This window comes from Salmo trutta, chromosome 17, assembly GCF_901001165.1.
Source record: "Salmo trutta chromosome 17, fSalTru1.1, whole genome shotgun sequence".
Lineage (NCBI taxonomy): Eukaryota > Metazoa > Chordata > Actinopteri > Salmoniformes > Salmonidae > Salmo > Salmo trutta.
Window position 1 is genome coordinate 27533125 of NC_042973.1, and position 288358 is coordinate 27821482.

Genomic DNA, 288358 nt, shown 5'->3' on the forward strand with positions numbered 1-288358 from the left:
AATTAGCAAAACGTATGATTTATTAGAAATTCTAACTAGGTGGCTAACATTAGCTAGCTGGCTAATGTTAGCTAGGCTAGGGTTTGGATTAGGGGTTAGGGTGAAGGTTAGGGTTAAGTTTAGGAGTTATGTTAAAGGATTAAGGTTAGGGGAAGGGTAAAGGTAAAGTTTAAGTTCAGGGGAAGGGTTAACTAACATGCTAAGTAGTTGCAAAGTAGCAAAAAATTGTAAGCAATTAAAAAGTTGCTAATTAGCTAAAATGCTAAAGTTGTTATGATGAGATTTGAACTCACAGCCTTCGGGTTGCTTGACATTCGCATTATACCCCAACCAACCACCCTACATTCGTTTTCGCCTTAAGTAACCATCTGTCTCATGTAACCATACCAAACGTAACATATCATACCACTTAGCATACTAATGTGTGAGAATGCTTTTCATTGACTACAAGTCAAATCAAATCAAATGTATTTATATAGCCCTTCTTACATCAGCTGATTTATCAAAGTGCTGTGCAGAAACCCAGCCTAAAACCCCAAACAGCAAGCAATGCAGGTGTAGAAGCACGGTGGCTAGGAAAAACTCCCTAGAAAGGCCAAAACCTAGGAAGAAACCTAGAGAGAAACCAGGCTATGAGGGGTGGCCAGTCCTCTTCTGGCTGTGCCGGGTGGAGATTATAACAGAACATGGCCAAGATGTTCAAATGTTCATAAATGACCAGCATGGTCAAAGAATAGTAATCACAGTGAACAGGTCAGGGTTCCATAGCCGCAGGCAGAACAATTGAAACTGGAGCAGCAGCACGGCCAGGTGGACTGGGGACAACAAGGAGTCATCATGCCAGGTAGTCCTGAGGCATGGTCCTAGGGCTCAGGTCCTCCGAGAGAGAGAAAGAAAGAGAGAAAGAGATAAATAGAGAGAGCATACTTAAATTCACACAGGACACCGGATAAGACAGGAGAAATACTCCAGAAATAACAGACTGACCCTAGTCCCCTGACACATAAACTACTGCAGCATAAATACTGGAGGCTGAGACAGCAGGGGTCAGGAGACACTGTGGCCCCATCCGATGATACACCCAGACAGGGCCAAACAGGCAGGATATAACCCCACCCACTTTGCCAAAGCACAGCCCCCACACCACTAGAGGGATATCTTCATCCACCAACTTACCATCCTGAGACAAGGACTCAGGGTTGCGTGCTCGGTCCCCTCCTGTACTCCCTGTTCACTCACTGCACGGCCAGGCACGACTCCAACACCCTCATTAAGTTTGCTGATGACACAACAGTGGTAGGCCTGATCACCGACAATGATGAGGCAGTCTATAAGGAGGAGGTTAGAGACCTGGCCGTGTGGTGCTAGGACAGCAACCTCTCCCTCAACGTGATCAAGACAAAGGAGATGATTGTGGACTACAGGAAAAGAAGGACCGAGTGCGCACCCATTCTCATTGACGGGGCTGTAGTGGAGCAGGTTGAGAGCTTCAAGTTCCTTGGTGTCCACATCACCAGCAAACTAACATGGTCCAAGCACACCAAGACAGTCGTGAAGAGGGAACAACAAAACCTAAGCCTATTCCCCCTCAGGAGACAGAAAATATTTGTCATGGGTCCTCAGATCCTCAAAAGGTTCTACAGCTGCACCAACGAGAGCGTCCTGACTGGTTGCATCACTGCCTGGTATGGCAACTGCTAGGCCTCAAACCGCAAGGCACTACAGACGGTTGTGTGTATGGCCCAGTACATCACTGGGGCCAAGCTTCCTGCCATCCAGGACCACTATGCCAGGCGGTGTCGGAGGATGGCCCTAAAAAGGGTCAAAGACTCCAGCCACCCTAGTGATAGACTGTTCTCTCTGCTACCGCATGGCATGCAGTACCGGAGAATCAAGTCTACGTCCAAGAGGCTTCTGAACAGCTTCTACCCCAAAGCCATAGGACTCCTGAACATCTCATCAAATGGCTACCCAGACTATTTGCATTGCCCACCCCCTCTTTTACGCCGCTGGTACTCTCTGTTATTATCTATGCATAGTCGCTTTACTAACTCTGCCTGCATGTACATATTGCCTCGATTGCCTTGACTGGCCAGTGCCCCCACACATTGACTCTGTACCAGTACCCCCTGTATATAGTCTCGCTACTGTTGTTTTACTGCTGCTCTTTAATTACTTGCTCCTTTTATTACATATTCTTATTCATATTTTTTAAACTGCATTGTTGGTTAGGGGCTTGTAAGTAAGCATTTCACCGTAAGGTCTACACCTGTTGTATTCGGCACATGTGACTAAAACAATTTGATTTGATTTAATTTGAGTTTCCCGGATTTAAATTTACTATATTACGTCCAGTCTATGAGATCAGGCTGTCACGCCAAAGGGCTCTGACCTAAAATGATCTTATCATACAGTATGCTCTGCGCTATTGTTTAAATAAACAGCACCTGATATTTCAGTATATGATAAGTGCACATTCATCGGTACACACTAACCCACTCGCATGCACTTGCAGGTCATGTTGAGAATCCGACTTCATAAAGTTTAGACTACTGACTGTTCATGATCAGAAAACACAAAAATAGCTTTCTTTACTATGTATGTATGTCTTTATCCCTTGTCTCTCCGCTGTATGCTCTCCTGGGATTGTTTTCCATCTGCTTTATGGGGGTGTAGTATTACAAAGTGTATTGAAATGTATTCCAGGACCCCATACATTTACATCAAAAGATTTTTCCTTCTGAAAGTTCTCTCCCACCTTTACTTTTATCCCTGTAAAATAATTATGCATAAAGGTCCTGGAAAAGTATTTACTCTGGAATAGTAATTATATGAGAAAAATCTGAAAGTCGTAATGGTTTGGGGATTTTATAGTAGTCTCATAGATCTCTCACATTTTTTTTATTTAAAAATTGAACCTTAATTTAACTAGGCAAGTCAAATTTGATCTGATCTCACAAATCTCTCCTGATTAGTGTATGGCTTTTTTTCCAGAGTGGGCTGCAGTGTGCCTGTTCAGCCTCAGACGAGCACATAAACACTCCTTCCCTGTTGGAATCGCCATGGCTTTTCTTAATTTAGTTAAGTGGGTTTTGCTGATCCCAAAATTATTGTCAAACCTCTATCAGCAGGGCTATAGAGATATTAAAAACAAAGGAGGAGACCCTCTTTTACATTACACATTAATCACAGAAATGCACGGAGGAAAATATAGAATTTCCAAATACTAACGCATTTATATTATTTATTTTTCTCGGAGGGGAGGAGGTTGTTGGCTGGACAGTTGGCAGATAACAGAACGTTTTTAAAGGAGGAGACACATTAATGGGTTGCTTCCACATTGCACTCTGTCTCCACACTATCTTCCTTTGAACCTGCTTCAAACAATAGCCAGTGCGAACTGCCGACTACAGTGTGCGTTTTGATCCATGCCAGCCATGTGGATGGCATATGCTAACATTATGATGTAAAGGAGCTGAGTGGAGCGTTTGTATGAGGGGACCAGTAGCTCCTGGTCATTTCCCCACGCTAGGGCTTTGATCTGAGGGTGGTAGTGGGGGGGGGGGGGGGGGGCAGTCTGAGGCAAAGTGGGGAATGGAAACAATTCAGACACAAGCAGTGTTCTCGACAGTAGCCACATGAAAAGAGCCTTTGTGGGATTGTGCTAGTTCGCAGATGGACAGCTTCCCTCAGCCATTAAAGAATACCAGTAAATCCTCCTCCAGTCCAGATGTGAGGAATCATGGTAGCTGTTTGGGAGAAGCAGGACCACTGGACGTTACACTAGCTACTGTAGCTGGTCACAAGTATTATTATTTTTTTCTCCATTGAATGGACACAATTCTCTCCAGTCTGCCATCCTGCAATGGCCTGTCACACTTGTTTAAAGACTCTCAAATCCAAGTCAGCCATTCCTGAGCAATCATACCCATACTCACCACAACCAAAATCAAACACTTTCCAAGCAATTAAGTAAAGATAAATAATTATGCCTTGCTATTATTGACTGATGTTTCCTTTGAAAGAATAACACATTGAATAGTCTCCTCCTTGTTTGTCTATGAAATAGGTCGTTGAACAAAATGTTGAACAAGACATTACAGACCCGTCAGAGCTCCATACGTGGATGACCATGGGTCACTTGCAAGGATCGCACTAACAGTATTTGTACTGTATGACCCTGCATACAGAGGTAACACCTGTAAGAGCAGCAGCAGCAGCAGGGAGGTCGGCCTGAAATCTTTATCATAACAGTCCTAAATACCCCCATTAGAGCATCGACCCACTATCTTAAATAACACTAGTCATCTCTGGTCGCACCGCTGCATCTAATTGGCTGCCCTTTTATTTTGAAAGATTGCCTGGCTTGAACACGGCTCCCCCGGCTGGCCCTCTCCATTCCCTGCCCGGCAAAGCATATCATCATCACAGCCTGCAAAGAGCCCCTGCCTCCATGCTCCTGGATAATTAACTGTGGTCGCTTAATAGCTTAATGGAAACAGGAACTTTTGAGGTGCGGTAGTTACTCAGGCAGACCTTTGTAGAGTAGCGCTGTGAGATGGACTGGGGTCGTCCCACTCTCTGCTCTGGCCTGCCTGAGTGGGGAGAGTGATACCAGGATGAGGAGTAGAATATCAGGCAGAGAGCCATATGGGGGACTGGTTCCATATGATAATGAGCCCCATATGCTAATAGTGGAGGAGCTTTGATTAATATCCGGCTCTCCATTCTCTAGCCCATTGCTGCCTGGCGTTCCCATCAGCTGTCCCCAATGTCCTCATCTTCAAAGGGCTGCTCCATCCTTACATCTGCATAGGATTCACACTCTCGGCTATACACAGCCATGTCAGTGCCTGAGCGGGACGGGACGCCTGAACAAACACTACAACAACAAACTACGTCTGCCTGTGTCATGGATATGCTGTGTTTGACATTTACAAGTCTTTTAGTTTTTTGCATGATGCATATCCTCTTTTGTGTAATTAGAGCAGTGCAGGATGGGATGTAGCTACCTGTATTGTATTTGTGTCTTTGTGTTGTGTATCATGGAGGGAGGCATCAAGGACAAGTGCATTAATGAACACCTGGAGGAGAGAGAACAGCTTGTGTGTCTCCTGGTTAGGGTGACCTCCAGCAGGGCACAGACTCCTTCACTGAGTCAGATGACTTGACTGATGGATGGGGAGAGTTTTGTCAGATCTGGGGCACTCCCAGGAGCTGCAGTTTGTCTCCGCTGACAACAGCTAGTGCTCACCAAAGGGGCCCCCATCCCATCCAACACAGCAGCTCTAGTGGGGATAGAGGATGTGCACTCCTGTCTTGCCCTATCCTGCCCTGTCCTATCCTGTCCTGTCCTACCCTGTCCTATTCACCTGCTCTCTCGGTTTCTTCTTAGCTTTCTTTTCCCTTTTTCTTCCCTCTCTCAAAAATTGCAAAGCAATCAGTCCACCTCTGAGGGACCTAAGGTATACATCTATGACAATACATGAGTTGTGTGAATAACAACATTGATGGGCCTGTGATGAGGTTTGTTGACAGTACGTGAGGATATTTTGGTGCCAGGACATTTCCTGGATTTAAAGATACTTACAACCATAACCTGACCAAATGAGGCATCTGTACAGCATATATGGAAAAAATAAAGTACAATACATAGATGAATACGTCTCACATAATATATTCTACCCATGAAGGTTTATTATATGACGTCCTTTCATTAAGGTCCAGGAATGAACGGGTAACCATATCATCATGCAAGTGATTAAACATTTTGTCAATTTAACTTGAATGCTCCATGGCTGTTTTGTGAATGGCAGAGGAACAAAGAGAGAAATATAAAGAGAGATGTCCTCTGTGACATATGGATTCAACAGGATGCACATGGACACTGATTCTAGTTGGATTTTGGCATGCTTTGAATGTGATCTGGGACTCTATGTCTCTGATCCACAACTACAATGGAATGATGCAATGGACAATAGAGTTGTGCCAATGGAGGACAGACTCGTAATAACGGGTTATTCTGTGCCCTTTGCCCTTTTGGTTTCCCTGTCCCCAAATATGATCAAGTTGTCTCCCTTTGCCTGTGGCCCACATATCTGCATAGAATATTACCTTTAAATGCAAAAGATTCAAGAATTCATGGAACAGAGAATACTTTTAAATCAACAGAATAATGTCTCAAACGTTTAGAACCTGAGTTCTGGACCAAATATTGCTCCATACGAAATGTGTTCTCTAGGTGCCAGCCTGCTGCTTTGAGAGCTGTTACAATGGTCCTCTGTAGAGGTTCCAACCACACAGAGCTCATTACACTGGAACATCTCTGCTTCTGCTTTCTGCTGGAGAAAAACTAACCTGCTTAGAAAACTAATTGGAGCAGCATACCAAAGCATCCCTGTGATTTTTAATATAGTCTGGGTTTAGTCCGCCAATTTGGCCACAGCGAGATCTAACACAGTCTGGAATGGAGCAGGAAGAATGGACTGTAGGTGTTCTGCATTGAATTACGCTGAGCTTCCAAGTAAACCCCAGGCTCTCTTAACAGTCTGGGAGAAGTGTGGAAGCTTGGCTTTTCTCCTCACATTCCCCCACAACCACAGCAGTGGAGGCACAGCCAGACATTCGCCTCAAACTCTCTGCAGGTGGTTTTAACCATCAAGGTGTGTGAATTAGACATGCCATGGGTTTTGAGGCTTTGCATATTGTGAAAATGATTTCCAAGGAGAAAGATGATAACTATGTGGGCAGCATTTGTCTTTCATTCTGCAATACATTTATTTGTTCTCCTTCGAATACTGTGATTGAATGTCAATGTAATATAAACATCAATGTAAACATACAGGGGGAAATTGTTGCTGAACTTCCCCCTATCCATGTCCCTGCTCAAGGTCCCCAGCAGTGCCTGGTGGGACAGTTTTGCCACTGTTGCAGCTGCCCATGTTTACCACCCTTCCCCTCAGGCTCGGAGGCTCTCAGGCTGCTGAGAATGAGAGAGAAAGAGAGAGAGATGGCTGGGGTGCAACAGTGGTAATCCCACTTGGATGTGGCATTTGTAATAAATAACCTACAGGCATAGCTGTATGGCTGCCACTCTCCCCATCTCTTTCCCTGTGTTCCCACTAAGGTATAAAGAGCTGGAGATGTCCGACCTGTTCTTTTCAAGGTAGTCTATTTTCGTTTGCATACTCCGATTCATGGATAGGACCAACAACACATGCACACTAGCACTCAGTGCGCACAAGGAGAAGCGCGAGCAGCGAGTCATCACGTCATCCAAAAACATGCCAGACTGGATGAATATTAAATGTTAATATCTTCGTGATGTAAAAAAAATAGGCCTCAGTGACAATTATTTGAACAATTCAATGGACGTTTTGTGAACAAAGGAGATTACTAAAGTGTCTTATTAGAATTGTTCAAATCTGACTTCTCTATGTGGCAGTCTATGGAAATTGTCTTTCTGGGCATCAGTTAAACTGCAGTACCGAAGCAAGACTATAGGAGCAGTCAAAATCATTTTTCTAGACCAGATCCTTGGTCCCTTGTGTGTTCCCCCTGAAGCCCCTTCCCCGTATACATCCCTTTACAAGCTTACTGAACAGCCCCCTCATTTGTCCCCTGATTAGTGCCATATATGTTGTGGTTTCTTGTCTCACTCCATTGGTAACATGTGAGATGGGTGCTTTCATTGGAACGCCTCACAGTGCTGCAGCTCTGCTTCATGGTCTCGGTCTGTCCTCCCTCTCAGTCACTTGGAGCGCATGAGGAGATACAGTCATTCAGGGAATTAAACGGCTCATTGGTGCCATATCTCATCACATGTTTTAGGGCCAAATGGCTGAGTTTCCATGGCGCTGGGCTGTGTTTACTGTGACGGCAAGGCCTCTCTGGTACAGAGGGACTTAGCACGCAGCAGTGGAGGGTATTTCAGTCCCCATCTGGAGTTTTGGGGCTTATTTCTCTGTCTCTCTTCCTCTCTCCTCCCACCTGCTCTCCTTGCTGTTCCTTGGCTGGGCTAGGTGCCTGCCTGTGCTCCGTGCTCCTGGCCCTCCTCTCAGACAGATGAGGGCTAATTGAAAGGGAAGGCTGCTCTCCGATGATCTGCTCTGACAGCAGTGTCTTGCCAGAGGTGGGTGTGCCACCCCATGCTAGGAGTTTTCACAGTGAAATAACAGCTCTGTCGTGAAAAATACAGTCCGTGCTACGATTACCTGGGCAGTCAGCCAAAGGAGCCAGATGAGTTTTGTGGGGAGAGGAAAGGGAAAAACCCACTCTGTCTGCCTTATTACTCCAGGAAGGAGTTCTCTTTCGGTGTTATGTGACACTCAAAGAGGCCCATATGCGTAGGGGAGAGTGGGGTATGTTGAGACATTTTTTACATTCAGCATCACTCTGTCAAGGGAAATCTAGTATTGTATCTAACAAAGATATCTACATATCAAATCAAATCACATTTTATTTGTCACGTGTGCCGAATACAGCAGATGTAGATCTTACCATGATATTCTTACTTACAAGCCATTAACCAACAATGCTGTTCAAGAAAGAGTTAAGAAAATATTTACTAAATAAATTAAAGTTTAAAAAAAGTAACAAAAGCAAGGTTACAGTGAGGGAAAAAAGTATTTGATCCCCTGCTGATTTTGTACGTTTGCCCACTGACAAAGAAATTATCAGTCTATAATTTTAATGGTAGGTTTATTTGAACAGTGAGAGGCAGAATAACAACAAAATCCAGAAAAACGCATATCAAAAATGTTATAAATTGATTTGCATTTTAATGAGGGAAATAAGTATTTGACCCCCTCTCAATCAGAAAGATTTCTGGCTCCCAGGTGTCTTTTATACAGGTAACGAGCTGAGATTAGGAGCACACTCTTAAAGGGAGTGCTCCTAATCTCAGTTTGTAACCTGTAGAAAAGACACCTGTCCACAGAAGCAAGCAATCAATCAATCAGATTCCAAACTCTCCACCATGGCCAAGACGAAAGAGCTCTCCAAGGATGTCAGGGACAAGATTGTAGACCTACACAAGGCTGGAATGGACTACAAGACCATCGCCAAGCAGCTTGGTGAGAAGGTGAAAAAAGCTGGTGCGATTATTCGCAAATGGAAGAAACAAAAAAGAACTGTCAATCTCCCTCGGCCTGGGGCTCCATGCAAGATCTCACCTCGTGGAGTTGCAATGATCATGAGAACGGTGAGGAATCAGCCCAGAACTACACTGGAGGATCTTGTCAATGATCTCAAGGCAGCTGGGACCATAGTCACCAAGAAAACAATTGGTAACACACTACGCCATGAAGGACTGAAATCCTGCAGCACCCGCAAGGTCCCCCTGCTCAAGAAAGCACATATACATGCCCGTCTGAAGTTTGCCAATGAACATCTGAATGATTCAGAGGACAACTGGGTGAAAGTGTATACAGCTGACTGAGTGCGGTCTTAGTGCCAGCATTTGTCTGTGGTGGTAAATAAACAGCCATGAAAAGTATAGCTGCTAGGCAAGTAGTGTGGCCTGGAATTTATCACAATATACTGTACTTCAGGTGAGCAAAATCTAGAGAATTCCTTAGATTTCGTGCACCAGCTGTTGTTTACAAATATGCACAGACCGCCCCCCCCTCATCTTACCGGAGTGTACTGTTCTATCTTGCTGGAGCAGTGTATATCCCGCTAGCTGAATATCCATGTCGTCATTCAGCCACGATTCCATGAAACATAGGATATTACAGTTTTTGATGTCCCGTTGGTAGGATATTCGTGATCGTACCTCGTCTAGTTTATTCTCCAATGATTGCACGTTGGCGAGTAGAATTGACGGTATCGCCAGCTTTCCCACTCACCTTTTCCGGGTCCTGACCAGGCATCCGGCTCGTTGTCCTCTGTACCTGCGTCACTTCCTCTTGCAAATAATTGGGATGTCGGCCCTGCCGGGTGTTTGGAGAATGTCTTGTGCATCTTGTTTGTTGAAGAAAAAATCTTCATCTAATCCGAGGTGAGTGATCGCTGTCCTGATATCCAGAAGCTCTTTTTTGTCGTAAGATACGGTTGCAGAAACATTATGTACAAAATAATTTACAAATAACGTGAAAAAAAACACATAACAGCACAATTGGTTGGGCGCCCGTAAAACTGCTGCCATTTCTTTTTGGACAGCAGAAGCTGTAAAGGAGCCTTTTGGTCTTAGACTTGGTGCTCCGGTACCGCTTACCGTGTGGTAGCAGAAATAACAGTCTATAGCTTGGGTGACTGGAGTCTTTGACAATTTTTTGGGCCTTCCTCTGACACCGCCTCGTATATAGGTCCTAAATGGCAGGAAGCTTGGCCCCAGTGATGTACTGCACTGTATGCACTACCCATTGTAGCGCCTTAAGGTCAGATGCCGAGCAGTTGCCATACCAGGCGGTGATGCAAACGGTCAGGAGGCTCTCAATGGTGCAGCTGCAGAACATTTTGAGGATCTGGGGACACATGTCAAATCTTTTCAGTCTCTTGAGGGGGAAAAGGTGTTGTCGTGCCCTCTTCACGACTGTCTTGATGTGTTTGGACCATGATAGTTTGTTGGGGATGTGGACACCAAGAAACTTGAAACTCTCACTCTGCTCCACTACAGCCCCGTCGATGTTAACGGGGCCGCCTTTTCACTAGCCCACTAGCTTTTTGTCTTGCTCACATTGAGGGAGAGGTTGTTGTCCTGGCACCACACTGCCAGGTCTCTGACCCCCTCCCTATAGGCTGTCTCATCGTTGTCAGTGATCAGGCCTACCACTGTTGTGTCGTCAACAAACTTAATGATGTCGTGTTTGGCTACGCAGTCATGGATGAACAAAGAGTACAGGAGGGGACTAAGCACGTACCCCTGAGGGGCCCCAGTGTTGGGGATCAGCGTGGCGTTGTTCCCTACCCTTACCACCTGGGGGTGGCCTGTCAGGAAGTCCAGGATCCAGTTGCAGAGGGAGGGGGTTAGTCCCATAAAAGGCATTTAGCTTGTCTGGTAGGCTCGAGTCACTGGTCAGCTCGCGTTAGAGCCAGTGTAGTAGGTTTCAATCTTAATCCTGTATTGATGCTTTGCCTGTTTGATGATTCATTTGAGGGTGTAGCGGGATTTATTATAAGTGTCCAGATTAGTGTCCCGCTCCTTGAATGCAGCAGCTCTAGCCTTTAGCTCGATGTGGATGTTGCCTGTAATCCATGGCTTTTGGTTGGGATATGTACGTATAGTCACTGTGGGGACAACGTTGTCGATGCATTTATTGATGAAAACGATGATTGAGGTGGTATACTCCTCAATGACATAGGATGAATCCCAGAACATATTCCAGTCTGTGCTAGCAAAACAGTCCTGTAGCGGAGCATCCGCGTCGTCTGACCACTTCCGTATTTCCGTATTGAGCGAGTCATTGTTACTTCCTGCTTTAGGTTTTGCTTGTAAGCAGGAATTAGGAGGATAGAATTATGTTCAGATTTGCCAAATGGAGGGCGAGGAAGAGCTTTGTATGTGTCCCTGTGTGTGGAGTAAAGGTGGTCTAGAATTTTTTTCCACTCTGGTTGCACATAGAAATGAGGTAAAACAAATTGAAGTTTGCCTGCATTAAAGTCCCCGGCCACCAGGTGCGCCGCTTCTGGATGAGCATTTTCTTGTTTGCTTATAGCTTTATACAGCTCGTTGAGTGCAGTCTTAGTGCCAGCATCAGTTTGTGGTGGTAAATAGATGGCTATGAATAATATACATGAGAACTCTCTTGGTAGATAGCGTGGTCTACAGCTTATCATGAGGTACTCTACCTTAGGCGAGCAATACCTCCAGACTTCTTTAATATTAGACATTGCGCACCAGCTGTTATTGACAAATAGACACACACCCCCGCCTCTCGTCTTACTAGACATAGCTTCGCTGTCCTGCTGATGCACAGTAAACCCAGCCAGCTCTATATTATCCGTGTCCTCGTTCAGCCACAACTCGGTGAAACATAATATGTTACAGTTTTTAATGTCCCGTTGGTAGGATAGTCTTAATCGTAGATCATACATTTTGTTTTCCAATGATTGCACGTTGGCCAATAGAACGGATGGTAGTGGAGGTTTACTCACTCGCCTACGAATACTCCGAAGGCAGCCAGACCTCCGGCCCCTTTTTCTCCATCTTTTCTTCACGCAAATGACGGGGATTTGGGCTTATTCTCGAGAAAGCAGTATACAGTATCCTTCACGTCGGACTCACTAAAGAAAAAATCTTTGTCCAGTTCGAGGTGAGTACATTATGTACAAAATAAGTAAAACAATAAGTTACAAACAACACGAAAAAATGAACAAAATAGCAGAGTTGGTTAGGAGCCTTAAAACGGCAGTCACCCCTACTGCGCTATTATTCTAGTGCGTATATTTTAGGATGTTGTGTATCCCCAGAAATAATGAGAATTCATGTAAACATAACAGTTTTGAAAACATCCCACTGGGCACAGACATCAATTCAACGTCTTTTCCACGTTGGTTCAACGTAATTTTATTGAAATGACGTGGAAACAACCTTAACCCATACCCCAGTTATGGGGTAAGTTGAGCTGAGGGACAGGGTAAGTTGAGCCACCTTGGGGTAAGTGGGTGATGGTGTCTTGTGACAGTGGTTGATGGTGCTGGTACTGTAGGTCAAAGTTCAAATCATGGAATGGGGGTGTGGTATATTGTGTGGTATATTATGTATCTTAAATGTATGCCTACATACAGAATACTGTTAATTTCTCTGTTCAGTATGGAAGGTATGGAAGGTACCCTTCCAGGTACCCTTCCATTTCCAGACCAGTTTTCTGGGACAGGGATGTTGTTTGGATGTGCCAATTCATAGACAAGTTCTCTGCATTTGAGGCTACTAAGCCCAGGAAACTGGTCCCCAAGATTCTTGACATGTTAAGCAAGCTCAGACTCCAGGACAGCAGATAAGACCTCTATCGCAGACTCTCTTTCAAACAGGTACATCTTCGTTTTCATTTTTGTCAATGTACCTCTTCAGTGTAATTCAGTCAATTTTGTAATTCCTTGCTGCTGCTCAAATGGACTTCTCACCTTCTCCCACTTCATTGGCTGCTCTCTTAAAAACCTCAAGAGGGGCTGGGCCCCTGCTTGCTTTAATTTTGTACACATGGGGCTTGATGATATCTGCTCTGTAATAATAGTTCACATGCATAACACATTGCAAAATTACTATGCATACTATGGATAAAACTGACAGAATGTAATCATAATTTGTATTGGGTATATGGTGACCATTGGCGCAACTTACCCCATGGCCATTGGCTCAACTTACCCCATGACCATTGACTCAACTTACCCCAAGGCAAACATTTTGACTATATTACAGTAGCACACACAGATACAAGGATGCACTTTCATCCTAGATTTATGACCTCATATTGAAACTTATAGAGACCCCAACTGTTGTACAAAACGATCTACTTGGGTTTAGATAAAAGCACAAAACATTAATTTGACTTTGTGAAAATCTATTTTTTTTAACCTAACTTGCTTACCACGTTTTTCATGTGGTTTCTTCTTTGACAGACTCCATGAAATGATGGCCTCTTCCTAAGGATTTGGTCACATTATTCATTTTGTGTATGGTTTCCTATTAACAAGGGGTGGCTCAACTAACCCTTTGGCTCAAATTCAACAAAACAGCATATTAACTTTTTGGGCGCAAGGAGTTTTAATAACATGGAATTCAGTCAGTCCAACATATTTCAGATGTTGACCCGTTCCCAGTGCTGATGTAATAAGCTCTGGTTTTGTCATCCCATGCTGAGCAGATAGGTAAATCAGTTTCCTTAGCTCTGTCCTGGGAGAGGAGAGGCAGCATCTCTTTGGAGCTAAGTTGGAGCTGTTGGCTTGGCCCACATGCAAGCCTGGCCTGGCCAGGTCCGCTGCCACTGTCAGTGGTGCCAGGAAAGTGTGAATGGATGCACCTGGACAGGCTGGGACCCCTCGGCAGTGCCCCAGTGGACAGCTGTGATTAATGCTGACAATAATTTATGGTCCCCCCTGATTGAAAACATGAGCGAGAGCAGAAGATAGGATGGCGGGTGGAATAGGCACCACCTTAAGATATAAAGCTGGGGCCGCAGCTGCTGTTGGAAGCAGAACTCCTGCCAAGCGCTGCATTGCCTTCTGCCCCTCCAGTCAGAGAGGGGCTTTCACTCTATCCTCTCCTTTTCTGTTTCTCCCTCTATTTCTCGCTTTCCTTTCCCGTTACTTATTTTCCATTGACCCTGTTATCTCTGATTTTCTTCAGTGTGCTTCTGCATAGTCTCACCACCTACCAGTCTCTTCTGATAGTCTCCCCATCTACCAGTCTCTTCTGCATAGTCTCACCACCTACCAGTCTCTTCTGATAGTCTCCCCATCTACCAGTCTCCCTGTGGTGCTGTGTAGTTTGTGTTTGGTCCAGTAAAATGTGTGGTTTGAACAACATGTTTGGTTGCACCACATAGCAGCCCAGCTACCTGGTGTGAGGGTACATTTATAATACTTGGATCAATGCCTAAGTTGCTAGAAATGTGCAGCTCAGGTTTTTGCTGACTGCAACAGAGGCAGAATTAGAGGAACAATTACTTATCCTCCTAGGCTAATCATGCGTCTTTATGGTGATCACTTTCAGCGTTTCTTTGTTCTGAGCTGCTCATCCTAATCCCAACTGGTGAACATCATGCTGCTGATTCTAACAAGTATCTGCCCCATTGTTTACATTGTCATACTCTCGGTCTCGTGCAGAAAATCATTATAGTGGATTTGTAGTTACAATACCATGCAATGGCATAACCAGGAATGAAAACATCTCTTTGAAACAAGTATTCTTGTGTAGCCCACAATGTAGTCCTCAGCCTGAAATTTGTGCTGCACTTGACTATTGTCTTACCAGAAAAGGGGCAGCAAAGCGCTAAAGATCTATTAAACTTTTATTAGATAAATACTTTATACAGTATATAAATATATTAGATAATATTAAGAAAGATTCTATATGAGAACAACCATTTCAATGAATACCATTTGTTATTCATACCACCATCTCAACGTTTCACTGTGGTAATATCACCTGGAAGCCTCAGTCCTCCCCTCTCATGGGTAATATTTAGTCCTTATAGACCTGGCAACAGAGACACAGTTACCGTCTTCTGCCTGGAGGATTTCTTCTTCTTAATCTACTGTGATTACCGTTTGCCACTGGGTTGTGGTCATTAATCCCATCCCCTACAGTGACTGACAATAATCCCTGCACTTTGTGCAAGGGACACCACAGCCATGTGTTATTCTGTCACCTGTCTCTCACATGGGACTGTGCACTGTCCATTTATCTGTGTGAAGAGGAAATGCAGACTGTAACCACAGCCTCCATGACTACAAGAAATTCTACAGTATATAAATCACATTCTAAAGTTGTTATATTTGGAAAGCTGACATTATTAAAACATAATAATAGAAATACTCCTCCTCTGTCTCCTGATTGTTCAAGCAGTGTGTTTTTGCCCTGTTTTCTCCTGAGATGATCAGTATCAGCTCTCTTCTCTCTCTCTCTCTCTCCTCTCTCTCTCTCTCTCTCTCTCTCTCTCTCTCTCTCTCTGCCATCTGCAGGCACAACCAGGAACGCAGCTTTTTGATTAGTACACATTTGTGTAAGTGTATTCTTATTTCAGCGAGTTTTCTCCAGGGGCCCTCTCTACTCATAGTCCTCTCTCTTAAGTTCCCCTCCAACCCAGTGGAGTCATTAGTCCCCTAGCCATGTTGAACTCTTTAATCATCTGTGTGTGTTAGATAAAAAGAGGACTATTCCTATGTGAAACACACATGGAGCCACCCTCAGTTAGGGATTTGATTTGATGTACTATACACAGGCTATCTTACTACTGCTCTTCTTGGATAGTCACGGTAAGATAACTATTCCTGCCCCCATGGTAGAGCAGCTGTCACAGAGAGGGCAGTGTCAGTGTTCCCAGATGTGGGCTTGTGTAAACTTGCACCTTATCACAGAGCGCTGCAGGGTTGGACCCACACGACCCTGGTCCCCTGGTGACAGTGGGTTGTCTACACATACTCATTCCCCCCTAAATTATGCTGATACAGTAATGAGTGTATATCCGAGTATATCTGCAAATAGTGAGCAGCTCATTTCACAATAAATACACATCTATCAGATTGTATTTCTATACATTGTATCTAACACCCCCACACCTCTCTGATTCAGAGGGGTTGGGTTAAATGCGGAAGACACATTTCAGTTGAATGCATTCAGTTGTGTAACTAACCAGGTATCCCCTTTCGCTTTCCCTCTTCCCATATATGCATTCTTGATATCAAGCCCTACCCCCACCCGATGCACATACACCCTTGTTCAATCACACAGCTCCTCTGCTCTATGGCACACAGACAGACAGACAGACAGACAGACAGACAGACAGACAGACAGACAGACAGACAGACAGACAGACAGACAGACAGACAGACAGACAGACAGACAGACAGACAGACAGACAGACAGACAGACAGACAGACAGACAGACAGACAGACAGACATTCTGCATCACTAGTCAGCTGGGATGGAAGCAGGCGCCTGCTGCCATGGTATCAGGTTGCAGATCTGTCAGACACAATGGTGAGGTGTTCCCTGTAGCATTGCCTGAGCGGGCAGAACAATGGGTCCGCAGTGAAGGCGGAGCAGCAGAGGGCATGGAAGGCCTATCCGTCAGGCTGCCAGGGGCACTGGGCTGGCTCCTCTGTCTCCTCTGGCCTCAAACCCCCTTCTCTCTCAAACAATGGGAGGTGGGCGGTCAAGTGCATGGGAAATCGTGGGGAATTCCCAGCATTATGTCATAAAACTGGGCCTCTATTTTAGTAATTGAAGTAATGGCATTAGGCTACACCCAGTAAATATATCACTGAAGAAAATGTGCAGAATGCAACCATTTTCAATGGGTTAGTCTGTAGTCATTGATAATTCATCTAATTGTCAAATGAAATATTTTAGTCTTGACCTGTAAGCATTTCGCTACATCTGAAATAACATCTGCTAAACACATGTATGTGACAAATAACATTTGATTTGATTTGATTTCATCTTTGACTGCTAAATAGTTTTTATGAAATAATGATTAATAATTCTCAGTAGAAGAAGTCACTGCCATGTGATCGGAATGAATGAAATATCCTCTCTGTTCCCTTCATGGTGGTCAAAATAGAGCTTGTCATTGATTGCATGTGCTACTACATTAAGGACTATTTGAGGTTTCAGGGAGAAAAAATGATGTCTATTGGTTTGCACTGTCTGAAATCTAAAAAGCATCTGTAGTAAATATGAATATCTTCTAGAAATGCTTTTGTGGTGTAAAATGTTATCACGTCAAACCATACCATTCCCTAAAGCCAGTGGCGTAGAGGTCCACCTGGCTTGCCTGTTGAGGTCCGTGCAAGGCCCCCCCACCCCAACCCCATTTTTTAAATCCAGAATATGCAACTGGATTCATGTCAACTCTGTCAGACACCATAAAAGGCATTTCATTTTACAATTATTGTCCAACAAATGTTGAAATACCTTGATTGTTTAATTCTAACATTAGATTATTTAAATATGTATTACAAATCTCCAAACTTCTTTTTGTTTAGTTTTATAGGATATTAAATGCTCCAGGGCTGATTTCGTTAGCATTTTGGCATGTTTTTATAGATTTAGAAGACAAAAACAACATTTATAAAGCAAACATCCCTTATGTCTAGCACAGCAAATAATTCAACTGTTTAAGCATATGTTGCAAAACAATGATTAAAATATTTTTTCTGAATATTGAGAAAAAATATTGACTCCATCAGTGACAGAGTTGACAACAAATACTCAAAACAGACCTGTTTTTCCCTCTAAAAACAATAGCTTAATACAAACGTTTGTAAAATAGAGAAAATTATTCATTAGAAAATTCTCTATAAAAATATAACCATTCTATCAGACCTTTCAGCACTCTGATGGAGTTGACGTAAAAAAAAATCTGACGGAGTTCATGTTTTACAGAGTTGACATAATTGCATTTTTCATTCAAGTGGTATACACAGTAGCAATTTAGTTTTTTTCTCAGTTGCTTTATGACTCTAAAACCTAATTAAATGTAACATATTTGATCCAAAATTCCTATTCTATTTTAATCTATCAGGCAGGTGGAGTTGACGGTTTATCGTTGTGACCATGGTGATTCCAATATTGTTTAAATATATCAAAAGTAGAGAACTTTACAGACCATGAGTGATCTTGTTGCACTACATGTAATGAGGATATGATTGAGGTCATTATGGTATAGCTGACACTGCTCATTCGTGATTGATTTTAGACAAATCCGCTTAATATACATTTTAAGTTCAAATAATGCAACCAAACTATTAAACAAATGTTTCCCGTTCAGACAAGGATTTTCCCGACTTTCAAGAATCTCTGAGCAAATTTTCTGCTATTCTACACATTTTGCCATATGGATTACAGAAATGTTTGCCGTTTTTTTAGTTAATTTCGTGCAATTTAAAAAATGTATTTCATGTCTTATGATATGTTCATATGCTATTTGGGGGGCCTGACCTCTGTGGGGACCCCCCCACCTTGCGTGGGCTGCAGGGAGTGTGCTACGCCAGTGCTTAAAGCTAAAGGTTATTGTGTTTGAGGATGCAGAGACCTCAGCCCTGCTGTCTCTCTCTCGCTCTCTCGAAGTGGTATGTACCAATCGTGTTTCTCCCCTACAGTATGTGTCTGATGCTTATATCCTAATTAGACAGATTCAGGGAGAGCGTATAGAAAGCATGGGGCCAGACAAACACACAGAGAGAGGGGGTTATCAGTTTGGAACACCTCTGAACCATGACATCTCTATTCTTCCCCTCAAATGTAAGTCATTCCTTTTATCTATAACATAAAATGTACTCTTCCAATCTGTTTAGGGATACTAGTGGGAATTAAGGCAGAGTAGTGTAAAAATGGACACCCTGCTTGCCTGCCTGCAGTGCAGACCCTATCAGTGAATAAGGGGGGTGTTAGTGAAATCCAGACTTTGTTAAAGCTCTTAATAAGGAAGGCACAGTGTGATCTATGAGCATGGAAGCGGCACATCTCTCTGTGGGTAAACACTTGAGCTGTTCCTGTGATAGGCCCATCTCTGTGTAGAGCAGTACAAGGGTCTAACAATGTTGTTATTTCTCACACGACCCCATTTGGCCTCCCTGATAACCCTTTTTTTATTTTATTTAATTTTATATAGTGCTGCAACTATTTGCTTAGGCACACATTAAAATGGTTTGCTCTGGAGGTTTCGATAAACAAACCGCAATGTTGTACTGAATGAAGTAAATGTTAAACAGTGCATGGAATTAAAGACTTAACATATCTGGCCCTGCACATTGAAAGCATGTCTTTCTGTGCTTAAGTTCTATTTTGAAATATCATTATTCCTCTTCCTGAGCTACTACTATTACATCCAAAGATGAAGTATTTATTAGCTGCGAATAAACACTCATGGTGCATGATAAAAAAAAAATCTAAATCTTTGCCAGGAAACATATTAAAATGTTGACGATATCATGGAATTTTATGGTGACTGATCAAGTAGTATTTCAACTTGATGGCTGAATTCTGAATACACACTGAAAGCCTAGATCTGTTTCATATAGAATTTAAAGCTATTGCTATTACAGTATCTAGGCTATCTGTTACCTGCTAGCTCTATGAGCTTCCTGTCATTGTCTGAGCCTTCCTTCCTGCACACTCATTTCTTTCTTCCTCTTCATCGATCCTGCTTTCCACAGTCCTCTTTTTTTGGAGCCTTTCTATGCTGCCTCAAGTCTATGTCTGCCATCACTGTTTTGGAGCTGGGAACAGGAACAATAGCCCTTTCCGAATGTCCTTACCCTGACTGGACCATCAGGATGTGATGATGTGTATTATTACCATTCTTTCCTTTTAAAACTATACAATGACATTGTTACATATAACTATAATCTCTAAATAAACACTACATGACCAAAAGTATATGGACACCTGCTCAACGAATATCGCATTCCAAAATCATGGGCATTAATATGGAGTTGGTCCACCCTTTGCTGCTATAACAGTCTCCACTCTTCTGGGAAGGCTTTCCACTAGATGTTGGAACATTGCTGCGGGGACTTGCTTCCATTCAGCCACAAGAGCATTAGTGAGGTCGGGCACTGATGTTGGGAGATTAGGCCTGGCAGGCAGTCGGCGTTCCAATTCATCCCAAAGGTGTTTGATGGGGTTGAGGTCAGGGCTCTGTGCAGGCCAGTCAAGTTCTTCCACACCGATCTCGACAAACCATTTCTGTATGGACCTCGCTTTGTGCATGGGGGTATTGTCATGCTGAAACAGGAAAGGGCCTTCCCCAAACTGTTGCCACAAAGTTGGAATCACGGAATAGTCTAGAATGTCATTGTATGCTGTAGCGTTAATATTTCATCTTCACTGGAACTAAGGGGCCTAGCCCGAACCATGAAAAACAGCCCCAGATCAATATACCTCCTCCACCAAACTTTACAGTTGGTACTATGCATTCGGGCAGGTATCATTCACCTGGCATCCGCCAAACCAAGATTAGTCTGTCGGACTGCCAGATGGTGAAGTGTGATTCCTCACTCCAGAGAATGCGTTTACACTGCTCCAGAGTCCAATGGCGGAAAGCTGTACACCACTCTAGCCGATGCTTGTCATTGCACCTGGTGATCTTAGGCTTGTGTGCGGCTGCTTGGCCATGGAAACCCATTTCATGAAGCTCCCGACGAACAGTTATTGTGCTGACGTTGCTTCCAGAGGCAGTTTGGAACTTTGATTGTTGCAACCGAGGACAGACGATTTTTAAGAGCTACGCGCTTCAGCACTCCCGTTCTGTGAGCTTGTGTGGCCTACCACTTTGCAGCTGAGCCGTTGTTGCTCCTAGACCTTTCCACTTCACAATAACAACACTTAAAGTTAACCGGAGCAGCTCTAGCAGGGCAGAAATTTGACGGTGCCACATTGAAAGTCACTGAGCTCTTCAGTAAGGCCATTCTACTGCCAATGTTTGTCTATGGAGATTGCATGGCTGTGTCCTCAATTTTATACACCTGTCAGCAACTGAAATATCCAAATCCACTAATTTGAAGGGGTGTCCACATACTTTTGTATAGTGTATCTCAGATTGTAGGGAGGAAGCTATAACAAGTTGTATGGCTATGTAAACTTTGACCGGCCCACCCCCACTCAACATGCCTGGACATTTTATCTGATATACATATTAACTTGCTTTTAAACAAACACTGCTTGAGTGCCACTACTTGAAAAAGAGTCACCTGATTGCACAAATGCAATGCATGCCTATCACTACTGCAGGTATCTGGATTACAATGGTCCCCTGAACTTGGCTGGGAAGTGGTTATTAAACAGAACTGCCTATCATGTAAAAACAACCCTAAGCCTATCAAAGTCAAACACTGGCTGCCTCCTTTATGTACAATGTCAGCTTCAAGGACACCCTTCCAACCACAGAAAAAACCGAAGAGATCTGGGGGCAGTTTAACCCTGTGAGTTCTCCCAGGATACAGCACTGTAAAGTCAGTTCTGGATACCGGGACCAGAGTGCCTGCAAATTTATAATAGAGTATCGGCAGCCAACCGTATTTGGTTTATAATTCGAGACGCTTTTACAGTAGCTGTATATCCTGCTGACTCAGCTCTTTCTTTGCAAGGATAGTGAATTATCTTAATCTTGTGTATCTAGGAGACCTTTTCTGAAGGAGGATGGATATGAGGCAGAGAGATTCAATGCTTTATCACAGCAAAACAGTGAGGATGCCCCTCTGTACCAGACATTAAAACAAAATATGGTTATAAGGTCCAGCATTGATTGGATTGAATTACGGATGAGTGTCACGCCCTGACCATAGAGAGCCTTCGGGGTTCTCTGTGGTGTTTTAGGTCAGGGCGTGACTAGGGGGATTTCTAGTTAGTTTATTTCTATGTTGGTGTATGTGTATGGTTCCCAATTAGAGGCAGCTCATAATCGTTACCTCTAATTGGGGATCATACTTAGTGTGTTCTATTTCACACCTGCGATGTGGGATAATGTTTTGTGTGAGTGCTTATGTGCGCTACGTTTTGCATGATCGTTAGATCTTTGTTTTTTTAAAGTTTCATGAGTAATAAAAGATGTGGAACTCTACTCACGCTGCGCCTTGGTCTAGTTATTAAACGACAATCGTGACAGAATATCCCACCACTGCAGGACCAAGCAGCGTGCCCTGGAGGAAAAGGAGAGTTGGACATGGGAGGAAATAATGGGTGGATGCGAGACCCTTCCTTGGCGGGAGTCGCCAAGGAGTATAGGAGGACATTGACAACGCCGGGGTCCGTGGCCACAGAAACCCCAAGATTTTTTGCGGCACAGGACGTACCGCACAAAGGGCGGTCGGTCGAGCTGAGGAGAGAGCCAGAGACCGTCGGGGAGTCGATGGAGCAGTGTGAGGAGGGAGATCGAAGAGAGATGTTGGTTAGGTGTATTCTGCAGCGCATTCGCCCTGAAGAGCGCCTTCTCAGCCCGGTACGTCCTGTGCCGGCTCCCCGCACCAGGCCTCCAGTGTGCCTTCCCAGCCCGGTATGTCCTGTGCCGGCTCCCCGCATTCGCCCTGAAGGGCGTGTCATCAGTCCGGTAAAACCTGTGCCGGCTCCACGCACCAGGCCTCCAGTGCGCCTCCCCAGCTCGATACATCTTGTGCCGGCTCCCCGCACTCGCCCTGAGGAGCGTGTCATCAGTCCGGTGAAATCTGTGCCGGCTCCACGCACCAGGCCTCCAGTGCGCCTCCCCAGCCCGGTACATCCTGTGCCGGCTCCCCGCACTCGCCCTGAGGAGCGTGTCATCAGTCCGGTGAAACCTGTGCTGGCTCCACGCACCAGGCCTCCAGTGCGCCTCCCCAGCTCGATACGTCTTGTGCCGGCTCCCCGCACTCGCCCTGAGGAGCGTGTCATCAGTCCGGTGAAACCTGTGCCGGCTCCACGCACCAGGCCTCCAGTGCGCCTCCCCAGCCCAGTACATCCTGTGCCGGCTCCCCGTACTCGCCCTGAAGAGTGTATCACCAGCCCTGAGTCTCCAGCGACGGTCCACGGCCCGGAGCTTCCAGTGACATCCACGGCCCGGAGCTTCCTGCGCTGGTGCCATGGCCGGAGCCTTCCTCTGCACCGGTGCCCAGTCCAGGCACGGCGTCCAGTCCCACTCCATGGCTGGAGCCTTCCTCTGCGCCGGTGCCCAGTCCAGGCATGGCGTCCAGTCCCGCTCCATGGCCGGAGCCTTCCTCTGCGCCGGTGCTCAGTCCAGGCACGGCATCCAGTCCAGCTCCATGGCTGGAGCCTTCCTCTGCGCCGGTGCCCAGTCCAGGCACGGCGTCCAGTCCCGCCCCATGGCCGGAGCCTTCCTCTGCGCCGGTGCCCAGTCCAGGCACGGCGTCCAGTCCCGCTCCATGGGCGGAGCCTTCCTCTGTGCCGGTGCTCAGTCCAGGCACGGTGTTCAGTCCCGCTCCATGGCCGGAGCCTTCCTCTACGCCGGTGCCCAGTCCAGGCATGGCATCCAGTCCCGCTCCATGGCCGGAGCCTTCCTCTGCGCCGGAACCCCGAGGGCTCTCTATGGTGCTTTAGGTCAGGGCGTGACTAGGGGGATTTCTAGTTAGTTTATTTCTATGTTGGTGTATGTGTACGGTTCCCAATTAGAGGCAGCTGATAATCGTTACCTCTAATTGGGGATCATACTTAGTGTGTTCTATTTCCCACCTGCGATGTGGGATATTGTTTTGTGTGAGTGCTTCTGTGCGCTACGTTTTGCACGATCGTTAGATCGTTGTTGTTTTTTTGAAGTTTCATGAGTAATAAAAGATTTGGAACTCTACTCACGCTGCGCCTTGTTCTAGTTACTTAAATGACGATCGTGACAATGAGTAACTTCTCAGGGATAATTTACTCTCATTCTTTTATCCATAGCATGAGAAATATTGGCAGATTTCCATGCCGTAGTTATACAGAAGGCCTGAGAGCTGGAATGGAGGGGGTACAAAGAGTTAGGGGCTCTCCATTTTTGGGTTAAATAAACCCCAGCCCCTTAAAATCGGCCTGCTTTTACACCGGTAGCACAGTACTATGCACTGTGTAAGACCCAGAGACCTTTGTGCCTAAGTATTTTGATACCCTGGAGCTGCTGTGAAGGGCTTGGTGAGACCCCAGTCTCCTGGCAGCATGCAGCACAGAGGAGAGGAGGAGAAGACAAAGCACACAGCACTCTGAGGCTTCGTGTGATTAATGGCCGAGGTGTGTGTTGTAGTGGGCATCCTCAGAGCAGGTACAGATCAGTCTTCCTGTAAGACAAATCTGACACTGGCTCCCCCCCACTCTAACACCCCCTCCAAACTCACCGCCATCAAACCCTCAGCTCCTCACAGCCAAGTGCACCCAGGCATCAGAGCTATAAATCATTCCTAAACAAAGCATGTTTAATCTGTGATGCACAGGCCTGACACGCACATTCATTACCTGTTGTAGGAAAACTGCATGAGTCCCTTGTGTCTGTCTCCTGTTTACCTTTGAGAAAATAGTCAAAAAAAGGGAAAAACTAAAAACCATGAAACAAAACACAGGAAAGCTTATATGATGGCAGTGTTTTTCTGTAGAATTCCAGAGACACAGCCTAGCATTGCTGGATCATTTCACTGGCATTTTATGGCGGAGGACGTGCTTGCGATTTGTTCGATTGCTCTTGCCAAGGAGATTTAGCTAAGGATTTTACTCATGCATTTGTAAGACGTGAATACCAAATTATCTTTCATGGATTAGAGTTGGATCGTCTATGCTTGCTATGAGTCATAATGCTTTGTTGAAATTGGGTACCTTCAATTTTATGGCAACTTTTAGAGTTGGCTAATGGAACAAATGTTATCTAGTGCAGGTATTCCCAAACTGGGGTAGGTGCGCGCAATGCCATCGGGGGTACGCCAAATAATAATAATATATATCTTTTGTATTTTTTAACATTTATTTTCAAACAGTCCATTTATATATTTTTTCTTGCCTGAGTAGCCTCGTTTAACTGCCAAAATAAAATTAAACCAAATTAAACCATCTAGTGTTCAGCGAAATAACAACTTAATGTCAAATACAGGTAGCCTAGTCAGATAATTAACATCCAATCACATTAACCGTTACTCTCTCGCGGGAATTCCACTAACGGTCTGTATGTAGCCAAACGTAGCAGCTGCACATTCCGTTTGCTCGAAAATTGATAAATGGTTTAAAAAAGTAAGGCCCGCATCCATAGAGACACATACTACCTCTACAGGTATTACTGCTACTACCAGCAGTACTACACCTGCACCTGTCGACGACACAACTTGTTCTGCTTCCACGAGCACATCCAATGCTAGCATCAGTAATTCTACATTTGTTGTTAGCCCAGCTAGCAGGGACACTGACAGTTGTGAATCTGAAGAGCTACTGCCCCCTTACCCCTTATCTTCATCTACAAGTCTCTGCTAGGTAAAGCCCCGCCTTATCTCAGCTCACTGGTCACCATAGCAGCACCCACCCATAGCATGCGCTCCAGCAGGTATATCTCACTGGTCACATCCCAAAGCCAATTCTTCCTTTGGCCGCCTCTCCATCCAGTTCTTTGCTGCCAATGACTGGAACGAACTGCAAAAATCTCTGAAGCTGGAGACTCTTACCTACCTCACTAGCTTTAAGCACCAGCTGTCAGAGCAGCTCACAGATCATTGCACCTGTACATAGCTCATCTGTAAATAGCCCTTCCAATCTACCTCATCCCCATACTGTATTTATTTATTTATCTTGCTCCTTTGCACCCCAGTATCTCTACTTGCACATTCATCTTCTGCACACCCTACCATTCCTATGTTTAATTGCTATATTATAATTAATTCGCCACCATGGCCTATTTATTGCCTTACCTCTCTTATCCTACCTCATTTGCACATGCTGTATATAGATTTTCTACTGTATTATTGATTGTATGTTTGTTTATTCCATGTGTATCTCTGTGTTGTTGCATGTGTCGAACTGCTTTGCTTTATCTTGGCCAGGTCGCAGTTGCAAATGAGAACTTGTTCTCAACTAGCCTACTTGGTTAAATAAAGGTGAAATAAAAAAATAAATAATAATAAAACCCGGGAAAGCACAGACAGGGACTTTGGACCATCGAACAGGAGCAAATATGATGAGAACTACATTAATTTGGGGTTCATTAGGAGTAGTGCCTTTCCTCAGCCACAGTGTGTTATATTTGCAAAAGTATTATCTCACAACTCGATGAAACCTTCACTCTTGCGCAGACATTTAGAATTTAGAAACAAAACATGCCAATTTGAAAAATAAGCCACAGGAGTTTTCTGAGCAAGAATTAAGACGACTTTCGAGTAGTAAGACATCTATAAAAGCAACAGATACCATTAATAAGAAGGGTCTAGAAGCGTCTTATATGGTGAGCTACCGAGTGGCTAGGACAGACAAACCACGTACTATTGTGGAGGACTTAATTCTTCCTGCTGCCGTGGATATGGCTGGGACAATCCTGGGGGAAAAGGCCCAAAAAACTATACAGACAATGACTTCATCAAACCACACTGTTTCACGATGCATCAGTGACATGGCAGGAGATGTTTTGAAACAATTACTGCTTTGCATGCAAGCCAGTGAATTCTATGCGTTACAGCTGGATGAGTCAACAGACGTGGCAGGTCTGGCACAGCTCCTGGTATATGTCCGTTACATTTATGGGGGTTCAATTAAGGAAGATATCTTCTTCTACAAACCACTGGAAACCAGGACAACAGGAGAGGATATTTTTAAAGTACTGGACAGCTTTGTGACATCAAATGGACTTTGGTGGTCAAGATGTGTTGGTATCTGTACTGATGGCGCAAAAGCCATGACAGGGAGACATAGTGGAGTGGAAACGCGCATGCAAGCAGTTTCTCCTAATGCCACTTGGGTACACTGCAGCATCCACCGAGAGGCTCTTGCTGCCAAGCGAATGCCTGACAGCTTAAAAGACGTTTTGGACACTACAGTGAAAATGGTTAACTTTGTTAAAGCAAAGCCCCTGAACTCTCGTGTATTTTCTGCACTATGCAATGATATGGGCAGTGACCATGTAACGCTTTTACAACATACAGAAGTGCACTGGTTATCAAGGGGCAAAGTATTGACAGAAGCTTCAAGTTTTCTTTACTGACCATAATTTTCCCTTGTTTGACCGCTTGAGTTTCTCACATGACTGGCCTATCTGGGTGATGTTTTTTCTCGCCTGAATGATCTGAATCTAGGATTACAGGGACTATCCACAACTATATTCAATGTGTGGGACAAAGCTTAGGCTATGATTAAGAAGTTGGAACTCTTTTCTGTCTGCATTAACAAGGACAACACATAGGTCTTTCCATCATTGTATGATTTTTTGTGCGCAAATGAACTCAAGCTTAGGGACAATGTCAAATGTGATATAGCGAAGCACCTGAGTGAGTTGGGTGCGCAATTACGCAGGTACTTTCCCGTCTCCAGTCCACTTACCGATATCTGAACAAGACAGCCTCATCGAAATTGCAACGAGCGGTTCTGTGTAAATTGAATTTAATCAGAAGCCACTGCCAGATTTCTGGATTGGGCTGCGCTCAGAGTATCCTGCCTTGGCAAATCACGCTGTTAAGACACTGATGCCCTTTGCAACCACGTACCTATGTGAGAGTGGATTCTCGGCCCTAACTAGCATGAAAACGAAATACAGGCACAGACTGTGTGGAAAATGATTGAAGACTGAGACTCTCTCCAATACAACCCAACATTGCAGAGTTATGTGCCCCCTTTCAAGCACACTCTTTTCCTTAATCTGTGGTGAGGTATTCACAATTTTCAATTAACAAATAAGGTATGTACGATGTAAGATGGTTAAATACAGAGCAGAATTATTGATTATTATTATATTATTATTTGTGTGCTGGTCCTATAAGAGCTATTTGTCACTTCCCAAGAGCCGGGTTGTGACAAAAACTCACACTCATTCTTATGTTTAATAAATGTATCGTATAGTGTGTGTGTGGCAGGCTTACAATGACGGCAAAAAACAACATTTGAGAGTGTGCTGACCCTGGTGCTAGAGGGGGTACACAGCTGGAGGTTGAATGTTTGAAGGGGTACAGGACTATAAAAAGTTTGGGAACCACTGATCTAGTGTATACTATGAACACATGTAAATGTGATATTCTAGTCATTATTCAAATTGAACAAACGCAATGTATTAAATAGAAACGCAGTAAGTAATGTACTGCAGTTGTTAGAATATTACAGTTATTTTACTTCACAATCACAATACCTTACCTGTTTTGTGGAAAATTTTCTATTCCCATTATTAATCTATCCCAGAAAATATGTGAGGAAACAGGTTGTTTAATCTGGGTGCCACCCAATCAGTGGGAGGTGAACAGATTGTGTTAGAGAATTCAAGTGTAAATTGATCTTAGACGCTAGATGTGAAAGGATGAGAACAGATGCATTTTTTAAAATGACTCACAACAAAAGCAACACTATTAGATGGGTAGACAGCAATGCCTGTATTTTATGAACACAGCCGAATAAATAAGATTCATTAGATGTTTTTCTTTTAAGCAGATATATCTTGTATGTGCATAATTATAAGTTTAGACGTTAAACTTACTCTTTATCAAATCAATACTATCAGTTCTATAGTATCTCAGATGCATTTCCCTGGTCAGTGTGGCAGTCTTAGTACAGGGGTATGCTTTAGAGGCCCCGACATCTGGAGAAGGTGAGGTCTGAAAGGAAGAAATAAATAAAAAAGTCTTGCTCACATACTATTAGGCAGACAATTGATCCTGCTCCAAGTCAACATGTCCTTACATTAAAAGTGGTGGGAAAGTGAAGTGATGGCAACTGCTAATTCGTTAAAGCAATGGCAGACACAGAGACACTGGAAATGACAAGTAACAACTGTTTCCAAAATGGGTTTTTTAGGCCCAGTCAGCTCAATGCAAAGAGTCCAAAATGTTTTCTGGTATGATTAAAACTGAGATGCATCCCACTCTCAAACATGTCATGACACTCTCATTATTAATGACTAAATGCATGCAGAAAATATATTACCTTTCAGCTCTTAAGTTATCACCTTTCCTCCCTTAATAAGCAATTTTTTGACTTTGATTAAATATAACTTAAATGTAACTCATAACTTATTCCTTGTATTTGAAATACGAAGATGAGTCTGCAAATGAACGCTCTTTCACTAACCAGATTTTCATCCAACCTTTTTATGTGCGCAAAGTACGTCGGATAAAAAAAATGTCACGACAGGCCTGATGAACACAGCTAATTTGTTGGTAAAATGTTCAAATGTTGACAAAACAAAATACTCTATACAAGGTGGGATCTTTTTGTGTCTGTAAAATGAATTACGCAAGAAATATTGCCGTAATAACCATCAGCAGGTAGCCTAGCGGTTAGAGCGTTGGGCCAGTAACTGAACGGATGCTGGTTTGAATCCCCAAGCTGACTATCAGATCTCAGGATAAGACCCAGATGCAGACAGTTCGAAATAACAGAAGTTTATTTACAAAACAGGGAGCAGGCAAACGACAGGTCAAGGGCAAGCAGAGATCAGTAATCCAGGGCATAGTCCGTAAGGTACAGAACAGCAGGCAGGTCCAGGGTCAGGGCAGGTAGGGCTGGGTAATCCAGGGCAGCGTCAAGAGGTACAGAATGGCAGGCAGGCTCAGGGTCAGGGTAGGCAGAATGGTCAAAAACCAGGAGAACTAGAAAACAGGAACTAACGAGAAACAGAAGTAGGGGAGACACGCTGGTAGGCTTGACGAGACAAGGCGAACTGGCAACAGATAATGGGGAAAATGGGCGACACCTGGATGGGGGTGGAGACAAGCACAAGACACTGACTCTGTGAAAGATTGATGTGTCTTTGAGCAAGGCACTTAACTATGGATAAGGGTGTCTGCTAAATTACTAAAATGTCTATATTGGAGTCACACAATGACATGTTGTTTGGTTCTCCCACTACAACTTGGTAAAGCATGCAGTTTTTTAGGCTACAAATGAAATACATTATAATGAACTTCACAGGGTGGTGAAAGTGAAAGGTGACAAGCTTGATGCTCCTTTCCAATAAATATTGAGGGTCTTATTCTGGTCACATGATTATTGATGCTTGGCTGGGGTACATGCCAATACCAGAGTGGACATATTTGCTATATAACACAACATGTTTTGTAACAAAACCATCAGTAGAGTTGAAAATGCGATGGAAACCCATTTAACTTGTATTTTTAATTCGGTACATGGGAATTTAACCACACAAGTCATTTTTATGTGCACTACGTCATCACGCACCGACTTTTACTCGCAACAGTCAATTTGATGAAATAACATTTTGGGTGGGAAAATGCGCATATTTTATTTATGCAGATTTTAGAATATTCACATTAAAATCTGTCAACAATTGGATGGAAACCTAGCTAGTGACATCTTTAATAAGTTAACTCTAAATATAAAGTTACTTTTTATTTAATCATCTATCCTGCCTTTCTTTTCTCTTAAAATGCATAATGGGAATAGATTGGGTGTATGATTCAGAAATGGCTCCTGTCCTCAAGTACTCTATGGAGTTCCTCAAGAGCTTCAAACAATCTGCTCGTATAGCCACTCCTTAGATGAGAAAGATCCTAAGTAAAGAAGGGGTGCAACGGAAATTCATCAGAAAAAGGGGATGTAGATGGGGTAAGAACATCTTGCGCAAGAATAGGACTGTTGTTGGCAGAAGATTTGACCTCACTAGACCCCAACCTTCATCTAGAAGGTCTGATAACAAATCACAATCAAACTAGTGAACAACAGGCCATCCAACCATGCTATGTTATCAACTTTCCTGATGTCGAATCCCAGATCTCTTGTAAGTAAGATTGATGAGTTTCAGGGCATGTGATAAAAAAACATGTAGATGTTGCTGCAATCTCAGAGACTTGGTTTTCCCTCCACATACCTGAAGAGTTACTGGGCACTGATGGCTACACCCTTTTTTCCAAATGGCGAACCACTTGCCGTGGTGGAGGTGTTGCACGGTCAATTAGAGACTGTGTTCCATCATACCCCTTAACCTGCATTAGTGTTCCCGACAATCTGGAATGCTTGTGGGTGAAAGTGAGACCCCTGTGAATCCTACAGCACATATCTGCTATTGTGGTATACCCCCACAATCACCACATCAGGATGAACTAATTGAACATCTAATATCCTCATCTGTCCTGCTCCGTACTAAGTACCCAGACATCGGACTTGCAATTCTTGGAGACTTCAACCGCCTCAGTGTCCATGAAATCTGCCTTGACAAACTCTGCCATGTGGTTCAGAAAAACACCAGAGTCGAAGCCATCCTTGACATGATTGTCACCAACATGAAAACGTACTTGAAGACTGAGATCCTCCTTCCCGTCAGCTCAAGTTACCACATCCATGGCTGGGGGTGAATGAAGCAACCAACTCTAATGCTAAAGCCGACTCCTTCTACAACACCCTCCTGCCAGAAATTGATAGAAAATTCCCTATGAAGACTGTGAAAACCTAGCCTTCAGACAAACCATGGCCGTCAGAACCGTTCCACAGAACATTGCCTGTTCAGTCTGATGTTCCTGGCTCAGTGTGCACACTAGTTGCAACTGATTTTGCCAAGGCATTTGATGTTGTAGACCACACAACAGTAGTACAGTGCCTCCTTGATCTTGGTGTGAGACCTGCCTTGATCCCATGGATCGGCAGTTTAATGACAGACCACCATCAGAAAGTGACCTGCCAGGGGCATTTCTCTGACTGGGAATACGCCACTTGTGGAGTGGCACAGGGGACCATGCTTGGGCCTATAGTCTTTCTAGTCTTGATTGACAGTGCCCTCTTCGGGACACAACAAACCCCTGGAAATACATGGATGACATGTATCTGGCTCAGACGTGGACACCTCAACTACCCTGTACCCTCCAACAGACCCTGAATGATCTCGACATCTGGGTAGAGGAGCACAGAACCTAACCTAATGAAAATGTAAAGTTCTCCATGTCACCCACATGAGGCATCCACCCACCCTGCCGACTCTCTCCATTGACCAGAACACCCTTGAAGTCTGTGACAGCATCCAGAATAACTTACGATGGGACAGTCAAGCGGACCACATGCTGATATCTGCCAACAGGAAGCTGTTTGCGCTGCGGAATCAGAAGAAATGTGGCATCCTATACCCAGAACTGGTTTCCATCTACACAGGTTATGTGTGCCCTGTACTGGAATGCGCAGCCCCGGTCTGGCTCTGACGACAGACCAGGCTGAAAGGCTAGAACGCACACATAAAAGGGCCTGTAAGATCATCCTTGGTCAGAGGTACTTAGGGTACCCAGAGGCAGTCTGTGCCCTCAGCTTGTGCACCCTATCTGACAGATGCACTAAACTGTGCCTTGACTTTGCCAGAAAGCTGCTAAAGACCGACTTCAGAGCCTGGTTACCCCACCCCCCCTCCCCCCCAACCCTCTGGGAGGAGCTCACAGGTAGTCATACAAGAAAGTCAAACAAACTCGTCATCCCAAACTGTCAAACGGAGAGATACAGGAGATCACCAATACCTTATCTGAGCAGGCTCCTAAATTAAAAAGGATTTTTTTTATTTTAGCATAGACATTTTTAGCACTTTAAATTAGTTGTATTTATTCAACATTTATGTTTTTTATTGTAACAGCAAAGTAATTCAGTGTTTTTAAGAACCTGTAATAATGCTGAAGGACCAAACTAAATAAACTAAAACTAAATAATAATGTTAGCGTACAGTACCAAACCCATGAATAATAGCACTGCTACCACAATATCAGTCAAAACCCCATGAATGTACTCAGGAAACCATCTCATAACAATGTATTTTGACTGATCTTAAGTGTTTTTTCAAACGATTACAGGTGGTGTCTTTCAATTGTCATTCATAAATTAAAGTCAACAATGCATTAGTGAATCATACTTCAGAAAGATATTATAATTATTATTTTTTTAATCCCAATAATGGGTAGAACCTCTTGTTTGCTCAGTGTACAACATCACACTATTCAGACTTTTCAATCTGTGTTTATTGCATAGATACTGCTAATGTTACCTGACAACAAAATGTCAGAGTGAATTATTTGGTAGTCATTTTAAGTGATAAATGAAATGATACTTGAAATTAAGGCCAAAATGAATAATGGGAAGAAGAGTTTCATTTCTGACCTTGTTCAATTTTTAATGAGCTCAGTACTATGGCTGGCACATTTTGTAAATGAAGACATAGTCTGAATATTTGAGATAATTAAGGAGCTCATATTGTTGCCGGGAACTATTTACTTCTATCAGAGGAAGGGCCTGGCCAAAACAAACAGACAATAAGTTGTTTTGGGCTCCTCAACCCTTCGGAGTTCGTAAAACATTGAGCAGTGTGAAGAACAGAGCAGCATGGGCTCAAAAAACCACATCCCAAGGGGTTTACAAATCCCCAGGGGAGATCATCTACTCATTAAAACAACATGCTTTACATGCCACCTCAGTCACACCTGAGATAAGCACAGATGCAGGTACTAATTACAATAACCTCTATGTACGCAGTTAAAGTTATTTCACTAGAAAAAACATACATGATACACTCCTGTACATACATCAGCAGAGGCACACAAATACCTGTGCTTTGTCTTCGAAGGTGGATCGTACAAATGTATTGTGCTCCCTTTTGGTTCTCCCCTGCCCCCAGGATATTCACCAATTGTGCAGAGGTAGTGAGGGCTTATGACTCCTCAACTATAGTACATGACCCTAACTCTCCCCCTAAACAGTTTCATGGATCTGAAAGGATTGGATGGGTGCAAGCAATATGGTGGAATCTGTCTAGCCTGCAGGTATGCTAGTGGTTAGAGCGTTAGGTCAGGTTGCTGGATCAAATCCCTGAGCTAACAAGGTAAAAATCTGTTGTTCTGCCAGTGAGCAAGGCAGTTAATGTTCCCTGGACACCGAAGACATGGATGTCGATTTAAGGCACCCCCCCCCCCCCCCCCCCCCTGCACCTCTCTGATTCAGAGGAGTTGGGTTAAATGCGGAAGACAAATTTCAGTTGAATGCATTCAGTTGTACAACTGACTAGTATCCCCCTTACCAGAGGATAGGAGTTTATTTTGGACTGGTTATTTGGAAGGCAGGACTTTTGCTTTCATGAGTGACATGTCTCTTGGCCTACCCACATGATTATAGATCTTGATCAGCCTGACCCGTGAGTCATGGTTGTCTATTCCCCTGTCTATGTGCTACTTCTCGTTCCTCTCCCTCAGGGAACTAAGATGACATATTGTAATCAGTCATTCTCATTACACATGTCATACCTCCACATAACAGTTGTGTGCTGCTCTACACTACTCTGAGTTGGCTGGGCTTGGTTACTGTTAATTACAGTTGGTAATGAGAGAACTGATCCAGACTGAGACATTGGGTATTTTTAGATCTTTGACAGAGTTATCTAACACATAGCTGGAGTCTGCACAGAGACAACGTAATATTTCTTTATTCAACTTACTTACTGCTTTATTCCATTAGAAATAGACTATGCTTTCACCTGAAGACTTGCTACCTGTGTTTTGTTGAATAATATTTTGCGGCAAATATGCTGTAGAAATGTAATAGTGTTAGTGATGATTTCAATGTCTTTTATAGGCTTTAATAAAAAATATTTGTGTATTGTTACATTCAGACATTACTGTATATACAAGTTCTTAAAGTTGCTTTATGTTAAAATATATATAATAGTTTGTTGAAAAATTCAAATCAAGACATTTGGAAAATATTCAGACCCCTTGACTTTTTCCACATTTGTTACATTACAGCCTTATTCTAAAATGTATTAAATTATTATTTTTTCCCATCAATTTACACACAATACCCCATAATGACAAAGCAAAAACAGTTTTTTAGAAATGTTTGCTAATTTATAAAAAATTAAAAAAACAGAAAAACCTTCTTTACTAAAGTATTCAGACACTTCGCTTCGAGACTCGAAAGTGAGCTCAGGTGCATCCTGTTTCCATTGATCGTCCTTGAGATGTTTCTACAACTTCATTGGAGTCCACCTGTGGTAAATTCAATTGATTGGACATGATTTGGAAAGGCACACACCTGTCTATATAAGGTCCTACAGTTGACAGTACATGTCAGAACAAAAACCAAGCTTTGAGGTCGAAGGAATTGTCCGTAGAGCTCTGAGACAGGATTGTGTTGAGGCACAGATCTGGGGAAGGGTACAAAAAGTTTCTGCAGCATTGAAGGTCACCAAGAACACAGTGGCCTCCATCATTCCTAAATGGAAGACGTTTGGAACCACCAAGACTCTTCCTAGAGCTTATCCACCCGGTCAAACTGAACAATCAGGGGAGAAGGGCCTTGGTCAGGGAGGTGACCAAGAACCTGATGGTCAGTCTGACAGAGCTCCAGAGTTCCTCTGTGGAGATGGGAGAGCCTTCCAGAAGGACAACCATCTCTGCAGCACTCCACCAATTATTTTTTTATTTGTTTTATTTAACCTTTATTTAACTAGGCAAGTCAGTTAAGAACAAATTCTTATTTACAATGATGGCCTGCCCCAGTCAAACCCAGACGACACTGGGCCAATTGTGCGCTGCCCTATGTGACTCCCAATCACAGCCAGATGTGATGCAGCCTGGATTTGAACCAGGGACTGTAGTGACACCTCTTGCATTGAGATGCAGTGCCTTAGACCCCTGCGCCACTCGGGAACCCTAAAAAAGTCAGGCCTTTATAATAGAGTGGCCAGACGGAAGCCACTCCTCAGTAAAAGGCACATGACAACCCACTTGGAGTTATGTAAATGTGATGTTTCAGTATTTATTTATTTTTAAATTTGCAAACATTTCTAAAAGCCTGTTTTTGCTTTGTAATTTGGGGTTATTGTGTGTAGATTGATGAGGGGGAAAACGATTTAATCCATTTTAGAATAAGGCTGTAACATAACAAAATGTGGAAAAAGTCAAGGGGTCTGAATACTTTTCGAATGCATTGTATGTGGTTTGTTGACTGTCTGCCCCATGACTGGATTTGGAGAGTGCCCTCATCGAGAAGCAGAGATTGGAGAGTCAGAGATTGGAGAGTCAGAGATTGGAGAGTCAGAGAATGGAAAGGGGCACTGAAGGCTTTTTAGAGGGGCTGTTCTAATGAGCCATATATAAATGTAAATGTTATTTCAGAGCTTCATGGCCAGACTACGTATTGGAAAACTGTGAGACACAGGGAATTGTTTGAGGAGCCCTAATTTACCAAGTAAACATCTATTTCTTTCTTCAATATCATATACCAGTATTTTCTTCAATCCATTTTTTTATTGGAGGGAAAGTGTCTCTGGAGCTTTTTGTGGTCTGGTGCAAAGTTGGTACTCTGATGGAACCGGTTGTTATCGTTTGTATTTGTCCAACTTTATATTCATGCAAAATATTATTTGTTATTGATACATAATTCACAAATGTGGTGACCTTTGTGACCTAAATAATTATCAGCCAATTTCTAAACTTTCTTGCCAAGCTAAAATATTAGAATCCTTGATTAATTCTCAGCTAGGATCTTTCAATTTCAAGTCTCATAGTAAAGGGTCTGAATACTTATGTAAATACGGTATTTCTCTTTTTTTATACATTTGCAAAAATTTCTAAAAACAGGTTTTGCTTTGTCATTATGGGGTATTGTGTGTAGATTGATGAGGAAAAAAGTATATTTAATATATTTTAGAATAAAGCTGTAATGTAACAAAATGTGGGAAAAAAATCAGGGGTTCTGAATACTTTCTGAATGCACTGTACTTTGGATTGTGATCATATCGATCGTGTCCCTGTTTACAAATATCTGGGCATTTGGATAGATGGAAAGCTGTCTTTTAAAAAGCATATTGATAGGACCGACGTTCCTATCGGTCCTAGACTATGGCAACATCACCTATATGAACGCAGCTGCCACTTCATTAAAGCCACTAGATGCAGTTTATCATAGCGCACAGCTCTTTATTACGGGCGACATTTTAAGTACTCATCACTGCATTCTCTACCAGAAAGTTGGTTGGCCCTCTTTGCTGTCACGTAGCTTGATACATTACTATGTTTTCATTTACAAAGCCCTTTTACAAAAAGTCCCACTGTACCTAACATCTTTACTAAATTTTAAACATGAGTTACCACACCCAGTCTCAGGGATGGCTAACTCTGGGAATTCCTTTGGTCTCTATTGAGTTAAGTAAACCAGCTTTTAGTTTTTTGTGGAACAATCTTCAAAATGTTTTTACATCTGTACTCTGGTGCCTCTTGGGCAATTCAGAAAGCTGATTGAGGACCTTATTATTGAAGAATGTTTTTGTTTTTCTTTCTTCTTGCATTTTGTATTTATATTTGAAGTGTGTATTTTCGGGAAATGTATGTAATTCAGGGCTCATCTGTAAAAGAGACCTTGGTCTCAGTATGTCTCCCTGATAGAATAAACATCAAAAATACATATGTAGTAACTTTGTTTACAAACTTTTTTCATACTTGGAAGGCGTTGCACCACGCTTCGAATGCCATGTTGTAAAGATGAAGGATCTGACTTTCTGAACCTAACATTAAAATTAAATCTTGTTTATGGGTCAGTTTAAGCATAAGCTCATAAATACACTAGAACATAATTTATCTGGAATGTAATTTTTGACTTGATAATTCATGATGTTTGCACTCCATCTTCACATTTATATTAATCACAATAACACAAGGAGAAAAAACCTAACACCTTCTGTGCCCATGACTGCCAGCTGTGGCTCGTCCAGAGAGCCCCAGCGCCCTGTCACACAACGCATGCCCAGCATGTCTACGTCCATCTGGGGTACTACCCTTCCAACTGCTGTCGCCCCACTCCCTCCCGGCAGAAAGACCAAGGGACAAGAGGAGGCAGAGGGTGTGAAGTCAGGCCTGTCAGGGGCAAGAAGTAAAGCATCCAAAGCCAGCTGGTCTGGCTTTGAAGAACAAGAGAGAAGCCGTGATACAAAGAAGAGAGAGAGTCAGATAAAGAGAGGAAACAAGAGATACAGAAAGTGAATCCTTGCAGGAAAAAACCTGAAGACCCTTTACAGCAGGTTCTGTTAAGGTATTTGTGCAACAACTCAAACAGGTGAGACACACAGCGACATAGGCTTGGTGTTACACAAAGTGTGGGGGTGTCATGAGTAGCGTCTCCGTCTTCACTCATGGAAGAGGAGGGTTGTATATGAAGGAGTGTTACCCAGGCAAGGAGCATTCATGTGGTGAGCAATGGCTCATTCTACTGAGATGTCAAAGTATTATGCATTTTTATCAAGGTGGTGATGTATAGGAATATAACTATTTCCCAATCGTATCACAGGTGACTGGGTATATGCTGAGGTCTTCAGTGGTATATGGTGAGGTTTTTCAGTGGTATATAGAGAGAGTTTCAGGGGTATATTAGGCTGAGGTTACAGGGTTCCAGAGCTTACAAGTGTTTGTGGAATGGATCTACAGAATCTGCCTCACCCTGGCAGGACTATTTTTGTAGGCGGCCTGGGTTTTGGTAGGACTGAAGTCTAGCTACGAGAGGGATAAATAAACCCACTAAAATCAATGATAGTCGAACCGTAGGAACTATCTAATGAGGGATTTTAACAGTGGAGAGCTTCATTTGAGGAATTCATTATTCAGACACCTGATGTGGTTCAGAGATCTGGGATGTAACTCTGTCTGTATACACCATGTTTCCATCCACATGTGCTGGTCCTTTCTACTCTAACATACACAAGCTCTGACACAAATGCCATGTACATTAGAATGAAAAGGGCAATTTATACCTTATTTCCTGATCTTTAATGGGGGTATAGAATAAACTTATACAATAGCTAGAATGTGATACCCCAAGGGTAAAACTTTAACTTTCATGAGTAATCATTAATAAATTATGTATAAACTGTTAATGAATAAGTATTTAATTATTTGTAAGGATGTATAACAAATAATACACATATATGAACATTTCATCCTTGATAATGCGTTATGAAAGTTATGATAAAGTGTTACCCAGGTTATAACAGAGCGTGTAGACAGTGCACCAAAGTTATTATAGTAAACTAAAACTGAAACTAAAATGAAAACTAATCATCAAAAAACTATTTAGTAAATTAAAATACAATAATTAACAAACCCGTTTGAAAAACTAAAACTATTCTGGAACTATTATCTTTGACTCCAAAACGAACTAAATAAAATAAAAAACATAATGTTTTGATTAGGACAAGGCAGAGCCAGCATGAGATGTGGCTCAGAAACATACTTTAATACAGGAATAGCACTGTACTCCAAAGTTTCCCATTATCCAAAAAGCTACATTGTGGATATTGAAATACTGCTATTTTGTTTAATTAAACTGTCTTTGTCATCCTCATGCTAGGTAGCAGCAGTCACAGCAGCCATTTTGGAATGCATGATGCATTGAACAACAAGGGGCCTGATTGGCTGACTATTCTTTGTTGTTCAATGCAACATACATTCCAAAATGTAGCTTTTTGGATAATGGGTACATTTATAGTATTCCTGGATTGAGGTACATTTTATGACTGGCACTGGCTCTGCTGTGTCCTAATCAAAACAGAAGCCATGTCCTACCTTACAGGGTAAGGTGTACTTAGAACAATTGGGGCGGCAGGTAGCCTAGTGGTTAGAGCTTTGGGCCAGTAACCGAAAGGTTGCTAGATAAAAATCTGTTGTTCTGCCCCTGAAAAAGGCAGTTAACCCACTATTCCTAGGCCATCATTGTAAATAAGAATTTGTTCTTAACTTATTTGCCTAGTTAAATAAAGCTTAAATAAAATAAAAAAATAAAAAAATGACCGTAAGATTGGAATCTAGTCTGGCTAACAGTTACCCACAGTTGAAAAATGTGGCTATAGCTAATAGTGATGGGGGGGAAAAATGTATACAGTTAAATATTGCAAGATTATTTTGGACTATATTATATTGATACTTTGAATCCCAAGTATCGATTTGTAGGTAGCATTAGCTAGTGCTAGTCGGCTGTACCTGCGCCAAAACGCAGGTATTTTTCATTCTATAGCTTGTTCTCCATCTTCTTTTGAAATAGTGATCCAACATGTTTTCAGTACTTATATTTCCATGACTGATCAAAACTAATTTTCTCATGCTCTCTCTTGTCTCTGCAGCAGATATATAGTGAGTAATATGTCTGGAACATCAAATTGGAATAAAATTGCAGTATCAAATCGCAATACATATAGAATTGTGAAAATCGCAATACATATCACCTCGAGACCTAAGTATTGTGATAATATCGTCTCGTGAGGTCCCTGGCAACTCCCAGCCCTGATATCTAACTTAATTCTTACATGTACTACAGTTAAAAAGCATTGGATTGGTGTAAACATGGGTGAGGGAGTTTCCTTTTAACATATTTTTTTTGCACCAGTCTCGCATGATTCCTTTTAAATCCAAGTCATATTGAGATTGAATGTAAATCTAACCTTTGACCTGACCCATCACCTTATGTATTATAATTTTAAAAACTATACAACACAAATGGCCCCTAGCCTCCCATGCAACACTAAAACTGAAACTAAATATTTTTATACAACTAGGTCTAAAACTAAATAAACACTAACAAATCAGGTATGAAAACTAACTGAAACTAAACTGAATTTCAAATAAAACGAATATAAATAAAAATTAATATGAAAACACAACTATATGAACCTTCCCATGCTTACTGTGCACATTGATGGAAATATGGTGCCAGATCATTTACTTGTTTTCTAGATGTTTCCAAAACTCATTCTAGTCAGGTGCCTATGCAAAATCTTATTTTTTTTTTAAATAAAGAAATTGAAACTAGAATTGACCTACGTTTCCTTTCACATGCACATGTTCCTTTAAATCCCGGTAAAAACAATCTGAGATCAGGATCTGCACCACACCTCTTCCTCAGATCCTGCATTTACACGTGACTTTGTCACATGCGAGTTATACAGGTCCCACCCCCCTTCTGTAATTGGTTCTGACCAGCCGCTGAGGATTTCTATTGGATCAGAAACATGTCCTTTCAAAATCAATGGTCCTATGCTGCTGTTGTCTTTTAGAGATATGACGTCAATCGTATCTAAGGGGTGTGAGGTGACTGGGGCCAACAATCATAATTAATTAACACCAGAAAAAAAAACTTGTTGCTGAGATTTTATACTGTAGTTTCAATTAATTTGACTGTAGTTTCTGCCACAAGTAAACTCTGTCAATCACTTACAATAAGATAATTTGTTGCGTTACACTACCCACGTGTCAACCACTTGACTGTAGCTACCGCTTGACTGTAGCTGCCTACCTAAGAGAGGATCAGTAACAAACGTAGCCGAGTTTTAACATTTAAAGGAGTGTTATTTTGACTCTAAGATTTCAAAGAATGAAGTAGTAAGACTGAAATTATAATGCTAATATCATTGAACATGTATTACAAACCATAAGATATCCCGCTCGCGAAGTGTCCTTTCCACATACTTTTTCACTTTTTAGAGTCACCTTTTGGAAATCCAGATGATATAGGTAGCCTACAATGTAGACTAAGCTACAAACCTAAGTTTTTTGTAGTGATGATGAGACGAGTGGGAGGAGGTTGATTTCTACCTCGTCTGGTATTAGTCAGATAAGAGGAGGAGTCTCTCACTGACAAGAGACTGGCTCTTCTGAGTTTGTCTGCTCCCTAAAATAGCAGTTCGTGTGTAAATGTGACTGAAATTACGTGTATGTCTATTGGAGCCTCTGATATAGAGTGTCTATATACAACGAGGAACTTGGGAGACAAGGTGAGTAGCAAAAATAGCACAAATATTGCACAGAGGGGCACTAGTGAGAGAGAGAGAAAGCGCAAGAGGAAGACGTAGAGTGAATTTGGGATCGAAAAACCATCCCATACTGTAGCCTACATGTAGCGCTATGTGATTATGCCATGGCAGTTTCTGTGTCAAAATTCTGGATGAATATAGTATGAACTATTGTTTATTAGTATGCCTAATAATAGGCGACACTTATTTTAGATATACATTGATTTTACCCTAGATGCCCGTGCGTCTTTGCTCTTATAGCTCTAATTAGTAAACAGTTATGCTTTCTCTTATTTGGTAGCCTACAGTAATTCCATCAACTTTATCGTAGTCTGTCAATTTCAGGATATTTCTTAGAATAATAGATTATATCAATCGTCTTGAATTACTAATGCCTAGCTATGACTTTACTGTGACTTGTTTACTGATTATGTTTGTGAGCGCGCACTATCGTAGAGTTAACAGTGTCGTGGACTTCTCAGACAAGGGGAGGAATGCGTTTGCTTGCAATTTTACTTGGTTTTGTATTACCTACGTTGAAATATATATTTTTTTACGTTCACATCAATGTCATCACATCACAATAGATTACGTGCCATCAGAATACTTTTCGGCCTTTTACTTTGGTTGCTCTGAAATCTTTTATAATTGTCTGTGTAGACACTAGGCTAATTACTATAACCGTCTATGTGTACTATAGCTGTATGAACAACTAAAACTTCACTTTATCCATTCCATTACATACCACTGTAAAATCGAATGCATTTTCTTAGTTGTGGACAAGAATATTTCCTTATTTTAATAAATTCACAATAATAAGTTAGTAGCCTAAACATGTGATTACTTTGTTATTAACAAATAATAGTAGTCTATACAGTGTCAGTTTATTGGTAAAGATACTTTGCATCGTTAGTCCTGAAATCTACATGTTGCTGGTCAGCTGGTGGTGGTCATTTGTTCATTTAGAACTAGGCTACTCCAACTTCTATTGTTGCTTTGCTTTTATCACTCCTATTTGCTTGAGTTAGAGCAACATCTCCTCTGCTATGGAGCAATGTAGTATGTTTGCCACCAATAAGATATTTTTGAAGCAATTTTCTTTTCTTATAGTAGGCCTATGTCTTGTTCTCAGTTATAAGGGAATATTTTGATGATATATTATATTTATAGTTTGAATCTGATGGGGTTTTGTTAGCCTGGGGCATATCTCCAGTAAGGATTCATCCCACAGTCAGGAGATGCATCAAACTTATTCTCAGTAAAGGATTAATACAGCAATGCTTCAATCTTTTGAATGGAAGAGTCATTGCACCTGTTTTGTATGGTTTTATTTCTAATTACACGCCTGATGAGAGGCAGTCTGGTCATAGTGAATAGTTAGGAGAATGACCTCAACACCAGTGTTTTTATGCACTAATGACTGGATGGATTGAACAGATTTACAGCTACAATATTATGAAGGAGCCATGGTGGTATTGACTGTATTGATTTGTTGTGATCTTTTATCTGCTATTTAAAATTATCGTACATCATTAAATGAAGGTTCAACATTATAACAAATTTCACTTTTCTGAGCATATTTGTTTTGGAAGTCCACAAGCCATATTGTATGTGTCAGTGTAAAGAGTTATGTACAATCACTCAAGAGCTCGTAAACTCACACAAGATGGTAAAATAATAAACCTCAGGACCTTAGTTTGTTGTAGATGATTTACTGGCACAGTGAACTTCAGTATGAGGACAAAAGTTTATGGCATCTCCACTTGACTTGACCCCATTGTATATAATTCCAGACAGATAACAGTAGAGAGTGTTTGGTTGATACTGACTGATAAATGTCTAACGTTCCCCTGGTTTCCCCAACCATGAGGTATTCCTAGCTTGTTGATAATGAAAATAGCAACGTTTTTTAAGGGACGGCAGTCTTGGCAGCAATATAAAGGTATATCTGTGTGTATTTTTATTGAGTGTCTATTTTGGTCCCGTCTGGATTCATTTTTCCCCCAGCCGATTACTGCCCCAGCTTATAGAAAGGTGTTTTGCTGCAGTACTGTTAACTTCTTTAAGAACATATGGTAAAATTGGTCATATAGCACTCATAGTATCATAGTATCCTGATCTGTAATATACATCCTTGTCTGTAATATATATATGTGTGGCCTTATTAACGAAAGAGCAATGCAATGTTTTGTTTGTTTCTCTAGTGTTATGTCAGGGTGCAGTAAATACAGTTATTCATTTAATATTGTCTTTCTCAGTACCATATTACATAATGTGTGTGTGTTTGTGTGTTCAGGCCTAAATGTCTCTCTGTAAATTGATAGATGTGTAAATACAGTATTTGTTGTGAGTGGAGAAAGTTGACCCAGGTAAAAGGGAGAAGTTCTGAGGTGGTGATTGGTGTGAGGAGTGGGGGTCTGGAGTGTCTCCCACCTCGCTTCTCTTCATAGCACCAGAATATCACAGCTTGGATTCAGCTCCTTCCAGGAGACACACAGGAGAAACGTTGAGTGTGTGGGCGAGTCGGATATGCAATTAACGCTGGTTGTCAGAAAGAGAATGCTGGCGTTTACACCATGCTTCTGAATTAATGAGCGAAACACTTTCTCAACTCTCCTCTCCCCCTCCCAGGACATTTTTCCCAAGGAGGAAAACGCAGCAGGAAGCTTAACGCAAGCGAGGGAAGCATTGAAGGGAAAGGAAGAGACAGACAGGAGCTGGATATTCCCATAAAGAGGATATCACTGCTTTGATAGTTGGGTAAGCCACTTGTTCTTAAAAATCTTGTTATTGTTGTTGTTTACCTGTTTATTTACTCTCCTGCTTTTTTAAGAGAGTCACTTAACTTACTTAATTGTATATGCCATGGATCTCCATTGGGTTGGATGATGTCAACCTTTGTCCTATGGTGATTATGTACTCATAAAACATTGTGATATAAGATGGCATCGCCCCCTATTGGCCAACCCCCAAAATTGTTTTTGTGAAAAAAACTCAGTTAAAACAACTGTTGGGCTATAGCCAGAAATCACATGCTACAACTTGACGAAAGATACGTTTGTTGAAAGCCTGGACAAAGCCTAAGTGGAGGAAAATCTTTGATAATATTTTGGGTGGAGCTTCAGTATGGCCAGGTCAGTGTGTGTGTGTGTGTGTGTGTGTGTGTGTGTGTGTGTGTGTGTGTGTGTGTGTGTGTGTGTGTGTGTGTGTGTGTGTGTGTGTGTGTGTGTGTGTGTGTGTGTGTGTGTGTGTGGCATGCACATGATGGAGTGATAGTCAACTGATGAGGAACGGGCTGTTTTACCGTAGTGAGTTAGGTTATAAATCATGGGCTTGATAGAAGCAAAGCGTACCGTCTTCAGAACTATAATTTGTTTGTTATATTTCTCATAAAGCTGTGATTGAGAATAGCATATGCCTAGGCCTATAGATTCCACCTTTCATTCTTGTAATTTTTGATAGCGGCACATTATAGACAACTCCTTCTTAAGCTATGTGAATATTTAGGAAATAGGTTACTATTCATAACTTCATAGCTATTTGAATATTTAGGAAATAACTTGTCTTGAAGCTTTTATGATAGACCTAGTAGGAGGATAGGTTATAGGCTATTTGGTTTTCAACCTGGCATGGGGAGACGTTTCCCAGCAAGCACAGAAAATGTGTTTCTTAATCAGCATAAACTTGATTGAACTTGTCATTTTGTTTTTCTGTAGGCTATTTATATTGTTTGTTCTCCCTCATTATTAGTCCCCTGGCTAAGTTATGTTTTTAGGGAATTTAAAGAATATCTTGCTCTCTCCGACTCCATTCTTTACTGCACGGTGCAAGTCAAGTTCAAATAGGCTAAACCATCGTCTGTCACATCACGATGTTGTCAACATCGACGATGGCTGTCAGTCATCGTTGATAGATGATGCTGTTGTAATAACGCCCAACCCTAGATCTCCAGTAATGTTTTATGCTTTCTTTGGTCCTTCTGGTTTTTCTCTTGATCTGAAGTGGGAAACATCATTAAGACCATCTGGTTTCATGAGAGTGTCAGCTGTACATGGATTTTGTAGTGTTCACCATGTTACACCATTGTACTGTGGCACAGCACTTCCCCTACAGTACACTTGAGAGCTGAACTGGTGTCAACTGCAGCTGGCTCATCAGGCACAGTTTTATAGCAAATTACAAAGCCTTTTTTGAGAGTTCTACAAGACTACTTGTTTTGAGAGAACCAGTAGCTAACACAATTAACCTTTAAACTTCTTTAGATAGATACAATAACAAAGAAGAGAAGCAAAGAAGACAGGTTGTGTATCACACAACCTCCCCACAATCAACAAGTATCAGCAAACGTCATGATATTACATTTTTTTCATCAAAGTACTGAATGTGTTTATACATTGAGGTGTAAATTAGTAGTTGTTTCACTGTTTCTCTCTCTTTATTCACTAGTGTGACTGCGACCCTATGTAGGAAGTCCTCTCTTATTCTCAGAGTTAGGTGTGAGGGAACTTTGGCAATTATGTTCAAGATATTTGTCAGAGCAACAACAGGAAAAACACTATGCTTCTTCTCTATGTCCACTTTGCTTAGTTTTTTTTTACAAAGCCCTCTGCACATGCTCTCAGCAACATGATTCATTGTTTAATGGAGCTCCATCATCAAACTGGAGATTCCAGCATTCTCCCGTGAGACCTGGAGGCAGGATGCAGAATCTTGAGCCCAGCAGATAATGACAATTGTGTACACTCTAGACTATTTATTCTATAGGAATGCTTCCTGAGTACGTTAATAAATAAAATGGGTATAAATGTAGTTATTCTATTCCAGAAAGGGCGAACTATGAATATGGATGTTCTTTCTTGTGTTTATACGCTGCATTAAGTCAACTCTGACTTCCCCTTCTGTGTGGCTACTGCAATGGCTGTGTAACACAGAGGAATGCATAGTGTCCTAGCGGTGTCACCCAACCCCACAATCCAACCCAACAGAGAGCTGAGTTCCAAACCCAGAAACCCCTGGCTGCCTCCTGTCTGACCACCAGGTCACAGAGCATCACCTTTGATGCTAAATGGGTTAGTTACCCTAGGATACCAGCCAGTTTGACAAACACACAAAATCATCATTTAAAATGTGTATCAAAATATTAGCTCCTTGTTCGTTTTTTCTCTCTCCTCCAGTCTCACAAAACTGAGTCTGTGTTATTGTGCAAATACGTTGTGGAGTGTGCCAAATCAAACCGTCTATCATGTTGTGAGGCTGCACAGTTGTAACTTTATTAGGCAGGCCCTTAATGTGCTGTGATGATGACTTCCAAACCATTAGCCTGGGGATCAGGGACCAGCCCTGGCACAGGCTAATATACCACATATACACTTTATAAATACGGCTTAATATCCTACATGGCGGTGCGGTTTCAAAGTTAATATAATTAAAATATTTTGAAATCATATTCAAACACTTATTATGCAGTTCTTTTTTTTTCTTTTTTTAATGAAAAGCCACACTCAAATATATAATTAGACATGATTTTAAATCTGAAATTAAGAAAGATTTATACTAAGAACGTACAGTGGTGCAGCCGATGGTCAATGTATACTTAGAAAAGCAAATGTAAAAAGCACCAATTTTTCTTATAGACCTATTTATAATTCTCATCACATCTGCCTGCTATGTCACTGTAGTATGTCAACAAAGCAACTCTGTTGACAATTAGCCCCCTATCATTCTGACCTAAATATCAATATCCTAAACTACAGTGGCTTATAAACATCTGATAGCCTGAAAAACTGTTTCTAACAGAAGCCTAAGTGAACCACTCACTAATGCACTGTTGTCTAAGGGAGCACCTAACAGTGACCTTTCAACTGTCCTGCCCTTGGCTGTGACCTCTGGTAGTAAGCCACCCCATAAGGCCCACTCAGCACATGTGCTGCTGAGCAGGGCAGAGCGGCTTAAAGATAGACAGCTTCTTCCTGTCTTCTTTGCCTTTCCCCTTCGAGCCCTCAGTCAGACAGAGTTGTCCTTAGTCCCTCCGCTCTCTCTGGTCATACTGAAGAATCAGCTGAACCAAAGCGGCAGCCTCAATCTGCAGTTAATCCTCTTTCACTACTATCATCCCTGTCTCTCTCTCTCCCCCTCCACTGTTTAAGTGGCCCACACAGGGTTAAGACTGCAAGTCAACTTTGTATGTAAAAAGGTTTTACTTGTTGAAGTAAACAGTCTTGAGGAAGTTCATAGTTTAAGTTGAGTTATCAATGGTTTATGATAACCTGTCCCTTTTAAAGCTATAAATCATCACAAGGATATTTTTTTAAGTTTCATAAGGACATTATGAACCATTTGTTACCAGGTATTATATGATCACAGCTGTCTTTCTATATGGCATTGATTTGGGCTGTTGCCATTTGAATGTCTCCTGTAGGTTGGTTCAAAGCATTGACAGTAAAGCCTACCTCTGATAAGAGTTCTCATATTTGCTTAATTTAGTCCTTTTCCATCAGATTTCCCTTTAAAAGGCTCAGCAGTAACAGAAAATAACGTATTCTACGAATCCAAATTGACACAGGTAGGGTTGCGGAAAGAGGGAATATTACTGGAAACTTTCTAGGTTTACCAGTAAACTACCAGAATTTTAGTAGCTTTCAAGTTTTGGGGGGAATTTTATAAAATGACATCTAGTGGCCTTTTTGGATGCTTCAGATTATCACAGATGTGTGGCCTGATCACATAATACAAAATAACATTGTATTTAAAAATGTTATGACAAAGCTGTAAAACATTATCCTAAATATAAACCATCAATTTAAACCATTTGGGTTTAATATGAGGGTTTCAACCTGACATTTTATTCAGCGCATGTGACAAATAAAATTCGATTTGATTTGATTTGAAATATCCTTTTACAAAGTGTTGTGTTGAAATGGTCTATGGGCGATTCCATGCCAGCATGTCCCGGAAATATTTTTGGTATTTCAGATTGTTCTGGCAATTCTCAAACAGAAACTTAATTAGGAGGAAGGATGTTTGATATGCTTTCTAAATATGTATCACAAACCATTTTTTAGAAAATCTATGTTTAAAGTGGCCATTTTAGGCCCTTTTTAGACCTACCGTGCCTTCAGAAAGTATTCACACCCAGGGACTTTTTTCACATTTTGTTGTGTTACAGCTGGAATTTAAAATTGTCACTGGCCTACACACAATACCCCATGTTTTTCAGAAATGTTACAAATGAATCAAATTGAAAAGCTGAAATGTTTTGAGTCATTAACTATTCAACCTCTTTCTTATGGCAAGCCTAAATAAATTCAGGAGTAAGAATTTGATTAACAAGTCACAGAATAAGTTTCATGGGCTCACTGTGTGTGCAATAATTGTATTTGTCATCATTTTTAATGACTACCTCATCTCTGTTCCCCACAATTATCTGTAAGGTCCCTCAGTCGAGCAGTACATTTCAAACACATGTTCAACCACAAAGACCAGGGAGGTTTTCCAACGTCTCGCAAAGAAGGGCACCAATTGGTAGATGGGTAAAAATAAAATAAAAAGCAGACATTGAATATACCTTTGAGCATGGTGAAGTTATTAATTACACTTTGGATGGTGTATCAATACACCCAGTCACTACAAAGATACAGGCGACCTTCCTAACTCAGTTGCGGCATCGGAAGGAAATCACTCAGAGATTTCACCATGAGGCCAATGGTGACATTAAAACAGTTACATAGTTTAATGGCTGTGATAGGAGAAAACTGAGGATGGATCAGCAACATTGTAGTTACTCCACAATACTAACCTAATTGACAGAACAAAAAGAAGTAAGCCTGTACAGAATAAAAATTATTCCAAAACATTCATCCTGTTTGCAACAAGGCACTAAAGTAATACTCCAAAACATGTGGCAAAGGAATTCACTTTTTGTCCTGAATACAAAGTGTTATGTTTGGGGAAAATCCAATGCAACACATTACTGAGTATATTACTGAGTCCTACTCTCCATATTTTCAAGCATAGTCGTGGCTGCATCATGTTATGGATATGCTTGTAATCGTTAAGGACTGGGGAGTTTTTTAGGATAAAAAATAAACAGAATGGAGCTAAGCACCAGACTTTCCACCAGACACTGGGAGATGAATTCACCTTTCAGCAGGACAATAACCTAAAACACAAGGCCAAATCTACACTAGAGTTGCTTACCAAGAAGACAGGGAATGTTCTTAAGTGACCGAGTTACGTCAATACTTTCTGAAGGCATGGTACATGTAAGATTCTATGGCTGCGTTTAGAGGTAAGTCTAGGTTCTGAAAAAAATTCACATTGATTTATTCAACATTGAAAATAGTAAAATCATTATCTCAAAAATACACTTTTAGATGTCAGTATCCTGCACGGTTCACATATCATATGCTGCGTTTAGACAGGCAGCCCAATTCTGATCTTTTTTTCACTAATTGCTTGAAAAAGATCTGATGTGAATAGATCTGATGTGATTAGTCAAAAGACCAATTAGTGAACAAAAATATCAGAATTTGTCTGCCTGTCTAAACGCAGTGTATGATACGTGAACCGTGCAGGATACGGACATCTAAAAGGGTACTTTTGAAATATTGATCTTACTATTTTCAATGTTGATTAAATCAATGTGAATTTTTCTCAGAACCTAGACTTACCTCATATTTTAGAGGACACTATAACAAGTATAATGACACCAAGATGTTGTCTGTATCCTGTACGGTTCACAGATTAAAGGTTCTGACAGGAGGCATGTATAGTTCTCAAAATACAAATGTAAAAAGAATGTCAAACATCCTTCCTTCCAATGAAGTTTCTATGGGAGAATTGACAGAAAAAAAAAATATTTGGGCCATGTTGTTGTGGAATCGCCCCTAAGTGAAATTGACTAGAGCAGTTTTCATGTTGAGTCATGTTGGATCAACAGTGCACTCCAATCTTTAGATGTCTTTCTTTCTGAGTGTATTTCTGACAGGCTCTCTACAGATAAAAAGAAAGCAGTGCCACTATGGCATTTGAAGAAATGGTACACATCATTAAAACAAACAGAGGGCTAAACTGACACGCTGTCATAACAAATGTGACACACTTGTATTGCATGTGAACTGTAAGGTGTACTGCTATGTTACTTAATTGGAGTAGGACAAGAACCATACTTTTAGTTTGATATATTCACCTCTACCAAGTCAAGTTAAGTGACTTGAGTTATACTGAGGACTGACAAAAGATATAAACTGAGAAAAAATAAGTAGTAGATGCATGCTAGCTGCAGTGTGGCTTCTGAGGTTAGCGTGTTAAAGCTTCTGCTATGTGGTGGAGCAGAGGTCATGGCAACAAACAAATTCACCATGCACCTGATGGACCTCTGGTCTCTCATTCTACAATATTAGTGTCACTATTGATACGTTAGCAAAACCACAAACATGTTGTGCATCATAAAAACAAGAGCCTTATGTACATAGTCAAGGAAGTCCATCCTGTGGTTGATTTGTTTGTTCTTTGTTTGCATGATACTATAGGTGTTAGAAATGGATCTCATTTTGTTGTTTAAGATTTGTTGCATTGTAATAGCAGATTTTTTTTTTTAAAGCGGTAGCCTAACAGTTAACACTGAAATACTTACAGTATCATAGATCAGAATTGTTTTAGGAATTTTCCCATTAATTTAAGGAAAACATCACTTTGCTGAGTTGCAGTTTGACTGAATTTCAATGAGACTTTGAAAAAACATTAAGGAATACATTATAATCTAATTTGCTAGATCAAAAGATTTCTTGTGACCGCTAATATGTTCCCCTGTATCACATTAAAGACACATCCACTTAATCTTAACATAAAAAGTTTGGAGGACCTGAGTTGTCTTGCAAGGTCTATAGGGTTGCACATTTTGGGGAATATTCAGTGGAAACTTTCCATGGGAATTAACCGGAATATGTGGGAATTAATGGGAATATATGCAAATTAATATTAATACCTTTTAAATGTAGATGTTTTTTGCATTGGATATATTTACCATAGCATATGGAGACAGACACATAAACCTTTTACCATATCATAAGTAGACATAATTGGGGCAGCAGGTAGCCTAGTGGTTAGAGCATTGCACATGTAACCAAAAGGTTGCAAGATTGAATCCCCGAGCTGCCAAGGTAAAAATCTGTCGTTCTGCCCCTGAACAAGGCAGTTAACCCACTGTTCCTAGGCCGTCATTGAAAATAAGAATTTGTTCTTAACTGACTTGCCTAGTTAAATAAAGGTTAACATTTTTTTGCAAATGATTAAATCCTTCCAATAGAAATAAAAAAGTATTTAGTTACAAATTTAACTTTAATTAAATGAGTTGACTCTTTACATGGGATGATTTCACTGAACAACAAAACAAAGGGACTATTGAATGATCCCCAATGATCCATTGCAGCTCCCAAAATGTGTAAAATGATTTAGTCTAGAAACTAAGGCTTTGGTTGTCTTCCTCTCAGGCTTCCATGTCTTCTCCCTGGACCTCCTCAATGTCCACCTCTTGAACATCAGACTCTGAGGCCTCATCTTCACTGTCACTTTCCAACCTTGTTGAGGATGGCTCATTGTCAAGCTCAAAAAGCCTCAAATATCCCTGGATGGCCACCAATTTTTCAAACCTTGTTGGTCAGCCTGTTGCGTGCTTTGGTGTGTGTGTTTCCAAACAACGACCAGTTGCGCTCTGAGGCGCCTGATTTTGGTGGGATTTGGAGGATAATGGAGGCAACAGGGGAAAGAGCCTCAGATCCACAAAGTCCCTTCCACCAGGTGGCTGAGATATGTTGGCACGACTTCCATATTGCATCTCCATCCCAAAGCCCTTGCTTGGAAGTGTACTTCGCCAGACTGCCAAGCACCTTGCCCTCATCCAGGCCAAGGTGGCGAGACACTGTAGTGATGACACCATACGCCTTGTTGATCTCTGCACTAGACAGGATACTCTTGCCAGCAAACTTGGGGTCCAACATGTACGCTGCGGCGTGTATGGTCTTCATGCTTTTTGATGTATTTCAAAACTGCAGTTTCCTCTGCATGGAGCAACAGTGAAGTGGGCAGGGCAGTACGTATGTCTTCTCTTACATCTGCAAGCAGAGTCTGAAAATCAGACAGGATGCCATCGTTTCCCTCAATCCGTGCAATGGCTACTGCTATAGGTTTCAGGAGTTTCAGGCTGCTTACCACTCTCTCCCGAAATACATCATCCAAGAGGATCCTCTTGATGGGGCTGTCCATATCGGCAGACTGTGATATGGCCATTTCTTGGAGAGACTCCTTCCCCTCCAGGAGACTGTCAAACATGATGACAACACCACCCCAACAGGTGTTGCTGGGCAGCTTCATTGTTGTGCTCTTATTCTTCTCACTTTGCTTGGTGAGGTAGATTGCTGCTATAACTTGATGACCCAACAATTTCCTTGGCTCTCTTGTAGAGTGTATCCATTGTTTTCAGTGCCATGATGGCCTTGAGGAGCAGATTGAATGCATGAGCAGCACAGCCAATGGGTGTGATGTGAGGGAAGGACTCCTCCACTTTAGACCAAGCAGCCTTCATGTTCGCAGCATTGTCTGTCACCAGTGCAAATACCTTCTGTGGTCCAAGGTCATTGATGACTGCCTTCAGCTCATCTACAATGTAGAGACCAGTGTGTATGTTGTCCCTTGTGTCTGTGCTCTTGTAGAATACTGGTTGAGGGGTGGAGATGATGTAGTTAATTATTCCTTGCCCACGAACATTCGACCACCCATCAGAGATGATTGCAATACAGTCTGCTTCCTCTATGATTTGCTTGACCTTCACTTGCGCTCTGTTAATCTCTGCATCCAGCAAATGAGTAGATAAAGCATGTCTGGTTGGAGGGGTGTATGCTGGGTGAAGAACATTCAGAAATCTCTTCCAATGCACATTGCCTGTGAGCATCAGAGTTGAACCAGTTGCATACACAGCTCGAGCAAGACATTCATCAGCATTTCTCTGACTACGTTCCTCCATTGAGTAAAAAAAACTTCTGATTCCAGGAGGACCATGAGCTGTTGCTATCGATAAGGTGTCTGATTCATAATTTTCACCTTGAATAGAAGTAGAGGGACTTTTGTCAGAGGTTGCTTGTGGTGAATGCTGAGGGAACTTTATGCACTTGGCCAGATGATTCTGTATCTTTGTTGCATTCTTCACATATGATTTGGCACAGTATTTGCAAATGTACACTGCATTTCCTTCTACATTAGTTGCAGTGAAATGTCTCCACACATCAGAGAGTGCCCGTGGCATTTTCCTGTAAAGATGAGAAAAAATTGTACAAAAAAACCCAAATACAATTCCATGTACAGATAAATAGTTAAGCAGTTGGATTAAACAACTCCTTTGTAAGATAAAGGTTTTAAAATGAAACATGTATGGAAATAGGTGAATTAACACTCCTCAGTTAGCAGGCTCAAGCAAGCTAAAACCCATATGGTAGCAAAAACTAACTAGCAGAAATTGTTAACAAGTTATAAATTATTTCAACACACTTTGCTGTAAGCTACTATTTACTAGTTAACAAAAAAATCATGTATGTCGTGTAAAATATATTCACCCCACCCAGTATTGTAATCAAAACTTTAAAAAGCTTGTAGTCCTTGGCTCAGACAGTGTAGTAGTGCGGGCTCAATAGCATCTCATTAGTGTGCAAGATCTTGAGAATCAGCTGTACATGTGATAGAAGAGTGCACTGCACATGTGATGGAAGAATGCACTGTGCATGCAGAGGGTTGCAATTCCATTGAATTGGGGATAGTTTAACCAAAATATGCCAGGAGACCTAGAATTGCCTTATGTGTATCCCACAAAAAAGGTTCACTGTTATAAGCTAACTTTTTTGATGAATTTAAACAAAATTCCCCAAATACCCAGGCTTAACATCCCATGGAAAATTTCTGGAAAAATTCCAGAGCTGCCATCAAGGCTAAGGGTGGCTACTTTCAAGATTCTGAAATATAGAATATATTTGATTTGTTTAACACTTTTTTGGTTACTACATGATTTCATAAATGTTATTTCATAGTTTTGATGTCTTCGCTATTATTCTACAGTGTAGAAAATAGTTAAAATAAAGAACAACTATGGAATGATTAGGTGTGTCCAAACTTTTGACTGGTACTATACATACAAAAGTATAGAATTGAATCCGATTAGGTGCGTCCTGAATAATAAACAGATTTGCAGGTGTATGGCTTGTATTTGGGGATCTGGAGGTCATAGTCCCTAGTGTGACCCCATGCAGTCAGTAAGTACAGTTGCTGGTGGTGGGAAGAGTCAGGGCTCCTGCAGCTGGAGGGAGAGCGGCATTGTTAGCTGGAGGAAGAGCCAGGAGCCTGACTGTATCCTTGTTTTTCTGCCTGTCTCTGAAGCCCTCTGAACCTGGACAGCTGGAAGAATGTCATAATTCCCATTATCCTCCAGCACACGCCATGTTTATTGTCAGTGAAGGAAGTGACCTAACACCCTCTTCTGGTTTGAAAGCTGGTTTGAGCAGGATGACCTGTAGTTTTGTTTTCAAACTGAGCATTTTAAGTAATTAGGGACACTACGGGTAGGGGGTTTAAGTCCACTAGGTTGTTTTGTATTCAGCAAAACATGTAGAGTTGTGTAGGAGTGTGTGTGATGCTTATGAACTTGATCTTGATTTCAGAATGTCTTTACTCACCTTTGCTTTGACACTGTAAAATTATATCAGAAGTAGGTGCAGCCCAAAAACATTCTCCCCATCAATTTCCCCTACTATGCTCCTAGACCAGTGTAAGAAAGGAGACTTGACCCTTGCCATATGAGGAGAAGTGAAAGGCGGGGCAGGGACGTGTCACTAATACTGGGCTGGGCATGACATCATTTCTTGGCCTTTACAGCCCTGGCAGCATCCAACCAGGGAAAACATTACACCACTCCTGTAGTAAAACATGTAGTCTCACAATAACAACTTAGTGCTGGGAGTGGTAATACATTACAGGTTATCACCTGGAATGGAAAAACATTTGTAGATGTCTGAAATGTTTGAGTTTGAAAGTGAGCTGGTTTGATATGGTGATTTATATTAGGGCACTCTTTGTCTTTCTCCATCCCCCCAAAATATATTTCATCCCTGTCCATGCTGCAGTAGTTGTACCCTACTCTCCATCTCCAGAGCCCAGCTCTCTGATGCCTCTGTGTGAGAGTGTGTTGAGGCTGCCAGCTGTCTGTGCCCTCCCTCCCTCCTCTTCTCCTTCTCTCTACCAGTCCAGTCTCTCTCTGCCTGGGAGCATACTGTGTGGCTTGCGTGAGCTGCTGATCCAGGTGAAATGGTAGACAAAACCCACTGGTCTATCAGCTGTTCTCTGGCTGTACTCGGCCAGTGTCACACTCAATGCTCCCCAGCTTGTTCCTAGTCCCCTTCCTCCCTCCCCTCGGCACCCCTGTCACTGACCCAGCTGCCAACAGTGTTCAGACCATGTATGGGGGAGAGGCATCCGTCACCAGCAACTGGGCCACAGGCTATCACAGAACAGTTGGGCTGAAAAGATTTCTGGAGAGGCAGGCAGCAGGGCCAGTGGGTTTAACTCACTGTGTGTTGTGTGTGTGCGTGTGCGTGTGCGTGTGTGTGTGTGTGTGTGTGTGTCAGGTTGTGCGCTACTGGAATAGAAGTCAGGTGCAGGAGAGCAGAGAGTTGTGATCAGGCGCACACTTTATTTGGCAGAAGCAACAACAGACGGATGCAACTGCGTCAAAAAACCTCCAGCCAATGGCAAAGTGAAAGCGCGACAACAGTCACAATGATGCAAATGTTTAACAATTAAACATACTTCAGGTTAAATACGGTACCCGGGGAAAAACCAGCCTGGCGCGTCACACAAAACACGTAACAAAAGAATTCCACACAAAGACCTGAGGGGAACAGAGGGAATATATATGTAGTGTGATTAGGGAATGTAAACCAGGTGTGCGGGGAAACAAGACAAAACACATGGAACAATGAAAAGTGGAGCGGCGATGGCTAGAAGACCGGTGACGTCGACCGTCAAACGCCGCCCGAACAAGGAGAGGAGCCGACTTCGGCGGAAGTCGTGACAGTGTGTGGTTATGTATGGATGTGAGGCTATGTTTGTTTGATGACCTATCAAAGTGGTGATCACAATGTGTCTGCCCTATTGACTTTAAAAGGTATGGGTTTGATTTGGTATAATATCGAGTCAGAGGACATTTAGGGAATTCCAAAAGGCTGAGTTGTGCGTCTACAAAACATGTAAATTGTGTTAAAGATGGATTGCATCAGCTCTACTTTCTCTATCCATACACAATTCCTGTAGTTCCCCAGCACCGGTATGTTATGGAGGTACTGAATCATTATGCAAACTAAGTCAATTCTTCCTGGAATGCCTGGAAATATTCATAATATTGTTTATTTGATGTCGAGCCCTTTGCTTAAACAATACATTCTTGCATAATTTACAATACTTTTATTCTTGATCTTGAGACAGATTAGTTGGAGGAACGTTTTCATGTTTTGTTCAGATTCAGTGTTCTGAGTAACAAACAACAAGTATAGAGAAAATACTTCTGTCCTTTGTGTCCTGTAAGTACGTAGAGTTTCCAAGGATATGCCCCCATTCAAACCTGATTGCATAAACACCAGTCATGCACCAGGCAGACAATGTTTATATAAGAGCACATTTTTATTTCAAAGTGAAAATTGTTACTCAGCTTTGACTTGGTATTGAAGTAAAATGACCTTGCATCCCATGAACGTTCTCCCTGGTGCCTACATGATGTGGTTGTGTTTAATGTTATCTCTACTATACATCTTTCCTCTTCTCCCTGTCGGTTTTAACAAGGACCCATTTACGATATACGGAAGAGGTTTTATCATGCCAAAAACACTAAACAAATTGAAACCAGCAGACATAAAAATGAATTGTCGAAAATTAGGGCTTACGTTGTAATGGAAACAAATGGTTTCACCTTGCCAAAGTGACATGGATTTATTGGCTGTATGTTGAAATCAGTCTATTAAACCAATTACAATGATGTTGTTTAGCATTAGAACATCTTCCAACTGTTGTACTTTTACAGCAAGGGATTAATGTTGCATTTAGTCATTTCCACAATCATCCATGTAGGCCTAGGTTTGTGTGGAGTCATATATATATTTTTTTATCTAATCAATGTTGAACCTTTCACAGTTATTATGAGTCATAACCGTCCATGCTGCTTGGGTTGCATAAACATTTTATGTAATGGAACACTGAGCAACAGAGGGATGGAGAGCACAAGAAAAATGGGAAGAGAAAATCTAATATTTTTTCCAAGCCATTTTTAAACTTCCATTAAAAGAAGCACCAGTGCTCTGTTGGTCAGAACAGGAACAAACACACTAACAGCCAACAGAAACTAGACAGGATGTGTACAACACAATATGGTAAACTCAAAGCAGTTTAATTTGTTTGTGTAGTTAAATCTGCCCGCTGTTGATCAAACAACATATTTGAAGGAGAATGAAATATCTAAACTGAATCGCAATGTCTCATCTGGATATTCAGTGAATTCAGAGAGGGGATGAGAGTGAGGAACTGTAGTGCTGCCGATACACATTAATGCATGACGTCCCTAACATCCTTACACAGCGTATTCCCCCAGGAGGAAGATCTTGATTCATCTGTGCTGTTTACCATTTCAGTGTTGTGTTCTATGGAACATCAAAAGGCTGCCATGCCACTTAGCACAGCTTGCAGGGGGCCTGGGGGGTAGGGGGCTGTCGCACCCCTCTGCGTTGGCGGGATTATCTCTCCCTGGTGAGAAGTCCCTGTGATGATGGACAACCATGCAAATGGACACATACCACCACATCACACAGACAACAGGTTAGGATTTAGAATGCATGAATTTGGGTGTGGGTGCATGCATGTTTACAGAAGACTCTGAAAATGGGCTTTTCCCAATATCCCTGAAAAGTTGAGGTTATGATTGATGAAGAAAATCTACAGAACTGTACAGAAAAACGGAGGAATGTGTAGTCTTTCTTTTAGACCTGTGTCATCTGTGACTCCATCCGAATGATTTAGAAAAGGAGAACTCGGTGCGTTGTGACACTTGAAGTGCTCATACAGAGAGAATGTCAGATTCTGACGCTAACTCCTGCCAGGAAATTCACTGGTAAAATTGGCATACTGTCATAAGAGATGTTGGTGATAAAATGTTTTTGGAGAGAGGTTTTGACTCCGAGACATTAAGTGGCTGTTACTGTTTATTTTTTTTTTAAATTTAACTAGGCAAGTCTGTTAAGAACAAATTATTATTTTACAATGACGGCCTACCCCGGCCAAACCTTCCCCTAACCCAGACGACCCTGGGCCAATTATGCGCCACCCTTTGGGACTCCCAATCACAACCAGTTGTGATACAGCCCAGGATTGAACCAGCATCTGTCGTGATGCCTCTAGCACTGAAACTCTACGAGATGCAGTTCCTTAGACCTCTGCGCCACTCGGGAGCACTAACATTTTATGTGAGTAGTTAATTTGATGTAAGTAGTTAGACACTTGAGTCAGTAACATTTTTGCAATAGAATATTACATTTTGGTTGATTAGAAGTGATTACTGACTATCATATAACAAGGTATTAAGGATGATGGAACAATATTACATTTGGGGGTTCATCCAAGAACAGCAACATCTTCAAGTGAATATACTTGCATATTGTTTGGGTTTAGCCTGTGGTTTGTTGACTATTGATGGAAAATTGCCAATGCCAGTATAATTTAGGATAGCATTAATGTACATCATGCATTCCTCAATTGCCAGAACCAGATATTTTTAATCAAGAATAATCCAAGCTTGCATCCATTTCTTCATGCTTAAACTTGTACAACAATTAGCATAACGAGATGAACCTTGAGAAGGAGAGTGGCCTCTGCACATGAAATGGATATACCAGTTAGGAGAGGGTCATCTCTTTATCCTTGAGAAACTGAGAATCCATTCATCGGTTAGGCTCGAAAACCTGATTGACACAAATGGATCATTGGGAATAGAATTGTCCCAGCAGTAATTATGTTACAACGCTGCGACTACTGCACACAACCAGAGTGCCGGGGCTGGGGGTGGGGAGAACTCTTCCTCAAATCCATCTCAAGGTTTTATCCCTGTTTCCTCTCTATTTCATTTAAGTTCACACAGAAACACATGTGCGCTCACATACTCACACACACAAACTCCAGCACAACAGCATCTGTTTAGACTGTGAAGTTACAAAGTCTGAACTTCACTGCACTGTCAGTAGAAGTTACCTGAACAGTTCAGTGTAACTGGCTCTGTCTGCTAGAGTGTACATGTTGGCAGTGATTACAGTACACGGTATCTCCAGCTTGTTGCAGTTGTCTTACTGGCCTCAGATTCTTCTCACTATGCCTTCAAGCCAGAGGAAAATGTGTATTGGTTTTGTTCTTCCTGCTGGTTTCATCATACAGGTTTGTAGGACTCAATATGGTGATAAATGAGAAACAAATGCCATATTAAAGTCACTTCAATGGAATTCTCTCATGGACCCCAAGGCTTTTAGTCAAAGTCACCTTGCATAGTCCTCTCATCCCCTGACATTTCTGCGTGACTGAGAGTGAGGGTGTCTGTCTGCTAGCGCTCCGTTTCACTGTCAGCATCTGATGTCCTTTATGTTTCTGAATATGTAGCCTATTATCCAAACCTTACCTTACCTTTGAAACCTGCTCAATTCAGATGATTTCAGCATGCAACAGAGGAATACATTAAAAAGTAACAATAGGATACCTGTCTTGATTGGCAAGGGTGTATGTTCTGTTATTGTGCTCCCTCCTAAAGAGCTGAGTTTTTTGCATCTGTCTCCCAGGTTATTGATGGATGATGTATGATGTGGGGGTCTAAAGCTATTTTCCCCAAGAGAATATTCAGTTGATCCAGTGGGGTTTTCCTGATGATGTCATTGTGGAGGTGATAAGTATCTTTGTCTCTGCGTGCCACTGTCTGTAGCTCCATCTTCCCAGCCAGAGTTAGGTGCTAGCAGGATGGATCATGGTTTGAACTTGCGTTGATCCAATGAGGGATTACAGCTGGGTCAGTGGAGAGTTGGATTGAGGTAGCAGTCATCATTTGGAGAGATTAACCACTCACAGCCTGGCCTGCTTTGGTTTGACTCCTCAACACAAAAACTCAGAGCAAGATTCATGACGAAAAACGCTAACCTTTGCATCATTGTCCCCTACAAGTCACACGCTCATACATGTCAATGGATTTCTTTTTTTATCAACTTGATCAATGGATGCTAAAATAGTTTTAAAAGTGGAGAAGCTTTGCCATGTCCCAGTAGCCATAAGCTAAATAAACCATTATTGTTTACTATGCAAGCTATGCAGAACATGCTCTGGAATGTTTGTGAGTCAGTGTCCAACCCTTGTTGAACTCTGACTTGAATTACCAATGTACAGTATGTCAGGGCTGGATCTACTAACATCATAACAAGCCCTACTTGAGTATAACTATTCATTGAAATAAACAAAGGAAAATACTTTCTACTGTCTGTTGGTATCTCAAGGTCATCTAAAAAAAACACATTCACCATTCATTCCATCAGTGACATAAAGCCATTACTCAATGTAACATTTTCATTATGAGTTTTCTCACATAGCTTTTAGTGTTTCAACGTATCACAGCTATTTCTAAGGGTGTGGGTTTACCTCATTGTTCACACAATGGTTCCTAGAAGTTATCATTTGGTGAGGTTTGCAAGTCAAATGTTTTTTTTCTTCACAACTGAAATAACAGTATAAGCCAAGCAATTAATTTTAAACTTACTGACCATATAGAAAATATCTACATATTTCATATTTGTTTTATGGAAATTGCATTTCTTTATAACAGTGTCATGGTCCTCATATAGTTATTGTTTTAGCTTCTCAGTACTGTTTTTCAAGTCATTGTCTAGGAAGATAATGTCACCCCAATAATGTTTTACAAATAAAGTTAACAGGCTGTAGAAAGTATTTAAAGCATTTTATTTAACGCACAAGGCAAGCAGCTCTCCCTCTTTTTCTCAAAGCCTATTTCCCACTAATTTTTGTTCACACAGCCATTTGGTAGATCTTATTAATATCTCATTAGTTGCCTTGGAAACAGAGGTGAGGGAATGTACAGAGTGAGAGAGCGAAAGAGAGAGATACGAGGGAGATAGAGAGGGTGAGAGATGGGGGAGTGAGAGAAAGGGAGATAGGTGAGAGGGAGAGGGAAAAAGAAGGAGAAGGAGAGAGAGGAATGGAGAAACTGGTTTGTGAAGGATCAGCCTTGTGTCAGATTAGCATCAGGAGACATTAACACTAGTGATGCTGCTTCTGGGTCCACAATCCTCCGTCTCCCTGCTGGAGTGGGAGATAAGCGTGCAATCACAAAGGGAAGTGTAGGAGCGGGAGAGAGAGGCTGGCTCGCCTCCACTCACCCCCAGGCCAACAGCCCCATTTACAGGTACAGCACAGCCTGATGATAGGATGAACAAAGAGTTGGGGTGTTCATTTCTTAATGCACTTATGTCAGGGTCTCATTGGAATTAAGCAGCAGAACCGTGAGGGTTTTCTTTGCTCTATGTCCCACTCCGCTTAAAGCCTTACAAACTGGAACTGAGCCATTTCCGTACACTTTCAAGTTTTGGAGTTGAATTTAATATTTATACTGTTTTACATGGCTGTTTTCTTGTTATGTATGAACTTGCATAACTCATCATTATGTAACTCAGGTTATGTTTCAAGTCATTATCAGTATTGGCCAAAACAAGGAAAGGCCTGACGTCTAACTGAATAGAAAGTGGTTGTGTGCTTGATGTGGCAGCATGTGCCTGTCCAGTCTGTCTAATGGCCCTGTACTGTAAACATAATAAACACACAGAGAGAATCAACAGGAGATGGAGTAGTGTTGTTGTTTAGTCTCAGACGTACAGTCAGGAAGGTAACAAGCGGAGGGATCAGAGAGGAAGGTTGTCCCCAAGGCACACTCCTTCCCTTTTTTCTCTCCCTACATTTTTTCCCTCCCTCCCCTGCAGTGGGCATTTAGAGGGGTCCTGAAAAACAGGAAGTAGAGAGGCACGAGGTTGAGTCTTGTCTGCTCACGCAGTGGCCTGGCCCTGTGGTAGGATAGTCAAATGAGGTCGTCATACACAGGAAGCACAACTGTCATGGCTCTGCTCAGGACTTTGACTGCTGTCCATCACAGTCAGAGGAATAATGGAAATAGGGAAGGCTTTCCTCATATTAAACACTCAGTTAGACAGATAGCACAGTACACGTTTGAAAGTACAGAGTCTGAAGCAAGGAAGAGCTGAACATTCAAAGTATTAGATGTTTTTCTTGGCTTTAAGTTTTTATAGATCATTGTAACCACATCATGCTCTGGATGTAGTTTTAGACTCTTGTGTTGTAGTTGATAACAGCAATATAACATGGTCAATAACAGGGTCAATAATAGCTCCTGTTCTCATCCTTTTTATGAAATAAACCATGTAGGATGTCATATTTTGTGTTTGTCAGCATTGCGAGATGTATTGTAAGGTTAAGTAATGCTAGGCATACGTGCAGAGCTTATTCAGACTTATTCAGAGCGAAAGGGTGAGCGAGGCGGATGTGCTGTGTTCGGTAATTACAGTGGTAGTGGACTATGTTTTATTGAGTGTGAAAGGGCCGACCCCGTCACCAACCCTCCCCGTGTTCCAGAGGCCTGTCTCACGGGAGGGAGGAGGGGACAGAGAGATGGAGAGTGGCTGCTACTGGGCTTGCCTCTCTGGGCCTGTCTCTCACACAAACAGTAACACACAACAAAAGTGGTCAAACATCACTCCAACTTAGATGAACACCAAGGATCTACAGGGGCTTTTTAAGCTAAACGATGCACAACATCGTTCCACTATTTTAACAGCTTCACTACACTCAGATGGTAGTCGTGAGTGAGGCTTGGTTTCATCTGGACATTCTGTGGGACATGTAGCTGGTATTGATTTTGATGTCAGCCTGATGTGGTCTCCGTAGAGACATATTCACTGTACATTGATCTCTGTGGTGCAAATGTTTGGTAAGCAACCTTTCAGAATTGCTGGACCGGTTTAAAGACAAAGTGGTCCAGGTGTATATTATCGAGGTCTTCTATAGAGTGCGTGGTGAGATGTATATGTTTACATTCTTAAGCAAGGTTAAATGGACAGAATCATCCTATCAAGCATCATTAGCATTGAATAATGCTTTAAAGGGAGAGTTCAGTGTACCTCACCTTATGGATCAAATTGTTGTATTGGCCTGGAGGGCAAGGTTATTGTAGTTTTGTGTTTTTATATTCGTTCTTTAAAAAACAACTTTTAAAAAAAAATTATTTGAAATTCTGTTTAGTTTCAGTTAGTTTTCAGACCTGATTTGCTAGTTTTATTTAATTGTAGTTAGGATTGCAAAGCTACCAGTAATTTACCAAAGTTACTTGAATCTTCGGTAATTTTGGTAATTAACAGAAAATCTAAGGCAATCTATTATAACTTTGGTAATTTATACTTGAATAAAAAAAGTATTCATATACAAAATTCATTTTTTGTATCTGTGTCCATATTGTCCATGAGTTTCTAGTAGATAGACCATGTGGTTCAAGAGAAAATAGCCAAATAATTTTTTTTTAAAGCATCTAATCAACAATGGCATTATTTTCAATTATAAACTGGGTGGTTCGAGGACTGAATGCTGATTGGCTGAAAGCCGTGGTATATCGTATACCATGTATATGACAAAAAAATGATTTTTACTGTTTGTAATTACTTTAGTAACCAGTTTGTAATAGCAATAAGGCCCAAGGGGGTGTGGTATGGACAATATACTATGGCTAAGGGCTGTACAACTGTGTTGCGTGATTGTGTTAGCTGTGTAGTTGGCTAGCTAGCCAGGGGGAAAGACAGCCTCCATTGCAACCATTTTTGTTTACCATAGCAACCTGCAAAGTTCTTGAACTATCAACCAGTGCTTTGGTAGTTTTGCTTTACATGGCAGTCAATACGAATAGAACTAACGACCAGAGAACACCCAAAATTACATTAAGCAACCAGTGTTAGTGAATGTAGCATGACGTTTTGTTGAAAAAATGTATGGTTTGGGAAAGAATCTTGCTTTTTAATGCTGGTAACCCGTTGTATAAAAGCAAAAATACACGCGAGTCCATGTGTTATGACATTTTTGTCATGGCTGTGGTGGTCTACGCCATGCCCACGTTACAGCCATGACAAAAATGTAATAAAACATTATTGCTTAAATTAACTTTACAACTCTTCCAACTATTCACTTTTTTCACACACTGCCACCAGTTTGATGACAAAACATTGACAAATACATATTGACAAAATAAATAAAAGTATTTGAAAATTGATAGAAAGGATATTTCATGCTGAAACCCTCATATCAAATCAAAATGTATTTGTCACATACGCCGAATACAACAACTGCAGACCTTACCGTGAACTGCTTACTTGCAAGCCCTTAACCAACAGTGCAGTTCAAGAAGAGTAAAGAAAATGTTTACCAAATAAACTAAAGTAAAAAATAATAAAAACACATAACAATAACGAGGCTATATACAGCGGGTACCGGTACCGAGTCAGTGTGCGGGTGTATAGGTTAGTTGAGGTAATTTGTACATCCTCATCTGCACATCACTCCAGTGTTAATTGCTATATTGTAATTACTTCACCACCATGGCCTATTTATTGCCTTACCTTCTTAATTTGCACACTGTATACAGATTTTCTATTGTGTTATTGACTGTACGTTTGTTTATCCATGTGTAACTTGTTTTTGTCACACTGCTTTGCTTTATCTTGGCCAGGTCACAGTTGTAAATGAGAACTTGTTTTCAACTGGCCTACCTGGTTAAATAAAGGTGAAAATAAAATAAAAAGTGTACATGTAGGTAGGGGGTGAAGTAACTATGCATAGATAATCACAATGTTATTCATTAAATTGAAGGTTTATATTTAAGTTAATGTGTAATATGTCATTCAATTTGTTGGGGTATGAACTTTTATTATTTCATATATTTTACATGTAATAAAGCCACACAGCAGTCCAGAGATTACAGACACATGTGATAATCTGAAGTACCCAAAAGGGACACTAGATGTCTTGTGATAGATTACATAAAATTCTTGAACGATACCAAAGTTCTGGTAGTTTACTGGTAAACTTAAGTATACAAATATTTATATTACATTTTTTTCTATTTAGTTTTAGTGTTCGGGACAGAAAGGATGCGTGGGAGGCTAGGAGCCATTTGTGTTGTATAGTTTTTTAAATTATAATACATAAGGTGATGGGTCAGGTCAAAGGTTAGGTTTAAATTATAAAGTCACTGTCACGAACCGGCTCGAAGTCCATAACATAAAGGGAGACAACGTGGAGATTAGGAATAACACAAATATATTTATTAACTGAAGTAACATAAATACAATTAACAATGGTGTGTGTAGTCAGTAAACAGTAGTTTAAGTGAGTGGTTGCGTGCATAAATTAGATAATGAAGGGTGTTGAAAGGTGCCAAAGCAAAATAACAAAACGGCCACAAAAATGCCACAAACAATATTTAACAGTGTGTCTGCATGGAGAGAGTCTCCTCAATGAATGGGGAAGAGGTGTATTTATCCCCGGACACACCCTGGCCCAGGTCTCCCGTGTCGCTGACGACCCTCCCGGCTCCGCCCACCTGTATCCTAATAAGGAAAACAAGAGCAAAGAGAAAGAATATGGCAGAAAGAGTGGGAGGTTTGTCACCCTCCCAATAAACCCGAGGACCAATAAGGACCCCGGAACACCATCCCAGTCACACAAAAACAAAACACTGCCCTGGATACAAGTATAAGACCCAGCCTGGGTCCCAAATTGACCCAGCCTGCGTCCCAAATCCATGAGGGTGTACGTGTTCACACTTCCACTTGCCCCAGCCAACCTCGTCCTCCCTAGACCTCAGAAACCTTCGCGCACAGGAAGCAACCTTTAAGAGGAAAGAAGAAAATGAGACCAGAAGAGAAGACAGGAGCGACAGAACAGGACAATACCAAACAAAATAAATGGTCAGTCACGTAGACATTCAGGAACAGAGCGCACGAAACAGCGCGTCAGCAACAAGCTCTAAGGAAAAGAACGTCTCAGGGTCTTTCTCATTAAATTTTGGCAACAACCGTAAGTTTCCAATAATATCAAATGAGTCTGGGGCACGAACGAGAGAACGACCACTAGATAAATCTGGGTCACCTTCCCAGAGCAAACTCTCCCCTGAGAGCTTTCCTTCCCTAACCAACTGTAGCCGCTCTGGTTGCAACTTGATTTTTGCACGCTCCAAATCCTGTTTAAATGCCAATTCCTTTTCATACTTTACATGATCATGCTCTAGTTGTAACAGAAGCAGTTCTTTCTGTTCAAAAGACAGACCACTAGGTCTAACAGATGGTGCGGCCATTGTAACGAAACGGGGAGATGGCAAGTCCTCGGCAGAGGCTGCCCCAGTGGTAACTTCAAGAATACCACTCTCCATCAGATTGGCTTTCAATATCAACCTCACAGAATTTTAGACGTTTAGCACGAATTTCAATCTTGTAGTGTTCAGCAATCTTCAACAGCTGTTCTTCAGTACAGAATTCTAACAGTTCATCTGATGGAAAGCGAATTAACTCATCTACATTAGACACCATAGTCACAAGTAAATACAATAAAAAAAAATTCTCTTTTCCCCTCTGCTGGGCACACCAGACCATAACAAGAGAAATGACAATCACACTGGGCACCACAGAAGATAGAGATATATATGAAGCTTCCCCAAAACCAACAATAACTATAACTCAACCATAGTCTTCGTACGGATTTGGGTAATTACGCACTGTAGCCCGCTGGCAAGGAACCCCCCCCCCGAAAAACCCATCATGCTGGCAGATTCCCCCAAGCCACAGATGTGCCCCCGAGACAACTGCTCAGTCCAGACACCACACAAAAATGACAAAATAACCATGCCCAACGTATTCCAAAGTGAAACACGTCACTTTCCCCTAACAGGGGAAAAGAAAGGCTTTAGCGCCGGGTAGCAAGTGTCACTACCCTACCCAAATCTCCCACTGAGGTACACAGCCGATTGTACTCACCTCCTCGGACCAATGTCCCTACAGCGAGTAGAGGAAACTAACCAATGTACTCACTCCAACGCAGCACACAACCAACTATCCACCGCAGTGGCAAGTTTACCAAACAAAGACAACCAATACTGGACCTACCAAACATTACAACTCCAAACAAATCTGTAACAAAGGATGCAAACAAAGCACCTACAGAGTTTTCAAACATGAACTCCATATTTTCTCCCAAACACAATATGTTCAAGATCCCGGATGAGCCCCCACTTGTCACGAACCGGCTCAAAGTCCGTAACAAAAAAGGGAGACAATAATGGAATAACAAAAATATAATTCACTGATGTAACGTACATACAATTAACAATGGTGTGTGTAGTCAGTAATCAGTAGTGTAAGGGAGTGGTTGCGTTTTTAATATGATAACAAGGGGTGTTGAAAGGTGCCAAAGCAAGCAAACACGCAAAACGTCCACAAAAATGCCACGACCAAAATCTAACATTGCATCTGCATGTACAAAGTCTCCTCAATGAATGGGGAAGAGGTGTATTTATCCCCGGACACACCCGGGCCCAGGTGTCCCATGTCGCTGACGACCCTCCCAGCTCCGCCCACCGGCACCCTAATAAGGAAAACAAGAGCAAAGTGAAAGAATACGGCAGACATAGTGGGAGGGTCGTCACTTTTCCAAGATGGCGTAGCAGTCAGACGTCTTTGTCTCTGTCTTGTCTCGTCCCATGTATATATCTTTTTATATATTTTTCTTCGCATTCTTTTTAATATTTTTCCTAAACCTTAACTTCAAAATACTCTCCTGCAACCCGCCTCACCCAATGTGGTGTGAATCTGGGGTTTTTTCTAAAGTATTTCTATTTACCTCCGAACTGGAATACCTCAACTGAAGCTAGCTAGCTAACTAGCTACCAGCTGTCAGTCAGCTAACCTTTCGCTCGGAAAGCTCTTGCCAGTTCGTACAACGCGTGTCAAACCAGAGCATACCGGACCTATTTTTCTCTCCATATCCCCGGATTCCTATAGCAAACTCTGAACCTTTTCATCTGGATCATGGCAGCTAGCTAACCGCAACCCGGGTTGACTACTCCTGGCTAACGTTTCCATCCCGGAGCAAGCACCAACTAGCCTGGAGCTAGCCCATGCTAGACCCATCTCCCGGCTAGGGCTCCTGGACTACTCCTGAAGCCCACTTCTCGGCTACAATATCCGGACCCCTTCTACTGCCTGTACGGGGCACGGAACCTCGCCGATCCTTCACTACTGGAATACCGACATAATCTGCCCGAGGATCCCAATAGGCCCCTCAGGTGCGACGTCCCCTGAAGGCCCATTCTGCTAACTGCGGCCTGCTAGCTATGTATAGCATATTGGACTGTTAGCTGTTCCATAGTCCAATTTCTTAGACCACTATACCCATTTTGCCAATTGGACTTGGACCCCTCTGCTACTTGGAACCCTACTAATTCCACGACTGGCCTATCAATGTCACCGCAAGAGGAGGCAAAAGCAGACTTTCCCCCATCGCGACATCCCTCTAAGGCCCTTATGCTATCTTGCTAGCTCCGGCCTGCTAACTGCTAGCTTGCTAGCTCCAGCCTGCTAACTGTCTGAATCGCCGTGTCCCCAGCCAGCCCAACCACTCACTGGACCCATACGATCACTTGGCTACGCATGACTCTCCCAAATATCAGTATGCCTTGTCCATTACTGTCCTGGTTAGTAATTACTGTCTTATTTCACTGTAGAGCCTCTAGCCCTGCTCAATATGCCTTAACCAACCATGTTGTTCCACCTCCCACATATGCGATGACATCACCTGGTTTAAACGTCTCTAGTGACTATATCTCTCTCATCTTTACTCAATGCATAGGTATACCTCCAATGTACTCTCTTCCTACCATACCTTTGTCTGTACATTATGCCTTGAATCTATGCTATCGTGCCCAGAAACCTGTTCCCTTTACTCTCTGTTCCGAACCTGCTAGACGGCCAGTTCTTATAGCCTTTAGCCGTACCCTTATCCTACTTCTCCTCTGTTCCTCTGGTGATGTAGAGGTTAATCCAGGACCTGCAGTGCCTAGCTCCACTCCTACTCACCAGGTGCTCTCATTTGTTGACTTCTGTAACCGTAAAAGCCTTGGTTTCATGCATGTTAACATTAGACGCCTACTCCCTAAGTTTGCTTTATTCACTGCTTTAGCACATTCTGCCAACCCGGATGTCTTAGCCATGTCTAAATCCTGGCTTAGGAAAACCACCAAAAACCCTGAAATTTCCATCCCTAACTATAACATTTTCCGCCAAGATAGAACTGCCAAAGGGGGCGGTGTTGCAATCTACTGCAGAGATAGCCTGCAGAGGCCTGTCTTACTATCCAGGTCTGTACCAAAACAATTCGAGCTTCTACTTCTAAAAATGCACCTTTCCAGAAACAAGTCTCTCACTGTTGCCGCTTGCTATAGACCACCCTCTGCCCCCAGCTGTGCCCTGGACACCATATGTGAATTGATTGCCCCCCATCTATCTTCTGAGCTCGTGCTGCTAGGTGACCTAAACTGGGACATGCTTAACACCCCGGCCATCCTACAATCTAAGCTTGTGCCCTCAATCTCACACAAATCATCAATGAACCTACCAGGTACAACCCTAAATCCATAAACACGGGCACCCTCATAGATATCATCCTAACTAACTCGCCCTCCAAATACACCTCTGCTGTTTTCAACTGAGATCTCAGCGATCACTGCCTCATTGCCTGCATCCATAATGGATCTGCGGTCAAACGACCACCCCTCATCACTGTCAAACACTCCCTAAAACACTTCAGCGAACAGGCCTTTCTAATCGACCAGGCCGGGGTATCCTGGAATGACATTGACCTCATCCCGTCAGTAGAGGATGCCTGGTTATTCTTTAAAAGTGCCTTCCTCACCATCTTAAATAAGCATGCTCCATTCAAAAAATTTAGAACTAGGAATAGATATAGCCCTTGGTTCACTCCAGACCTGTCTGCCCTTGACCAGCACTAAAACATCCTGTGGCGTTCTGCATTAGCATTGAATAGGCCCCGTGATATGCAACTTTTCAGGGATGTTAGGAACCAATATACACAGGCAGTTAGGAAAGCTAAGGCTAGCTTTTTCAAACAGAAATTTGCATCCTGTAGTACAAACTCAAAAAGGTTCTGGGACACTGTAAAGTCCATGGAGAATAAGCACCTCCTCCCAGCTGCCCACTGCACTGAGGCTAGGAAACACTGTTACTATCGATAAATCCACAATAATTGAGAATTTCAATAAGCATTTTTCTACGGCTGGCCATGCTTTCCACCTGGCTACCCCTACCCCGGTCAACAGCCCTGAGCTCCCCACAGCAACTCGCCCAAACCTCCCCCACTTCTCCTTCACTCAAATCCAGATAGCTGATGTTCTGAAAGAGCTGCAAAATGTGGACCCCTACAAATCAGCCGGGCTAGACAATCTGGACCCTCTCTTTCTAAAATTATCTGCCGAAATTATTGAAACCCCTAATACTAGCCTGTTCAACCTCTCTTTCGTATCGTCTGAGATTCCCATAGATTGGAAAGCTTCCGCGGTCATCCCCCTCTTCAAAGGGGGAGACACTCTAGACCCAAACTGCTACAGACGTATATCTATTCTACCCTGCCTTTCTAAGGTCTTTGAAAGCCAAGTTAACAAACAGATTACCGACCATTTCGAAGCTCACTTTCTCCGCTATGCAATCTGATTTCAGAGCTGGTCATGGGTGCACCTCAGCCACGCTCAAGGTCCTAAACGATATCATAACCGCCATCGATAAGAGACATTACTGTGCAGCCGTATTCATTGACCTGGCTAAGGCTTTTGACTCTGTCAATCACAACATTCTTATTGGCAGACTCAACAGCATTGGTTTCTCAAATGATTGCCTCGCTTGGTTCAGCAACTACTTCTCCGATAGAGTTCAGTATGTCAAATCGGAGGGCCTGTTGTCCGGATCTCTGGCAGTCTATGGGGGTGCCACAGGGTTCAATTCTCGGGCCGACTCTCTTCTCTGTATACATCAATGATGTCGCTCTTGCTGCTGGTGATTCATTGATCCACCTCTATGCAGACGACACCATTCTGTATACCTCTGGCCCTTCGTTGGACACTGTGTTAACTAACCTCCAGATGAGCTTCAATGCCATACAACTCTCCTTCCGTGGCCTCCAACTGCTCTTAAATGCAAGTAAAACTAAATGCATGCTCTTCAACCGATTGCTGCCCGCACCTGCCCGCCCGTCCAGCATCACTACGGTTCTGACTTAGAATATGTGGACAACTACAAATACCTAGGTGTCTGGTTAGACTGTAAACTCTCCTTCCAGGCTCACGTTAAACATCTTCAATCCAAAATTAAGTCTAGAATCGGCTTCCTATTTCACACAAAGCATCCTTCACTCTTGCTGCCAAACATACCCTCGTAAAACTGACCATCCTACTGATCCTCGACTTCGGCGATGTCATTTACAAAATAGCCTCCAACACTCTACTCAACAAATTGGATGCAGTCTATCACAGTGCCATCCGTTTTGTCAACAAAGCCCCAAATACTACCCACCACTACGACCTGTATGCTCTCGTTGGCTGGCCCTCGCTTCATATTCGTCGCCAAACCCACTGGCTCCAGGTCATCTACAAGTCTCTGCTAGGTAAAGCCCTGCCTTATCTCAGCTCAGTGGCCACCATAGCAGCACCCACCCGTAGCACGCGCTCCAGCAGGTATATCTCCCTGGTCACCCCCAAAGCCAATTCTTCCTTCGGCCGCCTATCCTTCCAGTTCTCTGCTGCCAATGACTGGCACGAACTGCAAAAATCTCTGAAGCTAGAGACTCTTACCTCCATCACTAGCTTTAACTTCTTGCGGATTAGTGGGACGCTACCGTCCCATGTTGACAATTTCCGGTGAAATTGCAGAGCGCCAAATTAAAATTAAATTACTATAAATATTAAACTGTCAATCCAGCCGCTGTGTCAGATTTCAAAAAGGTTTTATGGCAAACCAAACAATGCGATTATCTGAGGACAGCGCCCAGCACACAAATGCATTACAAATCATTTTCAACCAGGGAGTTGCGACACGATAGTCAGAAATAGTGATATAATATATGCCTTACTTTGAAGATCGTCTTCTGTTGGCACTCCAAAAGGTCACAGTTACATTACAAATGGTCCTTTTGTTTGATATTGTCCTTCTTTATATCCATAAAAACTCAGTTTAGCTGGCGCTCTTCAGTCAATAATCCACTCGGTTTCCCTCCTTCAAAATGCATACAAACTGAATCCCAAATGTTACCAATAAACTTATCCAAACAAGTCAATCAACGTTTATAATCAAACAATAGGTACCCTAATACGCAAATAAACGATAAAATTTAAGACGGAGAATCGTTATTGTCTTTACCGGAGAAAAATACCAAAGAACGCACTCTCATTCAAGCGCTTGGAAACACAACAGCCAAAATGGGAACCACCTAGAAAAACTACAATTTCTGGCTCATTTTTCCAAAAACCAGCCTGAAACTCTTTCTAAAGGCTGTTGACATCTAGTGAAAGCCCTAGGAACTGCAATCGGGCACGATTTCACCCTATTATAAAAGTGCCAGCCAATGAAATCAGTGGTAGGATGAAATTGTTTTTTTTGTTGGATGGTTTGTCCTCGGGGTTTCGCCTGCCATTTCAGTTCTGTTATACTCACAGACATTATTTGAACAGTTTTAGAAACGTTAGAGTGTTTCTATCCACATCTACCAATTATATGCATATCCTAGCTTCTGGGCCTGAGTAGCAGGCAGTTTACTTTGGGCACGCTTTTCATCCGGACATCAAAATAACGCCCCCTATCCCAAAGAAGTTAAGCACCAGCTGTCAGAGCAGCTCACAGATCACTGCACCTGTATATAGCTCATCTGTTAATACCCCATCCAATCTACCTCATCCCCATACTGTATGTATGTATTTATTTATTTATCTTGCTCTTTTGCACCCCAGTGTCTCAACTTGCACATTCATCTTCTGCATATCCTACCATTCCTATGTTTAATTGCTATATTGTAATTCATTTGCCACCATAGCCTATTTATTGCCTTACCTCTCTTATCCTACCTCATTTGCACATGCTGTGCATACATTCTTCTACTGTATTATTGATTGTATGTTTGTTTATTCCATGTGTAACTCTGTGTTGTTGTATGTGTCGAACTGCTTTGCTTTATCTTGGCCAGGTCGCAGTTGCAAATGAGAACTTGTTCTCAACTAGCCTACCTGGTTAAATAAAGGTGAAATAAAAAATAAAATAAATGAAACATCACCCAATGTGATTTTGATTTGAAAGGAATAATGCTGACACTGGTGGGGAAAAAAAGATGTTGTAAAGAAACTGTCTCGCCCATGTTTACACCAATCCAATGCTTTTTAACTGTAGTTCATTAAGTTACAGTGGAAGTCGGAAGTTTACATACACCTTAGCCAAATACATTTAAACACAGTTTTTCACAATTCCTGACATTTAATCCTAGTAAAATTTCCCTGTCTTAGGTCAGTTAGGATCACCACTTTATTTTAAGAATGTGAAATGTCAGAATAATAGTATAGAGAATGATTTATTTCAGCTTTTATTTCTTTGATCACATTCCCAGTGGGTCAGAAGTTTACATACACTCAATTAGTATTTGGTAGCATTGCCTTTAAATTGTTTAACTTGGGTCAAACATTTTGGATAGCCTTCCACAAGCTTCCCACTATAAGTTGGGTGAATTTTGGCCCATTCCTCCTGACAGAGCTGGTGTAACTGAGTCAGGTTTCTAGGCCTCCTTGCTCGCACACACTTTTTCAGTTCTGCCCACAAGTTTTCTATAGGATTGAGGTCAGGGCTTTGTGATGGTCACTCCAATACCTTGACTTTGTTGTCCTTAAGCCATTTTGCCACAACTTTGGAAGTATGCTTGGGGTCATTGTCCATTTGGAAGACCCATTTGCGACCCAGCTTTAACTTCCTGACTGATGTCTTGAGATGTTGCTTCAAAATATTTTCCTGCCTCATGATGCCATCTATTTTGTGAAGTGCACCAGTCCCTCCTACAGCAAAGCACCCCCACAACATGATGCTGCCACCCTCGTGCTTCACGGTTGGGATGGTGTTCTTCCGCTTGCAAGCCTTCCCCTTTCTCCTCCAAACATAACGATGGTCTTTATTGCCAAACAGTTCTATTTTTGTTTCATCAGACCAGAGGACATTTCTCCAGTGTCTTCTTCCTTGCTGAGCGGCCTTTCAGATTATGTCGATATAGGACTCGTTTTACTGTGGATATAGATACTTTTGTACCTGTTTCCTCCAGTATCTTCACAAGGTCGTTTGCTGTTATTCTGGGATTGATTTGCACTTTTTGCACCAAAGTACGTTCATCTCTAGGAGACAGAACGCGTCTCCTTCCTGAGCGGTATGACGGCTGTGTGTTCCCATGGTGTTTATAATTGCGCACTATTGTTTGTACAGATGAACGTGGTGCCTTCAGGCATTTGGAAATTGCTCCCAAGGATGAACCAGACTTGTGGAGGTATACAATTTTTTTGATGGGGTCTTGGCTGATTTCTTTTGATTTTCTCATGATGTCAAGCAAAGAAGACCTGAGTTTGAAGATAGGCCTTGAAATACATCCACAGGTACGCCTCCAATTGACTCAAATGATGTCAATTAACCTATCAGAAGCTTCTAAAGCCATGTCATAATTTTTGGGAATTTTAGAGGCACAGTCAACTTAGTGTATGTAAACTTCTGACCCACTGGAATTGTGATACAGTGAATTATAAGTGAAATAATCTGTCTGTAAACAATTGTTGGAAAAATGACTTGTGTCATGCACAAAGTAGATGTCCTAACCGACTTGCCAAAACTATAGTTTGTTAACAAGAAATTTGTGGAGTGGTTGAAAAACGAGTTTTAATGACTCCAACCTAAGTGTATTTTAACTTCCGACTTCAACTGTAGATAGTTGGGCTGGGAATTGCCAGGGACCTCATGATATGATATTATCACGATACTTTGGTGCCAAGATGATATGTATTGCGATTCTCACAATTCCATGTATATTGCGATTCGAGACAGCGATTTTATTTCCGATTTGATGTTCCAAACATATTTCTCACTATACAGTATGTCTCCTGCAGAGAGACAAAATAGAACGTGAGTTTTGATCAGTGATGAAAATTAAAGTGCTGAAAACATGTTGGCTGAATATTTAAATAGAGGATGGAGAACAAGATTTAGGTTGAAAATACCGAAGTTTTGGTGCAGGTACAGCCGACGATTTGATTTGATTTGATTTGATTTGTAGTGGTTCCTGGAGAAGTGGGTATACTCTAATTTTGCCAAGACTTTTCCAAATGGCCCGCCTGGCAAGGGAAATGCACCCTGTGTGAAAAATTATATGAGAAACAGTGACATACACTCTGAATTACCTAAAATGATGAACCCCTATTGGTCTTTCACAGTCAGGCCAACCCAAGCTGTTCTGTGCAGTAGACTCATTCTGTTGTAGGCCTACTATTGAAACAGATAAACTGAGTCAGAAATTCACAGGTTTCATATTTCCCCACATTTTTCAGGTTTTCATTCTTAGTCACACTTTCTTTTTTTTTTACAGAAAAACAAGAAAATTATGTATGTATGTTCTATGTCCATAACAATGCTTAAACCACATTTGAGAGTAGTTACCATTTAATTCCAGTGTGCAGGCACATAGTACTATTGTTTGATTAGCGGTGTTTCTTTAGCTCAAAATATCATTATTATTTAACATTTAACTGAGAAGGTTTTTGGGAAAGTCTTTCCATCTACCAGAAGATGGTTAGGCCTATCATTAGCATGGCTATATTTTTCCTGTTCCTTAATTGTCTGAAACCTGAATGTTTTACCTCATATTATGAGGCATGTCTTACCTTGCTTCAAAGTAGCATATAGACAAAATCCCACCGTAGAAACGTGGAGGCAATAATTTTTTATAAAGACTTACACATATGTGTTGTCCTGTTATATTAGTTTTCTTTAAACTTTCTTTCATTGTCTAGCAGCCAAAGGCATTATCCTAATCATATTGGCAACCCATGATAGTTGCATCTTTAAGTCCCCCCTTTTTCTAACGGATATTTCCATCTCTGTCCATGAAACCACTTGCATGTGCGGTGCACATTTTAGAACAGTGTTTTCCTGCAAATTGCATTTTGGAACATTCACGCGTAGGCCTACTAACGTGTGTACATTGCATTGCTGCGCCTAAAATGTGAAAAAATTATAGTTTATCAACATTTTAAGCCAAACATTCCGATCTGTTCCATCAGCTCTATTAATTGATAGGCCGCATACCTCCACTACACTACTTTCATCCCCTCTGCTGCCCCGGCCCTGCCCTGCTCTGTCACCCAACAAGATTACCTACCTAACTCTTACACCTGTGAACAAATTCACTTCACATCCATCAAGCAGTTAACCAACCCAAAAGCATTTCTTTTAGTTTAGTTATGGATGAAGTTTAACTTCATTTTTACTTTGACTTTTATTGTGTAGGCAGTTATTGAAAAGGTATTAACGGTAAATTAAAACAGTAAAGGTGTTGATTGTCTGTCTCCCATCTGGTTTCTCTTTTGGGGCAGCAGATAGCCAAGTGGTTAGAGCGTTGGGCCATTAACCGAAAGGTTGCTGGATCGAATCCCTGAGCTGTCAAGATAAAAATCTGTTGTTCTGCGCTTGACCAAGGCAGTTGACCAAGGCAGTTCCCCGGTAGGCAGTCATTGTAAATAAGAATTTGTTCTTAACTGACTTGCCTAGTTAAATAAATAAAAAGTATGCCTTAACATTCACCAGTTATTATGTGTTGATTTTACATTGGGATTCACAACACCTTTTATTAGGATTAAATTGGTCTGCATTTTTGTAATGGCAAACAACTTGTACTGTGTTAATTATTACTCTCATTCAAGTAAAATGATGCAAGTAAATCTAGGTTTACAGATAGAATAAGGAAATATATTTCTTCAGAGTGGCTGTACCAAGCTGAGTGTAGCACACCTGGTGTCTGAGGGGCCTCAGCTTGTCATCTTATATTTATGTAACAGAAATGTCATGACACAAGGCATTACACCACAAGAACCTGCACTGTCCTGCACTGCTATGACAGATCCTCTCACAGTTTAGAGACGTGGTGGATTGTGTGTGTTTTACTAGCAATAGATTCAGGCCTATTGTACAATTGTACAATACAGTGTCAAGACAAGCAAGATAACTTATTTTCAAAGTAAGAGACAGACAGACAAACAGTCATATAGACACACCAGTAGAAAAAGTGTCAGTATGAGTATTTGGAAACGGTGAATTAAAAAGTACACTGTCGTTCTCACTGGTGTGTTGTGATGTGGTTTAGGGAAATTCTTAATGGGTTTTTACGTGGTTAGTTTCCTTACTGTGGACAGCCATGCGTGGGTTGTTGGCTAGGTGAACTCATGTTGAGTTTGCCTAACAGTGGAGGTTAGATTCAGACAGCCAGACACTATAATGCCAGTTTCACAAACCCCCAAATTACTGTATGCCACTGGAACTGGCCATTTCTGGTCCCATGATGTTAGTCAGCTCTCAAGTGTAACCACACAGTAGTCTGTAATGCTGACTGTATCTCTGGATGTGGGCTGAATACTCTACCTTTAACTTCATTCAGAGGTTGTGCTCTATGGTGAAATGTAGTTGTATATGCATTTTTTTGTGTCAGTGATGAATGCTCCTCCAGGGAGAGGTATATACAGTGCCTTCGGAAAGTATTCAGACCCCTTCAAATTTTCCACATTTTGTTAGGTTAGTCTTATTCCAAAATTTATGAAATCGTTTTTTCCCTCATCAATCTACTGTCACGGCTGTCTGTAAGAGGGAACCAAGGTGCAGCAGAGGATGTGCTCATCATTAGAATTTTAATTCAAATAAACAAGAGAACACTACAAAATGACCAAAACGACAGCAAACAGTCCTGTTAGGAAAATACTCAAACAGAAACAATTACCCACAAAACCCAAAGGAAAAACATGCTCCTTATGTGTGACTCCCAATCAGCAGCAACGAGCTTCAGCTGTGCCTGATTGGGAGCCACACACACGGCCCAAAACAAAGAAATACCAAAACATAGAAAAAGGAACATAGAACGCCCACCCAATGTAACACCCTGGCCTAACCAAAATAAAGAACAAAAAACCCCTCTCTATGGCCAGGGCGTTACAGTACCCCCCCCCAAAGGTGCGGACTCCGGCCGCAAAACCTGACTCTGAAGGGGAGGGTCCGGGTGGGCCTTCTTACGGCGGCGGCTCAGGTGCGGGACGTGGCCTCTGCTCCACCCTTGACGTCGCCCTCTTAGGTGGCGCACCTGGCCGCGCCGAAGGTCTGGTGGGCGACGCTGACTGCGCCCGGCTGGCGGGCGGCGATGGTTGCGCCCGGCTGGCGGGCGACCCTTGTTGCGCCCGGCTGGCGGGCGGCGATGGTTGCGCCCGGCTGGCGGGCGACCCTTGTTGCGCCCGGCTGGCGGCCGGCGATGGTTGCGCCCGGCTGGCGGGCGACCCTGGCTGCGCCCGGCTGGCGGGCGACCCTGGCTGCGCCCGGCTGGCGGGCGACCCTGGCTGCGCCCGGCTGGCGGGCGACCCTGGCTGCTCCGACGGCACTGACCCAGGATTCACCAGGCTGGGGAGACATGACAGAGGCCTGGCCCTAGGCGTAGGCACAGGACTCACCGGGCTGGCGGGCGTCCCTGGCCACTCTGGCAGTTCAGGACAGTTGAGACCCACTGGAGGCCTAGTCCTGGGAGGTGGCACAGGACGGACCAGGATGGGGAGACCCACTGGAGGCCTAGTCCTGGGAGGTGGCACAGGATGGACCAGGATGGGGAGACCCACTGGAGGCCTGGTCCTGGGAGGTGGCACAGGATGGACCAGGATGGGGAGACCCACTGGAGGCCTGGTCCGAGGAGGAGGCACAGGATAAACCGGGCTGTGGGGGAGCACTGGAGTTCTGGTACGGACACTCTTTACCCACACTCCAGGCTGAAAGCCCACTTTGGCCCGGCACAGGCGGAGAGCAGGCATTGGGGGAACTGGACCCTCCCAGCGCTCTGGAGACACAGTGCGCAACGCCGGCGCAGGATAACCTGGACCGAGGAGGCGCACTGGAGACCAGACGCGCTGAGCTGGCACCATCCGCCCTGGCTCGATGCCTGCACTCGCATGGCACTTGCGGGGGGCTGGTATGTAGCGCACCGGGCTTTGAACGCGCACTGGGGACACCTTGCGCTCCATAGCATAACACGGTGTCCTACCAGTACCACGCTGCTTCCGGTAAGCACGGGGAGTTGGCTTAGGTCTACCACCTGACTCTGCCAATCTCCCCGTGTGCCCCCCCCCAAAAAAATTGTGGGGCTGCCTCCCGTGTCCGTTGAGCTCCCTTGCCTCGTACCAGCGCCTCTCAGCTCTCGCCGCCTCGATCTCCCACTGCGGGCGGCGATAATCCCCAGCTTGAGCCCATGGTCCTTTCCCATCCAGGATTTCCTCCCAAGTCCATGACTCCAGATAGCTTTTCTCCTGGTGCCTCTCCTTGTGCTGCTCCTTCCTCTGCTGCTTGGTCCGTTGTTGGTGGGTAATTCTGTCACGGCTGTCTGTAAGAGGGAACCAAGGTGCAGCAGAGGATGTGCTCATCATTAGAATTTTAATTCAAATAAACAAGAGAACACTACAAAATGACCAAAACGACAGCAAACAGTCCTGTTAGGAAAATACTCAAACAGAAACAATTACCCACAAAACCCAAAGGAAAAACATGCTCCTTATGTGTGACTCCCAATCAGCAGCAACGAGCTTCAGCTGTGCCTGATTGGGAGCCACACACACGGCCCAAAACAAAGAAATACCAAAACATAGAAAAAGGAACATAGAACGCCCACCCAATGTAACACCCTGGCCTAACCAAAATAAAGAACAAAAAACCCCTCTCTATGGCCAGGGCGTTACATCTACACACAATAGCCCATAATGACAAAGCACTTTTTAAATGTTTTTTTTAAAACATTTTTGCTAATTTATTACAAATAAAAACTTTATAAACATTTACATAAGTATTCAGACCCTTTACTCAGTACTTTGTTGAAGCACCTTTGGCAGCGATTACAGCATTGATTCTTCTTGGGTATGACGCTACAAGCTTGGCACACCTGTATTTGGGGAGTTTCTCCCATTATTCTCTGCAGATCCTCTCAAGCTCTGTCAGGTTGGATGGAGAGTGTTGCTGCACAGCTATTTTCAGGTCTCTCCAGAGATGTTCGATCGGGTTCAAGTCCAGGCTCTGGCTGGGCCACTCAAGGATATTCAGAGACTTGTTCCAAAGCCACTCCTGCATTGTCTTGGCTGTGTGCTTAGGGTCATTGTCCTGTTGGAAGGTGAACCTTCGCCCCAGTCTGAGGTCCTGAGTGCTCTGGAGCAGGTTTTCATCAAGGATCTCTCTGTACTCCATTCATCATTGCCTCGATTCTGACTAGTCTTCCAGTCCCTGCCGCTGAAAAACATCCCAACAGCATGGTGCTGCCACCATCATGCTTCACCGTAGGGATGGTGCCAGGTTTCCTCCAGGCGTGACTCTTGGCATTCAGGCTAAAGAGATCAATCTTGGTTTCATCAGGTCTGAGAAGTTTTGGTGCTAAAGAGTTCAATCTTGGTTTTTCTCATGTTCTGAAAATCTTTATGTGCCTTTTGGCTTCCGTCTGGCCACTCTACCATAAATGCCTGATTGATGGAATGCTGCAGAGATGGTTGTCGTTCTGGAAGGTTCTCCCATCTCCACAGAGGAACTCTAGAGTTTTGTCAGAGTGACCATCGGGTTCTTGGTCACCTCCCTGACGAAGGCCCTTCTCCTCCAATAGCTCAATTTGGCAGGTCGGCCAGCTCTAGGAAGAGTCTTGGTGGTTCCAAAAAGCGTCCATTTAAGAATGATGGAGGCCACTGTGTTCTTGGGGACCTTTCAATGCTGCAGAAATATTTTGCTATCCTTCCACAGATCTGTGCCTAGAGACAATCCTGTTTCAGAGCTTTACGGACAACTCCTTTGACCTCATTGCTTGGGTTTTTGCACTGACATGCACTGTCAACTGTGGGGCCATATAGAGACAGGTGTGTGCCTTTCCAAATCATGTCCAATCAATTGAATCTACCACAGGTGGACTCCAATCAAGTTGTAGAAACATCTCAAGGATGATCAATGGAAACAGGATGCACCTGTTTCCATTGAGTCTCCAAGCAACGGGTCTGAATACTTATGTAAATGTGATATCCATTTTTTTTATTTTATACATTTGCCAACATTTGTAAAACCTGTGTCATTATGGGTATTGTGTGTAGATTGCTGAGTTTTTTTTTTAAATGTGTAAAAAGTCAAGGGGTCTGAATACTTTCCAAAGGCACTGTATTTCCCTTAGAGCAGCTAGAGGGCAGAGTTCATAAGGCCTGCTGAAGTCTGAACCAGTCACCAGGTTGGCAGGTTACAGAGCACCTCACGTGGGAACTACCTCATCCACCTCAGAGGATTTAAACCTGAGGATGTCAACCTGAGACTAGGTGCACTCTTAATCATCTTAAGAGCAAAGCTGGGAGCAGCCTGGGTCAGATAAGGAAGAGTGAAGCTCTGTGCTCTGTCTTCACAGGCATCTTATAGAGACTTTCTACTGACTCCAGGTGTATACAGTACATGAGATAAAACAGAGAGAGAGAGAGAGAGAGAGAGAGAGAGAGAGAGAGAGAGAGAGAGAGAGAGAGAGAGAGAGAGAGAGAGAGAGAGAGAGAGAGAGAGAGAGAGAGAGAGAGAGAATAGGATGAATGTATTAGTTAAAGCTCTGTGATTCTGTCATCCTGTTACTGGTTGTTAGGCTTTAAGATCGAAGAAAGATAAACCCAGTAGAAATGTACTTGGTTGGGAGGCATCACCAGCAGCTCTAAATGGCAAGGTGCACTTCAATAACAGCTCAATGCAGTAATTTCTCACTTCAAATGGAAAACATAATTTCACAATTAAGTTTAAAATGCTTTTGAAAGTCTTTTCATTGGTTCTGAATCAGGCCTATTCAACACTAAGGACATATCATTTGCGTTTAGCATTTTCCAAGCAGTTTCCCCTTTAGGTCTGAAGTGTTCTGCCAGTGGCTCCAGCTGCTGTGGAAGTGCATGTGGGGAGATAAGGAGACATCATGTTCTCCGGTCGTTCTCAGATTCTCTCTGTATGTGTCAGGGAATGGAATACAGAGTCCTTGGCTGCTTTGATGTGCCTGAGAAGAGATCACTCAGTGTTATGTTAGCTTCCGAGTGATGCAGCGGTCTAAGGCACTGCAGTGCTACAGGTGTCACTGAAGACCCTGGTTCGATCCTGGCCTGTATCACAACCGGCTGTGATCAGGAGTCCCATAGGACAGCGCACAATTGGCCCAGCGCTGTCTGGGGTAGACCATCATTGTAAAAATAAGAATTTGTTCTGTACTGACTTGCCTGGTTAAATAAAACAAATATGTTGTTCTTTCCTCTTTCTCTCCCTGCAGATTGTGGTGTGGTCACAAGAAGGACAGAGTTAAACCGAGTAGAGTGTTGTACAATGTGCTAGGAGTGAAGGAAAGAAGACAAGCTCTGTTGTTTTTCTGATATTCTTGAGGTGTCAGAGAGACCGAACAGGACGCAAAGATGGGACGGAAGAAGATACAGATCACAAGGATCATGGATGAGAGGAACAGGCAGGTCAGTGTCATCCCCCCTACCCTCCACTCAACATAAAGAAGCCTCTCTCTCTCTCTTGCCACACACAGGCTAATGGCAGTAGGCTACTGTTGCCCTGTATGGAGTTGAAAACAGGAGTTAACCTCTCACCACTTAAACACCTGTTTTGAATTCTTGACAGGGACTCAGAGTGCCCACTGACTACACAGGACCAGGCATGTGCACAGATAGGGCTCTACCTGTGCAGAGCACATGCCCCTTTGCCCTCTCACTCACCAAGCGCCCTATTGGGTGGGGGGTATACCATTTTCTTGTAAACAGTTTTTGTTGTTGTTCTGAACCCACTGCCCGCAAGTCGTTGTGACATAGTCAAGTTCGCCACGAAATGCATCAGTGATTTGTATTTTCCAGAAACTTTCTGAAACGGCACAGGAATGCACGTCTGTGTGTATGTGTGCGGTGCGCACGTATGTCTACACTTTGTGTAGCCGTTAGCGATGACGCTAATGATAACAATCTTCTGGTAGAGATGGAAAGGCTTTCCCAAAAACCTTTTCAATTAAAATGTTAACTACAAAGTAGCCTATGCCTAGCTGACAGAATGATATTATGATAATTTAAATCAATCCAGTGGCCATTTGTTTTCCAAGCTCTGCAATCACGAGTCTACAGAAACACCACTAACCAAACAACGGTCTCTTCCTGGTTCGCATTAAAGGGTAACTACACACAAAACTTGACATTTTTCATTTTTCCCAGACCTCAAAAGTGGTCTCCTGTTGTGGTGTAAACATTTTTGTGGACTTAGAACATTCAATTTGGTTTTTGTAAATGGAACTGGTAAAAATGGAAAACGGAATTTGGGAAAAAACTACACGAATCAGGCAAAATTAGGACAGGTAGAAGGGATGGATCTGCTTGGGTAGGGGCTCTATGATTAACTGAGGGGAACACAGGAAGAGGAAGTGGGGCTGGTGATGTCACAATCTTCTCATCCAATGGCAAGGAAGAATGGGCTCTGAGGTTGACTTTTTGGGTGGGAGAGAGACTGGTAACTATCTCACCGATGTCTATCCATTAATTTCTCTGTCTCATGCTCTATTTCTCTGGCTCTTCTTTTCCCCCCAGTTTACTTCTCTCTTCTGGGGGTCGTAGAGAAAAACGGAGAACACCATCTTGTAGGTCAGACCATTCTGACGCTACAGACATTTCTGGGATGAAATCAATTTTCAGGATGTCTCATGGTGTTAAAAAACACAGCTTTGCCACCTTTCACCGCAGATGCGTAAGTGCGACACTGGTGGATGGAAAAAAAACTGATATCTCTAGCTTAAACTGACAGATTTTGGGGGATTTTTTTGTTATGTAACTTAGATTGATGCACCGGTGCGTAGATGGGTCAAAAAACAAAAAACAGACATCGAATATCCCTTTGAGCATGGTGAAGTTATTAGTTACACTTGGATGATGTATCAATACACCCAGTCACTACAAAGATACAGGCTTCCTTCCTAACTCAGTTGCCGGAAAGGAAGGAAACCGCTCATGGATTTCACCATTAGGCCAATGGCGACTTTAAAAAGAGTTTATAGCTGTGATAGGAGAAAACTGAGGATGGATCAACAAATTGTAGTTACTCCACAATACTAACCTAATTGACAGAGTAAAAAGAAGGAAGCCTGTACAGAATAAAAATATTCCAAAACATTTATCCTGTTTGCAACAAGGCAATGAAGTAATACTGAAAAAAATGTGTCAAAGCAATTCACTATTTATCCTGAATACAAAGTGTTACGTTTGGGGAAACAACAATACAACACATTACTGTGTACCACTCTCCATATTTTCAAGCATGGTGGTGGCTACATTATGTTATGGGTATGCTTGTAATCATTAAGGACTGGGGAGTTTTTCAGGATAAAAAATAAATGGAAGGGAGCTAAGCACAGGCAAAATGCTAGAGGAAAACCTGTTTTAGTCTGCATTCCACCAGACACACTGGGAGATGAATTCATCTTTCAGCAGGACAATAACCTAAAATACAATGCCAAATCTACACTGGAGTTACTTTCCAAGAAGACAATGAAGGTTCCTGAGTGGCAGAGTACAGCTTTGACTTAAATCTACTTGAAAATCTACGGAAAGACCTGAAAATGGTTGTCTAGCAATAATCAACAACCAATTTGACAGAGCTTGAAGAATTTTGAAAAGATTAATGGCAAAAGTTATGCAATCCAATCCAAGCTCATAGAGACTTACCCAGAAAGGCTCACAGCTGTAATCGCTGCCAAAGGTGCTTCTACAAAGTATTGACACAGGGGTGTGAATACTCAGGAGAATGGCAAAATGACATCCCTCTGTAAGTCATTGAGAGAGGACATCAGTTTTGTATGTGAATCCATGATAACAATGACGGAGAAATCAGATTATCTCGAGGGACAATCAAGGCGGAACAACATTGTTGTGGACGGAACTGAAAAATCTCCACATGAGACCTGGATGGAGTCTGAGGACAAAGTGAGGAAAATGATCTTGGAAAAACTGAAGTTGGACCACAGGAAGGTTGAGTTGGAGCGCACCCACATGACTGGAAAACCCACCACCGGCCCAGGTGACAGGCCCAGGCCGATAGTGGTCAAGTTCCTGAGGTTCAAGGACAAGGTAGCTGTTCTGGAAAGAGCCAAGAACTTGAGAGGAACATATATCTTCCTCAATCAGGACTGTCCTGAAGCTGTGCGCCAGAAGAGGAAATAACTTATCCCAGCCATGAAAGCTGCCAGAGCGCGTGGGGACATTGCTTACATCTGCTATGACATACAGATGTAAGGGACACCCACCCTCCCAAAAGCCTGGAAGGGATGAGAAAGCCAAGCCTATGGGTTTGTAGCTTCAACCCCGCAGCACACACACACATACTTACACACACCAACTGATTAATGGACTGCTGAATGTATATTTTTTTCTCTTGCTTTGTTTGCTCTTTTCCGTTTTATGTCTATCTTTGATAACTTCTTGGTGACAGGGGGCAGTATTCAGAAATTTAGATGAATACGTGCCCAAATTAAACTGCCTGCTTCTCCGGCCCAGAAGGTAGGATATGCATATTATTAGATTTGGATAGAAAACACTCTGAAGTTTCTAAAACTGTTTGAATGATGTCTGTGAGTATTACAGAACTCATATGGCAGGCAAAAAACTACAGTGTCTGTGGGGTCATTTTGCACTTCCTAAGGCTTCCATTGGCTGTCAACAACCTTTAGAAACTTGTTTCATGCGTCTACTGTTACTGGGCAGAGAATAGGAGCTCAGTCAATCAGTGGACTGCCTGGGACCAGTGAGTTGTTTACTGCGCAGGCACGCTGGCGCGCCGCTCTTTCTTTTTCCTCTGTAATGAATACGCTATTGTCTGGTTGGAATATTATCAAAGTTTTATGTTAAAAAGACCCTAAGGATTGATTGTAAACATCGTTTGACATGTTTCCATGAGCGGTAATGGAACTATTTGACTTTTTGTGTCTGGTTTTACGCTCTCCCGTTATGCCTTTGGATTAGGGATCTGAACGCACGAACAAAACGGAGTTATTTGGACATAAATATGGAGTTTTTCGAACAAAAATAACATTTCCTGTGGAAGTGGGAATCCTGGGAGTGCATTCCGACGAAGATCAGCAAAGGTAAGGGAAGATTTATAATACTAATTCTGAGTTTAGTTGACTCCAGAACTTGGCGGGTAACTGTATAGCTTGCTTTGATGGCTAAGCTCTGTACTCAGAATATTGAAAATTGTGCTTTCGCCGTAAAGCTATTTTAAAATCTGACACAGCGGTTGCATTAAGGAGAAGTGTATCTATAATTCTTTCAATAACTGTTGTAAATTTGATCAATGTTTATGATGAGTATTTTTGTAAATTGATGTGCTCATTCACTGGTAGTTTTGGTGGGAATACATTTTCTGAACATCACGCGCCAATGTAAAATGGGGTTTATGGATATAAATATGAACTTTATCAAGCAAAACATACATGTATTTTGTAACATTGAGTTCTTGTAGTGTCATCTGATGAAGATCATCAAAGATTAGTGATTCATTTTAGCTGTATTTCTGGTTTTTGTGACACCTCTCCTTGCTTGGAAAATGGCTGTGTGGTTTTTCTTGTCTCGGCGCTGTCCTAACATAATCTAATGTTTTGCTTTAGCCGTAAAGCCTTTTTGAAATCGGACACTGTGGTTAGATTAAGGAGAATCTTATCTTTAAAATTATGTATAATACTTGTATGTTTGAGAAATTTGAATTATGAGATTTTAGTTGTTTTTAATTTGCCGCCCTGCTATTTCACTGGCTGTTGATAGTGTGTACCGCGGGTGGGACGCTAGCATCCCAGATGTCCCAGAGAGGATAAGCTACCCAGGAAAGGGATGAAAATACCCCATATTAATATATGTAGCCTTAGAAATTCATGAAGTCAATAACTTGCTAACATCCGATAACATTCATATATTAGCCATTTCTGAGACTCACTTAGATATTTCATTTGATGATACAGCAGTAGCAATCGGCGAGCATGCCCCTGTCCACATTGACGGGGCTTGATTGGGCTGCACTGCTTGGTATGGCAACAGCACCACCCTTAATCACATGGTGCTACAGAGGGTGGTGTGTGCCGCCCAGTACTTGGGTTGAGCTCTCTGCCATCCAGGACCTCAGCTACCCAAGCCATAGACTCTTCTCACTACTTCCGCACGGCAAGTGGTACCGGTGAATCAAGTCTGACACCAACAGGCTTCTATCCCCAAGCCATAAGACTTGTAAATAGCTAACAAAATGGCTACATGGACTATTTGAGTTGATCCTTGTATTTACATTACTTTTTTGCACTGTCTCTATGCACACTCACATACAATCATCATACGCTGCTGCTACACGGTTTATCATATATCCTGATGCCTAGTCCCCTTATCCCTATAAATATCTACCTCTATCACTCCAATATTCCTGCAGATTGTAAATATGGTATTGGAACTGACCCTGTATATACAGTGCCTTCAGAATGTAGTCATACCCCTTGACTTATTCCACATTTTGTTGAATTCAATATGTATTAAATAGCTTTTTTTTCTCACCCATCTACACACTATAACCCGAAAAGACAAAGTGAAAACATGTATATATTTTTTTAATGTATTATCTCATTTACATAAGTATTCATACCCCTGACTTAATACATGCTAGAATCACCTTTGCCAGCGATTAAAGCTGTGAGTCTTTCCACACCTGGATTGTGCAACATTTGTCCTCTCTCAATGACTTACAGATTGATGTCATTTTGCCATTCTCCTGAGTATTCACACCCCTGTGTCAATACTTTGTAGAAGCACCTTTGGCAGCGATTACAGCTGTGAGCCTTTCTGGGTAAGTCTCTATGAGCTTGGATTGGATTGCATAACGTTTGCTATTATTCTTTTCAGAATTCTTCAAGCTCTGTCAAATAGTTTCTTGATCATTGCTAGACAACCATTTTCAAGTCTTGACATACATTTTCAAGTAGATTTAAGTCAAAACTGTAACTCGGCCACTCAGGAACATTTACTGTTCTCTTGGCAAGCAACTCCAGTGTAGATTTAACCTTGTGTTTTAAGATATTGTCCTGTTGAAAGGTGAATTAATCTCCCAGTGTCTAGTAGAAAGCTGACGGAGCCAGGTTTTCCTCTAAGATTTTACCTGTGCTAGGCTCCCTTCCGTTTATTTTTATCTTGAAAAACTACCCAGTCAACGATTACAAGCATACCCATAACATGATGCAGCCACCACTATGCTTGAAAATATGGAGAGTGGTACTCAGTAATGTGCTGTTTTGGATTTTCCCCAAACATAACCATTTGTATTCAGGACAAAAAGTTAATTGCTTTGCCACATTTGTTTCAGTATTACTTTAGTGCCTTGTTGCAAACAGGATGCATGTTTTGTAATATTTTTATTCTGTACAGGCTTCCTTCTTTTTACTCTGTCAATTAGGTTAGTATTGTGGAGTAACTACAATGTTGTTGATCCATCCTCAGTTTTCTACTATCACTGCCAATAAAATCTCTAACTGTTTTAAAGTCACCTTTGGCACAGTGGCGGCACTGTGCCATGAGGGAGGAAGAATATATTTTTTTATGAGCATGGCCTTATTTCTAATACAGGATGTTGGATGACTGACATTCATATTCCATTTACCCAGTTCAATGTAACATTGATAGGTTTAGGCTACTACATTATACTCTAATTTTCCCCATACCCATCTTGAGGTTGCTACAACCAAGCCTATGAATGAAAGTTTACACTGTAGGTGCACACAGGTCGAGAGAAAAATATGAGGTGACAGACACTGACCGATGGACAGACTGTGACACATTCAGTACTGCCTTGCACACTCTTGCTGGCATCTAGCTTACCTAGGGTGTAATCATTAGTTCAACAGTTGCAAATGAGAGTTTCTATTGGACAAATTCAGGTATTTTTATCCCCATTTCGTTTTCTTCTGTTTAATAAAAGTTTTTCAACAGAATCGTCGGAAGGAATACAACCCTGATCGCGCCTAAACACAGTTCACTTTCATAGCAGCCACGTTGTATTCCTTCTAGCCTCTATGCACTCTCCTCCTCTCACCTTTTACATTTTTTTGTGGACTTCAATGCACAACACATCAGCTGTCTGTGACCAGGTGAAAAAAAAACATTCCAATGCAAACCATGTCATAACCGCCTCACATAGCCTACATCATTGTCCCGACATTAGCTAAAGTAACGTCCTAGTCAACATAGCTAATAGAACTAATGCGTTAGTAAAACCCTCTACAATCATGCAGTAACGTTACAGTGTATAGTCAGCAAGCAGTTTACCAGTTACACTGGCAGGCCCCTGTGGCAATACATTAATAAAAACCAAAAGCTTACCTTGAATTGGATGAGTTCCAATGTTGTGTTGGATAGTCATAGTCAGCTAGCTAACTTAGCATCCCTCTGTTGAGTAGGCTAAACAAGTCATCTGCATTTGCTAGCTAAGTAAGTAAAACTGAAAGTGAAAAAAAATGACAATCTCGCTCTCTTCCTTCTCCTTCATTTTTGAAGAAATGAATTTGTTGAAAACTGTTCATCTATTGTCTTTCTCTCTCTATGAGTCAACTACTCACCACCTTTTATGCACTGCAGTGCTTGCTAGCTGTAGCTTATGCTTTCAGTACTTTTGTTTTGGGATGTTGCTAATTCAAATCAAATCAAATTTATTTATATAGCCCTTCGTACAACAGCTGAAATCTCAAAGTGCTGTACAGAAACCCAGCCTAAAACCCCAAACAGCAAGCAATGCATGTGAAAGAAGCACGGTGGCTAGGAAAAACTCCCTAGGAAAAACTCCCTAGAAAGGCAAAAAACCTAGGAAGAAACCTAGAGAGGAACCAGGCTATGAGGGGTGGCCAGTCCTCTTCTGGCTGTGCCGGGTGGATATTATAACAGAACATGGTCAAGATGTTAAAATGTTCATAAATGACCAGCATGGTCAAATAATAATAATCATAGTAGTTATCGAGGGTGCAACAAGCACGTCCGGTGAACAGGTCAGGGTTCCATAGCCGCAGGCAGAACAGTTGAAACTGGAGCAGCAGCATGGCCAGGTGGACTGGGGACAGCAAGGAGTCATCATGCCAGGTAGTCCTGAGGCATGGTCCTAGGGCTCAGATCCTCCGAGAGAAAGAAAGAAAGAGAGAAAGAGAGAATTAGAGAGAGCATATATAAATTCACACAGGACACCGGATAAGACAAGAGAAATACTCCAGATGTAACAGACTGACCCTAGCCCCCCGACACATAAACTACTGCAGCATAAATACTGGAGGCTGAGACAGGAGGGATCAGAAGACACTGTGGCCCCATCCGATGATACCCCCGGACAGGGCCAAACAGGCAGGATATAACCCCACCCACTTTGCCAAAGCACAGCCCCCACACCACTAGAGGGATGTCTACAACCACCAACTTACCGTCCTATAGGCCACCAAGTGCGAACAGTCAGTATTTAAATAATATGTGTGAAATGCTTGATACTGTATGTAATGTAAACAGAGAGAGAAAATTGATAATTAGAAGATTGTGGGAGCTGTACTGTTAGATTTCAGTGCAGTCTTTGATATTATTGACCGTAACCTGTTGTTGGAAAAACGTATGTGTTATGGCTTTTCAACCTCTGCCATATCGTGGATTCAGAGCTATCTATCTAATAGAACTCAAAGAGTTTTCTTTAATGGAAGCTTCTCTAATGTCAAACATGTAAAGTGTGGTGTACCGCAGGGCAGCTCTCTAGGTCCTCTACTCTTTTCTATTTTTACCAATGACCTGCCACTGGCATTAAACAAAGCATGTGTGTCCATGTATGCTGATGATTCAGCCGTATACGCATCAGCAACCACAGCTAATGAAGTCACTGAAACCCTTAATAAAGAGTTGCAGTCTGTTTTGGAATGGGTGGGCATTAATAAACTGGTCCTGAAACTCTCTAAAACTCAGAGCATTGTATTTGGTACAAATCATTCCCTAAGTTCTAGTCCTTAGCTGATTCTGGTAATGAATGGTGTGGCTATTGAACAAGTTCAGGAGACTAAATTACTTGGCATTACCTTAGATTGTAAACTGTCATGGTCATTATGTCCGTAATGGCTGCTCAGTGAAACGACCGGTCCTGATTTGTCATAGATGCTTGCTAAAAAACTTTAATGAGAAAGCCTTCTTTCATGACCTGGCCTCTGTAAATTGGTACAGAATCAGTTTGATCCCCTCTGTCGACGACGCTTTGACCTTCTTTTTTGATATTTTCAGTGATATTGTTTACAAACACACCCCATAAAGAAAATGAGAATTAAAAACAGGTTCAGCCCCTGGTTCAACCGTGATCTTGCAGAGTTAAAGAATTTAACTCTGCAAGAATTTGTCGAAAGGCTCGGCACACGCATACTCAGGCTGACTGGCCCTCGTTCAGGCAAATTAGAAATAAGTGTAATCAGGCTATCCGTACGGCCATAGTTAGTTACTTTACAGTTCTCTCTCTTTGGGTCTAACCCCAAGAAGTTCTGGAAAGATTACCTGGAGTATAAACCCTCCTCCTCACAGCTGCCCATGTTCCTTAACCGCTCTAGGGGGTGTGGGACGCTAGTGAAATTGCAGAGCGCCAAATTCAAAAACAGAAATACTCATTATAAAAATTCATGAAACATACAAGTGTTATACATCGGTTTAAAGATTAACTTCTTCTTAATCCAACCACGGTGTCAGATTTCAAAAATACTTTACGGTGAAAGCAAACCATGCGATTATCTGAGAACAGCACCCAGCAGACAAATCATTACAAACAGTTAGCAGCCAAGAATAGGAGTAACAAAAGTCAGAAATAGAGCTAAAATTTATGACTTACCTTTGATGATCTTCATATGGTTGCACTCCGAAGACTCCATGTTACACAATAAATGTTTGTTTTGTTTGATAATGTCCCTCTTTATGTCCAAAAACTTCAGTTTTGTTGGTGCGTTTTGTTCAGTAATCCAATGGAACAAAGCGCGTTCACAACAGACAGACAAAAAAATCAAAAAAGTACCGTAAGAATTCGTAGAAACATGTCAAGCGATGTTTAAAATCAATCCTCAGGTTGTTTTTGTCATAAATAATCGATCATATTTCAACCGGACAATAACTTCGTCAATAGAAAAGGAAAAACAAGAAAGGCATGCTCCCAGTCACGCGCTGGACTCATGTCTGGAAATTTCCACTGTCCTCTCATTGAAAGTGCTGTTCCTCCCTCATTTTTTCAGAGTAAAAGCCTGAAAAAATGCCTAAAGACTGGCCACATGTAGAATAAGCCATAGAGACCATGAACTGGGTCCTAAGTCTTTGTATGGGGGATAGGCTTTCAATGGAAAAACAGCCATTTCAAAATAAAAGCATTTCCTGGATGGATTTTCCTCAGGTTTTCGCCTGCCATATCAGTTCTGTTATACTTTTAACAGTTTTGTAAACTTTAGAGTGTTTTCTATCCAAATCCACCAATTATATGCATGTCCTAGCTTCTGGACCTGAGTAGCAGGCAGTTTACTTTGGGCACGCTTTTCATCCAAAATTCCGAATGCTGCCCCCTACCCTAGTGAAGCAAAGTTGATGATGTGGTTGTTACTGACAAGAAGCACATGGCTGAGCTTTTTAAATCACCACTTCATTAAGTCAGGCTTTTTATTTGACTCAGCCTTACCTCCTTGCCCATCCAACATTTCCTCATCTCCCACCCCTTCTAATGCGACTAGCCCTGATGCTCCTCCCTCTTTTTCCCCTTCGCCGCTAAAAAGTTTCTCCCTGCAGGGGGGCACTGAGTCCGAGGTGCTAAAGGAGGTCCTTAAATTTGATCCCAAAAAAACATCTGGGTCAGATGGTTTAGACCCTTTCTTCTTTAAGGTTGCTGCCCCTATCAACCCCAAGCCTATCTCTCACCTTTTTAACCTGTCTCTCTTCTCTGGGGAGGTTCCCACTGCTTGGAAGGCAGCCACGGGTCATCCTTTATTTAAAGGGGAAGATCAAGATGATCCTAACTGTTATAGGCCTATTTCTATTTTGCCCTGTTTATCAAAAGTGTTGGAAAAACTTGTCAATCATCAACTGACTGGCTTTCTTGATGTCTATAGTATTCTCTCTGGTATGCAATCTGATTTCTGCGCAGATTATGGATGTGTCACTGCAACCTTAAAGGTCCTCAATGATGTCTTCATTGCCCTTGATTCTAAGCAATGTTATGCTGCTATTTTTATTGACTTGGCCAAAGCTATTGATACGGTAGATCATTCCATTCTTGTGGGCCGGCTAAGGAGTATTGGTGTCTCTGAGGGGACTTTGGCCTGGTTTGCTAACTACCTCTCTCAAAGAGTGCAGTGTATAAAGTCAGAACATCTGCTGTCTCAGCCACTGCCTGTCACCAAGGGTGTACCCCAAGGCTCGATCCTAGGCCCCACGTTCTTCTCAATTTACATCAACAACATAGCTCAGGCAGTAGGAAGCTCTCTCACCCATTTAAATGCAGATGATACAGTCTTATACTCAGCTGGCCCCTGCCCGGATTTTGTGTTACACACTCTACAACAAAGCTTTCTTAGTGTCCAACAAGCTTTCTCTGCCCTTAACCTTGCTCTGAACACCTCCAAAACAAATGTAATGTGGTTTGGTAAGAAGAATGCCCCTCCCCACAGGTGTGATTACTACCTCTGAGGGTTTAGAACTTAGAGCTTGAGGTAGTCACCCCATACAAGTATTTGGGAGTATTGCTAGACGGTACTCTGTCCTTCTCTCAGCACATATCAAAGTTAAATCTAGACTTGGTTTATTCTATCGTAATTCCTCCTCTTCCACCCCAGCTGCCAAACGAACCCATGCTAGATTACGAAGATGTAATTTATAGATCGGCACATAAGGGTGCTAGATGTTCTTTACCATTCGGCCATCAGATTTGCCACCAATGCTCCTTATGGGACACATCACTGCACTCTATACTTTTCTGTAAACTGGTCATCTCTGTATACCCGTTGCAAGACCCACTGGTTGATGCTTATTTATAAAACCCTCTTAGGCCTCACTCCCCACTATCTGAGATATCTACTGCAGCCCTCATCCTCCACATACAATACCCATTCTGCCAGTCACATTCTATTAAAGGTTCCCAAAGCACACACATCCCTGCGTCGCTCGTCTTTTCAGTTTGCTGCAGCTAGCGACTGGAACGATCTGCAACGAACACTCAAACTAGACAGTTTTATCTCAATCTCTTCTTTCAAAGACTCTACCTTCTTGCCCTTTGTGCTGTTGTCTCTGCCCAGTAATGTTTGTACTACACTGTCTGAGCCAAGGACTACATGCTTTTTAAAGTGTTGATTACAATACTGGGTGGGGTGAATATATTTTAAATGTTTTGTTAACTAGTAAATAGTAGCCTACAGCAAAGTGTGTTGAAATAATTTATGACTTGTTAACAATTTCTGCTAGTTAGGTTTTGCTACCATATGGGTTTTAGCTTGCTTGAGCCTGCTAACTGAGCAGGCTCCATACATGTTTCATTTTAAAACATTTATCTTACAAAGGAGTTGTTTAATCTAACTGCTTAACTATTTATCTGTACATGGAATTGTATTATTTAAAAAAAAAAATCTTTACAGGAAAATGCCATGGGCAGTATCTGATGTGTGAAGACATTTTACTGCAGCAGTGTACATTTGCAAATACTGTGTCAAATCATATGTGAAGAATACAACAAAGGGAGACAATGCCATCATGTCTGATGTTCAGACACTGCTTGCAGATGTAAGAGATGAAATCTGTACTGCCCTGCCCACTTCACTCAACAGGCTGACCAATACAAGGGTTGAAAGATTGGTGGCTTTCCAGGCAAATTTGAGGCTTTTTGAGCCTGACAATGAGCCATCCTCAACAAGATTGGAAAGTGACAGTGAAGATGAGTTCTCGGAATTCCGATGTTCAAGAGGTAAACATTGAGGAGGTCCAGGGAGAAGACATGGAAGCCTGAAAGGAAGACAACCAAAGCTTTAGTGTCTAGACTATAATTTTACAGATGTATGTTGTAAACGTTTTTGGGAGATGCGATGGATCATTGGGGATTATTCAATATTCCATTTGTTTTGTTGTTCAGTGTAATCATCACATGTGAAGAGTCAACTCATTTAATTAACGTTAAATTCGTAACTAAATTGTTTTTTTTATTTCTATTGGAAGCATTTAATCATTTGCAATTATGTCTACTCAAGATAAGGTCAAATGTTTATGTTTCTGTCTCCATATGATATAGTAAATATATCCAATGCAAAAAAAACATCTATATTTAAATGGTATTAATATTAATTTGCATATATTTCCATTAATTCCCATATATTCCCGTTAATTCCCACAGAAAGTTTCCACCTTCCAACCCTAGCTGCTGCCATGTTGTGTTGCTACCATGTTGTTGTCATGTTGTGTTGCTACCGTGCTGTGTTGTCATGTGTTGCTGCCATGCTATGTTGTTGTCTTAGGTCTCTGTTTATGTAGTGTTGTCTCTCTTCTCGTGATGTGTGTTTTGTCCTATATTTATTATTTCATTTATTTGTATTTTTAATCCCAGCCCCCGTCCGCGCAGGAGGCCTTTCGCCTTTTGGTAGGCAGTCATTGTAAATAAGAAATTGTTCTCAACTGACTTGCCTAGTTAAATTAAAGGTTAAATGAAAAAAAGAGAAAAACAATACATATATATTCAATGGTTGTAAAGATGGGGAGAGGTCTAAAGAGATGCTCTGCTTTTTTGACAACACAAGTTCTGTAGGCTCTAGTTTTGTCTAATCTTGATTATTGTCCAGTCGTGTGGTCCAGTGCTGCAAGGAAAGACCTAGTTAAGCTGCAGCTGGTCCAGAACAGGGCGGCACGTCTCGCTCTTCATTGTAATCAGAGGGCTGATATAAATACTATGCATGCCAGTCTTTCTTAGTTAAGAGGAGAGACTGACTGCATCACTTCTTTTTATAAGAAACATGAATGTGTTGAAATCACAAATTGTTTGCATAGTTAACTTTCACACAGCTCTTGACACACACACTTACCCCACTAGACATGCCACCAGGGGTCTTTTCACAGTACCCAAATCCAGACCAAATTCAAGAAAGCGTACAGTATTATATAGAGCCATTATTGCATGGAACTTCCTTCCATCTCATATTGCTCAAATAAACAGCAAACCTGGTTTCAAAAAACAGATAAAGCAACACCGCACAGCACAACGCCTCTCCCCTATTTGACCAAGATAGTTTTTGTGTATGCACTGATATGTAGGTTACGTGTGCCTTTACTTTTTTTTATGTAGTTCTGTCCTTGAGCTGTTCTTGTCTATTGGCATTCTGTATTATGTCATTCTGTATTATGTTTCATGTTTTGTGTGGACCCCAGGAAGAGTAGCTGCTGCTTTTGCAACAGCTAATAGGATCCTAATAAAATACCAAATACATCAATCATCAACGTCAATGATCAGCTGATAGCCCACCCTTATTTCCCAATGTCAATCATGTCTTAGGAGGCACTGTAAATAATAGCTTGCTTACAATTTGTGTTTTGTTGCAGAAATAAAAAGGCTTATGCTCAAAAATGTTAACATTTTTGCTAAAGAGGCAATTGGTATGTTATCAATTCCTAGATATTAATTATGAAAGGGGGATGTGCACCCTTTTTTCATTTTGAGCAACTGCCCCCTGAAAGGTCTGTGCACGGCCCTGCACAGGACTGTATGTTTTCATGTTAGCAAGTGTGCTTCAAGTATTTTCAATCCAATAGATGTAATCTATTGTTTGTAATACATTATCATTATCCAGTACTGTAAGATAAAGTGTATCTATCCAGTGTAGGGGTTAGCTGTAAAAGGATATGCCTTCAATGTTGAGAAAAGATGGGATGAGCTGGCTTTAAATATGATTATATTTCATATAAAGATAGATTTTCTAGGTATAAACTGGTGTTATGAAACAAAGTCATGTAATCATGTAATTTAAAATGAGGTTATAAATTAAGCCTCATCTCAACAGCATTTATTATCAGAAAAGATTAGATGCAGAAATAATGCAAAACATATCTAATCCATTATATTGACTGTCAACTGAAATACTGTTCACGCACGCCATTCAGAAGAGAGGCCATTTCTATATTGGGTAGTGTTTTGGATAGGTTACCTGTTTTATGGAACTGCAGCTCGGCTGCTGTCACTGACAATATGAATCTGAACAGAAAGAACGTATGTCCCCAAAGTCCCAGCCGGATAAACAGGCACCATGGCATTTTTTGTCAGTGCAGTCATATTTACAGACATGATTCCCCCGCCACCCTGCAATTTCAGCCAGAGAAGTTGATGAGGCAGCAGCAGCAGTATAACAGGCTGCAGCAGGGGCTGCTTGGCGTGGGAGTGAACCCAGAGCACTGAGCAGTGAGTGAGCAGGGCGAAGTGGGGTGACTGCGGCCTCTCTACACTGGAGAACTTGTCCCTTGGCCTGGCAGGGCCCCTCGCTGGGCTCCGCGCGGCTCCATGCGGTTGCAGCTACTTGGTAGTAATTAGGAGCAGCCACTGCACCACAGCACCCTGTCATTAGCAGGGTGGGTCAGTCAGCCGGACACACAGCACCCTTCTCTCCCTCGACTCTAACTGCCATGGCTCTGGTACTGGCCAGCCACAGAGTAGAGAGGCCTGCCCTGGAATTCAGTCTGTCTGCCTGCTCACGCTAAATATAAACCCCTAAACAGCACAACACATCCCAGTCCTGTCTGCTCCACCACTGTCTCAGAGGCCTACTGTATAGCCGTGGAGAACAGTGATCCCTAGAGTTTTCATATCACTGCATTACATCTACAGTATATCAGATAGTACTATAGGTGTTCCTGTGAACAGAAATATGTTTTATATTTTGCATTACACCTTTGATAAAGTATGCAGAAGTGGTCTTTTGATCCAGTAGGATATATCCTTTTTGGGGGGTAAGATAAATATATATTATTTAACAATACAAAACATACATTTACAAATGACAGCATACTGTCGCACATCAATGACATCAGACCTACCCAGACCCACCTGCTCACACCCTCTCTCCAGCGCCCGCATCACTCTCCGCCACATGGCCTCAAACTGCACCATTTTGTTTCTCTCCGTTGCCCACATACTTTCAACATTTAGATAATAAAGCATTTGACCTTTCCATTATGTTAACAAGGGACGATTGGTTGATTTCCAGTTTTTAAGTATACGTTTTTCCAAGATGATTGACAAGAAAAGTACCGTCCAACCCATCGGGTATCTCACTGCACCCTCATATGCCATGTCTTGAAATATGCAGACAGACAGATTTGAAGTACCCTACTGTTCAAAGGTTTGGGGTCACTTAGAAATGTCCTTGTTTTTTTAAAGAAAGCACTTTTTTTGTCCATTAAAATAACATGAAATTGATCAGAAATACAGTGTAGACATTGTTAATGTTGTAAATTACTATTGTAGCTGGGAATGGCTGATTTTTAATGGAATGTCTACATAGGCGTACAGGGGCCCATTATCAGCAACCATCACTCCTGTGTTCCAATGGCACGTTGTCTAGAAGGCCAGCATCCCGGAGTCGCCTCTTCACTGTTGACGTTGAGAATGGTGTTTTGCGGGTACTATTTAATGAAGCTGCCAGTTGAGGACTTTTCTCAAACTAGACCCTCTGATGTACTTGTCCTCTTGCTCAGTTGTGCACCGGGGCCTCCCACTCCTCTTTCTATTCTGGTTAGAGTCAGTTTGAGCTGTTCTGTGAAGGGAGTAGTGCACAGCGTTGTACGGGATCTTCAGTTTCTAGGCAATTTCTCGCATGGAATAGCCTTCATTTCTCAGAACAAGAATAGACTGAAGAGTTTCAGAAGAAAGTTCCTTGTTTCTGGCCATTTTGAGACTATAATCGAACCCACAAATGCGGATGCTCCAGAAACTGAACTAGTCTAAAGAAGGCCAGTTTTATTGCTTTTTAATCAGAACAACCGTTTTCAGCTGTGCGAACATAATTACAAAAGGGTTTTCTAATGATCAATTAGCCTTTTAATATGATAAACTTGGATTAGCTAACACATTGTGTAATTGGAACATGGGAGTGATGGTTGCTGATAATGGCCTAGATATTCAATTACAAGTCAAACGTTTCCAGCTACAATAGTCATTTACAACATTGACAATGTCTACACTGTATTTCTGATCAATTTGATGTTATTTTAATGGTCAAAAATGTTCTTTTCTTTCAAAAACAAGGACATTTCTAAGTGATCTCAAACTTTTGAACGGTAGTGTACATTTGCATTGTAACACTTCTGACAGCTAAATTTTTTACTCCGCCCATAACCTTTGGACTTTATTGCATTCCCAGAAGGCATGGATTATTGAGTCATTGTTAGTTTTGCACTTAAGACATGACTCTGCTGTTGTGCTATAGAATTTGTGAATTTTTTCTTTTACATAATACATTTTATACATTAGTTTATACAGGATTAATCGTACATTTTTGTTAACTGTAATTTAGTTATATTCCAACATTCACTCCATCTGTGCCAACATTAGTTGTTTTTAAGTCTTGGTTCCAATGGTTTATATTCGTTTCTAAGAGATTGTCAGTTGGATAGGCTCTCTGCAAGGTTTTGCATAGCTTACCTATCATATGAACATCCTTTTCTGACTCAAATGAGATTCCCTCAAAATTGCTCTGATGTCCAAACGATTTCAAATTGAAAATTTGTGATATGAAACTTTTATGTTACGTCTATTTGAAAATATCTACATTGGTCAGTCCAAACTGCTTTTTAATTCTGTCATCGAAATAAATGTATTTCCTATTACCAAGTCATTTACGCTTTCTATGTTTTTAGTTTTCCATTTGGACCCATTTATCGGGGAATTCTGAAAAGCTATCTAAGGATTGTTCCAAAGGTTGTGTTTTTAGAATTGGGATATTGGTTCTTGTAGAATACGTTTAATTTTCTTCCAAATATACTTTTATGACCGAGTATAGTTTTTCAAAGAATGTCTTCGGTGGTGTAATTGGTATTACTGAGAATAAATATAAAAATAGGATGTATCCTATTCGCACCCTCTCAAAATATCATTTGCACTCTCTAGCAGGTGAAACAACTTTCATGCCATGCGCACAGAAAGTTAATTGGGGTTTTGCTCACCCTCCTGAGGGTGATAACATGAGACCTCGTGACCCTGCCCCTCAGCTGCTCTGCTCCCGCTCCCCCATGTCTCTGACAGTTACTGTGTGGGATGCAGCTCAGCCAAGTGAGATACCAAAATCTACACAATGGGCCAATTATCAGCATAACACCTGTTTCTGGGTGGGATCTAAATAGCAGTCCAGGGGTGAGCAGACTCATGCCAGAGCATTAGTATCTGCACTATCTGTACTGACCTGTAACATCAGGAAAAAAGGAAAAGGAAGGAAGCAAGAACGTAGATTCAGGTTGTTTCTGATTGCTGAATTGACAAGCTGGGAACCCTCTGAAAACTTGCGGCTTGTAGAGTAAAGTGTAGAAGGGAAATACACTTACAGTACTGTATTGTTTTACAGAAAAGTACAGGCGTGGAGACACACACTGCTTAGTCATTTATGTGTGTGTTGTCTTTCCATACGATTCTGAAATGTCACACTTCATCTCCCATAATGGTTATCAGAACTGCCCAGGCGCTACCATTACTGTGGTTTCGCTGGCTCAGCAACAGAGACTCTTCTATGAGAATAGGGCACACTGTGAATACACTGGGAGTGCTGCTAAAATGAAGCTTCACCATGGTAATGTGATGTGTGTGTATCTTCTCTCCATGGACCTTGAAACACAGTGTCCTGTCCCTGGGGTGTGCTCCTAACCAAGGGGAAACGACCATTAGCATACGAGCTCATTGTCAGAAGACAATTAGAATCGTTATCCATGTGGCTTCACTGCCAGCAATCCATATTCATAGCGTTAAAGTGAACGAAGGCCTTAAGTAGGCTCATTAAATAGCGTGGTAATACAGGACGCTGCGCGCGGGGGGGGGGGTCTTCTCATATCATCACTAGAAGTGCTCTGGAAGGGCTGTTGACCTTTCACGATTTATGGCAGCGAGTGTGGCATGGGCTGGGAGGTCTGTAATTGCACTATCTATCAAAACAAATGGATTAGACTCAAGAGCCCATGCAGGAATGAGCTCAGGCAGAGCACGTAAAGTGTGTTATTTCTAGGATGTTTCTTTGATTACCTTTGGATTGACTCACCTATCGATTCTCTAAAATGTAATAATAGCCAACGTTTTAGCCAAATCACCTTTTAATGAATAGATGTAGATTTCATAACCATAGCGTTATTTTATGATGCTCACCCTAGATCCCCTTGGTTCTACTGTGTTCCTTCTCTTCATCCACTAGGTGTATGAAATATGGAGGCTGAGGTCCTGTCATGAGTACAGTAAGCTGGTACAGAGAACCCACCCCGTCCTAGACACCAGTCCCGGAGTGTGGCCCTTAGTGCAGACAAAGGGAGGGAGAGAGAAGCTTCAGCTCAGCCAGCCTCACAGAGCAGAGCAGCCTGCCTGACATGCTAATTGAAAACCTGTGTAAGGGATGAATGCTATAATGGAGCTGGACAACAGGATTACTGTGGATAGATCCATCCTCAGCTCAGCACCACCCTACAATTACAACTCCTAATGATAACACTCACCTGTCTCATTTAGACAGTCTGGCTGGATAATTGAAGAGTAGGGGAATGTTCTGAGATGAATCCCTGAGGGCGAATCTGGCTTAAGTACGCTCACATGGCCTGATGAGAAGTGCCTTGCAAATAGAGAAGCTCTCTGTTGTGGCTTGATTGTGTTGTGATGGTCCTTGCCTCATGAATAGTACAAAATAACAACATGAGAGCCCATGGAAGAGCCGAGAAGGACTTTTTAGCAGCAGCATGTGTGGGGTCTCCCTCCCAGTGAAAGGTACAGAGTGGCCTTGTTTAGTTGTGGAGTGGAGTGAGGCTGGCTGTGGCTGGCCTAGAGAGCTCTGCGTAGCTAGCTCCTCATGTCTAACGACGTCCTCTGGATGCCATTAAGCAGGCTCACCGGGGGTAATTGCCCAAGTCATTAAAAGTTTGATGATTTTCCTGCTGGGTGGAGGGTTGCCTGCCCTTGCTGTGGCTCACTTTGGATTTGGCTTTGGCACGTCACATGCTCGTGGGCACAGTGCTGCTCTCTCCTTCTCTCTCTCTCTCTCCCTGTCTCTCCCTCTCTCACCAGGGAAGCATCGGAGCACATCACTATTTTTCATCCCTTTCTCTCCCCGCTCTGAAACTCTGAAAGCTCTCAGGCCAACTCCGTTCTTTTTTGAACAGGTCAAATCCATGTTGATAGAGAATGGAGAGAGAGACAACAGGGTAGCAGCTGTATGTGAAACAGATACTATTAGGTTTTCTTTGCCCATATTTAAATATTAGCAAGAGGTTAGTGAGGGAAGTTTAGTGGTCTGCTCCTGTTGTCAGGTTAAAAAGCAGAGACAATGTACCCATCAGGAGCAGAAAAACTGTAATGACTGTAATGATTAAAATGACGTCCAATACTAAACAATAATTACATTATTTTTCTAGCAGCAGTCCTCTCACCGGCTCAGCCGAGTTGAATAGTGAAATTGTTCAACGAAACTCTATACATACACTATCAATGTAGACCTAGCAGAAGAGCTTGAGCGGTGGGCTCATTTCATGGAGTTTAATGGGAAGAATCTTACAGTTAGGTTTCAAGGTCAAGCGCAGCTTGCTGGCCAGACATCTGGGTGCTACGGTGGTCCATTGGAATGGGGGACTTGTGGATGTCCGTCCCCCTCGTCAGAGCTGATCCAGCTCTTCCTTCATGTCCAGTGACAGGACATGAAGGAAGGCCCTGTGCCTAGTACTGTACTCTAGTGCTGCACAGCCAGGGGGCCCGGGTCACTCTCTCAGCTGGTGCCAGGGCGCACAGATGGACAGTGATAGATTACTGTTGAGAGTTAGAATAGTAGAATACGCAAAGTACAATTTCAAAATTTGGTTGTGCATCAGCACCCACTATGCTGTTTACTTTCTTCGTCTACGTCATGCCGCTGAGTCTACCTTTAACATGTCATAAGTCATGGCACAATGTGTACAATTGCAGGAAATTAACTTTTAAACTTAAATTCTTCTCCGCTGTTAAGACAGGGGCCAGTAAAATGTTTTGCCCGCGAGGTGGGGAGGCCCCAACAAAATCTTGATTAGGCCCCCAGAAGGCTAGGGCTGGCCCTGGCTACTGGTATAATGCATTGTTAAGAGAGTTAAGTAGTTTCACTGCACAAATAGATTGATTGCACAAATCAGTTGAATGAATGTGTGGGTATGGACGCAGACCTGTGAGCAACTGCGGCCCCTCATCAGGAGTTCAGATTTATTGTGGCTCCACCTCCATCAAAGTTGCCCATCCCTAGTCTACATGATCCTTTCATGACAGAGCAAGACGACCATGCACTGTTTGATCACTGGCAACACATTCTTTTCAGTACAGTAGGTCATATACAGTACCAGTCAAAAGTTTGGACACACCTCATTCAAGGGTTTTTCTTTATTTTTACAATTTTCTACGTTTTAGAATAACAGTGAAGACATCAAAACTAAAAAAGGGTTAAACAAATCAAAATAGATTTGAGATTCTTCGAAGTAGCCACCCTTTGCCTTGATGAGAGATTTGCACACTCTTGGCATTCTCTCAACCAGCGTCGACTGGAATGCTTTTCCAACAGTCTTGAAGGAGTTCCCACATATGCCGAGCACTTGTTGGTTGCTTTTCCTTCACTCTGCGGTCCAACTCATCCCAAACCATCTCAATTGGGTTGAGGTCAGGTGATTGTGGTGGCCAGGTCATCTGATGCACCACTCCATCACTATCCTTCTTGGTCAAATAGCCCTTACACAGCCTGGAGGTGTGTTGGGTCATTGTCCTGTTGAAAAACAAATGACAGTCCCACTAAGCGCAAACCAGATGGGATGGCGTATCGCTGCAGAATGATGTGGTAGCCATGCTGGTTAAGTGTGCCTTGAATTTAAAAAAAAACACAGACAGTGTCACCAGCAAAGCACCTCCACACCATCACACCTCATCCTCCATGCGTCACGGGTGGAACCACACATGCGAAGATCATCCGTTCACCTACTCTGCGTCTCACAAAGACACGGAGGTTGGAACAGAAAATCTCTAATTTGGACTCATCAGAACAAAGAACAGATTTCCACTGGTTTAATGTCCATTGCTCATGTTTCTTGGCACAAGCAAGTCTCGTCTTCTTATTGGTGTCCTTTAGTAGTGGTTTATTTGCAGCAATTTAACCAGGAAGGCCTGATTCACACAGTCTCCTCTGACCAGTTGATGTTGAGATGTGTCTGTTACTTGAACTCTGAGAAGCATTTATTTGGGCTGCAATTTCTGAGGCTGGTAACTCTAATGAACTTATCCTCTGCAGCAGAGGTAACTCTGGGTCTTCCTTTCCTGTGGTGGTCCTCATGAGGGCCAGTTTCATCAAAGCGCTTGATGGTTTTTGCGACTACACAAAACTCAAATGAACTTATCTTCTACAGCAGAGGTAACTCTGGGTCTTCCTTTTCTGTGGCGGTCCTCATGATGTAACGTCTGCTTCCAACTCACACTCTCAAACACGTAGATCCCCTGAACGCAGCTCACTTTCCAGCCCACTTTCCAGCTCACACTCTCAAACACATAGATCCCCTGAACACAGCTCACTCTCCAGATCCTGAGAGTGACCTGAATTCTGATCACCTGTTTACACACCTGTATGTTATTATCACACACTATTTAGTTCAGTTCTTTGCACTCCATCATTGTGAGATATTGTTTGTTTTGTGACACACTTCTATTTGGAGCTCTGTGTTTCCGTAATTTCATCCTCCCGTATATAAAGTTTTTGCCTGCTTCATGAACGACGCCTATTGCCTATTCCCTGCCTGTACTATAGCCTATTGGATTTCCTGTTATCAACATTACTAGCCTTTTCCCTGCCTGTACTGATGCCTTTTTGGACCCCTGTGTATGACCTTCTGCCTGCCCCTGGACCCATCTACCTGCCTCCTCCTGTGGTCCTTTACAATAAACACCTGCTGCGCCCTGCGCTTGGAACCAGCTCTCTGTTTCCCATCGTGTTCATTACACATGAGAGACAGTTTCATAATTGAAATTCTTCCATATTGACTGACCTTCATGTCTTAAAGTAATAATGGACTGTCGTTTCTCTTTGCTTATTTGAGCTGTTCTTGCCATAATATGGACTTGTTTTTTTTTACCAAATAGGGCTATCTTCTGTATACCCCCCTACCTTGTCACAACACAACTGATTGGCTCAAATGCATTAAGAAGGAAAGAAATTCCACCTTTTTTTTTTAACAAGGCACACCTGTTAATTGAAATGTCTTCCAGCTGACTACCTCATGAAGCTGGTTGAATTAATGCCAAGAGTGTGCAAAACTGTCATCAAGGCAATTATTATTTTATTTTTGGGGGGGGGGGTGGCTACTTTGAAGATTCTCAAATATAACATATATTTTTATTTAACACTTTTTTGGTTACTACATGATTCCATATGTGTTATTTCATAGTTTTGATGTCTTCACTATTATTCTACAATGTAGAAAATAATAAAAAATAAAGAAAACCCTTGAATGAGTAGGTGTGTCCAAACCTTTTACTGGTATTGTATATAACCACTTGACCAAGCTAGACATTCTATTGATGTCACATCACTTTTCCTCTTCGTTCGTCTTCCCGCATTTCATTGCTGATTACAGTTGTCAACGGAGAATTTTGGAACAGCAATGCCTGAGACGTGCACTTCATAGGATGAGTGGTGGAGTCATGAAGGAAAAGTAGTTGGAGAAAGTTTTCTATGAGGACAGAATTAGCACCCCCAGCACGTCACTAGCAATGAGAGAGAATCTGAAAAGGTCAAGGTTTTCAGCCAGGCTCATAGTCAGTTGAAAAATCCTAATATAATTACTGTCTGTCTGGTAGGCATTGTGTGGGATATTATAATAACCTTATGAAAGGCTGCAAAAACATGGAGAAATAGATGCATTTTAAGTTCAGAGTTTAGAAAAGTTTAGTCATTTTCTTGTTTCCATATTTGCAGTTGAATGTTTGGTAGAGAGTAATAGTAACACACTAGTAACTTGTGGTACTCAAAAGAAGTTTGTTTCACATGATTTATAGTGGATACCACTTTCTCTGTCACCGTGAATTGCATGAATTAGACAGTACATTAACTGAACATAATCATTACACCACCAAAATTCTTGACGAACCCATAGAATGGTGTCTGTGTGTGTGGGTTTCTTTGCGAGCCATAGGAAAACACTACCTATAGACTAGCCCACGTGAACTCAAAGGGCCTTGTGGTTTTCCACTGAGAGGGGTGTCAACCCAAAGGCCCACGCCTTAGCAAGGTCTCAACTGTGCGGTGTAGGGTACTGACTCTCATTACACATGCAGCTTGTTCTCGCTGCATCTAAGATATTAGTCGATGATCAAAATGTCGCTCATTGTACATTAGTATGAAGCACAGTATCTGGGCATGTTGTTTGACATTGTCTGTATTTTATTCTCTGATAAGAGAATACAGTACAGAAACCATTTCAGACATCCTACAGTATCTCCAGTCAGTGAAAGGATACAGACAGTATACTAGAATAGGGAACACTCCTCTTTAAGAGCAGCTGGCTCTGCGGGGGCGATCCAGGTCTCTGTGCTCCTCTGGGTGAAATGAAGCAGGAGCCTGGGTCAGCGCAGCGCTGTGGCCCTGCTACTCCACTCAGCACACTGAGGGCCAGCCCAGCCAGGTGGAACAAAGTCCCAGCCCACCAGTTCAGTTCACTCACCTAGGGTTTGCTGCCTGCTTCCTGCTGAAAGGTGACGTCTCCCTCCCTCCGTGGCTTAGCTTAGCAGACACACTCATCTGCTAAAAGGCTGTCAATTTGTTAATTATTTCCCCACATGACAGTCAGTGCTTTCCAGACGGTTAAACAAACAAACAAGTAAACAAGCAAGCAGCTCTGAGGAGGAGAGTGAGTCAAGGGAGGTCAATGTCAGGTGGTTTGGCTTGTCATACGCCGACCCATTAACCTGCACCAGGAGCTACTGTAGCCTACTGTACTATACATTGTAATAGTCAGGTCTGATGAGAACAGAGTGGGGACTGGTCCTCTGTGGACCAAGGATACAGAGACGGCACATACCCTTGTCTGCCCTCATGCAGCGTATTGCCTCCACGGCACAAATAAACACTATGACATGCACAAAAGCAATGGATAGAGAAACTGCTCTCCAGCAGGACTTGTATTTATCCATATGTCAAAGGTCATTAACTTAACATGTTCTAAGACTTGCAACTCATGCATTTACACTGTGTCACTTTAGGAAATGTTATTCTGGTATTTGGTTTTGTCATCATGTCCAAAACGGACATGTGGAAAGCCCTGTGTGTCTCCCAGAGTTATAATGGACCTGTGTAATTACCTGTAGTGTGGAACATTTGAAATTCATTTATCACAGTTGAAGTGACCCCACTGGCTCAGTTGAGACAGAGAAGCTATACAACTCATAGGATTATGTTGCATTATGCCATTTTAAATGAGGGTAGGCACAAGCTGTGACCAATTAAAGTTGAACAAAGCTAGCTCATCTGCCTAGCTCCTCTTAGTAGGTCAGTGAAATTGGTGGAAGTGAATACAGACACATTCACTCTGCTTTGGCCTGAAGCACAGCTTTCACTGGCATATCCATAGAATAGCTCTCAATGTACTGTAACGGAATGCACTTTACATGATGCACACTGTGAGGAAGATAAGCTTGCATAAATGCTATCGAGGAGGTGTTTCACATAAACAACATTACAGAACCGCTTGTACAGTCTCAAAGTACACTGCCTGTAAAATATACCAATGGAAGAACATCTGCATTCCCTGTTTCCCTGTTTGTCTGGATGAGGTTTTACAATGATAGAGGGTCATAGCATACATTACTGCATAGGCAATAAAGCAGTGCTACATAATGACGTGTGTATCGGGTACAGGCAACCACAGATACAGAGCTGAAGAGATGCAGGACAGAAAGTCTGCAGAGAGGGTTAGGTTTCAGTACCCCTGGAGTGATGCATGACCTACAGTCCCGCCTGTGGGCTCGTGTTACAGGCAGAGTGATGCAGGGGCAGGGAGGGACCGCTGTCAGTACCGTACATGGAGTCAGGAGCTAATGTAATGTATGGATTCCTGTTCCCAACGTCCTTATTCAGCTTACCTAACCGCTACATGACTTTATACTGCCTGACCTCTGGCCTGCTAACCAATCACACCAGCCTCATATCCTCACTGTAGTTTTCCTAAAGGAAAAACGTATGACTTCTGAACTTATGACTTCTGTATTATGAGAGATGGAGATAGGAAAGTGTCTTATTATTAGTTCTGAAACTGTGCTGCTGCAGCCTGACCCCTATCCAACCAGTAAGAACACCCCCAGGCTGCTGCTCAACATCATTTCCAATTCTGTTTAATCACCCTCTTTTATACATGCATACTAAATATGTGTGGATGTATCTATGCATATTTTCTGAATTTGAATAGTAATTTTTTTATCTGATTTTGTTCTGTGTGTAACTGATGATGATGGTCACTGTCTCCTCAGGTTACCTTCACGAAGAGGAAGTTTGGGCTAATGAAGAAGGCCTATGAGCTCAGCGTTCTATGTGACTGTGAGATAGCCCTGATCATATTCAACAGCTCAAACAAACTCTTTCAGTATGCGAGCACAGATATGGACAAGGTCCTGCTCAAATACACTGAGTACAACGAGCCCCACGAGAGCAGAACCAACTCCGACATTGTCGAGGTGAGTTGGCTTTACATTTTCACTGTATCAGGGCAGGAAACCATGCATATGCTTATGCAGGAAAAAAGACAATGTTTGGGCATTAGAGACCGAAGGGCTTGTAACAGTTTCCTTCTAGCCACCAGTCAGATAGGGCAGGGGACATCTGCAGCCTATGATAAGTTGAGCTTCAGTTCAGTCCAGCAACCGACAAGAAAAATCTACCGCTGCACAGGCCTACACTCAGTAGCTGTCCAACCAGCATGGAAACTGTTTCCCCCAGATACTGTACTGTCTATACCTGCATGGATGAATCCCAGAATCATTATACCACTGTTTAAGACAAAAAGCCTATACTTTACTCAGATGTTAGCTTTAATTACATAGCATTATGTAATGAACATACTTTCGAAATTCCTGTTGGCTCTGAGAGTGTTGGAGAGAATTCCGGCAGCACTTGGTCTCCCTGGCAGCTAGTGTCCCTCTACATGCCCAAACACTCACAGAAGAAGAAGAAGCCACTTGTTATGCCAGCCTATCAAATTTGTCGGCCAAGAGCATCACTGCAAAGAAAATGGGGGAGATTGTGGATCCATTGGGATCCAAATCCCTCCCACTGACGCACTTATTGTTTTTAAACCTATTCAGAATCTGTTTTCTGAAGCTAGTGTCTTCACTCTTGACTAAATGAAAAACAAACACATTTATGCCCAGTTTAAAATTCATGATAATAACAATAAAAGTGCTTTATTTGTTTTGCAAGCCAATATTTAAAGTAGACACAGACTATGTCTTGTGTTTCAAGTTTGACTGAGTTGTTTTCATTAATCAGGACAGACATTTCCCTGGTTTCTGCACTGCTAGCTGCATCGTAATACACTTGTGTTTTCACTGGCAGACTTCACTCAAACATACCTTATTATTAATCTGTCCAACAGAGAGACTTCATGAGTTTAAAGAGCATGATGAATACACAAATTCCAAGAATCCCACATTTTTTTAAAGAAATTTCACTTAAAGAAATTAGTAAAATTGCATAAAAGGAGTCAGCTGTGCCGGGTATATTTTGTTCATGTTACTGCTGCTATTGAATTACCTGCTTGGCAGAGCTGCAGAACAGTGCTCTGGCATCCAGCAGCCTCAGTCCTCTATCAGGGGTCCTATGCTCTCTCCCTCTGAGCTGAGATGGGTCTCACCTGCATTAAAAATAAATGGACACACTCCACCCTTATGTAACAGTGACACCATGTTTGTTTTCTGTTGTGACTTGGGAGTCCTTGTATTTATCAAGTACAAAAATTGTTTCTCATAGCTGGAAGAGGATTCATTGTTTGCTATTTGTTCCTTGTTTTCTTTTTGTAGAGATACCCATAGAGATTCTACAGTATGGTAGTGTGTGTCTATTGCTACAGTATTGTATATTGTTGATGTACGTGTCAGCTGTATCTTGTAATTGGCATGTACTGTACTCAGTACGGCACACAGTGTCATCTCTAGGGAGCACTGCCAACGGTCCATCACTAACTCAAGTGTAGTACATGCTGGTGGGGATCTGTTAATTTCCCACGTAGCCCCTCTAGCCATCTGCAAGGATACTGCCCTGCTCTTGCTGCACGAACGAAAGGCGAGAACAATGCAGCGTTGTCCCTGCTCACTCGGCCAGCATCTGTGCAGATATGTGCAAATCCCCCTTGCCCTGCTGGCTATGTGGCCAAGGTTCAGAAGTGAAGAAGCAGAGCAGAAGTAACCAGGCCTGTCCAGGCTCCACTTTTGAACATTTCCACACAAGCCACCATTCACTGGTCCAAAAAGTGCTGCAAACGTCAGAGCCGTTAGATAGAGCTCAGTGTCTGCTATGGGCTTATCTGATATAGCCCAGGCTGTTGGCTGCATCTTGTTGTGGAGTGTTCTTATAGAGAAAGCCAGACAGCCTCTTCAATAAATGACAAAGGATGCCCTTTTATTCTCACAGAGCACAGAGATTGCCTATAGATGTCTGCACTTTTAACCATGATCTTTATCATTAGAACACGGACTACCCTTTCGAAAAGACAAAAACAGAAATTGTATTTGTGCCATGATATGAATGTCTATATGGTTGGCTGACTGCTGCTTTCCTATCGGTGTAGTCAGTGTCATTGGGATATAGGATGACTGCACTCCTAATGAGCCATCTCTCTCTCTCTCTCTCTTTCTCTCTCTTTCTCCCTCTCTCTCTGTGTTGATGTGTCTCACATGGAGACACTTACCCTGACACTTATCTAAATGTATAAATTGCATTAAACTGATAATTGCCACACAAACAGTTATTTGCTCATCTGCCTCGCTTGAGAGACCAAGCAAATCCTTTCTGAGTTTTCATTGGGCAGCATACGGTCCAATTCCATGTGCAAAGCCAAATCAAAGGTCACATTCCTGCTCAGTAGTACCATCTATAGATAAAGGCTGGGCCTTGCAGTGTGGGAGAGCATTTGCCATGTTTCCCACAGATGGATGTATGCCTGGGGCACAGTTTGATAGCCCAGTGGAGAGCTATGGACTTTGTCTTAAACTTGGCTCTGCTGTAGATACCAGAACAGCAGGCTCAGAGCGCTGTGCTTGAGCATGAATGTGTGTCTGTGCATGAGTGTATGCGTGTGTGAATCAAATCAAACTTTATTTGTCACATGCGCCGAATACAAGTGTAGACCTTACCGTGAAATGTTACTTGCAAGCCCTTAACCAACAGTGCAGTTCAAGAAGAGTTAAGAAAATATTTACCAAATAAACTATTGTAAAAATAAAAAATAATAAAAAGTAACACAATAACATAACAATAACGAGGCTATATACAGGGGGTACCGGTACCGAGTCAGTGTGCGGGGTTAGAGGTCATTTAGAGGTAATTTGTACATCTAGGTAGGGGTGAAGTGACTATGCATAGATAATAAACAGCAAGTAGCAGCAGTGTACAAAACAAATGGAGGGGGGGGGGTCAATGTGATAGCCCGGTGGCCATTTGATTAATTGTTCAGCAGTCTTATGGCTTGGGGGTAGAAGCTGTTAAGAAGCCTTTTGGTCCTAGACTTGGCGCTCCTGTACCACTTGTCGTGCGGTAGTAGAGAAAACAGTCTACGACTTGGTTGACTGGAGTCTCTGACAATTTTATGGGCTTGCCTCTGACACTGGATTGCAGGAAGCCTGGCCCCAGTGATGTACTGGGCCGTACACACTACCCTCTGTAGGGTCTTATGGTCAGATGCCGAGCAGTTGCCATATCAGGCGGTGATGCAACTGGTCAGGATGCTCTCAATGGTGCAGCTGTAGAACATTTTGAGCATCTCGGGACCATGCCAAATCTTTTCAGTCTCCTGAGGGGGAAAAGGTTTTGTTGTGCCCTATTCACGACTGACTTGGTGTGTTTGGACCATGATAGATCGTTGGTGATGTGGACACCAAGGAACTTGAAACTCTCGACCCGCTCCACTACAGCCCTAGTGATGTTAATGGGGGCCGGTTCGGCCCGCCTTTTCCTGTAGTACACGATCAGCTCCTTTGTCTTGCTCACATTGAGGGAGAGGTTGTTGTCCTGGCACCACACTGCCAGTTCTCTGACCTCCTCCCTATAAGCTGTCTCATCGTTGTCGGTGATCAGGCCTACCACTGTTGTGTCGTCTGGAAACTTAATGATGGTTTTTGAGCCGTGCGTGGCCACGCAGTCATGGGTGAAGAGGGAGAACAGGAGGGGACTAAGTACACACCCCTGAGGGGCCCCAGTGTTGAGGATCAGCGTGGCGGATGTGTTGTTGCCTACCCTTACCACCTGTGGGCGGCCCATCAGGAGGTCCAGGATCCAGTTGCAGAGGGAGGTGTTTAGTCCCAGGGTCCTTAGCTTAGTGATGAGCTTCGTGGGCACTATGGTGTTAAACGCTGAGCTGTAGTCAATGAACAGCATTCTCACATAGGTGTTATTTTTGTCCAGTTGGGAAAGGGCAGTGTGGAGTGCGAATGAGGATGTGGATCTGTTGGTGCGGTATGTCAATTGGAGTGGGTCTTGGGTATTTAGGAGGATGCTGTTGATGTGAGCCAGCCTTTCAAAGCACTTCATGGCAACCAACGAAAATCCCTCCAGCTCTATATTATCCGTGTCGTTGTTCTGCCACGACTTGGTGAAACAGAAGATATTACAGTTCTTAATGTCCCGTTGGTAGGATAATCGTAATCGTAGGTCATACATTTTATTTTCCAATGATTGCATGTTAGCAAATAGAATAGATGGCAGTGGGAGTTTACTCGCTCGCCTACGGATTCCCAAAATACAGCCCGATCTGCGTCCTCTTTTCCTCCGTCTTTTCTTCACGCAAATGACGAGGATCTGGGCCTGTTCCAGGGAGAGCAGTATATCTTCCTCGTCAGACTCGTTAAAGGAAAAAACTTCTTCCAGTTCATGGTGAGAAATCCCAGTTCTGATGTCCAGAAGTTATTTTCGGTCATAAGAGACGGTAGCAGCAACATTATGTACAAAATAAGTAAAAACACAAGTTACAAACAACGCAAAAAAACTAACAAAATAGCACAATTGGTTGTGGGTATGTGGAACGTCAGCCATCCTCTTCGGCGCCATCTTAATATGTATGTGTGGGTGTGTGTGTGGTGGTCTGAACTCCAGCAACACTCCGGGTGACAGGTGAACTATTGCATGAAAACTCCCTTTGTGGATCACGTCCACTACTCCGTTTGATTAGAAGTGTCCACGCTTCAATCTGATCCCATCTGCGTCTCGCCTTTTAAAGACCCGGCTTACAGAGCAGCCTTTTATTTACTGAGTAGCTATGCTGGATAGATTGATTCGCCGTTTCCTTTCCTCAGAGGTTAGGTCAAGCTTGTCTGGGTCTGTAAGGGCTTTATAGCAAATATCTTGCCAGAGCAAACTTCATTTGTTGCAATGTCGTTTTCCTGTGCTGAGTGAACATGGGGACAAGTAGAGAATACAATTTAGCTCATTTTATTTTCTTTACAAACAATTTGCAGTGGGCAACCTGTGAACCTTTTATCTGACTGATGTACAGAGGATTCATCAAACCTTTTATCTGACTGATGTACAGAGGATACATCAAACCTTTTATCTGACTGATGTACAGAGGATACATCAAACCTTTTATCTGACTGATGTACAGAGGATACATCAAACCTTTTATCTGACTGATGTACAGAGGATACATCAAACCTTTTATCTGACTGATGTACAGAGGATACATCAAACCTTTTATCTGACTGATGTACAGAGGATACATCAAATGCAGGTCAACTTGAGCAAGATCACTGCGATAAAGAAACAGATAGACTCCAGCTTGCATACTGTATGTCAGACTACCCTGTATAGTTAGACCATTGCTGTTCGTGTTGGGTGCTGTGGCAAAAGTCCTATAGTATAGTAGCTGTTGTTGCTTCTCTTATTGAATTTAATTTGTACCATAAATGAAAATGCTGCTGTAGGTAATTAAAATAATCAAATCATCCCTTCTCCTCTTCCTTCCCAACGGGAGATAATGAAATCTTCCTTTAGCTGTTCTATAACCTTCTACCGTTATTCTGAGTACAGACAGCTCACTGTCTAGCTGAGAATCCTTAAAATCAGGAACGATCACAGGAACGATGTGGCGTCCATCTGTGCTTTTCTTTAAAACATTTCAACACAATTACTGTTTGCAGCTATGCTTGGATTAATCAAGTTTGCATTTAAATGAAATTGACATGGACTGAACACATTTAAAGTAATCTCATAAAATAGGGGATGTGGATATAATTGAATGGGATTATACAGCTGTAATAGTTTAAACACGAGTGGTAGGCTACACTTTAGTCCATTGGTATTTATTAGGATCCCCATTAGTCCATGATGGGAATAATGGCTTTAATCAAATTTGGAGCTGCAGTTTTACTCAAATACCATGCCTGGGCTTGTAAAGAGCTGGACTACAATGGATATAAAAAGTTGACATTTTGCTTCTTCTTTTTTTGTCTTTTCCCATGCCCATCTTCTGGAGTAAACAAAGCTAGAGCAGTCATACGCAAATTCACATTTATCTCTGACATTAGAGAGGCCGTATTTGTTAAATGTGGTTTTGGAAATACAACAATGTTCCTCATTGTTGAGTGTTCTATAGATAAAGAGCTCATTCAGCGATAGAAAATTAGCGTAAATATTACTTGCATCATCTCCATAGATTTATCAGTATTGTTACTTTCAATGATCATCTATTATTATGAATGGCACTCACTATTCAGAATGATAATCCAATAAGATATGTAAATCCTGACCATTTCATAATGTCAGGTCTATTGGGTCTGTTTTTCTCTCTTTACTCCACTACTTTCCATTTGAATCATTCCACTCTTTCACTGCTTATAGTAACCGCATTGGCAGTGGATCATGAAATAAATGCCTCTGACATATAGAAACGACTGTATTTCCTTTTTAGAAAAGAGCGAGTGTATCCAGGATTTGCGACAGGAGGTGTTTATGTTGTCAATCAAAGCCAGTACAGTGATTAAGACTCATCTCTGTCTTAATGAATGCAAATTGGCACATCTGCTATGGTGGGCTAACTGTCCAGACTGTTCAATTAGCCTGATTGATCAATTATCTTCCTCCCGGTGCTTCTGCGGAGGATGTGACAGGGAAGAAAATTGTCAGCACAGAAAGATCGACAGGAGGAGAGGGAAAGGAAGCCCTCTGTTCGAAACCCTTCACTCTACCCATCAAAATACGGATGCTTTATTTGATTAGGCAAAAATGATGATGGAATTTCTTTCATTTTATTATAGTGGAGCATTCAATTTAATGATGTAGTCCTCAAATAGACGTTGAATTGTGGAATTGAAAATCATGGAAATGTTCTGAGTACATTTCTGTGTAATGATATTAGATCTAAAAAGAGGAAGAATCAAAAGACTTCTGTCTTGAGCACTTTGCCACTCATAAGAGGTGGACCAGAGATCAGAGGATGGTTATCACCACGTAATAGATGCATTATATTACACATAAGTGGACTTGATAGGTTAATGGATGTCACTTTCAATCAAGATGAAGGGGTCAGGATGTGTAATTACTTAAGTGAGTAATGAGTCAAATTTCAGGTCAGGTTGACACCGTGCGACAAAACAATTAGCAATCTCATTTACATGTTTATTGCTGGTGTTTTCTCCAATTCTCAATTGCTTGAGGAACAGCAGGAGGATATTTTGTGTCATATATAAGTTGCTCAATCTGAGTCTTGGCACTTTACCTGATGTATTCCTTTCATTTGGACCAATGAATCATGTTTCTCAGGCAGTGGACACCAGATCTCGTGCAACAACGTGACATGCTGTGTATTTATGCACAACACAACTGCACTTCAGTGGCCCACATAATGCAGTAATTATATGATGGAAACCATTGTCCTTTCATTTTAGTGTCTGACTCCAGTTTGAAGTGACCCCACCAAGGCTTCCCACTAGTTCATACTCTTATAAACAACTGTTCCTCAAGTATAGGAATTAATCATCAAAATGATTTGCTTTCTAGTGTGTTATCTTCCTGGAATATTATGAACATAGCCATGTTGGCTTAGTGAGTAAGCAGATTTAATAAACATCATAGCCCAGTGGTGAAGGCTCCTTCTGTGGACTATCAGACACAGATTCAGGCCTGAGTGCTGTGTATCTCTAATTGTAACATTCCAAGATAATGGGGACAGTCACATGAGGCTCTGGCTGGCACAGAGAGAAGCTTTCACCACTGAATCCTCTCAAACATACCACTCCTCTAGAGGGGCTGGCTCTCTGGAACAGATAGAATGTAGTGCATACTATGAAGTCTGCTGTAAACATGCACCTTACAGTATTTGTCTCAGTAAAACAAGAAAGCTGTGATAAAATTACAAGCTACAGTTTCAAATTGAATACTTAGTTTAAATTTCAAAGACATTTTGTGCGAGTCGTGAACAGTCAGTAATCACCATACTGTATGATAATGTGACAAAGTGTTGCATCGTAGGAGAACATGGAGCTGCCGTGTGCTGAGGAGATTCATCTGCCTTAAAGTTACTGGCATCACACATGGATTATGGCACTTACCTCACGCTCTAGTGATGTTACTGACTCTCCCAATCCTGGATGATTAACCAAGTTTGAAAGATTAATCTAAAAGGGGTCAGGGGCCTAATTTATGTTTGATATGCACAGATGACAACACAAATGAAAATATTACATTTTAATTGGCAAGTGCTTAACTTAGCGACTTGACTTTGGGTTGGCCAGAAGCCAGAATCCCTCTGATCCACTAAAGCCTTGTTTGACATTTGAGATGGCTGAAGGGTACACATGGTTAGCTGCACTGGCTCGCCTGCGTAAGGTCGCTCTGAGGGAGAATCTAAAAGCCCACTTCCTCTGATTAAAGCATGTTTTTACTATACTTATTCTTATACCACTAAATAAAACTCTCACTTTAACAGAGTAGCCATACAATGTCCACACTATACATCAGGGTTACATACCACTGCCTGCAAAGTGATATAATCTGGCAAGTTTTCAAAACCCATTGGGCATTTCAAAACCCATTGGGCAATACTCTCTTCCTCAGTTTAAACATCTATCTAACAAAGTCATTTAGACAGTCTCAGCAGCCTTTTTATCTTTATAGTGCCATGATTTAATTGTATATTTACCCATAAATTGTACTTTAACATATGTCGGGATTAGTTTGCATCATGGTCTCATTTCATTTCACTGATCATTGGCACCACTTGGTATTTTCTTCATCTGTTTTCTTCAGTAGTACCTTCTCATTCATACTGTTATGTCGCTGTAGCTCTCTCTGAGCACCCACAATGTTAGAAATAGATCTTAAGCTAAGACTAATGTCAGTTCTATTGACATAGAATTATTGAATTAAAGTAGATTTAGGGCATTTATGATTTATGAACTGCTGATCCCAATGTTAATATTCCAGCAGCAAACCAAGTATGTACCTTTTGGTCTCTCAAGCTCTATTAAAATTACATTCATTTGCTTTTCCCTTCTTTTTCATAACCTATAATACATCAAATAGTTTCTACCTATGCCTGGTTTGTATGTTTATTCCAGTAGAGGGGGTTTGGTTTAGTGGAGTACACTTCATGTTGAGATAGTGTATTGTAACTAATGCTCAGCTGAGTATCTGATAAGGTGTATTGGCACATTGTCTTTGAAGCCGTCTCTGTATTGATATATTTGTTGCAACCGGATTCTCTATGGAATTGGTCTGTAATGAGTAGGATATGAATAGAAGTGTCCATTTATCCATGCATTCATACTATAAAGACTGAGGCTGTCAGTGTCTGGGAATGTGCTCTGCATTTGTCACTGGAAATGAAACTGCACTGAGTGCAAGGGTCAGTCCTGAACATGTTTGCTTGGGCTTATCTGTAATCATGTAATACAGAAAAAAAACTTTTGATTTTGTTCTAATGCTCATATTAAAGTAATGGATTTGTTTTGAAAAACAAAGCAAATGGCTAGTTTCCTATTACTGTGCTGTGTGTATCCAGTTCAGTTCAGTGCAGGTGCTTAAGTATTGCTGTGGATTCCAGGAAAGGTCAGTTAAATTAACCTGTACTGTCAGTCTGCACTTTCAAAACAAACACATTATTCTGAGCAGGCCAATGAGGCCATGGATATATCTGCAGGAAAGTGTAGTGATGAGCCACCTAAAAATAATCAAGGAATCACTAATGTATACAATGAAAGCAGAAATATAAGTGTTTTTATTTAATCAGGGGAGCCCATTGAGACCAGGGTCTCATTTTCTATGGTGCCCTGGGGACCTATAGGTTACAATTAAAAAAACTACAATTTCAACACCATAATAAATGTTTACATTTAATCAAAACAAATGCGAATTCTCATTTAACAAATTTAACATTAGACTTCTACACTGGCCTATCAATAATAGCTCTAACCTCGTAGCTGATGATTATGTCGTGAGTGTTACTAGTGGCATACGTCTGTACATTCTGCCAAGTGTATAAAATACAAGATAAAACACTGATCTACTTTTGTTGATGGTGGTTTCAGGAAATATGCTTGGCACTGCAATTCTCTTCCACCCGAGGCATTTCATCTGCTTCCACATGTGAATAGGGTGGAATACTGATATGTTGAGTCTGATTTCTAGTAACATACACTGTACTTTATTACTACATGAAGAAAAATGTCACACACACACATACACACATAAAAACAAGTCAAGTTGTTAGTCAGGCTTTGTTGAACAAACGTTTCTGTCATTCTCTGAAGAGAAGCTAAAATCCACTTTTCATATGTTTTGATATATCTGGATACACTTTTCAGAATTGTCTTTGTAGTTCTAGATGACAGAACGTACCTTTTCCCATGTACTGAGGTGCAGTACACATTCTGGTTGAAAAGCCATAATTTGCCATGCTGAGTGTAGGAGTACTAATGGTGTTGTAGCCAGTCTCCTGCTGGGTTTCAAAGTTTATAGGACAAGGACTCCATTTCCTCTGGGCTTTCACTAGAAAAAGGGTCACCACTCTCTTTGGAGTTTTTTTGCCTTCTATGAAAGCAACACTTGTGATCATTTTTATGCAAGTCTTTCATAGAACATCCTATTTCACACCACATTTATGAAACAAGCCGTGAATGGACTATAATTGTCTCTTTTTCCTCATGTTCACTATGGCTTGGTTGCTGTGGAAACCCATGTTAATGTTTCAGAAAAACAGGACACGGCCAGTGAACAAATAAATCTTCCTCAGTTTATCACAACCAGAAGAGTCCCATTAAAGTGTGTGCATGTGTGTTAGCCCTTTGCCCCTGTTCTTCAACAAAGCCCCTGCACTCTTCACTGCGATGGTTGTTACCAGGTTACAGTCAAGAGTTTTTTGTTTTCATGCTTCATTGACGTCAGAGCTTCTTTTCATCCTTCACTCTGAAGTGTGATATGTATTTTTCATTTCAAAACTAGGTCTTCTTGGAGAGGGTGAAAATAAAAGGAGAGAGAACAACAAAAGACCCCCAGCCATTGCAGTCCCCTGTAAACATTACTCTCCAATGACACTAATGAGCCATGCTCTAATCTCAAGTGCTGGAGCACTGCACTGGCGGCTTTGTACAAAAAACACTAGCACTCATTCAGAAAGGAAACAAGAGAGATGACACGAGTACATGTTTTTTAAACTGAATGACAAATTACACTAGCATTCTGGCTCTTTTTTTGTGAAATAAACATTTATCTCTGCTGTTCATCTGAGTAGAATTTGTATTATGTTGCTTCTTTCTCATGTACAGTGTCCTTGGGTTAGAAAAAGGCTCCATATGAATGAAATGTATTACTAGTGTTTCAGTGGTTTATGTTCTTAGGTGTGTACAGATGTGGGATATTCCCACTGATGGTTTTTGCTGTTAATTAGTTAACACAAACACTCATGTGTTAGATTAGAACTGGTTGGTGTTGGTGTAGTTCTCTTCTGGTTTCTTGCTGAACCCGGTCTTGAGATGAGAGAGACACAGATCCTAACCTGTCCCTAGGTTACCTGTCTCCTGGCAGGGGGACAGACCCTACTGGGCTGGATTACCTGGCTCATCATGGCCTGAGTCTGAGCAGCAGCATGAGTAGCAGCATCCCACACAACCAACACTATACTTAAATACACCAAAATATGTGTTGCCCAAATAATGAGCTATCTGGGGTGTTTCTTAACCTATTAGAACCCTTTAACTTTGTGCTACACGCCACAGGGACCTACGCACAACAAAGGCCATCCTCTTGATCTCGTGCTGTCCTATGGTTTGATAACCTGGAAACTATTGATGTGTGTGTCTCTAACCATCTCAGTATTGTTTTAAAAATTCTTCCTCCTCCTCTTAAAAAGTCTGTCCCCACTCTCTCTGGCATCATTAACTCCACAACTGTTAATAAATGTACTGAAGCTTTTAAATCCCCTGCTACTGATCATGTTCTTTCATCACACTCATGATTTGCTGAACAGTTTCAGTGACGTGTCAGACTACTTTAGACTCAGTGACACCAGTTAAAACCAAGAATGACCTGTTTGCCAGTCTCACCTTGGTTAACACACTCCTGCCTTAAAAAGGGAATTTAGAAAGTCTTAACGTAAATGGAAGGCCTGCAAACTTCAAGTATTCTATGAGATAATGAAACATCTCCAACACTCAAATACATGGTTTATTGTAATTCAATAACACCAGGAATGAAGACCTTTACAGTAATAGAATTCTTTGCTTTCTACAGCACCTCATTGTTCTGGCAAATGTTTTCTATCTCGACTATGAATTACATGTTGCTGACATCATCCCATAAACACTTGAATGATTCAACATTGCCATGATATGTGATTCCTCGCTGTTTTACTTGATTCAAATGTCTTAAGTGATGCATTCTTTAGTTTCTAGAGGCATGCCACTGATTAACTGGCACAGGCCTACCATGGCTTATGGTAAAACTCTTTAAGAAGGCCTAACTTGTAATGAAAAGTAATGCATTACATGTCACTCAGCAGCAACATGCAACACAATGTTCATTTCATAGCCACTTTATTATGCGTTTATGTTCATGTAGGAAGAGCTACACTCACAGCCTTACCAGGCACATGTCAGTCAGAATTCATCAGAATACATAAAATAGGTCAGACATGAGCTGCCCTAATTTGGTTTGAACTACACTACATTACCAAAGGTATGTGGACACCTGCTCGTCAAACGTCTCATTCTAAAATCATGGGCATTAATATGGAGTTGTTCCCCACTTTGCTGCTATAACAGCCTACACTCTTTTGGGAAGGCTTTCCACTAGATGTTGGAACGTTGCTGCGGGGACTTGCTTTCATTCAGCTACAAGAGCATTAGTGAGGTCGGGTACTGATGTTGGGCGATTAGGCCTGGCTCGCAGTCGGCATTCCAATTCATCCCAAAGGTTTGATGGGGTTGAGGTCAGGGCTCTGCAGGTCCGTAAAGTTCTTCCACACCGATCTTGACAAACCATTTCTATATGCACCTTGCTTTGTGCACGGGGGCATTGTCATGCTGAAACAGGAAATGGCCTTCCCCAAACTGTTGCCAAAAACTTGGAAGCACAGTATTGTCTAGAATGTCATTGTATGCTGTAGGGTTAAGATTTCTCTTCACTGGAACTAAGGGGCCTAGCCCAAACCATAAAAAACAGCCCCAGACCACTATTCCTCATCCACCAAACTTTACAGTTGGCACAATGCATTTGGGCAGGTAGCGTTCTCCTGGCATCCGCCAAACCCAGATTTGTGCGTCAGACTGCCAGATGGTGAAACGTGATTAATCACTCAAGAGAACGCGTTTCCACTGCTCCAGAGTCCAATGGCGGCAAGCTTTACACCACTCCAACCTCTGCTTGGCATTGCGCCCGGTGATCTTAGGCTTGTGTGCGGCTGCTCAGCCATGGAAACCCATTTCATGAAGCTCCCAACGAACAGTTCTTCTGCTTATGTTGCTTCCAGAGGCAGTTTGGAACTCAGTAGTGAGTGTTGCAACAGACAATTTTTTATGCTTTATGCTTCAGCACTTGGTGGTCCCGTTCTGTGAGCTTGTGTGGCCTACCACTACACAGCTGAGCCGTTGTTTCTCCGAATCCACTAATTTGAAATGGTGTCCACGTACTTTTGTATTTAAACTCAGCAAAAAAAGAAATGTCACTTTTTCAGGACCCTGTCTTTCAAAGATAATTCATAAAAACCCAAATAACTTCAGAGATCTTAAATGGAAAGGGTTTAAACACTGTTCAATGAACCATAAACAATTAATGAACATGCACCTGTGGGACTGTCGTTAAGACACTAACAGCTTACAGACGGTAGGCAATTAAGTTCACAGTTATGAAAACTTAGAGGCCTTTCTACTGACTCTGAAAAACACCAAAAGAAAGATGCCCAGGATCACTGCTCATCTGCGTGAACAACTTCCCAAGTTACATCAGGAACGCACAATCCCTCCATCAGTGCTCAGATGGAGGGATTGTAGGCTGAGAGAGGCTGGACTGGGCTTGTAGGCCTGTTGTAAGGCAGGTCCTCACCAGACATCACTGGCAACAACGCCGCCTATGGGCACAAACCCACCGTCGCTGGACCAGACAGGACTGGTAAAAAGTGCTCTTCACTGACGAGTCGCGGTTTTGTCTCACATGGGGTGATGGTCGGATTTGCGTTTATCTTCAAAGGAATGAGCGTTACACCGAGGCCTGTACTCTGGAGCGGGATCGATTTGGAGGTGGAGGGTCCGTCATGGTCTGGGACAGTGTGTCACAGCATCATCGGACTGAGCTTGTTGTCATTGCAGGCAATCTCAATGCTGTGCGTTACAGGGAAGACATCCTCCTCCCTCATATGGTACCCTTCCTGCAGGCTCATCCTGACATGACCCTCCAGCATGACAATGCCACCAGCCATACTGCTCGTTCTGTGTGTGATTTCCTGCAAGACAGGAATGTCAGTGTTCTGCCATGGCCAGCAAAGAGCCCGGATCTCAATCCCATTGAGCACGTCTGGGACCTGTTGGATCAGAGGGCTAGGGCCATTCCCCCCAGAAATGTCATGGAACTTGCAGGTGCCTCGGTGGAAGAGTAGGGTAACATCTCACAGCAAGAACTGGCAAATCTGATGCAGTCCATGAGGAGAAGAGCAACTGCAGTACTTAATGCAGCTGGTGGCCACAACAGATACTGACTGTTACTTTTGATTTTGACCCCCCCCCTTTGTTCAGGGTAACGTTATTACATTTCTGTTAGTCACATGTCTGTGGAACTTGTTCAGTTTATGTCTCAGTTGTTGCGTCTTGTTATGTTCATAAAAATATTTACACATGTTAAGTTTGCTGAAAATAAACGCAGTTGACAGTGAGAGGACGTTTCTTTTTTTGCTGAGTTTATATAGTGTACTTTAATGACAGTCATGCCACCATTGGAGCGCCCTTGCCAAGTTTGTGTTTACTGTCTATTGTATAGCTGACATGAGAGACCACAGTGACCAATATGAACAGAGGAACAATGTTGATGATTAAGATGAAGGCCAAACCATGAGCCCACCCGCATGTTCTCTACTGACCTTGTGGTCCCTGTAACAGAAATGTGACCCTTATTTCACATAGAACGGCTTCTGTATGTTAGCTCCGTTGGGCAACAATCAGCTTGCCCCCGTCCGTCCGTCAGTCCGTCCGTCTCACCATGGGCAGTGTGAGACCTACCCCTCTACCCAGGGGTGAGGACAAAGCAGAGCACAGCCAGTTGGGAGGAGAAGGAGAGGGGTTAGCTGGCATCATACCACCCTCCCCTGCCTTGCCTAGCTTAGTGAGGAGGTGGGTGGGAAGGGAGGGAGGGAGGGGTGCTGTGGCTCAGATTAATGAGGCCAGGTCTGTGGTCTGGGTATAGAGTGTTGCAGAACATACTTCCTGCTGGCATATCCTGCCCTCTCCCTCCGCTGTGCGCCCCCTGCCGTCCACGCCCGCCCCAGCCCTCCACACCCGCCCCAGCTCTCTACGCCCGCCTTTTTGGAACTCCTAATTGTCCTTATGAATATTTTAAAGGTGAGCAAGTATGGGAGTTGAGGGCGGGGGTTTGGTTTCAAGGGCTCTGACAGCTAATGATCCACTCTGTGGGTGCAGGAAGAGGGAGACAGGGAGAGAGAGAGAGGTTGAGAATTAGAGAGCGGGGGAGGGAGGTGGGAGCAGGGAAAAAGATGTTAAGTGAACTTCTTGTAGTAGTAATAGTTTGTTTGGTGAATGGTTGATTCTCTTTTTATCTATAATGTAATTTCTTCTCATCTAAAATATACCCACATGGTGCTCTATAGATGTCTAGTTGGATGTAATGGAACGTGTTCGTCTCATTTGTTCCCAATCTTTTAAAGATGTAGATAATGATGACATTGAGATGCCTTTATCCTCAATTTGGACTTCAATTCCCAGTTGACTAAATTGTCTGAAAATATCCAAGCCACTGATTGAAAGTATGTTCTCTTTGACTGTGGCAACTAATATCTTTGCCACGTCCGTTATTCAACAAAGTCTCTGAGCAGCTGCCTGTCTCTCGGAGGGAATGGTATTGCTCTCTGCTGTGCAATTTATTCTTACTCAATAATATAGCGGCTATATTTATCAAAGTGACAATCTAGCCAGTCAACCACAATCATTTTCTGCTCTACTGTAAATTGAGCTGACCTGAGACAGAGGCTTTCTCCTCCCTGTCTGTCCTTTAGGGACACGCAGACCACAGCTCAGTCAGGATTACTCTACTTTTATATCTGCATGTCTTACTCTGTTTGGTGTATCAGCTCGGAGCTAACCGTGGTCTCACCATTGTCCTGTTTTTGGAGAGGATCAGACTTTAGGATATATTGTTTTCCAAACAGCTGCAGTCCGGTCATAATAACCTAACAAAACACAGTCTGTCCTGTACAACTGAGAAGGACCACCTCCTGCTGTATTTCCTGTCAGACAATGGGCTGAAGGAGAGGAAGGACATGCATGGGGTCATATCCTGATATCAGTTAGATCACTGATGATGTGGAATGGTCATGAGATTAAACCAGATATGTCTGGGAATCAAAACCAATTTCCTTATCTAGCCCTCCCTACTCCCATACTCCCAGACCAGTAATATGACCATTGCCAGTGTATAGAAAGGAGAAGCTGTTAGGGCCCTCGGTAATGGCATACAGTACATACAGCCACTAGCTGGAGACTTCACGAGAACAACCAACATACCCTTTTCCCCCTCAAGTGAAATCTACATCACCAAAGGAAAAATGGGAACATGCTCACAGTGAAAGACTTGTCTCTTAAGATGTTATATAAAAGCAAAAATATTTGTGAGCAGATAAAAGCCTTGCTATCAGCCGCCTCCCCATGCTGATTTTCAACTGTGTTCACACTCAAAGAGGCCCTTTGATAACCACATTAGATGGAACGGGCCGGACACAATGGTGATGTCATGAGGATTAGCACGCTACCTTGCTTAGTGCGGCAACGGGCACAACAGCGAATTCACAACACTGCAGGGGGAGCAAGGTGGGGACACAGTTGAAATGAGGTGAGGAACACTGCAGAAGCAAAAATAGTTAAAATATACATTATTTATATAGACTATAATCAAATTATAATGGCTCTTAAAGCATTATTTTGGTGTGTGTTCTATATGGCTACGACTGGAAGACACTGACAGTTCAGCCACAACCTGCCTTCTCCCCACATTTGAGAAGTTTGGCTTTTGTAATGACATTTACTGTCTACTTCCAAACTCCCTTTTATTCACATTCAGTACATGAATAAGTGAGATGTAAAAAGCTCTTGACACAAGCGGGGGGCATTGGAGTGTAATGGTGTTCCATCTAAGGCAGACTGTGCTGAAATTGCTTAGGCCCATTTCAGTGAAAGTGCTTCACAAGAAGCAGGTATGGTAGGTGGCTTACGCAACAGTTTGGCTCCACTTTATCTTTAACTCATTAAATTATGTTTTCTTAAAGGTTCAATGTAAATGGGGCTATGATATAAACTCTGCGTTTGGGGTTAAATCATCCAATCAAAAAAGAAAAGTTCAGTCTTTTTAGTGTAACAGTCATGTTTATTTTCTGTGACATAAGCATAGATCTAAATGGAACACTATATTTGGCTAAGATGGCGTCGACAGCAGGCACCTTGCCTCGTCTCGAGCAAGATGGCGCTGACAGAGAAGGCCGCCTCGCTTCTAGTCCTTAGGAAACTTTGCAGTATTTTATTTTTTTATGTATTATTTCTTACATAATACAGTGGGGGAAAAAAGTATTTGATCCCCTGCTGATTTTGTACGTTTGCCCACTTACAAAGAAATGATCAGTCTATAATTTTAATGGTAGGTTTATCTGAACAGTGAGAGACAGAATAACAACCAAAAAATCCAGAAGAACGCATGTCAAAAATGTTATAAAATGATTTCCATTTTAATGAGGGAAATAAGTATTTGACCCCTCTGCAAAACATGACTTAGTACTTGGTGGCAAAACCCTTGTTGGCAATCACAGAGGTCAGACGTTTCTTGTTGTTGGCCACCAGGTTTGCACACATCTCAGGAGGGATTTTGTCCCACTCCTCTTTGCAGATCTTCTCCAAGTCATTAAGGTTTCGAGGCTGACGTTTGGCAACTCGAACCTTCAGCTCCCTCCACAGATTTTCTATGGGATTAAGGTCTGTAAACAGGCTAGGCCACTCCAGGACTTTAATGTGCTTCTTCTTGAGCCACTCCTTTTTTGCCTTGGCCGTGTGTTTTGGGTCATTGTCATGCTGGAATACCCATCCACGACCCATTTTCAATGCCCTGGCTGAGGGAAGGAGGTTCTCACCCAAGATTTGACAGTACATGGCCCCGTCAAATGATGCGGTGAAGTTGTCCTGTCCCCTTAGCAGAAAAACACCCCCAAAGCATAATGTTTCCACCTCCATGTTTGACGGTGGAGATGGTGTTCTTGGGGTCATAGGCAGCATTCCTCCTCCTCCAAACACGGTGAGTTGAGTTGATGCCAAAGAGCTCCATTTTGGTCTCATCTAACCTTAACACTTTCACCAGTTGTCCTCTGAATCATTCAGATGTTCATTGGCAGACGGGCATCTATATGTATTCCTGAGCAGGGGGACCTTGCGGGCGCTGCAGGATTTCAGTCCTTCACGGCGTAGTGTGTTACCAATTGTTTTCTTGGTGACAATGGTCCCAGCTGCCTTGAGATCATTGACAAGATCCTCCCGTGTAGTTCTGGGCTGATTCCTTACCGTTCTCATGATCATTGCAACCCCACGATGTGAGATCTTGCATGGAGCCCCAGGCCGAGGGATATTGACATTTCTTTTGTGTTTCTCCAATTGCGAATAATCGCACTAAATGTTGTCACCTTCTCACCAAGCTGCTTGGCGATGGTATTGTAGCCCATTCCAGCCTTGTGTAGGTCTACAATCTTGTCCCTGACATCCTTGGAGAGCTCTTTGGTCTTGGCCATGGTGGAGAGTTTGGAATCTGATTGATTGCTTCTCTGGACATGTGTCTTTTTTACAGGTAACAAGCTGCGGTTAGGAGCACTCCCTTTAAGAGTGTGCTCCTAATCTCAGCTCGTTATCTGTATAAAAGACACCTGGGATCCAGAAATCTTTCTGATTGAGAGGGGGTCAAATACTTATTTCCCTCATTAAAATGCAAATGAATTTATACAATTTTTTGACATTTGTTTTTCTGGATTTTTTGTTGTTATTCTGTCTCTCACTGTTCAAATAAACCTACCATTAAAATTATAGACTGATCCTTTCTTTATCAGTGGGCAAACATACAAAATCAGCAGGGGATCAAATACTTTTCCCCCCCACTGTATGTACACTACCGTTCAAAAGTTTGGGGTCACTTAGAAATGTCCTTGTTTTTGAAAGAAAAACTTTTTTTTTTGTCCATTAAAATAACATCAAATTGATCAGAAATACAGTGTAGACCTTCTTAACGTTGTAAATTACTATTTTAGCTGGAAACGGCAGATTTTTTTATGGAATATCTAAATATTCTATAATTATAAGCAACCATCATTCCTGTGTTCAAATGGCACGTTGTGTTAGCTAATCCAAGTTTATGATTTTAAAAGTCTAATTGATCATTAGGAAACCTTTTTGCAATTATGTTAGCACAGCTGAAAACTGTTGTCCTGATTAAAGAAGCAATACAACTGGCCTTCTTTAGACTAGTTGAGTTTCTGGAGCATCAGCATTTGTGGGTTCGATTACAGGCTCAAAATGACCAGAAACAAATAACTTCCATCTGAAACTCATCAGTCTATTCTTGTTCTGAGAAATGAAGGCTATCCATGCGAGAAATTGCCAAGAAACTGAAGATCTTGTACAAGGCTGGGTACTACTCCCTTCACAGAACAGCACAAACTGACTCTAACCAGAATAGAAAGAGGAGTGGGAGGCCCCAGTGCACAACTGAGCAAGAGGACAAGTACATTAGAGTGAACCGCAAAAATTCTACTCTTGACCACTGCTACAAGACTTTTCGCCACGGGTATAAGGCCCTCTCCCATCCTCCTTTCGGCAAATCCGACCATGACTCCATCTTGCTTCTCCACGCCTACAAACAAAGACTCAAGAGTGAAGTTCCGGTGGTCAAGGTAGGCAACAATACCTACTCGACACTGATTCTCAACATGGGGGCCCCACAAGGGTACATCCTCAGTCCACTCCTGTATTTCCTGTATACCCACGACTGCGTGGCCTCACACAGTTCAAACTCTACCATCAAGTTTGCTGAAGACACGACAGTAGTAGGCCTGATCACCAACAATGACGAGACAGCCTACAGGGAGGAGGAAGGCACTGTGATGGCGTGGTGCTAGGTAAACAACCTCTCCCTCAAAATTAGCAAAACAAAGGAGCTGATTGTGGACTTCAGGAGGACCCAGGCTCGACATGTCCCCATCCTCATCCTCATCGTGGAGACGGTCAATAACAATTCCCATGCGTCCACATCTCAGAGGAGCTGAAATGGTCTAACCACACGGACACCGTGGTGAAGGCACGATAGCGACTCTTCAACCTCAGAATACTGAAGAAATATGGCCTGTCCTCGAGGATCTTCACAGTGTTCTACAGGAGCACCATCGAGAACATACTGTCGGGCTGCATCACAGCCTGGTACGGCAACTCCACCGCCGCAGACAGACGGGCGCTTCAGAGGGTGATACGTGCAGCTGTTGGGTGCACATTGCAGGACACCTACAGGACACCTACAGTACCAGGTGTCGAAGGAAGGCCAAGAAGATCATCCGGGACCCCAGCCACTCAAGCCATGCCCTTTTCTCCCCACTTCAATCACTCAGGCGCTGGCAGTACAGGAGCATCATGGCAAAAATCCCCCCCCCCACCCACAACAGTCACTTACCTTACCTGACATAGAGATAGAATGGATAGCTCCATTCTAACATAATTTGAAAACATAATTATTTTCTATATAAAGTACAATAGACACACTGCTTCAATAGATCATACTCTTGCGTTTGTAAGTTTCATCTAAATGAACAACAGTTGCTCTGGAGGAGATGAGTGATACTGTAGATGTTATCATCAGTATGGGGGTTGGGCATACAGTACTATGAGTGAACAGACACATTTCAAGGCCTCTCTCACTTTCGGAACATCAGAAAAAAGCCTGTTCTTTTAACATTACACTCACACACTCACTATGATGCCCTGCTGGTTTGACGTCAGACATCCAGATTCAAATGTTTGGTGTATAGAGCCAAATTTCTAGCAATCCAGGTCTGGATGGCTGTGAGAAAATATCTGGTGGCCTGGTTCCCACTGCTCTTTATGAGCCTCCATGGGCCTTGTGAACAGATTACACAAGTTCAATCATCACTACTCTCCATCTGCAGCCCCGTATACAGACAGACTCACCACCCACCCTCCAATATAAATGTTGTTGTTGAAAAGCCCTATAAGTTCTACTGTATTCACACCCCTCCAGCTTTGCTTTCTTAAAATACTTTTGGTATTTGTTTCGTTAGTCCACTATTGATACAGTCCCTAAATGTTTTTCATGTCAGCAATCAAGTTTTCAAGATATTGAACTTTCAAAATACAGAAAATGTCACAGTATGATATGACCTTTGAAAGTGAATTTCTGAACTATAGAAGGAATAGGAATAGAAAGGAAGAAATGGAATAGAACGAACACAACTTTAATTTTGAATTTTGTTTACCATAATTCAGCGTTGGTTGGTTTTGTTTTGTTTATCTCACAAGAGTGTTTTTATGTAAATGTTTGTATGTATTACTGAACCAATAGTATAGAGTAAAACCTTGGGTTGAGTGATGTCTGATGGCCTTCGGGGTTCCATGTGGCCCCTTCTAAGGCCATGTCAGTGTGAGGCTGTGTGTGATTGGCCGGGCTGGGGAGCCAGGGCCTGACAGGTGTTTGGGAGAGAGACACCTGTTTGGCCATGTGCTGATTTAGTGATCCATTTACTGGGAGCTGCGGGCAGCGTCTGTGGGACACCCAAAACATGCCAAGTCATTTAAGGAGGAATTACTGCCGTGCTGTCCCAGACCTTCACTCCTTAACGTGCTCAGCTAGGAGTACCTCGGAGAGGAAATCTGTCACTCTTCACTCTTTCTTAGGCATGAATACATTATATGCTGTCATAATGTTTAATTTCAATTAATCTTAGATCACAGAGATCAATATTGACTTATGAAATCAATTACCTAGATATGAGCACTTGCTGTTGGGCTTTGTGTTGTTTAGTCTCAGTGCAATATGTTCCATGGTTTGTTCTGAATGCTGAGTGTCCCTGGCACTGGATGTTTCCACTCTGGCCCCTCCCTGAGTGGCTAGCAGGGCACGGGGCCAGGGGCAGAGGGTGCGGCTGGATGGAAGTGCTGCCTGCGGCCCTGCCCATCTCACATAGCCATGGCCGGCCAGCCCTACCCAGCTATTCCCATAATGAGCAGGTTTGGACTTTAATTTGCAGGTCCTGATCAGATCTGTGGCAGTCTGGCGGAGAAAGTGCATAGTTTCCCTGGTAAACATAGCCTTAACAGGAGCCTAACTGAAGAGCAGCCACAGTAAACAGGAAATGAACCAGGAAGGCGTTTTCTTCGAATGAGAAGAATGCCCCGGCCCTGTACCACACCAAACACTAGTGGATCTAAATGCACATTTACACATGTTGTGTATCATTCATCTCTCTATCCCCGGTAACATTATCAGACAGATATGACTGATATTAAGATGTAGGTGCTTTTCCGAGTTCCCCTGCTTCAGATTTTAGCCCATACACTGTTTCATCAAGTGTTTAAGCTAGAGTAGAGTGTATAGTTTGTATTTATATTATTAAGGCAGCAGCTACTCTTACTGGGGTCCAAACACATTAAGGCACTTACATCACACATAAAACAAAAGATTAAACAGTACATCATATAACAGTATTACACCACTACATATCTACAATACAAAATGTATAATACCACCATATAACAATATTACGTGTGTGTAGAGTATGTGTGCTAGTGTGTGTGTGCTTATGCGTGTGTCTGTACCTGTGTGTGTGTGCCTCTTCACAGTCCCTGCTGTTCCATAAGGTGTATATTAATATTTTTAATCTTCTGATTCTACTGCTTACATCATTTACCTGATGTGGAATAGAGTTCCATGTAGCCATGGCTCTATGTAGTATCGTGCACCCCCCATAGTCTGTTCTGGAGTTGGGGATTGTGAAGAGACCTCTGGTGGCATGTCTTGTGGGGTATGCATTGCTGTGTGCTAGTAGTTTAAACAGACAGCTCGGTGCATTCAGCTTGTCAACACTTCTTACAAAAACAAGTAGTGATGAAGTCAATCTCTCCTCCACTTTGAGCCATGAGAGATTGACATGCATATTATTAATGTTAGCTCTCCGTGTACATTTAAGGGCCAGCTGTGCTGCCCTGTCCTGAGCCAATTGTAATTTTCCTAAGTCCCTCTTTGTGCCACCTGACCACATGACTAAACAGTGGTCCAGGTGCGACAAAACTAAGGCCTTTGTTGATAGTGTTGTTAAGAAGACAGAGCAGCGCTTTATTATGGACAGACTTCTCCCCATCTTAGCTACTGTTGTATGTTTAGCCACCTCAACTTGCTGAATTTCCACGTTATTCATTACAAGATTTAGGGTTTAGTGAATGGTTTTCCCAAATACAATGCTTTTAGTTTTTTAAATATTTAGGTCTAACTAACTGTTTGCCACCCACTCTGAAACTAACTGCAGCTCTTTGTGAAGTGTTGCAGTCATTTCAATTCGCTGAAGTAGCTGACGTGTATAGTGTTGAGTCATCCGCATACATACAGTAGATACACTGGCTTTACTCAAAGATTTTAAAAAGTAAGGGGCCTAGACAGCTGCCCTGGGGAATTCCTGATTCTACCTGGATTATGTTGGAGAGGCTTCCATTAAAGAACACCCTCTGTGTTATGTTAGACAGGTAACTCTTTATCCACAATATAGCAGGGGGTATAAAGCCATAACACATACGTTTTTCCAGCCGCAGACTATGATCAATAATGTCAAAAGCCTCACTGAAAAGCCTCACTGAAGTCAACAAAACAGCCCCCACAATCTTTTCAGCACCAATTTCTCTCAGCCAATCATCAGTCATTTGTGTAAGTGCCATGCTTGTTGAAAGTCCTTTCCTATAATTGCGCTGAAAGTCTGTTGTCAATTTGTTTACTGTAAAATAGTATTGTATCTGGTCAAACACAATTTTATCCAAAAGTTTACTAAGGGTTGGTAACAGGCGGACTGGTTGGCTATTTGAGCCAGTAAAGGGGGGTTTTACTATTCATGGGTAGCGGAATGACTTTTGCTTCCCTCTAGGCCTGAGGGCACACACTTTCTATTAGGCTTAGATTGAAGATATGGCAAATAGGAGTGGCAATATCGTCTGCAATTATTTTCACCTCTTCCACACTCACTTTATGGAATTGAAATTTACAATGCTTGTCTTTCATAATTTGGTCAGTTATACTTTCATGTGAAGTGTCAGCGTTTGTTGATGGCATATCATGTCTGAGTTTGCTAATCTTGAAAATGAAAAAATCATTAAAGTAGTTGGCAATATCAGTGGGTTTTTTGATTTATGAGCCATCTGATGGAGATGAGTTTGCCTTTTTGCCCAAAATGTCATTGAAGGTGTTCCAAAGCTCGCTGTTGATATCACATACATTAACAAGCTTTTCACACATATCATCCAGATACTGATTGTTAACACTTGGTGGTCTTGGTGGTCTATAGCAGCTTCCCACAAGGCTTTAGGTGAGGCAGATGAACCTGTAGCCATATTACTTCAACAGTATTTAACATGAGATCCTCTCTTTACGGTAATGTGGTTCTGACTATAGACCCGCATCACCAGCCCATTGGCATTTCTGTCTTTTCTGTAGATGTTATAACCATGTATTTCTACCACTGTATCATCAAAGGTATTATATAAGTGAGTTTCAGATATACCGTAATTTCCGGACTATTGAGCGCACCTGAATATGAGCCGCACCCACTGAATTTAAAATAAAATATTATTTTGAACATAAATAAGCTGCACATGTCTATAAGCCGCAGGTGCCTACCAGTACATTGAAACAAATGAACTTTACACAGGCTTTAACGAAACACAGCTTGTAACAAAAATAAATAGGCTTTAACGAAACACGGCTTGTAACAAAAATAAATAGGCTTTAACGAAACACGGCTTGTAACAAAAAATAAATAGGCTTTAACGAAACACGGCTTGTCATCGACTCATTAAGACCAAGCTCCCGTGCAGCAGCTCTATTTCCTTTTCCAACAGCCAGATCAATCGCCTTCAACTTGAATGCTGCATCATATGCATTTCTCCGTGTCTTTGCCATGATGAGGGTGACAAAATGACTACCGTAATCAGAATGATGGGAAGTTTGAGAGCGCTCGATTTAATCTAAACAGTAAACAAAAAAGTTGTTTGACCTTAACCTGTTTGGCAATTTCATTGGTCTAATGAAAGCTTCATGCCGCCAAAAAACTGAGTACGTCACAGAATGTGTTTTTTTGTAGAAAAAATATTTGAAAGTGGGAAAAATCCATATATTAGCCGCGTCATTGTTTAAGCCACGAGGTTCAAAGCCTGGGAAAAAAAGTTGCGGCTTATAGTCCGAAAATTACGGTAGTCAGAATATGAATGTCATCTGTTACTAGCAAGTTATTGATTTCATGAACCTTGTTTCTTAGCCTACATATTTTAATGTCGGCTATTTTTCGCACTTTTTTGGGATGCTTGATTGTTTTTATTTCTTTACTGGGAAGCTTATCAGATGTAGACATGCTTATGTTATTTATGTTTGATCAGGGTGAGCTTCACACAGTGGACTTCCTACTAGGGCACACCGCCTCAGTGCTAACAGTATAACTCTGGTTCATAGGCACAGGATTACTGCATACAATAGCTGTAGTTTGATTCAGTACTGGTACGTTTGTAAAAGTTAGAGTAAACTGAGCCTTGGTAGACATATACATTGTATAGTAGGAAATCATTGAAAACCATTAAAGTTTCACATTTCAATCCTAGGAAATCCGACAGTAGTGTGTCATACAGAGCTTGTCAGCATGTTAGGATCTGGGTCCTTCCACCAAATCGGCGCCTTTTAAGAAGTGTAACTTGGTCATCAAATTTTTTAGGTTTCACAAAATGTTAACATTCTGTCATAAACAGCACATGTTAAACTTCATAGAAAAAACATGTTTTCCCATCTCAAATTACTATAGTAAGTGTCTATTAAGTGCCAAATAAAGTAACAGGGTTGACCATAATAGGGTTGAAGATTTCATCTTAAATGCTTTTATTCATATAAAAAAATCACATTTATTGAATTCACCATGTGGTCTATATTAAAGGGCACTTACAGTAATTTAATATAACAGGCTTTGTTCAATATTGGTGCACAATACTTAAAATATCAAAGGGACGCAAAAGGCACTCTTTTCGTGGATGACCCAGTTACTGTAAGCACGGCTGGGAAAGACATGTTGTTAGATGGAGATCAGCCCAAACACCACTGTACTGTCAGAGAGCTGTCAGCAGATGCCAGCTGCTGCTGCAACGCCCATGAACACCCACACACACACCAGCGTTACCTTCTGCACCTCCAAGATAATGGAGATGGAGGCAGAGACGAAGGGCTCATTAGTGCCTTTGAGTCCTACTCCTCTCCCTCACACTGTGACCCCTCCATCCAGAGGAGTCAGTGACTGCTGTAGACATCCGGCTCAGAGACAGCCCAGAGACAGGGTAGGTCACCGCTCTGGGCCTGCACCAGCCTGATAGGGGAACCTGAACAGCACATATATAAATCAAACTTGATGTTCTCTGACTGGCTTGATATCACATGCTGTCACGTGCTGTCAGGGGTTCTCGTTACCACCATCATTCATAGTTTTCACAAAGCGGAGAGAACCGCTCCTTTGAAAGAAAGTTATAACAAGCACAACACAGTTTCACTGTTTTTATTTAGTTAATTTGATAGTGTGCAGTCCTTTTAAGAGGTAAAATAAAGCTCATATATCACACCATACTGTGTGCTCTTTACTCTTACAATAATCACTCCATTTCATGCTCTAATAAGCATATTTGACCACATACAGTATAGTAATCCATTTTATTTCCTACATTACTTAACATTGATAAAATCCCATGAGTGGCAGCCATGCTGAATTATCGTCTGCAATGTTTTAAACTGCTGCTCTGTGGGATCCTCTTATACCGGGGTGTCTTCCAGCTGGGTGGCTTATGATAACTGAAAGATAATGAAATATGCATTGAAACACACACATGCAGCAAGAGAGGGGGAAGATAGAGAGAGAGAGAAGGGGGGTGGGGTAGAGGTTGAGAGGAGAAAGAGAGGGAGGGAGTGCAGGGAGAGGAGTGCAGAGAAATATTTAGTTTATTTTGTGATGGTCTCTAAAGGATGAAAGGATAAGGGTTGACATTTCAATTTGCCTATCATTGTTAACCATTGCATAGGAAGACAGTATTCACCCGTTCCCTGCTCATACCAGCACACTGGCAAGCCAAAAAAATAACAAATGAATTCAAATATTTTTTGAAAATGTATAAATGTACATGTGAAGGCAGGTGTATTATAATTGATGTATTACAAGTCATTTAATATCTGTCATATGTATTCAATTAATTAGTGTCTTAACTTGAATGATGCCTTTTATTTATGTTAGTATTTTTGTTCATGTTTTGTTATGGGAACAGGTTTGTAGAGGTGTATTATAACCTACCTAGACAGAGGGTCATGTGGTAGTAGACTGAGTATCCTGCAGTATATATTGTATGTGTGAATTGTGCAATTTTATTTCAGAAATTAAGAAACAAAGGCCATAATGACCTGTGTGCCAGTCCTGATCCAGATGACTGTTTTGGGCACAGCCCCCTCATGGACGACCGTTTCGGCAAACTAAGCGAAGAGAGTGATTTAATGTACAAGCGCTGTGGTGTAAGTACTTTTTCCCTCTCCTGCCATTTTGTGTTGATTCCTGTTTTTATGTTGATGTTCACTACAGGCGCTAAACAAGAAAGAACACAGAGGCTGTGATAGCCCGGACCCTGATGCCTCATATGTCCTCACCCCTCACACAGAAGAAAAGTATAAAAAAATTAATGAGGAGTTTGATAATATGATGAGAAATCATAAAATCGTAAGTAAATGCAATGATTTTGCTGCTTGGCTTTGTGGCACAAAGGATTTTGACCTTCTTTTGGTTTTACTTTTTCTTCTTTTTTTAATTATCCCAACCTGCAACCTCTGTCAACTACTATAAGCAAACATGGACTATTCAAGCATAACCTTTTTTCTGTTCATTGGAAGTGTATTTGTTTATTTTGTTGATTTGTTCTGCAACTTATATTTTGGCACACCCTGATAAGATCACATTGTTATGACAGGTTGAACCTTTTTAAAGCTCTATTGGGAAGATCATATTGAAAACTATAAGAAAAGGAAAGTGCATTTTTGTTATTGTGGAGGAGAAGCTTCTTTATTATAAAAGACAAATTTCCCCCTGAAAAAAAGAGGAAGATTCCTCCACTGGCTTAAATATTGACTGGTTCTGTAGCTTTGGTGATTTATGTGTTTTTTCCCAAAACCCAATTTTCACCCCCAAGCAGATTGAATCTCTTTCAGTGCCTGGATCATTTGGCGAGGGGGAGGATAATTAGTTTATTCATTTTTTATCTTCCCTCCCCTTTGCTCATTGTATGATCTCTCCTGGTTTCTCATCTTAGTGGGTCCTCCATTCACGTGGGCAATTCAATAAGTATTCGCCAAATCACAACATCAGTGGACTATCACAGTTTATTTTCCACTCTTTCATCAAGCTACTATCAGACTAGAGGTGACCAAAGTACCCTGGAATTACACAGAGCTTTACCTTAAGACAATAGTGATCTTATTGCGGGTGGCAATCATAGAATCCTGCATAAAGTATAGTGCTTCAACTGTTTTTTTTCTCTCTAATTCTGACATGGAGAGCACCATTGTTTGCAATTAACACACTAACAATATCACTAACTGACTGCCTCACTGGACTATGTTGTGAATGGAGTGGTCTCACTGTCACCAGTTACTCTCACAAACTATTTGGATTGTCAGCACTGCACTGCACTGACATGGAGTTTTGATCCAAAATGCATTTACAGTTGAAGTCAGAAGTTTACATACAACTTAGCCGAATACATTTAAACTCAGTTATTCACAATTCCTGACATTTAATCCTAGTAAAAATTCCCTGTCTTAGGTCACTTTATTTTAAGAATGTGAAATGTCAGAATAATAGTAGAGAGAATGATTTATTTCCGCTTTTACTTCTTTCATCACATTCCCAGTGGGTCAGAAGTTTACATACACTTAATTAGTATTTGGTAGCATTGCCTTTAAATTGTTTAAATTGGGTCAAACGTTTCGGGTAGCCTTCCACAAGCTTCCCACAATAAGTTGGGTGAATTTTGTCCCATTCCTCCTGACAGAGCTGGTGTAACTGAGTCAGATTTGTAGGCCGCCTTGCTCGCACACGCTTTTTCAGTTCTGCCCACAAGTTTTCTATAGGATTGAGGTCAGGGCTTTGTGATGGCCACTCCAATACCTTGACTTTGTTATCCTTAAGCCCTTTTGCCACAACTTTGGACGTATGCTTTGAGTCATTGTCCATTTGGAAGAGTCATTTGCGACCAAGCTTTAACTTCCTGACTGATGTCTTGAGATGTTTCTTCAATATATCCACATCATTTTCCTGCCTCATGATGCCATCTATTTTGTGAAGTGCACCAGTCCCTCCTGCAGCAAAGCACCCCCACAACATGATGCTGCCACCCCCGTGCTTCACGTTTGGGATGGTGTTCTTTGGCTTGCTAGCCTCCCCCTATTTCCTCCAAACATAATGATGGTCTTTATGGCCATTATGGCCATTTTTGTTTCATCAGACCAGAGGAAATTTCTCCAGAAAGTATGATCTTTGTCCCCATGTGCAGTTGCAAACCGGTCTGGCTTTTTTATGGCGGTTTTGGAGCAGTGGCTTCTTCCTTGCTGAGCGGCCTTTCAGGTTATGTCGATATAGGATTCGTTTTACTGTGGATATAGATACTTTTGTATCTGTTTCCTCCAGCATCTTCACAAGGTCCTTTGCTGTTGTTCTGGGATTGATTTGTACTTTTCGCACCAAAGTACGCTCATCTTTAGGAGACACAACACTTCTCCTTCCTGAGCGGTGTGATGGCTGCGTGGTCCCATGGTGTTTATACTTGCGTACTATTGCTTGTACAGATGAACGCGGTACCTTCAGGTGTTTGGAAATTGCTCCCAAGGATGAAGCAGACTTGTGGAGGTCAACAATTTTTTGGCTAATTTCTTTTGATTTTCCCATGATGTCAAGCAAAGAGGCACTGAGTTTGAAGGTAGGCCTTGAAATAAATCCCCAGATACACCTCCAAATGACTCAAATGATGTCAATTAGCCAATTATGATGTCAATTATCAGAAGCTTCTAAAGCCATTTCTGGAATTTTCCAAGATGTTTAAAGGCACAGTCAACTTAGTGTATGTAAACTTCTGACCCACTGGAATTGTGATACAGTGAATTATAAGTGAAATAATCTGTCTGTAAACAATTGTTGGAAAAATTACTTGTGTCATGCACAAAGTAGACGTCCTAACCGACTTGTGAAAACTATAGTTTGTTAACAAGAAATTTGTGGAGTGGTCGAAAAACGAGTTTTAATGACTCCAAACTTCCGACTTCAACTGTATATTTTGGGAAATAACACAATTAGACTATCCGGATAAAAATAAGAAATGTTGATGATCTGCAGTGCTGACTATTACAATGCAAGTCTGAACACCTGGTACAAGACACTTGCTATTGTGCATGTTTTGATCTGTAATGTTTTTTAAATAGCAAAATTATTGTTTTGTGCATTTACAGAAATATAGTGGTCATCTGTACATTTTATACATTAGTATTTATATATTATACAGGCTTATGTCAGCATCCAATCAACCTAGATTTGGAACATTGCCATCAGTTAATAGGACTGCTCTGTTAACCATACCAATGTGATTGATGTGGCACCATCACAGATGCCATCTCTGCCGTCTCTTTCCCCGTGTGACCCTCAGCCCAGCGCCAGGTCTTTGATTCTCTTCATGTCTCTGTGTTTCCCTCCTGTAGCCCACAGCGCTGCCCCAGCAGAACTTCCCCATGCATGTGGCAGTGCCAGTCTCCAACCAGAATACCATGTCCTACAACCCAGGAGGATCCATGAGCAGCCAGGCCCTGGCCCAGGCCGCAGCTTCTCTGAGTGACAGCGGGATGCTCTCCCCCCCTCAGGCCTCCTTACACAGGAGCGGTGGTCAGCAGAGGCCCCCCACTCAAGGCAATGCAGGTCAGTACCACTACACCTCACTGTTGTTTTCACTACACCTGACAATAGTACATACATGGTGGTAACTATGTATGTACTTCTCCTATGAAGTAGTGATGCACGAAATACGCCTAGTTTGCTGAAACGAGTCACATATGAACACATTTATTTTAGACTATATTAAGAACAGCTATGCATGATTTAAATAAAAGCAGAAAACAGACACAACATTGTTTCACATTCTTTAATAAACAGAAACAGGCAATAGTCTATACAGCTGGCTTCACAGTTTCCCCACCAAATAGGCCTACAAGGAAACTTGACATATCTCGATATTGTTGAGTATGCGAGGTGGTCTGTGAGCTACTTATTACCTTCCACAAAAGGGTTTGCTTGACAAAAAGATGAGTAAGAATTCTACATTCCATGTATTCTGGAGCATGAGTCCAGCTTCTTTGGAAGGAATGAGTGCTGTACCCAGGCTGATCCCAGGCTCCCAGCTGAAGGATGCAGATGGTTAATCATATAATTTCATGCATCTTATTAGCTGGCATGCTGGGAAGGACAGACCTGGCGTGGGCCCCAGCCCAGCCGGAAAAGTATGTCCTCAGGAGGTACTGATTAGTTCACTGTTGCTCTGCCCAACAGGCCCTCAGCTCAACCGGCTGCATACATTTGCCTACGACATGGTCAAAGGCCTCTCTTGTCAGTTTCAATTGGTCATTCCATGCTTTTTGGCACACTTCATTGCATGCGAGGGGACTGTATTTGTTGTCTGTACGTGAGTATTGGGAACATTAAAGCTACAATATGTAACTTTTTGGCTGACCTGACCAAATTCCCATAGAAATGCGAGTTATAGTTCTGTCATTCTCACTGAAAGCAAGTCTAAGATGTGGTATATCTGTTCTATATGCGCTATTTCTATTCTTCCATTCTTAAGTTTAGTTTTTGTGGCTTTTACTTTCGGTTGGTTTTGTACACCAGCTTCATTTAGCTGAAAATACACTATTTTTAGTTATTTTAAAAAATTTGCTTCGCGTTTTAGATGGTAAAATGATTCTCTACACTATACATTGCTTGTTTTGCCACAAACTGAAATTAGTCAAAATATTAGAATTTTAGCAACCAGGAAATAGTGGAGCGATTTCGACCGGCTCAAATCAGTCTTATGTAGCAAAATCTGAAATTGTGTTTTTTATATTGGATAAAAGTATAGACTCAAAATGGTATATCATACACTACAGTCGTGGCCAAAAGTTTTGAGAATGACACAAATATTCTGTCTGCTGAGGCAGTCTGCTGCCTCAGTTTGTATGATGGCAATTTGCATATACTCCAGAATGTTATGAAGAGTGATCAGATGAATCGCAATTAATTGCAAAGTCCCTCTTTGCCATGCAAATGAACTGAATCCCCCCAAAAAACATTTACACTGCATTTCAGCCCTGCCACAAAAGGACCAGCTGACATCATGTCAGTGATTCTCTCGTTAACACAGGTGTGAGTGTTGATGAGGACACGGCTGGAGATCACTCTGTCATGCTGAATGAGTTCGAATAACAGACTGGAAGCTTTAAAAGGAGGGTGGTGCTTGGAATCATTGTTCTTCCTCTGTCAACCATGGTTACCTGCAAGGAAACACATGCCATCATCATTGCTTTGCACAAAAAGGACTTCACAGGCAAGGATATTGCTGCCAGTACGATTGCACCTAAATCAACCATTTATCAGATCATCAAGAACTTCAAGGAGAGCGGTTCAATTGTTGTGAAGACGGCTTCAGGGCACCCAAGAAAGTCCAGCAAGCGCCAGGACCGTCTCCTAAAGTTGATTCAGCTATGGGATCGGGGCACCACCAGTACAGAGCTTGCTCAGGAATGGCAGCAGGCAGGTGTGAGTGCATCTGCACGCACAGTGAGGCGAAGACTTTTGGAGGATGGCCTGGTGTCAACAAGGGCAGCAAAGAAGCCACTTCTTTCCAGAAAAACCATCAGGGACAGACTGATATTCTGCAGAAGGTACAGGGATTGGACTGCTGAGGACTGGGGTAAAGTCATTTTCTCTGATGAATTCCCTTTCCGATTGTTTGGGGCATCCGGAAAAAAGCTTGTCCGGAGAAGACAAGGTGAGCGCTACCATCAGTCCTGTGTCATGCCAACAGTAAAGCATCCTGATACCATTCATGTGTGTGGTTGCTTCTCAGCCAAGAGAGTGGGCTCACTCACAATTTTGCCTAAGAACACAGCCATGAATAAAGAATGGTACCAACACATCCTCCGAGAGCAACTTCTCTCAACCATCCAGGAACAGTTTGGTGACGAACAATGCCTTTTCCAGCATGATGGAGCACCTTGCCATAAGGCAAAAGTGATAACTAAGTGGCTCGGGGAACAAAACATCGACATTTTGGGTCCATGGCCCGGAAACTCCCCAGACCTTAAATCCATTGAGAACTTTTGGTCAATCCTCAAAAGGCGGGTGGACAAACAAAACTCCAAGCATAAGATTATGCAAGAATTGGCTGCCATCAGTCAGGATGTGGCCCAGAAGTGAATTGACAGCATGCCAGTGCGGATTGCAGAGGTCTTGAAAAAGAAGGGTCAACACTGCAAATATTGACTCTTTGCATCAACTTCATGTAATTGTCAATAAAAGCCTTTGACACTTATGAAATGCTTGTAATTATACTTCAGTATTCCATAGCAACATCTGACAAAAATATCTAAAGACACTGAAGCAGCAAACTTTGTGGAAATTAATATTTGTGTCATTCTCAAAACTTTTGGCCACGACTGTATAGTTGAGGAACAATGGGAAAGTCATTCTGCTTTGAAAGTTTACAAGTTTATCAACTCACTTTTGAGAAAATGGCCTTTGAATGTTGTGGTACTGTTTAACCATGGCAATGTGACTGGGAATATGGCAGAATACAAACAGAGTAGTCATTCCCTCCGCAAGGCAATCAAACAGGCAAAACATCAGTATAGAGGCAAAGTGGAGAAGTAATTCAACGGCTCAGACATGAGACGTATGTGGCAGGGTCTACAGACAATCATGGACTACAAAAGGAAAACCAGCCACGTCGCTGACACCAACGTCTTGCATCCGGACAGGCTAAACACTTTATTTGCCCGCTTTTAGGATAACAAAGTGCCAACGACGCAGCCAGCTACCAAGGACTGTGGGCTCGCCTTCTCCGTGGCTGGCCCAGACGGCATCCCTAGCCGCGTCCTCAGAGCAAGCGCAGACCAGCTGACGGGTGTGTTTACGGACATATTCCCTATCCCAGTCTTCTGTCCCCACTTACTTCCAGATGGCCACCATTGTTCCTGTACCCAAGAAATCAAAAGAAACTGAACTAAAAATCGCCCCGTAGCACTCACTTCTGTCATCATGCAGTGCTTTGAGTGACTAGTCAAGGATCATATCACCTCCACCTTACCTGTCACCTTAGACCCACTTCAATTTGCTTACCGCCCCAATAGGTCCACAGACAATGCAATTACCATCATACTACACACTGGCCTATCCCATCTGCACAAGACGAAAACGTATGTAAGAATTCTGTTCATTGACTATAGCTCAGCATTCAACAACATAGTACCCTCCAAGCTCATCATTAAGCTCACGGTCCTGGGTCTGAACCCCGCCCTGTGCATTTGGGTCCTGGACTTCCTTACGGGCCGCTCCCAGGTGGTGATGGTAGGAAACATAATCTCCACTTCGCTGATCCTCAACACTGGGGCCCCACAAGGGTGAGTGCTCAGCCCCCTCCTGTACTCCCTGTTCATCCATGACTGCGTGACAATGCACGATTCCTATTCAATCAGCAAGTTTGCAGACGACACAACAGTATTAGGCTTGATTACCAACAATAACGAGACAACCTACAGGGAGGAGGTGAGGGCTCTGGGTGTGTGGTGTCAGGAAAATAACTGCTCACTCAACGTCAACAAAACAAAGGAGATGATCATGGACTTCAGGAAACAGCAGAGGAAGCACCCTCCTATACACATCGATGGGACAGCAGTGAAGAAGATGGAAAGTTTTAAGTTCCTCGGCGTACATATCGCTGACAAACTGAAATGGTCCACCCACACAGACAGTGTGGTGACGAAGGCGCAACAGCGCCTCTTCAACCTCAGGAGGCTGAAGAAATTTGGCGGGTCACCTAAAACCCTCAAACTTTTACAGATGTATCTGTAACAGTTGTATCATCGCATCCTGTCGTGCTGTATCATCGCCTGGTACGGCAACTGCACCGCCCACAACCGGGCTCTCCAGAGGGTGGTGCGGTTTGCACACCGCTTCACGGAGGGCAAACTACTTGCCCTCCAGGACACCTACAGCATCCGATGTCACAGGAAGGCCAAAAAGATCATCAAAGCCTGCCACCCAAGCCGCTGCCTATTCACCCCGCTGTCATCCAGAAGGCGAGGTCAGTCCAGATGCATCAAATTTGGGACCAATAGACTGAAAAACAGCTTCTATGTCTAGGCCATCAGACTGTTAAATAGCCATCACTAGCACAGAGAGGCTGCTGCCTACATACACAGACTTGAAATCATTGGCTACTTTAATACATGGAACACTAGTCTCTTAATTTTTGTATTTTTTATTTATTTCACCTTTATTTAACCAGGTAGGCTAGTTGAGAACAAGTTCTCATTTACAACTGCGACCTGGCCAAGATAAAGCAAAGCAGTTCGACACATACAACAGAGTTACACATGGAATAAACAAACATACAGTCAATAATACAGTAGAAAAAGTCTATATACAGTGTGTGCAAATGAGGTAGGATTAGGGAGCTAAGGCAATAAATAGGCCATGATGGTGGCGAAGTAATTACAATATAACAATTAAACACTGGAATGGTAGATGTGCAGAAGATGAAGGTGCAAGTAGAGATACTGGGGTGCAAAGGAGCAAGATAAATAAATAAATACAGTATGGGGATGAGGTAGTTGGATGGGCTATGTACAGGTGCAGTGATCTGTGAGCTCCTCTGACACCTGGTGCTTAAAGCTAGTGAGGGAGATAGGAGTCTCCAGCTTCAGTGATTTTTGCAGTTCGTTCCAGTCATTGGCAGCAAAGAACTGGAAGGAAAGGCGGCCAAGGGAAGAATTGGCTTTGGGGGTGACCAGTGAGATATACCTGCTGGAGCGCGTGCCATGGGTGGGTGCTGCTATGGTGACCAGTGAGCTGAGATAAGGCGGGGCTTTACCTAGCAGAGACTTGTAGATGACCTGGTAGGAAGCCGATTCTAGATTAATTTTGGATTGGAGATGCTTAATGTGAGTCTGGAAGGAGAGTTTACAGTCTAACCAGACACCTAGGAATTTGTAGTTGTCCACATATTCTAAGTCAGAACCGTCCAGAGTAGTAATGCTGGACGGGCAGGTGCGGGCAGCGATCGGTTGAAGAGCATGCATTTAGTTTTACTTGCATTTAAGAGCATTTGGAGGCCACCAAAGTTGAGTTGAATGGCATTGAAGCTCATCTGGAGGTTAGTTAACACAGTGTCCAAAGAAGGGCCAGAGGTATACAGAATTGTGTCGTCTGCAAAGAGGTGGATCAAAGAATCACCAGCAGCAAGAGCGACATCAGTGATGTATACAGAGAAGAGAGTCGGCCCGAGAATTCAACCCTGTGACACCCCCATAGAGACTGCCAGAGGTCTGGACAACAGGCCCTCCGATTTGACACACTGCACTTTATCAGAGAAGTAGTTGGTGAACCAGGCGAGGCAATCATTTGAGAAACCAAGGCTGTTAAGTCTGCCGATAAGAATGTGGTGATTGACAGAGTCGAAAGCCTTGGCCAGGTCGCTGAATACAGCTGCACAGTAATGTCGCTTATCGATGGCGGTTATGATATTGTTTAGGACCTTGAGCGTGGCTGAGGTGCACCCATGACCAGCTCTGAAACCAGATTGCATAGCGGAGAAGGTACGGTGGGATTCGAAATGGTCGGTGATCTGTTTGTTAACTTGGCTTTCGAAGACCTTAGAAAGGCAGGATGGGATAGATATATGTCTGTAGCAGTTTGGGTCTAGAGTGTCTCCCCCTTTGAAGAAGGGGATGACCACGGCAGCTTGCCAATCTTTGGGAATCTCAGACGATACGAAAGAGAGGTTGAACAGGCTAGTAATAGGGCTGCAAAATTTTGGCAGATATTTTTAAAAATAGAGGGTCCAGATCGTCTGGCCTGGCTGATTTGAAATAATAATGTTACTTTAATAGTGTTTACATATCTTGCATTACTCATCTCATATGCATATACTGTATTCTATACTATCTACTTTATCTTAGTCTATGCCGCTCTAACATCGCTCATCCATATATTTATATATTTTTAATTCCATTCCTTTACTTAGATTTGTGTGTATTAGGTATTTGTTGTGAAATTGTGAGATACTACTTGTTACTATAGATATTGCTGCACTTTTGGAACTGGAAGCACAAGCTTTTAGCAACACCCGCAATAACATCTGCTAAACACGTGTATGTGACCAATAAAATGTGTATTTGATTTGATTTGATTATTACTATTGGAGAGCCCTTTTTTGTCTACACCCACCGTTCACACCCTCTTAAGCTTTATCCCCACCCATCTCTTTAAGGGTTGATCGAGCGTTCTGTACTAACAACAGCCGTCAAGCACCCAATCTAACTTGCTAGCTACTTCCAGACACAAATGAGGGAACAGCTCACTGAACATTACTTGCCCTAGCAGAGCTGGTTAGGCTGTTATGTTATCCAGAGCATTGGTGACTGTAACTGTGCTGCTGGCAATAATTTAATAATTTTTTGCCGATACTCAACGGGTGTTGAGCGTTCGTAAATTCATCAGCTATTCTGCTCTCTGACACACTCAGACGAGAGTGCTCTGAAATCGGAGTAGATGACCAGACTGAATTTACGAACGCACCCGAAATGGTTACTTGCCTAGTGGAGTTTTTTGTTAAGACATGTAGCTAGCTAGCTAGGTAGTCAGTGAACCATAATCCCAACTCATGGCATTACTACCCTGCATGAATCTGCAGGTAGCTAACCAAACAGGTTCAATGTTAGCTAGCTAACATTAGGCTATAGCTAGCCAAGCAAATGGCTCTGAGATATGAATAATAAGATCATACACGTAACGTTAGCTAGCGAGCCAGCCAGCTAATGTTAGCTAGCTAGCCAACAGTATACTTTAACCTGTTAGGGCTAGGGGGCAGTATTTACACGGCCGGATAAAAAACGTACCCGATTTAATCTGGTTATTACTACTGCCCAGAAACTAGAATATGCATATAATTATTGGCTTTGGATAGAAAACACCCTAAAGTTTCTAAAACTGTTTGAATGGTGTCTGAGTATAACAGAACTCATATGGCAGGCAAAAACCTGAGAAGATTCTGTACAGGAAGTTCACATGTTCGAGAAGGCATTTCTGCCCAAAAACATATTTAGATTTTTTTTTTTAAAGTTCACGTTCAAATGGCTTTCCTGTGAAGTAGTGATCCTCGACATACGGCTAGTTTCCTGAAGCGGGTCACATATGCAGGTTCGAGTGATGGGACACTGTGCTTACTGTATAGCAATGTCAGCATGTTCTTTTCTATCCTCAACACCTCAACACCTTGACAGTGTTCAGTATGTTATTCAGACTGCAGCTTGACATGTTGGAGTAATGATGCATCCAAGGCTCCAAGACCAGAGGGACAGGTCTTTATTTGGCAATTTGTTCCAAAGAAGAGGAATAGATGGTTGAGTACAGTAACAGAGGAAAATGGCGACAGCTGCCAATGTCTGCCCCGCCGCTATAGTAACACACAATCAAACCACCAAGGACACCAGGAAGGTCACACATCCAACTGTTCCTTCTGGATAGTAACAGAACAAGACTGCCTCTTGTTCTTAATGGACTGCTCACTTTGTGTTGCTCCAAACATGTTTAAGGGTTTAGAGATGACAACAGTCACTATATTTTCTTAGGGGCTATCCCTTCATTAGGAACTTGTCTGTGCCTGAAAGAGTTAACATACTAAAGGGTAGTGTTGAGGCGGCTGATTCTCTTTAGCAGGTAAATAAATACAACGATTCCTTTAAGACCGACACCTCCATACCACCATCCCTCCTCCAGTTTCCTTCCTCCTATTGACAGGTGCATCTGTTTTTTCCAGTAAGTAACAAGGCAGCCCTTATATGGCTGGAGAGAGCCTGCAAGATGCCTAGGCCAGCAGAACCCTGGAGGTATTCAGGCCATGACATCCCTCTAAGTCTTCTGTACACAATGACCGGACAGCCTGTCATGGCTGCTATGTGCTCTGTGAGAGGCAAAGGCAGGTGGACATTAACCACTTTCCTTGCCAGGCAGGCAGGCCACTGTGTCTCATATGATACAATATTAGGGAAAGTGAAAGTGAATACCTAGTCAGAAACACAAGCACCTGTGATAAAATCTGTAAATCTGTGTACCCAACCAATAAACTTAGATTTTTATATTGCTTTATATATATATATATATATACACAGTGCATTGCGAAAGTATTCAGACCCCTTGACTTTTACCACATTTTGTTACGTTACGGCCTTATTCTAAAATGTATTCAATTGTTTTTTTTCTTAATCAATCTACACACAATACCCTATAATGACAAAGCAAAAACAGGTTTTTAGGAATGTTTGCAAATTTATAAAAAATGTAAAACAGAAATATCACATTTACATAAGTATTCAGACCCTTTACTCAGCACTTTGTTGAAGCACCTTTGGCAGTGATTACAGCCTCGAGTCTTCTTGGGTATGACGCTGCAAACTTGGCACAGCTGTATTTGGGGAGTTTCTCCCATTCTTCTATGCTGATCCTATCAAGCTCGGTCAGGTTGGATGAGGATCATCGCCTCACAGCTATTTTCAGTTCTCTCCAGAGATGTTCGATCGGGTTCAATTCTGGGCTCTAGCTGGGCCACTCAAGGACATTCAGAGACTTGTCCCGAAGCCACTCCTGCGTTGTCTTGGCTGAGTGCTTAGGGTCGTTGTCCTGTTGGAAAGTGAACCTTCGCCCCAGTCTGAGGTCCTGAGCGCTCTGGAGCATCTCTCTGTACTTTGCTCTGTTCATCTTTCCTTTAAGCCTGACTAGTCTCCAAGTCCCTGCCGCTGAAAAACATCCCAACAGTATTATGCTGCCACCACCATGCTTCACTGTAGGAATGGTGCCAGGCTTCCTCCAGACTTGACGCTTGCCATTCAGGCAAAAGTGTTCAATCTTGGTTTTATCAGAGCAGAGAATCTTGTTTCTCATGGTCTGAGAGTCCTTTAGGTGCCTTTTGGTAAACTCCAAGCGGGAGGTCATGTGCCTTTTACTGAGGGGTGGCTTCTGTCTGGCCACTCTACCATAAAGGCCTGATTGGTGGTGCTGCAGAGATGGTTGTCCTTCTAGAAGGTTCTCCCATCTCCACAGAGAAACTGGAGTTCTGTCAGAGTGACCATTGGGTTCTTAGTCACCTCCCTGACCAAGGCCCTTCTCCCCCGATTGCTCAGTTTGGCCAGGCGGGCCAGCTCTAGGAAGAGTCTTGGTGGTTCCAAACTTCTTCCATTTAAGAATGATGGAGGCCACTGTGTTCTTTGGGACCTTCAATGCTGAATACATTTTTTGGTACCCTTTGCCAGATCTGTGCCTCAACACAATCCTGTTTCGGAGCTTTACGGACAATTTCTTCGACCTCATGTCTTGGTTTTTGCTCTGACATGCACTGTCAACTGTGGAACCTTCTATATACACAGGTGTGTGCCTTTCCAAAAAATGTCCAATGAATTTAATATAGCACAGGTGGAGTCAAGTTGTTTCTACAATCAAGTTGTAGAAACATCTCAAAGATGATCAATGGAAACAGGATGCACCTGAGCTCAATTTTGAGTCTCATAGCAAAGGATCTGAATACTTATGTAAATAAGCTATTTCTGTTTTTGCTTTGTCATTATGGGGTATTGTGTGTAGATTAATGCAGAAACTGTTTTATTTACTCAATTTTAGAATATGACTGTCACGTAACAAAATATGGAAAAAGACAAGGGGTCTGAATACATTTCAAATGCACTGAATACTATATACAGACCACTTGACTTTTTCCACATTTTGTTACTCAGTGAAATAGCAGGGCACCAAATTCCAAACAACAAATTCAGATTTCTCAAACATACAAGTATTATACACCATTTTAAAGATAAACTTCTCGTTAATCCAACCACAGTGTCCGATTTCAAAAAGGCTTTACGGCGAAAGCATACCATTAGATTATGTTAGGACAGCGCCTAGACAAGAAAAACCACAGACATTTTCCAAGCAAGGAGAGGCGTCACAAAAACCAGAAATACAGCTAAAATGAATCACTAACATTTGACGATCTTCTTCAGATGACACTCCCAGGACTCAGTGTTACACAATACATGTATGTTTTGCTCGATAAAGTTCATATTTATATCCAAAAAACATTTTACATTGGCGCGTAATGTTCAGAAATGTTTTGCCTCCCAAAACGTCCAGTGAATGAGCACATAAATTTACAGAAATACTCATCATAAACGTTGATAAAAGATACAAGTCTTATGCATAGAATTAAAGATAAACTTCTCCTTAATGCAACCGCTGTGTCAGATTTCAAAAAAGCTTTACGGCGAAAGCACACCTTGCAATAATCTGAGTACAGCGCTCAGCTACCAAAACAAGCCATACAGATACCCGCCATGTTGTGGAGTCAACAAAAGTCAGAAATAGCATTATAAATATTCACTTACCTTTGATGATCTTCATCGGAATGCACTCCCAGGAATCCCAGTTCCACAATAAATGTTCATTTTGTTTCGATAAAGTCCATGTTTATGTCCAAATACCTACTTTTTGTTCACGCGTTCAGTTCACTATTCCAAATGCACAATGCTCGAGCACTAAGTTCAGACGAAAAGTCAAAAAAGTTCTATTACAGTTCGTAGAAACATGTCAAACGATATATAGAATCGATCTTTAGGATGTTTTTATCATAAATCTTCAATAATATTGCAACTGGACAATTCCTTTGTCTTTAGAAATGAAAAGGAACTCGGCTCACTCTCACGGCTGCGCACGTGACTTAGCTCATGGCATTCTGCCAGACACCTGGTTCAAACAGCTCTTATTCTCTCCCCATTCACAGTAGAAGCCTGAAACAACATTCTAAAGACTGTTGACATCTAGTGGAAGCCTTAGGAAGTGCAATATGACCCCACAGACACCGTATATTGGATAGGCAATCACTTGAAAAACTACAAACCTCAGATTTCCCACTTCCTGGTTGGATTTTTCTCAGGTTTTCACCTGCAATATGAGTTTTGTTATACTCACAGACATGATTCAATCAGTTTTAGAAACGTCAGAGTGTTTTCTGTCCAAATCTACTAATAATATGCATATATTAGCTTCTGGGCCTGAGTAGCAGGCAGTTAACTCTGGGCATGCTTTTCATCCGAACATGAAAATACTCCCCCCTGTCCCAAACAAGTTAACACAGTGTCCAAAGAAGGGCCAGATGTATACAGAATGGTGTCGTCTTAGTAGAGGTGGATCAAGGAATCACCAGCAGCAAGAGCGACATCGTTGATATATACAGAGAAAAGAGTCGGCCCGACAATTGAACTCTGTGGTACCCCCATAGAGACTGCCAAAGGTCCGAACAACAGGCCCTCCGATTTGACACACTGAATTCTATCTGAGAAGTAGTTGGTGAACCAGGCGAGGCAGTCATTTGAGAAACCAAGGCTGTTGAGTCTGCCGATAAGAATACGGTGATTGACAGAGTCGAAAGCCTTGGCCAGGTCGATGAAGACGGCTGCACAGTACTATCTTTTATCGATGGCGGTTATGATATCGTTTAGTACCTTCAGTGTGGCTCAGGTGCACCCGTGACCAGCTCGGAAACCGGTTTGCAAAGCAGAGAAGGTGGGGTGGGATTCGAAATGGTCAGTGATCTGTTTGTTAACTTGGCTTTCAAAGACTTTAGAAAGGCAGGGCAGGATGGATATAGGTCTGTAACAGTTTGGGTCTAGAGTTTCACCCCCTTTGAAGAGGGGGATGACTGTGGCAGCTTTCCAATCTTTGGGAATCTTGGACGATACAAAAGTGAGGTTGAACAGACTAGTAATAGGGTTTGCAAAAATGGCGGCAGATCATTTTAGAAAGAGAGGGTCCAGATTGTCTAGCCCAGCTGATTTGTATTGGTCCAGGTTTTGCAGCTCTTTCAGAACATCTGCTATCTGGATTTGGGTGAAGGAGAAGCTGGGGAGTCTTGGGCAAGTAGCTGTGGGGGGTGCGGAGCTGTTGGCCCGGGTTGGGGTAGCCAGGAGTAAAGCATGGCCAGCCGTAGAGAAATGCTTATTTAAATTCTCGATTATCGTGGATTTATCGGTGGTGACAGTGTTTCCTAGCCTCAGTGCAGTGGGCAGCTGGGAGGAGGAGCTCTTGTTCTCCATGGACTTTACAGTGTCCCAAAACTGTTTGGAGTTAGAGCTACAGGATGCAATTGAGTTACTTGTGCCTTGACTGTCACCAGCAAAGCACCCCCACAACATCACACCTCCTTCATGCTTCTCGGTGGGAACCACACATGCGGTGATCATCCCCTGAACAAGGCAGTTAACCCACTCTTCCTAGGCAGTCATTGAAAATAAGTTTTGTTCTTAACTGATTTGCCTAGTTAAATAAAGGTAAAATAAAACATTTAAAATGTTGCAGCTCTTGAGGCGTCACTGCAGACCTGGGTTCAATCCCAGGCCGGCGGCGCACAATTGTCCAGGTTAGGGAAGGGTTTGGCCGGCCGTGGTTGGCAGCCGGACGGTGTTTCCTCCGACACATTGGTGCGGCTGGCTTCCAGGTTAAGCTATTAGCAGTGTGGCTTGGCAGGGTCGTGTTTTGGAGGACACATGGCTTTCGACCTTTGCCCCTCCCGAGTCCGTAGGAGTTGGGACAAGACTGTAAACTACCAATTGAATATCACAAAATTGTGGAGAAAAAGGGGTAAAAAACTAAAATGTAAGCCCTTTATCAACTTTGCCAGATGATCTTGTGGATGTTTCTTATTATCGTTAGCAGAATTGCTAACTAGCATTAGCGCAATGACCGTAAGACTATGGTAACCAACGCTAGTTAGTATCGGCTTGCGAAACTACCTCTAACTTCCTTCCTACAGGATGCAGAGACATACAGATGGTATCCATGAGTTCATCTGACTCTAGGGAAGTAGATAGAGGGCTTCATTGCCAAAATCCCGAAGTATCCCTTTAAAGCTATAGATCTTAAATGTAATTCTGTCCTGAATCGTGAGCCTAGATATGCTGGGTATAAGTTTGAGTCAGAGGTTGGTGAGGTGATTCAATACTCTGAGTCAGTGCTGTGTGAAATGTTTGGTCTGTCTGTATTTGGTCTTTGGCAGTGCTCGGAGCCCTGACCCTGTGCTGGGTAAGCGGTAAGGTTATGGGGTTGTATGTACCAAACTGGGTGGAACAGCAGAGACAGACTGCTTGGGAGAGAAACCTCTCTCTTCAGTGCTGCTGTCAGATGGCCATTTCTTACATAGCTCAGATTTTTCACAAGCAGCAGCTATTGGGAGAAGAGAGACCTTTTGGACAAACCAGACGGAATGCTCCTGTCTTGTACTGGTTGCTCTCTTTTCTCCCTCGGTGGTGTGGCTTGATATCTCTACTAAGAAGAGCTTACAAGCATGGAGAATGTCCTGGGAAATGCTCAGGATCAATGATTAAGCCTCGGGAATGGTGGCCCTGATCCGAACACTAATCCTACCTGTCATGCCAGCTCTTGCCCTTGGAAAGAAAACTCTCTTAATATTGACATGCACAGACAAAGTGCAAATTAATCATTTTGTCCATGGACATGACATCTCATTGCACCTTAGCATTTCTCTCTTCCACATTGTGGAAGCATAAGTACTGCAGCTGGAAAGCTGTAGCTTTTTGGAGCCGTTGTCATAGTTTCCTTTCTGCAGCAGTGTGAAGGAAATACATTAGAGGTCTGTCATTTGATTGGAATTGAGTATGTATTGATTCAGAATGAACATGAGCCTGTTTTCAATCTGAGGACATAATAATATTAAAACAAAAACATGAAAGTATGTTTCTGTTAATGCACCACATCTTACGTTAAGCCAAAATGGGATTTTCTATTTTCATACATTAATTTCACCCGTAGAACATTACAGGCAGTGCTAAATGTACACAGTGTTTAACTTGGGTAAATGAGGCTCGGCAAAGAGGGTCATCTAGCACATGAGGAGCACAAAAGCCAGTGTTTAAATAAAGGGGGAAAAGGGCTCCAATAATCCTCCTGGAGAGGTCTCGCAGTGGCTCAGTCCCAGTGCCCTGCAGACATGAATCATGATAGATAAGGAGATTGGACTGAGGTTATGTTTGAAGAGCCCCAGGCTCCATAAAGTAGCCTGGGTCTTGATGACCATGACAAAAGGTGAGTCAGGGTCTGAGTATTCACTCACAAAGTACAGTATTTTGATTTTGCAAGCAAATTGTTATAGCTATACTTTAAATATATATTAATTACATATTTTCAGAGAGGTTTTTGATAGAAATTAATTTTAAATTGTTCTGTCTGAAATCTTTTTTATTTTTTTATTTTACCTTTATTTAACTAGGCAAGTCAGTTAAGATCAAATTCTTATTTTCAATGACGGCCTAGGAACAGGGAATGAGCCATCTGTATTGGCTCTCGTTCAAAGACCTAGACCTTGGCTCACAATAATATGAACTTCTCATGCTTTGCTCAAACATAGATGATATGGATGTAATTAAAGCAACTGTGATATGTACAGTTGAAGTTGGACGTTTACATACACTTAGGTTGAGTCATTAAAACTCGTTTTTCAATCACTCCACAAATTTCTTGTTAGTCGGTTAGGACATCTATTTTGTGCATGACACAAGTAATTTTTCCAACAATTGTTTACAAACATATTATTTCACTTATAATTCACTGTATCACAATTCCAGTGGGTCAGACGTTTACATAGACTAAGTTGACTGCGCCTTTAAACAGCTTGGAAAATTCCAGAAAATTATGTCATGGCTTTAGAAGTTTCTGAAAGGCTAATTGACATCATTTGAGTCAATTGAAGGTGTACCTGCGGATGTACTTCAAGGCCTACCTTCAAACTCAGTGCCTCTTTGCTTGACATCATGGGAAAATCAAAATAAATCAGCCAAGGCCTCAGAAAAAGAATTGTAGACCACCACAAGTCTGGTTCATCCTTGGGGGGCAATTTCCAAACGCCTGAAGGTACCCCGTTCATCTGTACAAACAATAGTACGCAAGTATAAACACCATGGGACCATGCAGCCGTCGTACTGCTAAGGAAGGAGACACGTTCTGTTTCCTAGAGATGAGCGTACTTTGGTGCGAAAAGTGCAAATCAATCCCAGAACAACAGCAAAGGACCTTGTGAAGATTCTGAAGGAAACAGGTACAAAAGTATCTATATTCACAGTAAAACGAGTCCTATATCGACATAACCTGAAAGGCCGCTCAGCAAGGAAGAAGCCACTGCTCCAAAACCGCAATAAAAAAGCCAGACTTCGGTTTGCAACTGCACATGGAGACAAAGATCGTGCTTTTTGGAGAAATGTCCTCTGGTCTGATGAAACAAAAATAGAACTGTTTGGTCATAATGACCATCGTTATGTTTGGAGGAAAAAGGGGGAGGCTTGCAAGCCAAAGAACACCATCCCAACCGTGAAGTACGGGGGTGGCAGCATCATGTTGTGGGGGTGCTTTGCTGCAGGAGGGACTGGTGCACTTCACAAAATAGATGGCATCATGAGGCAGGAACATTTTGTGGATATATTGAAGCAACATCTCAAGACATCAGTCAGGAAGTTAAAGCTTGGTCGCAAATGGGTCTTCCAAATGGACAATGACTCCAAGCACACTTCCAAAGTTGTGGCAAAGTGGCTTAAAGACAACAAAGTCAAGGTATTGGAGTGGCCATCACAAAGCCCTGACCTCAATCCTATAGAAAATTCGTGGGCAGAACTGGAAAAAGTGTGTGCGAGCAAGGAGGCCTACAAACTTGACTCAGTTATACCAGCTCTGTCAGCAGGAATGGGCCAAAATTCACCCAACTTATTGTGGGAAGCTTGTGGAAGGCTACCCGAAACATTTGACCCAATTTAAACAATTTAAAGGTAATGCTACCAAATACTAATTGAGTGTATGTAAACTTCTGACCCACTGGGAATGTGATGAAAGAAATAAAAGCTGAAGTAAATCATTCTCTCTACTATTATTCTGACATTTCACATTCTTAAAATAAAGTGGTGATCCTAACTGACCTAAGACAGGGAATTTTTACTAGGATTAAATGTCAGGAATTGTGAAAAACTGAGTTTAAATGTATTTGGCTATGGTGTATGTAAACTTCCGACTTCAACTGTATACACTACCGGTCAAACGTTTTAGAACACCTACTGATTCAAAGGTTTTTCTTTATTTTTGCTATTTTCTACATTGTAGAATAATAGTGAAAGCATCAAAACTATGAAATAACATGGGATCATGTGGTAACCAAAAACAAATCAAAATATATTTTATATTTGATATTCTTCGAAGTAGCCACCCTTTGCCTTGATGACAGCCTTGCACACTCTTGACATTCTCTCAACCAGCTTCACCTGGAATACTTTTCCAACAGTCTTGAAGGAGTTTCGTCATATGCTGAGCACTTGTTGGCTGCTTTTCCTTAACTCTGCGGCCCGACTCATCCCAAACCATCTCAATTTGATTGAGGTCTGGGTGGTTCTGGAGGCCAGGTCATCTGATGCGGCACTCCATCACTCTCCTTCTTGGTAAATTAGCCCTTACACAGCCTGGAGGTGTGTTGGGTCATTGTCCTGTTGAAAAACAAATGATAGTCCCACTAAGCCAAAACCAGATGGGATGGCGTATCGCTGCAGAATGCTTTGGGTAGCCATGCTGGTTACGTGTGCCTTGAATTCTAAATAAATCACTGTCAGTGTCACGAGCAAAGCACCCCCACACCATAACTCCTCCTCCTCCATGCTTCACGGTGGGATATACACATGCGGAGATCATCCGTTCACCCACACTGCATCTCAAAAAAACACTGCGGTTGGAACCAAAAATCTCCAATTTGGACTCCAGACCAAAGGACAAATTTCCACTGGTCTAATGTCCATTGGTCATGTTTCTTGGCACAAGCAAGTCTCTTCTTCTTATTGGTGTCCTTTAGTAGTGGTTTCTTTGCAGCAATTCGACCATGAAGGCTTGATTTATGCAGTCTCCTCTGAACAGTTGATGTTGATATGTGTCTGTTACTTGAACTCCGTGAAGCAATTATTTGGGCTGCAATTTCTGAGGCTGGTAACTCTAATGAACTTATCCTCTACAGCAGAGGTAACTCTGGGTCATTCCTGTGGCGGTCCTTATGAGAGCCAGTTTCATCATAGCGCTTGATGGTTTTTGGGGCTGCACTTGAAGAAACTTTCTTGATTTCCCGTATTGACTGACCTTCATGTCTTAAAGTAATGATGTACTGTCGTTTCTCTTTGATTATTTGAGCTGTTCTTGCCATAATATGGACTTGGTCTTTAACCAAATAAGGCTATCTTCTGTATACCCCCCTACCTTGTCACAACAAAACTGATTGGCTCAAATGCATTAAGAAGGAAAGAAAATTCCACATATTAACTTTAAAGAAGGCACACCTGTTAATTGAAATGCATTCCAGGTGACTACCTCATGAAGCTGGTTGAGAGAATGCCAAGAGAGTGCAAAGCTGTCATCAAGGCAAAGGGGGGCTATTTGAAGAATCTCAAATATAAAATATATTTTGATTTGTTTAACACTTTTTTGGTTACAACATGATTCCATATGTTCTATTTCATAGTTTTGATGTCTTCTATTATTCTACAATGTAGAAAATATTAAAAATAAAGAAAAACTCTTGAATGAGCAGGTGTTATATATATATATATATATATATATATATATATATATATGTGTACACCTAATTAGCAATCCAATGTAGAATTGTTTATGTCATAAAGTCACACTGCTCAATGCATTAGGGCTGCTTTGCACATGGTTCCACTCTTGCCATGCACTCTCTATTCCCACTCTGTTGAGCATTCAGAATGAGAGCTTGTCAGGATGTCACTCTTCTCTGTTGTGCAATATGCCTGCAAGTTGTGCAGATTCTTTCATTAATGCTGGAGCGTTACACTCTCTTGTAGAGCAATTACAAGGAATGTTTGTGTGTCAAAAATAGTCTATTTGAACCTATTATTCCTTTATTTCTAGACAACCGTGGAAGCCGTAGGTGTTCCCAGTAGATTACCACTTCCAATATGTATGGTTTTTTTTATTTAAAAAGCATTCTAAACTGTATTTGTTTTATGTTAAGGGGCTTTCCAAGTGAAATATGGATTGGCGTTCTTGGAACAACTACCGAGTGAGTGACTGTACTGTAATCTCTCACATACTGTGGCCTTGCTCTCTGTTTCCTGAGTCAAATCAATACCAGAGCACCCGCTAAAGAGTTTCTGTCCAGGCTCATTAATTATAATTTGCTCTCCTTTCCACTTAATCTATTAGAGGCTCTTGATTCACACCCATTAATCTTTTCTCATTAATGTGTATTCTCTCCCCTCACTGAGACTCATGTTCCTCTGGTGTTTGCTTAATGACTGTCAGGTCTGGTCAGATCTGCCTCACTTGTTCTACGGTTCATTTTAGTGAAAGCACGATTTAGTCAGAGTTTATTTTGTCTTACGTTCAGATGACAACCTCTTATGTAATCCTGCTCCCACAGTGGGCGGTGTTAATTACTTACAACAAAAAGTATATGTATTTACCCAAACAGAAACTAAACATCATTGTATATGTCCTGGGGTCATTCACTGAGGATTTGATGGCTGAAGAACCATTCTGGTTCAGATAACACACAGAAAACAAATCCACAAATATGTTTCTGCCAAAAGGCTTGGCTCCCCTCTTGTGATCATTTTCTCATTTTAAAATGAACTGTGAGGTAAAAATAGTTGTTTCCGTCTTGTAACAGTGCCCCATTTAGAAACCATTTAAAGGTCTAAAAGGGATACTGGCACTAATTACATTTAAGTATTTTCTTCATCAGCAATTTTTAGGCATGGTCATCTGTACAAATGTACACTACAGTTATTCTGCATGTTGCTTTTGTGCACAACTGGCTTTAGTCCATGTCAAATTAGCTTCAAGGAGCATGTTTCTCTTCCGTTAGGCCCTAGTTACTGCCTACACATCCACGTTTGTGCTACAAAAGATTTTCATTTTGGACGGATTCCTTACGATGATATCATAGCCTGATCATTATCAGAAAGCTGTGTTGCTGCAACTTTTACAGTCATATCAAGCAAGATAGGACCCTCCCCTTCCCAAACTCCAGCCCAGATATTGCCTCACTTGATTTGCCCGCCCACTCCCACAATGGTTTCTGAGTAGAGCCGAGAAGAGAACAAACCTCTATGTGGAATTCCACAACCAGAGTTTGCCTTTCAGAAAATAATTTATCTTTCTTAGAAATAAAGAATTCTGATTTACAACCGTTGCAAAGAAAATATCTTCACTATCGGAAATTTGAGTCAGTTCAAATTTCCGATAGTGAAGATATTTTCTTTGCAACGGTTGTTGACCCAGATGGTACTTGTCCTCCAATGAACCTATGCTTATGTTAACGTATTGGATGTTTTGCCATAAGCAATAGCAGTGTCTGCTATTTTTAGGTATAGGGCATTTACATGGCTAATTATATATGCGTGCACCTTGGATTTTGCAGCAGTCACTTCCAGTATAAGATGAAAGCGAGTGCTGGGAGCTATAGTAGTTTGCATTGCGTATGCTGTTGATTCAGCTGTGAGATACCATTGTATGTCTCATAACTGTTTATTTGGCCATGTATTGTGGTGTTTCTTATCTGTAGCTAGAGAGGTGATTGTTCCATTATTTCACAGAGCGAGGTCCTGCTTATTCTGCAGCTGGCTTGTGTTTCACTAGGCTCTATACAACACAATGGAGTACTCAGTTACTTGTTGAATTGTGTCACTGATCTGTTGATGAAATAATAGATAGCATAGATTCTTTCATCCCTCTGTTTCAAATAAAATATTGTACTATCTGTAATCTTTAAAAAAAGCTGAATAATGGATCAAAACAAGTTAGAAACTGCTATTAAATTTGCTTATACTCTCACGTTGATACCATAGCATTTCATTAATTTCATTGCATATATACCTCACATCAGTTCCATTCCATATATGCATGGTGTGACATGCACTGTAATGGTCCTTCTCCTGATCAGCTCTGAGATGGTGTCATTGCCCTGTGCTTTCTTTCACTTTGTTTTAGAGCTGCTGCCACAGGAAATGACTCTGGGTGGGGGGTAAACCAGCCTTATGACTCATTCTTCTTTAAATCTACCATTAGAGTAAAACAAGGAAATTACAGTTCACACAAATGTATATAGTACCACGAATACAGTACTATGAGTACATAGTTTTGCGTAGCCAGACATAGTATTCCCATATTGTCATTTTTTTTTTTTAAAGTAACAATCTTTTAGCAAAGTGTTTTACTCAACTGTAATGGCTTGCTATTCCCACCTTAAACAGCAGTCACAGTACATTTGTTAAGTGAATTGCTCCTCATCCCAGGATACAAGGAGTTGACTTTGATATCGTCACTCACAGGAAGAATGAAAGGCTCATCAATTCTGAAATGGACATTTTATTTTGGTAAATGTGCAGGATAATTATCAGAGTCTATTAAAACTTCCCAGAGGGTTGGGAACACTTAACGTTGCATGCTGTAGCAAGCTATGCAGCTTTAAATGGTTGGAGATTTGGCAGATGCCTGTTGTTGTGGTGGCTCACAGTCCCGTGATGGCTTCTGTCTCTGTGTGTCTCTCCAGGGAGTGGCTTTGTCAACTCCAGGGGCTCTCCGGGACTCCTGGGCACACCCAGCGGGAACGGCCTGGGGAAAGTCATGCCCACCAAGTCTCCACCGCCCCCTGGAGTGAACATGGGGATGGGAAACCGCAAGCCAGACCTGAGAGTGGTGATCCCCCCATCCAGCAAAGGCATGATGCCCCCACTGGTGAGTAGCCTACAGTCCCCACTCCTCACTGCACATGAGCAGACTGTAGGAACACTATGTATCTCTCAGTCCTAGGGCCGGCTCAGATTCTGGCTTAGAAGCATTCTCCTTTCCCATCACATGTGTGCAACAGAGGGAGTTTTATTTTCCCTACACAGGATCGTGATCGTATCATTGTGGTGTAGCGTGCCATGCTGGAAATGTTTTGGAGCAGGAGACAATGTCCTGAGGATATCAGTGCTGTCTGAGGACCCCTTTCTTCCTGGTGGGACTGGTTTACGTGCAGCTTAGTTTCACTTCCATCAACAGCAATCAGCAAGTGGCATTCGTTCTCATGCTGCATTTTTATTTGATCACCTACAGGAGCAAGATTCTGGACAGTGCCAAGAACACAAACAGCACTATAGCTAGTTGGTCTATATTTCTGAGGCCCAGTCACTCAATTATTCATATTGAAATGATAGGCCCTCTCTAATTATTATAATGAAGGTGCAGAGCACCGGAGGCTGCACTAGACTGTCTCATCAATCTAAATGAGAAGAAAAAGAAAGAGGAAAAAAGTGTTCCGAAATTGGCCAGTAATAGACTCTTTCCAACCTGCATGTTGCTGGAGCTCTCAGCAATGGGAGTTCCTCCAAGAGACAGAGGCGTTGTTTGGATCAGGGGTGCCCGTGGCGTGGGCATCCATCCACCAGCCTGGAGCAGGGAATCAACATGTGTATGGTACTGTTACCATGCCAGCATCTGGAAGTGGTGGAGCTCCACACGTCACAAAGACAAAGCATTATTTTAGATCTAACTGGTAGAATGGTTCAGACAGAGAGAATTTAGAAGTCCTGAATGTGTCAGTAGTATTGAGACGAAAGGGAGGGCCTGCTCTGCTCTGTCAGTGTAAACGCAACATTCCAGATAGGGGGCTTTGGGGGCTGGCAGGTCTGCAGACAGCCTGTCATTAGGCCATAATGGTATTAAATTAATCACATCTCAGTGTGACAGAGTGGGGATGAAGGCTTAATCAGGGGCCCAGTGTGAGCCAGATAATATCTTGTCGCCCTTGTCGTGTCTTCCTGATGCTATTGATTGAGTGTGGTATTAAGACAGTCCTGGCCAGGGCACAGGGAAGTTGGAAGAGGGGCTTCCAGTTAGTCTCTTGTGTAGCAGAACATTAGGCCTCACATAGAGAGACCCCAGTAATCCCAAGGTGAAACAAAAATGCACAATATGTAGGCTTAGTAGTACTGTATCAATATATTACATTGACTGGTACCTCGTTGACAACTTTACATGAGCTACAAAGATTTTGTTACTTTACAGTTTTTCATTGAGTTGACCTAACTAGTCAGTTTTAGTTTCTTGAACACAGTTTATTTGAAAGTGGAGAGCCTTCCAAATGAGTCACGTTAGAGCCTCAGGATTGATGAAGTAATTAGATTGACATAGTTATGTATTGATGCATGAGAGGTTAAGAACTTATTCAATGTGAGGTTAAGTCCAAGTCAAAGTGAGCTTGCTGACTTAAACTCTTCACCTTAAGAGTTTATCCATTTCGGTTTTACATCAGTAACCTTCTGTAGTGAATAGTGGTGGATCCACAATCATAGGTGAAACTCTGAAATGGTCACAAACACAATGCTAAAGTGTTATAACATGGTCATTTAGCAGACTCTTCTATCCAAAGTATTTCAGGGAAGTTCATGAGTCCACAAAGAAATTGATTGACATTGCATTTGACAAAGAGGGTTTCGCAAGGTAACATGAATAGCGGAGGACAGAGTGAATTTTTAAGTCTAGAGGTCAGTCACGTCTAGATGACTTTTAGTTGTGGAATACAATCAGGCAATTAGGACTTTGGATTTCAAAATCAAAAGGGTGACTGTAGAAGCCATCCTGACCTTCTCTTGTAACCCTGCCTCTCTTCTTCTCTTCTGTTGAGAGCAGTCAGAGGAAGAGGAAATGGATTTGGTGAGTTTTAAGAAATGCCTGAGAAATATGGCTGAATGAGCACGCTTTAAATCGTAACAACAACAGAAAGAGGCATATAGATCAGTAATACGTGTTCAGGAGTGACAGCTGTACTTGAACTGTAGATTTGAATAACTTGAACTGGGTTTATTGAATATATTTGATTTGATTTGAATGCATTTTATTTTTATAAAGACTAAATTGAGAAATGAACAACAGCATCAGTGTGTCACTGCATGTTTTAGGCCTGGCCTGTTAAAGATGCCTCAACCTGTCTAATGTGCTGTGCACCGCCACTCCCATGTGTTGTTCAGGGAATGCCAGACATCCTGCTGGGGTTTGTGTGTGTTTCTGTTTGTTTGCGAGTGAGCACACGATACACATGTTCACTAGAACTATCAGACAGGTCCTACATCAATCTTGTGTCTGGTTACTTCAAGAAAGTAGTTAGGACAGACATCAAATATTATTTAGTCAAAACGAAAGGTTTCGTAATATCACAAAAATTCCAAAGTAACTTCCCAAGAAGAGATTTCAGATCTTGGATTAATTTTTCTAATGGGGAGGGGCAGATTACTTCATTGTGGATTAAGTCTCAGAAGTTTGTTTTTGATGATGTCACCTCGTTGGAGAGAATAGGAACAGTGGATATTTATCAAACTGTCATGATGCAATTGCCTCAAATGTAACCCTCAGCTGCACTATATTACAAGTAACCATATCAAATCATAAGGATATGCCTTATGTGTTTGCTACACTGATTGAGTAAAGGTGTCTCGATGTTATTCCCACCCAGATCCCAAACAGTCCTGCTGCTCATGCTAAATGTCATTTTGCCTCTATCAGGTGCCAGAAAATACAGTGCATTCGGAAAGTATTCAGACCCCTTGACTTTTTCTACATTTTATGTTACATCCTTATTCTAAATTTTATGAAATAGTTTTTTTCTTAATCAATCTACATACAATACCCTATAATGACAAAGCAAAACAGGTTTTTAGAATGTTTGCAAATTTATAACAGATGTAAAACAGAAATATCACATTTACATAAGTATTCAGACCCTTTACTCAGTATTTTGTTGAAGCACCTTTGGCAGTGATTACAGCCTCGAGTCTTCTTGGGTATGACGCTACAAGCTTGGCACAGATGTATTTTGGGAGTTTCTCACATTCTTCTCTGCAGATCCTCTCAAGCGCGGTCAGGTTGGATGGGGAGCATCGCTGCACAGCTATTTTCAGGTCTCTCCAGAGATGTTCGATCGGGTTCAATTCTGGGCTCTGGCTGGGACACTCAAGGACATTCAGAGACTTGTCCAGAAGTCACTCTGTTGTCTTGGCTGTGTGCCTAGGGTTGTTGTCCTGTTGGAAGGTGAACCTTTGCCCCAGCCTGAGGTCCTGAGCGCTCTGGAGCAGGTTTTCATCAAGGATCTCTCTGTACTTTGCTCCATTCATCTTTCCCTCGATCCTGATTAGTGTCCCAGTCCCTGCCTCTGAAAAACATCCACACATTATGATGCTACCACCACCATGCTTTACCGAATGGATGGTACCAGGTTTCCTCCAGACGTGACGCTTGTCATTCAGGCCAAAGAGTTAAATCTTGGTTTCATCAGCGCAGAGAATCTTGGCCATAAGGTGCCTTTTGGCAAACTCCAAGTGGGCTGTCATGTGCCTTTTACTGAGGAGTGGCTTCCGTCTGGCCACTATATGATGGAGGCCACTGTGTTCTTGGGGACCTTCATTACTGTAGACATTTTTTGGTACCCTTCCCCAGATCTGTGTCTCGACACAATCCTGTCTCAGAGCTCTATGGACAATTCCTTCGACCTCATCGCTAGGTTTTTGCTCTGACATACACTGTTACCTGTGGGATCTTATGTAGACAGGTGTGTGCCTTTCCAAATCATGTCCAATCAATTTAATATAGTACAGGTGGACTCCAATCAAGTTGTTGAAATATCTCAAGGATGATCAATGGAAACAGGATGCACCTGAGCTCAATTTTGAGTCACATAGCAAAGGGTCTGTTTTTTAATTTTTAATACATTTGCAAAAATGTCAAAAACCTGTTTTCGCTTTGTCATTATGGGGTAGTGTGTGTAGATTGATGAAACATTTGTATTCAATCCATTTTAGAATAACGGTTGTAACGTAACAAAATGTGGAAAAAGGGAAGTGGTCTGAATACTTTCCCGAATGTACCAAAGAAGTGTAGCATTCAAAGTTGATAGAGGTACATAATGGACAGAATGTTATATCCTCAGAAGATTTGAATAAAGCATGCATAGATTTATAAATTGTGGGAAATGAGTCCTGTGTGAGTGTGTGGGCCTGGTGAGTGTAGTTGGCTGCCTCAGAGCTTGTGTGGTCCTGTTGCTGCTGCATGAAGGCACTGCGTTGTGTGTGACTGTGTGCTTGGGACAGCATGCCAGCCACTGCAGCCAGGATCGCGGTTTTAAAGGAGTTAGTAGTAGCTACTGTATATTATCCAAATGTAGGACCCGTCTCTTTTTGTATTAGACTTAAGAAATCTGCCATCTGTAAACAACTTGAGTGCTGAAGAGCATTTGCCTTAGCTTGTATGGAAAATTGAATATGAAAAAGATTGCATATCAGCACCAATCCCACTATTGTATATGGTAAAACGATATCATACTTCAAAACTATATTCCCTTATCCATAATCCCTACATTGAATATCTGTTAAGAGATTCATCCACAAACAACAGCCCTCTTCTCAATATTGGACAAAAACATGCAATGTCTTTACTTAATGGGATTGAGTTTTATGCTTATTGCGCATATTGTCAAGCCGTTGTCATATAACAAGCCTCAATATGTTATCTGGATTGTAGCTACATGTGACATGAAGCTACAATGCCACCTCTTGGTGGAAAGTAGTATCGCAACACATTTGTCCACTGTCACAATAATAATGGTCTTTATCAAGTTACTACTTAAAAACATATAAAAAATGTAATCTATAACAACTGACATTTTGTATAATTTGGGTTCACTACAGTAAGCCCTATAGGGTCATACTGTTGCTTTGTTCATTACATCTGTGTTTTCCTGGTTCTGTTTGCAGAACACCCAAAGGCTAAGCAGCTCCCAGTCCCAGCCACTGGCCACCCCAGTAGTGTCTGTCACCACCCCCAGCCTGCCCCCTCAAGGCCTGGTATACTCAGGCATGCCCACTGCTTACAACACCGGTGAGTCTACCCCTCTGTCCCCTGCCACGGCTGCCTCATCCCTGCCTGCCTGGCTGTTACTGATTGGTCTGGTCTCCTGTGGAGAGAGTTGTTGCTGCAGTAGCAGTGGCAGGGGGAGTGTGTGTAACTCACTGTTCTCTGGTGCTGTTGTTGTTGCAGAGTACTCCCTTAGCAGTGCAGAGATCTCCTCCCTACAGGGCTTCGGCTCTCCAGGGCTCTCTCTGGGCTCCGTGTCGGCATGGCAACAACATCAACTGGGCCAGGCAGCTCTCAGCTCTTTGGTGTGAGTAACACACTAGCAAACACATGCACATACACATTAAGAAACCCACACATGAACACACATTCAAAGTACATAGCTTGTACTCCTTCAAATATCCCTTTTCCAACCACCACTCCAAGAACCTGATCTATGTCACTTTCCAAATGGTCACTGAGCCCGTGCTGTTTCTCTCACAGGGGTGGTGGTCACCTACCTCAGGGCTCCAACCTCTCTATCAACACCAGCCAAAACATCAATATCAAGTCAGAACCCATCTCCCCTCCGCGGGAGCGCGTCACCCCCTCTGGCTTCCACCAGCAGCAACAGCAGCGGCATCAGCAGCAGCAGCAGCAGCAGCAGCAGCAGGCGTCCGGCCGGCAGGACCTGGGCCGCTCGCCAGTGGACAGCCTCAGCTCCTCCTGCAGCTCGTACGATGGCAGCGACCGCGAGGACCACCGGCCAGACTTCCACTCCTCCTCCATGGGGCTGGGCAGACCCCCGGCCGGCACCGAGGACAACAGGGCGAGCCCTTCTGTCAAGCGCATGCGCATGGACACCTGGGTGACATAGAGCCACCTGGTCAAGCCTCCAGTCACCAGCTAGTCAGATGGAGGGGGAGGGGGGAGGAAGGGAGAGGGTAGACTTGGGGGAGAGATGGATGGGGTAGGAAAGGTCCTTATAGTTAACATTATTATTTAACTCCATTTCATTTTGTAAGAAGGAGAATGGCAAATACAATTAAAGGACATATCTAAATTAAATACGTCTCACATGAATAAGAAGAGCATTCAAGTAGTTGGACTGAATTATGTACACAAACAGACGTTATCAGGTACTGGGTGCAATCAGATTATGTTTTCAGGAGTCCGATGTTCAAAGAAAAAAAAAAATGAAACAATCTAGTTTATTGTAGTCACTGGTCTAGTCTGGCACTTACTTGTAGTTGCTGTTTTTGCTGTTGTGGTTGCAAGTTGCAAACAATCAAAGAAAGTCAGAGTGTTGCCTACTGGCTGAGGGCCCCTGCTTGTGGCGTCCACTGTTAGAGCTCAAGTTTCACAACATGATGGTGTAACCGCATACACCTTTAATCTCATACAATGTTGACTCAGTTTGTCTCTTCTATTAAGTTATTAAATCAAATCGATGTGAAATCTAATTTTAAAACAAAATCGACCTCAGAGACTACAACATAGTTGTTTTTAATTTGAAAGAGCTAGAATTTCTCTCGTGGAGTTTGAGACAGGAAAAGCTATCATGTATGGGAAGGACATGGCTCAGAGTCATGTGATTAGTTCTAAAAGAGAGGAAAAGTATATTGCAATAATAACATATTCATTTTATAACCTGATATGGGAAATTAAGATAATGGGAAATCGTCCAGTTGAACTGGTAGCATAGTAATAGTAAGAAATATTCTCATTGCTCCAACAATTCATTGGTAATGTAAGCCAAAGCTGTACTGTATGTTTATTTCTGTTATTTTGTAGCTGTTTTCCTAGCAATTCTCTCAAAAACAATTGTTTATCCTAGTTATGTTTTTACTGTGCTCTGTTACAACCAATATGAAGACATGCAAGCCAGATCTTGAATCAATATCTAAAGCCATGAACACTTGCTGTTCTGTTTGTAAAATTCTAAATTTGAGCCAAATGTTTTCTTTTGTTATGTAAATAGCAACTTTAATATTTATCACCTTGGTGTAGCTAAGTACGTATGTAATGTACCATCACCAGATTCAAGAAAAAGGTATATTTTTGTGGATTACTGCCATGTTTACCCAGCGAGATCCTTATTAAGTAGAGTATTCACTGGTTAATATTTACTATTTTGTTAATTATACTGTGCTTTCTTTAAAATTTTGTTATTACCGTTTTAAATCAGTGGATTTATTTCCAGAGAATAGTTTTTTGGGTCATTTTCCCTTTAATAGTGGTGAATGTCTGTCCCTAGGAAATTGTAATAACAGTGCTGTGAGGTTAAAGTTCCTGCATACCGTATGTTGTGAAGGAATATCGCAATGCTAAGGATAACATGGTTCCTTCTATTGTGTTAACTATTTACCTGCAGCTGCTGGATACTCTGCCAACTTTCAAACCCAAGGTCCCATCTCAGCATTGAAAAACCGCCCATTGTGATTGTGCTTAGCTCAATCGAAAGACATGCCATTTCATGAACCATGCCAATAAACCTATTTATGGTTAATTCAATTATCCATTGATAGATCACTCTGGTGAATTTTTTCACATTGAGTAAACTAAGTTACAAACGTTGTAAATATAATAGCCTAAATGTACATCTCAGTCATGATTATGTATAAAATGTATCCATTTTATAAATTGGCACCGTAAAATAACCTTTGTAAATGCCCCATCACTAGTAGGAAATGAATAATCCAGAAATCATGATGTCATAAACAGGGTGTAGTACTGGTGAGGGGAAACAGCCATTTTCTGTTTCACTGTTGTATGTTTGCCTGTGTGAGCATATCAGACCTACATGCAGAGGCATGTAGGTCATTGTCTGTTACAGGTGGCCCTGGTTTCATTATGCCCAATCTTCACAGTGGCAAAGTGTCAGAGAATTCAGCAGCTAAAACATAGTAGAGACAATGCAACTGAATTGACTTGATCTCACACTGCTGGATTGCACACATTTGTTTGAGAATTGTGTTGTACAAAAGGAGTCTCTCTTTATATTTGCTATATTTTCCCTTGTGTGTTTCTTCTCCATGCCCACCTCCACCCCTTTCATTTGATCCATAGCAGTTGGCCATAAGCCAATAGTGATCTATGTAGTTTACAACTCATACTCTGTCCAGATGGGACCCCAACAAAATGTCACTTAAAGGGTCCAGTCTACTATTAGATGTTATTGCAAGTCCCATATAGTCACCCTCAGTACTAGAATGAAGATTTGCGGATATGATGAAGTAGGAACTATGTGCTTAGTGCCTACAGGGCCTGAGCAGATGAAAATATGACTGTTAACCTTTAGTCCTTAAGTGCCACTGTGTGAGGGAGCTTGATAGGCAGTTGCACATCAATTTGAAATCATGTAAACCTTTTTGAACACACATTGTTTTTCTCAGTCTTGATCAATTCAGAAATATTTTAGACATGCATAACAAACACAACATAACTTATTAATATCAAATTTAACATTTCAGGTTACAGAATAGCAATAATACCATTACACTATTCTTAAAAGGCAGTAGCAGTCTTTTTTATAGCTTCATCACACAATTACATGCACACTTTAGCACTTGATAGGATATCAGGGAATTTTTCTAGGTTCACTCTTTATATGCACGGTTAGAAAATAGCCTTATCCCAAAGAATTTCTCATGTTATACATCAAGAAAAGCCTCACAAAGCTACAAACCTGCACCCCTACAGCTAAAGAAGCTGACATACATTACAGTACATAAACTGGATAATCTTGCCCACCCTGCACTCCCCTGAAATCAGATTCACACAAGGAATGTATTGAGAATGTAAAGGGATAGACTTGCTCTTTTGGTCTATGTGCTGTGTAAAAACATGCACAACTATTGAATGTGAAAGAAAAGGATTTAAGGAGACAACAGAACTTTGTTTGAAGTACTTTCTTCACTTTGCTTTGCGAGAGTAAGCCTACACTGCTTTGCTTTATGGCTTTTACAAAACAGAACTATGTGTTTGGTAATTGTTGTAGTTAATAGTTCACGTAAAGAAGCTGTTTGCGGTTTGGATGCTCAAACCGTTTGGCGGCACAAGCTGGACTTTGTTGCCATGAGTGAAACAAACTGTTTCAAAATCAAGAGAGAATTTTAAGTTAATCTGCATTTTATTTCCCTTGAATGTGTTGTTTTATCTTCATTATACAATAAATATTCTAGTGAACTTTTTATTGAATGACTAAGATACCAAGCTAGAGATTGTTGTACAAATTTGTATTCTACATTCACTAAAAGTAAAACTATTGGCTTTTACTGTGTATTTTAGGTTCTCTCACTCATCCTGTATAAAATGAAGTGAACAACTCTCTTACCTAGATTTTGTCCACCTGTGAAGTCCCAAACAATAGAGACTGTCAGCTTTATTAAACACCTCAATGTATGCTTAACCACTAACTTTATGTGCCTTCATATGGGAGTGATGGAGAGGAAAGTGTCCCAATTATTTACATGCATAATTTTATGTTCACAAAAGGTCAGCACAAGTTGGCTCTCATAATACAGAAGTGCAGGAAGTGCGTTTTCAAACAGAATAGTTCACATTGTCATTGATCTTTTTGGAAAACCTTCATGCAGACACTACAGGCTATTATACATTGCATATACAACACCTTAAAAACACCTGCTCTTTCCATGACAGACTGATCAGGTGACAGCTATGATTCCTTATTGATGTCACCTTATTTTGATGTTAAATTGTTAAATCCACTTCAAGGGGAGGAGACGGGTTAAAGAAGGATTTGAGACAATTGAGTAATGGATTGTGCGTGTTTGCCATTCAGAGTGTGAATGGGCATGACAAAATATTTAAGTGCCTTTGAACTGGGTATGGTAGCAGGTGCCAGGCACACCGGTTTGTGACAAGAACTGCAAACATTGTAGTCAAAGTGGGCCAGCATCCCTGTGGAACGCTCAACACCTTGTACAGTCCATGCCCTGACCAATTGAGGCTGTTCTGAGGGAAAAGGTGGGGGTTCAACTCAATATTAGGAAGGTGTTCCTAATGTTTCATATACTCAGTGTACAAACAGGCAGGAATGTTGAACTACAGTTGAGCAGTACCAATGCTAACTGGCAGGTGGATGTGAAACATATCCTGGAACTCCTGCATAGCCTGACCATAATCGATACATTTATTAGCCATCATATGCTAACATTAATACTACCAGTAAAATAGGAGGACCCTACTGTCAGGGTGTGTGAAGCATAAATAGTCAGATGGAATCAGGTGCAACATGCTGTTGTATATTTACAGGTTTTGGGCTAGAAGGTAAGCTGGATCCACAAGTATTTACAAGACGTTGATGAACTCTGTCCTACGTAGACTTTCAAAATAACAAAGAATAATCGAAATAGCCAATAACTGAAGCTATGACTGGCTTCTGCAGAGTGCCTCCAAACTAGGCAGATCACCTATAACTGAACAGGTAGGCTATTTCATCAATAATATGTAATCCTATAATCAATATTTCTCTAAAGCCAATATACCAAATAGCCAATACATTTCACAATATCAGGATATACCCTGTAAAATCACAAGCATTCAATGGATAAAGATATTAGGAAAACACCCCACAACACAGAATCTGATCAGTCCAAAATTAGTCCACAAACAATCTGAAAGGTGAGTAGCCCAAAGGCCGGCAGATGGCGATATTGAGTCATTTCATCTTACCATCCAAGGTTAATGTTAGTAACTGGCTATAGACTCATATCCCCCGTGAACCGGTTCGTAAATTCAGCATTCTCCATTCAGGCTGCAAAGGCGTCGATTTCCTCCTTAATACGATTTAATGGTGAGAAGGCAGAAGAAAACGTGGAAAAGATGCATACATTTTTATGAAACACCATTTTCCACCACAGAGTACGAGTGTATAGGCAGCTGCATAAATTCCTTTTCGACGATAAGATGAAATGACTCAATACCACCATCTGCCAGCCTTTGGGCTAGAAAGTGACTTGGCAGAAGGTCGGTGATACAATGCAGTGGTGTAAAGTGCTTAAGTAAAAATACTTTAACCTCTCTGGAGTATGTGGGACGTGACCGTCCCACCTGCGGGACACACTATTCAACAGCCAGTGAAATAGCAGGGCACCAAATTCAAATCAACAAAAATCTCATAATTCAAATTTCTCAAACATACAACTATTATATCCCATTTTAAAGATAAGATTCTTGTTAATCCAACCACGTTGTCCGATTTCAAAAAGGCTTTACGGCGAAAGCAAAACATTAGATTATGTTAGGACATCACCTTGACAAGAAAAACCACACAGCCATTTTCCAAGCAAGGAGAGGCACAAAAACCAGAAATACAGCTAAAATTAATCACTAACCTTTGATGATCTTCATCAGATGGCACTCATAGGACTTCATGTTACACAATACATGTATGTTTTGTTCGATAAAGTTCATATTTATATCCAAAAAAACACATTTTACATTGGCGTGTAATGATCAGAAATGTTTTGCCTCCCAAAACTTCTGGTGAATGAGCACATCAATTTACAGAAATACTCATCATAAACATTGATAAAATATTAAACTGTTATTCAAAGAATTATAGATACACTTCTCCTTAATGCAACCTCTGTGTCAGATTTTTTTTTAACTTTACAGCGAAAGCACACTGTGCAATAATCTGAGTACAGCGTTCAGACACAAAACCAAACCCACCATTTTGTGGATTCAATAAAACTCAGAAATAATATTATAAATATTCACTTACCTTTGATGATCTTCATCAGAATGCACTCCCAGGGATCCCAGGTCCACAATAAATGTTTGTTTTGTTCGATATAGTCCATTTATATCCAAATACCTCCTTTTTGTTCACGCGTTCAGTCCACTACACCAAATGCAGGAAGCGCGCAAAAATGTCACGACGAAAAGTCAAAAAGTTATATTTACGTTCGTAGAAATATGTCAAATGATGTATAGCATCAATCTTTAGGATGTTTTTAACATAAATCTTCAGTAATATTCCAACCGGACAATTCCAATGTCTTCAGAAAAGAAAAGGAACACAGCTCACACTCACATGAGTGCGCACCTCTGAGCTCATGTCATTTCCTCACTCATCTGACTCCAGGCCCTCTCGTTCGCTCAATATTCACAGTAAAAGCCTGAAACAACGTTCTAAAGACTGTTGACATCTAGTGGAAGCCTTAGGAAGTGCAAAATGAAACCTAAGTCACTGTGTAGGCAATAGGCAATCACTTGAAAAAACTACAACCCTCAGATTTCCCACTTCCTGGTTGGATTTTTCTCAGGTTTCTGCCTGCCATATGAGTCCTGTTATACACAGACATCATTCAAACAGTTTTAGAAACTTCAGAGTGTGTTCTATCCAAATCCACTAATAATATGCATATCCTACCTTCTGAGCCTGAGTAGCAGGCAGTTTAATTTGGGCATGCCTTTCATTCGGACGTCAAAATACTGCCCCCTACCCTAGAGAAGTTAAAGTACTACTTAAGTATTTTTTGGGGGCATCTGTACTTTACTATTTATATTTTTGACAACTTTTACTTCACTACATTCCTATAGAAAATATTGTACTTTTTACTCCATACATTTTCCCTGACAACCAAAAGTAATTGTTACATTTTGAATGCTTAGCAGGACCTGAAAATTGTGAAATTCACACTCTTATCAAGAGAACACATGGTCATCCCTACTGCTTATGGTCTGGCGGACTCACTAAACACAAATGCATCTTTTGTAAATAATGTCTGAGTCGATTGTGCCCCTGGCTATCCGTACATTTTTTAAATAAGAAAATTATGCCGTCTGCTTTGCTTAATATATGGATTTAAAAAAATATATTATACTTTTACCTCTACTTTTGATACTGAAGTATATTTTAGCAATTACATTTACTTTTGATACTGAAGTATATTTAAAACCAAATACTTTTAGACTTTTACTCAAGTAGTATTTTACTGGGTGACTTTCACTTTTACTTGAGTAACTTATAAGTATGACAATTGGGTACTTTTTCCACCACTGGTTAATAAAATAAATGTATTCACATGCCATTGTGTAATAACTGTGGGGAATATCAACAGGAATATGTGCTTGTAATTGTTGGAAACTTGAAACATTTTCAATCTTAAAAAAAAATATATACACACACTATATCAGGGGTACGCAACCCTGTTCCTGGAGTGCTGCAGGTACTGCCGGATTTTGTTCCAACTAGGCACAACACCGGACCGACTGAGCTAATTGATCAGTTCAGTGATTGCCTAAATTCAACACACCTGGTCTTCCAGGTTGATTAAATCAAAAACATGAAGCGCTTGCGGCACTTCAGGACCAAGGTTACCTACCCCTGCACTAAATATACTAAAGAAAAGTATGTGGACACCCCTTCAAAGTAATGGATTCAGCTATTTCAGCCACACCTGTTGTTGACAAGTGTATAACATCAAGCACACTGCCATGCAATCTCCATAGACAAACATTGGCAGTAGAATGGCATTATTGAAGAGCTCAGTAACTTTCAATGTGGCCCCTTCATAGGATGCCACCTTTCCAACAAGTCAGTTCATCAAATTTCTGCCCTGCTACAGCTGCCCTGGTCAACTGTAAGTGATGTTATTGTGAAGTGGAAACGTCTAGGAGCAATAACAGCTCAGCCACGAAGTGGTAGAACACACAAGCTCACAGAACGGGACCGCCGAGTGCTGAAGTGCGTAAAAATCGTCTGTCCTTGGTTGCAACACTCACTACCAAGTTCCAAACTGCTTCTGGAAGCAACTTCAGCACAAGAACTGTCCGTCGGGAGCTTCATGAAATGGGATTCCTGGACCGAGCAGCCACACACAAGCCTAAGGTCACCATGCGCAGTGCCAAGCGTCGACTGGAATGGTGTCAAGCTTGCCACCATTGGACTCTGGAGCAAAAAAACAATAAGCCCTAAGACCTAAGTAAAGGGCTTTCCAGACAGGAAGTGGCAGCAGAGTTTCCCATTCATTCTCAATTAAGATAGGCGGAGGCGGAATTCTACCCAGACGGAGAGGTCATCGGTGCTCAGTCAGTGGACTGCCATCAGACAATAATATGGTGAAAATAAGGATGTCCTTTGTGAAGGTACTTAGAAATACATGCTCTTGCTTCCAGACAGGTTTGACGAATGGTGGAGAGCAACCACAGGGTCTAACAGGCCACACCAGTTCCAGGTTTCCATATAGCGATAAGAGTGTTTTAACGATGCATATTTCCCATGCATTGAAGATGATGCACTTAGCAACCGTTCTTGCTATGTTACGTTGGAGCATGTGTCTATACGCCCCATTATCTGTGCGTTAGAGATGTCGACGTAGAGTATTTTTTGTTTTTTTATTTAACCTTTATTTAACTAGGCAAGTCAGTTAAGAACAAATTCTTAATTACAGTGACGGCCTACCAAAAGGCAAAAGCCCTCCTGCGGGGACAGGGGCTGGGATAAAAAATAAAATAAAAAATATATATAAATATAGGACAAAACACACATCATGACGAGAGACAACACTACATAAAGAGAGACCTAAGACAACAACATAGCAAGGCAGCAACCCATGACAACACAGCATGGTAGCAACACAGCATGGTAGCAACACAAAATGGTAGCAACACAAAATGGTAGCAACACAAAACATAGTACAAACATTATTGGGCACAGACAACAGCAAGAAGGTAGAGACAACAATACATCACACAAAGCAGCCACAACTGTCAGTAAGTGTCCATGATTGAGTCTTTGAATGAAGAGATGGTGATAAAACTGTCCAGTTTGAGTGTTTGTTGCAGCTCATTCCAGTTGCTAGCAAACTGAAAAGTGTATGACGTGTCTCCTCTCTAACGCCCAGGAAGCTCAGATTCAAACTCCCATTCGAAAGCTCTGCAAGTGTTATGTCAAAATGCATTCGTTACTCACCAAATATGAGGTTTCGCTGAGAAACCGTCTTCATTTATTACCGTTTGGCCAGTATGTACTTCCAAAAAAGGTATGAATAAAATGTACAAGCAATCTAAAAATGTATCTTCAGCACATTCAATGTATTGCGTTGTTGTAGACTTCGCCGTAAGAGCGCAGAAGACAACTCTGATTGAGTGCATTTTGTCCCCTTGAATGGACCAATGCCACTTGAAAGTGCTGTGTTACAGGCCATCTTTCATGGTCCTACTAATCTCTGTCCTCTAACAGCTTATATACCTTTAGTGTTCCACTAGTGCATGTTTTTGGGGTTCAGTGTTCTGGGCCACCTGTGCATGGTACTGGAAGAGGTCCAGTGTGCATGTATAAAGTAACCAGGCAGGATTTTGGACTGTTTGAGATAGAGGGCAACAGGCCACCTGCAACAGGGGCTTGCCCACTCTGGGCCCCAAGTCCTCGCTTTTAACTGGTTGCCAAGCTGGTGCTTCTTTCATGTGTGCCTGAGCTCTAAGACATTGGCAAATATTGAACAAGGCTTGGTCCAGACTCAAATGCATCGGTTGTCACAGAGTCACCGCTGTTATGCAGAGAAGATCAGTGCGTGAGCATCGCTAGGCCTGTTGTATTAACATCTGTGTGTGGACAAAGCTATTGTTGATTCTCAGCAAACATAAATGCTCACTTTTGATGAGCTTAGGCTTTACCATGGTGCACTGTAAACAAATGGAGATGAATGAAAGAAACAGAGCCTGGATATGTTTTCTACAGACAAGTGATGCAGTGATTGGATGTTAGTGCTGGAGATCAGTAGTAGTAGATCACAGCCATAGCCTGCATTCTTTACTTAAACTCCATGACTCAGAATCCATCTGTATCATATTGTTTGCCCAATATAAATATGTATATCAAAGCATTCCTGTATATGTACTTTCCTCTTAATTTATGTGGTTACAGAATGTAAAAATGTTAGACATACTGTACAGTAACTCACCTTTTGGGACCATTAGTGACCTACTGTTCCTTTGTTTTGAAGAGCTTCCATAACTTGAGGATTTCCGTGTCCACATTGTAGGCCTGTTTGTTTGCTCAACAAATGATCTCTATTTATTTAAAGTGGAGAATGATCGTCATTGTGCCTTTACTTTACCTTTGTAAATGGTCTGTGAAGAATAGTAACAACTTGCCCAACAATTTACTCTTAAGGAGTGTAGACGAGCCTACCATTACATCTTAAGGTTGTTACGTTCCCCAATAAGAAACCCAAAATATCGCTCCTCAACAGAAAATGAACCACTGACAACCAGAAGGAAACAGGTGGGTTTTTAAAATGTGTTCCGAAAGGCATCTATGGGGGTTCCTCCTGACTGGGTGCTGGCAAAGCAACCTCGAGTAGGATCTTAAACACCATGGATGCCCACTTGCGTTGCCAGATATCAGACAAACTAAAGGAAAAGAAAACCCACAACAGGTAAGGGAGTGCAAACAAAACAGGTGACACAAAATAAAAGGATTGGTTTCACAACTTAGAGGGAGTGCTAAACAACAGTCGTTCAACAGCTCTCATGCCAACTAGAGCATTGGTTCTGCAGCTCTTAAATATCACCTGTGCCAGCACCGGTGAAACTAACAACTGACTAACGAGGGGCCAGGTGTAACATCCTGAGCAACGAAGATGACTCCAGTCAGTGCACGTCCACACCCAAATATAACCAACCTCGAAATTGAAAACCAAAGCCTGTAACAAGGGTGAGGACCTTATGTTATTTTCAGAGGTAGACTTGCTCTGGCAGCCAAAACAGCCAAATACGCCATCTAAACGTGACTCGATTATCAATTGGTTCTAGAAACATAAAGCCCTTTACTTTCAAATCACTTCAAAATCATTTCACAAACGCAAAACATGCACTTCCTGTACACTAGTGGATGCTCCTAAGAGGAGGAAGAGATGACCATCCTACTCAGTGAATTTCAGAAGAAAAATAAATAGTGAAACATTAAAAAACAAAAAAATGTATGACACTATACTAAATCTATTCACATGTCTACAAAAAAAACTGATTAAAACACTGTTTTGCTATGAAGGTCTATAGTAGCTCAACAGCACTCTCTAGGTTAGCTCCATGGTGTAGCCAAAGGACAGCTATTTTCTGTCCTCTGGGTATATAGACTTCAATACAAAACCTAGGAGGCTCATGGTTCTCACTCCCTTCCATAGACTTACACAGTAATTGAGACGACTTCCGGAGGACGTCCTCCAACCCATCAGAGCTCTTGCAGCATGAACTGACATGTTGTCCATCCAATCAAAGGATCAGACAATGAATCTAGTACTGAAAGAATAAGCTACAGCTAGCTAGCACTGCAGTGCATAAAGTGTTTTGAGTAGTTAACTCAAAGAGAGAAAGACAATAGTTGAACAGTTTTGAACAAATACATTTCTTATATTTTTTGGGAGAAGAAGCAGAGATGGCTAGCTATATTTTGTTGTATTTTTTTCTTCTTCGTTTACCTTTCACTTGCTAGTGCAGCTACTTTAGTCTACTCAATAACCGGACACAAACAGAGATTAATGCTATTTTGTGTGCTCGAACAGCCGAAAGAACCCTCACCGAAGTCCAAAACTAACAAATTATTTTGACCTGTTTTGGCTCGGAAGAATGCGGATGCTTTTAGTAGTACAAGCAAGCAAATCCCAAACTTCACTAGCATACAGATTATAGCTAAAGAACTAGTGGAGGAATGTACATTAGCACATACCCCAAGGTTATAGAAATAATACCTTGTGGTAAATAAGAACTCATGTGTAGGCAGTTACAACAAATTACAAATCTCTATACATATACAAATTGCTGGACATGAGGCCGCCAAGTGCAAATCAATTGGCTAGCAAAAATACCAACTCGGTGTGCTAAAGTAAAAAACAACATAACACAATATGCATTATGATAAGGTACTTAGTGTTGCATGAACACAAACTTGTGCAAAGTTATTGTAAGTAAGGAAATAACAAAGGCAATGTTGGCACCAGGGTAAAATTCCCTGGTGCTTTCATCCAGTTAGGGCTGGTTCTGACCGCAGAATATGCACATTTCTGCATATGCAGAAACAGGTGAGTGACGTGGCACCCAAAATGGCAGGGAATATTGTACGCTAACCCTAACCCTATAAAAGTGTGTAATAATTTAACCTTTTGTTTTTTGAAAACGATGCCTCGCTGGTATGAAAGATACACTCCTTATGTTTCCAAAACCGTACCACAAGCAATGTGTGTTCACATTCAGACCGACTGTCAGAGCTCTTAACAAAAATTCCCCGGTAATAAGATACCTTCATCAGTATGCGCTAAAGGTAGTTTGCATCTATGAATGGGGTAAGTAAAGACATACAAGCTAGTTCACCACTTAAACCTGCTGTTGGTGGACAGGAAGCATTACCTTGTGATGAAACTCACCTGGTTGGGCCATGAACATTAAAAGGGTGGAACTGGTGTGGCCTGTTTGGCGTTGTTGTTTCTCTCCACCAATCGTCAAACCTGTCTTGAAGCAAGAGCATGTATTTATAAATTCCTTCACAAGTGACTTCCTCATTTTCACCATACTGTTGTCTGATGACTGTCAACTCACTAACTCTCTGGAAGTTTCAAACAACATACTTGGAACATATTTATATTTCCTTTCTGTAAGGTCGTGAAGCAGCGGTGTACTGTCTAAGCAGGTATGTGGATGTTTTTTCATATTTAATGATGTAATATGATGATAATTTGTTAAAGGCCCAGTTTTATATAAATGTCAAATTATTTCTGAGTAACAAGGACATTCCTGTACATTTTTCCATTAAAATTGTAAAAAAGAAACAAAAGCAAAAAATAATTATCAAGACAGAATTTTGCAAGGAGTGATCTGAGTGGGGAGGGGAAACCTGAAAACTAGCTGTTATTGGCAGAGAGGTTTGGAACTGGCTTTGTTATTTGTCTATTAACTTATTTATTGCCTGGTGATGTCACCAGGCAAGTCGAAAGTCCACCCATGCAAAACCTGCTAATTAGAAGGTCCTGTGTAGATTGTATTTTCAACCAGCAACTATCAGGAAAAGACACTGATCAAATTGTTTTACAGTGTTCGTTTCATGAACAGCTGTACAATAGGATACAAAAAATGAATTTTGACTGCACTGGGCCTTTCACAATCTCTATAGGATACGCTATGAACGGCACTTTGATGAGAACACAGAAATGTGCGTACACAGAAAGCTAACATATGGAATTGTCTTAAGATGGTCATACCATGATTCTATATGATTTTGCATTTTAGGACCCCTTTAGGTTAAAAAAAATATATATTTCAAAATTATTTGATAAAATATAGCATTTGGTCTTTACAACTATAGCTCATAGAAACACATTCAATAACACATTCATAAATGTAAAAAAAGACAGTTAGAAAATGAATCACAAGGAATAATGTTTTGAAGTGTCTGTCCTATATCTAGGACATATAATAAAGCCCAGGAAATATATATATTTACACATATTTAACCCCTTAGTTTGTGCCAACAAAAATATCTCCATGCTTCCATTCATTTGTATGGGTTACCTTCAGACGACTCCCGTGAATCTTGTGGGGGTCGTAAAGCAAAACGGAGAACACCATCGTGAGAGTCTCCCCTTTTCACAGTGTAGCCCAGACCATTCAGACACTATATATGTTTTCGTGAGAAAATTGAGTTTCCGGATGTCTCATGGTCTGACAAACATCGCTGTAGCTTGGCCATCTTCCACCACAGATGCGGAAGGCTGACATAGGCGGATGCGATGGATTGAGACACAGTCCATGCAAAAAATATCTCTAGCTTAAACTGATGGATTTTGATGGGGATTTTTGTTATTATATTACTTAGATTGACCAACGGGTGGGTCAATATACTGTCAAGGATGAACCAATAATGCTGTCATTTTATATTGTCTTTGCATTCTCTGTGTGAAAGGGTGTAGCCTGTCTTCTGCATCACTCAGCATGGGCCCCAAGAAGAAAACTGTCTGGGAGAACCTGCGTGAGAAGACCAAGACCCAGTTCAACAACATAAAGAAGAAGACAACCCCGGGGAAGCTGGAGAAGAAAAAGACCAAGCCCCTGCATTATAGACGCAGTATGTCAGTGCCGGACCTGAGGTTTGTTCAGGAAGCTGAATCCTCTCCAGTAGAAAGTGCATTCTCCACAGCCTCGGACGCCATCTTATTTGGCAGCTCCTCAGGTTCAAGTGATAATGCCTCTTTTATCTCAGTTCCTCTATTCAAGGACAGGCTGACTGCAACTGATGCAGGCCCCTCAGGTAGAAAGACTGTGTATGATTTGGCTTTCAAAGATAACATGAATATGTCTGTTTCTAGAATGAGTGCACCTGTGGAGACACAAACTCTCTATGATGAATCAGAAGAGGAGGACATGGCAACCTTTATGGGCAGAATCCACATGCCATCAGACAAATGGAATACACCTGCAGAGAGGTCAACTTCTTCTGCTTCTTCTACTTCAGCAGAAAGAGTAAAAACACCAGCGGACAGAGGGAACCCACCCGTACCTACCCCGAGATCAAATGCTCCAAATATACATGCGTGCACAACAAGATTGACTTCATCAGTGGAGGGAATTAATGTTTCTACAGAAAGATTGCTCTTCTCTGAAGACAGAGTGGCCACTAGGGACCAAGTGAGTACATCTGCTGAAAGATTTGCTTCTTCTGTCTCTGACCAAACAAGCCTAGTTACAGAGAGACTGTCTGAAACCAGGGAGGGAGGGAAACAACCAGCAGAAGTGAAATGGTCTGTTCCTCCAAAACCACAGGACAGATTGAACATCCCTCCAGATAGATGGTTTCTGCCAGTGAACAGGGCGGACAGGATGGGCACCCCAGACAGGATGGGCACCCCTGCTGACAGTGTGGATGGTTCTGCGTGTGGAACCCCATTAGAGAAAGAACCCTACACGTTCTGGCCCACTGACTCTGAGGACCTGGATATGCCAGAGCCCCCAGTATCCACAGACATCAGAGACATCTTCTGCAGGGAGCTTCAGGAAGACAATGAGGTCAGATGACACACTAATATTGAACTTTATCATACCCTCCACAGATATAGTTCTAGACCTAGCGCATACAGTGTAAAGTCAAAATACGGACTAAAAGACAGTTTTCACACACGTTTTGATATAAAATAAATGTATCTATGTCACAGTAACACAGGATACTTTAGTGACCATAAGACAGTATGTTTGACGTAGTGTATTTTCACTGTGGTCTCATTAGCATGAACATTTGCAAGCTCTCTTTTCACATTCAAATAATGTGGACTGGTTTTTCACACTCTTGAGCTGTTATGCCTGCTCTCTGCCTCAAGGTTTTCTATGATCAGTCTCTAGATCCGTTACAATAGAATTGCATAAAGTCATGGATTGTGCTTAAGAGGTTCTTTGTCAGAAATGGAACCTTTATTTAACTTGGCAAGTCAGTTAAGAACAAATTCTTATTTACAATGACGGCCTACCCAGGCCAAATCCGGACAACGCTGGGCCAATTGTGTGCATCACTATGGGACTCCCAATCACGGTCGGCTGTGATACAGCCTGGATTCGAACCAGGGACTGTAGTGACACCTCCAGCACTGAGATGCAGTGACTTAGACCGCTGTGGCACTCGGGAGCCCGATATGATGTCAAATAGAAGCAAACATTTTTTCGAAGCTTTTGTGTAGACCTGAAGTCACTTCCAAGGTATTATCTGTGGATCTGTCTAATTGATGTTTGCTATGCATGGCCGGAAACTTGCTGATCTAACTAGTTGCAGTCACAATTATAGTAAGTTCAACATTGGTCAAGAACGACGACCGAACATTATAACACGTAACTTTCTTCCATACTTTGTAGATGTCTTTTTGATATGCTTACATTCTTTCACCCGTAGTTACCCAACAAACACAGTGACTTCTCTGCCCAGCCCTTGCAGGATCAAGCAGGCAACAATGTGAATACTGGACTTGGACATCCAGACCTTGTTAATGATAATGGACAACACTAAGGCTGTAGACTATAGAGCATCATATCAATGTGATTCCTTTCATTGACAGGCTATGGCAGCAGGGAGCCTACCTGGTCCTATTCAAAAGTACCTCCTCACTGTCAACCTGAAGGAGGGCAGGAACCTGGTCATCAGAGACCGCAACGGTAAGTGGAAGGAAAGTACCTGGAACTTCTGGAGGTCTACATATGGATGAACGTAATCTCTGAGGCATGCTGGGTATATTGATATATACAGTTGAAGTCAGAAGTTTACATACACCTTAGCCAAATACATTTAAACTCAGTTTTTCACAATCCCTGACATTTAATCCTAGTAAATATTTTCTGTCTTAGGTCAGTTAGGATCACCACTTTGTTTTAAGAATGTGAAATATCAGAATAAAGAAGAGAGAATGATTTATTTCAGCTTGTATTTCTTTCATCACAGTAGGTCAGAAGTTTACATGCACTCAATTAGTATTTGGTAGCGTTGCCTTTAAATTGTTTAACTTGGGTAAAACATTTCGGGTAGCCTTCCACAAGCTTCCCACAATAAGTTGGGTGAATTTTGTCCCATTCTGTCACGACATCGACGGAAGGTGGCACCCCTCCTCGCCCGGGCCGCGCTCGGCGGTCGTCGTTGCCAGGCCTACTAGCTGCCACCGATCCTCTGTTTCATTTTCTGTTGGTTAGGTCTAGGTTAGGTATGCACCTGTTTTGTATTAGTTCATTAGTGGGGGGGGGGGGATTTATTTTTGCTATGTAGGTTTGTTTTTTGTGTGTGATTATTTTACGTCAGGACGATTCGTCTGGGTCCCTCTGCCTGTGGGTATATTGTGGGCTGCGTCCCTACATTGTGTGCGGGCTGGTATTTTGGGCTTTTGTATTGTCGCCCTGCCCTACCTAGTTTTTGGACAAGAGTGGATACCTATTAAACGTGTGTTCACGGACTTGTGTCTCCTGCACTTGACTTCACCCCTCCTGCTTCCTTGAGCCGCCTGACACATTCCTCCTGATAGAGTTGCTGTAACTGAGTCAGGTTTGTAGGCCTCCTTGCTCGCAACGCTTTTTCAGTTCTGCCCACAAATGTTCTATAGGATTGAGGTCAGGGCTTTGTGGAAGGCCACTCCAATACCTTGACTCTGTTGTCCTTAAGCCATTTTGCCTTAACTTTGGAAGTATGCTTGGGGCCATTGTCCATTTGGAAGACTCATTTGCGACCAAGCTCTAACTTCCTGACGGATGTCTTGAGATGTTTCTTCAATATAGCCACAACATTTTCCTACCTCATGATGCCATCTATTTTATGAAGTACACCAGCCCCTCCTGCAGCAAAGCACCCCCACAACATGATGCTGCCACCCCCGTGCTTCACGGTTGGGATGGTGTTCTTCGGCTTGCAAGCCTCCCCCTTTTTCCTCCAAACATAACGATGGTCTTTATGGCCACTATGGCCATTTTTGTTTCATCAGACCAGAGGACATTTCTCCAAAAAGTACGATCTTTGTTCCCATGTGCAGTTGCAAACTGTAGTCTAACTTTTTTATTGCTGTTTTGCAGCAGTTGCTTCTTCCTTGCTAAGCGGCCTTTCAGGTTATGTCGATATAGGACTTGTTTTACTGTGGATATAGATACCTTTGTACCTGTTTCCTCCAGCATCTTCACAAGGTCCCTTGCTGTTGTTCTGGGATTGATTTGCACTTTTCGCACCAAAGTACGTTCATCTTTAGGAGACAGAAGTGTCTCCTTCCTAAGCGGTATGATGGCTGCGTGGTCCCATGGTGTTTATACTTGCGTACTATTATTTGTACAGATGAATGTGGCACCTTCAGGCATTTGGAAATTGCTCCCAATGATGAACCAGACTTTGGCTGATTTCTTTTTTGGCTGATTTCTTTTGATTTTCCCATGATGTCAAGCAAAGAGGCACTGAGTTTAAAGGTAGGTCCTGAAATACATTCACAGGTACACGTCCAATTGACTCAAACTATGTCAATTAGCCTATCAGAAGCTTCTATAGCCATGACATCATTTTCTGGAATTTTCCGAGCTGTATAAAGGCACAGCCAACTTAGTGTATGTAAACTTCTGATCCACTGGAATTGTGATACAGTGAAATAATCTGTCTGTAAACAATTGTTGGAAAAATGACTTTTGTCATGCACAAAGTAGAGGTCCTAACCAACTTGCAAAAACTACAGTTTGTAAACAAGACATTTGTGGAGTCGTTGAAAAACAAGTTTTAATGACTCCAACATAAGTGTATGTAAACTTCCGACTTCAACTGTACATACTTACAATTTGAGGAGGAGTATATTATGCTGAGTCAGATGATGAGAAAGCAGTTAAGTTCTCTAGGGTATGGGGCAGTATTTTGATGTCCGGATGAAAGGCGTGCCCAAATTAAACTGCCTGCTACTCAGGCTCAGAAGGTAGGATATGCAGATTATTAGTAGAGTTGGATAGAAAATGCTATACATCGTTTGACATATTTCTACAAACGTAAATATAACTTTTTGGGACTTTTCGTCGTGACATTTTGCGCGCGCTTCCTGCATTTGGAGTAGTGGACTGAACGTGCAAACAAAAAGGAGGTATTTGGACATAAATTATGGACTTTATCGAACAAAACAAACATTTATTGTGGACCTGGGATCCCTGGGAGTGTATTCTGATGAAGATCATCAAAGGTAAGTGAATATTTATAATATTATTTCTGAGTTTTGTTGACTCCACAAAATGGCGGGTTTGGTTTCGTGTCTGAATGCTGTACTCAGATTATTGCAAAGTGTGCTTTCGCTGTAAAGTTTTTTTGAAATCTGACACAGCGGTTGCATTAAGGAGAAGTGTATCTATAATTCTTTGAATAACAGTTTAATATTTTATCAATGTTTATGATGAGTATTTCTGTAAATTGATGTGCTCATTCACCGGAGGTTTTGGGAGGCAAAACATTTCTGATCATTACACGCCAATGTAAAATGTGGTTTTTGGATATAAATATGAACTTTATCGAACAAAACATACATGTATTGTGTAACATGAAGTCCTATGAGTGCCATCTGATGAAGATGGTCAAAGGTTAGTGATTCATTTTAGCTGTATTTCTGGTTTTTGTGATGCCTCTCCTTGCTTGGAAAATGGCTGTGTGGTTTTTCTTGTATAGGTGCTGTCCTAACATAATCTAATGCTATGCTTTTGCCGTAAAGCCTTTTTGAAATCGGACAGTGTGGTTGGAGTAACGAGAAGTGTATCTTTAAAATGGGATATAATAGTTGTATGTTTGATAAATTTGAATTATGAGATTTTTGTTGTTTTGAATTTGGCGCCCTGCTATTTCACTTGCTGTTGGCAGTGTGTCCCGCATACCCCAGAGAGGTTTAATTATATTTACTTTGCTGATCTTAAAAAAGTATTGTGGAAGCACATACTGTACAAAGGGCACCTAACTGTGTCGAATGTATTTTTGACTGTGATTACAGCATGCTGTTCTTGTTCATCGTTATTTTCACCTGCGTAAAGACATATCTTCAAATCACATTAGCTGCTCTAAACATTATTTTCACTGTTTTAAACAAACTGAAGCAGAGCAATTGAGATTATACACTACCGTTCAAAAGTTTGAGATCACTTAGAAATGTCCTTGTTTTTGATAGGAAAGCATATTTTTGTCCATTTAAAAGAACATCAAATTGATCAGAAATACAGTGTAGACATTGTTAATGTTGCAAATGAATATTGTAGCTGGAAACAACAGATTTTTTTTAATGGAATATCTACATAGGCGTACAGAGGACTTGTGAGCCATCTGTTTCTCAAACTAGACACTAATGTACTTGTCCTCTTGCTCAGTTGTGCACCGGGGCCTCCCACTCCTCTTTCTATTCTGGTTAGACAGTTTGTGCTGTTTTGTGAAGGGAGTTGTACACAGAGTCATTTTCTTGGCAATTTCTCGCATGGAATAGCCTTAATTTCTCAGAACAAGAATAGACTGACGAGTTTCAGAAGAAAGTCTTTGCTTCTGGCCATTTTGAGCCTGTAATCGAACCCACAAATGCTGATGCTCCAGATACTCAACTAGTTTAAAAACAGTTTTCAGCTGTGCTAACATAATTGCAAAAGGGTTTTCTAATGAATAATCAATGGGCCTCTGTACGCCTGTGTAGATATTCCATTAGAAATCAGTAGTTTCCAGCTACAATATTCATTTACAACATTATCAATGTCTACACTTTATTTCTGATCAATTTGATGTTATTTTAATGGACAAAAAATGTGCTTTTCTTTAAAAAAAATTACATTTCTAAGTGACCCCAAACTTTTGAACGGTAATGTATATTTGGTGAAACTGTCCCTCAAATTGTTTGCTTTACTATGGTAATTTCCAATAGAAACTATGTTCCACTTTCACTCAACACTAATCCCACCCTGACTTTCAGGGTGTGTCTCATACACACAGAAGTCACACAGAGGGAAATGTTGTGGTCTACAGTATGTATAGGCCTAATGACAATGCTTTTGATCAATGCTACTGTTTACAAGTGAAGGTCCCTGTTAAATGTTGTCGGTGAAGAGCAGGGAGACACCAGAAAAGCATGCAGTCAGACCATATTTGGTCTCTGTCGCCAAAACACACCTGGGAGCCTTTCCTTATGGAAGAACACCCTGCTCCACTCCATATTAGCAGTTACACTAGAGGTTACATGGGTCTGGTATCTTAGACATGTTTCTGTCACTTTGGAAAAGATGGATCATCTTCATATAATGCAGAAGTTTGTTTTGCCAGCCAAGCTCCACCACAGTATTCCTAGTGGTATGCTGAATAGATTGCGAAGCACTGTGGCGGTTTCTATGTAAGCAAACGTGTGGAGAAACAAATTAGGTGGTGCGGTTTTAATAACCAATGCAAATTTTAGAGGCTAAATTGTTAAGTCAGTTGGAGAGTGCATGCAATGTTTTGCAGCTGCTGGCAAACTATTTTCCTGCCACAAATGACAAACTGCCACCTGCTGGATATTTCCTAAAATACATCCTAAGAAGTTCTCACCTTTTTGTGTGTTCTGAACCCCTGAAAGGAAATCCCTGATCTTACATCATTATGGTTTGAAATATTTGTTTACTTTGTCATAATTATGAGTTTAGTCCGCATAGGACAGTAGATGTTGACTTGTTGGAATGTCATTATATAGCATTCTGTCATATTCTACACAGATTAGATCAGGGATGGGCAACTGTTTTTGGAACTCAGTCAGGGTCTCAATGTACTTTTGAGAGTTAGAATAATAGAATACACAAGGTGCAATTTCGAAACTTGGTTGTGCATCAGCAGTTTTTCTCTTGTTTTATCAGTCACTGACAGTCACTCAATTAGCCATGTCAGCTAACAATTTTTAGATTGGTAAATTAGTCTAGTCAGCTATCTAAACTTGTAGTAATCATGGCCGAATACCGACCATTCATGCATGGCACGTGCCCAGGGGCCCTGACCTCCAGGGGGACCCAATTGATTTTGTTAGTCACTCTCACTCAGATATCACATTAACGTGGCATAAGTCATGGCAAAATGTGTAGAATTGCAGGAAATGTACTTTAAAACTGCAAACATTTCTCTGCACCCCATGGCAAAATGGATTGAATTGCAGGAAATTAACTGGATAAATAAATATCTGTCCCATGGCAAAAGTTGTGGAATTGCATGAAATGTGTTATACAATTGCTCAATTCTCTCTGCCCCATGACAAACATTTGTAAAATTGCAGGTAATTAACTTTAAAACATAAACTTTTCTCTCTGCCGCCAAGACAGGTGCCAGTAAAATGTTTTGCCTGCAAGGTGGGGGAGCCCCCCAACCAAATCTCGCTTAAGGGCCCTACACACCCTACACACGACAGAGCGTAGTTTTCACACGTAGTTCTAAATACTTTTTTTTGGCTCAAATTTTTGAACGGAACATATACGACGCTCTGTCGCTCTGTTTGCGTGAAGTGTGTAGCGTCCTTTAGGGCCCCCAAAAGGCTAGGGCCAGCCCCATCAAAGTTGCCGGCCCCATCAAAGTTGCCCAATAAAGGATTGATTGTTAGACATAACATTTTCTGAATATGAATCATCTAATCTCTGTTTCTCAAATGCATACCTCCATTTTATTTTTATTTTTTCCTCAGTCATCTGTCAATTGTCATTGTGGACTTGTAGGGATGCAAAGGGATTTCGTTTGGGGAAGCAGCAACCTCAAGTGTCAATACACTGAATTGCTGTTTGAAAGTAACGTGTGGCCTTCATTCATTTCTCCTCTGCTATTGAAAACCAAACATCACTGCAACATTTTGTTTGTTTGATTTTATGAACAGTTGGATGTTTTTGGCTGCATTTCAATAAAACCTTCTTAGATCTCCAATCTTAAGTTTCGCCTGACTGACCATCGCTGCCATATGTAGGCTTTTTTTATTTTCTCCATTTCAAATCAAATGTTATTTGTCAAACACATACATTTTCAACTAGGCAAGTCAGTTAAGAACAATTTCTTATTTTCAATGACAGCCCAGGAACAGTGGGTTAACTGCCTTGTTCAGGGGAAGAACGACAGATTTTTACCTTGTCAGCTCAGGGATTCAATCTTGCAACCTTTTGGTTACTAGTCCAACGCTCTAACCACTAGGCTACTTGCTGCCCTAATAGAACAGGTGTAGACCTTACTGTGAAATGCTTACTTACAAGCCCTTAATCAGCAATGCAGTTTTAAGAATAATAAGAGTTTAGAAAAAGATTTACTAAATAAACTAAAGTAAAAAAGAAAAGAAAAGGCAACAATAAAATAACAATAACGAGGCTATATACAGGCGGTACTGGAACGGAGTCAATTTGCGGGGGTACAGTTTCGTCGAGGTAGTTGAGGTAATATGTACAGTACCAGTCAACATTTTGGACACACCTACTCAGTCAAGGGTTTTTCTTAATTTTTTTTACTATTTTCTACATTGTAGAATAATAGTGAAGACATCACAATATGAAATTGCACATATGGAATCATGTGTTAACCAGAAAAGTGTTAAACAAATCAAAATATATTTTGTATTTTAGATTCTTCAAAGTAGCCACTCTTTGCCTTGATGACAGCTTTGCACACTCTTGGCATTCTCTCAACCAGCTTCATGAGGAATGCTTTTCTAACAGTATTGAAAGAGTTCCCACATATGCTGAGCACTTGTTGGCTGCTTTTCCTTCATTCTGCGGTCCAATTCATTTCAAACCATCTCAATTGGGTTGATGTCGGGTGATTGTGGAGGCTAGGTCATCTGATGCAGCACTCCATCATTGTCCTTCTGTAGATCTGTTGGGGCGGTATGCAAATTGGAGTGGGATCATGGTGTTGATGTGAGCCATGACCAGCCTTTCAAAGCACTTCATGACTACAGACATGAGTGTTATGGGTCGGTAGTCATTTAGGCAGGTTCTTGAGCACAGGGACTATGGTGGGCTGTTTGAAACATTTAGGTATTACAGACTCGGCCAGGGACAGGTTGAAAATGTCATTGAAGACAGTTGCCAGTGGGTCAGCGCATGCTTGGAGTACACGTGCTGGTAATCCGTCTGGCCCTTCAGCCTTGTGAATGTTAACCTGTTTAAAGGTCTTGCTCACGTTGACTATGGCTAGCATGGTCAAACAGTCATCTGGAACAGCTGGTGCTCTCATGCATGCTTCAGTGTTGCTTGCCTCGAAGCACGCATAGAAGTAATTTAGCTTGTCTGGTAGGCTTGTCCCTGGACAGCTCGCGGCTGGGCCTCGCGAGCATCGGAGCCGGTGTAGTAGGATTTAATCTTAGTCCTTTTATTTATGCTTTGCCTGTTTGATAGTTTGTTTGAGGGCATAGCGGGATTTCTTTTAAGTGTCCAGGTTAGAGTCCCACTCCTTGAAAGCAGCAGCTCTACCCTTTAGCTCAGTGCAGATGTTGGCTGTAATCCATGGCTTCTGGTTGGGGTATGTACGTACGGTTACTGTGGGGATAACGTCATCGATGCACTTATTGATGAAGCCAGTAACTGATGTGGCATACTCCTGAATGCCATCGGATGAGTCCCGGAACATATTCCAGTCTCTGCTAGCAAAACAGTCCTGTAGCTTAGCATCTGCATTATCTGACCACTTCCGCATTAAGCGAGTCACTGGTCCTTGCTGCTTTAGTTTTTGCTTGTAAGCAGGAATCAGGAAGATATAATTATGTAGCCCTCCACTTGTGCTGAGGTTTCCTGTGTAACTGTGGCATGGCTTCCCTGGCCTTGTTGTCTCGAGCCACAGCTCCCTGCTAGTTGAGACCTTACTTTTCCTGACAGGATGTCACCATGATGATGATGCAATCCCCGCACGCCCGCTGCCTCTCCACCGTTTTTCCAACAATCAACATGGTGCCAGAGACCCACCAACACCATCCACTGTCATTACATATTCTAAAAGGACCCTTGCCACCAGCCCCCACTTTTATTTTTTTGTTCTCCCTTTTTTTCACCGTTAATTTCCATCGTCACCGTTCTCAGTCATGCCAGAGCTTTTCTTCTCACTGGCTGCCACATTCTTCTCCTGTCAAGTTGCCTGGAGGTTTCCCTGTCACAGACTGGCAGGGTGGAGCTGCTGTGGGTCCTGCCTGCCTTTGGGAGATGTTCATTTGGAGTGGGGAGCTGACAGGCCTGACAGCCCATCCCCGCAGGGCTTTGTCATGTGATTCAAGCCTCCCTGCAGGCTCTCTCAAGCACCCCTTTATTCCTCCATACAAATGAAGGCATGGGACTGGCTTTCATTTTTCAGCCAATCTGCATGCAATGGCTGAAACAAAGACAGCCTGTCCCCCCACCCCACCACCAGGCAGACTTTCTTAACAGGCTTGGGAGATTAACACCGGTTGCTCCTGGTTTCTGGACTTTATTTGCTGGTTGTCTCATGCTGGCGAGGGTTTCTACTCTTTCACAATTAAACAGCTACATCCCTCTGTTTTCTGAAATAAATGTGGGGTGCACCTCCTCCCTGCATATCTCAGTTTCTCACACAACCGTTCTTTGATTTATCTAGCTGGGGGGAGGGTGCGGATCTGTCTTGTCATATATATATAAAAATATATATGTGATATCTTTTTTTAATACCATTTTTGTAAATGATGATACTCACCCCTTAGCAAGTATTATTTTGTGTCATGATTGATTTTGTTGATAATGTTGTTATCTTATAATGGTTTTTATCTGCTATTATCTGAACATTCCATTTTCCTTAATTTTCTCTAGGTACAAGTGATCCTTATGTCAAGTTCAAACTGGAAGGAAAGACGTTTTACAAAAGCAAAGTTGTGTATAAGAACCTGAATCCAAAATGGAGTGAGTCCTTCTCTTTCCCCCTGCAGGATTGGGAGCAGGTTGTCGACGTGAGGGTGAGTATCCCATTAATCTGTTGTTTTGACTTACGTTGTCTAAGTACTTATATTGTCTTAAATGTGTCATAGCTATGGCCTGCATAGGATACACAACTGGCATACAATAAGAGTTAATTGTGCCAAAGCCTGATAGACATACAAAAAACATATTTTATACTGGGTATGGTGTTTCTAATTGCTGTAGGTCTATGATAAGGACCGTACCACTGATGAATTCATGGGTTCCAGCACAATTGTGATCAAAAACCTTGAATTAGACAAGTGAGTAATACACACACTACTAATCACTCAGCCTGTATATCATCTAGTAAACTGAAAAACTTATTGTGTAGACTCAATCTGGTAAATGATTGTATGTGTCTGTATCTCTCTCTCTGTCCAGGACCAGTGAGATGGTGCTAAGTCTGGAGGACCCCAGCAGTCTGGAGGATGACATGGGCGTCATCGTCATTGACACATGCCTAACTTTCAGAGATGCTACGATCAAAAGACCAGTAAGCATCATTTGATTGGAGTCTCTAAATAATGTTGCATCTCAGATTTTCAAACTCCATATTTTCAAGTTTGTCCATAAATGTTTATCTCTGTTACAGAAACGGCACCAGAAAAATAGAAGATTTAGGGTAGGACATTGAATTTTCTACTTTCTACTTGCATATTTTTGTTGTGTAAATGTAATTCTAAAAAGTGTTCAATGCCAATATCTGCCAATGTGTCTATTGCTAGGATAGATATTCACAATACCAGTTATACTAACAGTATACTCCTCATTACTCGTCAGATGAGAAATCCAAATATGGCTGATATTGTGCCTAATTTTCAGCAGCAGGGGGCAGTATATGACTGCATTATAAACGATGATCATGACAAAGAACGAAGTCAAGTCCTAGGATTTTTGTTTTTGTGCATGCGTTTTCAACCTTAATTGTGTGAAATAATGTATTTCTTAGTTAATGGGGTTAACTTCCTTGTCACATTGCCAACGACAAGTTTTGTTTTTGGAATAATATTGTGTAAACAATGTCAGACTAAACCATACATTACAATGATCTAAACATTTTAACTTCATATTTACATGTTAAATAAGCACATTTAGTTGTAGAGACTGTTTGGGGTTTAATATACAGCTCTATCTCTTTTGAAGCATTGCGATTTAGGCTGAAATTGGAGGCAGTTAAAGTGTTTTGTTTTTTAGACTGACGCTTCTCTCATTATGGTGATTGTGGGTTTATTCTCACGCCTATTCAGTCGCTACATCTGCCACAGTTTAATCTCCTGATAGGCCAGTAGACAATCTCCTTTTGATGTTAAATAGATAAGAAATAAAACACATTTCATATACACATTGTATGCTCTGCAGATGGATAAATGAACAGACAAAGAGACAGAAATGTGTGATCCGACTCTCCCGATGTTCCATTCAAATGATGGTACAAATGTAGACTTCTGCAGAGGCAGACGGCAGTGCCAAGATTTGTCTGTGGCAGTATGACTATGTTCATTTTGTGACACGATTGAATTAATATTTTTTTTAAATACAATATAAAATCCTGTTCCATTTGACACCTATCCTGGTGTCTGGGACTGAGCACTAAGCTCTTAGTCATTCTTCATCTCCCAGTGCTACTCCCCACTCCTGTTCACTCTCAGTACAACTACCACAGAGACAGTGAATCGAAAATGCCACAGTAAAACTCTCTCTGTGCGTTGTGTGATAGTGTTTCTGTCTGGAGGGGGCTGTGTGGGAGAGCGGGGGCTCTGCTGTTTGAGGCACGTTGCCAGTGTGAGATGCCGAAGATTCGTGACGCTGATAATTCCCAGGCATAGTGGGCAATAACCCAGATGTTAGGATGTAATATCACAGCTGTAGATGGACAGAGCCGCGTTACCAGCCAAATGGACGTAGGTCTGAGCCCATCCTGCTCGTCCCCATGCTGTCCTAGCATATGGAAGCAATCGCAGACCCCTTTAAGGACCAGGAATAGACTCTCTTTAGGGGCCACTTACAGTTAAGTGGAATTGTTTTGTTGGCCGCTGAGATAGAAATGTGTCCAAGATAAACACTTGGCGGGCCTTGCTTCATGTCGCTCCTCCACTCCGCTGTGTTCCTCCTCTTTAGAGAGGAGATGAGGGATATTTATAGGGCCGAGCAGCACTGTGCCGTAGTATTCCATGTTAATACAGGTCCCTGAGACGTACAGGCTTTGATCCCCAGCGGCCTGGGCCCTGGGTGGCGGTGTGGGCAGTGACCCCAGAGAGGATGGGAGGTACGGGGTGGCAGGGGAGCCATAGCTGGGGCTGGGCTGGGCTGTTTGAAGCCATGCCGGCCAGGGCAGCAGAGGGAGACAGAGTATCAAAGAGGTCGGAGCAGATTACAGTCCTGTTCTTTAATTACAGTCAGCCCCACACATCCCCTCTCTCTCTCTGCGGTTTGTTTTGAAAGAGATGGCCTATCACTGCACAGGCTCAAGGGAACTTTGAACACATAGATGCGTATCAAGGCCTGTTTCTCCCACTCTGTAGAGCCTCAGATCTATCTCTTTTCAAGCATTGTGATTTAGGCTGAAATTGGAGGCAGTTAAATTGTTTTGTTTTTTTAGACTGACGCTTCTCTCATTATGGTGATTGTGGGTTTATTCTCACGCCTATTCAGTCACAACATCTGCCACAGTTTAATCTCCTGATAGGCCAGTAGACAATCTCCTTTTGATGTTAAATAGATAGTCCCCGTCTTCCCCTGTGGCCCGGAAGGACGGTTAGATTTGGGAAAGGCTGTCCTTGATGTCTCTGTGTTCTGACATCCTGGACATCTTGTTCCTCTCATACCCTTCTAGCTGATTTTAGAGATTTGATTGGATAATTGAGATTTAGTGAAGAATAGACCAATGTGTACAATGCTGTATATGTCATTGCCAGGCTTTATGTACATCCATGCATAATTTGCTGATGAGAGGGCTGTGTGGTTGGTTTGCATCATTACTCACTGCGGCCGGCTGTCTCCTGTGCAGTATGCCAAGTGTCCTGCCTCCCCACACTCTGTCTCTAGGTCTGTGATGAGTGGGACTGTCACAGCCAGGGACATCTGGCGGCTCTGCTCACTGACACCCCCCCTCTCTCCAGGAACCTCTCCTCTCCCCACTGACGTGGCTCTGCTACATTCACTGGAGAAAGGCTAATGTGCTCAAACAGAAAGAGGCTGTAGCCCATGCAGTCCATGCAGATGAGGTGCCAGACTTGAGGCGCCGGTGAATAGTGGGGTAACCACTCAGAGGATTTTGTCATGGAGGGTGTCCTAATGCAGCTGTGTGTCCATGTTTGTGTCTCCCAGGGAGGCCAGAACCAGAAGGGGGACCAGTCCCAGCCCCAGGATAAGGACCAGACCCAGGGTTCAGCTGAGGCCACCAATATGAGCCAGCTGTGGAGTGGCGTGTTTGGTATCACCCTGTTAGAGGGACAGGACATGCCTGAATACGGCCAGGGGAACGTCTATGTGCGTTACAGACTGGGAGAGCAGAAGTACAAGAGCAAGGTGAGCTTATTTCTCGATCTATTAGTCCTTTTGCCCCCTCCCTTCCTTTTGTCTCTTCCCTTCCCATTTGCACATGCTCTCCACCCTCCTTTCTGCTGCTAATTTCTCCCCCCTCCCCTTTCTCTCCTTCTCTCCCTCACTTTCTTTCTCTCTCCCTTTCTTTCTCTGTCCCTCCCTTTCTCTCAGCAGGTGTGTGTCAGTGTTTTACCTCCACCTTGGCTCACTGGAGCATGGCAGAGCAGCTCATTAGACTGGGCATCTCTCTGCACCATGCTCTCCTTCAGGTGGAGGGCTTCACTATGCTTCACTTGATTTGCATACCCAGCAGGCCCTGCTCGTCTACCTCTACTTGTTGGCCTCCCTCCGGATGATTCTGCAGCGCGCCAGTCTTGTGTTCTCATGTCATTTCTCTGTAAACCTCTCTGGTTTTGTTTCGGCTTGTTTGTTTGTTGAACAAAGCTAATTCTAACTGGATGCTGTCAGTAGTTACAATCCTAGAGAGGAGGCTGAGGAGCGCTCACACAAAAACCCCTTCTCTCCTTCCCTCTCCTCTCCCCCACCCCGTCCTGGTCGCACTGAATGAAAACTAAATCCACCTGTCATGTAATCTCTGCTCATTGTGACACTGCATTAAACCTGACACCACTTTGCATCAGGCCGTGTGTGTTCCAGTGCCCACCCACACTACAGTACTGTATCAGCACTATGCTCTATCGCTCTCTCCCTCAGAACCTGTGCGTTCAGGCCAACCCTCGTTGGAGGGAGAAGTTTGACTTCAACAAGTATGAGAACTGGCTGGAGCTACTGCAGGTGGAGGTGTTTGTTAAGAGAGGCAGGAAGAGTGAGGAATCCTGGGGAATGTTAGTATGGCCTTGATTGTTTGTTATCTTGACTGTTCTTTTAGATGGACATTGTTCAGCCGTGATATTGAAGGCTGATACCGTCTTGTGTGCAGGTTTGAGGTGGACCTGTCCAAGCTGCCAGTAAACACACAGCAGCTGTACACACAAGCCCTGGACCCAGGCAAAGGCAGGCTGATATTACTGGCCACCTTCAACCCCAGCAGTGAGGTCTCCATATCAGACATTAACAAACCTCCCCTGGAACAGCCAGACGAGAGGGACCAAATACTGGAGAAATATGTTAGTATCTTTAGGGAAATATTACTACTTATTCATGTCACTTTTGACATTTTACATACTTGAATAAGTAAGTACAAGCAGACAAGTAAATACATTTCAAAAGCTATCTATACTAACTTGAGGAATACTAACTTGCGTTTATACATTTAACTAAGACTGATGGTATCATTTTACCTTTGCAGAGTTTGAAGAACTCTCACAAAAGTGTGAGGGAGGTTGGCTTCCTTCAAGTCAAGGTTTTCAATGCAACAGATCTCACATCAACTGATCTCAATGGTGATATATCACTCCACTTTTAACCATTCCCCTTTGAACTGGTTACTTTCTATGGCTGAGTCCATCTACAATTGCACACACAATGTAACACAGCTTTGTTCTTTCTTTGCAGGGAAAAGTGATCCATTCTGTGTACTGGAGCTGGGGAACAGCAGGCTACAGACTCACACCATCTACAAAACACTCAGCCCTGAGTGGAACGAAGTCTTTACATTGTACATGCGTTTTTCCTTGGTCTTATAGTGTACTTTGTAAACATTAGTCCAGATCTGAATGAATACATTCATTTGCATTAACTAGTTATCTGTTGACAGCCCAATAAAGGACATCCATGATGTGTTGGAGCTGAAGGTCTTTGATGAAGACGGAGACAAAGCCCCAGACTTTTTGGGCAGAGTGGCCATTCCACTACTCTCTGTAAGTTGGGGATCCTTTGATTCATAATAGTTTATTAATTGACATTGACAAGTTGTAAAACATGTCATGGGTCAGAGAGGGAGGAGCATCTTCAGTAAATACAAATGTGGTGCAATTGATTGACATGCATTTTCTAACGCTACAGGTTCAGAATGGACAGCAGGTCACCCGAGGGTTGAAGAATGAGAACTTGAGGGGTCCAGCCAAAGGTACCATCTCACTGGTGATGGAGGTCCACTATAACCCAGTAAGAACTCACTGGCTGATTCTAGCCAAGCTCATGCTCTTTGACAATTGACCCAATCATTTAACTTACTAATTATTTAATGATTTCTCCCATTGCATTGAGTTTCCTTTTCATTGGATATGTCTTTGACAATTTGTAATATCTTTCTCAGGTTAGAGCCGGCATCAAAACCTTCAAACCAAAAGAGGAGAAATTCATGGAGGACAACCGAAAATTCTCCAAAAAGGTTTGCCTTCGCAATGAATGTTAGGCCTATAGAATCTAAAATGAATGATTTATACACATAAGGCATGGTAGATGCAGTTTGTTGGATGAAGGAGTACTGGAACATGCTCCTTAAATCACAGAAACAAATCTTCCATAGGCAAGCAGCATATTAGCTTTGATTGGTCATAGTCTAACTATTTGGCTCAAGACAACAAACCAGTAAAGCCACACAGCAGCAAATAAGTCCTTGAATAAACCTGATTTTGAATCATACACATAAAGCTTTTATCAAATCATGCTAGCTGCCATTTTGTTTGAATTATTTCCCATTAGGTCCTTGCCCAGAATATCTACCGAGTTCGGAAAATCACCCTGGCAGTGCTGCATACGTTACAGTACATTAAAAGCTGTTTTCAGTGGGAGAGCACACAGCGGAGTATAATAGCCTTCCTGGTAAGTCATTGCCCCATGTTAATGAACTAGTTCCAAGCCTTGGGCTGTGCAATTGGTGTATCCTATTTCACTGCAGCACTATTTTAACACTTTCTTCTGTTCATCTGCAATAGATGATAGACCAGTACAGTATGTTCAGGTATAGGCCTACTTAGATTCTTGTTACTGTTTCTCAGTCACATGCTCCCAAGAATTGACACTGCCAGTCTTTATCTACATTCTGAATTTGAAAGTAAAGTACAAGCTGTGCTATATCCTTTAATTCAAACCCCACTTGGCTTCCTTCAGTGTTGTTCTGGCACTAGGGCTTTATGTGAAGGCCTTGGGTCTGGCTGTTTGGTCATCTGACTTCTTAGCTAAGCCCTATTCTCCTGGGGACAGTGTCCTCTGTGTGGAGGAGTAGTGACAGTTGGCCTGGGAGATTTGAACCTTGTTTAAATGTCTCTGTCTAGCTGTTTTAATGAGGCATTGTGATCTAATACCCTAAGCTGAAATAATCTTTATTACACCCTGTGAATCCCCCACCTTAAAGCACATGTAATGTCATTATGAATAAGAGCATCCTCGTGCCTTAAAGCCCTGGCAGCAACAAGTCAGGGTGAGGAAGCGGTCACAGACAGGGTGTGTGAAGATTCCTTTCTTCACAGCCTTCATTCCTTTCTAAGTTCTGTTTTGGGGGCGACGTGTATTTCATACCTGGTGTATTCTATAAGCTCTGCTCACTGATCCTCAAGTGGATATCCCCTCAGGCAATGGCCAGTCTCACGGTATCAGTACAGGTATGGACACAGACAGACAAGGAGACAGACTGGCAGACAGGAAGCTAGTGTGTGCAGGCAGATAGACAGAGACTGGGAGGGAGAAAGGCAGGTAGTCAGCAATGCAGGCAGGCAGGAGGGTAGGCGGGCTGACGGGTGACAGGTCAGCGGGATAGGGCCATCTCCTGGCCCCCACCTATAATTAGATGCTCTGCAGGCCACCAGAGTGTGTGGTGGCACACTCTAATCTTTCATTTCCACTTCCACTACACCTGCTGTTCAAGACCAGCCCACAAATAGGAGATCTGAGAAGGGAAAAGCAAGGCTTACTCTCTGGCATACTGTGACACTTTTTTGTTGTTGCGTATTTGTACCTAAAGATTAACAGTTTGAAATGTTTGGTTGATTTTGTGTAAGAGCTGAGTGCTCCTGTTGCAGGGATGAAATGGTGTGTTGTTTTAAAATGTGTTATCTTGATTGTGAGTAAGATGGACAGTTTGTGGACAGCACAGCTGTACCCATGCAGTTCTATTTAGAGACAGACACACTGCAATAGAGCAGTCTGGCTATCTGCACTCCACTGAGCCCTATGCTTTCCTCTGGAAAATGCTTTCCTCTTTCCTCTGGAAAGCATAGCACTTGTGTTAAAGGTGTCTGCCAAGACTTGGCTGAGGAGAGAGTGAATCAGCCTGCTGATAAATAAGCAGTGTTTATCACCCACTCACCAGCAGATAGGAGTTAGACTGGAGAAAAGTTCTGATTTCTAATCAGGCATCGCATCCTCAACACCTCACTACATGAAGAGCAGCAACAATCAAAACCTGAATATGGCCTTTGGAGCGACAGTCAAAGAGAACTATTGAGTATTAACACAAACAGACAAAATCCTTGCCATGTGAGACAAGAGTGCAGCCGAGGGGCCTTTACAGCCATTGCAAGCCCAGTGGCGTACTATTACACACGCCATTGCCCTGGCCCTCTGTGGGGTCAGCCACAGCACAGCTACACGAGGATCACTCCTCCTCCCAATTTGCAATTAAGTTTGTGTTTGGAGCTGTCGGAAGCAGCATGCCACCGTGTGCCTTAATGAAACGAGCTACCTCTCCTATATTTATATCTTTAGGCCCTGCTAATAGGTAACTGATTCAGACACTGACAGATGGCCTCCGCTTTCCTCTAAGATGTGCATAATTAGAGGATTGTCTTCTCTTTTCTACAGCAGCACTCTGCCTCTGCTGCTTCTCAGAATATGCTGCTAGGAACGGCTGCAGTGTAGGCTTAGACTTTAATATACATTACAATACATTATTTATCAGCCAGACAGACCATTGCTGACGTTTTACACCACATGCATCCTGTAATGCATTACCGCTGATGTGGTTTCATCCCTGGACTGTGGGATCCTCCGCTAGTGCCTTACCAGAAAGCCTTAGCCGCCAAGCCGCTGTAAGTCCCATAGGCTAATGCTCTGACCTGCTCAAAACATGCAGTCAATTCAGGGAATGTGGATCTTCGTGTGTGCATTATGAAATACCTTTTGGTATGTGTGATGTATTTTTTGTTTGTATGAGAGATTTCTCTCACAAAAGGAACAGTGCAATCTAGTCTCCAATGAGCTGTATTGGCAATGTTTCGACCCTTAGGTCTGCATCAGGTCTGATCCATGTTAACAGAGGGAATTATGGAGAATATCATTTAAAACAAAAACGTCTCAGTCACAACTTTTACCTTCAATTGGCCAGCAGCATAACACCCTGCATCCCACTGCTGGCTTGCCTCTGAAGCTAAGCAGGGTTGGTCCCTGGATGGGAGACCAGATGCTGCTGGAAGGGGTGTTGAAGGGCCAATAGGAGGCACACTTTCCTCTGGTCCCCCCCAAAAAAGAAATGCCCCAGGGCAGTGATAGGGTGCTGTCTTTCGGATGGGATGTTAAATGGGTGTCCTGACTCTCTATGGTTGCTAAAGATCCCATGGCACTTATCAGAAGAGTAGGGCTGTTAACTCTGGAGTCCTGGCTAAATTCCCAATCTGGCCCTCATACCATAATGGCCACCTAATCATCCCCAGCTTCCAATTAGCTCATTCATCCCCTCTCCCCTGTAATTATTCCCCAGGTTAGAATGTGTTCTCAGTCACTTACCTGGTATAATACTGGTTAAATAAAAATTCCCTCATTTGTGGCAATCAGAAAAGTGAGTATTCTGAGTAGACTATTTAAATTGGGCATACAATGTACACTGTTTTAAAATCAAGATGGCTCATCTTATAATTATAATGCGAAGAGGAAGCCTGTTAAGAATGCAAACTTCTGCAGCACTGTCATTGTTTGCAGGGCTTGAGGTTACTGATTCTGATTGCGTAATCTCCTTTGTTAGTGGAGTCTATACTATTTGAAGTTATACCTTGGATTTTCCACCCGTAGGTTTCAGTTCCAAAATAGCAACTTTCTAATTAGGTAATGTTCAAATAATATTTTGCAAGCATTTAAAAAAACTTCTGGCAAAGCCTCCTAAACGTCTTCATCGGTAAACAGAAATACAAACAAGAAATTTGGATTTCTTTCAGCGCTTGTTTATGCTACAGTAATGAGCCTAGGATGTGCCTTTTTCTAAAGTTTGTCAATGGCCTGTTCCCTTCTTCTGGGAGAGAGAGAAAGTGTGACAACTAAAATCTTCATCAAATAACTCCCTTTTAAATGTGCTGCTCCCTAACACTGAGCTAGATGAATGTGCCATACATCAGCAGCAACTGCAGAGAGAGGGGTCACCCAGAGTTCTTTCCTGTAGATATTTCCAGTGCCTGTAGATGGAGCTATAGCACTGCTGAACTATGTGGTGGAGAGCCTGATGGGAGATAACTTCTCCCAGCTAGAATTCTTCATGGAAAAAACTGTAAAAGTGAAAGCCTCCATTCTGTGGATCTGCTGGACCAACAGAACAGAAGTTTCTGTATTAGCCAGACATATTCATCTGTTTCAGAGGTTTAAAGTTGAGAACAATTTAGATTTAGATGAAATGGAGGGAGGTCCTCAAAAAAGAAAAGGGATAATTTACACATGAAAGCTGATTTTGAGCTTTTCTGTCATTAAAGCGCTTTAAGTATTTAAGTAGAATTAATATTTTAACATATTAGGTGGTCTCGTATGTCAGGAGTTCTGATTAGAAAGAAACCTGTATACCTTATGTGAGTATTTGAACAGCTTTCTTTTTGACACTGCCAGGTAGCAACTGGTTTAGACATCATTTGACAGCCTGTGAAATGCTGATTGCCTCACATCACAGACTGTAAAGATGGCTGTTGATGAATGTTTGATGCGGTGCAGCTGAAAAACACTGTTGGCAGCTGCCACGGCTGCTTTTTTTGGCTGATAGAATCCTCATCTCCCAGATGAGAGCAGGACAGGGTCAGATCTGGATCCAGAGGTCCCAAGGGACCACCTGTGAGGTGTCGCCGCACCCCACCCGCTTGCCCCCCCAGCCTGGCCCATTACCCAGAATACCAGGACGGCCAGGATCAAAGCCATAGTCAGTGCTGTCATAATTATTCTAGTTAACACCGTCCCCAAAAATGACATGTTTGGTGAGCACTGATCTGTCCCTTTTTGGTTTACTGCGATGCAGTAATGCAGTATGTATGACCAGAAGAGTGTGAAGAGGAGTGTAAAGTCAAACTGTATACATGCCTGTGAAACCTCTCGTTCCTTTCTCTGCATCTGTTTTCTTTCTGTTGAAAAAGTTGGAGGACTGTGTGTGGCTTGGCTGGCTGGCATTAAAAGAGTGGGTTCTTGCGTCTCGGGGGTTACACTCTTTAAACTCTATGGCTGTGGGAGTTCTCACAGAGTTTGCAGTGGGAATATGGCAGGAAGGGAGAGGGAGACAGCCCTTCATGGTGATGTGTGCATGATTTTGAAAATAGTCTAAGATGTATTAATTATTAAAGAATGGGATATCAGTATCCACAATTATTGAGAACCGCCTTCCTATTTGAAATAGTCGGTACTGCTATTGAGGTGCCACAATGGATGGCAGTGTGTCAGTTGACAGCTCTAGGGGCAAGCTGGTAACCGTAACCTTGAGTCCTCTTATTATACTGAGAGCCTTTCTCTGGCAGACAGTTTTTCTCTCTCAATTAGAGCGTTAAATAACATATTTTCTGAAAAATAATACACTTGTTATTTTCAAGTTTATTTTAATAATTAATTGTCTTGTATTGTATAATATATTCATTTTCATTACAAATATAAAGCAGTATGAAATGATAATTTCAGAGGATAAACAAGATGATGTTGCTATGAATAACACTGCAGCCCTCTGTGTTGGGGCATCCGCCGTGGTGCTTTGTCTGTCCCTCCGTAGCGCTTTAATATTGTGCTTATTTTGGCCCCAGATGAAGTGTGCTCTGTGTTTAACCCCGTGGTGTGTGCCATATCGTAATGACTGCCTCTAACATGCTCACCACCTCCCCAGTCACAGAGGACACCTCTCCCTAGAGCCTGTGACCTGACCGCGTCTGTGTGTGGCTGTAACGGGGCAGACCTCGGCCCGTGTGTGCTAACATGTATGTGAGCCGAGCTGACAGGGAGGGAAGGGAGAGAGAGTAAACTCTACTCCCTCCCTCCCCACCTCCTCGGGGGAAAAGGCTCTCATGAAGGATCTGTCACCCAGGAGGTCGTTCAGTGTTAACGCTCCCGACACGGATTAAACACTTGTGGCCAGTGCTGGAGCTTGGGGTTGGAGTGGTCACTACTGACAGGCACCACGGGGCCCCTACTGACCGCCCTGGTACAACCCTGGTCCAGCCCCACTCCACCCTGACTTCAGACCTGCTTCAGCATTGGCATGTGTCAGACAGGCAGGGAGACAACGGCCAGCACCGGTCTTGCAAGGAAATGCTAATGCCCTGCCTAGCGCTGCTGATCTTCTCTTGTCTTCCCTTCCCTTTGATAAGGAGCCCGCTATCGCCATACTGTACTAGTACTGGCATCCTTACTAGCAGCCACTGAATTTTCTTAACATTCCTTGAGTTGTAAGCTTTCAATTTCCTTATTTATGAATCATTATTGAATTAAACTCAATTAGATGCATAACTGGATGTGAAATTAATTTCCAGATTCATTGTTCGAATTTAATTAAATTGATGGAGTTTACATTGAAATGTATTACCTTGTTTCATGGCATACTTAAAAGCCATTGCAGTAGTAAAACTCGGGTTCATATTGTTTTATTTTTTTAGATATGGCTTGGATTATCAGAAACTTGTCTATACCAATGGTTTATTTGTGTGTACTGTGTAGACATTCTTTAGTGGTCCGAGCTGCTACAGATGATACATTCATGCTCAAGAGGGAGATGAGATTTCCCCTCTCTCTCTTTCTCTCTCTCTCTCGCTCTCCCTAGTCAATAAGACTTGAGCTGAGCGTATGTGAAATATTTATTTAGCGTTAGCTCTGAGCACCATGGCTGCCCACACCATCTCTACCTGCCCTGCAGAGAAATCTCATCTGTGCTTCCTCTCTGCCTCCGACACCCCCTGAAAGCCCTTGAAAGCCTGTCCCCTTATTGGCCCGAGCTCACCACAAATTACATGTCTAATTTCTCTGCGTTTACAGCTGCTTTAAAGCCTGCCGCCGCCGAGCGTCCCCAACATTAGCCCTCAGCTAGACTCTCTGTTCCAGCCTGGCTGAAAAAAAGGCCTGCGTGAGCCGAGCAGCCACTGGTGCCTTTGATTCATTATTAATCTCTTTTTTTATATTTTAATTTGAGGAAGCAATGCAGATTACTCCCACTGCCCTTGATTTCACCCAGAAAAAGTACATCTATATCAGAGTGGCGATTATGCAAGGTTTTTACCCCTCTTTACATTACACACACACACACACACACACACACACACACACACACACACACACACACACACACACACAATAAGACACAGAAAAAGAGGGACAGATACCCCTGGAGCCTGTAGTCAGCCTTGTTAAACTTATTCAGCTAGATTCATGTAATCTGGCATCCATCCACAGCCCCACTGACTGACCCCCATAATGCTAGTTGGCTCTCTCCTCTCTGCTCTGTTTTTCTCTTAGTTTACAGTAGCTTTCCAAGCTCAACCAAAGATAGACACAGAAGAGATAAGAATTGCCCCTTTTTATAGATGTCCTAAAGTTACAGTATTAGAGCTGCTTAGTATTGTATTTGTAATTACGGTGTCCTCTTTAATGCAAGCTTAATGTCAGGGTAATAACGAGTGATACACTATTGGTAATTATTGCTATAATTGTAGGATTAAATACATTCAATGATATGATTCTCCATAACATCACATTTCATTAGTTTGGCACATACAGTATATGTTTACATGGAGCTGTGTATATGTGCAGGGTTTGGCAGCCCTCCTGTCTAGTGTTTAGTTAGTCAGTCAGTCAGTCGTCTGGTTGGTAGAGTGGGCCCTCTCTCTCCCATTAATCAATTTACAGGATGGTAGAAACTCTTGGAGAAGGCGTCTTCGACCTTTTGTTCCTACTGCGGTCCCCTCTCCCCCTCCTGGGAGAGTGTGGGTGGTGTGAGCTGCCATGCTTGCTCAGCTTTAAGAGTTATTTTATTCACACTTTTAATCGCTGAGTGCTTTATTATTAGGTGCTGGATTCTGCTGGCCAGGGGATCTGCATGAGAAGGCGCAGAATGCATTTACTGAAATCATATTAATGGCACTATAAAACAAATCTGTCAGCCTGTTGTTAACCCCGCTGGCAGAGTGGCGCTGCCCAGGGTCGGTCCTTCTCCAGGCGCTTACAGGTGGCTAAGGAGAGTACATCTCCATCACCTAATCCACTGCGTGCTAATATTTTTTATTCATTATTAGTTATTATCATTATCATTATTAGACACCCCATGCATAATCATGTAGGCATTTTTCAGTAAAATGGTGTTTGTCAAGGGAAGTTTCCTACATTAAAGACACTCCTCCCAGACACACATACTAACACTTGTTCAATTACAAGTCGTTCATTATCCAATTCTGCTGTGTGTAAACGTACCGTTCAGGTAGATCATTAATTATTAGCTCCCCTGCTTTCTGTTTGTTGCTTTCTGTCCTTTTAGTGAAATAAATGACTGCTTTACCGCCAATGTAACATATTAGTGTTGTAGTGTTTTGGACTTTAAGGTTCCTGTTGTCATGTGTAATTTGTAGTGGGATAAAAAAAAAACTACGATAGGACTGAAATGAAATGGAGCCCAACTTTGAGGCCCATTAAAAGGTGGATTATTTTCAATATAAATGTACACTTAAGCCTGACAGGTTGCACTTTGTCCACCCCGTCCTTTAATCACTCACGCTCGGCACTAATAAAACAGAAACCACTTAGCGAGGAATTAGTTCTGTCTCCATTTCACAGAAGCCTCAGAGAATGTGAGGAGACGGGGGAAAAGGTATACCTTTGCCTCTGCTCATTAATGAGAAATATCTGATGGTGAAGACGCAGCTCTGTGAGCCTGAGTGAAGGAATTCAAGCGGCTTTCACAGATGTTCACAGTTACATTTTTATTCGTGTTTTTAAAGAAAGCATGTAAATTCTCCAAACACGAACTGACACACCGCGAGGGAGGAATTGTGGAGATATTTCTGACAGTTTTGGTTTATACCCTCATTTAGATGCTCAGTTTAGACACAAGGCATTGTATTTCTCTAGCCTTTTATCTTGTCCACCAAGCCGGAGCGTGGTGAGCAGAAATTTGCATTAGTGGGCGATTATGAATACCTGTGACAGATTCTCTCTGCTGACTCCCTGGGAGGAAATGAATTGGCTCCCATTGTTGACTCGCACAGGAAGACAGAGACCAGGCAATTAGACTTTAGTGGTTAATGTAGCAGCTTTTGCAGGGAGGGCAAGGGGGGTTCAACATTCCTGCTGGGCTCATGTCAGTTTGCAGGCATTTTTTTTTGCGGGAATGCTCTCAATATGACAAGCTACCTGTCCAGCAGCCTGCTGAATTCCTCTGGGGTGAAAATAGTGTAGGTTTAGAATAGCCTCATGGGAATAGATGTGACAACATATGACGTAGGTTATTCATAAATAGAAGCAGACATGCTGAAGCTACCTCCGCACATCATGCAAATTCAATGTTTACCTTTAGGCTTTCCCACCAGCGTTAGTTGTGGATGCGTAATTCAAATAATTTGTTATGGAGAAATTGCAGTAACATATTGTTCATATTGTGTCCTCACATCTTGGTCATCCCACGGTGTTGTTCCTACACTTCACATTACACAGATATTATTGAACGATAGTAAACCTATGTGATGGGGAAGCTTAGGGCTGTGAGAGACCAGTGTTTGGAGCATTACTCATGGTTCACGTTTCCCTGGAGGCAGTTTGAATCCATTGAACCCAGGCCTGGCGTGGCAGTAGGTAGACTGCCTCAGAGCCAGTAGGGCTGGAAACAGGCTGATACGACAGGACCAGTCTGCTGTTTACAGGGCTCAAATGGAGGCCTGAAGGCCCAAGCGGTTCACATCCTGTCTAAGGTCTAAGTCAAACATATTGTTTCTACTGTAACAAGCCCCCAGCAGTCCACACTCAAACGGCACAGCATGCTATTGTAGTGAGCTAGTGTAGTGTTCTGAGAAACCATCCCACTCCTCATTCCATTGGGTGTTGTAGGTTACTAGGTTTGTTTTCTTCTAGCCTTATGGTTAAGTTCCTCCTCTCATGAAAACAAAGTTGAAGAAAGAGAGGAGTTTTTGTACCTTTCAAAGAGTAAATCATATTTTATGATATAGAAGGGACTACTTATATCCATTACAAAAGAAAATGGCCTCCTCAGAAATGGATAAAATGAATGTCTAGGCAGAGTGTTACACAGTCATAGATATAAAATAATACTAACTTTGAAGACTTCATTTCTTCATTGTCAACTTGCTGGTGTGCTCCTCCTCACACAGTGGATCATTTCAGCTAGAGCCAAACTCATTAGGCTGTCACTAAATGGGTTTAAATGCAGCCGTCCAATTAGTGCTCTGCTGTGAAGTGCAGTGGGTGTTGTGTGCTGTGCTTACCGCCGCTTCTTTACAGAATTATGAGGGATTACTCATTCAGTGTGATCCATCTTATTTCTACCAGGGGTCTTGGCTTTTCTCACTATCATCACTGTGGAGGGGTAAACGTTGCAAATGCTTCTCCAGTTGCCATATGTTCCTAGTCACAGTCAGTCAGACAGCCCAAATTCTTCCCAGTCTAAGAGGGTTTGATATGCTGTATAAAATACAGGATTCCATTCCTACCCTTGTCAGACTTTCTGTTCTGCATAAAGGCACACTGCCAGCACTGTTATCGCTGTAAATAAATGGGATTTTGGAATATAACAAATTATCCCCAAATGCCTCTCTTACCTCCTAGCCACTAAGAGGGGAAACTGATGCTGTGTAGTGTAGTGGCGTAGCTTTGCATTCTGCTGTGCTGTTCATGGGGCTTGGGCGGTAGGTAAACCCATTATGTTTATTTGGAGAGGTGCATGCTGGGATGTGTGAGGTGAGCAGGACATTGTGTCTGGGCTTGGGTTCTAGCCCATGTTGTATGACGGCGATGCCACCCTTCGTGCTGTATCCGTGCTGTTTGTGAGTCTCACACCCCACTCTCTCCCACACTATGCCTCTCCCTGACCTCCCCTGTCCTTCCAGACCTTCATGGTGATGGTTTGGACCTGGGAGCTCTTCATGATGCCCATCTTCCTGCTGCTGCTTATTGGCTGGAACTACTTCCAGGTCACCCCGGGGAGGGTCAGCAGCAATCAGGACCTGGTGAGTGTCTCCTCCTACTGTACTGTACTCTATACAGCTCTAGTCTATACTACACACGTCATAGCAGCTCTTCATGTCCCCCTCGCCCACTCACATGCAAACATCCCCTCCCTGCAGCAACATCCCCAACACCAACCCACTGATTGTGTTTGTGGCTGCTGGCAAAGATGTAGTCCCTGGGCAATGTTAAAGCCCAGGTTCACGCTCATATCAAGCGTGGAGCCTCTTTCACCTCTCTTTGACCCTGTGCCCAGCAGTAACACAGCCCTGTTCACAGGCAATGTCACAGTGTGCACCATGTAGGCGTCAGGGATGAGTTGACGTAAGGTAAACTAGGCAACGGCATCCAAATTAAATGTGTTTTTTTTCCTCTTTCTGTTTTTCTGTTGTGAAGAAATGAGATTGCTTTGCTGTGACAGTGCTCTTGTGAGGAAGGCCCTCTTTCACCTCTCTTTTTGTGTGAGGTCACCCCTGTGATGCAGTCTCTATGAAACAGGCCTCTCCCAATAGGGGTATTTGTACTAGAGCAGAATTTAATTTCTAGGTGTTTGTTCAAAATGCTCCAGTGCCCTCATGTGTCCCTGTCCATTTGAAAACACACTCTACCTCTCTCCATTCTCTTGTAGACGAACATGAACATGACCGATGATGAGGAGGAAGATGAGAAGGTATTTTATTTTATTTGTTTCTAACTATTTTAATAGTCAAAAATTCTGGATGCCAGTTATAAGTTAAGTTCTAGTTGTGACTTTTGCATAGTTCCACTGGAAATGGTCTCGCAGAAACGAACATTTAATGCATTCAAAATTAGGACAGAATGTAGGAAACGGTAATGCCATGTGAACAAACACATCTCCTTCAGCACTTACTACATTCTATTCCATTGGGTATTCAGTATCACTACAAATGTGCTCTGCCGCAGTATCCCAGTCCTTTGAAATTCAAAATCTACGTTAAACTGCATCATTAATTGAAGTTTGTCTGCCATTGGGGATTTTAGTAGCGAGTGAAGATGTATTCACTTTTCTAAATGGGATGGTTACTATGAGATTTACCTTTTCCCTGCCCTAACAAATTAGGCTAAGCACAACGGTACAGCAGTATACATATTTACAGACATCTGTACAGTATGTACTTATCTATTCTATAAAGATCATCACTCACTTAAACTATTGGACCTCTGTATTCATAATGATGTCATATTTCTAATTGTTCATCTGAATGGGATTTTTATCTCTTGACACCCAATACCAAAACAATAATTTTAATGCACGCCAACACCAAAAGGAGAAGACAAAAGAGTCATGGTCTTTATTCCTTATTCCTCCTATCTAGATATTTCCTTTCGTTTTAGTCGGGAGAGCGAAGAGTTAATGGGATGTGCATTATTGCTTTATGGTGGGGAAGTGTGGATCTGCTGCAAAGCCTCCAAGCAATGATCCCTCTGCAGTACGTCTAGGCCAAGGAATCATATCCATAATATGCTCAATATATTCTGTTGTGATGACCAGGGGCTACCTTCATATGGAGAGGGACACCCTCCGCTAAAAAACAGGCCCGTCCTCCAAATCCTGTCTGAAAGCAAAGGCTAATTCCTGGATGAAACTCTCATGATATGTGTGGATACACATAATGCAGCGTACGCTTAGCTGCACTGCATTTGTAATAAGAGCTTAGAAGAGACAATCCTGCGGCCAAATATATATAGCAATGATATGACAATTGTGTGTTTGTATGAATAGTGAATGAGGATGTGCCGTTTTATGGTATTCCTTTTAATAACGCTACTACTGAAATAGGATCATTAGAAGCAGGTCTTTATCATCTCAATGATTTGACAGTTTTTGGTTTCCTTTCACCTTCGTTTTTTCTTTAAGATTAAAAAAGAAATACGATTTTCAAAAAGCAGGGAGGAGATTTTTCAAAATACATGTCCATGTATTGCGGAGTAACACAGTTTAAACCAAATAATTCCTGTTCCTTGAAGTCCTCTCTGAAAGGTTTAACATGAGCCAGCTAAGACCATTCACACTCTCGTCTTTAATTCATTAATGAAGCAGTTGCCTATGTTTGTTTTAAGCTGTCAGATTTAATTTAAAGTGGCTTATTTCTGTCGTATTATGGTTTTGCTGTCACTTAAATGTGATATCATGCAGGCAGATCAAGCAGTGTAGCTTTACACTTCATATCAAAGTCTTCTTTCAAACTATTTGGGGTTAAAGAGTGGTCAGTGTTAAAAATGTGATGACTTCAAAGGCACTACCTTTTTCCCTAGTTCTTTTGCGAAGATGTGAATGAAGGTTATCCCCTCTGAGAAGGTTACCATTAACACTCAAATATATGTTTCCCCTGTTTTCCCCTGGAGGAAGGAAACATGTAAACCTCCGCTAGAGCACTAGAAATGTGAAGGCATGACGTTAAGGAGAGACGAAAGGCCTGGCTACGTTACAGCAGGATAATACACAACAGATCTCTCTCTCCCTCTCTGTCCTCAGGGAAAGAGACGGCTTACAAATTATGTGTGGCCAAAGTGACTTCCTTTTGGCCTTAGGTATCAATTGTGCAGATAGACAATATTTAATCATAACATAAAAAATACAAAGCAAAACAAGCCCATAGATCTCCATCATAATGAACAGAGAAGATAAAACAGGTCTCCTATGGCCTTTGGCTGGTATGGCTGGTCTGGGGGAGGGAGAGCGGGAGCGTTGCTCCTCAAGTACTGTCCAGGGGAGCAGGGGGTTGGATTCGGGGGTTGAGGAGGTGGCAGATTGAGCTGGAGGGGTGCTTTCGCTTAGCCCCTCAGACCGTAGTCACCATTGGGTCACCTTCAGCACACCGGCCAGACCGACTGCAGATTGTGATCAGTTATGTGCATTATGGTAGGTATGTACCCTCTAAAACGTACTGCTTCTGGGAGCTGCTCACTGCTCACTCGTTTGTTTGTGTATCCATTTGTTTGTTAGCTTGTTTTAACACCATACCAGAGCCCATGCCAAAATCACAGGTGTTTTTCATTAAGATGTGCATTTTCGCGCCTTTGTGGAATAAGTCACTAGAAAATATTCAGTCAAGCTTTGAATGAATATTCAAATTTGATGCCATTTATTCAAATTAAAGCAATGTTAAATGAGCTTTCTTAAGCGTTTGATTATGCCCAACATGCCTGTGAAACCACATTTGCTATTTACCTTTGTGCAGGAGATCAAATCTGTTCCCATTACGCCGCCTTAAAAGGTAGCGTTTACCATTTTTTCTGAAATGAGAATATGATTTGACACATGTTTTCTAATCAGTACACATTTACAATTTATGTGGTCCACCCCCCTCAGTATACCCATCCCTTTCCAAGCTGTTTTATTTTTTTTGTTTGCCAGGAGCACAGAACAGTTTTGTAAGGGGCTAAAAAGGGAAATGAACAAAGATAAATAATATCATCAAATGAGTGATGTAGTAAAGGACTTCCAATTTTCATCACTATAGAGATGGAGTACCTCAAGGGTCTTAAGGGAGATGAATGGTGATAATCAGGAGAGCTTGTTGATGCGTACTTTATAGTACATATCTTGTGGACCTTTTTTTTATTCGAATGAAAGCTTAATAATGTTATCTTTGGATAATCTTTGTCTACATTTTATTTATTTATTTTATCTTTGTTTAACCAGGTAGGCAAGTTGAGAACAAGTTCTCATTTACAACTGCGACCTGGTCATTTACCTTGTGCACACAGGTTTATCTATTACAGTTAAATAAGAGTTCATATCTCTTATCAGGTTTGAATTCTAATTCATGTTTAGGGGGCCTTAAACAAGTTCAGATAGAGATATGAAAGGGAATCTGAGCCTAACTGATGAGGCTCCATATCCAGTGAGCTCTAATTTCCCTGTGCGCAGCTCTCAGTCCATCAGGAGCACACAGACATGGATCTTAATGGCTTTTAGCAGGCAAAAATCTGCTTTGAATGAGAACTCAGGAGAAAGAGCTCAATTAACACCTAATGTGAAGTAAAGGATCTGCATTCACATTAGACTAAGGTTGGAGGTTTTCTTTATGCCTTGCTGCAGACAGTGCCATGTCTCTTCTATAGGATGATAAGCTACAGTACTCTCCCTCCGTCTCTATTGTATGACACTATGGGATAATAATCTTTTCACGGATCTCTCAGAGAAAGCATATTTGAAATATTTCCAGCAGCCTGGTAGGGGAGGCTCTCTACAGGGGTGGGAATTGCTCTCTTCCTGTGTTTGTTGTGGAGGAGACTTGGGACTGACAGTGGGGAGTCTATCTGTGCTGGGCTGGTGGACAGCGTGTTTTCCCAGGGGCTGCCTCATGAAACTCTGATAAAGGCATTCTGTCTGGACGCTGTCACTGAGCCCAGGCTGGGGCTGGAACTGCCTTCTAACACAAACATATAGACATCCTCAAGCCTCCTGTTAGACTCCATCAGATATCTTCCTCCCCCTCTCTTTCGCGCTTCTCTGTCATCATTTCTGTCATTATTTCCTCCTTTTGATGTCTTCTCAGCCCTCTTTAGCTCACATTACTGGTGTTATCATCTGCAGCCTCTCCTCTCCCTCTGGAAAGCTTCACAGTGCTGCTTCTTCTCTGCCGTTACCAGCACTCATCTGATCATGTCTATTTCAACTGAAGAATATCTATTTTCTCCCCACACTGAAATTGGCAGACACCCTACCATGTCCATCTGGTCTATATAGGATGTCTGTATCATATCACGGCTTTTGCACCATGATATTAATTTAGCAATACAAAATGAACAATATAACACTATTAACACTACCTTGGTGATGAAAGTGGACAAAGCCGAAGCCCATTCACATGATATGAGAGTCTTATATGAGTGGAAATATATCCAATGATTACAACCCTGTGATCTGGGATGGCTGAGCCACTGCTCTCTCACACACAGAGGTGTGAGGACAGAGAGCCAAACAGAGTATAGAGGAGGGTGGGATGGAACTGGCAAAACAAGTCTAAACCCGCCCCGTGGATTGGTTGCACCATGTAGCCTCTTTCTACTCTTCCTGTCTGGGTCATTTGGGATGCTGCCTGATTGCTGATGGCCATTTTATGTCCATCTCATCCTCCAGTTAATCTGTGATTTACATGTAGAGCACTTCCATTGTTTGTGGCGGACAAAAGCAGAAATCATGACAGCTTTCCAACGTTGAATCTGCCTCATTTTCAAAAGCATAGTCTGAAGAGACATTATAGCCATTCAATAGATTAATTACTCATGATAGTGCGGCAGAGATGAACTGGGCTTTGTTTGCTTCTTCAAACAATTGACATTCAGTACAGTAGACCTCATCAGTGCCTGTGTACTTTTAGGAATCTGGGAAAAAGGGACTGATGGAGAAAATCCATATGGTCCAAGAGATCATCATCACTGTCCAAAACATTTTGGATGAAATCGCATGCATAGGGGAAAGAGTCAAGAAGTAAGTTTGATATTTTATGTTTACAGTATACTGGCGAGTTCAATGTTCTCTTTAGCAGTGAGTGTATAATGCTTCGGCTAGCAACTACATTATTGATTGTGCAGTATCTTGTAACATCCTAGTCATAATGATATTCTGACTTTATTTGATGTAATATTTAATCCACAGCACATTCAACTGGTCTGTGCCCTTCATGTCCTGCCTGGCCTGCTTGGTTCTCTTTGTGGCAACAGCAGCATTATACTACATCCCACTGCGCTACATTATCTTGATATGGGGTAAGTCAAATATACAGCATTATTTTTATTATAAATAATGTAATTTGTAATGAATAGCTCCCCTTCGGCAAAACATTGTTGAAATAAGACAATTACAGTAAATAGCGCTTACATCCATTATATAACAGTCATTTGAACACTCACACCTCTTGAATGCCCAGAGCTCAGGCTGCTAGCTCCAGAGGCCCATTGTGCTCAGAGCTCTGCTCAGTGTGAGATGTAAGCAGGCCAGTCTAAGGCTAGGCCCAGGGTCTGTGAGAAAACAAAGCCGAGCAGCGAGGCAGGGAGAACATCATGCTGTATATAAAACAGTATGTCCTTGGGCAGTGTAGGCTGCTGGTGCAAACCCTCATTATCTGCTCCAGTCCTACAGAGATAGACAGTTGCCTCAGCGGTCAGAGGGAAACAGACACTCCTCCTCCAGCTGTTAGCCAACAACTAACTGTACTTCTACACTGCCTCCAACACAATCGATACCAAAATCATATCAAACAACAGCACTGATACACTCTCCTGACTCCACAGTTAACCCCCATGTCTGGTTGCAAGGCAAGCCTTTCATGTAGTCTGCACACATTTAGGTCCTTAGGTTCTTTGTGTACACATCGAGGTAAGCGCTGTAGCTAGCAGTGAGTATATGGTCCCATTATGGTCTGTTTTCTTTCCAGAACTACTGTGGAATGCAACCAAATGGGGAGAAATAACAGTATTGAGCAAAGAATAAACTTATTTGATTGAGTGATATGGAAAGGTAGTTGGGAGTGGGGTGGTGATAGGGGGAGGGGAGGTTGGTGGTAATCTCTGCTCTGGGCTATTGTACTGAATGTGTACTCAGAGGACCTGAGTCGCCTTTGGATACAGACTAAAGTGTATGTTCTGCAGTCAACTATCAGGCTCTGTTCAAAAGCTGTCATGGATGTGTGTGTGTCTGCCTGCATTATAGCATGCTCTGTACGGTTGTGCTGACAACCTCTACATTTGTGATGATACATATCCATTGCACTGTCCATACAACCCCACCACCTTATTGATGTACTGATTCAATTTAGTTCCTGGGGATCAATTCAAATAGCATCATAGGGTGCAATTTCATACAGTGGTGAACATAGCCGTGGGAAGTAGGGGTGCTGAGGGTGCTGCAGCACGAAAAAATAAAATCATACAAAAATAATTACAAATATACAGTATTTATTTTTTTTTCTCACAAAAGTAGTGCACTGGGCCTTTACTAGTATTAGCGGACCGATATAGACGTCTGTTGCTTTGCTTTGGCAAGAAAGGTAGTTGGTAGTTAATTAAGAACAGTATCTTGCAAGATTCAATAATTGGAATTGTAAGAGTAGTTGCCCTGTCATTTACATCAAAACGTGCAAAGTTATGGGCAAAGACACAAAACATCCATATGAAATTAAATATTTGTCGTGATCAAATAACATGGAAAACAACCACTTTTTGTGCAGTATTAATTGACCATCCTTACAAACCACTTAAAGCAAATGTACATTACTGTGTTGTACACAGGCTGATCATCTAGGTTTGTACCTGCAGACTTTCCATCAGCCTGAAGGAAAACAATGCACAATACTGTAATTGAGTACATTGAGACATCAAGTGGTTTGTGATGATGTGGCTTAGTTGGCAGAGCATGGAGCTTGCAATGCTAGGGTTGTCGGTTTGATTACCACAGTGCTACAAAGTATGAAAATGTATGCACTCACTACTGAAAGTTGTTCTGGAAGAACGTCTACTAAAATGGAAAAGGAATGAATAGGCCATTTCAGTTTTCACATAGAAATACAGTGTAAGTTGCATTTACAAAGTATTTCAAGAAACTGGAAAACATATCAAGTATTTTTATATTTCACAAATATTATCAGATTAACTGTTTTGTACAGATAATTATCACACTCAAGTTACAAATCCTGGTAAACACTCAAATACATTTAGTAGAAACATTTTCACAAAGGCTTTACTACTGTAGTCCTGTATTAGTGGACCGATATAAACGTAGCTATGGAGGTGAAAGAGCTAGCGATGGGGTCGCAATATTTTTTTATCCTTGTGAAAATATGCAAGTCTGGATGACACCTTTATTTATTAATGTGTCCTTGTTTTCACAGGCGTTAACAAATTTACCAAGAAGCTGCGCAACCCGTATGCCATTGACAATAATGAAATACTGGATTTCATCAAGAGGGTGCCTTCTGATGTTCAAAAGGTAAGGGTCCAATTTTCCATACAGACAGAGGGAGGGAATTCCCTGAAGATATCTGCATTATTTGCTCTAACAGAATTCCCAAGTCTTGGGGAAATATATCCTCTGGCTTTGTTTGATTATTAATGGACTCACGCCTTTAAAGCACCCATGGCCCAATTATTTCTGGCAGTGGTTTGATGCAGTCGCCCCGGTGCCTGGATGTGTTCTACTCTGATCTGTCCTCTGCCATATCGCTCCAGCCTCGTTCCTGATTAGCAGTTTTGTCTCTCTGTGATAAAAGTGCTGTGGCATCCGGGCCTATGATTGGCCAGGGGACGGTGGAGGGCCCCGGATGGCTGTAGTTGTGTGTGGCTGGTGTGCCCAGCTCTGAGTCAGTTGAGACACTCTGACGTGGCCCCTGTCACATCAGGGTGGGGGAGTCAATGAATGTAGTCGTGAGTCCCGGCCGTCCTGCTGGCTGCCATATGTGATCATATATTAGCCATGGCTGATATGTCATTTGCGGTTACATCACAGGGCTGATAGTAAATAGCTGCCAGGGCAGGGTGCTGTACTTTAAGTGGAGCTGGGTGTTCATCCTGTTCACCCTCTGTTCTGTTCTCTGACTGAGAGAGAGGCTGAGTGTGGGCAGGAAATAGAGCAGCACTGCTCCTTCCTCTTCCAGGTACTTTACAGACAGTATTCAGCCAGGATACGTGACTGTCTGGATCTGGAAAGACACTCTGAACCCCAGTCTCTTTCTCTGCTGCCCCCTTGATGTCCCTCTAAGAGTTATTGCCAAATGTTCAGTGATGTTGTTGGAGAGAAGCCTATGTGATTTTTCAGCTGAGCAAGTTGGCAAAATAACACGAATACATTTAGTTTCACCATCTTTTATATGTCTCACATCTTTTATATGTGACACATTTGTTCAAGTTTTGAAAATGACCATGGGGACAATACTTTTTAGTTTATGGATCAGCTATGTCCTGGATGTTGGCTTCAAATCATTCATGATGACTCACCACTACATAAACCTCTGTGAATAATAATGTTGCTGAATAATACAAACACAATAACCATAACAATACACCACAGATTGCTGTTGTTACCTTACAACTTCATCCCTTAGAAAGGCCTAGGTATGGACACAGTCGAGCCATATTACAAAGGCTGGAAATGGACTCCTTTCTCACAGCAAAATTACTTGGCAATTAGAGCCTGTGCAAATCTACAAAGCCCCCCTCAAACCGGGACTTCTGACAGGAGTGTGTCTGTCCTGAAATAAGAAGCATCTGTCAGTTCTGAGAACAGTTTCATGTTCTGTTGCAGACCGCAGTCACTTTGTTCCCTCATTCATTCCATCTCCCATTCTAATAATCAGGGTTTGGTAATTAGTATGGAGTCTCTACCTTGATTCAACAGAACCATGTTATTGTTGTAGCAAAAACAAATGCTTTTGAAAGCAAATTTTCTTAACTTCATCTTCTTGAGTTTCTAAATCTTTTTCAAACTAATGTTTCACATAGTTTTTATTTTATTTCATGTTTTTTGGCCTGTTACTTTCACTACAAAAATTACACAATGATACCAGATATTTCAGATACTTACTTTATTTAAATCATAAGTTCCAATTTGGAAGTTTAATTCTAGATTTTCCGCCTTAATTCCTGTTACAAATATTTTTTGACATATAGGAATCTGTGTTAAAGACTGATTTCCAAAACATTGAATGACACAATTGTTGATGTTGAGCCTCATAATTCTACAGTGCCAACATACTGTAGCTGAAAGGAAAAAGGGGTTTAAGTTCAAATGCCAAAGTGGCAGGTCTCTTTTTTCGTATGAAATCTGTCATCTTTGAGTTTCCATTGAAGCATATAAAAGTCGACATCTCATCGATGCTAGTTGCTACTTTAGTCAAGAAACCTGGCTGAGGCTATTCTTTGCTACGTATAAAGTTTTCTCAGAAAGGACACAACTTGCACGAGCGATTATGCAGTTTATCCCTCACTGGCAGGTTGTCTCAAAAGTTGATGACAGCTTCTAATATTGCGATTGTGGCAGAGGAGGGGGGCGTACACTGGTATGGAACCCTTGACTTCTCAAATCCTTCCTCCCTGTGATTAATCCCCTCTGCTCCTGTGTTTATAAAATGATTCATTACAGGCGAGCCCGCCTCGCTTTCCTCTGCACCAGCTTTCCTCGGGGGAGCCATTACCGTGCGCTCTACTGAGCTCAGATTACCTGTCTCCGACCAAACTCCTGTTTGTTTTTACAGGTGCAGTACAGCGAGCTGAGAGCGCCTAGTGTCCAGAGCCCACCACGAAGGAGAAGGTAAGCCCCTTGGACGTGCTGGATGAAAGGACCTGGCTCCTTCTGAAAATGGCACAACCCAGTCTGCTACGATGACAATGCTCCAGTGCCAGCAGAACCTGCGACCCCTTATCCCCCTGCTCCCCCCTCTCCTGTGCCCCTTGCTGCGGGGGTGCAGTCAGCCACTCTCCCGCTTGTGCGTCTGCCACCCCCCTGACAGGGGGCTGTGCACTACACCGGGCTAGGAGGGCAGCACATGGAGCTGTCAATCCCAGAGCCAGAGACGCCGAACGCCCACTCCGGCCCAGCTTGCATCCATTCATGCATTTTATAAAAAGAATGAGAGCTAGAGTTTGGTTTAACTCAAACCACTGCTGTTTTGCTTTTATGGATTTGAGTAGTAACACCTTGATCAGACTTGACAGCCTCATTGCATCAAGGCTGTGTAAAATATTCTGCAGTCAAACTTTTTTCATTATGTAATCCAACATTTGTGCTGGATGTGTGTGCAACAAAAGTTAAACATTCCCCTGTTGCTACTATTTCTGTCAAGTCTATGCATACAATTTGATGTTCACGTTGGATTTATCCAACATATACACCACACGAAACGCACTGCAACTGCCTCTGCAACGCAATGCTGCTAGTCAAACACAGCGTTCCATTGGAAATGAATGTACTTCTGGTGTACAAAATGCGCCTTCGGTCAGATCAAGGCGTTCAACTGAACTGCTGCAATGCTTTGACTCATTTACATTTTCATTTCAAATAAGGGCAAATGGGTAAATACAATACTGTAACTGTGCTAAATCCAGTTATTACTTTGTGGTCACATTTATTTAATATTATAATTCTTTAAAAAAAAATTAAAACCCCCCTCTCCGGGGGACACATCTTGTTTTTTTTTTTTACAGCTTTTCTGCTACATATAATCAAATCAAACTTTATTTGTCACATGCGCCGAATACAACAAGTGTAGACCTTACCATTAAATACTTACTTACAAGCCCTTAACCAACAGTGCAGTTCAAGAAGAGTTAAGAAAATATTTACCAAATAAGCTAAAGTAACACAATAAAATAACAATAACGAGGTTATATACCGGGGGTACCGATTCCCGAGTCAATGTGCGGGGGTACAGGTTAGTCGAGGTAATTTGTACATGTAGGTAGGGGTGAAGTGACTATACATAGATAATAGTAGCAGTGTACAAAACAAATTGAGTACCAGTCTTTATTTTTACTATTTTCTACATTGTAGAATAATAGTGAAAGACATCAAAATTATAAAAACACATATGGAATCATGTAGTAACCAAAACAGTGTTAAATAAATCAAAATATATTTTAGATTCTTCAAAGTAGGCATCCTTTGCCTTGATGACAGCTTTGTACACTCTTGGCATTCTCTCAACCAGCTTTACCTGGAATGCTTTTCCAACAGTCTTGAAGGAGTTCCCACATATGCTGAGCACTTGTTGGCTGCTTTTCCTTCACTCTGCGGTCCAACTCATCCCAAACCATCTCAATTTGGTTGAGGTCGGGTGATTGTGGAGGCAGGGTGATCTGATGCAGCACTCTATCACTCTCCTTCCTGGAAAAATAGCCTCTACACAGCCTGGTGGTGTGTTGGGTGATTGTCCTGTTGAAAAACAAATGATAGTCCCACTAAGCCCAAACCAGATGGGATGTGCCTTGAATTCTAAATAAATCAGTGTCACAAGCAAAGCACCCCCACCACATAACACCTCCTCCTTCATGCTTTACAGTGGGAAATACACATGCAGAGATCATCCGTTCACTCACACCATGTCTCACAATGACACAGCAGTTGGAACCAAAAATCTCAAATTTTGACCGTGTTTCTTGGCCCAAGCAAGTCTCTTCTTCTTATTGGTGTCCTTTAGTGGTTTCTTTGCAGCAATTTGACCATGATGGTCTGATTCACAGTCTCCTCTGAACATTTGATGTTGAGATGTGTCTGTTCCTTGAACTCTGAAGTATTTATATGGGCTGCAATTTCTGAGGCTGGTAACTCTAATGAACTTATCCTCTGCAGCAGAGTTAATTATGGGTCTTCCAAACCTGTGGCGGTCCTCATAAGTCATTGTATTGACTGACCTTCATGTCTTAAAATAATGATGGACTGTCATTTCTCTTTGCTTATTTGAGCTGTTCTTGACATAATATGGACTTGGTATTTTGCCAAATAGGGCTATCTTCTGTATACCCCCCTACCTTGTCACAACACAACTGATTGGCTCAAACGCATTAAGAAGGAAAGAAATTCCACAAATGAACTTTAACGAAGGCACACCTGTTAATTGAATTGCATTCCAGGTGACTATCTCATGAAGCTGTTTGAGAGAATGACAAGACTGTGCAAAGCTGTCATCAAGGCAAAGGGTGGCTATTTTGAAGAATCTCAAATATAAAATATATTTGGATTTATTTAACACTTTTTTGGTTACTACATGATTCCATATGTGTTATTTCATAGTGTTGATGTCTTCACTATTATTCTACAATTTAGAAAATCGTAAAAATAAAGAAAAACTCAAACTTTTGACCGGTAGTGTATATCATTATTTTAATTGAAATGTCAATTCACTGTACAATCCTTTGTATAAATGACCAGAATATTTTTTATAATGAAGAATACATTTTCAGAATCGAGCCAAAGGAAAGTTTGATACATGCAACTTTGAGTTTCCAGTCTACTGTGCAACTTCTCAGGTTTCCTGTTTTGGTATGTGCTTCTATGTATATCCTGAAATCCATTTTTTTTTAATGAATTGTAAAATATAGCAACAATCCCATTTCAGACTGGAGTTGTTGCAGACTGATTTTGTCCCTAACTACACTGTACTGGGGATGGATTAGGCCACTTCTATCCCTGTATACACAGTAAACACATCTGATTGCACAACACACCCATTGTAACAGAGCTCATGCATTGGCCACCACTGTGCCTTGGTTACTGAGCTCACATCAAAGCACTGTACGTCGGTCCAGTGCGGTGGCTAATGCAGCGCTTTGTTGCCTTCTCACAATAACAGGGTCCACATGAGAGAGAGCTCATCTCTCCCAGAGAGTACTCCCCATCCTCAGCACTTAGTGCTTCACATTTCCATTAAAATCACCTCCACTGTCTAATGGTGGCTACACAGACAAACATGCGCACACACACACACAGCTCCATGATAGTCTTTCTCTCCATGATGGAGTTCTTGGAAGAGTAACATATGGTTTCTTTTCCATCAGACATAATCCTCAATCAGAGGGTATTTTACGGTTTGCTTCGAGGCATCTTCAAGTTATTCACAATGATTAGCCTCAAGCACTGGTGTGATGTTACTTAGAGATGATTATTGGTGTGTTTGGAAGATTGTTTTAGATCTTATATGTATTAGATTTGAATGTGATGATTTTCAAACAGTTTTATCCTTGATGAGCCTACATTAACTGGCTCTTTCATTGCCTTTGAGAAATTACTATCTCTTTTCAATGGGAAATCAATTATTCTCATGACATTTCTAGACTAAGAACATATTGCTTGATGGATCAAATCCATGTGGAATACTTGTCGCACATATAACAGTGGAACTTTAATCATATAACATGTTGTTATCAGAGTTCTTAGAGATTGGCCTTTTTAATCATTGGCTCTCCAAACAGTAGGCCGTTAAAATAACTTACTGTTAAGTTGGTGTGTTTTCTCAGTTAAATAAATAAATAAACAAGTAAGTAACACTTAAAAATAGCCCTAGTTTAAGAAGAGTTTGGGCTACGGTGAGCCCTGGACCTCAGCACTGGGAATTTGTTCCTACTGATTGGTGTGCTGAGCATCCCAGTCGGGCTGCGGGCGCTCCCCCTCCTCTGCAGTAGCAAGCTGGTGAAAGAGCATCCGTCTGTGCTTTGTGAAGAGTTTGATTGGCTCAGGGGGACCCGGTGAAGCCCCGGGCTATCTCTTTTGACAGCCTGATAGAGACATCACTGGGCTCTCCCAGGAGCTGCCACCAGGGGTCCATTTCAAAGTGAGGGGGAGTCGAGGTGACCCTGAGCTTCTGACGAGATAAATCCCACACACAAGCTGAAGTCCTGCTGCATTCTGGGCTCCACTGGGGGCAGGTGGGGCTGGCATGGAGAATGAGGAGGGGTGGGGTTCCCACAGACCACTGAGGAGATCCAATGAGGTGTCCCTGAGAGGTGAAACCAATTAAGCTTCGCTCCCAGGGTACTGTTAATCATCATTTTTTAACACACTCCAAAAACGCCACACCAGAATGTCTGTATCTCACACATACAGTTAGATGTGTTCTGCAATATGTTTCATCCTACAGACTCTTGTTTGGATTCAATGCAGAACTTCTGAAAATACAAAACAGAACTTTCCAAAGAGAAATACTGCAATTGCTTACTGATGATAAATTGTTTCTGAAAGAAAGGACCAAATTACTATAAAAGGTGACATTTTGTCTTGACGTTAAAACCACTTCATGTACCATAATGTATGACATAAGCATTGTTGGCCAATATTGATGAATTGAGCCTGGCTCTGGGGACTTCTGGGAACTACGAGGTTGGAGCTTTCATCAGTAAAGATATTATTGAGGCAAATTACATCATTGGCATTGAGAGGTCATGGTGAATAGGCTGTCTGCTTCCCAGCTGTCAAGTCAATAGCTGAGCTTTTGGGCTTGGACGCTCTCTGTGTAATTTTGAGTCATTCGAAGTCAATGAAATAAAGAGAATAAATAGATGCCAACTGCCATTGCATTCTCACAGACCATACTTTCGCTCTCCTTTTTATAGAGGTAATCATATTTAATAAATTATTTAGAACTGTATTTCCTCCAGGGAAAAGCCCATATCTCATCAGAGGAAGCCACCATGCAATCTGGTCCCTGAATGCATTAGAAACTCCCTAGATATTTTACAAGCTCGCTAATGAACATTTGAGCCAGTTAACATTGCCTGGATCATATTTTTTCCACTAGTTGTTGTTGTTGTTGTGCACTGCGTGGCAGTGATGTCTTCATCAGCCTGTCAAAAAAAAGTGCCTGCAGCTGTGGTAGATCCCCCCCAGAGCCTGTCACACTCCTTGTTTCCATGGTAGTCCTTCAGGCAGCACCACAGGCAGGCTGTGCGCAAGGACCCCTACAACCTGTTTTTTCAGCAGTCGCTTCTGTGATGTGTAGCTCCGAAGCGGGCGTCAAACTAGCAAGCGCAAGCGCAAACACATAGAACACTGATCCCTTCTGTCCTTCACAGGTGTACCACCCTGCCTTTCAGAGGATGCCAGCAAGGGCTTCATTTTAATATTCCACTACATTCCGCACCTCTTTTTAGTAATTGTTACATGAGCGATTTCATGATGGTTCTCTGACCTCCCATCATGGAGACACTATATTACCACAGTGCATCAGAGTAACAGAGGCACCACGCTTGGGTATACTTACAGGTGTCAAATCTATTTGGTTCCAGTCATTTGTTCTAGTTGTACCATTTGAAAAACGGGCCAAAGAGATTAGCACTAATGCCCTGAGTCTGGGCTGCCATGAATTAAAACGCCAGAGGTCAGGGCCTATCCTAAGAGGACCTTGACACCAATAAAGTGGCAGGCTTTCCTGGAATCAACTCAGTAACGAGATCCAAATGAAGGCCAGATTGTGTTGCTACAGTCCCAGATTGTTCAGCCTCCATAAGCATGTGCCTGAGGAGACTGCATGGAGAGCTTTTAAAAAGACGTCCAGGGCTTTATTCAGGTGCCAGTTTGCATTGTAGGAGTCGGTTTATCCTCAAAGTCAACTAGAAAAAAGCCAATCCAAACTGTTTTTATACTGTCAGTGTTGCTCTTTATTCAAGAACCAGCTCTAATGACAGGAATACTAGAAAGCGCAAGAACAGGGACTGATATGGTCTCTAGGATTAGGGGTGAAAATATGACTATGTTAACAACAAAGAGAAATATGACTGCTAATGGTGGCTGTTTCCAAAAGTCACAGTTTGGTAATAATTTATACCGTGGTCCACTGTACTCTGTGGTGTAAAGACATTTCAAAAGCCATGATTCTTTGTAACATATCAAGAATAGATGGTAGCCTTTAAGATATTAAATGAAATCATTGGCCTTTAAAAGCATCTCTCCGGGGGCAGCCTGCATTAATAAATTCAACTGATACTGCTTTAATATTATTCAGAGTGCATTAAAATGAAGCGAACAGCTGGGTTCATGGCCGGTCTCTGGAGCATTGCCTGGGTCGTGAGTGGTGGTTGAATGCAAAGCATGTCTGATGCAGTGCGGCGGCCCTGCGCGCTGGATGCAGGGCCACAAGGTCTCTGTGTTACAGGTGCAGGCCTGACAGGCGCTACTCTTGGATCAGGGGGTCCTGGGTACTGACATGGGCCTCAGGGCAGTGACCGTTCTGCCGATCTCGGAACAATGTCACACGTGAACAGAAACCAGGGCCTTGCAGCCAATTAGGAAAGCCTTGCTGTTATTACTGTGCTACTGTTACTGAGAGAATAAAGTGTTGACAAAAACTTCCAGTAATCTATAAATGAACACTATTTCAACATACTGTGTGTACTTTAATTAAGCTAGCTAGGGCAATGTCATTCAGAGGCATTTGCACTGGTTTCAACCTTGTTTTCTTATTCTTCAAAATACCTATCCAAGACTCCCTGAAAAACAGTGGCAACTGTTACTTTGTTTATCCTGGTAAAATAAATCAAATAAAAATGAAGCTATACAACCTTGACAAAGAACCTTTAACATCTTTGTAGGAAAAACACAGGGCTGACTTTTAAAAAAAGAAAAGCAACAGAACTGTAAAGCCTTTGTTAACTTCTTGTGTTACCTCGGTGCTCTGTATTTAGTGTGAGCGTCAGGCAACAATACACAGAATAATCTAACTGCATATTTCATTTTAATTAACAGTGATATAACACATTGTGACTATAAGCCTCCTGAGGAAAGAGCACAATATTTGGTTTGATGAATCTGCTAAAGCCACCGATAGTCTCGCCGTTGCTAACCCCAGGGGAATCCGGTATCATTATAGATAAGGACAGATCTCCTTTTTGTCTCACTGAAAGAGAGGAAGGGAAAAACACATTTCCAAGAGTGGCTGGCACATGTGTGACTGAAAAGTGTTCAATATTAATAGCCTTTCATCAAGGACACAATTAGGACACCTCTATTTGACACATTCTATAGCATCAGAATGAATATGTATATGCAGTCCCTAGGAAGGAGACATAGCAGAAGTACAAAGTGAAATCACAGTGGGAAAACCTAGTAGAATGAAGAAGCCCACAACATGACAATCAGGAGCTGATATATTTTGATCTGCTGTGAATTTAAAAGAACCAAGAGACTAAAAGTATATTATAAGCCCTATTCATAATTTACAGCCCAGGACAAGTTGTATATTTACACAAATTAGCATACATTTATACAGCTACACATTTGAAATATCAACAGACACACAATCACACACTATACAAACATATCATGGCCATACTACTTTCATCTTATAGAGAAACCAACGGTATTGCAGGAACTACCTCTCGTATATCTTCAATCAGTGTTTTTATTCAAAGCTACTTGTGTGTTTGATGCCTCTCCTTCTTCCCCAGCACAATGCATATTGCATTTGGTCATGTATATTTTCAATAGGTTTAACTTCTTGCTTATTAATTTGATGCTTGAATTAAAGTGGGAAATTCTAATAAACATAGCTTTATAGATGATGTGTCACTCTTCTAAATCTGATCAACAGTGGTCCTTTTAAGTTTCTGAAATGACTGCAGTTAGGCTACACATGACTGTGAAGGTTCTGTGGCAAAACCCTTTGATGCTGAGTTTTAACTGTGAGTGAAGTAATGTTTAAGCCTGGACAGTGTGTGTTTGTTTGGCTGGGCAGTTGAGTGAAGAGAATAACCCCATGGAGTTCACCTCCAACACAGCAGCAGCCTTCTCCTCAGTAGTAGTGTCAGTGACACCAGCCCAGTGTGCCAGGCAGCAGCAGATACCATCAGGCACACTAACCAGGCCTGCTAATTACTGTCTCCTAATAGGTCCTCCAGTGCTGAGGCAATGTATGCTCTCATTTCAGATTAAAAAACAAATGCATACGGAAAAAAGGATCAATTACAGGAAGGGACAGAAAAAAATCCATCCCCTAGCAGAGTAATTAGACGTAGACTTTCATTGGAAGCGCTTGCTCTGTGATGAAGGTTTAAAGAGTCCAGTGGCAGAGACACTAAAACTGTGTTTTATTTACGACGCTGCCGTGTCACCCACCGGGGCCCAATTAGGCTGTGACTGATGCCTCTGAAAGCTCCTTGCTGCTCCTCTTTGACAGGAAATGAAAGCTCCAATTGCTCACGTCCTTCCACTGACCCGCAGGCTCCAGGCTCTGGCTTCAACCTGTTTCACTGCAGTCTAGGCTGGTGGGGAGCAATGACTTCAACACGCCGTCGTCTCTGACTCCAGACTTTTTCCAGCATTTCACATCACTAATCTGTGTCAACAGAGCAGAGCGCCGTGATGATGTGAACGTTTATGGAATACAATTCTTCAAGGCAAGTTCATAAGACACAAATGGACTTGTAGGCTTAACCTGGACTCAGGGGTAGATGTAACATATTAAATGTAAATCTGTCTCCCTCCATTTAGTATGATACAGTATGTTACGTTTCATATGGTATATTTTAGTTTGTGGTATATTTTAGTTTGTCCATCATCCATTTCATATATGTTATGAATTGCAATTCATACAATATGTTATGAATTTGCAATAAGTATGATATGTTACGAATTCCAATTTCTTGTGCCTAAAGTTAGCCAGGTGGCTAGGTGGCAAATGTTAGCTAGGCTATGGGTTAAGGTTAGGGTTGAGGTTAGGATTAGGAGTTAGGGTTAGAGGTTAAGGTTAGGGTAAAGGTTATCTAACATGCTAAGTTGTTGCAAAGTAGATAAAAAGTAGTAAGTAGTGGCAAAGTTGCAAATTAGCTAAAATGCTAAAGTCTCCATGATGTGATTAGGGGGACCACATGTCCCGGATTGTGCAGGTCAGTCACGCATTTTAGCCCTTTGTCACGCATTTTATCAACAAATTCAAACACCACTAATTTACAAAAAAAGTTGATTTGTCCCTTATTTCAGTCAGACGTTCCAACCTGTCTCTTTTGCAGTGACGTTATGCTTTTGACAAGATATACAATATATAATAAGGATGTGGTACTGGTGATGTTTAACACGTTTCCAATCATTCTTGAGATCTGATATTCTGCTCAACGGAAGATGTGAGGTAGGCCAATGTCATATCATCAACCAATCACATTTATCAAATCCTTTCGGTCTAAATTCCAGCTAAACTTGGAGAGGACAGCTAACTAAAGCGTGCGTCTGACAAAGAGCTACAAAAGTAAGTAAATAGCTGTATTAGACTGAAAATATATAAGGTGATTTTGTCAAACTTGTGAGGCTCTCTATGCTCATTAGTTGCTCATTCAACATATTTTCTGCTACTTTACTCAGTGCGGTTTTCAATGTCTCCCTTCAATGTCTACTTGAGACCAACCAGAAATGTTTCCTTGGCCAAATATTCCCAGATTTTCATAAAACTGCCACACATTTTGTCTCTCATTTTTGCTTGACCAAATTTTGCGTGGGGCAAAAGAGTAGACTTCAATTAGCTAGTTCGGTGCATCGGGCGTTCTGTGCAGCAGGAGGAGGATTTTTGCAGGACAATACCCAAATTGTCCTGCATTTGGGTATTTTAAATGTGGTCACCCTAGAAAGTCTCTGCAACATCATCCCTTTATCCCGCATTTGGGTATTGGAAATGTGGTCACCCTATATGTGATTCTCACACGCAACCTTTGGGTTGCTAGACGCTTGTGTTATATGCCCACCTATTCTCCCTGACTAACTACCCTCCTTCGTTTTTGGCTTAAGTAAGCTTCTGTCTTATGTAACCATACCAAACGTAACATATAAAAATTTGAGTGTCACAGTTTTACATTTACTATGTTACGTCTTTGAGGCTAGGCTGGTAGGCTATACATTTACTATCATGCATGGCAACCTCCTGTACTGTTTCTTAGATTGAGATGTTAAACAACATCTACTGTACAGTATTGCAGCATACTGAATGAGCAGGTCTCTTACCTACATGAGGGAGCTGTGTGGCTGTTCCACAAGAAACGGTCCTGATTGCCATGTTGGATTGCATTCTTATATCAGCTTCAGACAGTTTGTCAGAGTAATTTTCTTAATTAACTGCGATGTGCTCTGATTAAACTGATATTTACCAATTTACATCCTTTCAGGCCGTGTTGAGCTTTAAATTGCCTTTCATAGACTCCAAGCATGTGTTTTATAACCAGAAGATACAAACAGAGCGTAAAATTATCTACTCATGTTTCTACACAACATTAAAAGAGTTGTGTGTTATTTTGCATGAACACATACATGTGGAAGATTGTTATATTCACAATTTCTTTTGTCAACCATCTACACAAAATACTCTGTAATGTCAAAGTTAAAGACAAATTCTAACATTTGCAAATATATATATATATATATCGTGATGAGATAAGTCTCTAAGAGCTTTGTGCACCTGGATTGTACAATATTTGCACATTATTCTTTTTAAAATTCTTTAAGTTCTGTCAAGTTGGTTGTTGATCATTGCTAGTCAGCCATTTTCAAGTCTTGCCATAGATTTTCAAGCCGATTTAAGTCAAAACTGTAACTATGTCACTCAGGAACATTCAATGTCATCTTGGTAAGCAACTCCAGTGTATATTTGGCCTTGTGTTTTAGGTCCTGCTGAAAGGTGAATTTGTCTCCCAGCGTCTGTTGGAAAGCACGTGGGTGATTGAAAGATGAACTGAGGTCATCTGAACTGAACCAGGGTTTCCTCTAGGATTTTGCTTGTGCTTAGCTCTATTCCGTTTCATATTATCATTAAGAAAACTCCCTTGTTCTGGCTGATGACAAGCATACCATAACATGATGCAGCCACCAACATGCTTGAAAATATGAAGAGTGGTACTCAGTGATGTGTTGTGATGGATTCGCCCCAAACATAACACTTTGTATTCAGAACATTAAGTACATTTCTTTGCCACAGTTTTTGCAGTTTTAGTTAGTGCCTTATTGCAAACAGGATGAAGGTTTTGGAATATTTTTATTCTGTACAGGCTTCCTTCTTTTCATTCTGTCAATTAGGCTACTTTTGTGGAGTAACTTCAATGCTGTTTATCCATCCTAGTTTTCTCCTATCACAGCCATTCAACTCTGTAACTGTCTTGCTGTTGCTAGCTAATTTGTCCTGGGATATAAACATTGGGTTGTTATTTTACCTGAAATGCACAAGGGCCTCTACTCCGACAATTAATCCACAGATAAAAGGATAAAAGTTTGTTTCTAGTAATCTCTCCTCCTTCAGGCTTCTCCTTCTTTGGACTTTATATGGCAGTTGGCAACCAACTTTAAGGTGCATTACCAATACCAACTGGACTGGAATGTGGACCTCAGTTCATCTTTCAATCACCCACATGGGTATATGCTCCCAAAAACCAATGAGGGAGAGGCTGGACTTGCAGCGCGTCAAGTCCCACAAATAGAACCAAGTTATATTTTAGCGACTGGCTACGCAGACGCTCATTGACGTTCACGAGCAGTGTGGGTGAAATGATTGAATAACATGTATGTGTAAATGTATTTTGCGGTCAGCATGTTAGCCTCATGGTGAAATCCCTGAGTGGTTTCCTTCCTCTCCGGCAACTGAGTTGTAGTGATTGGGTGTATTGATACACCATCCAAAGTGTAATTAATAACTTCACCATGCTCAAACGGATATGTCGGCTTTTATTATTTTTTTTGTTGTTGCAGTCTACCAATTGGAAAACCTCCCTGGTATTTGTGGTTGAATCTGTGATTGAAAATCACAGCTCGACTGAGAGACCGTACAGGTAATTGTATGTGTGGTGTACAGAGATGAGGTAGTCATTCACAAATCATGTTAAACACTATTATTACACACAGAGTGAGTCCATGCAATTTATTATGTGACTTGATAAGCACATTTATACTCCTGAACTTATTTAGTCTTGCCATAACTGTAAGGGCCGATGCCGGAGATGAGAAGCAGGTACGGGGAGTTGAACAGTTCGTGCGGAACAGACAGCTAACAGGACAGGGACAGCATCAGCACACGGGTATACAAAGATATACCAACATTAATGCAGAAGCAGGGAACAGAGCGAGGAACCCGACAGATATAGGGAAGGTAATGACAGATGTGATTGAGTCCAGGTGAGTCCAATAATCGCTGATGCGCATGATGGGGGGAAGGCAGGTATGCGTAATGATGATGGCAGGAGTGCGCAATGCTGGGGAGCCTGGCGCCCTCGAGAGCCAGGGGGGAAGAGAGGGAGCAGGTGTGACATTACTACCCCCCCCCCCCCCCCCCCCCCCACAGGAGCCAGGAGCACCCACCTGACGGGCCGGCCGAGGTACAGGTGCTGGACAAGCCGGCTGGGCGTGAAACCCCAACGAACCGGCAGAGGCGTGAGAGCCTGGTGGGCCGGCTGAGGCATAGGAGCCTAACGATCCAGCTGAGGCATGAAGGCTTGTCGATCCAGCTGAGGCGTGGGAGCCCGATGATCCGGTGGAAGCGTAGCAGCCTGACGAGCCGGCTGGGCGTAAAAACCTGACGATCCGGCTGAGGCCCCAGTTGGCCTTCTGAGCCAACCGGGGCAAGAAACCTCTCGAGCCAGTTAGGGCGTGACAGCCCGACGAGCTGGCTTAGGCACCCCCGTTTCCATAGGTGTCGGGCCCCGGACCCGATGTCACCCCCAACCGGAACGTCAGCACTCCCCGATGCTTCGTTTGATGGCTTCTGCATTCTGTAAGGACCGATGCCGGAGATGAGAAGCAAGTACGGGGAGTTGAACATTTAATGCAGAACACACGGGTGTACAAAGACATACGACATTAATGCAGAAGCAGAGAACAGAGCGGGGAGTCAGACAGATATAGGGAAGGTAATGACAGAGGTGATTGAGTCCAGGTGAGTCCAATAATCGCTGATGCGCGTGACGGGGGTAGGTAGGTGTGCGTAATGATGATGACAGGAGGACGCAATGCAGGGGAGCCTGGCACCCTCGAGTGCCAGGGGGGAAGAGCGGGAGCAGGCATGACAATAACGAAGGGGTTGTATACTTATTGACTCAAGACTTTTCAGCTTTAAATGTTTTATTAGTTTGTAAAAATGTTGAAAAACATATTTCCACTTTGACATTATGGGGTATTGTGTTTAGGCCAGTGACAAAACATATTTAATTCAATTTTATTTTTTTACTCAGGCTGTAACACAACAAAATGTGGAAAAAGTAAAGGGGTGTGAATACTTTCTGAAAGCACTGTAGATTATTTAATAACTTCACTACCAGTCTTTCACACATGCCACTGTGCACTATAACAATACATTATACGTTTATGTAATTCTTGAATTACCATACACAAAGTATATGTCATTTACTAGTTTCAATAGACATACAACCCCTAGAAAACTCCTGAATGCCTATGGATCTTTAAGCATGCAGCAGGAGAGAACCAATTAGCAACTATCTCTTTTATATTCCTCCCTATCTGCAGTAAGTGAGTGTGAGCGTGAGAGGTATGGGGGGAGGAGTTTGAGCAGCACAGACAGACAGAGAAAACAAAGCCATCATCTCCCAGTGCTTGCCCTCCTCTCCCCTCTCCTCTGTTGCTCCAATTACTGCCTCCTCTCCCTACCATCAGTATGCAGCAGGGCTGCTTCTCTCCACCACTCGCCCCAGGCCATTGAATATGTTACCTCCGCTATGGGGCTAGGGGCTCAGGGGCACCGCACCCCCTAACCCCTTGGATAATTTGGGATTCCTGCTCCTGCCTTGGAGAGACGAAAACAAATAAAACACCCAAATAAATAAAGAAATAATGCTGCCTCTCAAATATCCAGAGATCTACTGATTTATTGATTTGGTCATTCTTTTGTTTATTGTTCTTTGTAAATAATTACAGAGCTGCGACCAACCGGCCCTCCCGCATCACCCAATGAGTGTGGGTAACTGGGGTATAGTACACAGCAAAAGTTATGTGAACCCAGTTTGTATTTTGTTGAATTTTGTTGTGTGGACACCAATAATACATGTTGATATGGTGGCTATTATGCATAATGTTTCATAATTCAATATAATTCAATATTCAACAATATTATATTTTCACATCCGTAATGAACTATTTAAGCAAAAAGGCCCGAGGGGGTGTGGTATATGGACAATATACCATGGCTAAGGGCTGTTCTTAAGCATGATGCAACGGGGAGTGCCTGGATATAGCCCTTAGCCGTGGTATATTGGCAATATACCACAAATCCCAGAGGTGCCTTATTGCTATTATAAACTGGTTACCAACATAATTAGAGCAGTGAAAATACATGTTCTGTCATACCTGTGGTATATGATCTGATATTGTAAACTACTGCTTTCGGCCAATCAACATTCAGGGCTCGAACCACCCAGTTTATAAATATCCTTATGGACTGATGAGGATGCATAGATACTAAACTGGTCCAATACTATTGCACCAACCATTACTAGATAAGTATAATTATTATGTCCTGTTAAACCACAATGGTGTACAATGTACTCGAGGCAAGCCTAAAAAGCTGTTCAAACTAAAATGTTGTTGTATTTGGAAAGCCATAGTCAATCAATTAACAATATACAGTAATAATACGCTTAGCAAAAATTGTAATCTTTAATTTACAATCTGTGGATACTATGAGATCAGAAAGGTTCAGAATTCATGTAAAACATCACAGCACAGTTGAAAGATATGTGGAACATGGAAATCTAGGGGGGGTGGTCTACGGAGATAGGTGAGATGGGCTATGAGTATCTGAGGAGTGGATTAAAGCTCATGATCTGTAATAGTTAGGAACGAAAACACTAAATATCATGTATATCAGATACTGTATGTCTGAGTACCATTTAATGTATATCAAACTGTATTTCTGACATGTAATACTGTGCATAAAAGTACCATGTATTTAAAGTGTATATGTAACAAAATAGCTGTAAAAAAAAAAGAATGTAAAAGAAAGTTACCTTTGTCCTTCATAGAGGCCAATAATACAAACAATTATTATTATAAACATTTTTCAGATTTCGGTTCCATCTCTGTGTCTTTGGGCTAGGTTTCAGGTATAGCTTTGGAGACCATACAGTTCTTATTAAAGAACTTAAGGTGAACCCGTCGTCCGGGTTAAGGGAGGGTTTGGCTGGCTGTGATGTCCTTCGTGCTCGAGCGACTCCTTGTGGCGGCCGGGCGCATGCAGTGTTTCCTCCAACACATTGGTGCGGCTGACTTCCGGGTTAAGTGAGCAATGTGTCAAGAAGCAGTGCGGCTTGTCGGGGTCGTGTTTCGGAGGACGCATGGCTCTCGACCTTCGCCTTTCCTGAGTCCGTACGGGAGTTGAAGCGATGTGAAAAGACTAACTACCAAATGGATATCACGAAATTGGGGAGAAAAAAAGGGTAAAAAGTGCCAATAAATAAATAAATAATATAACAAAGGCATATTTGTGTTTCAATTCTGTTATAATAGTCCTGAAGCTACTGCATAACTACCTTGTCTAACTATGTAGTACAAAAAAAATATATAGCATTCTAGTAAAGTGGATGGGGAATATAATAGTGTACAACAACAATGAAACCATATTTTTTGTAACCTATATCCTGTCGAAAACCTTGAATAACAAAGCTGTGTTCCAGTTCCACACTGTATTCTGTAAAAGTGTGTTATAGCACTGTCTCCGCCTTTCATCTCTGAGTTACTCCTACACTGTGATCCTCACACTGTCTTCTTTGTCCACAGCTGCTCATCCCACTCGCCGGTGAGAGCAGATGCAGGCTCACTTACTGGGTAACCTCACCACTGAATTGTTTTGAAGATGTGATAACAATAGTGGGGGATTCGATGAAATGGGATAGAAATGGTAGCGTGAAAAAGAGACCTTCCACTTCACTGTGCTGCTCGGGTTACCAACTGAGCAGGGGCTCCGAGAGCTCCCAGTCAGATACAGCTCACATTGCAACCAAACCATTTTATTCCTCCAATAGTGACATTAATGCCTCTTTAATATGCTTCTGTTTCCCCCCCCAAAAAACTGTTTGAGTAATTGATTACTACATTACTTAATGTAGCGATGAATCAATTCTCCAAAATGTCAGTCCCTGCTATGGTAGCAGGGGGAAAGAAGCCATGTGAGACATTGAATGTGATCGAGCCATAGGGGGAATTATGAGACGATTAGGAGACGCTGTTGTTACTCTTGGCTTCTCCAAGGATTTTGTCACTGGATGTATCTCTCTGTTAATAGTTGACAGTGGGCAGTCAGGGGATGTTAAATCAGCTGGCCAAGGGGTTTTATATTGTGATATCTTTAAATAATGTGTTCACAAATTAGAGGATGAGGTAATGTGAGGTGAGGTAATCCACTTACTATGATTAAATGGGACACTCTGCTTTTCCACCACAGTGCACTGGTCAAATTCAAGTTCAACATTCACCACAGCCATTGTTTTCTTCAATGTAATGTAGCACATCTGATGCAATACCTCCAAATGAGAAATACTGAACAAGATCTAGTGCAACTACTGAGTAGTATGTAAAACTGAAAATATCCTCTGCGTAGATATCCTATGGCAATGTTAGATTAACGACATTCCATTCAGTTAAGCAGCGGTGCGTATGAGACAGCAGTAGAAGAGGCACCTGCTCCTCAAAGACCAGCTATAATCACTCTCACCTGCCCCCGCTGATACACTAACCTGGTGTTACTTAGGAAAGGAGATCTGCCTCTGAGATCCTCAAACACTTTTTCATGGCCCAACGTATTACCTTCCTAATTCAGGCCAGATGTGACGTTCCTGCTTCGCCACCCTGTTTTCCCCTCTCTTCTCCATCTCATTCCCACCTGCTAGCTGACCTGGAGACCCAGCGCTCCAGACTTTCATTTGGTCTGCCTCTCCTGAAGTAAAGTTCTTTGGCTCACTGCAATCCTTCTTTCTCTGGCATGCCACTGCCTGGAGGGTCTGCTCTCCAGTGAAGTGCATGTAGAAAAGCACTGGCATCTTCCCTCTGTCACAGCCCCCATCTCCTTTGTTACATCCATCAACGTCTTAATCCGAATCCCCATGTCCATGACCCTGAGTGACCAACCTCCCATGTAGATGGCTGAGAACCAGGACTTCTAATATACAGGCTACATACAGGCTCATACAGGAACCTTTCTTTACCAACCACTCATAGCAATACTGAACCTTATGCAGACAACCTTCATGAATACTGTACTCATACTTAACCTTGGATAAACATAATGTAATCATATGTGTTTTAGTGTATTGTAAGGATTGCTTTATCAATGCAAACTATTGCTGTTGCGCAGTCTTGGACTGAATAGAACCCTTTTGTCTTGAGAACACGTTGGATTTAAATGAGAAACCAAAGGAATGTCATTGTTGGATGATGAACACCGTTGGCTAGTGCTGACCGGCTGAAAGATTTGAGATTTAATTGGATTGGTTGGCAATCCCATCCCATGCTGACGGACATGTCCGTATCCCAGAAGCGCCCAGCGTCTGTCTCCTCTGAATAGACCCCAGTTAATAATCTGTCTACCCTAAACACTTTACTGTTAATTGTGTTTCTTTTTTTCTGGGGATAATTAAGACAGCGCCTTTGCGCTTCGCTTTGGAACGCAGATTCCACCAGGACTGAGGCAGGTGCCTCTTACTAAGAGACACTTACTGACAAGAGCTGTCAATCAAACCTAAAGAGCTCTCAATTTCCTTCAGCTCTCTGAAGCTCTATTCCCTTTAGTGAGTTTATTCCAAACACAATTTTAAAGAGTCAGGGATTAGGCAGGTAGCAAGCAGAGGGAATCAGAGGGAATCATTGCTCCCCAGCCTAGAGCCTAGTCTACCCTGCCTCACTCCATCTGTAGGCTACTGGGATGGTGGACAGCTTTCCCTCACAGATGATAAGTGCTCGTGCATAAGGGACTTGCAATCATATTATCATCATGAAACTTATCACAGTTATTATGGCTACAGACATATTTCATTAGGCATTTAGATGTAACTGACTGGACTTTTACATAGGCTTTCAAAAACTTGCATGCTTTGTCCCTGCATCATTGTGAGGCCAATTTTTGTTTCATTCCCATTGCATACATTCCTTACATCCATCCCTGTTTGCCAGTCCTTTGTATAAATGATGGTCAAAGGATGCATTTCATGCACGTCTTTCTGAAAATAAATCTAAAGGCCTACATCTCTGTCTGTGTTCTCTCATATTCCTTATTCATGCAGAACGTTAGCAGGGAGAGAATGAAGCATGCTAATGGAACAATACAGAGTCTTTGAGGAACATAGAAGGAGACGCCTATTGTTAGTCTTATACCTGACCTGGAGGGCATTGTCAAGCAGCGCAGAAACAGGCCGACATAAAGAAGCGTATAGTAAAATAACACAATCAAAGACTATCCACAGTGCGTGGTAATGGTGCCCATTCTATGTGTTCAGACTGTGTCCTGATCTGGGAGACAGGCCACAGAGAGGCGCCAGCAGCTATTCACGCAGGAGTCGCCGCTGCAGAGCGGGAAAGCAGGTCACAGAGTCACGGCTACTAAGAGCAGCCGTGCTATAGAGTACCACTGACAGGCTGGGCCAAGGCTGGGGCAGCAGCTGGGTGGGTGGGTGGTAGGCTGAGTGAGGAGCAGAATTTGCATGTATTTTGCCTGCTCTCAAAAATAGAGAGAGGATTAATACTACTTGTCTGGATGAGAGAAAAGATAATACATCGCTCTGAGGTAAAATTAATTAGCTATTGTACAGTGCATTGGTTGATGAAAGAATGGTGTTTATACTATAATACTATATTCAATCAGAATTGGTGCTGCACTATTTTGTAGTCATTGAAGGTTAAAATATTATATTTTGAGCATTGCAACAACAAAAATGGATCAGTTAAGTTTCTAATCTTTATATTTGAAATATGTGCTGTCACGTTTTGTAAGTGTGTAAAATGCATTGAAAGACAGAGTGAATCTGAGCTTCTCCCAGCAGCCTCGCTGCTCGTCGCACACAGACAGGAAATGGACAGGCACTTTGGGGGAATTCAATTCACTTGTCGTCCACTGTGAAAAAGATTGAATCAATAAGACATTTGAGGTGATTTAATGGTGTTAACATACCCACAGCACGGCACAATGACTTAAGCAAAACCGGCTTCATGGATTATTGAGTTCAGTGTAAAATCAGTCACTTCTCTTAAGTCTCCCAGTCCATTTCACTGAGAGAAATAGATGGCATTAACTGTACATTTGAAGGTGATATTTTCTGTGAACAGTCTGGTGATGGATTCTGAAACAGATAACATTATAACCACTGCTATACAATTCACCGTCATTTTTCAGATGTGCTTTGAGAATTGTGAAAGTAGGGTAGCTAAAGGCTAGTTTTCATAATTCTCAGAATCCTGGCAAGGGAAGTGTGTTGTGCAACTGATCTACAAACACGAGCAAAAAGGCCTAAAGAACAAATTATACAGCTAATAATGATAATATTTCATTATACTTTTCACATTGACTATCCTCTAAATGAGTGGGTGTACAGCATGCTGTGGTATGTTAGTACAGTGATACTGTCTGTCTGTCTGTCTGTCTGTCTGTCTGTCTGTCTGTCTGTCTGTCTGTCTGTCTGTCTGTCTGTCTGTCTGTCTGTCTCTGTCTGTCACTGCTGTCTTAAACAGCTGAATAAAGTCAGAGAGTTGACCACTAAAGTCTTGCTACAGCTCACCAGCTGAGATGTATGATGCATACAGTAGGTGGTGAGTCCAAGACTTCCTCACAACCACTGCATTAACCGTGAGAGGATCGGGGATCTGAAAACACGCGTTTGTCTTTCTTCACTAACTACAATAACATCCTCTTCTTATTGCCTCATGCGCATGTCCTCTCTCTGTGTGCATTATGACCCTGATGAGCTGACCACATCCTTGGAACACTTCACAAGATAAATAATTGAACTCTCAATAGCCCTTGATGGACAAAAATTGCTCCTGCAGCTGCCTCTTCTTCTCCTTTGTTCTCAGAAGGAGCAAACAACAAATGTGGCTTCACAAAACCTCACACTAAGAAAACACATTTCACTCTCATATCATGGCAGATAAGGAGGTGAAGTTGCATTATCCCCTGTTCTGATGATTAGTGTTATTACAGGTGTATGTTGTACAAATAGTGATGAAGGAAGCATCAAAAGAACTATGTGATCTTAAAAAGAATGTTTTATCTTACCAGCTGACTGATGAAACTGGCATCAGGTATCTGTCACTACCTAACCTCCTCAGTAATCTGAAAGTAGACAGACAGACAAAGGTTTGTGGTTATGAGGAGTATTGTGGTTTGAGCTATAGGTGGCAGTGTGCTACCACAAAAACCAATAGCAGCATACCCAGCAGTGCTGAGGATCCAGCTGCAGGCAGAAGCAGGTCTGAGACTGCTCCCCGTATTTAATTAGACAGAAACCGATACTTACATGTTCATTTCTCAGCTGCCTCCCATCCAGTCTGATCGGGGAAAACGCTTTACGGTCCTATTGTAAGTTTAACTGCAACCACAAAAAAATAACCACACTTTCATTGCAAAAAACCATGAGTTAAGACCTTGTTTCACACCTCCTACGAGTAATCATTATAGCAGGTAGCTCTGTCAAAATCATAGTAGAGCTGTGAAAATCCTGAATTGAGAGTACTGAGGCAATTACATTGAACAAAGAAACCAGTTGGAAAAATGCCTCAGGTAAGCCTTTGTCTTATGCCCATGTCTTAAAGCCATGAGTCTGAAATAATAGGGTACCATATCCAACTTTTAGTCACCTGCTGTTCCAAATACTATATGGCTGTGAATGTCCTAAACAGAGGACAATGATGTGAAGAATAGATTGAATGATCCTGAAGTTGGCTAGATCTTGGGTAACCCTTTTGCCACAAGAAAGCCATACGGCTTAAGGCTGATAAGTTTACTCTTGAATGAAGATTGTATCTGAGATGATAATGGTACTAGTGACGGACTATGCACCACCATCTGAGTAAAATGTTAACTATGCAGGAGGTAGCAGTAGGATTGAGAAAAAAAGGCATTGGTGCCTCTATGACATGAAGCATGTGGGCTGAGAAATGCAGAGATTGAAGATGAGAGGAAGCAGGATCTGATGGTGAGAGAGAGAGGGGAAAATAGAGAGTAGTTGGACGTCAAACGGGGGTCTGAAGCTTGGCTTACCACTAACCCATGCATCCTTATTAAAGGCATACTAAGGCGATTGCATGTAAAGCACTGTTAATGAACACAGATGTTGGGCATGTATATAGCAGTGCCTGCCTTTAGACAGGTGTTCCATACATACTATAGTCCAGTTGGCAGAGTGCCAGAACGAGGGGCTAAGGCATAGTTACTAACAGTAGGATAGGGCCTTTATTACGTTATGACGGAGGGAGGAGACCATCAGACAGGATAGAGATATGGGCTTTCCTTTCCAGATTAATTAAAGAAAGGATCAATTAACAGTGATGAAAACCACAGCGGCACACTGACTAGCTGATAGTCCAATCAAGCCTTGAAATGCAGAGCAGTTGGCATGTTTTATCTCTCCCAACTTAATTGCAATTTTCCAGAGAGAATGACGTGATCAAAATGACAGGGTGTAATTAGCATCATATGAATAAAGTATTTACACCGTCTTGCACCAAACAGTTGCATTTGTTCATCTGTGGTTTCTGGATGAAGTGTGTCCAGCTCCACTCCATATACATACAGGAGAAAAGACTGTGCCGTGCAAACAGAGGCTCTTCATTTTGCAATTTATTCACCTCCTCCTCTCTCTTTATGCTCACCTTTATCATGGAGATGTGAACAGAGCTGTGCTATTAAGAAGATCAGCATTAGCTTTTGCTCTCAGTCGCAAAATGTCTTGGCAGGACAATTTGTCCCTCTCTACCCAATCATACCAGTTGCATTTGGTTATACAATATGGAGAATACATTTAGATTCAGAATCCTCACTACTAAACAATAGATATTAGGGAAAATATGACCTTGCAATGGTCAAAAAGATTAAACAGATTTTAACTGGACTGGTTAAACGTGTGTGGGAGGAAAGATTAATAAATGTTGCTATCTAAGTATAAAAAGGAACTGCTCACATATGATATGATTTACAATAAATTGCTCTCTAGTAATGATTATTTATTTTAGAACCTAAAGAATAACAAATAGCGAAGATGGGCTTTGCAAAGTAACCATGATCTTCGACCCCAGCAAACTAAGGTTGTGTTCTAGTTCCTTAGAGACCATGGCCCCCATTCTGTGGTACGTCAAATCAAATCAAATTGGAGCTAGCTACATCCACGGTAACATTTGATCAACGTAGGCACTGTCTGACCCTGCTCTCCAATGATCATAATTATACTACCTCACAGCCAAGCTTCACTGTACTGATAGAACTAGTAGGCTAATGCAGAATCTACGGATCCCTCTCACATTGGTGGTCTTTAGAATGTAGCTATTTGCTTGTTTTTTTAATAATTAATTCAGTTATTATAACAATATTAGCTAAGATTAAACACACACACATTGCTCATTACCTTGGGAACACAGCCCACCAAAAGCTAATTTCCTGTTGAGGAAGACTGAGTGACCCCGATTGACCTCCAGATATTCCCATTACCATGGCCTAACGTTGAAGAGGAGAGCAGACTTATTGAGCTAGCTACCTCAGTCTCAGCTGGAGCTGCAGCCATAACATCCAACCACTGATTCACGAGCCAAACATACCTCCTCTTTTAATTATTATCTATTTATTTCCCTAACAAATCATGTAAATCAACAAGGTTATGGGAAACATTTAGACATTAAAATGTATATCAAGTGTGATTCAAAGTAATGGTGCCTTCTGCTTAGTGGGAAGATTCTTTGACAGATGGAGGAAAACAAGTTGAGGTCAAAATCCTTTTTTGTGCATTTGAACAGGATATTTTGAAGTCGCTTCCTTTTTGGATGAGTACTATCATCTGGGGCTTTGTCACCAACCTGTTTTTATACATTTTGGATACAGTAAAGGTTTTCAAAGGAACGTCAAAATGGTCGCCTGACTTTGGAGTATGTGACTAATTTATCTAATCCCGTTCCTTCTTAAAAGCTGTCCCAGTGGAATACTATTCACCTGTCATAATACAAAGTTAGTTTCCTTTCCACACTGTACATATCCAGCCATTATGTGGTGGACTGTCTGTAAGGCTCTCTCTCCCCACCACAAAGATGCTTAGATATATCCATGTCGATAATGCAGCTGGATGGAAGAGCAGCCTAAGTGAGTCTGTCATAGTAATTATGGAGGACGGTCAGGTCTTCAGCTAGCTCTGAGGTACACTGATCTATATACTGGATGTAAAGAGTCTCCTGAGCACTGGAATATTGAAAATACATACAGTACTTTATCTACCTAAAAGCACTGGCTGAGTGGCTGAGGAAAACCACATGCTTTGTATGTCATGAAAATGTATGTATTACAAACACACTATCAGTGTGCCCAATGGTCAAATGTAGTTTCCATATTAGACCATGTCAGAACTGGAATAAAGGTTACCAGCTCAGTGGTTAATAAGGCAGATGTATTGTTACAGGATTGTCATTCATTCGAGGCTATGTTAGCTGACAATCCAGTGAGTTCTTGATAGGGAGAAGATGTGAAAGCTGCAGCCAATATCCATCAGCACTTTTATGAAGCATCCAGACTTCTTTTCCTTTCTCATTTCCGTGCCTCTGTTGACAGATTTTGCAGCAGAATAATGCTTACAAAAAATACAGCAGATATTATAGTGAAATGCATAAATAGCACCTGTCACTTATGACTTATGATTTATGACTGTGAGGGAAGAATTAGACTTGGTTGAAATCCTTTGATTTCTAGTTTAAATGGTATAAAAATGTCTAACTATGTCACTGTCAATAATCTTTAGTAATGGACTTGACAGGTAGGGAGATGATTTTCCAACACAGTCCATTATCTAGAGTTTGTGAGTTACCTCACACAGACAGTTGGACTCAATGAAACAGGAGTCAGGCAGCAGTGATTGTAATGTGTTTGTGCATGGACTTCTCCGATGAAGCGGAGCCAGTTCACAGTCATTTGGTTCAAAATGGTAACTTAATGCAATAATGTTTTGGAGGCAGTTGTTTTGATTGGGAAGGGATACCCACTAAAACTGCAGTTACAAAGTGAGAACATAATATTAGTGTCCATCATTCGAGGTAGCTAACAGGGTCTCAGTTTCAGCTTTTCGGAAATCAAATTAGTCCACCAGACATCCAATTTGCGTTTTTGTTTAGTCAAATGTACTGCTGCTGCTTTGACTGCTGTAGGGCAGAGAGAGAGAGAGAAGCAATTCAATCCCATATCCATTCTCCAGATTATTACAAGGTGGTGATCAGGCAGACATAAGGATCACATAAGGAAAGATGCTCTATGAGTCTAATGTAAATAATATACTCTAATTTAATTTCCTCATAAAAAATCTTTGTTTAAGGTCAATTAATCAGTCATAGTACATGATGGTTTACCACTGGTGAATGGGATTGTGAAGCCACTAGGCGCTCTCTCGATTTGACAGTTCATGCAGCTTTAGTATTGTGATTATGGAGTTCTAATCATGGAATTCTGAAAACACCTACATTTAAAAGTGTCCACCATGTCCACATTGTGTCCGGATTCCCTTTTCCCGCCGTATATTCAAATGCCAGTATGCATTCCGATAACGGTGGAATAGGCTAAATCTTATAATAACACAACAACTTGATGGCATTAGCTATCTACTGTTACTAACTAGCCCGCTAACCTCTGTAGCTAGCTAGCAAGCAAAGCTAAAAGGATTGCAAACGGGTTACCATAACTCTAGCCAAACAAAAAACATTTTTTTCTAAATAACAGTTAGCTGGCTAGCATTTATGCGGCCAGCAAACATGTTTCTCACAGGCTAGTAACGTATTTCCTCCAACGTTATAATGAAAAGATGGCTCTCGGTCCCAAAACACACGTTTTCTGGAGACTTGTGGGCGGAGTGCTGACGTCGCCCATTGTATGCGCTTTCGGTAGCCTGACTGCGTCCAGACTGAGGAGAAATCCGTACACAATGCATCCCTGACCACCTCCTGAAGCGGTCAGCCAGATCTGAACACAATCAGACCACAATGCGACGTTCGTGCGTCTAGACCTGTCTTTTCAATGCGATCTTTGTATTCTGATGGCAGAAGTCGCATGTAAGTGTCAAGTGTAGACACAGCCTAAGGTGAGCAGCTAGTTCCTCCACAGTTAAATCATATCAAATGGGCTATTGACAGCATCCTGTCAATGACTGAGCCCTTGGAGGGTTGGCTATTTGCACATTGACTGATTGACTGTTTCTTAATAGACACATAATTGGTTTCAAAGACCTTCCAATGGAGTGTCATTTGCCAGAGCATTTGTGATAATTCACAGCCTGTCTAATTTTCTGTTGGACACAATCCCAAATTAAATGCTACGATGAGAAATACGAACGCCCGGCGAGTGTTATATTGGCTAGAGAAAATACATTTTTAGCTCCACAAAATATCTTAATTGTGATTGAATCCAAATAAAAATTTCAAAGTAACTACTTCCTCGCCAAATGCAAACCTGTATCAAAGTTTTGAACATAAACAAAACACATTCAATGGGTTAGCAATTACAGAGGTGTTTGGGTTGGGTACCTACGTATACATTCTATACATGGAAAAGAAAAATGTGGGGAGTGCAATTTTCTGCATCTTGAACTCTAACCCCCAGTAACATTATTCATGAGCAGTAATATTACAAGCTGTTTTTCTTCATTCCAGGCCTTGGACAATGTTGATGGATAGTCATTTTCACATGGCGGTTTTGTTTGCTTTATTTATCTGCTCTCCTGTCTGACATATTGCACATGCACCCATCATCGCCTCCATCAGTGAGAGAGAGAGAGGGAGAGAGAGGGAGAGAGAGAGAGAGCACTTGCAGAAGGCTGTAGTGATAATAGCAGAGACATTTAAAGAAGAAGGGTAAAAAAACGACCCCATGATCCACAAGCATTTCATAAAGGCTCTGCTTTTCAAACCAGCTGCTCCGAGGATTTTTTAACATCTATTAATGCAGAATTACTCCAATTACAAGCCTTCTTTGCACCAAGGCACCCACCGCTGCCTGCGTGAGATGGTGCACACCTCTGGGAACCAATCACAGTACTCTCAGCCACCGGCAGCAGATGTAAGCAATTTACTTGTGATTTCTTCATATTCAGTGTGAGACGAGCTCCTGATGACCCCCGACCCTGGAGCCTGCAGGATTCTAACCCTATCAAATTAAAGCTCTCTGCTCACTTATTCCCTAGCGCTCCGCCGGTGCTAAGCAGCCATCTCGCTGCATAGCAACGCCGGTCGGGCGTGCTCACTCATACGCCCTGCCTCATCAGCCGCTATTAGAGAAAATATACAGTGCTCTAATTGGATGAGATTCAGCTAAGGAAGTGCAGTTAAAGGTCATTTGCCACCGTGTGTCTCCTGCTCTTCAGAATCATTTCTGTGTCCTCTGTCTTTGGGAGCTGTTAAACAATAGGCCAAAGTTACAATCCTTTCTCTCTCCTCCTGACAGAGAGTGGCAGCGGCCGTGATGAAAGGAGAGTCCTAGGAATCATGTCAACAACATGGCGAGGCCCTGACTGTTGGTGCTCTGTGCCGACTGCAGATTTCCTCGACTGTACTGCTCAGTGTCCTGGAGCCCACGACCACAACCTTGTCGTTAGCCAATTTCATACATTCGCAAATGGTTTGTCTCCTATTCTAATCAGCAGTCCTTTTGTTGTAATCTTTGGTCACAGTGTCAATTTCCAAAGGATGCACCTTGGTGTATTTTCACACACAGATTCTAAATCACAGAATTATAGGCTAAGCCTTCTAGGAACTACATGCTAACAAGATGCTACCAAATATCAACATTATGAAAAGCTAATGGTTGTGTTTGCTTTCACATAGACACCATCATGACAGGCTGAGAGACTGTTATAATAGCTAGCTAGAAGACAGAATCTACTGGGACATTACCATTGATTTTTCTTTCCTCTTCATTCTGTTAATAGGCTATCCCTATGGTTTCAGAGATAAATATTTTCATTCTGCACTGATAAAAAATGGAAATCAATATGTTTGCAATGTGTTTTCCAGGGAAATATGTATCACTCATCTTTGGTCCTGTAGACACATTTCCTCAATTAGTGTGATTTCCTTTTCTCTGATTATCTAAAATCGATCTTTTCCAAACTTAATGGAAGCTTATCATTCATCGCTAATGTATCTATATTTTTGTTATATTATCATAAACTATGTAACAGTGGATCGCTTTAGTTAAAATGCCACTATGATTCTAATCATGATCATCATAACATTTGCCAAAACAGCCCCTGAAGTAATGTTTAATTTTCAGTCGTTACCTGGGTGAAATATCATCCTGATGAAAAGCTTGGTTGCTTCAGGACTCAATCGGCCTGAGTAAATGCTGCAGTTTGTGTGGACTCATCTATGAGTGGGGGGCTTTAGAGGCTCCCTGTCAGCCAATTTTACAGCTGGAAGGGCAAAGGCCTTTTGAGCTCCACTGGAGAACTGAGGAGCATTCAGCGAATGAGAGGGCTGGGCCGTGCAGTCCCACGGCTTCTCCCACCTTTTGTCCTGGCTGAAAGGCCTTGCCGCCTGAAACGCTTCACTTGACGGTCCAGTGTTTGCTTTTGGAAAACTTGATTAAAGCAGGCGATACACACACACACACACACACACACACACACACACACACACACACCCTAAGCCTATCAATGACTCCCACCACCCCCCAAGATACAGTATTTGCCCTTGCGACTCGGGCGCTCTGAGAGAATGCAGGCGCCCATTGATCTGTGCCTGATAAAGCCCTTGGCATGGTGTGCATGGTGCCTTATGTGCTTCATTCCGCTCAGGCGAGTCCATTTCAGAGAGCTGTGGCTGAGCTAATGTAGGCCACGCTGCGCCAGTCACGGCCTTTGGGACTGGGCCTAAGTGCTGTGAGTCCTGACGCTTTGCTCTGAAATTCTCTTGCACGGCCAGAAGCGCAGCACTTTCACACTTCCTTTGGCAATTCCTTCAAGCTATTCCTACTGTATGTCTGGACAGGTAGGTAGGTATAAGAATGAAACACTAGATACATGACATGGAAATTTGTAAGTTGAAACTTTAGCGTCAGAATAAATGAGTTTGAAAGGTCTCCCAAGCTTTATGGGAGAAAAGTAAACAACAAAGTAACATGGAACGTAGTAAAAGGTTAAACAAAGCTCAGTGCTAGACAATACTGAGGTAACACCTGTCCATCCATACAATATCCATGTCTCTTTTAAAGAGTGCTTTGTGATTGTTGAGCACACACTTCGGTCTGTGACATATGACAGATGCTCTCTGAGGTCTATTGGCTGAGATCCTGCTGTCTGTCACCTCTCACCCAGAGGTGACTCTGTTGCCACTGAGCTCCATACGTTATCGGCCCTAACACAATCGAATGCACGTTCAGCGAAAGGGGGTCGAAGAGGAGGCAGGCACAGAGGCACCCTCATGCACATAGAGGGCCAACCCCTGTGACCTCTAGCACCTGAACCATGACCCTCATTTACAAGCAGGTCAACTCCGCAACAACTGCATTTACACAGGGTCAGCTAAGATCTCTGTCCTCTAAAAATCTCTAAAAAGCAGAGGGATCTTAATCATATAGTGTTCCCTGAGACCTGGAGCATTGGTGCACACCGGCAGCATATGCGAGAACGGTCATGACCCCGGTCTAGCAGGAAATACAGTGCATTATTTGGACAACCCCACACACAGACACACAGCAGTAAATCTACACACAACTTTCATCTCAGCCTAATAGATGATGCATTGTCGCAAGCCTCTGAAGTATTAGTGTAGCAGTACCTCCGTAAGTGGGAAAAATAAATAGTTTCTCAGTTTCTCACAAACTCTCCAAAACAGAGAGCCTAAAAAATGGAAAACATTAACAAAAATGTCTAGCCTTAAAATGTAAGTCATGTTTTCATTTACCCCCCCAAAACACTGTATACACCATACACGTATACAGTTGAAATTGGAAGTTTACATACACCTTAGCCAAATACATTTAAACTCATTTTTTCACAATTCCTGACATTTAATCCTAGTAAAAATTCCCTGTCTTAGGTCAGTTAGAATACCCAGTTTATTTTAAGAATATGAAATGTCAGAATAATTGTAGAGAGAATGATTTATTTCAGCTTTTATTTCTTTCATCACATTCCCAGTGGGTCAGAAGTTTACATACACTCAATTAGTATTTGGTAGCATTGCCTTTAAATTGTTTAACTTGGGTGAAATGTTTCCTGTAGCCTTCCACAAGCTTCCCACAATAAGTTGGGTGAATTTTGGCCCATTCCTCCTGACAGAACTGGTGTAACTGAATCAGGTTTATAGGCCTCCTTGCTCTCACACACTTTTTCAGTTCTCCCCACAAATGTTCTATACTCCAATACCTTGACTTTGTTGTCCTTAAGCCACAACTTTGGAAGTATGCTTGAAGTCATTGTCCATTTGGAAGTCTCATTTGCGACCAAGCTCTAACTTCCTGACTGATGTCTTGAGATGTTGCTTCAATATATCCACATAATTTTCCTGCCTCATGATGCCATCTATTTTGTGAAGTGCACCACTACCTCTTGCAGCAAAGCACCCACACAACATGATGCTGCCACCCCCGTGCTTCCCGGTTGGGATGGTGATCTTCGGCTTGCAAGCCTCCCCCTTTTTCCTCCAAACGTAACAATGGTCATTATGGCCAAACCGTTCTATTTTTGTTTCATCAAACCAGAGAATATTTCTCCAAAAAGTACGATCTTTGTTCCTATGTGCAGTTGCAAAACGTAGTCTGGCTTTTTTATGGCAGTTTTGGAGCAGTGGCTTCTTCCTTGCTGAGTGGCCTTTCAGGTCATGTCATTTTACTGTGGATATAGATACTTTTGTACCCATTTCCTCCAGCATAATCACAAGGTCCTTTGCTGTTGTTCTGGGATTGGTATGCACTTTTCGCACCAAAGTACATTCATTTTGAATTATTATTTTTTAAGTCATTTAGCAGACGCTCTTATCCAGAGCGACTTGCAGTAGTCGCATTTTAATTCATTTCATACATTTTATTTATTTATTTTCCCCGTACTGGCCCCCCGTGGGAATCAAACCCACAACCCTGGCATTGCAAACACCATTGCAAACACCATGCTCTACCAACTGAGCCACAGGGAGGCTAGGAGACAGAACATTAATCTCTAGGAGATAGAACGCGTCTCCTTCCTGAGCGGTATGACGGCTGCGTGGTCCCATGGTGTTTATACTTGTGTACTATTGTTTGTACAGATGAACGTGGTACCTTCAGGCATTTGGAAATTGCTCCCAAGGATGAACCAGACTTGTGGAGGTCTTTGGCTGACTTCTTTTGACTTTCCCATGATATCAAGCAAAGAGGCACTGAGTTTGAAGGTAGGCCCTGAAATATATCCACAGGTACACCTCCAATTGACTCAAATTATATCAATTAGTCTATCAGAAGCTTCTAAAGCCATGACATCATTTTCTGGAATTTTCCAAGCTGTTTAAAGGCACAGTCAACTTAGTGTATGTAAAATTCTGACCCACTGGAATTGTGATACAGTGAATTATAAGTTAAATAATCTGTCTGTAAACAAATGTTGGAAAAAATACTTGTGTCATGCACAAAGTAGATGTCCTAACTGACTTGCCAAAACTATAGTTTATTAAAAATACATTTGTGGAGTGGTTGAAAAATGAGTTTTAATGACTCCAACCTAAGTGTATGTTAACTTCTGACTTCAACTGTACATGATGAATCCAAATTAATTGGTAATCATGCTACTCAAACTAAACATCAATTATTTGATATTATGAACTGACAACATGGGCCAGCATTCCTTTTTATAAAAAATGTAATAAAAAAATAATACACATCACATATTCTTTTGGACAGTTAAATGTATTTAAATGTGATGGCACAGAGGAGTTCATTGTAGTTGATTGTGCTTTCTCGGCATACAACGGTACTGAAACAGTGCCCTTATTGCTGAGACATCTCAATAAAACTGAAAAAGCTATCTTTTTTTATTTGACCTTCTGGCGATACTAAATGGCCCTAATAGGGGTGACATAATTTACCATTTTATGGTTAATCAAATTCCCACGGAGCTCAAGAGCTGGCAAATCAGCCCTACAGTTGAAACTTGACAGATGTTGGGTAATGTTCATCTGCTTCACATTAAATGGATATTGACTTATTCTGCCAAAGATTTAACATTTTCATTTAAATTTTCCTTACCACACCCTCACAGTGAAACCAATTTCTGCATTTCTATAATATTAGTATGAACTGACGTTAGTATGAAGAGCCAACAAAAAATTATAAATGCTTTATAACATTGAACAGTTCTGAGCACACGCTGGGATCTCTTGTACAAAGACCAGTTAAATTCCAGAGGCAGAGACATCAATATTCTTGCAACATATTATTTCACCTCACATATTTCAGCTGCACACTACACAGCACACACTACACCTGTCACCTGACAACTCTGCTCTCATAATACATTGATATGGAAAGCGAAGGAGAGGGCGAGAGAGAGAGAGGGAGAGGAAGAGAGATAGAGTGAGTGAGTGAGTGAGTGAGTGAGTGAGTGAGTGAGTGAGTGAGTAGAGAGGGAGAGGCAGGGAGAGAGGGAGAGGTCACAGCGACCGCGTGATGGTCGCTGACACAGGAGTTCAGCCGGCGGTCGGGGAAGCAGTTGAAGATGAAGCAGCCACACAGGCCAGGCTCTGTGTGCAGGTGCCCCCTTGCTGCCCTGCATGCTTTCATCTCCCATCCACTCCCACATTGCCCCGCTAGCCCCGCCTGCCATCCACCAATCAGGGCACAGGGGGGCGGCGGCCCAGCGGGGCCACATCAAAGCCTTCTCAGGGCTGATGCTGGCACAACACAGAGGAGCACAGAAGAAAGCAAGGACGGCCAGTTAAAAAAAGGGAGTCCAAATGGACCCTTTCTTGAAGAACGGCACCACCAGAACAAAACATTTCATTCTCTTCACAAACCAGCATTATGCCAACATTACATCACAAAACCCAGACACATTTTTCTCCATGCCTTGAGCCAATGTCCTCGTTGAGTGTGTGAACAAGGATAATTTAATAAAGAAAATCCAATCTTCCAGTTTGGGGAACAAAGTTAGATTTGAAGAAGTGCAATATGTCCCTTTCTTTTTTAAATTATAATTTCATAGCTGAAATTAAAGCATCTCTGGAGAGAAGGCTTTTCATTGGGGGCATGCAGACACTCAGAATTTCATATCCCTTGAAAACCTATTAAAACATAGTATTTCCATAAAACAGAGACAACAATTACAGGATGAAGTATTTCAGAAAACTTCAGTTTCAAACATGTTGCTTAAAGTGTGTGGTGGAGGATTCAACATATCATGATGATGTAAAATAAATGAATATAACAATACTTTAAAAAAAGAAAGAACAATTATTAAAATCACAAAATGATTAACCTCATGCTATGAAAATCTAAAATGTTCAAGTCACTGTAAAGTTCTTGTTGATTAACAGTAGTGAGCTCAAACTGATCAGCTGTGCTCTTTAGTACTTTAAATGAAGAGGGTCAAAAAATTACTAAAATGTTTTGTATTGTACATTATGTTCTATGTTAGAACTGATTTTGTGACTCCAAATCAAATAGATGGAGACTCAATGTGCCATAAAACTACTGAGAGAAAATCACCACCTAGGGAGTATCCAACTAGCTAAAAATATAGGGATAATGCTGAAGTACTGTACAAAATGCATGGTTTCAGGTAAAGCTAACAGCTACAGCCTACAAGCCATTGCACACTTCAACAATTAGCAAATGAATAGGTTACAGGTGCAAACAAAATCTAATATTTTCATCAAGTTATAGTTTCTTTAATATTTAGGAAAATCAAGCCCACGCTTCAAATGAGGTATCCCTGCCATTTTGCCTTCATTCTATAACCCTTCATGCTCTCACCAAACTTAGTGTGACTTTCAATATGAACGCTTTCACATTGAGTAGGTCTTTCAGAATGAGAATCACTTCTACAATAGACATGAGCAAACTGTTCACAAGCATAAGCTCTACAAAACAAGTGTGTCAAGTCCCTCAGTGAGCATGATGCACAATCCAGTAAGCTCTTGCATACGTAAAGGATATTAATGGGTTCCTATGGGAGAAGACACGGATGCCCATGAGTGAGCGTGACTAAAGTAGGACTATGAAAGGGTTCCTCACTACACTGTAGAGTACATGAGGCTGGCCATGATAAACAAAACAACAGATATCCAATTATGTGCCACAACAGGGAAATAAAGAAAAATGTGTCTGTACAATAACAATCGTTTAAGTTCTTCCCTGCCCCTATGGTGCAGTAGCTATGTAAATTGAGCAAAATGTAACCAAAAAATTTAAATACCCTTGCCTGAAGAGTCTCTTTTGATTTAGCTAAATGCACACTTTTCTCATTCTTTCCCCCGATGAAAGCAAACACAAGCTTGTGATCAATACTGAACACAACAACAGCAACAAAACAAGTAACTGTGTGCTAGGGTGAACTAGAGAAAAGGTTTCACAGACTGCATTCATGATCCACTCATGTTTTGGGTCATATCAATAGGCTAACCTACAAAAACTGCTAGGGAGTTTATACTAGCCACTGTGCTTCTACATATGCATTGCTTGCTCTTTGGGGTTTTAGGCTGGGTTTCTGTATAGCACTTTGTGAAAACTGCTGATGAAAAAAAGTTATTTTCAAAACATATTTGATTGAATATGATTGAATATACACTGCTCAAAAAAATAAAGGGAACACTTAAACAACACAATGTAACTCCAAGTCAATCACACTTCTGTGAAATCAAACTGTCCACTTAGGAAGCAACACTGATTGACAATAAATTTCACATGCTGTTGTGCAAATGGAATAGACAACAGGTGGAAATTATAGGCAATTAGCAAGACACCCCCAATAAAGGAGTGGTTCTGCAGGTGGGGACCACAGACCACTTCTCAGTTCCTATGCTTTCTGGCTGATGTTTTGGTCACTTTTGAATGCTGGCGGTGCTTTCACTCTAGTGGTAGCATGAGACGGAGTCTACAACCCACACAAGTGGCTCAGGTAGTGCAGCTCATCCAGGATGGCACATCAATGCGAGCTGTGGCAAGAAGGTTTGCTGTGTCTGTCAGCGTAGTGTCCAGAGCATGGAGGCACTACCAGGAGACAGGCCAGTACATCAGGAGACGTGGAGGAGGCCGTAGGAGGGCAACAACCCAGCAGCAGGACCGCTACCTCCGCCTTTGTGCAAGGAGGAGCAGGAGAAGCACTGCCAGAGCCCTGCAAAATGACCTCCAGCAGGCCACAAATGTGCATGTGTCTGCTCAAACGGTCAGAAACAGACTCCATGAGGGTGGTATGAGGGCCCGACGTCCACAGGTGGGGGTTGTGCTTACAGCCCAACACCGTGCAGGACGTTTGGCATTTGCCAGAGAACACCAAGATTGGCAAATTCGCCACTGGCGCCCTGTGCTCTTCACAGATGAAAGCAGGTTCACACTGAACACGTGACAGATGTGACAGAGTCTGGAGACGCCGTGGAGAACGTTCTGCTGCCTGCAACATCCTCCAGCATGACCGGTTTGGCGGTGGGTCAGTCATGGTGTAGGGTGGCATTTCTTTGGGGGGCCGCACAGCCCTCCATGTGCTCGCCAGAGGTAGCCTGACTGCCAATAGGTACCGAGATGAGATCCTCAGACCCCTTGTGAGACCATATGCTGGTGCGGTTGGCCCTGGGTTCCTCCTAATGCAAGACAATGCTAGACCTCATGTGGCTGGAGTGTGTCAGCAGTTCCTGCAAGAGGAAGGCATTGATGCTATGGACTGGCCCGCCCGTTCCCCAGACCTGAATCCAATTGAGCACATCTGGGACATCATGTCTCGCTCCATCCACCAACGCCACGTTGCACCACAGACTGTCCAGGAGTTGGCGGATGCTTTAGTCCAGGTCTGGGAGGAGATCCCTCAGGAGACCATCCGCCACCTCATCAGGAGCATGCCCAGGCATTGTAGGGAGGTCATACAGGCACTACTGAGCCTCATTTTGACTTGTTTTAAGGACATTACATCAAAGTTGGATCAGCCTGTAGTGTGGTTTTCCACTTTAATTTTGAGTGTGACTCCAAATCCAGACCTCCATGGGTTGATAAATTGGATTTCCATTGATTATTTTTGTGTGATTTTGTTGTCAGCACATTCAACTATGTAAAGAAAAAAGTATTTAATAAGATTATTTCTTTCATTCAGATCTAGGATGTGTTGTTTAAGTGTTCCCTTTATTTTTTTTAGCAGTATATTTTCAAGTCAAAATGTTTGAATTCAAGCTATCTCGAGCATGTCATAAGGCAACAAAACATGACATTCACCCATGGTTCTGTGTACATTACAGTTAAGTAATATCTGGAGAGAAAGAACAAAGACAGTTTCCATTCTCTTTTTCCCCAGGAAGTCACACTTGTATTGACTGATACATAGCCCTTGTTGAGCATTACTCACGTGGTGAAGACATACACCAATTCCGTCTGTCAAAGCATCACTGGAGAAGCGAAGCTTACGAGGGAGTGAAAGTAAAGCCTTATTGGTGGACATATCAAAAACAGACAGGTGCTCAAGTGGAGTTGGTCCAACACACTGCCGTTGGGCGCTGTGTAAGTGATGATATAGACATATAGCTCACCATAATGAAGACTTATTGATGACTTGTGTTGCTGTAATGATGATATTGATTGAATGTGCTGAGCTATTATTTGTATTATTCAAACGGTTTGACATGTGTCAATGTCTGTTTGCTGAGGAAAGTTCTACATGACTGGTGTCAGATAGAACTTGTATATAGGCAATTTACAACATCTTGTCAATTTTACTACATGTGCTACTAATAAAAAATATGTAACAGAACAACACATTTCTGGACTTACTGTAACACTGAACAACAAAGAGCTACTCTGCAGTAAGTGGGAACATTGGAACACATGTTACTGGTCCCTGGAATCTTGTGTAAAGACATGGCTGACATTTTGGCATCATCCTCTATTCTGTTTTAGCTCTGTTCTCTGCTCCTGTGCCAGCTCATCCTGTGTGTGTTATTTGCTGTGACTTGGCACTCTGCTTCCCCTGCTCATATTACTACAGCATCAGAGACTGAGTTTATCTATCTACAGAACCTTAACAACCAACTAAGAAGGTTGGGAGGACAATCCTGACAACATGGGAAAAGTTGCATCTGAAAGAGGCGGACGTTTATCAATGCACTGTGTGACTGTAGGAGTCAGTATGATGCTGTTGCAGTGGCTTTCTGCAGCGTGTGTTCGGGATGACCTTCCCTTTGTTCCTGAGAAGAGGCCTTGTTGCCCCCGGTCTGTTCCTGCTCTTCTCCTGGTCTGGGATGTGTCTGTGCCTGGGGCCACACTCATCAGTAGCTCGGCACCACCTATCCGTCTTCCCTCATTGTGCACAGAGGTGACAGCTGGCATTCAGCAGTTTGTAAAAGGCTTTTAAAAAACACGCAGGGCCTCCATCCTCGGATACATTAAAGTAATTAGCTGCCAAGCTAGTAGAAAGCACCCCCCACCAAGTGCCAGCAAGACTGTGGATTGAAGTCGGCATCCTGTTTGACACATCTGGGCAAGGGAGAGTAATGAAAACAGCTGCTTCTGCCCATATGGCATCCAAAGGCTGGCAGCGTGGTGGTGTGCTGTGCCAACCTTAGGCAAATTATCCATCATTAATCCGGGGATCTGACCAGCATACGAGTCGCTGCTAATCAAAACATCTGGGGGTGGTGGCAGAAAAAGGGGGGAGGGCTCACTTGAAAGGACCATATTTTGCAAGTAGTGGGGATGCAAGGCGACTGTTCAATAAAGGGCCTGGCTAAATTAAAGGTGTGAGATCTGATGCACCCGATGTCACAGGAAGGCCAAAAAGATCAAGGACATCAACGACCTGAGTCATGGCCTGTTCACCCCGCTATCATGCAGAAGGCGAGGTCAGTACAGGTGCGTCAAAGCTGGAATCGGGAGACTGAAAAACAGCTTCTATCTCAAGGCCATCAGACTGTTAAATAGCCATCACTAGCCGGCTACCACCCGGTATATCAACTCCGCACCTTAGCGGCTGCTGCCCTATATACATAGACATCTAATCACTGGTCACTTTATTAATGGAAAATTAGTCACTTTAATAATGTTTACATACGGCTTTACTCATTTCATATGTATATACTGTATTCTAATCTAATGTATTTTAGTCAGTGCCACTCCGACATTGCTCGTCCTAATATTTACACTACTGTTCAAAAGGTTGGGGTCACTTAGAAATGTACTTGTTGTTGAAAAAAAAAAATCACATTTTTTTGTCCATTAAAATAACATCAAATTGATCAGAAATACAGTGTAGACATTGTTAATGTTGTAAATGACTATTGTAGCTGGAAACTGCAGATTTTTAATGGAATATCTACATAGGCGTAGAGGCCCATTATCAGCAACCACCACTCCTGTGTTCCAATGGCACATTGTGTTTTGAGGGTACTATTTAATGAAGCTGCCAGTTGAGGACTCTGTTTCTCAAACTAGACACTCTAATGTACTTGTCCTCTTGTTTTTGAATGGTAGTGTATATATTTCTTAATTCCATTATTTTATTTTTAGATTAGTGTGCATTGTTGTGAATTGTTAGATACTACTGCACTGTTGGAGCTAGAAACACAAGCATTTCGCTACACCCGAAATAATATCTGCTAAATATGTGTGTGACCAAAAAAACATGATTTTATTTAATTTTTTGCAACCACACAAAGCCTGAAGACATGAATGTGCTGATGGAACAATATCTGATAGAAGACAGTTGTCAAAAACAATGGGCCTCATAAAAAAAATTATATCCTCAATCCATTATTTTACAGGTCTCTCCCACAATATAATAACTGTATACTGTATCTTTCTCTGTGAATAGCAATACACCATTTCACAGTAGCCACTCACAGTTTAAATGATTAACCATGGGAACACAGCATTCAATGCTGCCAACTTTTGAAATCCATGCACGATAAACATTTACTTCGAAAATCAATGCTCAGATACAATTTGATTAGCTGCAAATTGCCCTCACATTTGTTTCTGCATTTGTCTATTGTGTGTCCTTTTCACTCATAGGCTAGGCTTTTCAAACCCGGCCTTCAAATTCCCTCAGAAAGTCAGTGACATTAAAATGTCCTTTGATGTGCCTTTGCCAAGCAGGGAGTATTAACAGTAATAGTGATTCTGTCACTTAATGCTTTTCCGGCGATCAATAGCTCTTAAATGCTACAGTGGGACAATTAAAAATAAATAGGAGGTTGCTCCAGTCTAAATCAGATTATACATAACTGCCCCTAGCTGGCTCTCAAAAGCACAGTATGGCTTCACCACCAGTCATCCTCACAGCATCTTGGTTCAGGAGTGAGGCTGAATTTAAAATACATAGCTTTTATTCCTCTCTACAGCGACCACAGCTTCTTGCTTCAATCTACCCTACAAACACAATGATATATTTAAAAAACTGAAATAAATGTAAGGATCTAAAGCTAAAATGTAAACACTGAATTAATCACAACATTAGACAGTTAAAGAATACTTCGATTTCATTGGTCTTTTGGAAGCCTGTCTGTCTGACATGGCAGTGTGGTCGCAGGTTACCCAGAACCCTCCTGTGGCTGCTGCTGTAATGTCAACGCTGGTAATAATACAGATGTAACTGGAGGCAGAGCATGATGGGAGCCCTGGCTGACAGACATGACCAAACTCAACACAATTAGCCGGTGACAGCAGGTGCTGCCTGACTCCGCCGCGTTAACACATCTCAGGTTTCCCTGTAATGGTCACAAAGTGATCCTAACTTTCAATTAACACATCCCCTGCCTCCACACACAGCTCAGCCAGCCAGTCATTTCTGCATCGCAGCCATTAGGCGTGTGGGCAGGAGTGCTTTGGCAATTGGCACACCACCCATCTCTATGCCGGCTGACTGAGAGAGAGAGTGAGATAGGCATTTCTTATTGCCACAAGGCGACTTCAACAGACACACAAACACACACACACACACTTGCGCACACACACACCCTCCAGAGTTTCACACCACCGACTCGAGTCATTTGCCACACCATTGTTTAAAATAATATCTATCAGAGTCAGTTTCTGTCCAGCCTCAAAGAGAAGTACTGATGTTAGCGCTCCAGTCTAAATCAGGATAAATGGGAAGAGAAACCCCCCTGGAATGAAGAAGGAGGAGGTGACACTGTAGAGTGGAAACACACACACACACCACACACACGCACTGTACACTCTCACACACAGGAAGAGGGTGATCTTCTTTCAATACCCCACCATCCATCATGTTGTGACTCCCCAACAACAGTTCTACAGCTGTCTTCAGAGCAGCACTCTGATACCAGGGGAATTACAGGCCACAAAAGAGTGCACAGATAAGGAGCCCTGCTGTACACTACAGCTATGTATTTTAACCTGCAGTCCTGTCTCCATCAGACCAGGATGAGCTACTGTTACGGCCTGTCAATGGAGTCTATTGACCTTTAATGATTCACTGACTGTCTGTACCTGAGACAACAGCCAGGCCAGGGGATGAAGGGGTTGGGCCAGACCAATACACCAGCACTCAGAATCAGCCCGATGAGAACCACTGCCCTGCTCCATTGAGTGCAATTTACCAAGTCACTGAGCAGCCTCACCATCCATATGGATGATCACGTTCTCATCTCGGTCATCCATGCCACGCATGCAGAAGTAATGTAATAGCCACATGAACAAATACTATAGTATACTATGGTATAAATACTGTAGTATTACTATATTTATCTAGTATACTATAGTATTTGCTGTAGTGTTTTGCAGACTTTACTGTATTACTCACAGTAGCATTTACTGTAGTGTTTTTGCGGACATGACTGTAGTATAATGTCTTTGCACTGTTTTAATGGTATGCATCATCATCTGAAATAGCATTTTTGTGTTGAAATAATATCACTACACCACCAATAGATTTACTGCTGTGAACTGCTGAATAATGGTAAACTACAATGACAGTCATACAATAAAGTCCTCAGACAAAGTGCACATTTAGAATCCCTTATATAATTATTGGTAATGGTAGCCAAAACTGTTGCTGTGCATTTATCATTTTCATTAACTAAATTGTGTAGGCCAACAACATGATGTAAGTCGTTGGTCATTGCAAGAAGCAGTTATTATATATTTAGTCATTGATTACGAGGAACAGTACGAACAACATTTGCAGCAAATGATGCAAAACATATATTTATATTCATAACGTATTTTATATTCGTAACATATTTTAACCTGTTATGGATAGGGGGCAGTATTGTCACGGCCGGATAAAAAACGTACCCGATTTAATCTGTTTATTACTCCTGCCCAGAAACTAGAATATGCATATAATTGTTTGATTTGGATAGAAAACACCCTAAAGTTTCTAAAACTGTTTGAATGGTGTCTGTGAGTTTAACAGAACTCATATGGCAGGCCAAAACCTGAGAAGATTCCAAACAGGAAGTGCCCTCTCTGACCATTTCTTGGCCTTCTTTAACCTCTTTATTGAAAACAGAGGATCTCTGCTGTAACGTGACACTTTCTAAGGCTCCCATAGGCTCTCAGAAGGTGCCAGAACGTTGAATGATGACTCAGTAGAAAACAGTAGCGCATTTGGATAGTGGTCGATCTGAGAACAATGAGACGGGTTCGCGCGTGCATGTGAAGAATCCATTTTACATTTTCAGTCTTTGGTTGAAAAATGGGTGTCTGATTATTTCTGGCATTTTTCAAGCTAGCATATAATGTCACAAAACCCAAACCACAGCTAAATGCAGCACTAACCTTTGATGATCTTCATCAGATGACACTCCTAGGACATTATGTTATACAATACATGCATGTTTTGTTCAATCAAGTTCATATTTATATCAAAAAACAGTTTTTTACATTAGCATGTGACGTTCAGAAATAGCATTCCCACCGAACACTTCCGGTGAATTTACTAAATTACTCACGATAAACGTTCACAAAAAACATAACAATTATTTTAAGAATTATAGATACAGAACTCCTTTATGCAATCGCGGTGTCCGATTTTAAAATAGCTTTCGGTGAAAGCACATTTTGCAATATTCTGAGTAGATAGCCCGGCCATCACAGGCTAGCTATTTTGACACCCACCAAGTTTGGTACTCACCAAACTCAGATTTACTATAAGAAAAATTGGATTACCTTTGCTGTTCTTCGTCAGAATGCACTCCCAGGACTTCTACTTCAACAACAAATGTTGGTTTGGTTCCAAATAATCCATAGTTATATCCAAATAGCAACGTTTTGTTCGTGCGTTCAAGACACTATCCGAAGGGTAACAAAGGGTGACGCGCCGGCGCGTATCGTGACAAAAAAATTCAAAATATTCCATTACCGTACTTCGAAGCATGTCAAACGCTGTTTAAAATCAATTTTTATGCGATTTTTCTCGTAAAATAGCGATAATATTCCGACCGGGAGACGTCGTTTTCGTTCAAAGACTGAAAATGTAAAATGGAGTCTTCACTATATGCATATTCATTATATGCATATTCTAGTTTCTGGGCAGGAGTAATAAACAGATTAAATCGGGTAAGTTTTTTATCCGGCCGTGAAAATACTGCCCCCTATCCATAACAGGTTAACCTGCGATAGCCGACACCTGCATAGCTGATGTATTGGTGGTGTTGGAGGTGTGGGCAGTGTCACCCGTTAACCTAGAGGTTAGAGGGTTGGGCCAGCAACCAAAAAGTCAGTGGTTTGAATCCCCGAGCTGACAAGGTGAAAAATTTGTCGACGTGCGCTTGAGAATGGCACTCAACCTTAAGATGTAGATTACATCTCACATTCCAGTGTTTGAAAGTGTAAAGTTTTCTCTTAATGCGACCCCCTGCAGCCAATGGCAATGTCTGCTTTAGGTAAAATGCCGGGAGCTGCTTGTGGATTTGACACCTGTAACACAGTTCCACCTCCGCCCTGTTTTCCCATGTCCGGTTACTTTGTATGTAACAGTAGAATTATGGTGTATAACACCATGAAGCCTGTCCTTAGGGGAACCTAATACAGTTGCACATGTTATCCAGGCTCTATCACCATTCTAACCTTGTTTGAGGTGCAATGAAGGTCGTTGTGCGTGCTCTTATCTTCCTGGGAACTGGATAGAAATGACAGGTCCCTCCAGAGCCAAGATAAACATGTGCTTTAATGGAAGTTGTGTGTAATTTGCTCTTTGCCATCTTAACTGTAGTTATTACTATTTTAAATGGATACATCTGTCTGTGTGAAGTCTTTCATTACCTCTACTCATTACCAGCGCATCACAGGGCTCCCTGTGGACACGCCTTTTACGCGCTCCATCCGCCGAAATGCACTTTAACGTTGCAGAATTTGACGCTTGTCTCAAAACAAATTTGTCTGAAGCAATTCAAAAATATCACTACACAAACGGCCAGTGCAACATGAACTGTGTGGTTTGCATTCCTCATTCTCTCTTTGTGTCTGGAAAACCTTTGCAGCATCCTTGTGTCACATTATAAACAGCATATTTGGCTACAAGCATATATCAGGCATGACGCTAAAAACTTTGGAGTGTCGTGTTTAATATTAATATTACTTTCACAATTCCACTGACTATACTGCACTGGTGTGTTTATGTAAGAGGCCAAAGTTCCCTAATCAGGGTGTTAAACATAACCTATGCTCTGCAAGATCACAATATTTGCATTTATATGATCTTCATATTTACCATTAGTTAGAATACAGTAATCCACAAGGTTCCATGTTCCTTGAGATGTGTATAGGCTGTGGGCTCTGCCCTGGTCACTCCCTAGCCACACCCATAGTCACTTACTGTGGCGTAATCAGAAGGACACAATGCTTTGGAACGTTCAGATATAAATATGTAGAACAAACATGCCACTCCGACATGTAGAACAAGTAATCATGTCAGCTCTATTGATGGAATTTCTATCTGCAATGTTCCACTACGTTTGGCATCTGAACTTGGCCCTGGGGTATATTCATTACGCTGATTCTGTTGCAAAACGTTCTGTTGCAAAACATTTACTCCAACCGGAACGAATTATGCAACAAAAACAAGCACTTCTATTGGACAAATTCAGGTAGGTCCCCTCCCTGTATCTTTCCATTTGCTCTGTTTGCTTTCGTTGGGTTCTGTCACATCCTGGTCAGTATATAAGGTTAATTGTTTTGTAGTTTGGTCAGGGCGTGACAGAGGGTATTTGTTTTATGTGGTTCAGGGTGGTGTGTTTGGTTAAAGGGTGTTGGATTTAGTATTTCCGGGGTTTTGGTTTATAGTCTATGTTTATGTATTTCTATGTCTAGTCTGGTGAGTGTGTTTCTATGTTGTGTTGATTGGGGTTGGGACTCTCAGTTGAAGGCAGGTGTTGTCTATCTGCCTTTGATTGAGAGTCCCATATATTAGGGTGTGTTTGTGGTTGTTATTTGTGGGTGATTGTTCTGTGTGTAAGCCGTATGCTTTACCAGACTGTTTGTAGTTGTTCGTTCGTTTCGTTTTGTTATTTTGTATGTTCATTTTTGTAGTTAATAAAAATCAAGATGAGCATACACGTACCTGCTGCGTATTGGTCTACCTTTTCAGACGACGATTTCGCATTATCGTCGGAAGACGAAGACAACCGTGACAGAATCACCCACCACTCAAGGACCAAGCAGCAGAGGAAGGAGCAGACGGCGTTCGAGTTGGACTGGCGGGAGAAGTGGACTTGGGAGGAAGTACTGGACGGGGCTAGACCTTGGCACCAGGCTGGGGAGTATCGCCGCCCGCAGTGGGAAATTGAGGCAGCCAAAGCAGAGAGGCGGTGGTACGAGGCCAGAGACGCGCTGAGGGAGAAGCACGAGAGGCACCCCCAAGACATTTTTTTGGGGGGGCACACGGGTAGTTTGGCTAGGCGAAGGAAGAGCCGGAAGCCAGCTACCCGTGGTTATATGGAGGAGCGTATGGGGTGGAGAGCGCTATGTTTCGCTGAGAAGCGCACTATCTCACCCATACGCACGCACAGTCCGGTGCGAGTTATTCCAGCCCCTCGCAGGTGCCGTGCTAGAGCGGGCATCCAGCCTGGTAGGAGGATGCCTGCGCAGCGCATCTGGTCGCCGGTACGCCTCCGAGGACCAGGCTACCCAACTCCCGCTCTACGCACGGCTACCATCAGGCCCCTGCACAGCCCAGTCTACTAGTTCCATCCAGCCAAGGCGGGTTGTGCAGGAGGTAAGATCTAGACCGGCTGTGCGCCTCCATAGCCCTGGGTTTCCAGCTCCTGTCTCTCGTGCGGACCCGGAAGTGCGTCCACCCAGTCCGACTCGTCCTGTTCCCGCTCCCCGCACTAAACTGCAAGTGCGTAAACCCAACCTCGCCAGTCAACAGTCGTCAGAGCTGCCCGCCAGTCAACAGTCGTCGGAGCTGCCCGCCAGTCAACAGTCGTCGGAGCTGCCCGCCAGTCAACAGTCGTCGGAGCTGCCCGCCAGTCAACAGTCGCCGGAGTGGTCAGACTACGCTGAACTGCCGGAGTGGCCAGACTGCGCTGAACTGCCGGAGTGGCCAGACTGCGCTGAACTGCCGGAGTGGCCAGACTGCCCTGAACTGCCGGAGTGGCCAGACTGCCCAGACTGTCCCGAGTGGCCAGACTGCCCAGACTGTCCCGAGTGGCCAGACTGCCCAGACTGCCCAGACTGTCCCGAGTGGCCAGACTGCCCGGACTGTCCCGAGTTGCCAGACTGCCCGGACTGTCCCGAGTTGCCAGACTGTCCAGACTGCCCTGAACTGCCGGAGTGGCCAGACTGCCCTGAACTGCCGGAGTGGCCAGACTGCCCTGAACTGCCGGAGTGGCCAGACTGCCCTGAACTGCCGGAGTGGCCAGACTGCCCTGAACTGCCGGAGTGGCCAGACTGCGCTGAACTGCCGGAGTGGCCAGACTGCCCTGAACTGCCGGAGTGGCCAGACTGCCCAGACTGTCCCGAGTGGCCAGACTGCCCAGACTGTCCCGAGTGGCCAGACTGCCCAGACTGCCCAGACTGTCCCGAGTGGCCAGACTGCCCGGACTGTCCCGAGTTGCCAGACTGCCCGGACTGTCCCGAGTTGCCAGACTGCCCGGACTGTCCCGAGTTGCCAGACTGTCCAGACTGCCCTGAACTGCCGGAGTGGCCAGACTGCCCTGAACTGCCGGAGTGGCCAGACTGCCCTGAACTGCCGGAGTGGCCAGACTGCCCTGAACTGCCGGAGTGGCCAGACTGCCCTGAACTGCCGGAGTGGCCAGACTGCCCAGACTGTCCCGAGTGGCCAGACTGCCCAGACTGTCCCGAGTGGCCAGACTGCCCAGACTGTCCCGAGTGGCCAGACTGCCCAGACTGTCCCGAGTTGCCAGACTGCCCAGACTGTCCCGAGTGGCCAGACTGCCAGGACTGTCCCGAGTTGCCAGACTGCCCGGACTGTCCCGAGTTGCCAGACTGTCCAGACTGCCCTGAACTGCCGGAGTGGCCAGACTGCCCTGAACTGCCGGAGTGGCCAGACTGCCCTGAACTGCCGGAGTGGCCAGACTGCCCTGAACTGCCGGAGTGGCCAGACTGCCCTGAACTGCCGGAGTGGCCAGACTGCCCAGACTGTCCCGAGTGGCCAGACTGCCCTGAACTGCCGGAGTGGCCAGACTGCCCTAAACTGCCGGAGTGGCCAGACTGCCCTAAACTGCCGGAGTGGCCAGACTGCCCAGACTGTCCCGAGTGGCCAGACTGCCCAGACTGTCCCGAGTGGCCAGACTGCCCAGACTGTCCCGAGTGGCCAGACTGCCCAGACTGTCCCGAGTGGCCAGACTGCCCAGACTGTCCCGAGTGGCCAGACTGCCAGGACTGTCCCGAGTTGCCAGACTGCCCGGACTGTCCCGAGTTGCCAGACTGCCCGGACTGTCCCGAGTTGCCAGACTGTCCGGAGTGGCCAGACTGCCCTGAACTGCCGGAGTGGCCAGACTGTCCCTGAACTGCCGGAGTGGCCAGACTGCCCTGAACTGCCGGAGTGGCCAGACTGCCCTGAACTGCCGGAGTGGCCAGACTGCCCAGACTGTCCCGAGTGGCCAGACTGCCCAGACTGTCCCGAGTTGCCAGACTGCCCAGACTGTCCCGAGTTGCCAGACTGCCCAGACTGTCCCGAGTTGCCAGACTGCCCAGACTGTCCCGAGTTGCCAGACTGCCCAGACTGTCCCGAGTTGCCAGACTGCCCAGACTGTCCCGAGTTGCCAGACTGCCCGGACTGTCCCGAGCTGCCAGACTGTCCCGAGCTGCCAGACTGCCCAGACTGTCCCGAGCTGCCAGACTGCCCAGACTGTCCCGAGCTGCCAGACTGCCCAGACTGTCCCGAGCTGCCAGACTGCCCAGACTGTCCCGAGCTGCCAGACTGCCCAGACTGCCCAGACTGCCCAGACTGCCCAGACTGCCCAGACTGCCCAGACTGCCCAGACTGCCCAGACAGCCTGGAACGGCCTGAGCCGGAGCCACCTCCAAAAATAGGTGGGTTGGGGAGGGGGGGTGTAGCACAGTGCCGTCGTTGACGGCAGCCACCCTCCCTTCCCTCCCTTTAGTAAGGGGGAATTTTTCTTTTGGGTATTGTTTGGGGTTATTTTTTTTGTTAAGGTGCTTCCGGGGTAGCACCTTTAAGGGGGGGGTACTGTCACGTCCTGGCCAGTATATAAGGTTAATTGTTTTGTAGTTTGGTCAGGGCGTGACAGAGGGTATTTGTTTTATGTGGTTCAGGGTGGTGTGTTTGGTTAAAGGGTGTTGGATTTAGTATTTCCGGGGTTTTGGTTTATAGTCTATGTTTATGTATTTCTATGTCTAGTCTGGTGAGTGTGTTTCTATGTTGTGTTGATTGGGGTTGGGACTCTCAGTTGAAGGCAGGTGTTGTCTATCTGCCTTTGATTGAGAGTCCCATATATTAGGGTGTGTTTGTGGTTGTTATTTGTGGGTGATTGTTCTGTGTGTAAGCCGTATGCTTTACCAGACTGTTTGTAGTTGTTCGTTCGTTTCGTTTTGTTATTTTGTATGTTCATTTTTGTAGTTAATAAAAATCAAGATGAGCATACACGTACCTGCTGCGTATTGGTCTACCTTTTCAGACGACGATTTCGCATTATCGTCGGAAGACGAAGACAACCGTGACAGGTTCTTAAAACGGTAAACGATTTCCAAGCCAAGATGTAATGAATAAACCCCTGATTTGAGTGTCAGGAACATGGTTAGAAGAGGGAATAAGCAATCTTGACTGCAAGACATTTGATCAGAAATGTTTGTAATTAGAAAACTGTTTATAGTTTTAAAACCTAGTTTTCAGACTCCATACAAGTGAGATATTGTCAGGGATATTATATTGGTCATCAAGAGAAGGTTCCTTTGTGTAGAGTGTGGACTATTGACTTCAAATAACCAAAGTGGAAGGCCTTTTCTTAGGCCTACTTACATATATGTTGATATTTCTCTGTGGATTATTTTTCCTTTAGGTTATTACATAGACTAACAATTGAACTGGTAAGATCAATCCTATACATTTGAGTTTTGGGGGGGGATTTCTGGTTTGATTCTGTTGTCCCAGCTGATTCAAATGTGAATACACATCTTTACAATACATTTGTGCCCACCCTTATTTTTTTATTAGCAGCGTTGAGTGTAGCTCTAATTAACCCTTACAACAGTAACATTCAAGATTCCATACTTTCAATCCATCATACAGTATGTCATGAAATGTACAGGTAACTACCAAAATAGAGGAAACACCAACATAAAGTGTCTTGATTGGGCTTTGGTGCACCACGAGCCAGAACAGCTTCAATGCACCTTGGCATATATTCTACAAGTGTCTGGAACTCTATTGGAGGGATGGGAGTATTTGGTGTTTTGTTGATGGTGGTGGAAAACAGGCGCCACTCCAGAATCTCCCATAAGTGTTTAACTGGGTTGAGATCTGGTGACTGAGACAGCCATGGCATATGGTTTACATCATTTTCATGCTCATCAAACTTTTCTGTGGATGGGTGCATTGTCATCCTATGGGGGCATAGCTATGGTAGCCAAAATAATGGAAAAAATAATGGCCTGCCTTGCATTTTTAAACGATACGATATACTTTAAGGTCCATTTACATGGAAATGAATTATGTGACGTCAGCATAAAAATACACAAACACAACATATGACATGCTGTATGGAAAACTGGAAGGTTAGTACAAGTCATACATTTACATTTTCACCTACTGTCTGACTGTGTATTAGGGCTACATCTGTCCTATGTCCCACTGTTCAGCAGCCCGATGGCTGATGGAATGAAACTTGCCTTGCTCCGTACTGAACAGTGGGAACCTGAATCCATTATTTTTTAAGTTTCCTGTATGTACAATTCTGTTCCATATCTGTTCCAATTCCATTCATGACATACAGAGAGGCATTATGAAGAGGTACCATTTGTAGAACAGCCACAGTGTTAACCACTAAGACTGTTGTGTCATGCTGGGTGGAGGTCAAGAGGCCTGGGAGACGGAAGTCTCTGCTGATTGGAGGGTATCTGAGAAGGCATTCCAATGTGACTGCTGAGGCTATACTCCCCTTCACGTCTGATCACAGCTAAAGGTCCTGTACCCCGAAGACAGCATTTTGTAAGCCAGATGAACACTCTCATGTGTGCTGCTGGCCTTAAACACACTGCCATGCTCAATGAAGGCCAGTGGAGCATTATGCCGTTTGATACTGCAGGGAGAGGTAAGGTGTCCTGACTCGTGCAAGAGGCAGGGCCAAGCAGAGCTTCTTATGAATTAAACTATTTTAGAAGTAAAAAAATTGTAGCTGATGATGTCAGTTTGCTCCTGACCTCGTTTAGTGGTCAGAGTTGACTGAAATGTTGATTCTACAGAATAGGTCTGTGCCTGCACTTACCATAATTACATAATGTTCACCTTTTGGTCAATGTTTATATTTGAAAGAGCCACATGAGCACAGGCTGAGCCAATGGCACTAAATCACCTCGTTTGGACCTTGGAAAACATACTGGAAATGATCTAGGGCAGAAGGTAGAAGAGGGCAGGGGAGAGAGAGAAGGCTTTACCTTTCCCTCGATCTTTACGGCGAATGATTTGCTTCCTTTTGAGTTATTATATATTAGTTATATAATGTTTGCACAGCTGTGTTCCTCAGCTGGACACATCTCCTGACACTCCATAGTTTCCCTTCTCCTCTAATCTACAGAATCATGAAAGCCATTGGCCTTGACATGGCTTAGATCCGAGCCCCGGGACTGATATACTGTATACTTTAGACCCTGGAAGAGGAGGGAGGTAGGGGGAATGGGGGAAGAGGAAAGAAGGAGGGGAGAGGAGAGAGGGAGGGGGGAGGAGGGAGGGAGGGGGAAGGGATGGGGGGGTAGGAGGGAGGGCGGACTGAGCACTTGCCTTATTGTAGTCAGGATGCTAGGTAGGAGGCTAGGCAGCCAACTGCAAGTCAGTGACATCATTCATATGATGTACTGTACATTCTGTTATACTCTCTCCAACGTGATTGGGGGTCTAAAACAAGATAAAACTGAGCACTTTTACTGTAATGGACGTTTAGACTATTACTACTTTCACATTCAGATTATGTAGTGTGGTGTCTACCCTGCTTTCACAATGGCTGTTCTATCTTATCCTTTTTCTTTCTCTCTTTTGAGTTTTCACATTTTCATTAGACAGCTTAATTCTGATCTATGCAGAATGGATTAAAGTGTCTGAAGGGACTGCTGTGACGTATCCGCCAGCAATCTCATGCTGTCAGGCGACTGTACCTCATTGGAGAAAGCCTGATGAAATAAATGCTGGCTGCTGACTCCTCCAATTTCACGGCTCTCCTCAGTGTCACCCCGAGTGCCTTCTCCCAGATTGAGATATTTGCAAACTGTCATCTCCGATAAATAGCTGTCTGGAGTGATGCTGCTTATGGCCCCTTGGGTCCGATTTTAAGGAGGTTTTGTGAACATTTCCCCATCTCCTCTGTTGTGCTGGTTAGAAATCCAGAGTGCTACAAGCACTGTGACAATGGAGGCCTCCCCTCTTAAAATTTAACACACACACACACACACACACACACACACACACACACACACACACACACACACACACACACACACACACACACACACACACACACACACACACACACACACACACACACACACACACACACACACACACACACACACAACACCCGTCTCTGTCCTGTCTCTCACTTCCCATGACTCCTTATGGTTATTAGTTATCTGACATGCTGCAATCATTGAACTCCATTAGTGGAGGCAAATCCCTCTCCCTGTCCGCCGGATGAAATAGGCTTTGGCATAGTTTCGTGCTCAAATTAAAATGTGTCATGTCTTGTGCAGCCACAGAGACGGGACATGTCGGGATGGTCCCTCCGAATGATATCTGGCAGCTCGTTATTCCATGTACATTTTCATTAGTATCAGATTTACAAGTAAAGTTTTCTTATTTAGATAACATAAGCTACACACTTTGAAATATTCCTTAATAAATCTCAGCCAGTTATAATGATTACATCTGTTCATTATGTTTGTGCTGTACCTTACCCCTCTAAACATAATTCAAATGGCCTTATTCCAATGCAAAATCTCTTCCCATTAGCCAATCCTGATGGGGCTCTGATAAGGTCATTGGTAAGTTTGAGGACCCTGTCGTTGGCTGAACATAGAAACCCTATGGTGATGAACGTAGATCAATGAGCGAGACCAGGTATAGGTTTAAAATAACCCCATACTATTGCCACTTTATATACAGGAGTTATACACTGATTACATGTGTACCTTAACGTATTGACAGCTGCCCTTGGCATTATGAGGCATATGGCATTCATGAAAAAGAAATGGCAAGGTAAATGTACAGGCTAATGAACATGCTCAATTTGCGATAGGAATCTGTACAAATAGTTTGAGGCTATTTGAACATTACAAATAGCTTGTATAAGAGTGTGAACCCTAAAAGATGTTCGTATCGGACACACACATTACTGCTGGCCTCATTAGCACTGGCACAATTGAAATTGAGCAGAAATACTGTATCAAAAGTTAAAGAGGGGGTGAGAGGATTAATGAGAGGTTTAACCGAGCACCATGGAGCCATGAAAAATAACCATAAAATGTTGCTCCTGCATCCATTAAAACGGCGGTTCTTTCCTGCTTTTCCAGCCGTCCTCTGTCAGTTACAACAGGAAATGCAGGCAGGCTGTTCGACAGCGTCACAGGCCTTAATGAGCTTAGTTATTACCACTGCTGTCCCACATTTAATAGCCATCTGATACACCCTGCATACAATCGGCTGCTCCTGATAATATCATAACCAAGTATTTACCATAGACATTTAAGATTTCCCAGATAACGCTGAAACACTAGAGCTGCAAATTTGTTAATATCATTAAATTATGTTACCAGGAACTGAAGCTGACAGAATATGATCCCACAAGGCCCCAGTCTGTGGAAATAATTTATAATGTAACAGCGATAAAACATGTACAAGTTATCAGGTTCAAGACCTCTCCCAGTATCTCAGGGCTCCAGTTACACATCTGTCTTTAGTACACATGTTCAAACAATTAAGGAAAATGGCTCTTTCACTGGCTGCAAATAGGAAATCAGTTGCCTAATGTCAATTTTTAGCACCGATCATTCACTATTATATGATCGTAAATATCTAAAAAATCTGACCAACAAATGAAAAATGTGTAAAATGTGTTAGTGTAGTCAAACTGTGTACATAGTCTAGATGTTTATCTGATAAACATGAGACAATGCTCCCAAAAGTAGATGCCCTGTGGAATCTGTGCAGTAGTTCTCCTGCTCCTCGCAAGCAATTGATGCTGAACTTTGTGCAGCACAGTACTCATTTTGTGATACTAGCAAAGTCATTCATTTCATAATATCACTATGGCACGTAAGACACCAGGATGCTTGTTACCATCAGCACCAATTACTCAAGTCATGATATGAATTGATTGCTTATCTGGCATCAACATGGTTCAAATCTGTCTTAATCTGTGTTTGTGTGTGTGTTTTGTGTGTGTCAACGTCTATATTCCAAGGTGACAGTTGGAATCAACATATCAGCTCTAGTAAATGGGACGTAATGGCCCGGCGGGAGAGAGAAGAGATGGCTCGTCTTTAAAGCTGCCATAGTGTTTATTATCTCCTTTATTATATTCACAGTGGTAATGTGATATGTCACACTGTTGCTAATACACTTCTGTACTCTGTCATCTGGCTGTAATGCTTATCAGGCCTGTGCTGATGACTTGCCCTCTTGTCAGGGGTAATTATCCCTGAATGTGGCAGGGTGGCGGGCTCGCCGGGCTGGAGACTGCTATTAATGGTGGAGAGGGATGACGTGAGGCTGGCTGTGTCCTCTCCACCTAGCCCTGGGTTAGCAGGTGCTACAGTATACTGAAGCTCCTCTAGTCTGGGGTCAATGAAGGGCAAGTGAAGGACCCAATTGAGGCTAAACTTAGCATGAATTGTTGAAAGTGTATAGTGTTTTTCCTGCTCTTCATGCATGCAATTGGCTGACCTGTTCTCTGGGTTTGTAATGCACAAGACCATTAAAGGGACATGGTGATACCGTAGGAACAGGAGAACAAGCTATACTGTATCTTCAAGAGAGCCTGTTTTACATGCATGTCATGTACATTTTATTTTATCCATTTCATCAAACTTACAATTTATCCTTTTTGAAAGTAAGCCTTGCTGCTGACCTTGAAAGGCTGAAGCAGGGCACAGACATTATAATCTTTGACATGTGACTGAACTATTCAGTGGTGCTTGATTGAAGAGAAACAGGTCTAAAACATTTTCCCAGAGCTCTGATTACTCAACTTCAAAGCATCTATAAAATGTCATACATATGCAATTTTGCCAAGTACTAGCCCATATTAAAATATCCTACAGTAAAGTAAAATCCCCCCATGTGACATTCCATACTATAGTCAGGGTGAGGGTAGTCTCCACAGCTGTCAAATCTTTTTTTATGCCGCTGTATTTCCGATGGACAACCACATCCCCTTCCCGGTCCAAGGCTTTGTAGTGTCTCCCTTCAAGCTTTGTTTGGTTCAGAAACAAGACAGTTTCCCAAAATAAAACTCCTCTCATTGACCTTCCTGTTCCACTGAGGAGTGAAAATCCCTGTTCTCTGTGCCAACACAGACTCATTACTCCCCTTTTTAAAGAGAGCTCTGTGGTCCTGGAGGCCTCATTACAGCTGGAAAAGACACCCATGGGACACGCTAGGAAAACAGTGAAGACCCCCACCCCTCCCCTCCCCCTTGAGTAATAAGCCCGCTAAACTTCCACACAAGAGTGAAGAACGTACAGTGCATACTGTAAAGTCTGCTGCAGCCCCCTGCTGTCCCATAAGCAAGATGTCTTTGAGGTGTGAAGACTTAATGGCTCTATAACTAATGGATGTTTTATAAGCTTGCCAACTGATTAAAGCATTTTACATGCACAATAGTACATGGCAGAGAATAAGTAGACCCGTTTAAATCACTGCTGCAGTACAGCTGACAGAATGATGCACTGTGAAGTTTCTCATTTCCACTATATGTCATCATGAGTTCAACGTTCAGACAGCAATACTAGTTCAACACCAACTCTGGGGAAATCTTTCAAAAAGACAGAACAGAACTTAAACATCATACTCTGAATCTTTGACTAATGATATTGACAATGACAAAGCCACAGTTAGATTCAAATACAAAACATGTATTGGAGTGCATTGACTTCAAAGTGAATTGGTATTAAAATATTAGTTTAGTTATTTTTAGTGATAAATGTATGTTGGATGACCTTGTGGAAAGGACTGAAACACAGCTGCTCTTTCTTCGGACTAAAATGTTATCTGAACTAACAAACTTTACGATATAGCCAATTTTGCCTTTGCAGCTGGCACATCTTGAGGAAATCGCTCAGACCTGCCTCCAGGGCAAGATTCATGACAATAAACTTCAACCTGCGAAATAGACAGGGACCTAAAAACCTCACAATTAAATGTTCCCACAAAATCCTGCAGACGGGTTTGTTTTCAAATCAAATCAAATTTTATTTGTCACATACACATGGTTAGCAGATGTTAATGCGAGTGTAGCGAAATGCTTGTGCTTCTAGTCCCGACAATGCAGTAATAACCAACGAGTAATCTAACCTAACAATTTCACAACAACTACCTAATACACACAAGTGTAAAGGAATTAAGAATATGTACATAAAAATATATGAATGAGTGATGGTACAGAACGGCATAGGCAAGATGCAGTAGATGGTATCGAGTACAGTATATGCATATGAGATGAGTAATGTAGGGTATGTAAACATATAAAAGTGGCATTGTTTAAAGTGGCTAGTGATACATGTATTACATCAAGATGGCAAGATGCAGTAGATGGTATAGAGTACAGTATATACATATGAGATGAGTAATGTAGGGTATGTAAACATTAGATGAAGTGGCATTGTTTAAAGTGGCTAGTGATACATTGTTCATCAATTTTTACATTATTAAAGTGGCTGGAGTTGAGTCAGTATGTTGGCAGCAGCCACTCAATGTTAGTGGTGGCTGTTTAACAGTCTGATGGCCTTGAGATAGAAGCTGTTTTACAGTCTCTCGTTCCCTGCTTTGATGCACCTGTACTGACCTCGCCTTCTGGATGATAGCGGGATGAACAGGCAGTGGCTCGGGTGGTTGTTGTCCTTGATGATCTTTTTGGCCTTCCTGTGACATCGGGTGCTGTAGGTGTCCTGGAGGGCAGGTAGTTTGCCCCCGGTCATGCGTTGTGCAGACCTCACTACCCTTTGGAGAGCCTTACGGTTGTGGGTGGAGCAGTTGCCGTACCAGGCGGTGATACAGCCCGACAGGATGCTCTCGATTGTGCATCTGTAGATTGTGCATCTGTAGAGTGCTTTTGGTGACAAGTCGAATTTCTTCAGCCTCCTGAGGTTGAAGAGGCGCTGCTGCGCCTTCTTCACCACACTGTCTGTGTGCTGCAAGCTGTGATTCCCATGTGAAAGACATCAGCAAGCTGCCTCCTTCTGTCAGTCACTTCTAAGGACGGAGGGCCTGGTATGTCAAAGTCACGACCTCAAGCTCCAGGCAAGTGTTTCCACTCACAATTATCTCCACAGCTTCTATTACACAGGCTGTTTCTGATGACTATGATAAACTTAACCCAACTACATTGCATCACTGTGCAAAACAAATAAATACACGTAAACAACAGTGGTCAGTTAATGTAAATGGAGGAGACATGTGGTTGTACTCAGCTATACTCTGTCTTGGCTAATAGTGGTGTAAAATACAGAAAAGAGCACTTTGCTATTTTAAGTTATTACAATATTATTATTTGAGTATATTTACACATTTGTATAATGTTCATATTTAGAACATTCTATTAGGAATATTTGTATAGAAAAATAAACTTTTAGAATGCACCATTAGTTTAGCCTGTGTGACATCATATCTCTGACGTAATTGCTAAGCTCATTAGGCAAGAAGAAGTCTATGGAGCAATACATTTTTCGACCGTGTTGAATTCATTTTTTTGTAAACTTTTCATTACTAAATAAAAGTTAAAACAAAGCTTTTAAATGTTTTTATTCGCATCAGACTCACTGCTTTTTACATAGACTACTGTGGTTGCATCTTTTGAGAAGGCTGCGCCACAAAATTTAGTAAAAAACTATGCTCACGTTGCAAGCCTTGAAATTGAGGACCTCAGACACACTGTGTAGCCCCACGAAAGAAAAGGACAGAATTTTCACGCCTCATTAACGACAGAAAATTCTGCGATTGGAAAGAGAAAATGATACAGTGCCGGTTGTTGTTGAAAGAGATTTACATAGTTATCAAAACATCATGCCAGGGTTAACCTACACGAAACAGCCCTTATTTATAGTGTTTCTAAAATCCCCTATGGGAAAAAATGAATGGTGGAAAAACAATTGGAACCATTTCCCTGTTTGAACCAAGGTTTTATGGGTATTATGACACCTCCACTATGGGGCTCTATATGGAGAGTTTAAAACTCTTAATGAAGAACTACTACTGTAGCTCTCTTACCTGAAGATGAGAAGAATGCTGATCAACTTAACTGGTTTAAACCTAAATCAGCAAGCATCAACAAGTTTGTCCAACATACTGAGAAATAGACCACAAAAGTACACAAATGTACAGGTGGAAAAAAGGATGAAGATAATGATGATGATGTTGATCCAGGTGACAGCATTTCAGAAGTTTCAGTGCTGCGGCGCAAGAACAAAGGCAAACATGGCTCTGTTACTGGATGCAGATTAGTAGCTTCCTCCACCAGCTCCTCAGGTTCAGCACGCTTAAAAGAAGAGTCAGAACATGCAGCACTGGTAGCATGTGCAGCATCTCTAAAGAAGAAGCTAGCTTTAGAACTTGAAGAAGCACAGCTGAATTCTAAGAAGGAGCAACTGATGCTAGAGACAGTTATTGCAGCATCCAATGCTAAGCTGAAAGTGTTTGAAGTCAATGATGACACTGCATGACATGGATGGATTTTTCAAGGCCAAGATAGGATCCAGAGGAGCCTCAAGACAGAGCGAGGAGTACAGAGTCCATCCCTATGCCCCACCATATAGAAGAATGAAGGCATGGTGGTTGGCCCAGGTACAGAACGCTGCAGACCAGATCCTAGTGAAGAGCACCAAAGGCCTGTGATGCACGTACAGGATAAACCAAGATATGAGACAGATCTCGATCAATTCATGCAGCGTCAGAAGGAGATTATAGAGATGCTCGTAAAGCAGCAAGATTTGTCTACTTTCCAGCAGAGAGACATACCTGTGTTCAAAGGTGACCCGCTCGTCTACAAGTCCTCCATCAGAGCACTCGAGCATGCCATCGACAGCAAGACAGAACGCAGCCAAGACAAGTTGTACTACCTGAAACAGTACACCAGTGGAGAACAGCAAGATCTTGTCTGCAGCTGTGAACACGAGACCTAAAAGCTGCTATCAAGAAGACAGGAAGCTACTTAAAAAGCATTATGGTGATGAGCTGAAGATAGCCATTGCCTACATGGATAAAGCTTTGAAGTGGCCACAGATCAAGACAGAAGATGGGAAATCGTTGTACATGTATGCGCTACTCCTGACTGGATGTCGGAACACCATAAAAAACATTGAGTACATGGACGTAATGGATAATCCCACAAGCATACGTGTTGTCATCTCGAAGCTTCCGTACAAGACGAGAGAGCGGTGGAGAGGGGCAGCCTTCGATGATCAGGAATGACAGAGGAGAAGAGCCAGGTTTACAGACTTGGTGAACTTCACTGACAAGCAAGCTAAAGTTGCTATGGACATTCTGTTTGGAGAAACGGTACCTTCAGAAAGTACTCATACCCCTTGACTTATTTCAAATTTTGTTGTGTTACAGCCTGAATTGAAGAAAAAAATTCCCTCACCCATCTACACACAATACCCCATAATGACAAAGTGAAAACATGTTTTTACACATTTTTTCTAATGTATTGAAAATTAGATACAGATATCTCATTTACACAAGTATTCACACCCCTGAGTCAATACTTTGTAGAAGCAGCTTTGGCAGCAATTACAGCCGTCTTGGGCATGTCTGAATCAGCTTTGCACATCTGGATTTGGGGATTTTCTCCCATTCCTCCTTGCAGATTTTCTCAAAATCTGTTAAGTTAGATGGGGAGCGGAGGGGAACCAGTTATTTTAGTTATTTTTGGGGCTTTGGCTGGGACACTCAAGGACTTTCACATTCTTGCTCTGAAGCCATTCCAGCATTGCTTTGTCTGTATGCTTGAGGTCATTGTCCTGTTGGAATGTAAAACTTTGCCCCAGTCTAAGGTCGTTTGCAATCTGAAGCAGGTTACCATCAAGGATTTGCCTGTATTTGACTCCATTCATTGTTCCCTCTATCCTTACCAGTCTCTCAGTCCCTGCTGCTGAAAAGCATCCCTATAGCATGATGCTGCCACCCCCATGCTTCACGGTAGGGATGGTGTTAGACGGGTGATGAGCTGTGCCTGGTCACAACTTGCAGACTTGTTTACGTGCTGCTGTGCGTTTTGTTGCCAACCTTACTATGCTACCTGACAACTTTACGGTTTTTACTTTTTAATTACCATTTATATTTTTAGTTTTTCCCTCACTCAACTGTTTTCATTCAACGTTTTCACTCCGGACGTTTTATCTGGACATGGTTCGTCAGGACTTCCAACAGCCGAAGCTAAGAAGTAACACTAACATGACGCCTTCTAATTGCAGTCGTTGTACTCATAATATACAGGAGAACGATCGCCTGACGGCGAGGATAGCTGTGCTGCAAGCCCAGCTTCAGACGCAATCGTTAAGCAAGGGTAATTTCAGTGTAGGAAAGGATGAAACAACGTCTGTGCCACCAGTAAGTACAGATAGTAACGTTAATATAAATCCCCTCGCACGGTCCCCGCAGCTGGACAACTTTCTCATGGCTTCTGGAGGGAAATGCTGTAGGAATGCTCAACCGGTGTCGCTCATTCAGCCGACAGAAACTTTCAACCGGTTCTCCCCATTAAGCAGCCGGTCGGAGTCAGAGGCCGAGCCTTCTCTGGTCTCTACTCCTCCCATTACGGGGTTTGAGACGCCGAAGCTTCCCACCATTAGCTCTGACAAATTGAAAACCCCATAAAACCCCATTGGCGACTCCATTACCCGCAGTATTAGACTTAAAACGAATCATCCAGCGATCATGCATTGTTTACCAGGGGCAGGTATACCGACGTTAAGGCTAATCTGAAGATGGTGCTGGCTAAAGCTAAAACTGGCGAGTGTAGAGAGTATAGAGATATTGTTATCCACGTCGGCACCAACGATGTTAGGATGAAACAGTCAGAGGTCACCAAGCGCAACATAGCTTCAGCGTGTAAATCAGCTAGAAAGATGTGTCGGCATCGAGTAATTGTCTCTGGCCCACTCTCAGTTAGGGGGAGTGATGAGCTCTACAGCAGAGTCTCACAACTCAATCGCTGGTTGAAAACTGTTTTCTGCCCCTCCCAAAAGATAGAATTTGTAGATAATTGGCCCTCTTTCTGGGACTCACCCACAAACAGGACCAAGCCTGGCCTGTTGAGGAGTGACGGACTCCATCCTAGCTGGAGGGGTGTTCTCATCTTATCTACGAACATAGACAGGGCTCTAACTCCCCTAGCTCCACAATGAAATAGGGTGCAGGCCAGGCAGCAGGCTGTTAGCCAGCCTGCCAGCTTAGTGGACTCTGCTACTAGCACAGTCAGTGTAGTCAGCTCAGCTATCCCCATTGAGACCGTGTCTGTGCCTCGACCTAGGTTGGGCAAAATTAAACACGGTGGTGTTCGCCTTAGCAATCTCACTAGAATAAAGACCTCCTCCATTCCTGCCATTATTGAAAGAGATCGTGATAACTCACATCTCAAAATAGGGCTACTTAATGTTAGATCCCTCATCTCAAGGCAGTTATAGTCAATGAACTAATCACTGATCATAATCTTGATGTGATTGGCCTGACTGAAACATGGCTTAAGCCTGATAAATTTAAATGAGGCCTCACCTCCTGGTTACACTAGTGACCATATCCCCCGTGCATCCCGCAAAGACGGAGGTGTTGCTAACATTTACGATAGCAAACTTCAATTTACAAAAAAAAACTATGACGTTTTCGTCTTTTGAGCTTCTAGTCATGAAATCTATGCAGCCTACTCAATCGCTTTTTGTAGCTAATGTTTACAGGCTTTCGGAGCCATCATCGACTCAGTGGTTTTGTCCAACATGTCTCTGGACCTACTCACTGCCACAGTCATACTCTGGACCTAGTTTTGTCCTGTGGAATAAATGTTGTGGATCTTAATGTTTTTCCCCATAATCCTAGACTATTGGACCACCATTGTATTACGTTTGCAATCGCAACAAATAATCTGCTCAGACCCCAACCAAGGAGCATCAAAAGTTGTGCTATAAATTCTCAGACAACCCAAAGATTCCTTGATGCCCTTCCAGACTCCCTCTGCCTACCCAAGGACGTCAGAGGACAAAAATCAGTTAACCATCTAACTGAGGAACTCAATTTAACCTTGCGCAATACCCTAGATGCAGTTGCACCCCTAAAAACTAAAAACATTTGTCATAAGAAACTAGCTCCCTGGTATACAGAAAATACACAAACTCTGAAGTAAGCTTCCAGAAAATTGGAACGGAAATGGCGCCACACCAAACTGGAAGTCTTCCGACTAGCTTGGAAAGACAGTACCGTGCAGTATCGAAGAGCCCTCACTGCTGCTTGATCATCCTATTTTTCCAACTTAATTGAGGAAAATAAGAACAATCTGAAATTTCTTTTTGATACTGTCGCAAAGCTAACTAAAAAGCAGCATTCCCCAAGAGAGGATGGCTTTCACTTCAGCAGTCATAAATTCATGAACTTCTTTGAGGAAAAGATCATGATCATTAGAAAGCAAATTACTGACTCCTCTTTAAATCTGCATATTCCTCCAAAGCTCCGTTGTCCTGAGTCTGCACAACTCTGCCAGGACCTAGGATCAAGGGAGACACTAAAGTGTTTTAGTACTATATCTCTTGACACAATGATGAAAATAATCATGGCCTCTAAACCTTCAAGCTGCATACTGGACCCTATTCCAACTAAACTACTGAAAGTGCTGCTTCCTGTGCTTGGCCCTCCTATGTTGAACATAATAAACGTCTCTCTATCCACCGGATGTGTACCAAGCTCACTAAAAGTGGCAGTAATAAAGCCTCTCTTGAAAAAGCCAAATCTTGACCCAGAAAATCGAAATACTATCGGCCTATATCGAATCTTCTATTCCTCTCAAAAAGTTTAGAAAAAGCTGTTGCGCAGCAACTCACTGCCTTCCTAAAGACAAACAATGTATACGAAACGCTTCAGTCTGGTTTTAGACCCCATCATAGCACTGAGACTGCACTTGTGAAGGTGGTAAATGACCTTTTAATGGCATCAGACCGAGGCTCTGCATCTGTCCTCGTGCTCCTAGATCTTAGTGCTGCTTTTGATACCATCGATCACCACATTCTTTTGGAGAGATTGGAAACCCAAATTGGTCTGCACGGACAGGTTCTGGCCTGGTTTAGATCTTATCTGTCGGAAAGATATCCATTTGTCTCTGTGAATGGTTTGTCCTCTGACAAATCAACTGTAAATTTCGGTGTTCCTCAAGGTTTCGTTTTAGGACCACTATTGTTTTCACTATATATTCTACCTCTTGGGGATGGCATTCGAAAACATAATGTTAACTTTAACTGCTATGCGGATGACACACAGCTGTACATTTCAATGAAACATGGTGAAGCCCCAAAATTGCCCTCGCTAGAAGCCTGTGTTTCAGACATAAGGAAGTGGATGGCTGCAAACGTTCTACTTTTAAACAAAAGGACAAAACAGAGATGCTTGTTCTAGGTCCCAAGAAACAAAGAGATCTTCTGTTGAATCTGACAATTAATCTTGATGGTTGTACAGTCGTCTCAAATAAAACTGTGAAGGACCTCGGCGTTAATCTGGACCCTGATCTCTCTTTTGAAGAACATATCAAGATTGTTTCAAGGACAGCTTTTTTCCATTTACGTAACATTGCAAAAATCAGAAACTTTCTGTCCAAACATTATGCAGAAAATTTAATCCATGCTTTTGTTACTTCTAGGTTGGACTACTGCAATGCTCTACTTTCCGGCTACCCAGATAAAGCACTAAATAAACTTCAGTTAGTGCTAAATACGGCTGCTAGAATCCTGACTAGAACCCAAAAATGTGATCATATTACTCCAGTGCTAGCCTCCCTACACTGGCTTCCTGTTAAGGCAAGGGCTGATTTCAAGGTTTTACTGCTAACCTACAAAGCATTACATGGGCTTGCTCCTACCTATCTTTCTGATTTGGTCCTTCCGTACATACCTACACGTACACTACGGTCACAAGACGCAGGCCTCCTAATTGTCCCTAGGATTTCTAAGCAAACAGCTGGAGGCAGGGCTTTCTCAATTTTTATGGAATGGTCTGCCTACCCATGTGAGAGACGCAGACTCAGTCTCAACCTTTAAGTCTTTACTGAAGACTCATCTCTTCAGTAGGTCCAATGATTGAGTGTAGTCTGGCCCAGGAGTGTGAAGGTGAACGGAAAGGCTCTGGAGCAACGAATCGCCCTTGCTGTCTCTGCCTGGCCGGTTCCGCTCTCTCCACTGGGATTCTCTGCCTCTAACCCTATTACAGGGGCTGAGTCACTGGCTTACTGGTGTTCTTCCATGCCGTCCCACTTGAGTGGGTTGAGTCACTGACGTGGTCTTCCTGTCTGGGTTGGCGTCCCCCCTTGGGTTGTGCCGTGGCGGAGATCTTTGTGGGCTATACTCGGCCTTGTCTCAGGACGGTAAGTTGGTGGTTAAATATATCCCTCTAGTGGTGTGGGGGCTGTGCTTTGGCAAAGTGGGTGGGGTTATATCCTGCCTGTTTGGCCCTGTTTGGGGGTATCACCGGATGGGGCCACAGTGTCTCCTGACCCCTCCTGTCTCAGCCTCCAGTATTTATGCTGCAGTAGTTTGTGTCGGTGGGCTAGGGTCAGTCTGTTATATCTGGAGTATTTCTCCTGTCTTATCCGGTGTCCTGTGTGAATTTAAGTATGCTCTGTCTAATTCTCTCTTTCTCTCTTTCTTTCTTTCTCTCGGAGGACCTGAGCCCTAGGACCATGCCTCAGGACTACCTGGCATGATGACTCCTTGCTGTCCCCAGTCCACCTGGCCGTGCTGCTGCTCCAGTTTCAACTGTTCTGCCTGCGGTTATGGAACCCTGACGTGCTACCTGTCCCAGACCTGCTGTTTTCAACTCTCTAGAGACAGCAGGAGTGGTAGAGATACTCTCAATGATCGGCTATGAAAAGCCAACTGACATTTACTCTTGAGGTGCTGACTTGTTGCACCCTCGACAACTACTGTGATTATTATTATTTGACCATGCCGGTCATTTATGAACATTTGAACATCTTGGCCATGTTCTGTTATAATCTCCACCCGGCACAGCCAGAAGAGGACTGGCCACCCCTCATAGCCTGGTTCCTCTCTAGGTTTCTTCCTAGGTTTTGGCCTTTCTAGGGAGTTTTTCCTAGCCACCGTACTTCTACACCTGCATTACTTGCTGTTTGGGGTTTTAGGCTGGGTTTCTGTACAGCACTTTGAGATATCAGCTGATGTAAGAAGGGCTATATAAATACATTTGATTTGATTTGATTTCTCCAGACATAGCGCTTTGCATTCAGCCCAAAGAGTAACATTTTTGTCTCATCTGACCACATAAATCTTTTACCTTATGCGCTCAGAGTCTTTCACATGCCTTTTTTCAAACTCCAGGCATGCTGTTATGTACCTTTTTCTCAGGAGTGGCTTCCGTCTTCTGGCTACTATCCCATAAAACCCAGATGAAGTGAAGTGCTGTGGAGACTGTTGTCCTTCTGGCAGGACCGAGAAGATGGAAGAGTGTGGTATATTCCTCACCATGGGGTGTACCACCCAAAGAAAAAGAAGATCTGTGTAGTCTTTGACTGCACTGCGACTTACCAGGGAACCTCACTGAACGAGCAGATACTCCAGGGACCCGACCTCAACATTTAACTCATTGGTGTCCTGACAAGATTCAGAGAAGAGCCTGTGGCTATGATGTTGGACATTGGGTTGATATTTTACCAGGTCAGAGTTCCAGAGGAAGATGCTGATCTACTAAGTTACCTGTGGTTGCCAAATGGCGTTCTGAGTGAAGCCATAGTGGAGTCCCGAATGGTTGAGCACCTATTCGGCGCCACATCATCCCCAGTTGTGCATTATATGCACTGCAAAAAACAGCTGAAGATGGAAAAGACAAGACAACACCAGATGTGGTTGGCACAGTCTTCAGAAACGTCCATGTTGATGATTTCTTGAAGTCTGTGTCATCAGAAGACCACGTCGTTGCTCTGTCAAGGGATCGCTGAACTCTGTATTCCAGTGGAGGATTCTGCTTGACAAAGTGGGTGAGCAACAACAGAGTTGTCCTATCATCAATCCCAGAAGAAGAAAGAGTCACTGAAGTCAAAGACCTGAGCTTCATGGAGAGAGGACAGTGTCCATTCATGCCCTGAGTCGGGCACGTTTAAGTTCCAGATGCACGTACAGGATAAACCAATCACAAGACGAGGTATCCTCTCTGTGGTCAGCTCTGTCTACGACCCTCTTGGTTTCTGGCAGTGTTCATTCTAACAGTGAAGCTGCTACTGAGAGACCTGTGTAGAATGAAGCGAGGCTGGGAAGAAGAAATCGAATATGGGCAGGCTCAGAAGTGGCAGAAATGGTTGACAGACCTGCAGCAGCTTTCTAGCTTTAATGTAAGCAGATGTACCAAGCCTGCAAGTTTTGGACCTCCGAAGACAGCACAGCTACACTACTTTTCCGAAGCAAGTCAGGACGGCTATGTCACAGCAACATACCTCCTGCTGGCAAACGAAGAAGGCAAGAAACACTGTTCTTTCCTGATGGGAAAATCCAGAGTATCACCACTGAAACAGATCACTATCCCCAGGATATAGCTTACGGCAGCTGTCATCTCAGTTAAAGTTGACAAGATGATGAGGCAAGAACTTCTAGTTCCGCTTGAAGAGTTTATCTTCTGGACAGATAGCACTACAGTGCTGAAGTACATACAGTAGGTTTCAAGACCTTCATTGCCAACAGTATCTCTACTATCTGCGAGGCTACAGGACCAACCCAATGGAAGTATGTCAACACCTCAGTGAACCCAGTGGATCAGGCTTCAAGAGGCTTGAAACCTGAAACCGAATAATCAAGAGTCAAGATTGGATTCATGGACCGAAATGAATGGCCAGACGACCAGATCAAATGAGTCAAGTTCGAGTATGACGTCGAGATTAAGAAATCTGTCACAGTCAACCTTATCAGTGCAGAAAATATCTCTGACATGGTGAACAAACTCATCAATCACTACTCAGGTTGGCGTCAGCTTAAGAAAGCGGTATGGTTTCTGCTGCACCTAATCCCGCTGCACCTGAATGGTAAAATAAAATAGTTTCAAGCTTCAATCAGTCAGTCTGAGAGTAACCCTTTACAAACAGAAGACGCTTCTAGAGCAGCACATGAAGAAATACAAAGCAACACTGGATAAGAAAGCGCTTACAGTGGAAGACTTGGCCCAAACTAAGATTGAGCTAATTCAGCCAGAGACAGAAGTATCCAGAGGAAATCAAAGCATTGCAGAAAGTCCAGTACACTAGAGCAACCTATCACTAATCTCTGCCTGCCAAAAGAACCAGAACGAGAGCTCACTGGAAAAAAAGTCAAGTCAACAAATGACAAAAGAGAAAACCAAGAACACTGAAGTATTAGTTCACGATTCAGGAAACTAGGCATATGTCGCAAGTCACGACTTCACAGGAGAAATGCGTTTTGGCAGAAATGCCTTCTTGAACATGTGAACTTTCATGTGCCTTAATAACAAACTTGTATGCCATCTGTAAATACGAATACAATTGTTAAATTACAAGCCTTGTTGGTTAAGCCACAGAAAAAGGTAGCAACCTTCCCACTAGCTATGATTGGCTGAGAAAACGAGAGGACTGGACATGCCTAGTAAGGAGTTCAGATTGGTCTGCCATAGAAGCTCGTCAGTTTGTGTTGGTAATCCTGTCGAACACGGCTTAAACAAAAATGTATTGTGTAGTGGAGCTGCATAAGTGTGGCTCTCCACTTTCTGGAGGATCACGCATTCCTGACAGCGAGACGCGTCCATGCACAAGGATGTATACAGGTAACGTTACATTTTCAGATATTACACATTTTCACATTTTTTAAGAAAGCGGTTTCATTTCAAGCTAAAGTGTACTGTTAGCTAGCTAGCTAACGTTAGCTGGCTGGCTCCCTAGCTGATGTTA

The 288358-nt window shown here is 42.4% G+C and overlaps 2 protein-coding genes across 10 annotated transcripts; both read left to right on the forward strand.

Moving 5' to 3' along the window:
• Window positions 1-41846: 41846 nt before the first annotated feature.
• Window positions 41847-172764, forward strand: LOC115151980 (myocyte-specific enhancer factor 2A). 7 transcript variants are annotated; one of them, XM_029696371.1, is made up of 12 exons: window positions 41847-42017; window positions 44667-44795; window positions 83874-84066; window positions 110354-110557; window positions 138480-138614; window positions 141840-142053; window positions 160502-160549; window positions 163043-163227; window positions 165166-165189; window positions 168279-168402; window positions 168562-168685; window positions 168862-172764. In XM_029696371.1, exons 3-12 carry the CDS (start codon window positions 84013-84015, stop codon window positions 169232-169234), a joined length of 1485 nt encoding a protein of 494 aa, XP_029552231.1. In that variant the 5' UTR covers window positions 41847-42017; window positions 44667-44795; window positions 83874-84012; the 3' UTR covers window positions 169235-172764. The 7 variants fall into 7 exon arrangements, with proteins under 7 accessions (XP_029552231.1, XP_029552232.1, XP_029552233.1 ...); XM_029696372.1 differs by lacking the exon at window positions 138480-138614 and adding an exon at window positions 138682-138816; XM_029696373.1 differs by lacking the exon at window positions 165166-165189 and having other exon boundaries at window positions 41848-42017.
• Window positions 172765-181840: 9076 nt separating this feature from the next.
• Window positions 181841-222708, forward strand: mctp2a (multiple C2 domains, transmembrane 2a). 3 transcript variants are annotated; one of them, XM_029696379.1, is made up of 23 exons: window positions 181841-182017; window positions 183287-184008; window positions 184144-184386; window positions 185421-185517; window positions 194620-194762; window positions 194950-195026; window positions 195148-195259; window positions 195359-195388; window positions 198094-198294; window positions 199024-199154; window positions 199250-199436; window positions 199619-199712; window positions 199825-199927; window positions 200027-200129; window positions 200275-200376; window positions 200528-200602; window positions 200917-201036; window positions 211473-211592; window positions 212219-212260; window positions 216942-217051; window positions 217220-217329; window positions 219450-219547; window positions 221808-222708. In XM_029696379.1, the coding sequence occupies exons 2-23, from the start codon at window positions 183316-183318 to the stop codon at window positions 221865-221867; spliced, it is 3051 nt and encodes a 1016-aa protein (XP_029552239.1). In that variant the 5' UTR covers window positions 181841-182017; window positions 183287-183315; the 3' UTR covers window positions 221868-222708. The 3 variants fall into 3 exon arrangements, with proteins under 3 accessions (XP_029552239.1, XP_029552238.1, XP_029552240.1); XM_029696380.1 differs by having other exon boundaries at window positions 181842-182017; window positions 183287-183470; window positions 183690-184386; XM_029696378.1 differs by having other exon boundaries at window positions 183287-184386.
• The last annotated feature ends 65650 nt before the right edge of the window (window positions 222709-288358 follow it).

What these genes read in the sequence shown, in the direction of transcription:
- mctp2a (XM_029696378.1), top strand. Translation starts at nt 183,316, where the DNA reads ATGGGCCCCAAGAAGAAAACTGTCTGGGAGAACCTGCGTGAGAAGACC. An exon ending in ATGCTACGATCAAAAGACCA is followed by an intron (nt 195,260 to 195,358) that starts GTAAGCATCATT and finishes TCTCTGTTACAG; the next exon opens with AAACGGCACCAGAAAAATAG. An exon ending in ATGAGGAGGAAGATGAGAAG is followed by an intron (nt 212,261 to 216,941) that starts GTATTTTATTTT and finishes GTGTACTTTTAG; the next exon opens with GAATCTGGGAAAAAGGGACT.
- LOC115151980 (XM_029696371.1), top strand. Translation starts at nt 84,013, where the DNA reads ATGGGACGGAAGAAGATACAGATCACAAGGATCATGGATGAGAGGAAC. An exon ending in TGGATGAGAGGAACAGGCAG is followed by an intron (nt 84,067 to 110,353) that starts GTCAGTGTCATC and finishes CTGTCTCCTCAG; the next exon opens with GTTACCTTCACGAAGAGGAA. An exon ending in TAATGTACAAGCGCTGTGGT is followed by an intron (nt 138,615 to 141,839) that starts GTAAGTACTTTT and finishes TCCCTCCTGTAG; the next exon opens with CCCACAGCGCTGCCCCAGCA.